The sequence below is a fragment of the Callospermophilus lateralis genome, chromosome 4 (assembly GCF_048772815.1).
Source record: "Callospermophilus lateralis isolate mCalLat2 chromosome 4, mCalLat2.hap1, whole genome shotgun sequence".
NCBI lineage: Eukaryota > Metazoa > Chordata > Mammalia > Rodentia > Sciuridae > Callospermophilus > Callospermophilus lateralis.
Genome location: NC_135308.1, coordinates 45769707 through 46058064, shown reverse-complemented (window position 1 = coordinate 46058064; position 288358 = coordinate 45769707). Strand labels below are relative to the sequence as shown.

Here is a 288358-nt window from a genome sequence, read left to right as displayed (position 1 = left end):
CAGTACCTAAGGAAATCAGAAATGGCTCCCATATCCATCCCCTGATTCTATGGGAGCTACTGGGTAAGCTGCACTCCTGACCACAGAAGAGTACATATCAATCATTTTAGAGATAATATGCAGAAGGGGAAACCAAAATAATATCCCCAAATGATCCTTGTCTATGGGGCTACAATGAATCCAGTTCCCTTTCTAATAACCTCAATCTACCAGCCACCTCTTGCCTCCCCCATCACACATACACCTATGAGATATCTGGAAAGGGCTACTTCCTCTCCACTGCCAGATACAACCCATGATAAACATCCTCAACCTCAGAGCTTCAACTCTCCAAACCCTATGAGTCGAGAGTGTTTCTGGCAAAAATAGGGACTGGAACAGTAGTATTCACCAGTTAAGAATTAAGATAAGTCCAAGCATACCAGAGTGATGAGACTTCCTGAAGCTCCCATCCCCTAACCAATCTACATGTGCTGAGAATCCTGCGTGACTGGGAGGTTCGGAAGATGTGTCTCAACAGGAAGCCATCCTGAAATTTTTAAAGAATCAGGATTGAACATGATACTCCTTCTGGCAAGGCCTAAGGGCCTTTTTCTGTCATTGCCCAGGATTGTTTCCTGATGAGAAGTCTAATGTAGGAGCAAATACAGTGACTTGAGGCCATACCAGGCCTAACAATCACGGGTTACACCAACTGTCTCTAATCAAAGGCATTTTTACATAAATCATTTCATTTGACCCCCATATCCTATGGAAGGTCATTAATGCTGTTTGCCAAATATTTTTACACCTATCCCTTTTTCTAGCACACGATTGAATTGCAATTACTGACTCCCTGGTGGACTCATGTGGATAGTTCTGGCTGATGAGTTGTGAGCAAGAGATGTGAGTCACTGCAGTTTGCTTGCAGTTAATCTCAGTGCAAGCAACAACGTGTAAGGTAGTAGCAGCTCCATTAGCCTAGGTCCTTGAATAGCTATGATGAGCAAAAGTGGAGCCCCCCCCCCCAGCCATCTATGATGGGTATTGTGTCAGTCAGCTGTCCAGGACTTTAACAAAATACCTGAGATAATTAACTTATACAGAGAAAATGCTTAATTGAGCTCAGAGTTTCAAAAGTTCCAGTCTACTATTAGACCCAGGGCCCTCAGGCCTAAGGTAAAGAAGCACATCATGGCAGGAATCCATGGTGAAGCAAACTGCTCCACTCACCGGGTGCGGTGGCAAAAAAATAAAAGATAGCCGGATATAAGAATTTAGGTTCTCTGACGATCCTTTGCTATGTTCACATCATTCTTTATTCAGGGATGCCTTTGTGTTCGTGTTTCTTTTTTAATTTAATAATTGGTAACTGTTTATCATCCAGCCCTCCTCTAACTAGGTTTAAGGTCTATCACAAGTAGCCTGGGTTTTCTCTGGAGACAAACTATCTCAGAGAGGTCCCTGTATCTTCATAGACTGAGCTTATTTCTAAGGACAAGCAACTGTGTCCTACAAACTCTTCATCTTAAGGAGGGACTGTGATTTGTTAGACTATTGTCTGCCTTTAAATCAGCTCAAAGATGAGGAAGGTAGGAAAAAGAAAGAGATCCCCTCCCCCCCAAAAAATAAGTTGGACAGAGGGACTTGAGGTAGTAAAAGACATGGACAGGGCCCACATCATCATTTTCAGGAGTGTCAATATGTCTCCATCAGTGGGCAAACATGACTCAGGCCCCGGCCAAGTGCCTAAGGACTAGTGTGGTTTAGATGTTCTCCGCACTTCCTCAGTGTCAAACAGAAAATGAAAAGAGAAGAGGCAGAGGATGTTTTTTTTTTTTTGAGTTAATCATCATCACCATCTCAAAATAGTCCCCTGAACCTATAGGCGATAGTGATGACATTTGGGCCGTCTAGAAAACATGCAAAATAGCTCTAAATCCATTTAGGCTTTACCAAGTCAGCAGTAATGGAAAAACCAAGGTCAGGCTGATGAAAGCCAGTGAGTAGTTGACAAATGAACTTGGGGAGTGAGGAAAGTGTGAGGTCAATACCTTCATTTTGGGGTCCTCTTGAATCCCAGAGTACCTGCCGGGGGTGTTGAGTAGGCTGTCAGAAGTAGGAGCTGATGTTGAGATGAAATGTTTAGGCTGAAGATCAACACTGGGGAGTCATCTTCTCATCTTCGTGTAAATGGTGATTGAATCCTTGAGAAGGAGTGAAGCTATTCTAGATTCTAGATAAGGAAAGCAGAAGTGGTAAGGGATAATGTGAAAACCACTGAAATTACTCAGAATCTTGCATCTTTTTTTTTTTTTTTGCTGCTATAAAAGAAACTCAGAAAGTACCAAGGGGGACTCTGGGTGTGTACTTGTCTTCTGTTTTCGTCATTAAAGCCTCCAATGTGTTATACTACCCAGGCCGTAGAGCAGAAAGTTAGAAGCACTAGGTTTTAGAATCAGGTAGACCAGGATTTGAATTTCAGATCTAAAATTTACTAGATGTATGATCTTGGGCAGGTAATTTAATTTCTAAACTTCAATATCTTAATCTATAAAAATATATTGACAATTTCTACAACAAATGGATGTTTGTGAGAATTAAATGTGTGTTCATACATAGTACAATGCTTCAAACATATGACCCCAAAAGTTTATGATTATAAGAGAAAGACAGCTATACATCCAACAAAAATCCAAGCCTCCCACCACAGTGTAGAGTTGTTCCTGGAAGTGGATACCCGGCCGGAAGCTGTGTTTTCCCAGGCTCTTTGGCAGTTTGGAGGCCATGTGGCTGTACTCTGGTGGGTGAAATAGAGCAGGGGTGAATTGTACCACTTCTGGGTCTGGCCTTGAAAGCCTGGCATGTAGCACTCCCCCATGACCTTTTTCTCCTTCCAGCTAGAGGGAATAGGGTGACCTCCAAGGTCATCTTGGAAGTCAAGGACTGGAGATTACAGAACTAACAAAGCCTACATCTGAAATTCTTCTGTGGAGGGAGGTCACCCTGCTGAGCTGTTCTATCATCCACTTGTTAGGAGAACAAGAAATAAATTTTGAATGTGTTGGAGTCATTATACACTTGGAGGTCTATTTTTTTACATCAGTCAGTTTATTATAATGGATTTTATTTCTCAGTGGCCTGACTCTTGAGAGTCAAGTGTCTGTCTAAGAGGCACTGGCTGATAATAGTTCATTGTAATGTCTCTGTGCCCACCTTCTATACTCCCTAGGGTAGCAAATACTCAGAGATTTATAGCCTTCATAGGAATTTGCATAAAAGGAGAGAGTCTATAGTGTTAGGGCTGGCTGGCACAGGCTCTCTACACCATGGGACACATGTAGGACGCATGACTTATACACCCTAGGAAAGCAATGTAGGCTCTGAAGTGGGTATAGGAGATTGGAATTTTCATGAATGTGGTTGATAAGGAGTTTCTGATGAGAACATGTCAGAAGGACTTCAGAAAACACAGATGTGACCAATATTCATTTTTAAATTACTTACATTGCCCCTGTATAAGCTGTCCTTAAAATCTCAACAAGTTTGATACACACACACACACACACACACACACATTAAAAAGAGAACAGTATTGGAACAACAGTTTTATTCTACTCCAGTCTACTGATCACTGAGCAGCCTTAGAAAATAAAGGCAGGGGGAATGAAATTTTTCTAGGAAAAATAGATTTTATTCAAAATTTCCAAATTACTGAAAAATAAGGTAATTCAATACACTTTAACAACATAAATTAATCTGAAAGCATATAATCCCTTGGCCTTTCGAATAAAAGTTATCTTTTGAGAGTATTAGTTAAACACACATAAACTCACACAGAGAACATCCCTAAAGTTACACTAGTAATTTTCTCTAAAGAAATGGCTGAGAAATTTGGAAAGACTAAAATCTTAGCATTGCTGAGAGGTGCTTATTAAAATATGAGTCTAACTAAAATGCAAAATTCAATAAAAATTCAATGAACTACATTGTACCCAGGAGGAAGAAAAATGGTAATCCTGAAATCTGGGGCAGAGGTGATACACAGAGGGAAAAGGGGTATCTAAATTTGTCAGTGCTTCTTAGTGTCCAGGAAGAAAGCCACTGGACCTTGGGGACAAGATCATGCCATACACAAGTGAGTTCACCATCATAAGAGGTATTTTACTAAAGCACTCCATGGTAAAAATATACCTTAAATCATTTCATTCACTTTAGCAGTCTTTGTAATAGCAAAAATCGTAAGCAAGAGATTTGCCTGTCAAACTGAGTGTATTCAAGCAATCAAAACATAAGACATCTTGGAAAGAAGTCAAAGACATAATGTTAAGTGAAGAAAGCAAAACACACAGCAGTGTGTATGTGTGTGTGCGGGGGGAGGTATTACTGTATGTACCTATGAAATGAGAGTGGAAGAAATACACACACTTATGTTTCTATGCACATAGAATAATGCTGGAAGAAAGCACAAGAAATTGGCAACTGTGGATGAGAGTCAGAGAGCTGGGAATGAAGGTGGGAGAAGGATGCTCTTTTCACTCTTTAACATTTTTCCTGAGTATTTTAGCTTGTGTATGTTATTCTTATTCAAAATAGTAATAAATAGTAAATAAAGAAACAGATACTCTGTAAAGCTCCTTTTTGTTTGTATTTTAGTAAGTCTATTACTCACTAGAGAACAATGAAAAGGTAAATAAAAACTGGATGTTTGGAAATCTACCTCCTTTTCCCTGAGCCTGGATTTACAAAGGCTCAGCCTAAAGTTATAATTGGCTTTGCACATACATAAGTCTACAGGGAGAAAATGAACTGCGCCATGAGCTGGCATCGAGTGTGCTGGTGGTTGGTTATGTTTCTTACTGTAAGTTGACAATCTCCTCTAAGGAGTTTGATCATTATGATTATTTGTACCTTTTTGCCTAAATAGAATATTCAGACTCTGAAACTTAATTAGAAGACCAGATTCCGGTAGAGGAATTTTCCCTTGAGGCGCTGCTTGTGAGGTCAGCTGGCCCCATCCTGGATGGGACGTCTCCAATGAATCCATCTAGAACATTCCATCTACCGTGGGGGCAATCACCAGAGAAAAGGACTAGACAAGGTCACTTGAATGTCACATCTGGCACCAGCCTGCTCCCTACTTGCTAAGTACATTCTTCCATTCTGCCCCCGTGGATCTAGTCTATTTCCAGGAGGAAAGAGAAGAAGGCATTTTTCCCTCCCATCTCCAAAGTTTCTCTACCTCATCCAAGGGCTAAAATGTTAGCAAAGGAACTGTAACAAACCAAAACAAACAAACAAAAGAACAGAAAGCTTGGGCTACTTTGGAGACTGTGCCATTAAAAAAATGATTCCTTCCGTGCTTGGCTACAGAGACGTGATATACATGAATCTGTCGGCCTCCCTTGTGGTGGGAACTCATTTTTAATAAATGATAGCAAGTAGGTTTATTCCAACCTGTGACTATGAGTCACCATATTTGAAGCTGGATGACAAACACCATCAGACACAGCCAGTTGACCTTGTCCATGGGACTTTTTCTTTCAGGAAAAACCAGGCACATTTCCTGACAGTGATATTGAGGCCTGAAAGTCTCAAATCAGATTGGGGAGAGACGCGTGGGCCTGTAAACTGAGAGGACCCTATCAAATCATCACCCGAGTCCCCTTCCTCCTCAAAAGAGGCTGTGATTCAGTGCGCTGGGAAACCGGGTAGGAGGAACAGCATTTAATTCTGACTAAAACTGAGCCAGGGTGGGAGAGGAGGGTAAATTAGTTTTTGAAAAAAAGTTGTAACTGTGATTCTTGCTGTTGCTAAAAATACACAAATTAATAACAGGCTGAGAGTTAAGCGATTGCTTTTTTTGACTTCATATTCCTTTTCACTGTGAGAACCCCTTTTCTAAGAATGAAATGAGAGGACTCTTCAAAGGCACAGGGAAACCTAGGATGTAGTGGGCCATGGGCCAGATAAATGAGAGGAAGTCTGTAAGCCCCAGCAGAGGTAGCAGTGACAGGGACACTGCACCCTGAGAGGCCACAAGGTCACCCCCTTGAGGGTCACTTGCCTTCTACAGTCTGCCTGCTGCACAGGATACAGCTCCGGAGGAGCCTGAGGACCGGGGCCTGGAGACAGGCTCTGCCTGCTGCCCGCTCCTCCTCTCCCTTCTCCCCCATCTGTTCTGCATTTCTGCTCCTTTTACTTGAGAGCACCACACTGTCATCTGGTATGAAATTAGAAAAACAATGAGAAGAAGAAGTAAGTGTCTGTGGGCCAGAAATAAACAGGAGTGTCTGTTTTTCTGTGAGTGGGAAGAGAGAAGAAGGATTAGAATCTTGAGCCAGAAGCCAGAAATCTCAGCAACCCCCCCCAAAAAAAAAAGGTAAAAAGGGGGGTACATAGGCCAGCCACGAAGCAGTGCAAACCAAAACACACTGTATTTCTGGTCTTTGTTTTTATTTTGTTCCTAAATTGCTGCTTGTGTGCGTGAGTGTGTGTGTGTGTGTGTTTGTAGGCGTGCACACATGCACAGGCAGGCTTATATAAACAAGAAAAATCTCTGGAAAAATACACAAGATACCGATAATGTTATTTGCTTTCCAGGGAGGGAGTTTCTTGTACCTTCTGAATGTTGAAGGAAGCAGATATATCACCTGCTGAATTGTTAAACGAAATGAAGAGAAAACAGATTGCTTCTCAACAAATGGGAAGAAGCACACAGTGGTCTCTGTGTTGAAAATAGTGAATATAACGTTATGGGTAACAAGCCACTAAAGAATGGGACATCTGCAGTATAGATGAGAGCTACAGTGGGTAGACTTGAGATAGGTGGGCTCCCAAGGATAGAGACAAAGAGACCCTTACTACATGGAGACCTGGATCTCTGAGCATGACCAGCCATGCTTGTCTCTTTAGTTTTTAGAACAAAACCTCCAGTGTATGCTTGCACCAGATCAGTTAGAACAAAAACATAATCAATTCAAATGTCACCAGACTCAAAGATCTGCTTAACCAGGAAGAAACATTCTGAACCCCAAATATTAAATGATTGATATGGGATATGATTTTCACAAAAGTTTGTCCGGGAACCTGCACATTTATTCCCAGGAGAATCATTTTTAGTAGGGAGCTCAACACTGGGTGTGTCGCTTGTCTTCTCTGAGAGGTGAGGGGCCCTGACTTTGGGGTGTGGGTATCTTTGCTTTGGTGTCCTTTAATAAATCTTCACTTATGCTTTACTTTCATCATGTCCTGAATTTCTTCTTGGCAGCATAAATCAAAAACTTGCTGAAATGAGATCCCACTGCCCCTTGGAGGGACTTCCTTGCACCCCCATCCTGTGATAATCTCACAACCAGGTGTACACACACACACACACACACACACACACTACACTTCCTGCATGATAAAATATTTTAGTTTTGAATCTCAACAATATATAAATCTCTAACACTATTTCTACTTTAATAGTAATAAACTAAACACATATTTAATGCAGAAAATATTTTAAAATATTCCCTCCAAATGTAATCATTTTTAATCCTATAATCAGAATTAACCATTTCAAATATTTACCTTGCCTTGACAAAAAAGAGTGAATATTATAGACCACTTTTTTGTTATTTATGACTAAACTTCAACATAGAATTGACCCAGAAAGAAATCATCTCTCTTTTTTTTTTTTTTTTTAAATCTGCTAACATGAACTCATAGTTTGATGTTCTGAATTAATTTCAATTTACGCTCTTTAACAAATAGGGCAACAATTTTTTTGGCTCCCTTCAGGTAATCAAATCTCTGATTCCTATGGCCTGAGAAACCCTCTAGGATTCTGCAGAAGGTAAACTGATTTCTCCCAATCTATACTGAAGGTGGGCTTTTCCAGAAATGAGGAAGCAGGCTGCCACTAAACACATCAATCATGGGATCCTCCATGGCCCACGGTTGGTGAAGAAGTTCCAATCTTGAGCAAGGTCATTTATACCCCATACCCACAAATGCAGTGTCCACACAAATTTTCCTCCAAAGGCATAAAAGTTCAGCTTATTTCATATATTATTTTCCTGAAGGTAAACTCCGTCTGGAGGGCAAAGTCAAGTTGAAACCTAAAGCAAATCCAGAGATGCCCCCAAGCAAAAGGAAAGCAAGGAAGCTGTTGAGTTCAGCACTGTCAAAAGATACAAAACCCCAGTGCATCACACAGAGTATTTAAAGAGAGAAAATGTAATAGTGTTCCTTTTTAGTTCATGATTGAGACAGACGCTGTAACAAGAGACAGATTAACAAGAGAAAAACAAGCTTATCCATGCATGTAGCGCACATCACGCGGGAGAAACAATCCTAAGGCACCTCTAAGCCAAAGCAATACTGCGGACTGGAATTAAACAAATTGTTATGGGCGTATATGACTATACCACAATGAAACTCACTATTCTGTGCAATTATTATGCTCCAATAAAAAAAATACTAACTCTAAGCCATTACTTATAGTCTAGCTTAAATATTGTCTTCACTGAAGAACAATAAATTTTAGAGAAGTTACAAAATAAAAGAGAAGCTGCCCTAGGATTCTGAAGGTGCAAAAACTGTAGGAAGAAGTAAATCTGCTCCCAGATTCCTCTGGCCCCATCTTTGAGTTGATAAATGCTGTAAAGGAGAATTTCTATGGTGTCTTCAGATGGGAAAAAGAGTGAGGAGGTATGGACAAAATCTTTTGCTTTTTGTAAATATCTTGCTGCTTTTCGGCAAACAGAGAAAAGACAGAGAGTTCCCTGCATCTTAACTAGATTTAGCTCAACAGTTCTTTATTTGGGGGGGAGAAATATCTTGACTTTGTTCAGTAGCATATGCACATTAGGCTCACTCTGCTTTTTAGCACAGCGTGGTGGAGTATGCCAATGAAAAGCTTCAGAGTCCAGTAGACATGGATGCAATTACTGGTGATGACAGTTATTCAACAGAGGTTTGGACAAGATTTTTAATTTAAGTCTCTACTTCCTCATCCATGAAATAAGGATATTAGCCCCTTCTTCATGGAATTTTTATGAGATTTCCATGAGAGGATATTAAAAAAAAATATTCACCTAATACTAAATAAACCTTATCTATAATCACTGTCCACCCACTGTGGAAACACAAAACCCAGACTCATATTCTATGTCTTTGGGTTCCAGAACCCTTGACTGTTCAGGAGCCTAAAGAGTGACCACAGATACCTTGGGGAACATCCAGTTTCATCTCCTGACCCCCACAGTCCATAATAGGCCACATAAGCAAATAATAAATAATACACATCACCATAAAGGCATGTTTTGTTTATTGTTGTTGTTTTTTTTTTGGGGGGGGGAGGGAGAACCAGGGATTGAACCCAAGGGTGTTTAACCACTGAGCAACATCCCCAGCCCTATTTTATTTATTTATTTATTCAGGAAAGTTAGACAAAATATTTATATTACTTACACATGTATTTAGGCATGTTTCTAAACACAGTCATGCATTGATTAACCATGGGGATACATTCTAAGGAATCCATTGTTAGGTATTTTGTTATTGTGTAAACATCATGGAAAGTACTTACATAAACCTAGATAGTATAGCTCACTGCACACCTAGGCCACTAGGATATAGTCCATTGTTCCTAGGTTACACACATATATACCAGGTTACGGTGCTAAATACTGTAAAAAATTGTAACTTTATTTTTGAGACAGGGTCTCGTTAAGTTGCTTATAGACTAAGTTGCTGAGATTGGCTTAGAATATGTTATCCTCCTGCCTCAGACTCCCAAATCTCTAAGATTATAGGTGTACACCACCATGCCCACCTAAAGGCAAATATTTTATCACGGATTGATTAGATCACTGGTAAGCTGTTCTTAACTCAAAACAATAGTAAATGGTTGGCTTCAAAAATCTTTCTAAAACTCCTCGGGAGGCTGAGACAGGAGGATCACAAGTTCAAAGCCAGCCTCAGCAACATTGAGGTGCTGAGCAATTCAGTGAGACCCTGTCTCTAAATAAAATACAAAATAGGGCTGCAGATGTGGCTCAGTGGTTGAGTGATCCTGAATTCAATCCCAAGTACCCAAAAAAAAAAAAAAAAAAAAAAAAAAAACTTTCTAAAACTCCTATCTGAGAAGCTTGGCAAAGAGAAGGCAAGGTTATTTAAAATTCAACTGGTCAAGCCAGGTGTGACATTACATACCTGTAGCCCCAGCTACTGAGGAGGCTGAGGCAGGAGGATCACTTGAGTCAATGAGTTAGAGACTAGTCTGAGCAACATGGCAAAACTCCAGCTTAAAAAAAAAAAAAAATCCCATTGGTCCTGTTTTAACAATCTATAAGAGCCACTAACATTAGCTACCAGCTTTCCCAGAAACAAAGAAAGCATCTCAGCCACCGAAGGACTGAGCCAGTGAGGACTCAGAGTTCCCAACCCCTCTTTTCTAAATCTTTGTGCTGAAGGTCCAAGGTCACAGAATTCAGAATTTCTTTTTTTTAAAAAAATGGCAAACAAAGCACATTTCCTATATCCCACAGCAATGAAAAATGTCAGCATATAAGGCATTTGTGTTTAAAACGAACACTTTCCCACCAATATGAGGGTAGAGCCACGCAGATTGGCTAAATGCCAACTTGTTTGAGATGTTCTGTAAATTCTTCCACTGTGTTCCTAAAAGGAGTCTATGAGAATATGTACTATACTCCCACGGTTTTTCCCCTTCTTCCCCCCACCCTCATTCCCACCCCACCCTTACCAAATAACAATAACTAAAAAAAAAAAAAAAAAAAATTCAGATGCCTTGTGTTTGAGTGATAGGTTTCCCTCAAAGTAGGCTGCATCCTGTTTATTTTATGATAGAGAAATTAGAATGAAGGAACTGAGGTCATTAATACAAGACATGATTGTATTGAATAAAACAAGGGCTACAGTTCCAAAAGTAAGTCCTACCCTCAGCATATCAAGTGGAAAAGAATGGCTTAAGGGAACACACACACACACACACACACACACCAAAAAACTCCAAGATATTTTAAGCCCAGTAAAGACCAGTAAGTAATGTCTTTTAAAATCTAAATTGATGCAAATCTATAACCTATGACTCATTCACCTGCTGTTGGGAAGATACAGCAGGTAAACAGGAAAGGGGGAGGAATCCTGGGTGAGTGAGGCCACTGGTGGAGCCGGTGATAATCCCAAGTAATACCCACTGGTGGTGTGACCATATGTCCGGTTTGCCTGGCACAATCGCAGATTATACCTACAGTCCCAGTTTAAGCAACAACACCCCTTCTCACTCTAGACATTGTCCTTGTTTGGCTAAGTTATATAATTACCTTCAATTGTGTATGATTTTGTTATGGTTTGAGTGTGTCCCCCAAGGCTTCATACATGGAAATGTAATCCTCATGGAGGAATGAAGAGGGTAGGATCTTAGCCTGAGTGTGGTGTTTAGAGGTGGGACTTTAGGGCAGTGATCAAAACTGATAAGGTCATCAGGACAGAATGCCCAGGGTTGGATTCTGATAGCTTTCTAAGCTGGAGAGACCCCTTGGAAGGCACACACTCACACATGCATACACACTCACACATGCTCCCTGTGTCTTGCCACGTGATGCCCTGCACCACCTGGGACTCTGCCAGCAGGAAGGTCAATACTAGATGTGGCCCCTTTCTCCTTGCTCTTCCACAAACCAAAACCAACTCTTTTCTTTATAACTTGCCCAGTCTGTGTTATTGTGTTATCGGCAGCAGAAAATGAACCAACATAGACATTATAAAGGTCTCAAATGTTCTGTGGGGATAACAGAAGGATGATTCATTTCTCAGAGAAGACAAAATATAGGTTAGTTTATATTCCACAGAGGATGACATAAGAAATAAACATCAATAGAGAGGATGTGCTAAGAGCCATAGCCAAGTAGTATGATGCATGGCATTTTTGGTTGAAAGGTGACGCCAGCAAGCCATTGAGATGATATGATTATGTTTAGATCTGCATTGTTATGGATATTAGACTCCTGCTGTCCACCTTGGCCTGCTGCGGGACTCCTGGAGAGTTCCCATTGGTTGGGGAAGTGCCGTAGGAGGGAATTCCGGGGGAGGGATTTCCTGTTGGGGTCCGGCATATTTCCCGGGAGCTTACAGGGCATTGGCGGGAGTTTCAAAAATAAAATTTGTTCCTGTTTGAGTGGCTCGTGATTTTTGTGTCCAGCCAGACTTTGGCAACGATGAGTCTAGGAAGAGACTAGGATGATTATTATCACATGGGGACATCATAGCATGACACAACCTTTTGTCCTTTGAACTCCCTGTGCATTTTTGTACTTGAATCCCTCTTGCCATTTACAACATTCTATCTTGGGCTATGGCTATGTGTCTGTATAAACATGGAATATTTTTTCTATAAAGATGTAAATTCCTTTGTGGAGAGATGAGCTATTGTCTCTCTTTGTGTCTTTCACTCCACAGTCACAGAAGAGGTTTGTACATAGAGAAGTATATGATAAATTCTTGTATCGATCCTTGAAATGTTGCAATTGAGCTTGCCTACCAAAATCCATTTCATCTTTATTTCTGGGCATGAAAATAGACTACATTTCACAGACTCCCTTGCAGTGAAGAGAGTCATGTGACTAAGTTCTGACCCAATAGAATGTGAATGGAAAGGAAACTTGTCACTTCTAACCTTGAGCCTTAAAAGAACTGACTATGCCTCCTCTGTACCCTTTTGTCTCTTCCTATTAGCAAACCTATGCATCCCTTAAGTTTCAACTACATAATGGTGACAAGATTAAGGTTGATGATGGTTCAAACCATTGGAAAGAACCTGGGTCCTTAGTAGCTGTGCAGAGTAGAGCTGCCAAACTAGAAGGTCTTCTTGGACTGTTCTGAGACAAATATGAGCTGCTGCTTTCTTTAACCACTGAACCATCACTGAGTCTCAATTACTATAGCTAACCCTAAACCAATTCCAAGAAATATAAACTACAATAGGCAAAGGATCTTACCTGCCTTGTTTGTATTTGGCAGAAATAAACACCAGCAACTATTCATTAAAGTAATAAAGGAAATTGTACGTCTGAAATGTGGGATGACAGAAAATTTACTGATGAGGCCACAAGACCCTTTATATGAAACTGCTCATTTAATATGGAAACAGGGCTATATACCTTATTGGCCTGGAACTATAACTTTTGTATGTGTGTGTATGGTGCTGGGGATTGAACGCAGGGTCTTATGCATGCAAGGTAAGCACTCTACCAACTGAGCTACATCCCCAGCCCTTGGCACTATATCTTTTAATTGTGACATTAAAATATATGGTATTGTTGAGTCTTAAAAATGAAAATTAGAATGCATCAATCATTCAGTTGCCCAACATCATTTGTGGAAGATAGTCTCAACCAAGTTTGGTTGGCATGTATAGTTCTACAGAGAGAAGAGAAAGATGATAAACCTAGCCCAGATTAATGAAAACACCCTGAGTTAATGCAACTCCTTTTTCCCTGTTTCTGGCTTCACCAAGTGACTTTCTCATAGGCTTTGATTTCCTAAGCAAAGAAGGAAAAGAAAAAAGAAACACTTATTCATCAGTGCATTTCAGTCCAACTGATTCATATCCATGCCTTGGTCAGGATAAACTAGTTTATGCTGCAGTAACAAATATCTCCAAATCTAAGTGCTATATAAGAATAAAGTTTTTATTCATTCTTTTATTTATGCTACATGCTCATCATAGGTTCACAAATAGGTTATGTTCATTCTAAAGATCCAAAGATTTACAATAATGGAGCACCCATTATCTCAAATGTCAGTCTCTGTGCCTTTCTAGAAAGAGTCACGGAGAGGCTTGAATCAGCAATTAAATGCTCCAGCTAACATGACATCTGTCCTAGTTTTCTAGGGACTGTCCTGTTTTAGCACCACAAATCTCACATGCTGTGAAACTCCTCAGTTTCAAACAAACTGGGAGGTTTCTCACCTGAACTTTAACCCAGAAATGACATATATCATCGCTATTCATAACTCAATGTCCAGAACCAGCTGCGGGGTTCCACCCAACCACAAGCAGGGGAAGGAAATATAATCTGAAAATGTGCCCAGATGTGGAAAGCTACAGAAATATTTGGCAAACAGCATGAGCACAATCATATACTGGTACCTAATTGATAAATCACTCACGAATTTGCTTATTATTTCACCTGGGCTTTGATTTTAGGAGAACCTGGTCGTACATGTGCCTTAGTCATTTTGTGCTGCTATAACTGAAGGACTAAGGCTGGGAAATTTATGAATAACAGAAACTTATTTTGTAGAAATTTCTGGAGGTTGGGAAATCCAAGACCATGGCAAAAGCACTTGATGAGGGCCTTCTTACACATCATCCCATGGAGGAACTAAGTCAAGAGAGGACAGGCATGAGAGGGTGACAGAGGGGGCTGAACTCACTATTTTTTTTTTTTTTTTGGTACTGGGGATTGAACTCAGGGTCACTCAACCACTGAGCCACATCCCCAGCCCTATTTTGTATTTTTATTAGAGACAGGACCTCATTGAGTTGCTTAGCGCCTTGCTAAATTGCTGAGGATGGCTTTGAACTCGCTACCCTCCTGCCTCTGTCTCCCGAGCTGCTGGGATTACAGGCGTGCACCACCACATCAGGCTTTAACTCACTCTTATAACAAATCTGCTCCCACAACAATGAGCATCGATGCATAAGGGTGGACCCCTCTTGACTGGAGACCTCCCAGCACTGCTGCACAGGAGATTCAGTTTCCATCACAAGAACTTCGGGACACACCCAAACCACAGCAATAAGTCAATTCTGAATTTAGGTCAATGTATTAAATTCTTTCCCCTATGCTGAATTCTGCAGGAGCTATAAAGATAAGTAAGCTATGAACCCTTTCTTCAAAGAGTTTTAAATTAACAGGAAAAATAAGATTCTAACATTATAAGATAAAAATAGAATAATTTAAGAAGGACCAAGACATTCAGAGTAAGGAGAAATTATGCCCAATGGAAAAGGAATTTAGAAGAATAATCCAAGAAGAGTAGTGCTATCCTATAAAAATATTCATCAGCAACCTGAGCTTCATTCATCCTGAAACATTCATCCCTGAAATCCTGCTCCATGAATCAAGCCCTCCATCAAATCCCCCCAAAATTTATGAAATTTTAAACTGATCCCAAAGGCTAGACTCATTACTTAAACATTATTTATTCGCATAGCCTTTATATTTTTAATTCATTTGTAAAGCAGAAAAATACATGGCTTTTTGATCGATAAATATTTAGAGCATGCTATATTGTTTTACCAGTGTTATTTTCCCCAAAACTTATAGGACATCTGTATGGTATTCTAAAAATCTTCAACAGCGTCAACTTTAAATGAAATATAGCATTGATGTGTGGGCATGTTTTTCCCTCTGATAATGATTCTTAATAAACGACTAATCTCTCTTTTTTTTATTTTTATTGGTTGTTCAAAACATTACATAGCTCTTGACATCTCATATTTCATACTTTAGATTCAAGTGGGTTATGAACTCCCATTATTACCCCGTATACAGATTGCAGAATCACATCGGTTACACATCCACATTTTTACATAATGCCATATTAGTAACTGCTGTATTCTGCTACCTTTCCTATCCTCTACTATCCCCCCTCCCCTCCCCTCCCATCTTCTCTCTCTATCCCATCTGCTGTAATTTAATTCTCTCCCTTTAAACGACTAATCTCTACACAGCCCACTTGCAGTTACAGGGGACTCGTGTGTGTTATTGCAATTGACCAACTAGAGTTGAAAACAGATTTAAAAGAAAGAGGTGCCTTTGTGTTTCTCTATGGACAGGACCAGGAAAGAGGGACGAGGCTCCAGGGAAGACAGGCTTTCAGTTGAGCCATCAAGAGCAGGGAGAATAGGAGCTGGGTGTGGTGGCACATGCCTATAATCCCAGCAGCTCAGGAGGCTGAGGTAGGAAGACGGAAAGTTCAAAGCCAGCCTCAGCAAAAGCGAGGTACTAAGCAACTCACTAAGACGCTGTCTCTAAATAAAATACAAAATAGGGCTGGGGATGTGGCTCAGTGGTTGAGTGTCCCTGAGTTCAATCCTGGTACACACCTCTGCCCCGGGGAAAAAAAAAAAAAAGACTAGGGAGAATAGGAACTGAGACAGGCCCTTGTGGCAAAGCAAATAGATTGGAGCGTGCAGAGAGCATGGCATGTTTGAAGAACATAAGTTTGTTGTGCTAGTAACGTGGAGGGAAGAGAAGTGGAAAAGTTTGCTTATTCATTCAGCAAATATTTATTGACCGTTGTTATGAATCTTATGCTTGGCCTTGGAGATATCTTGTGACTTTCCCTCCTAAAGGAGGGAGTCATTAGGTTCCAAGGAGAGTGCAAAAGCAAGTGCCAAGATGCGGGGAGAGGAGGGCTGGGCATTGTTGCTCATGCCTGTAATCTCAGCAGTTTAGAGGCTGAGGCAGGAGGATTGAAAGTTGGAGGCCAGCCTCAGCAACTTAGCAAAACCCTGTCTCAAAATAAAAAATAAAAAGGGCTAAGGATATAGCTCAGGATAGACAGTCCTTGGTTCAATTCTTTTTATAGAGCGCGCGCGCGCGCGTGTGTGTGTGTGTGTGTGTGTATGTGTGTGTGTGAGAGAGAGAGAGAGAGAGAGAAAGAGAATGGTCCTGCCCATTGAGAGGAGTGTTTCAAAATTCAAAATTTCATTCACAAGAGGTTCCCTAAGAGCCAGAGTGATAATTTTGAAGGTGTCTTCATTTGGGGACCTTTTCACATACCCAAATTTACCAAATAATCCCTTACAGAGATAAACTTCAATTATTTTTATACCTAGATACTTTGAAGACTTTTGTTTTAAGAATTTTCTAAAGAAAATGCCCATCCAGCCACCACCCCCCAAAAATAAGATCAGTGTTCATGAGAATATACTATATCCAAAAAGAAACTATTATTTTATCTTTTAAACTAGAGGACTAAAAAGGGAAATAGTTCCATATCCAGAGTAGGAATTGTAAAAGTTATCTACTCTAACCTTTACCTTCACCCTCATCTCACAGATGAGAAAACATAGTTCAGAGTGTTTAAATGACAATTTAAATCAATGGCAGAACTGGAACCAGAGAGAACCCAGGTCTCTTGATTTTTTCAGGCTTAATGCTCTTGTTAGTTTAGTATTGCATTGTTTTGTTTCAAGAAAAATTCAATCACTGAACTAATTAGTCTCCTCAACTGGACTAAGAAAAGATTTTCCTCCACCCATCCATTTCTAATAAAATAGAATACAAAGGGCGGGACAGAGAAAAGTTCATCAATGAACAATCCTGGAGTTTACTAAATACTCTTGCCTCTTTCCCCTGCCCCTTGTAGTCATAGAAACAACACCTGCTTTCGAGGGCCCAGAGAGGGAAATTTGTGTGTCCAATCTTGCACCTGGAAAAATGAAGCACAAGATGAAGATTCTGCAATTGAGCAGGAGATCTTAAAATGGAAGATCTCCACCATTTTCAACCTATAATCGTTGAAAACCTATTTGTCTTGAAATAATTGAAAAGCCATTTCCCATTTTTTCCATATGGAAAATGTAGACCATACTTGGCCTTAAGAAATGTTTGGTATTTTCCTATTCCTTGGTTATGATCCATGCAGCCTGAGAAAAGCCAGTGTCATATATACTATTTTGGTACATTTAATCCCAATGCTGAAAAAGTACCATTACTCCAAATGGGGGAGAGATGCAATCGCAAGTTCTGCTCAAACTAAATTCCCTTTTGTTTTGTGGCTAGGGTGGTCCTGCCTCTGCACAGGTCGATTACTTTATAAATGTTCTCCTTCCAGGGCCCATGAGGTTCTTCTGTGATTAAAGTCACCAAGAAGTTTTATGATTGAAAACGCCCCTCTGCTTAGGATTTATTTAGATACTCCTCTGACACACTCTTGCTAACTCTGGAGCCCCGGTGGGAATTGTGCAGGGAAATTTACTCATAAGTCACAAACCAAGCTAATATGACAAGCGGAGAAGAGCCATCTGGCAAATTGTTTGTAAAACGTTTTCCTTGTATTTGTTAAATCCTGTTTCCTTGTAAGTCACTTAATGGAGACCTAACACTGGCAGTTAAATCAATTGTCAAAGTCCCCCAAAGCTTTCTTGGTGGGTCATCAGGGGCAGACAAATATGTAAAGCCTTCAGGTAAAACAGAAGACTCAAGAAGGAAGACAGGGTCCTCAGTGTTAGGAGACTGGATGTTGGCGTTACAGACTCAAAGCCAAGCAAAGTGGCTCGGGAGGCTGAGGAAGGAGGATCGTGAGTTCAAAGCCCGCCTCAGCAATTTAGCAAGACTCTAAGCAACTCAGCAAGACCCTGTCTCTAAATAAAATACAAAAATGGGCTGGGGATGTGTCTCAGTGGTGCCCTTGGATTCAATACCCAGTACCCACCTCCCAAGGGGGGGGGGAACATACTCAAAGGCTTCCAATAACTGATGAAACAAAACTAGATGTTGGTAGGCCACAGCCAAGCTCTGCTTCTCTTGACTTCATCGAAAGTTCCAAGGAAGGAAGAAAAGGCCAGTGTGCACCATCCCCAGGCCTCGAAGGCAGAGCCAGCCTTCGAGGGTGGCCACATGGCAGCACATCATTCCACTTGGGAAATTATGGAAATAAAAAGGACCCTGGCTCCCATTCAAGCCCTGAAAATAAATAAGCTACCAAACTTACTCCATTTCAGAACAAAAAATCCTTTACTGAACACCTTCTCTAGTTATTCCACTTGGGCCCTGGGACTATGGATCTTGAATTGGCATCTGACAATGAACAAGGGCAATGCCTATTTCTCTCTTTTAATTTAATGGCTTAATCAGTAAAGGATGTGTTAACTCTTGGGTTTGGAATACCAAGGTTAAGCTTCACCCCACGGCCCCAGCCTGCCACCCCAATGTCCCTGCCTCTCTTCTGCCTCATTGCAGCTTGATGGCAGAAACACAGGTGTGGCTTCACCCCCAATCTCAGCTGCTCCAACCACTCCTCAGCTGACTATATGAGCTAGTGGTTTGACAACTTTTTGTTATTCACAGTTCTGGAGGAGAAATGTAGAGGTAAAGCTGATAAAATTTGTTTTAGCAAACCAAAGCCATATTAGATGAAGGGTTTACAAAACAGGTGAATGGTCTCAGTGAACCAAGGGTTTCAGCAGCCTTCAGTTTTCCCATGTCCCTGGGGTGTGGCAAGTCCCCCCAGCACCTTCTGCTCATGTCAATGTTGCTAGAATTCTCTCCACTCAAGGGAGAGCAGTGTCCTCATGAATTTTTTTTTTTTCATTTTGAGAATAAGAAAGGGCACTGGTTGAATCCTCAGGTGCTGCTGACCCAGAATCTCAGGAGACAAAGTTCTGGTATAAAGTCTCATGTCAGGGATCCAAATTTTCCACTTCAATTTCTCCATCTCTTAAGTGGGGATGGTGAGAACTAATCTCACAATCCTCTTTATGCAACTTTAAATTGGCCCCATTTTGGAGAGGAAGGATTTAAAAAAAAAAAGCTATATGTAAATATGAGAATTTGGGAAATTTTAAAATTGAATATTCTGTTGTAGATAAAGTGACTAATCTCTAGACATTCTTATACTAGCTTCCTAAGACAGTGTGATATCTAATATACAACTCTTTTTTTTTTTTTTTTCCAGGAGCTACTTGTACTTACATGGTCAAATTTCCAATTATCTGTGTTGGAAAGAGCTGGGCATAGTCCCATGACCTGAAATCCTGTCTTATTAAGTTTGAGTAATTCTCTAGCTTATTTTCAAAGCAAATAAACGTGATCCCATTTGATCTTCCCATCAGTAATCCCAGGCAGTAAAGAGAAGAAGCTGAAACCCAGGTTGCCAGGAGTGGTGTGGACTCCGGTTTTCTGTTTGGTCAACATTTGCAGTTTCACTTCCATCCCACAGAGATTCTCCAAGCCCCAGCCCCACGCACAAGACCAAACTCCACTGCCATTCATTCCCTGGAGCTGCTTGGTGACTTGGAGGTCAAAAGTTCCCTTTCCCTGTGCTCCCTCTTTATCTTCTGGTCAGATCAAAAGGATGGATAGATTTTAAGAAATAGGAGCAAGAAGAAAACTGAGTTTCTCTGGTGGCTCTCTGCTGAGGCCTGAATATGCTTATTTCCTCCAGCCCACTTCATCCCCATCTACCATGTCCAGTCCCAGAGGATTTGTTCTTATCACCTGAGGTTTAAAAAATTGAACAGAACATTGACTACAGAACAATGGAGAGGAAAAGACCAGGTAGTTTAACCAAGTATAGCAATCTTCCTTATCCACAAGGGATATGTTCCAACATGTTTGGAACCAAGGACGGTACCAAATCCTATAATTTAATGACTTTTCCACCTTAAACTTTTGCAGTTCAAGGTGGAACAGAAAAAAAAAAAAAAAAAAACTAACACAAATTCTTTTTCCTTTTTCACAATTTCCTGAATAGAAGATTTGTTCTTACTGCACATATTAACAACCTTCACTTACCATTTTTGTTATTGTCAAGTGGAGAACTTTCACCTTTAACTTAAAGGAAGCATTTTATAGCTTCTCTTTGGCATATCCAAATTGCCAGCATCACTACTCTTTTATCTTGGGGACATTCTTCAGTAAAATAAGGGTTACTTGAATACATGCCCTGTGATTCTGCAATCCAGTGTGATGGTCATCAATCTGATGACCAAGGTAGCTATTGAGTAACGAACAGGCAGGTAATGTGGGTATACTAGACAAAGGAACAGAGCAGGATAGAACAAGATTTCATCATGCTCCTCGGGATGCCATACAACTGAAAACCGATGAGTTGTTTATTTCTGGAATTTTCCGTGTAACATTTTCAGATCAGGAAATAATCAAAACCACAGAAAATGAAACTGAGTTAAGGGGGCTTACTGCAATCGGTGTGAAAACAGAAGAGTCCATCAACACATTGCTGAAATCTGAATTCAGATCGCAAAGTACTGTGGATGCAAACTGCACTACAGGTCTTAGAAAGCGATGTGCGTGTGTTGACAGAGAGAAGGTTTAGAACAAGAAGAGGGAGCACTGTGTCCACAGGTTACCTGATCTGTTTGCAGTCAACCCTCCCATAGATGCCTGTTTGGGGCCTCTTTGTCTGACAGCCTTTCAAGCATCTTTTCGCAGGCAGTGCTTTAATACAGACAGTGGGAGGGAAAAACGTGCAGTTCCACATACTGGCTTCTCTTTATTTTTTGTTCTACTTAAAACATAATGGACCACTGAAATAGTTGGGAAACACACACAAACAAGAAGCACCCTAAAACAAATAAGATTTGTGAAAATAGGTGATGATAAGAGCAGAGTTCAAGGTAAGACACTGAGAATACATGGTATATCCAGCAATTTTATCTCTGGGAATTTTTATTCTTAGAACTAAATGGACAAATTCAGAAATATATATGTGTAAATATACACATTTTAGCATTATTTATAATAGGAAAAAATCTAGGAGAAAACTGTCACTAATACAAAATTAAATAAACCATGGTATTATTTCTTTAAAGTAGAATACTAAACAGCCATTTTAAAACAATATTATAAAAACAACAATACTGTGCTGAATGTGGTGGCTCTTACCTATAATCCCAGCTGCTCAGGAGACTGAAGGAAGAGGATCACAAGTACAAGGCCAGATTCGGCCACGTAGCAAGGCCCCAAGCAACTTAGTTAGACCCTGCCTCAAAGTGAAAAGTAAAAAGTGCTGGGGATGGGATGATTCTATACTTTGTTTAAAAAATAGGAATATATGTATGATTTAATTGTGTGTGTGTGATGTATGCGTGCATGTGTGTATTTATATATTTAAGAGACTGGGAGAATATACACTGAAATATTAATAATAATTATGGTGACTGGTAGGATTCTTTATGCACAGAATGCCTTCACTGTCCAATCTTTTGATTATGAACATATATTATTCATATCGTCATCCATACCCCATAAGTCAATCTCTTTGTGTAAGAAAGTGAGGCCAAGCTTCCTTCTAGAGCAAACGAATTGTACAACTAGTCCATGGGTGATGCATACCTGTTCCTCCCTGTTACCTCCTGATATCTGGAAGGTAGGGAGCTCCAAGGACTTTGTTTCTGTCCCCAGCTGTTTTATGGAACAGACTCAAAGACTTGTCATTTTGGTGACTCTTCAGAGGAAAATAAATGAGTGTTAGAGAAACCACATGTAAGGAAAAATATAATAAGTCCCAACCTCAAATATACCCATCTGAATGGCTATGCTATATCATTTTCCCCCAGGGATCAAGTTAAAAAAGAGAGAGGAGAGAGAGAGAGAGAATCTGAAGATAACTTTTGGTTTCAGGTGTGCAAAACCCAGATAAAGCCAAGGATTCATATGAGGAAAGACAAAGAGCAAAGGGAATGTGATGTTTTGTGACGTTCCATGAGGCTCTATCTTCCTTTTCTTCTCAACCCTTGATGCAAAGCTCTTTAAAGTAAAGCGTCCCCTGTGTAGCTTCATATTCGGGCTTTTGTTATTTCCCCAGGCAGAGACCTGACAGGCAAATAAAATCTTTCTAAGGAGGTGAAAGTTTGGGGATGAGGGAGGCACAGATAAAAAGGGAAAACAGAAACACAAAGCCAGAGGCAGACTCCAGTGTCCTAAGTTGCGTTGGGCTTTTTGGTTTGCTTAATTTTTCAGCTGAAAAGTGAAGACGCAGCTGTATGGCCTGTGTCAGTCGGTTCCCTGTTACTGTAACAAATGCCTGAGATAAGTCAAGCCATAGGGAGAAAAGGTTTGTTTTGATTCACAGTTTTGGAGGATTCAGTCCAAGGTTGGTTGACCCTGTTGCTTTTGAGCCTATGGGGAGGTGGCATATCCTGACAGAGTCTTGTGGTGCAGCAAGGTACTCACCCCATGGTGACAGGGAAGTGAAAAAGAGAGAGACTGGCATCTCACAATCTCCTCATAGGACATACCCCAATGACCTAGAGACCCTCTAGGTCCCACCTCTTACAAGTCTCATCACCTTCCAATGGTGCCAAGGTGGAGACCAAGCCTTTAACACATGGTCTTTGAGAGGCACCCTCTATTCAAACTATAGCAGAGCCCAGATTCTGAAATCTTGGCCCATCGAAAACCCACAAATTAATAGAACAGAGAGAGGGGCAGAGCACTGGTGTCCATGTGTGAGGGTGAAACTCTGAACTCCATCATTGCACAGTGTGAAAAAGAGAGGTAAAGATACCATCCAGGGTCCCACTGGGAAGGAGAAAAAGAAGAAAACTGAATTTCCCTTCAAACCTAAAGCAGACAAGATTCTCTTTCCCGAAGCCAAGCCAGGACGGCCCAGGCCCAGGTCTGGGTGTCAGATCTGGCTTGCTGGGGACAGATGCTCTAGCATGAAATCCCCAGCGGTGCTCAGGGGCTTCCTAACATCTGTGGCTCAGAGATTTGCCAACATCTCTTACTGCAGATGGGGGAAGGGAGTTGGGGTAAGGCCTTTGTGGGTAAGATATGGCTCAGGGAAAAAAAAATTTCCAGCTGTATTTCACTCCCCGCTTCCTTTCCACCTATTCCAACCTGCTTTTCCCAAGCACCATCATGAGAAGCTGAGCTCCCTCCCTGATCTGAAGGCTGTTCAGCTGGCTGATACAGTCTCCACCGCTTCTGATCAAACTTCAAAAATCACAAAATCAAAACTGAAAACCTTCTTCTCAGCAAAAGAAACAATCCATGAAGTGAATGGAGAACTACAGAATGGGAATAAATTTTTACCACACGCACATCAGATAGAGCACTAATCTCTAGGATATTTAAAGAACTCAAAATTTTTTTATTTTTTATGTAAATTTTTTATTTATATATGACAGCAGAATGCATTACAATTCTTATTATATAGAGAGAGCACAATTTTTCATATCTCTGGTTGTATACATAGTGTATTCACACCAATTTGTGTCTTCATACATGCACTTTGGATAGTAATGGTCATCACATTCCACCATCATTAATTACCCCATGCCCCCTCCCTTCTTCTCCTACCCCTCTGCCCTATCTAGAGTTCCTCTATTCCTCCCATGCTCCCCCTCCCTACTCCACTATGAATCAGCCTCCTTATGTCAGAGAAAACTTTTGGCATTTGTTTTTTGGAGGATTGGCTAACTTCACTTACCATTATCTTCTCTAACTCCATCCATTTACCTGCAAATGCCATGATTTTATTCTCTTTTATTGCTGAGTAATATTCCATTGTGTATATATGCCACATTTTTTTTTTATCCATTCATCTACTGAAGGGCATCTAGGTTGATTCCACAGTTAAGCTATTGTGAGTTGTGCTGCTATAAATATTGATGTGGCTATTTCCCTGCCGTATGCTGTTTTTAAGTCCTCTGAGTATAGACTGAGGAGACGGATAGCTGGGTCAAATGGAGGTTCAATTCCCAGGTTTCCAAGGAATCTCCATACTGATTTCCATATTGGCTGAACCAATTTGCAGTCCCACTGACAATGTATGAGTGTGCCTTTTCCCCCACATCCTCACCACCACTTTTTGGTGTTTGTCTTCATAATAGCTGCCATTCTGACTGGAGTGAGATGAAACCTTAGAGTGGTTTTAATTTGCATTCCTCTAATTGCTGGTGATGATGAACATTTTTTCATGTATTTGTTGATTGATTGTACATAATCTTCTGAGAAGTGTCTCTTCAGATCCTTGGCCCATTTATTGATTAGGTTATTTGTTTTTTTGGTGTTTAACTTTTAAGAACTCAAAAAATTTAACACCAAAAAAAAAAAAAAAAAAAAAACCCAATAAGTAGATGGACCAAGGAACTGAACAGACACTTGTCAGAAGATGATATACAATCAGTCAACAAATATATGAGAAAATGTTCAACATCTCTAGAAATTAGAGGAGTGAAAATCAAAACTACTCCAAGATTTCATCTTACTCTGGTCAGAATGGCAGCTATTAAGAATACAAACAACAATAAGTGTTGGCAAGGATGTGGGGAGAAAGGCACACTCATACTTTGCTGGTGGGATGGCAAATTGGTGCAGCCAATCTGGAAAGCAAAATGGAGATTCCTTGGAAAACTGGGATGGAACCACCATTTAACCCAGCTATGCCACTCTTCTGTTTATACCCAAAGGACTTAAAAACAGTATACTACAGTGATGTAGCCACATCAATGTTTATAGCAGCACAATTCACAATAGCTAAACTGTGGAACCAACCTAGATGTCCTTCAGTAGATGAATGGATAAAGAAACTGTGGTATATGTACACAATGGAATATTACTCAGCATGAAAAAAAAAGAATAAATCATGGCATTTTCAGGTAAATGGATGGAGTTGGAGAATATCATGCTAAGTGAAGTAAGCCAATCCCAAAAAACCAAAGGCCAAATGTTTTCTCTGATATGTGGATGCTGATCCATATTGGAAATGTGGGGGAGCATGGGAGGAATGGAGGAACTTTAGATAAGGTAAAGGGGAGGGAGAGGGAGAGAGGGGATATGAGACGGACATCATTACCCTAAGTACATGAATGAAGACATGAATGGTGTGATTCTTTCTACTTTGTGAACAACCAGAAACATGAAAAATAATGCTCTGTATGTGTACTATGAATCGAAATGCATTCTGCTGTCATGTATAACAGTTAGAACAAATAAATAGAATTTTTTAAAAATCACAACTTTTTTTTTAATGTTCTTTAACAAACGTCAGCTCATGGTTTATGAGAGGCAAAACTCCCCCATATCATGTGCTACAGCCCTGCAAAGTAACAAATTAGGTCTTATTTCCCCCCATCTTTAGAAGTGTCAGAGGCTCATTTAGTAAGTGATCCGTCTGAACCATGAATCCAAGTCCTGGGTATAGGGTTCCTCCAACATGTGCTCTGACCTCTCTAATGAAACCCCCAGAACAAAAAGACTGGGTCAGACTCATGATCCTCCCAATTGCAGAAGCTTGATGTTAGATTTATAAGTACTCTGAATAAGGATGTTTCGCAATGATACCTGGGGCCAGGTGTTGAGCAGGCCCAAAGACAAGAAGAATCTGCCCTTAATAACCTGAAAAGGATCCAGTACTCTGAGGCTTTCAGGGAACGGATATCTAGAATATTGTTTATGACATACTCTAAGAAGGACTGGGAGGAGAGTTCAGTGGCAGAGCACATGCCTAACATTCCTGAGGCTTTGTTTTTGATCTTCATCACAAGAAAATAAAAATGCTCCGAGGAAAACATTTTTGAAAAACATCTGGGTCTCTCCTCTCACTGATTTTCATTTCTATGTTAAATTCTACATGGGGTATTTCTAGAAGAAGGCTGGGAGTGTGACTTCGACTCCTTTCATTTCCTTTAAGACTTAAAGAACTGTCCAGGTTTCCCGTGCCTCCCTCCACTGGGCATTCCAGTTTCCTGTTCTGTCTCCTCAGTGTCTTCTTTTTCACTCTTTGAATACCTTAGGAGGAAAGTGCACAGGAGCAGATGTTTCGAAGCTCTGAGCAACAGCTACTGCACATGCATGCACACAGGCACACAGGCACACAATTCTGTTTGTTTTATTTGCATTTTTCTCCTAGAATCCTCACAACAAACCCTTGGAGGGTGAAATCACAGCCACTTTCCAGATGAGGAATTAGAACCTTCAAGGAGGTTAAGTAATTTGCCCTTGGTCATTTCTGCCTTATCTGTGCAATAGTTTACATTAAAAATACTGGAAAAACAGTGATACTTGGACAACTAATCTGTATGCCAGGAGCTGTTGAGGGAAGATAAGTCAAGAACAAATCAGGAACCACCCCTCCAGCGGTGGTTAATAGATAAAGCGCCCTAATCAAGAATCAATGTCCTCAGAGGAATTTTGTCGCTTAGCATTTAAATTACAGTATGCAAATCTAAACTTTAATCAGCCAAGGAATGCTAGAAATATTTTTATTGGTGACAAGAATGGGTGATTTATTCTAAAATAGATCATTGGTTAGCAATACTACACAGATTCCCATATCCTGGGATAACATGAGGTTTCAGAATTGAGCAAGTCCAGTGGGTTCATGCCAGAGGGCATCCCCAGTGGTCTTATGCCTATCCTGTTCTCTGTGCCCCTTACCACAAGGCATACCCCATCTTTCTAAGCAAACCTTTCATGCAAGTTACCTCTCAGAATACTATAAAAAAAACCCAACTGGGTGAAGGTTGTAGCTGTTTTATATCAGCTTGATAATGATAAACATTTGTATGATTGATTGACAGATTTCAGTCAGAGACTTGCTTCCATTATCACCCCTCCCCTGGAACACTGCTGTGGGGAAAGGGACACCAGCCTATAGCTTTTTATCTTTGCCAGGTGATCCTTGCCACTTGCCAAGTGATCACCTGGCTTAGGTGCTTCAGCAACACTCCCACAGCTAGTGAGGGGCAAAGCCAGAATCTGGGACCAGCTGCCATTCACTCCCAAGCCCACAAACCTGCTCCCTCTTAAGAGAAAGGTTGAAGGGAACGAACAGAAGTATTTGAAGCCAACTGTTTTACCAGTCAACAAAAAAGGGAAAAAAAATCCTTTTTGTTGACTGAACTATCTTTAATCTTTAGGATCTTCCATAAAGTGAATCCTCAGAAATCCTCCTTGTATCATAAGTTCTTTAAAGGTCATTTTTGAATATATAAACCCTTTAAGTCCTAACAGGAAATAAATGATGTTTGGCTTGAAGTGCATACTTAGATATCTCATATGAAATTCAGGACAGGGCTCACAAAATGAGGAAGAGGGAGAAAAAAATCACAGATAGGAGTTTCTCAGTGTCCCTTTGCGAAAGGTCAACTTTATTTTAATTGTGGCATCCTGGGCCTACTAGGGAAAGGGTAAGCCCTTCTTCTTCACGCGCAAAGACTCCAAGCTGAAGCTTTTTCAAGCAATCAGATTGTCCAGATCATCAACAAGTATTTTTAGACCTGAGAGGATGAGAATTTCCTATCCTTCCACCATCCTCTGAAGGCAATGGGGCCTTGTTTGTATCATCAACAGGTTGACTGAAAAGAGTTTCCAAATTGGACCCTAAAGGAGAAAACATCACAAGCAACAAAATCTCAGTGGGAACGAGCATAGAATCGTAGTGTTCAAAACATTCATTTCAGTCTTTAAAATACAGGAACTTGCTGCAAGAAGACTGCTGTGAAATCTTCCCCCGAGAGTGGGGAGATCAACAATATCTAGGCCCAGAGCAAGCAATAAAGAAAGGAAGGCTTCAGATCTGGAACAGTCTTGGAGACCTGCTAATCCCACATTCTTATCACCCAGATGAAAACCATTTACCTGAGGTCCCATTGTAGCCAGAGGCAGAAGAGAAGAATGCAGGGGTTTGGGATTTCAGTTCCTTGCCCTGATGCCTCTTACTAAAACTAGATTGCCTGAAGTTGCAGACCAAGGTGGGGCACAGGAAGATAAACACCCCTAGATCCTTGTATATGAATCTTTCTATGAAGAAGAGTCACTCTGAGGTCCCTGTGCCTGATAAGCTTCCTCTTCTGCACGCTTCTCTCAAAATCTTGCATTCTTGCCCGGAAGGACTTGAAGTTTTGAGGTTTCATCATTTAAGGAAATATATTTATCCTGGTATTGGAACGAACATGCTTTCTCTCCTGCCTAGCCCCCACCCACCCTCCTCTCTCTCTCCGTTGCTGAGGATAGAACTCGTGGTCTTGTGCATGCTAAGCATGGGCTCTACCACTGAGCCACCCACCTCCCCAACCCCCCAGCTGAAGCCACATTTTCTATACTTCATGGAATAAATTTCCCATCTGAAGCCAGGTATGTGTGGATCCATGAAGAGCTGGGGGCTTGGAGGCCCTGCCTGGTGTGAATGAATATCTATCCACCGTCTGCTTTGTTCGATGCCTTTATAGGGATCTGAAGAGTCAGCCTGAAGCAGGCTGGAGGGTGAGAGAGGCAGCCTTCCCTGGACATGAGGATGGGCTCCCTGGGGACCCTCCAGGGGGAATTTCTTCCTCCTAAATCAGAGGAATGCTGTGCTTGGGTCTATCGGTATATAGAAGTGGTGGGGAATGGGGCAAGAGAAAGAATTCTTCATCATGGAAACTTAACCTCCTTGCCCTTATTTCCACGCTAGACCTTTCTCCCTACTTGACTTTGTGCTTTTGTCCCTGACCTGGAAGGTTTGTCTTTCCAGGAAGCAAGGCTGATGTGAGAACAAGGGGACCTGGTGATTCCAATCCTGGACAGCCTGTTTACATCTTTCCTTTCATTTGCTCTCTCAGTATACACAATCTGCACACTCATTGTGTGTGTTAGGCCCTGTGCTTGGCACTGAGGCTGTGGGCTGAACAAAACACCTACACTCTGCCTGATAGCACTCTGCTTTCCCCTAGCCAGCTGACTAGGATTCTCACTCCCCGTCCCTTGAAGTATGCTGGGGGACTCTGGGTCCTCCTCTTCCTGACCTTTCATCCATTCAACAAAGACTTGTTGATCACCTACAATGCCAGAAACACTGGGAGTGGACGCAGGTGAATCACGTAAGCATCCTGGAGGGAGGATGCTCCTTCAAAACAGAACACCCATCTGTCCTGTTTCTGGTTTAGTGCAAAGAACCTCACCCCCCTCACTGGCACCAAGGCCAAATTTGGGGGCCAACAGAGGTGAGGCAAAGAACCTCACTCTCCCACTGGTGCATAGGCCTATCCACAAGTATGGCTGTATGTTGGACCAGTAGTCAGTGACGGGTATGATCCAATTGCAGTGGTACCAACCTAAGACAGGAGGCTGATGCCTAGAGGTCACCTCATCCGACGGGTAAGGACCATAGGTTGAATTGGACAACCTAACAGGCATGGTCCCTAAGCCACATTGCTTGTTGTTTATTTAAACAGAAGGGGGGAGATGCTGAAAGCCATAGCCAAGTAGGAATGACATATGGCATTTTGGGTTGAAAGGTGACCCTGCTCAAAGATTAGGGTGGCTCCAGGTTTAGGGCAGATCCTGCTGGAATTAGGGTGTATTCTGCTGCCTCAGGCGCCCGCTCCTTTAGGGTTCTGAGAGAATTGGCGCGCGGAGCCTGGTAGAGGCAGTGCATTCCCAGGTAGTGAGGGTAGAGTGTCAGGAATAAAGTGAGAGTTCAGGAATAAAGAGTTGCTGTTGGAATCTACAAGTTTTTGTGGTGGCTCGGTTATTTTGTGCCCAGCCAGACTGCGGCAGTTTAGAACTTTATGGGAAAAGCTATGATGAATGTCCTTGTCTTTTTGTGGACATTTGATTTCATCCATGTTTGGGTAAATATGTTATCAAAGGTCCATTCTTGGGTGAACAGAGAAATTGTGGTATATTCATTCAATGGAATATTATTCAGAAATAAAGAGGAATGAATTAGCAAGACTTTCAGCCACCTGGAACAATTCCAAAAACTGATGAGTAGAAGAAGCTAGGCACATATAAATAGGAGTCTATTTATATGAAATTTCAGAGCAGGCAAAACTAATCCATGGTGAGAGAAATTAGTATAGTAGCTGCCTCTGGCAGGGGGGATTGCCTGGAAAAGATGCATGAAGAAGTCTTGTATCTTGTCTGGGGTGCTAGTGCAGGGATGTACACATTTTCAAAACTTAACAACACTGTACACCTAAAATCTGTTTATTTTATAGTACCTCAATAAATGCTTAATTTATAGGTGTCTATTTTTTAGATGTCCATCTATAATATGTCCTAATATGGTCTTTCTATACGCAGTTGTGTCCAAATCTCCACTTTTTGTAAGGGCAACAATAATATCCGATTAGGACATATCCAGATAACCTCATTTGACTTTATTTATTTCTTTGGAGGCCCTGTCTCTGAGGTATTGGGGATTAGGACTTTATCCTAGCAATTTGGGGAGGACACAGCTCAATTCAAACACTATCCATTCTCCCTCTACTCTCTTTAAGAGAACACTCTTCTCAAGACTCAAATTCCATCATATTTATGTTATTTTTTGTTTCATTTAGAGAAAAGCTATACTCCTGTAAAGGTACCTGTCTTTGTAAAGAACAAATCTGCCCAGGTTTCATCTATATCTGGAACTAACAAGGGAAAAAGTTAAGAACTGACAATTAGGTGGTGGATACATATGTGTTTGTTATTTGTGTGATTTTTGTGCTTTGGGGTATGATTAAAATGATTCATAATAAAAATATTTTTTTAAAGTCAAAGAGCAAGAAATAGAGAATAACGAAATCCCAAGTTGGAAGGCATCTTACAGCTCTGTGGCCTATCTTTTCACTTGAACTTGGATCTTCTTAAAATATCCACGTTAGGTTGGCCTTCCTCACTGGATTTGAATATGGTGAAGAGCAATGTTTACTACCTCCTGGGGGAGCAAATCCACAATTAAAATAGTGAATCCATCAGTCAGAGAGGTGCAGGGATAAGGTGCTCTAGAATTTGGAGAGGGGGCTCCTGGCTATCTGCCCTCCTTGGGAGCAGGTCATTCTAGGATTCCCAGGGGCCACCACTGGAGATGCAAGAGTAAAAGCTGGTCCCGTCCTTGCAAGTAGCAGAGTTGCACCCATTTGGTTTGTCTGACTTGAAGATCTGGTTCTTTCCTTTCGGCCTGACATTTTCCTGATCTTCTAGCACCCACACCTCGTTCCAGACTCTTTGATGGGCTGGTTTAGAAAATAATAATACAAGGGCAAGAAGGGAGACAGGCAACCTAGAAACAGGCCAGTTAGTACTCGGAGTTGGAAGGCCAGGTTGGACTCCAGGAACATGCTAAGAAGGCCTCCCTCTCCTCCATCCAGGACACAAGCAAGGTGAAGAGAACATTCAGGAAAGTGTGGCCCAAAATGTGAAGTTTTCTCCATGGCAACAGTGTTCACCCAGCAGAAGGATAGGGGGCAGGCATCTGTTCTACCACATTCCAGAGAGTGTGAGTTGCTCTGTTAGCAGGGTCTTTCTCTCCCCAGGACTTCACCGTCACTGGGAAAAGAAGGGCTCTGAGGACCCTGGGAGCTCAGCTAGTCATATGTCATCCTCTCCCTGTGCAAGATCAGGCCCAGGGACAAGCCTCAGATTAGCTTGCCTATTACTTAGGATTCTAAGGTGACCAGCAGCAGAAACCAATTCTAGTTAAGAAAACAACAGGGTAGTCCCACAAATACTTGGGAGAATGAACCACCAGGCTTGGAAGGACATGAAAGAGGGTCATCTTGGGTCTTAGTAGCAGAATCATATCTATGGTCCCTTGGGGACAAATCTGTACCAGTTGATTGACAACCCCACCAAGACTGGGGGAATTCACTTGATAGAAAATCATGGTGCTATGGCCAAAAGAAGAAGTGCTGGGCAGGAAAAATATTTGACCTAGTTTCACTGCCCACCATGTCTGTTTTGCGTCCTCCTTTGCCATAGGAAGATCCACAGACCTGGATCTGCTTTTGGTCTTCTCTGTAATCCATGCCTATTCCCACAGTGACCAGGACCAGGAAGCAGGATAAGGTAACAGAGGCAGCCAAGGGCTGGGAGCCTGGTGCCTACAGGACACCAGATGGTGTGTGTCCCACCAGCTTCAGATCATAGAAAACTCTAATGAATCTAGCTAGCATCTCCCACTCATCCACTGCACCATGAACAGCATAGGGCTTCTGGCTTGTTTGGTTCACTGCTGCCTCTGTCCTGCTCAGAGCAGTGCCTGTCCCATTTGGGAATTACAAGGCATTTGTAGCATTAATGGGTAATAACATGGCTTTGCCTTCTTTGCAAAAGTACTTGGGATCTTCCCCACCAGTGGCCCAGCCTGCCTGGGCACAGGGGTTGTAAAGACACCACTTCTGTTCTGCTGAGGCCGTCAAAGGCTGCTGAATGATCCTGCCAGGCAGCTGGTTGATGCTCTCTGTAACATTCAGGGCTGTAGACAAGGCAGAAGCCCTCTGCTTTCAGAAAGGGACTGATGAGGCTGGGACATGGCCAGTGGCCCCACTGGGAAGCTGTTCACAGCATGCACACGCGCATATGCGCGAGCACACACACACACATACACACACATACACACACCCTGGCCTCCCCTGAGGAGCTCGGAGGAGGATGGTTACGTAATGGTAGAGGGAAATCAAGACCTGATGCAGCGGTGTCTTCTCCCACAATGCATTGTTCTTGGGCCTCTTTTCTTCTTGACTCTAGAAGATGCAAAGAAAAGGAGAGGGGGGAAAATCCTGCTACAGAAATAAGCTCCATTTACTTAGTTTGGGTGACAAACTCTCAGCTCAGGCCCTTCAGAAACTGAAAGGCCCTCACTTCCCCCTCCCTGCTGACCCGGGCCTGGAGTCCTGGATCCCCCTGGCAGGCACTCTCTGTGGGGCCTCTGCTTGCGAAGCCCCTTGTCAGATGTCTCCCTCTTCCCTGCTCCCCACCACAGGGACAGAGCACCTGGACGCTGGCACCTCACTGCAGCCTGTGAACTTCTTCCCTTCCACTCCTCCCCACGGCTTCTGTGTTCTGGAAGGACTCTCCCTCCCGGTGTGAATGGGGAGCCATCTCACTAGGCTGTCCCCCTCAACAGCTTAGCAAAGCCCTCCTCCTTCTCTGCCTGGCATGACATGGCTCCTCTTGGTCAGTCACAGAGGTTTGTTGCACACCAAATTCCTTCCTCTCCCTCCTGAGTCCCCTGAAGTACAATCCTTGTCCCCCTCACAGCTGTGCGTGACAGTGAGCACAATAGAGGAGGGCCAAAAGGAGTCTTCAGAGCCAGCCCACCTGAGTCACCATCCTGGCCCTGACACTGAACAGTTCTCACCAGGGAATCTTGAGAGGTGGCCTGAGCTCTGGGTACGTCACTGTCTTGGTCTGTAAATTGGGAGCAGACACAGGATCTACCTCACAGGCCCATTGTAAGGTCTCACTGGGTTAGTGTCACCCTTAGAACAACTCCTGGCACATAGCAAATGCTTGATAAACATTTTTCATTATTACACTTGTCCTAATTCTACCTTCTGAAAGTCTCATCTTGGTTTTTCTCTTCTCCAAAGTCCCAGAGCACTTCTTGTCTGAAGCACATGTCAGTGGGTTTGGCCCTAAGCATTGCTCCAATTATTCCACATGATTAACTTGGCTTCTCAGGGACGCTGTGATTCTCTACCTCTAAGACACCAGAAATATCTCATCAAAGTACAAGTCAGATCCGTTACTCCAAGAGTTAAAGAATGTGAATGCTCCATCATGTTAGTTGTGGACTGGAATCTGAAAAAGTCCAACTCCTAGAAGCAAAGAGTAGAATGGTAGTCACCAGAGGTTAGAGAGTGGAGGGAGGAAATGATAAGGGAGTGTTAGTCCAAGGATACAAAATTTGAGTTAGGATGATGTTAGTTAATAATGTATTCTTGAAAATTCTTGACAGTAGATTTTAAGGGTTCTCACCACACACACACACACACACACACACACACAAACACACACACACACAAACGTCTGAGGTAGTACCTATATGGATTAGCTCAAGTTAGTAATTCTACAATGTATATGCATTTCAGAACATTGCATTGTGCACAATAAATGTACATCATTTTTGTCAATTTTAGTAATAAATTAATTAATTTTTGAAAGGACTCCCGTTGTTTCCTGTTGTACACAATAGGATCTTCCACACGAGGCCTTCATCAATGTGGCCAACCGCAGACCCCATTCCAAGCCCCCTCTACTGCACACATTCCAGGTGTCCTGCATCTCATGTCCTGACACACTCTTTCTTCTGCCAGCAACAGCTTCCGTGACTGTGGCAGCCACTGCCATTTCTTCACAACCAGCTCAAAGGTCACCTCCTTAGACTTGCCCAAAGTTTGTCTCTGCCTCTTTTTCTTCCCGTATAACTAGTCTTATCAATTTAGAATATTTGTCACTTGCGAGTTGTCCTCATTTGCAGGAGACTTTCCCTGGCTGGGTGGTGACTCCCAGGGGAGGCATGGCTCCAACCTTATTCATGGATTGCCCATCCTGCCACGTGTTAGCATCTCAGTCTCAGGAACTTCCCTCCCCTCTGTCTCGAGCTTTTTGCAGCAGAGTGGTTTATACTCCCTGCCTCCCAGTCTGTTCTTGAGTCTCTTGTGACCACTCCGACCTATTTTTTACCTGAGCTACATCTCATCAAGGAAACCAGTGACATCCATGTTGTTGGATGCTGTGGTCAGATCTCTGTCTCAACTGTGCATAGTTGATCACTCTTCCTGGTCTCTTGTAAATCCCTTTGTTCTACCATTGTTCTACTCCCACGTATATGGACAATCTGACCATTTCCCACTGTCTGACCAGACTCACCTGGACTATTCCTGACCAGTCTCACCTGGACTATTTCAACAGGTTTCTAATTGGTCTGCTCTGTCCTCTGACAGTTGATTCTCCACATGGCAGCCTGACTGATCCTAGGGAAACCTAACCCAAGTCACGCCATCCTCTGTGGAAAACTCTCCAGTGGCTCCCATCTCACTTACCATGGCCCACGAGGCCCCATGATCCAGGCCTAACTGGCCTTCCTGGCACCATCTGCTGTTACTGGCTCCCTCCCTCCTTGGTTCTGCTTCAGCCACACTGGCCTCCTTGCTTTCTGCAGACAGGTCAGGCATGTTCCTGCTGCCCTGCTTGTTGCCTGCATTGCTCCTTTGACTTAGCATGCTTCCCAGAGGACCACCTTCAAGTCTTTTCAAGTGTGGTCTTCCCCACCACCTGTTACGATATTTGTAATTCCTTTAAATTACTTTAGTATAATCAGTGGAGTATCACAGATGTGCCAGTTCATATAAGCTCTAATTCATAGATCTTCAGTCACTGTGCAATCAGGAATGCACAGTTCAGCTGGCCTTCTACCAGCAGGGCCACACTCCAGAGGCTGTGACTCTGAATTTCTGTTATTTGCATCTTGAGCAGCAACCAACACTTTGGTAATTTGCTAATTAACACATAAAATTTAAAAAAATATGCTTGTTTTGGTAAACCCAGTAACATGTTAAATGACATGGTAAAAGTTAAATTTGACGGTCTTAAGTGAAATTAAAATTTGTTTTTTGTAGGTTGCCTTAAATGGTTGGCTACAATCATTTAGGAACACCCTTTATTCTTCTTTTTTTTTTTTTCTTTTTTCCCAGTGTTGTTTAACCACGAAGCCACATTCCCAGCACTTTTTTGAGACAGGGTTTCACTAAGTTGCTTAGGATCTTGTTCAATTGCTGACTCTGGCCTCAAACTTGTAATTCTCCTGTCTCACCTCCTGCTTCTCAAGTTGCCGGGTTTATAGACATGTACCACCAAACCCCGGCTGACTTACATAAACAGGGTATACGAATTAACTAGGTTTGTAACCTGTAGCCTTCAGGACAGACTTGGTCCCTGATCTGTCCAGTGTCCAGCTGTTGGTTTGGAAGGCTCTGTGGCTACATAATCCCTACCAGAAGGCACAGAACCTCAGAAATGTAGAAAGATGGACAGAAACTCAGACCAGATTATACAAACAATTTTAGGCCTGTTTTATTAGTCATTATTTGATTGATAAAAATCAACAGCAGAATCTCATCTAAGAAGTGCTTTGATTGTTCCCCAACAGTGACAACATGGGGGAGTGGCTGGGATTACCTCACCAAGCTCAAACTTTTTAGATGTCTCAAAGAGAACCTGAGAATAATGCATATCCAAAATAATAATAATAATAATAATAATAATAATAATATCCTAATTGGATTTTAAATTTTAACTATTTATCTTTGGTTCCTGTCCCTCTTTTATTGTTCTCCATAATCTACCAATATCTAACATGCCACATTACAAATTTTGGGGGATGTTTACTGTTGTTTATTGTCTGTAGATAATGCAAGCTGTATGAGGTCAGTTTTGTCTACTACCATAGCCAGTGCAACTAATAGTGCCTGAAATATTTAAAAATAAAAAAGGCCTGGATATTTCTTAAATTGATGAATAAAAGAAGATGAGGAGTGCTTTAAGAGAACAGACAATGTTGCCATGTTCTATGGCACATGCCTGTTATCCCAGAAGCTCAGAAGGCTGAGGCGGGAGGATCACAGGTTCGAAGCCAGTCTCAGCAACTGAAAGAGGTCCTAAACAACTCAGTGAGACCTTGTATCAAAATTAAAAAATAAAAAAGAGCTGGTCATGTGGCTCAGTGGTTAAGTGCTCCTGGGTTCTATCCCTGGCACCAAAGGGGTCGGGGGGGAGAGAAAACAGACAATGATGAAAGAGTTCAAAAAGAAAGCAGGATGACTTTTGGCTGGACTATCAAGAAAACATAAAATCTAGTTATGTCATGGAACAAAGATAAGCAGTGTAGTCTAAATTTATAGACATGAATTTATTGTTGTCTTGGCAAGGAGGGATACTTCCTTTAAGAAAAGGTCAGTGATGGGCTGGGGCTGGGGCTCAGTGGGAGAGCACTTGCCTCGCACGTGTGATGCACTGGGTTCGATTCTCAGCACCACATAATAAATAAATAAATATTATTAAAAAAGAAAGGAAGAAAAGGTCAGTGAGTCTCCCTAAATTGAAAATGAAAGAATCAGATACAATGTAGAAAAGAAGTTTTGTCCAAATTTCCAATTGATTCAGAAGCAGAGTCTGAAGTCTCCCTTGAGATGGGTTTTGATTCTGGTTTTGCATCACCGAGGCATGGGGCAATTCTCAGGCAGGTCCAGCATTTGCATAAGGCTGTGCGTAGTAGGAGAGGACTAGGAGGAACACAGGGGCAAATTCGTGTGAGATGATTAAAGGTTGGCAAGCTTTTCTTGAAGTATCTCAAGAGCTCCAAGAGACAGGCACTTGGGGCAGAGAGAAGAGTGTGAGCCAAAAGATTAAGGAAAGAAGACAGAACACATCCAAGAAGACACACGCTCAAGGGAGCTGAGCAGAGGGTCTGCTAAGAGGGAGACAGAGGTCAAACTGTCAACCCCACGAATGTAGTAGGTAAATGAGGGCCATGAAACATTTGTGATAAGGAAACAGGATCAGTGCTGTGAGACCAGAGGCAAAGGGACTGGCAAGGAGCCTGGTGCAATCTTCCAGGTGAGAGGTAACAAAATCGTAGGCTTGGACAGATAAGCAAGCTGCCAGGGAGGCCCAGAGGCAGGTGGGAGTGGAGGACAGTTCTGGGAGAGCCCCAGTTAGAGGTTCATTGGCACTTGTGCTTCCCCATGCTGACCCCTTCCCAGGTCATGAAACTGTGGGCTCAGCCAGGAAGCATGTCAGACTTCATAGTGTAGGTTGTTGGCCTGCAGGGATTAACTAGGTTTGGTTTAGCTAGCCACTGGGTGGGACTGGAGGGAAGAAGGGGAGGAAATGCAGATTCTAGTGGTCAGTGGACAGTGTGGCCAGCTTCCACATGCCCTCAGCTGACACTATGGGTCACTCTGGAGGTTCCAGGTCTGACCGTCTAACCAGATATGAGCAGACTCCCACAGAGAAGGTGAGTGTCCAATGTGTATCTGTCCCCAACCAGGAAAATCATGACCATCAGACCCAGCCAAGGAAGCAAGATTTAGGATGCAAGGACCCAGGCCCAAAAAGAACTAGGAGAAGAAATTAGGAAATCGTGGTAAAAATCAGGCTTGGTGCCCTGGCAGGCCCAGAGTAAGTGTACCAAACCAACCTCAGGGCCTACCAGCCTATAGGGGAGGGCTCCAGGCACATGCCCAGCTTGGCTGAGGGTCAGTGTGGCCTAGCATCTTCCTGGATAAGCTGAGGGAAGCTGGGAAGCCTACCTCCAGACCAACACTCCCTTCCCCACTCCCTAACAAAGCTACAAGCAGACGCTTGGGTTATGGACTGGTCAATGCTCGTTGAACCTTCATCTGTTTTCTGTTGTACTGGGAAGAAAGGGTGCTTTTGAGCACATTTACCCGAATAACTCTAATGCAGCTGTCCCTGCTATGCAAAAGGCACCTGGTTCTCTGTCATCTCTTCCCTTTTCAGCACTTTCTGGGGAAGATGGGAACCTGCAGTGAATAGGCAGGACAAAGAGACAGAAGAGATCCTGGCCATGAAGGGCCAGTTTGTCCCCACACAACACAAGGGCCAGTTGGACTGTCAGCTGCCCTTCGCGTGGCTGACCTGGGCTCCAGTCTCCCACCATTCCTCTGCCAGACATTGCTGCCTGCAGGAGCCCTTGAACACAAAAGAGGCCCATTTCAGTGGGGCAGGTGAGCCATGGAGATGGATGGTGGGGGTGGCCTTGGCAGACACAGATTCCAACAGCCCTGTGGCACTCCTTTAGATTGGGAAACTCTTCCCCCACCTTTGGGGATGTTGTCGGCACACTACCTGCTAGAGTGAGGAGAGTGGAGATTTCTCAGGGAATGGCACTCTCCCCTTTTCCCTGGCTCTCCTCCACCGCCCTTGGCAATTGCTTCAGACTCTCCTGACAAGGGAACAGGTCACTTTGCCCAGCCTGGGAAACTGCTGATGGCTGGGATCTGATAACTAGTACAAGTGGTGTTTGCCTTGGCCCCCATCCAAGGCTTGAGCCAGAGTATTCCTATTTAAGTCCACAGCCACTCTGACATCTTCACCAGACCTTTGCTCCTCCCCGTTTGTCTTAGGGAAAGTGCCCTCAGAGGAGGGAGCTTCCTCTGCCTGCTCCATCCCCTAAGTCCAGCTGGGGGAAGAGCTGCTGAGAAGCCACCCAAACTATTCTTGTGGGAACCTGGAAGAGATGGGGTCCCAAGGAGATGGGGCTCTTCCCTGGAGATTTAGACATGTCACAAAGTGGGCAGAAGCAATTGACCCCAGGGGCGATTGCTCACCTTATCAGAAGTAAATGCATCAGTCTGATCTCTGGGTGGTATGTCTTTGGGACCTCAGAGAAGTGAATGTACATTCCTGAGTCTAGAGTCAAGGTAGGATGTCTGGGTACTGAGCCAGGTACCACACAAGGCTCTTTCATGGCATTTCACCGAATCCCAAGGTTTGCCCTCAGGTAGTATATTTTGTTTGCCCATTTCACAGGAGGGAAAACCAGCACTCAGATACATTGAATAATTGGCCAATGTTCACACTGTTAGGAAGGGCAGAGCTGCAGTCTAAATCTAGCTTTGGCTGTCTCTAGCACCTAGGCCATCTCTATGACACAGAACCACCTCCTGGTGAGACTATGAGGATGAACAGTATTGAGGCATTGAGGCCTATTCTAGAAAAATAGTGACAGAAAGAGAAGTTACATCATGTCCTCTTAAAATTCTTTTGTTGAAGTCCTAACCTCCAGTAACTCAGAATGTGATATATTTGGTGATTGGGTCTTTAGGGAGGTAGTTAAGTTAAAATGAAGTCATATAGGAGATTAGGAAACTGACAAGTAGAGGGAGTTCTCCATGAAGACCCAGGGAGAAGAAGGCCAAAGAGGGAGGCTTCAGAAGATACCAATCCTGCCGCCATCTTGATTTTGGTGGACTTCTGGCTTCCAGAAGTATGTGAAAATGAATCTCTATTGTTTAAGTCACCAATCAGTGGTGCTTTATAATGGCAGCCTGAGAAGACTAATACCAGATCCTCTTTAGTGAGTGTTCTTTGTTTTCTGGACCCTGTGCAGAATATTATGTGGAGTTACTCTCAGAATGGAACTCAAGAGGTAGGAATAAAGGTTGGGAATTGAGGTATCCATAAAACCCTGTAACTCATAGCATCTATTTTATAAAACCCAGAATGTGGTATGTCAACTCTCTATTTAAATTCTCTTTGCAACAACCACTCTCTGCCTCCTCTCAAAATAGGACTTGGAGGAAGACAGAAGTCACTTATCCTCCATGACTAGAGGCACAAGCTGACTTTGAGGGCTCTGGCTGGGAGGTACCAAGCACCTCATCCCATGGCCTAATTTTGAGCAACTGTGTTTCTCCTCTGTATTAATCACAGTGAAATGCAACCTGTCCACTCCGGGTGGATCCCCTATCTCCCTTTCCTTACCATCAATCATCACCCAGTGATTGCTGATGACTTGCCACAGTAATGACTGACTGAACTGCATTGACAAGTGCAGAACCCAGACGAGAGGAGAAAGGAAATCGGTCCTTGAATTTTGCAAGTGCTTCATTTGAGTACATTCTGTTATGAGTGAACGTGAATTAACACCCACAAGAGGGTGAAGAAGAAAGCACATTTCTGAATTGTAAAGGGTGGGAAAAGAATTAGGAGATTTTACAAAAATGAAACCAAGGATAGAAGGGGAAGTTGTAATTGAGTGTTTTCAGAAGAAAAATAAAAATACCTGGGAGTGTAGCTCAGTTGCACATTGAGTGCTTCGCATAAACAGGCCCTGGGGTCAATCTTCACTTAAATAAAAAAGGAAAAGGAGAAGAAATAAATTTTATGTACATGCATGTGCACATGGGTGCTCATGCGTGCACGTGTGCGCGCGCACACACACACACACACAGGCACACACACACACATCTCCTGCAATACAAATTCTTCAGGAATTTTGTCAAGGAGATCCTAAGCCAGAGCTGCGCTCATAGGGAGGTTTGAGCCCATTCCTAAGATTCTTTAGTCAATTGTAAAGAAGTTACCAGATCAGTAATTCTCATAAGAAATAAAATCTTTACTTTTAGCATTCTGCAATTTGGTATTCTTGAGGCTTAATAAATTCCAAGTGGAATCAACCCATTTAAAAATATACTTGTATGTATTTTTACACCAATCTAAAGACTGTACCTTAAAAAGCACAATTTAATCCTTTTTGACCTTGGACCAATGACAGAAAAGTGATGCTCTGTTTTCAAACACCCAGAAAAGCTTCTGCTCTAGAATAGCCTTTGGCGACATATGTGTGAAGTATTTAATGGATGTTTTGTTTATCCATCTTTACTCACATGTAGAAAACAGAAGAGAAAAAACGACTCTGCCTGACCTCATATTCTGGTAGAGAATATGTTCTAACCACACTTCATTCCACATTCGAAAAATATCCCTTCTAAAAGGGAAAATATATATATCGTGACAATTCTGCCTCAGGCCAGGAAGTGGGCCCTTTCGCTTGCATTCTGCTCTGAAAGGCCATTGACATGTAAGCGCATTTCAGAGTGACTGCCTCTGCACACCTCAGCTGGGTGGAAGTAGCTAGTTTGGTTAGAAGGTCCCACAAAGCACATAAGAAAATTAAGCCTGCCAGTTTACAGCCAGATGGGAAAGTGAAGCTATTGGACTATTGATGGAGTGAAGGGATCCCAAGGGCAGTTGACCAGCAAATCTCAGGTGGAGGCTGGCATCTAGAAGGGATTCTCCAGAGGCTGAGCTGTGTTGCTGGGTACTCAGGGGGCAAACATCAGAGCCATAGAGAGGGAGCGGCAGAAGCCCGCAACAGTGATGGCATGGTGCAGTAGGTGAAGCCCATACAGTGTTTGAAAGAACGGAAAGAATACAAATGGGACAGAGGGGCTGGAAGCCTGGGTAGAGCAGAGGGTAACACTCTTGGCATTTTCCTAGAGCACAAAGTCATATCAGTGAACAGATCCCTGTTACAAGTATTCTGTGCATAGTTGTGGCTTGAGGATTGGAAAAATTCTGTCAACATCCAGGGAAAAAACCTTACAGTGTTACTGGGCAGATAATATAGTCAAGGGTTGTAATGTGAATTGGCTACAATATTTAATAGTACCTAATTTGCTATAGAACATAGGAAAAACTAATGTTAGCCCTGGAAACTAAGTAGGACATATGAGTATTGAACAGAAATCTAAAAAGGATGAAACAGGTGGTCTCTCAAAAAGCTAAACCTAAAATTAACCATGTGATCCAGCAATTCCGTTCCCAGGTATATACCCCAAAGAATGGAAAGAGGAACTTAAAAACAGATATTTGTATGCCAATGCTCATAGAAGCATTGTTCACAATACCCCAAAGGAGGCATCAACACAGACTGTTTGTCAACAAATGAAAGAAAAATAAAAGATACTTCAACATAGAAATATTATTCAACCTTAAAAAGGAGTGAAATTCTCATATATCCTACCCTGTGGATGAACCTTGGAAACACTACGGTGAGTGAAATAAGCCAGAAACAAAAAGACAAATCCTGTATCATTTCTACTTATATGAGGTGCCGAGTAGGCAAATCAATAGAGATGAAAGGCACAGAGGTTGCCAGGGGCTGGGGGTGTGGTGGGAGGAATGAAGAGTTACCGTGAATGCAGATATTCTCTTGGTATGATAAAAAAGACCCAGTGATGGATAATGATCATGGTTGCCCCACATTGTGTATACATTAATGTTAATGAATTATATTAAAAGTGGCTAAAATGGCAAGTTTTATATCATTTTTGAAATTAATTTTAAAAAGGATGAAACAAATGAGAACATTGCTTAGAGACAGAAAAAGATGGAAGGACCAAGTTATAAAATATGTATTATACCATCTCTACTATGACAGCTGTTATCCCTAAACCAGCCACCATTGGTGACACTGTTGTAGTCCACTCTGGTGCTACATATGCTATGCCTAGAAACATAAGAAAGCCCACAGTTGTTTACCAAGCTATTTATTGGCAGGCATGCTCGCCCTTCGTGTTTCTGATGAAACCGGATCCTTTTGACTTCAGGCACTTTTCTCTACTGAGCCTCCTGGTTCACACAACACTCCCTGCATGACTACTTCAGATGCAGCTGAGAACACAGGTCAGATGAACACTGAGTAACTACTGACCAGGGAGTGTAGTGCTTCCATTCACTTGCACCCTCTCCTATGTGGGTAAACATACTTCATACCTTTCCCTTTGAAATCACTGGGCCCTTTAAATTGTTTCAATAAACCAAGGGACTCAAGCATCTTAAGTTCATCTTGAGAGCCTTCCTATTCTATGATCTCTGATAGCCTCAGTGGAGACCACCACTGCATCAAGGAAATTTCTCACACAGTGCAGGAAAGGACCGTCGTTGTGCAAGAAACAGTAAGAAATCAGTGTGAAAGGGAGTAAGGGTTGGTGAAAATCAGAAGCTGGAAGGAGTACCGTTCCCACTGTAGAGGCCACAGTTTTGACTGAGACAATGAGAATTGTGCTGGGATAATGGGGGTGGAGAGGTGACAAATCAGGAGACTGGGAGGATGCGGGAATGGAGCAGTCCAGGATGATGAGAAGCAGAAAAATGAATCTGGGAGCTTTTCGTGTTATGTTGATCAATGGGCAAACATCTGGACTAACAGCTGGGCCAAGTGAGCAGCCTGCCCTAAAGACAGGCAAACCCACCTGTGCTTTCAGATGCATCTGGAATTTCACCAACTGCATCTCTAACGAGAACGATGTATAAATCCAAAATAGTTCCTCAATGACATCTCCTAGTTTAAATACACACACACACACACACACATACACACATATGTGCACATGCTTGTACACACACACACACACACACACACACCCCAAAGGGAATAAAGTCCATTGAGTAATGTTCCAATAATTAATCTAAGTTGTTAGTAACATTCCTAGTGAAAAGATGTGGAAGTTGAAGGTCAACCAACCCAGAGTTCCCCTGCTGCTAAATGGCTAAACTGGTATCAAAACCTGCCTCTATCTGGCTGTATATTCTATGTTTCTTTTTCAAGGCACCAAACTAAAACCAGTTCAGAAGAAGATAAAGCTCAGACTCAAGGTGCAGGTCATCTAGATGGTCCTTTAAAAGGGATCTTGATCTCCTAGAAGAGAAGACAGACCTTATACCCGATCACTTGGTGGGGAAGCCCTAGACTATGAGACAGAGAAGACACACAGCATTGTGAATCTAGGAGGAACGGTAGAGAAATAAATTAGATTAAAAATAGAACCAGGCACAGTGCTACACCTCTGCAATTCCAGCAACTCATGAGACCGAGGTAGGAAAATTGCAAATTCAAGGCCATCCTTAGCAACTCAGCAATTAAAAGGACAACAGCGGCAGCAGCAACAACAACAACAACAATAATAATGGGCCTTGCACAGTGGTGCATGCCTGTAATCCCAGCAGCTCAGGAGGTTGAGGCAGGAGAATCATGAGTTCAAAGCCAGCCTCAGCAACATTGAGGCACTAAGCAACTCAATGAGACCCTGTCTCTAAATAAAATACAAAATAAGGCTGGGGATGTGACTCAGTGGTTGAGTGACCCTGAGTTCAATCCCTGTACCCAAAATAAATAAACAAATAATAATAATAATAATAATAATAATAATAATAATAATAATAACAATGGTGGTTAGAGTTGTAGCTTGGTGGTGAAGCACCCCCGGGTTCAATTCCTAAAACAGAAAAAAAAGTGGGGGGAGAGAAGTTGGCTGGGTGCTAATTATCTAACCTCTAATGAATGAGATAAAGAGCAGGATGGGGATGCAATTACTTGAGTAAAGGGACCCTAGGTGTTTCCCTCAGTGGAAAAATCCCTGTGAATTGTAATGCTAATTCTAACAGAAAAATCAAGAACCTATTTTTTTTTTTCAAAAGAATATAGCATACTTTGCTGTATTACTTTTGTATACTTATTCTGGGGATCCCAAATAATTTTTTTTTAAACAAATACCTGGGTTATATAGAAGACTAGATCCTATGAAGAGAAACAAACTCGAGTAGGTAGGTACAAGGTGCAGATGGTCAAAGCAGCCCTGTGAGTCCAGTGTCTTGGCTGCTTGAGTAGTTGGGGCTGCTATTCTACAGGAGTCATCTAAGAGTGGCAGCCCACCAAGAAGCTGGAGGTGGGGCCCTTTTGCACCTCCCTACTTCTGCCTCTCCTTTTTTTTTTTTTTTCTTTCCAGAGCTATTCATCTGGGCATCCCATTCAGCTCGGAGAGGCTTTTCATGTCCTTACTTCAGAAATCCATTATTTCAGCAAAAATGAGTTGATTGATCACATTGTGCATCAAAGTGTTTTTTTTTATAAGATATTTCACTAAAGATGGATATTTTGCATTTAGAAATTGTTGGTTCTTGGCCCATCTGTCCACCTGAGCACTCTAGAAGTAAGGATGTTAGGCTTTCTAAAGAACTATGGAGTTTCTGAATCCACTTGATTAGCCGGGTGGAACCTGCTCATCATCCATTCAGATCTCAAATTGAGGCTCTGGATCCTCTCCTGCACTTCCCAGTTCCTGGTCAAGCTGTGATGTGGTAACAGTGAAAATTAACTGACCATTTTATACCAAGTCCTCCAGGAGGCCAAGATGTGTGAAGTGAAGAATAACCAAAACACTTCAAAATAAGTGTATCATCAGTGGATCCTTGGAAAGCTGACTTAGATATTTTGTTGTCTTGAAAAAAGTAAATAATTACATCCCCCCCTCCAGTTTTACAGATGGTAAAATCAACATGTAGAACAACTGACTAGCTTAACATAACAGTGAAAGTTAGAGTTAACCTGTACCTGGGTTATCCTGCATCTAGGTCAGCTCACTGTCCATGGCATAGATTTTCGACAGAGCCTTTGCATCATCTTGGCTCCCTTGTAGTTTCAGACAATTGCTCCTCTATTTTTAGCAGGCAAACTCACTGGGGAAGAGAGACGCTAACAAATGAAAGGAAAAGAATATGAGATGCAAGGGCAGAATGAATGTGAGAGGTGAAGAAGAAAAAAAGGACTCCTAAGCGAAGTCAAGGACATTTCAAGAATAATATATAAGTGGATGAAATGCACTTTATTCATGACAGCCTTTTTCCTCAATGTTCCCAATCCCACAACACAATTCCATCCTCTTCTGGAATTTTATTTTATTTTTTTCTCTAGTGAAATTTATTAGATGCCGCTCTGCAACAACATACATTGGCAACCACACCTTGGATAGAACAACTCTTAGAAGGCACAGTCAGTGTTTTGGACATATTTGTTTCCCCCATGAGCTTAATATATTTTTTTGAATGAATGAATAAATAAATATAAAAATATACACAGCTAGCTGGACACAGTGCATGCCTGTAATGCCAGCTACTCAGAAGGCTGAGCAAGGAGGGTTGCAAGTTTGAGGCCAGCCTCAGCAATTTAGCAAGGTCCTAAGCTAATTACTGTCTCAAAATTAAAAAAAAAAAATAAAATAAGAGTCTGGAAATGTAGCTCAGTAGTAAAGCGCCTCTGGGCTCAATTTCCTTTACAGGTTAACCCCCACCCCCTGGCAATATATCTCTGTGTGTATTATATACACACACAACTGGAACAACCAAAAATTGTTGAGCCCATTTTTGGGGAAAGCATTTGATTCTAAAACTCATTTTTAGAAACCTGAGAAGTTTTATCATTGTTTGGGACATGATAAGTGCTTGACTTTTGCTCTCCATTAGTTTATATTCTAAAGGAGGGACAGAGAGGAATGGGAATTGCTCTTTCTGTACGGCATTTTAATGCATCAATTTTGGATGGGATGAGAGGAGGCTAGTGAAGTTTGGGTTTGGGGTTGATTTGAGTTTGCCTGCTCAATGTCATGCAGGGTTGGAAATGTACTAGACGTATAACTCTGTGGTCCAAACTCTTCATTTTGCAGGAGAAATTTTTGGCCAACGGAGAGTGTTTTACCCCAGGCCACTAAGCTAAAAGGTGGCATGTCTTAGATTGAATAGTTTTCAAATAAAGTAGTAAGTGAGGGAGGGGAGGGGAGGGGAGGGGAGATAGTAGAGGATAGGAAAGGCAGCAGAATACAACAGACATTAGTATGGCAGTATGTAAAAAAGTGGATGTGTAACCGGTGTGAATCTGCAATATGTATACAGGGTAAAAATGGGAGTTCATAATCCGCTTGAATCAAATGTATGAAATATGTTATGTCAAGAGCTTTGTAATGTTTTGAAAAACTAATAATTAAAAAAAAATAAAAAAAAAAGTAGTAAGTGAAGCAGTGCATTCAAACTTTTCTGCCAGCCAGTTGTAGTAGTGCACTCCTATAATCCCAGCTACTCTGGAGGCTAAGGCAAGAGGATCGCAAGTTCTAGACTAATCGCAAGTTGAGTAACTTTGCCAGAACTTATCTCTAAAAATAAAAAGGGTTTGGGATGTAGCTCAGTGTTAAAACCTTTCTGCAGAGTCCCTGGGTTAGAAATTTAGCTGTTTAAATAATTTGTCCATAGGGTTAGCACTAAAAACAAAAGAAAAACCAAACCAAACAACCCCTCCCCCCAAAAACAAAACAAAAAACCAGCACCACCAACAAAAAGCCTTCAGTCTATGCTTTTGAGATATCCATACCAACACCACCCCCATTTGATGGGCAGAAGTGAGCAGGGGAGGAAAGACATTTTCCAGTCCTATGGTAAGTGTTGTCTAAAGATACCCTTTGGTTACACAGAGGTCTCTCCTTTGAGCATGAGATGGCCTCCCAATTCTTTTGAGCCTACCTACTACAAGAGGGTGAATACAGCCAAGTAAAATGGATCTTTCCTGTACTAGCTCACAGTAATTACTCAGGTCTTTGTTCAGGAAGTGGGAATCACAGGAGTTTTCTTTCCATTGCTACTTTATTAATTCATTAATGATTTTTTTCAGGCAAGTCTTATTCAGGTACATTGGGACAGGACAGTGAGTCAGAAGTTGGCATCAAAACCAGAATAGAAGCCATAGTCCTCTCTGGGGATTCAGTTTGAGATTTCAAATCCCCAGATCACACAGTTTCCTAATTGGAAAGAAATTTTCTTAAACAAGAGCAGGGGTTTTGCCAGAGCCTGACAGTGACTAATAAGGTCGGTCTAAGGACTATCTGATGAAAGAGAAGTTGGATTTACATGTCACAGTAAATTTTTTAAAAGTATTTTCACCCCAAGGTTTACTCCTGAATATAAATAAAATACCTCTCTTTGGGCAATCCCATCCCAATTCCAGCAGATATGCTTTAGTTAATTAAATTAACTTTGAAATGACATTCAACAATATTTTCCTCCCAAATGCCTTTGTTTTCTGCAAGATCGGCTTATTGACAAGCTGATCACAAGGTTCACGTGTAAATTGATTGTTTCCTACTCTCATCCTGCAGACCAGTTGGAGACCAGCTATATGTCATTTCCATACCGGGTGTTGGGTAGCTTCGACATTGTATCCATTTGACTGGGGACCAAATGGCCCACACTCTTCAATTTAAAAAAAAAAATTATTTAGGGTTTTTACACAGGATCCGGATAAATATAATACCGTAATTTAAATCTCATTTGTTGAAATTTAGTGGCTGAGGCTAATTCCTCAGTTGGGAGGAGGGGAGGGATTTTTGTTTCCTTCATCTCTTTTAAAAATCAGCACATCGCGTTTGAAACAAAAGCAGCTCTCAGCTTAAAGGCTCTAAGTCCGAAGTTGCTGTCACCCTCCAGGGAACAAGCGCGCAGGCGCGGGTACGCACACGTGGACACACACACACACACGCGCCCGCCCACACCCCCTTCCGTGTGACTCGCCTGCGGGATTTACGGCCTCGCCACCATGGATTACTGTCAGGTGCAGAAAGCAACTCTTTGTTCCATGGGCATTTTCCTCCCCCCGGATTTGACTGTTATTTACCGGCCACGTGAACGCTGTGCCCGGGTCGAACTGGCGGGGAAGTGCCCCAGCTCAGTGGAGACAAAGGCTAGCAGAGCGCGGCCAGCCAGCGCCGCCCGGGGACGTCTCTCCAGCTCCCGCGACACGTGTGAAATTGGCCCAGAACTGCCTCAGATTTAGAGGCTCTTTCAAGAAATGTATTGTCAAAGCCTTTGTAGGGGAGTTGGGGTTTCCTTGAACTGGGAGAAAACTGGGGGCTGGGCCTAGAAGGGCCGCATTTCTGAGCTGCGGAAGAGCAGCCAGGGATAGCGAATCCGCCCCAGACAGTTGGGGCAAGGAGAACTCCTGGGAGAGGTTGCACTCCTGGCGTTTAGTGAAAGAAAACTCATTAGGATCAAGAGTCTCACAGCTACTCCAGCAGAATGAGAAATGGGACCCAGGCCCGTTTTGCACTCCCCACTGGAAAGTCAGTGCTGTGTGCTGTTGCTGCCTTCCCACCTGGAGAGCCCAGGTCCTGACAACCCTCAGTTGTGGTCCTTTCCCCGGCCGAGATGAGGATAAACTAGTGACTTGTGCGCAAAATTAAAGCGGAGGCGGGGGTTGGGGGGGGGGGGGAATCTGTAGTCAAAAGAAAGATCGTAACGCAACACCTTTAAAAAAATTAATGTCTAAACCCCATGATAAACAAAACATTACATTTTTAAATAAAGACAGGATCGTTGGAGTGCTGCATTGAGCCATTTTGTAATGAGGCAAAAGGAAAGATCCCCAGGGAAAAGCGACGCACCTCACAGCCCACCGGACCTGGGCCGGGGTGGGGGATTCCGGGTGCAGTGGGAAGGGGGCGCAGGTCCAAGGCCTCAGAGGTGGAGGCCGCAAAAGCCCCAACAGAGTGGATGGGCGGCCTTGGGGTGAGACACCCCCCCCCCCCGCAGAGAGGCTCCGCCGGGAACAAAGACAAAGGGAAGGACAGCCCGGAGGGCTGAGCCGGGTGGAAGAGACCCGGCGGCTTTGGCGGTTCTCCCTGCTTTGGCCGGGCTTCTGCGCGCAACCTGAAGTGGAATAATCGAACCCGCCCCCACCAGTGCCGTAAGCTAGTCCTGTAATTCTCTCGCTCGTTGATTAATTTTCACTAACAAGACTTGGCAAGATGTCGGACGAATAATTTTTGGCTTCTGTAAGGTTCCCTCCGCGAGCGCGCACAAACCCCCTGCCAAAAGCGGCCTCTGGGAAATTAAATGCATAAGTAAAACAGGGTGGGGGTGGGGTAATGCTACGTGACCTGGAAAGAGGGTTGCAAATCAACCTGAATCGGTCTCAGAGTTTACTAAAGCCTTTCTAGTCATTCTTTTTTAAGGGTCTAGTTACAAATCAAACGTAGACCCTAATTGTCATTTCCTAAGAAGAAATGAATGTGTGCAAGATGGGGATGAGGACTTCTCCAAAAGCCGAACCTGTCGTGATCTCCCCCCATTCCCCCACCCCCGCGCAACCACTAGAGTTAAATAAACATCTTTTAGGAAGCGTGGATAGGAGTGCCGCCCAATTCTCTTCCATAGGAACAACATTCCGTCAATTAATACCTCCCACTGGGTCGTAAAGCAACAAACCCCACACCTCACTCCTATTACTGGGCTTGGGGCGGGAGGACTTTCTCTTTCATCTTCTAAGTTGGGGTTTGCCCACGTTCCTCGGGAAGCTATAAAGCTGATTTAATGGCTTCGGAGGAATATCGATCACGCTAATGTCTAAGCCAACGTCTGAAGAATGGCATTTAAAAACGACCCGCCGGTCCGAATGCACACGGTACGTATTGGTGAAGGTCCCAGGCCCCGAGGAGCGGGCAGCGGTGCAACGTTCCCCTGTCCATTTCTGTACTGGGGACAGACCTGAGAGACTATTCCGGGTAGGCGCGGAGGCCAAAAAGGAATGGAAATCTCAAACCCGAGCCCTGGCTTTGGTTAAGGCCGGCTTCTCGCCTAGCTATTTTCTTTGCGCCAAACGCCGCGCAGCGGGGTGGAATGGCTGCGCGGCGGCTCGTGTCGGGCAGGAAGCGTGCGGCGGAGGCCTGGGGACCGCTGGCGGACAGCAAGAAGCGCCGCCGCGCTCCATTCACAAAGTCCTGGAGTCGCCGCTCGCCGGCGGGTCGGAGGCCGCCTCCCTCTTCCTCTAGGTCTCAGTTTTATGAATGGGCCTGGCAGCGAGCACCAAGCTCCCTGTTTACTCCTCTCTTTGTGACGTAGAGTTCCCGTGACTGGGCGCAAGCAGTCGGTGCTCCATTCACGCTCTGCGGAGGGGGCGGGAGGAGGGGCCGGGGCTTGGGCGGGGAGCTGGTGTGGGGGGTGGGCGCCCAGCCGAAAATGGAAATAGGCGGGGCCTCGCGAGGTAGTAATGAATCTCCCCCTCCCCCGGGAGAGCGGAGGTGCATTAATAAATCTTTAAGCCTGGGAGGAAACTCTGGTTGGGGCAGTGCGCGGAGCTCTGGCGGCGAGTGGGGAACGGCAGCTACGCGCGGGCGGTAGCAGAAGCGGCACAACCAGCAAAACACATCCGAGGCAACAGCCGGAGGGAGCCGGTGGTCCTCTCCCGTAAACACACACCCCTCCACCGCCACCCCCTCCTCCGCGCCGCGCGCCCGCCTGCTTTGGTGCCTGAGGCCGCTAGGACTGCTATGTAACCTGGAGGCTGCGGGAATCGAGTAGAGATTGGCCCGCGGGAGCCTCTGGGGGCCAAGTTTGCGGTCACTTCTGAAGGCGCCCTCTCTTAGTCCTTATTCGCCCATTCCTGTAGCCTAGCTGGCCCGAGTTACTTTCTCTCGCCTCCTCGCGCTCCCAAGCAGCCGCTGTTCCCGGCGACTATGGTGATGATGGAGGAACTGCGGGAGATGGACTGCAGTGTGCTCAAAAGGCTGATGAACCGGGACGAGAACGGCAGCGGCGCGAGCGGCAGCGGCAGCCACAGCGCCCTGGGGCTGCTGAGCGGCGGCAAGTGCCTGCTGCTGGACTGCAGACCGTTCCTGGCGCACAGTGCGGGCTACATCCGAGGTTCGGTTAACGTGCGCTGCAACACCATCGTGCGGCGGCGGGCTAAGGGCTCCGTGAGCCTGGAGCAGATCTTGCCCGCCGAGGAGGAGGTGCGCGCCCGCTTGCGCTCCGGCCTCTATTCGGCGGTCATCGTATACGACGAGCGGAGCCCGCGCGCCGAGAGCCTCCGCGAGGACAGCACCGTGTCCCTGGTAGTGCAGGCACTGCGTCGCAACGCCGAGCGCACAGACATCTGCTTGCTCAAAGGTAAACGCGGGCGCTGGGGCGCAAGCTGGAGAGTAGGTGTAGGGGGGCTTGGCGGCCTGTGCCTTATTGGACGTGGGAAGGAGTATCCAGAGTGATTCTTGACTGCGGGGATCCCCGTGCGCTCCTTTGTGCGTGTTATTGTGCATGGGTTTGCTAGGTTTTTGTGCGTACTGGTGCGAATACGAGTTCCCAGTCCTCAGGGACAGCGCTGGCGCGTTTCCCTGGTCACCTGCGATTTCGCACGCGTTCTAAAGATACCGCGTTTATTTACACTCACGGTTCTGGCCTAGAGACCCAAGCGACTCCTCTTGAGCGGCGCATCTCGGAGTCCTCCCATCTCCAAATGCTCCCAAGTACCACTGTGCGGGAGGAGACAAGATAGGCCTTTTAGGTTGGCGGGCCGTGACCCTGCACTGAGCCTGACTCTGAGGACCCGAACGCTGAGTAAAGAGGTGAAGGAGGGTAAGCCCCGAGGTGGGATTGGCTCCGCAGTTTCGACTGAAAACCAGCTCTGGGTAAAGGTACAAATGAGAATTGGGTTGCAGACATTGTGGGGAGAGATCTCTGACTCGTCTCCCGCTGCCCAACTCCGAGCTCTGCTGGAAGGTGGCCAACTCACGCCGCCTGGGGCTGGATCCAGGCTCCGGGAGCTGGAGGCTAGAGAACTGGGTAACAGGGGGACGCCCAGCGGAACCGTCCCTCTACTCCCTTGCTTATTCGCACGGCGGCGAATTACGACCTTTTGTTTAGACACCATTCTCGAGTAACGGATGGCGGCGCGTGCGGGATTTCGGTGAACCCCGGAGAAACTCTTGGTGGCGGGACGGAGGGCGGGTGCCTTGTCAAATATGGAAGTTAGGAACCCCTAAAGAAGTCACCGGAGAGACTGTTCGCGGTAGCACCTGCCGAGACGGGTCGGTCTGCTGCTCTCAGGCTTGGAAGCGGGCTGGGCGCGTGGGGTCGGGGCGCCCCCTGTCGCGCTGCGCCCCTTCCTCCTGCTGCCGCATTCCGCGCATTCTTTCGCCCTGGTCGGGTCTTGGCTTCCGAACCAGAGAGGCGTTTCAGACCCTCGCCATCAAAGAGCCGCTCCTTTCTCTGCGAGCACACTTCGCCCCCTCCTCTTCCTTTCCTCTCCGGCCCTGTCCACCCCAGAGGAAGGGAGATGGGGGCGGAAGCTTCCCTCCCTCCCGCTCCAAAAAGCACAACAAAATCTCAGTGCGGACAAGCCGGGTTTGCTCTTGCTGAACAGCGGGGGGCTTTGTTCTCGGCAGTTGTTTCCTGACCATTTGACCTGTCAGCTGCTGGGGAAATGCTGCTGTTGACCTGTGGTTGAACTGCTAAGGCGATTTTGCTGATTTTTCTTTTCTTTTCTTTTTCTTTTTCTTTTTTTTTTTTTTTGAGTGAGAGCCTCCTTTCGCACCTCTCTTGAGCCCAGCACCCCCCACCCCCCAGCTCTCAGGAGCAAGTGACAGGAAGGGGCTTGGACCGTAAGGATCTGCCTTGGGCGACGCGCCTGTACCCAAAGCCCCTCGGAAGCGCTCATCCAACGTCCTGGGCAGCCAGGTCCAGCCTGGACCACCACGGTGGGCGCCTGCGCTATTGTTAGGCCTTGTGAGCTCTCCCCTGCCTGGTGCTGGCGCCGGTGGAAGAGGAAAGAAATTCCCCTGGGACGCACGTCCCTTCGGAAGGTGCAGCTGGCCTGGGTGTTGTGCGTGTCGCCAGCCCTGGAGTCCCTCCGGATTTAGAGCCAGAGTGCTCCAGTAGGTTTTCCGGCCTCTGAACCCTTAGGGCTGGGGCTGCCTTCAGTCCCACGTGGAGTCAGGGGTTTGTTTTGTTTTTCTTCCTGAAAGAAATCCGGAGGGGACCGCCTTGAAGCGGTAGCTCTGGGACTTGGCCCTTGGGCTTCCAGGGTCACAGACACTAAGGCCCCCGCTCTGAAGGAGGGAGGCATATTTTTAAGGTTTACCTTGCTGGCTTCCAGCACCTTCCAGACCCCTCTCAATTCCACCCAGAGCCAGACGTATTCAGAAAGAGGCTCAGGGCTGGTTACTGAGGGAGAGACTAATACTGACATAAACACTGGGTAGAACAGGTGACCTCTGAGCCAAATGACAGCCTTCTGGTGGGTGGCCAGGGTTCCTGGCCAACGGAAGAGAAGCATTTCCTCCCGAGGCCTACACTGCCTCTCGCTGTTTGCCCCGACCAACCAGGCAGGGAGGACCACCCACCGTCTCACAGGCCATATCCTCCCAGGTGGAAGGTGTCTACCACTGGGTCACTTCTGTATCTTCCGAAGCCCCCTTCCCTTCCCACCCCTGCCACCATCAGTAGCTGCAAGTTCTGCCCTGGGAAACAAGCACCTAAAATTAAAAGGTGGGAGAATCTTCCCAGCTCGTTGTATAGTGGTGGTAGGATATCTGCGAAGTCAACTGGGCCACATTCTGTTTAGCATAGCTTATGTCGATATGTGTGCTGAACACAGGCCGAATTAACTCAGTTCATCTTCCTCATCTTTGTCTGCTAAAAGCATTCCTAGAGAGGGCAGAAAGGGAACTGTCAATGCCTGCTACCACACCCCTGCGGGAAGGTGTGGTCTGGGGAGGAAAGCCAGGGCTCCCAGTCTCCAGAGACACAAGACTTCCATGCAGAGAAATGCGGCTTTATGGGAGGACTTAAGGGGGGTATTGGGAAGCAAGGGAAGAAACACTGCCTTAGATTATCTTCAGTAAATACCTGAATTGATTAAGGGTTGGGTAATTAGCTTCCCACTGGAGTTGTTCATTTTATTTTCCAGCTGGGAAATGAGGGCTCTTTGCGTGTGTGTGTGTGTGTGTGTGTGTATGTATGTGTGTGTGTGCTGGTGGGTTTGGAGTGAAAGGGGCAGGACATGGGGCAAGTGGTGCCTGTCATTCTTGGGAAGGGGCAATAAAAACAGCAGGATGTTTTTAGAAGTGATGTCATTCTTCCCAGCCCAAACTATCTAATTCTATTAATTGACTGCATTTCATTAAAAGTCCAGTTTTTCCTATTTCTGCCACTTCAAAGGGAGATTTGTTACTCACTGCAGATAATTAATAACCAATTGCACAAGCAAGCATTCATAAGGACAGGAATAAACTTTACCGAATGTCAATAAAGCAATACTTCTTCTGTACATTTTCTAGTATTAACCGTGTTTGCCAAAACAAACAAACAAACAAACAAAAAACAAACACAATAACCAAAATTCTGTAATATTTTCTTTTCACTAGTCAAAGATTCCCACTGGGATCAGTTTTTAAAAAGCTTCTGTAACTTAAAATCCAGTAAGGCACCTTTAGGAGTAATTTAGAACTTTTAAGTTTTCCTGATTTTATCACAGTACTCATCTTTGAAATTCCTTTCTTTTTTAAAAAAAAAAAATCCTTGGATTAGAGTTTTGGAACCCCCTGATAGTTTTAAACCAGAATTTCCTTACCCTATTAGAAGTCATTCCTTACCTCCACTATCCTCAAATAACAAATTAATCAAGTACACAAAAAATTGCAGGTATAAAAATGTTAGTTGACTTTCCTCCTGTCTGCAGTTCACCTCTTGACCTTTATCAGTTTTTGTCCTGATTGCAAAGCTGTCCTGGAGCTGTTTTGAGCAATTGGGAGGATAATCTAGATATTTCAGTTTCTTCTTTCCTTACTTATCCTTTGGACCCTTGTCACCCTGGGCTTGACCATACCTGGAATGGGAGTGGGGGTTGTGGCACCACTGGAGTCTTGGCTACTCTGGTGACTGTTTTCTTTCTTTTCTTTATCCCTGTCAGCCCTAGGCATGCCCAGGTTTCATACCTTTTGTGCCCAAAGGGAAAATAGCTTGCTTTTCTGTTTGTAAACATAACACAACGCCCCTTACAGCCAAGGATTGGGTGTTCACAGTTATAAAATGGTAGGCCTTAAAGATAACTTGCAAACCCTATTGACATTCTTACATAATTACAAAGAATGCAGCAAACTCACAACTTTTGTCTTCTCACTGCAGGCTAACAAAAGTAACTAAAGACATGTAGCTGTAAATTGGGAGTGGAAACTGGATTCTTAAGATGGTCAAAGCTTCTTTGAGCTCCTCCTTGATTTTGTAGGAGGGGTGGACTGCACCCACCAACACAGAAAATGAGGGAGAAAGAAGGGGTGACCATTTAAGAAGCCAAGAAATTCCTTTAAAAGAAGTCAGAACATCTGAAACCAGATAGCTGTTTTCCTTACTGGGAGGTAGTTCCAGGCTAACAAAGAGGAAGCATGACAGGAAGACAAGTTCACTCTCCAACGGAAGCCAGTCTGCTGAATATAGCCGATAGCACGGGAGGACTTGGAAAGACTGCAGGCAAGATCTAGACCCCAGCCCGGGGTTAGGGGTCAGCCAGTTGGAAGACTAGCTGGTCTCCCTGAGTGTGGAGTCCTAGATGAGAAGCCCACCCAGGTGTATTCTGAGGATTACTTGGCCTTTACACGGGTGCTTACACTCATGTGTGGTGAAGTTCTCAAAAAATGACCTTCAAACAACCCAGACTCTTTTGCTGGGCCAAAGTAAGGCCTTGGACCCTATCTGGGAACCAGTGGTATATTCTGAGCATTGAGAAGGGTGGTGGGGAAAAAGTGGCAGACCCATTAAGATCCACAGCCACAGGCACCACCACAAGTCAATCCTCCCCATCCCAGGTTCCATTAAGAATCCTATTAAGGTGATATTATCAGCGCTAATCAGCCTGCCCTTTGGAAGGCACTTATCTCCTACTCCTGCAGGGGCTGGAGAATTTGTGGCAAGGGGGTCATTGTGATTGCTAAATTTTCAAAATTGCCTTGCTGTGTGAGTAGTAGGAGAATAGGAAGCTGAACTGTAGGTATTGTTAACTCTTCAAGTTAAGTTGGGAAATCAATCTCTGTTCTCCTTTCTTGACTTTCAAGGTCAAAGATTTTAAGAATAGCAAGTATATTCTTAAATAAGGACATGGGGAAAATAGGTCAAAATTAGTAAGAAGTCTGTTATGAAATTACGCTCACTGGGACACAGAAAAAACAGGTCAAAACTCATTGGCATTTCTGTTAGGAAATTTTATTCAGGTGCCTGATGCTTTGCAGCTGGTAAAACTGACCAGGAAATAAGCAGGTCTTGGACACTTAGAAGCACACCACACTGGAACTTAGACATCATTGTAGTCTGAAATCCTTATATTCTGAGGGTGGGAAAATTTAGTCTTTAGGAGAGAAAGTCCTTATTCTCACAGCTGGAAGCTAAAATTGGCCCCAAATATGCCTCCACTTGTTCTTGGGCACCTGCTGGAGATGCAGGTCCAAACTCCTTGGTATAAGGGGAATAAATTTTGGATAAAAATTGGTGATCTGAACCTATCTATTAACCGAGCTGTGGCTATGGTACTAGTACAAATATGGGGATGAGTAGGAAGGACTGAGGGAAAGAAATCTTGGAGCACAGTAAGAAATCTTCCATGCACGTAAGAAATATGTTGAATTTACATCATGATCAAACAGGGATACATGCACCCCTGAGACAAAAGTTACAAATGATAACACTCTTTTTTTAAAATGCAATGCTAAGTCCTATTCTCTTAGAGTCTCCCCCCACCTCTCTCTCTTTAATGCTGGTTGTTTTTTCTTAATGACCCCACTAAAGACCCCTGTGTAGAGCAGTGAAATGTCAGCAGTCCTGTGTGGGTCAGTTGTTTTCCTATGAAGTCTGTCTCTCGTGATGAAGCCAGAGGCAGTACCCACGAGACGGGCCACGGGTGAATGGCAGAGATAGCTGGGCAGCAGGGTAGGCTCCTGATGGGGAGAAGTCCTAGAAATCTGGCTTCAAGCTGAATTCTGGCGCTACCCTAAGATAGAGGATACCCAGAGGCGATGTCCAGGGTGGACTTGAGTGGTTTCTTCCATCTTGTGGGTGAGCTCTCACTTGTACTCTGTTCTTTAGGCTCCTCACAGCAACCAGCCACAGGACACCCACTGTCCCCTCCCTCCCCACTACTAGCAGTGACTAAGGAGACAAAAACCCTTACACAGCTACTGCTGTCAGGAGAACCTTCCAGTGCTCCTGTCTCTTGGGCTAATATGCTTCTTCTCTTAGTTTCTTTTTGCTTGTTCTTTCAAATCCCCCAGAGAAAACCGACTTTTCCCTTATCATTTTTTCTTCTATTCTAACACTGTCTTTTCCAGGCAGTTGCTGTCTCTCTGTCCTGTTAACAATCTGCCTGGAGGGAATGAGACCTGGTCTGGCCTCTCTCCTTCACCTCTGGGGCCACCAGTCCTGCTCATTCAGCTGATCTGTGCTCCTTGTCTTCCACTCTTGTGACTGGCAGCTGTCTCTGGGTCCCTCCAGGAGAGTTTTGCAGAGCCAGTCTAATTGATTGACCCTGGGAGGTGGTGGCGGATACCGGAGCCAGGAAGGGAAGGTGGAGGTCAAGAAGTCTGGCACCTGCCCTTCCTCTGTCCACCAGGTCTCAAGACTCTGCCCAGGACGCATCAATAAAGCCCAGGAAAGAGGGCTATCAAAAGTCTGGGAAGTTGCCAGCATGACAGTCCCCTTGCTCCTCTTCGGTCTTGGTGGATTCCTGTTGAGAGAGTCCCTCAGCTTAGATGCCAAGAAAGGAAACCTGTCCAGTGCCAAGTGCAGAGCACTGGCTGTTTGAAGAATCATTCTTTCGGGGACTCTGTGCAAGGAAATGGTTAAGAACCTTTTACAGGCGGGGAAGAGGCTCAGAGATGTTGGATCATGGGTGCAGGCTGCACAGCCAAGGATGACAGGGTTGAGGTTCATCCTGACCGCAGAGCCTTTGTTCCTTCCAGAATTTAGTCTGGTTTGGTCCTGTAACCTCTGCAATGGGAAGAGCATTTTCTTGGGGGCTCCAGTGTGCCCTGAGGGCTGCTCCTGCTCCGTGACCTTGCACCCTGCTCTGGCCCCACCATTGGCTTTTAGGTGGGGCAGACTGTTAGCCTTCTAGGTGGGGAGCTTTCTTTGGTACCCCGTAACAGCCTTGCATTTCTTTTCTAAAAATGTGTGGTACCTCAAATTATGTAATGGATACACAGACCATTTTGTTTGAGATTTTTCAGATGTTGTAGAAGTACGGAGAGTGACACATGACAGCCGTTGATACAGGTGTTCCCACTTGCCCTGAGCATTGACGGAAGCTTCTCAGTAGAGGCCCACTTTGCCCGTTCTTTCCCCATTCTCTGTCTCTTACTTTTTGGGCAGCAATGTTGGCAGTCTTATAATGGAAGGGGATAGATGGGGGTTCTAATAGGAGGGAGGTGGTGCTCCCGGGATGAGATGGCCGCTGAGGCCACCAGCACATCCAAAGCTGGTAGCACTACCCTGGCCAGCAGGTTTTCCATGCAGGGAGTTTGGTCACCATGACTCAGCAGGAAGGAGGACCTGTGACCAGAGAGATATCCATTTATATCCTGAGGGAGGGAGCACAGGGGAAGAGGAGTCTCCGGTCAGAGAGGAAAAAGTGGATGCCCTGTTTCTGTGAGCCTTATGATGTGGTAAAGAATCATTTTCCTTCCTCTGAAGCAGCAGAGTTGGGATTAGGGGCAAATGCTTGACTAACCGTCACATGTCTGCTCACTGGAAGATTAATGTGGATGGCGGGAGGGAGCGGCGCCCTATATCACAGACATAAATAATGAAGAGCGTTTGCTCAAATGGGGCCACCAGCCAACTTGCCCATTTGGGTCTGTTAGGTTGGTGAGGGCTGCGGTTCCTCAACATGCAGGCCCTACTGAATCAATATCATTTCTCATTCTATAGAAACTGCAAAATAAAGATGAATTCAGAGTCAGACACTGGCAGCAGATAGGAAGCTCCCCACAAGCAACGTCCCAGAGATAAGAGAAAGTCAGAAGCATTGGTTTGAGGGTCTTCTCAGGGTTTTCCCCACCCACCTCTGTCCCTTGGGTAGAGATTGGGTAGCACCGACTATTCCACTATTCACCACTATTCCAATTAAGTTGGCCTTTTACCTTTTTATCTCAAAGTCCCCCTTCCCTGAAGATGATCCATGGATAGCCCTTCCTGGGAAAGCCTCCCCTGCCCCTAAGCTGTACTGTGACAGGAGGGGTTTCCTCAGATTGGTGCCCTTTCCTCTCCTTTGTGGCTCCTTGTGGATGGAACAAACGTTCATGAGGCCCTGCAATTGGCATCGGCTCCATTTCTGAGACCCAGAAGGGCTGGTGTCACAGGTGAATTTTTCGTCCTTTCCCCCCCATGTTGGACAACTTCTCCAAAGGAAGGGCTGGAGCCAGGGAACACAGGCATCTTGACATGCCCAGCTATTTGTCCCCCGTGCTTTTTCACCCTGAGGAGGTACTGAGCAGGCATATCCCCTGCACTTCTCAAACCGAAGTCTTGTTCTCAGAGGTTTCCAGAAGTCCCCAGCATCCTTGCCGCCAGACCCTGCTTCTCTGGAAAATTCTCTGCAGCTCTTATCTAGGCCAACAGCGCCACCCAGTGGCACCTACAAGAGCTAACTAGCACCCCATCCTAACAGCCCTCCTTAGCCTAGCAGGATTCAATTTTTTTTTCCGCTGGTGTTCTGCTGGTTGGTGCCCCTATTAACCTGAACTTCTTTCTCCTTTTCAGGTGGCTATGAGAGATTTTCCTCTGAATATCCAGAATTCTGTTCCAAAACCAAGGCCCTGGCAGCCATCCCTCCTCCTGTGCCCCCGAGTGCCACGGAGTCCTTGGACCTGGGCTGCAGTTCCTGTGGGACCCCTCTGCATGATCAGGTAGATCTAAGGCATAGAACTGGGGAGTGAGGGACTGAGTAATGCAAGAACACAGCAGGAGACTTCTTTTCAGAGTTTGGGTATGTGTGTGTGTGTTTTTTTGTTTTTTTTTGGGGGGGGGGCTTCAAATGCAGTGCCTCAATTTCAGGAGAATGTGGGGAACCCTGAGTATTAGGGTGGGATGTTAGGTAGAGTCAATTTCTTCCTGGGAATTCTTCCCCTTCCCTCTCTTATTACCCTCATTTGAGAAAAATTATCAAGACATCACCCCCTGGCTTGGCCTGGAGAATTATGAGTGGACAAAGGAGGAGGTCCACTAGAATCTGCCAGAGGGTGAAATGAGAGAACACCCTTCTCAGCAGGAGCAGCCATGAATCCCTGGTCCCCTGCAACCATCAGGCTGTTCTCCCCGCCCATACCAGCCAATTGTGAATGCCAGTGGACATAAAGGGGTAGCCACCCTTCACTAAGACAATCAGCTTGAGCTGCTGCATGTGTTCCAAGCATACCACCCCTTCCAGCCCTTTCAGTTAGATGGAAAATGAGTGAAGTTATAGAGTCCCTGCAACTCTGCCCCACAAGTCTCATTCCGAGTTTAATCCTGCACTGCCTAATTCTGCCATGAACCCCTCCTTTTGTCTGAGAGACCTAGATGGCATCTGTCTCTGATGTGCTAAGTGAAGATATATCCAACCAAATTGGATATAGCCAACCACACAACAGATAGCTTGATGACAGGCAGACGGGGACTCCTAATGTTGCAGGAGGCCCAGCAAAGCCAGTGTGGTGCTTGCTACCTCGCTTAGCATGGGGAGGTGGGCCGCCTAAGCAAGGGGGGAGGGGTCCCATAAGGCTGGGCCTGTCCTGGCTCCTCTGCCCACCAGCAGAGTGAAAGGCTGGCAGAGTTCTGCTGAGCCCTGTGACCCTCTCAGAGCTCCAAGACAGGAAGGGCAAAGCAGAAAGGCTGTGTCCAGCAGGTGTTTTCCCCAGGCCTAGAAAGCCCACCTGGGACTGGTTTGGGCACTGAAGTCCCTTCTCTGGCTGCCTTACACTCACCTTGTTTGGGTACCTTTGTGCCCTTTCTGGTGTAGGGGGGTCCTGTGGAGATCCTTCCGTTCCTCTACCTCGGCAGTGCCTACCATGCTGCCCGGAGAGACATGCTGGATGCCCTGGGGATCACAGCCCTGTTGAATGTCTCTTCCGACTGCCCAAACCACTTTGAAGGACACTACCAGTACAAGTGCATCCCAGTAGAAGATAACCACAAGGCCGACATTGGTTCCTGGTTCATGGAAGCCATCGAGTACATCGGTAGGTGGGCACAGCCCTGGGGTACTGGGTTCCAGAACCCAGTTGGGAAACCTGAGAGGAAACCACTGCGAACTTGGTGTTGTGGGTGGGACTTAGTAGGCTGTGTGTCAGAGTATGCTCGTTTCCCCTGCTCCCAACAGGAAGGCCTGTCCAATGGGTGTTGTGTGGGGCAGGGATGAAAAAAATCAATTCCTTTACCCTTGTTTGGAACCTTTTTGCATGGCTCCAGGTGTATAGGTAGTTAAGACTTTTTCCATGCGAAGGAAGACCAGGAGAATTGGATCACTGTTTTGTTTCTGCAAATGAAAATCCCTTGAATGAATAGAGGGATCTAACTGGCTTTATCATGCAAATTTTCCAGGTGTAGTGCATTTTTGATTCAGTCTCCAAATTATCCTAGAACAGGTGGAATTCTGGAGTCTTCCTACCCCCTCCCCAGTCTAGCACTGCTACCCCCACAGCCTGACTTGTGCCACATGCACCAGCCACTTGGAAGTATGAGGCCCTCTGACTGCCCTAATCCGGTCCTGGTCTCTGCCCCCCAGATGCAGTGAAGGACTGCCGTGGTCGGGTGCTGGTGCACTGCCAGGCGGGCATCTCACGCTCAGCCACCATCTGCCTGGCTTATCTGATGATGAAGAAGAGGGTCAGACTGGAGGAGGCCTTTGAGTTCGTCAAGCAGCGCCGGAGCATCATCTCGCCCAACTTCAGCTTCATGGGGCAGCTGCTGCAGTTCGAGTCCCAGGTGCTGGCCACCACCTGCGCCGCGGAGGCCGCCAGTCCCTCTGGCCCGCTGCGGGAGCGGGGAAAGGCCACCCCCACCCCCACCTCCCAATTTGTCTTCAGCTTCCCCGTCTCCGTGGGTGTGCACTCGGCCCCCAGCAGCCTGCCATATCTGCACAGCCCCATCACTACCTCCCCCAGCTGTTAGAGCCCGTCTCCCAACCCCTGGAACCAGGCTTGGCTCCCAGCAAGCTTTGGGAGAGCCACCACCTGTGTGGGCAGCAAGTAGGGACTGACCAGCTGGGGGCAGGTGACCAAACTCCGTCCCCATCCATTTCTCCTTGGCCAACCATGGGGCCAGCTAGAATGGCAATAAGGACTTTGAATACACATTAAAAGCAAACAAACAAAACACTCCAACTTAGAGCAATAACGGCTGCCTCTGCAGCCAGGGAAGACCTTGGTTTGGTTTATGTGTCAGTTTTCCTTTTCAGGTAGAAATTTCTTACCTCATTTTTTTAATCAATAAGGCTTGAAGTTATGAAACCCACAGATCCTGGCAAATGTGCCCATCCAGTTTTATTAAGTGGGGGAGGGAGGGGGGAGGGAAAAGAAGAAAACAAGTTTGCCAGAAGTGCCTGGTTCTGTGTGCTTGTCCTTCGTTGTTGTCGTCACAGGAATTTTGCTTTTTAAAAGACATCTAGGATGTGGTTTTCCTTTCTAATTATTCATCGACAGGTGAATAATTGTGCTTAATAATAAATAAAGGTATTTATTAAGAATTTCCTCAGAGTATATATGTACAAGGAGTCCAGTGACAGTGGATTTAGAATATCTTCGTGTTGATCTCAAACAGCAGAACACGGTAGCATGCAAATGTCCAAGCGGCCAGGAGGTAGACGGTGTCTTGTAGGCGTGTGCAAGTCAGCTAATGATCTTGAATTTGTTGCCACTGAGAAGCAGGCAGGATGGGGTGGGAGGGGAAAGGAAGGGAAAGGACTGCTTTTTATTTTCTTTTGCTGCTGGTTCCTGGGCACAGAGACCACAACCATATAACCTTTTCTCTGATGATCAGTTTGGTGTTTGGAGCATTTTTCTCATAGGCCTACCTAGGACATGCCTATTGTCTGTGATATAGGCCCAAAGGTGCTCTTGGGAAATTGGGTACAGTTCAGATTTTTCTTCAGTGAATCATTTGGCAAGACCATGGGGGGAAAGAAAAAGATTACTAAAGATACACCTGAAATGAATCCTTTCATTAGTTGAAGCACCATCCTCTCTATTTTGCGTAAATTATAGTTTTTAATCTTAAGGAGTTTACTTGAAATATACCAATACATTCTTCTATAATTAAATTCCTGTTAGAAGAATATTTTCAAAGGCCCTCTTTTGAATCTAAAAGGGGATGCCGCGTTTCAGGTCTCCTTGAAGTCTAGAAGGGCAGGAGTACACAGGCGAGGTGGGGTGTGGGGCAGACTGCTTGCCTGCTGTGGGCTCCTGTGAAGTACATCATGGGAGTCGTGTTGAATCTTGACTTGGACTAATGCCATTTTAAGGGGTCTTTCCAAATGGAGGAATGGCTCTGGAGGGAGAAGGAATATTTCTGTGGGGAGGGATGGGAGGGGGGAGGGAGGAGGGAGCAAGTTACATGTTATTTCATTTGTAGTGTTGTGGAACAGTGTTATGGAGTGCCAGACTAGAGGTCATTGCAAACTTGTCTAGAAATGAGAGCATTTTTTAAAGCCCTTTGAGCGTCTAGATCTCAATGAACATTGTTGCTCACCCATAAATAACTTCAAGCCTCAATGTCACAATCATGATGGAATGCTCTTTCTCACCCAGCATCGCAGACAGGCCCAGGTTCACTACATTTCCTTTCGTGAACTGTGAACCTGGTTTGGCATTATTCATCCTGTCTGTCTGTCTCAAAGCCTCACCTTTGGGTGAGACTTCCTGTTTTCAGAAAAGCCAGAGGAGCCCTGCTTCCCTGGGAGCTGCTTGGCTGAACAGTTAATTGATAGAAAGGCATGAAGGGGCTGGGGTTTCTGGGAAGTAGACCCATGTAGAGACGGCATGGTTGGACATTCCCACTTTCTCCTTGATTCCTGGAAGTCACTTCATGGTTGGTGGAGAATGCAGTCTCAACTAAAAAGGCCATGGGGGATTAGGGAGGGCGGGTTGCCCAAAGAACAGATTGACTTTTCATACAGTGAGTGTACATTTGCCAAATCTGTCCTGCGTCCCCAGACTGGATCCCAGTCACACAGACAGTGGGAACTGAGGACTAGCTCCTGATGTCTTTCTCCTACTTCCCAATTCAAGTCTTCTATCACAATGATAAACCACTATTTATAAAGTCATTTTCTTTGTTCTTGATAATGGCATGAGTCCCAAACTCTTAGAAATAAAATAGAACATTGGCGTGATTGAAAAGGGGGACATTTTTTTATTGTTGTTCTCCCACCAGAAGTCTCTTTGATGACTTGGAAGAGCTCTAATGAAGATGTTACTGCAGGGTCAATCCCAATGGCCAGTGAGAATTTTCATAGGCAGCTGTCTCCCATGAAGTGACTTTTGGTGACGGGAAGCATGGTCACGTGCGTAGACTCCCAGCTTTGCTGTTGACCGTACAAGGCAGGCTCTTGTAAGGAAAGCTGCTGATTCCTTCATGGGATCTTGTCTGACCCCTTGGGTGTTTGGAGAAGCCCTGAAGGAAATAGACTGGTCTTTCTGGAGAGCAGTATTAGGCAGAAGCACTGTGAGCAGCTGGGTTTAGCAGCTCCCAGGTTTAGGAATTCCTTCCTGAGGCCATTGTGATCAGGTGCTGTTTTCAACAAAATTGGGAAGCCATGAGAAAAAAAAATCTAAAAGTCCTTGGGAAGATGGGGGGCTGGCAGGGAGGATAGTTGACTCTAAATAGAAGGGGAAGAGGCTGGAGGCTGGGAGGTGGCCATGAAGCTGTAGTAATGAAGCAGTGGTTCATCTTGGCTGCCCATTAGAAATACCCGGGGAGCCCTCAAAATCCTGATGCCTGAGTTACTCGAGACCAGGTCAATTAGAATTTCTGAGGTGGGACCAGGCATCAGGAGGCATCAAAGTTCCCCAGGTGCTTCTCATCTACTGCCATGTTAGAGAGACCGCCTTGCTTCCTAGAGGGCAGAGCGCCACTGCAGGTGGGTCTTGCCAACCTAGAGCTGGCTTGTCTCACAGAACCACAGCCAGGGGGTTATTTCTGGGCAGTGGACCACTGGCTTGGTAGGGTCTCATTGCCAATTCCAGTCCTGCTGAAGGATGAGATGGTTTCTCCTGGATGTTCCTGAATGAGACACCCTTTCATTGTTCCTCCAAAGCCATCTGAGGAGTGCAGTTATTGGACATGATACAGTGTCTGGGTGTTGTTTCTCCGTGGAACTTTCTTGTCAAGAAAAATGGAGGGTGTCTTTTTGAAGCAGTACCTTTTCCTCCAGTACCCTGCCCTTCCTTAGAGTTTGAGTCACACAATAAGAGACTTCTTAAAGGACAGCAATGCAATACTTGTAACATGTGTAAATAGCCCCATCTCTCAGAGTGATGTCATTTCTACATTTGATATGCCTGTATTTCTGTAGGATGTATATAGTTTAGGGGATTTTTTTGTTTGGTTTTGTTTTTTAGAAAAGTAAACATGTCTGTTTTTATTTATTGCTTGGAAAAGATCATTTGAAGAAAAATAAATACATTTTCAACCACCTCTGCTTTGGTTTAGTGTTTCCTTGGAAACCGTGTTGCTATCAGAAGGGGAGGAATCCTGGGACCTTGAAGGATTTGAAATGCTCTTTCTCACCCAGCATCACAGAGAGGCCCAGGTTCTAAATACTTAGTAGCATTTGCACTGGAGACTGGCTGGTGAGAGCAGTGAGCACATTTTCCCCTCCTGAACACCATTCAAGGCAGGTGAGAGGAGAAAGCTGATAATAATGTCTAACAATCTGGTTTCTCTGGTGGTGGGGGGAGAGAGGGAAAATTGAATGGTAAGAGACAGGAGTGTGCTTCATCCAAGAATCCACTGTGTGCCAATCATAGGACACCATGGTAAGGATGACTCCTCAGGTCAGTTTCAGCCAGCCTGAGCAGAGTGACTGGGGTTGGTTGCACTGAAGATTTCATTTCAGAAGTCACAGCATGTTACTTAGGTTCTACTATATTGGTCAAAGAGTTGCGAGCCTGCTCTGATTCAAATCCCTTGGAAGGAGAGCCAAAACACGTTTGTAGCCATTTGTACAACACCAGGGAACAGTGATCTAGAAAAACCTAAACATGTGAGTGTTACCCTTCATACAGATATAACAGTCATCTGAGATAGCATCCAAGAACCAAAACTTCTGATGGGGTTTTAGCATCCTGGGGTGTGGAAGATTAGATCTTTCAAAGTTCCCAGATGGATTGGGGTGCACCCTATATGTTGACACCAAGGATCTTGCTTCAATTTTTCCTGTAATCCAACAGAAGTACATCAAATTGAGAGCAGCAGCAGGATTGAGGCCCAACTCCCTATTAGAGTGGGTCATGTATGGTGGCCACGCTGCTGCTTCATCTTCCTGCTCCCATGACAGACACTACTAATCAGCTACTCTTATTTCCTATGGAGGTGCAGGTAGTCACTGAATCTCAACATGATCACTTCCTTGGTCAGACCACAGATACTCCTAATCCACATCCCTAATAAGATGTGGGTCCTAGTACAATTTGTTTTATAGATGGGGGCAGAGAGGCACGGAAATCGGTCAAGATCACAGATGCTTGGTGGAGCCACGTTTGAATCAAGAGCTCCCATCAATCATGCATGCTGCTGCTTATTGTGTACCTGCTTCATCTCTCCAGAAACATTAAAAAAGACAAACATATCCCTAGTTAAGACATGCAGCAAGTAGAGAGCTGTAAAAGCAGTGTAAGGAGGAAATGGAGGCAAGGAACGTTTGAAGTTCATTCTAGTTCCAGACCCTGTTCCTGCATAGCTCACCTCACAGCTTCTCTTATGCATCCTTCTCTTTGCATCCACTTGAGGTATCTTGCTTTTGTACAGTGAGTGACACAGAGACCATACAAGTGCAGGACATGGAGAGCAAACAGAAATGTGTACTGGAATCCTCCACCACTGTAATATGGGGGAGCTTTGCAGACATCTCTGTGAGCCCCTGCTAAACTCATGCCTTTGGTTCTCTGAGGTCACATCTCTACCAGGGTGGGGAGTTTCAGACTGAAATATTCATTCCAAAAAGGTTAAAAAAATAAATACCATATATCAAATGGGCATTTATTATCTTCCAATGATGGGCTTTTTTGTAAGAACTGCGTTGGATTACTCAGCCTAGACCTCTCAACTTCTTATCCCCCAAGATGCAGATTCCACACTTCCTAGATGAGACGGAAGGGACAGGGGAAGGTACAGACTATGGCAGGGAAAAGAAGAGGAGATACGAGGTTATTTTGAAGTACAGGAACCCCACTTGATGAAAAAAATGTAGTTCAATGAGCCAATGGATGTCCTCAGTTCTAACCAGCTGGGTCAGTGGCTCCCTTTCATGGGAGGGTTAGTAGTGAGGGTCTAGGAGGACAGGCAAAGGCAGAGAGAAAGATTAGAAACAGGCAAGGTGGTCCATTTCCCCACATACCTCCTGGAGGAGAAAACTTTGGAGAGAGCTATCACCTTTGATATTGAGGGTTTCATAACTGTTCATTCTCTAAAGGATTTCTTCCAATCCACCCCAGGATTTACATGTTAAGTGGCATATACTTTCTCTTCTGGAAGTGGCAAAGTTCCCCCTTGTGTTCTGGAATCTCCTGGTGCCAGCAGAGAAAGGAGCCAGGATGACCTGAAAACGGAGCTCAGGTCACTTGTGACAGCAGGACATCTGTCTGATCAAAGCAGTAACTAGGAAACTGGCTCCCTACTCACTGTAATATGGGAGTTCTGGGGGAAGCTACTGAACTTGTTAAGGGGTCACTCATCAAAATGTTCCCTTGCTGTTTCTGCTGCTCAGCACAGATCAATTCTCATCCTTCAATAATAGCACCCCATTTGATTCATGGGTATATCCATTCTTCCACATGCTTCAGGGGAAGCCCCTGAGTCAGGCCTAAATTAAACAACATAATCCCACCCACTCAGCCACAGGGCAAGGTTCAGAGATGAGCACCTGAGCTACACTGCATCAGAATGCAGCCTGGGCTTTTAGTAGGTGGTCAGGGAAGGTTCTCCACAGCTGCACAAAGCATGGCCTTTTCTGTCCTTCACGTCTCTCTTTAAAAAACACGCTTTTTAAAAGGGCACTCTTAGAAATATTGCAAAATTGAGCAGGAAGTATACAGAATTCCCATATGCCTCTCTTTCCCACCAGTCAACATTCCCCACTATAGCAGCACATTTGTTACAGTTGATGACATCCACATTGCCCACTGTCCATAGTTTATATCAGGGATCACTTTTGATGTACATTCTATGGGTTTTGACATTTGTATAACAATATGTATCCACTGTAACAGAGCAGTTTCGCTGCCCTAAAAATCTTCTGTGCTATGCTTATTCACACCTCTGAACTTCTGTCTCCATATACTTAATTTGCATTTTTCTGATGATACATGATGATGAACAAATTTTCATGATTATTGGCCATTTATATATCTTTAGAGTGGTGTCTAGTATGATCTTTTGTCTATTTTTTGATCTTTTTTTTTCACTTTCCTGTTGAGTTTTTATGAGTTTTCTATTTTGGGTTAGCTGTTTAACAGATGTAACTTTTGCAAATACTTTATTTCAACCTGTAGCTTGTCTTCTCTTTCACATGACAATGTTGTTCACACAGCAAAAGTTTTAAATTTTAATAAAGCTTATCAATCCTTTCTTTCACACATACCTTTGGTGTTTAGCTAAAAAAAAGTGATGGCCATAAGCCACAGTCTTCTTATTTTCTTGGTTATCTTCCAGGAGTTTGTTTTATGTCTTACATTTAGATTTGCTACCATTTTAGTTTTGGTAAAGGACATAAAGTCTATTGCTAGATTCATTTTTTTTTTTTTTTTTTTTTTTGGCCTGTGGTTGGCTAGTCGTGTATTGCCTTTGCTGTTTGGTCAAAGATCAGTTGATTATGTGGGTTTATTGCTGGGCCTTCAACTCTGTTCCACTCATCTGACTATTCCTTCACCAGTACTATACCATCTTGATTACCATGGCTTTATAATAAATATTAGAGTTAGGTAGTATCTGTATTCCAACTTTGTACTTTAACATTGTGTAGGGTATTCTGGGTCTTTTTCCTTTCTATATAAACTTTGTAATCAGGTTGTTGATATGCACAAAATAACTTGCCAAAATATGCTACCAAAATACGTCAACAGAAGGTACTTTCCCATGAATAGCCCACATAAGTCAAAGTTATCAAGTCTCACTCACACAAGAACAGATTCCAATCAACTTTTTATATCCCTCTTTTTAAAAAACTGAGGTATAACCTCAATTATATGTGCAAATTTTAAATGTAGAGCTCAATGAATTTTATGTATGTATACACTTATGTAGCCACTATCCAGAACAAGATATGGAATATTTCCAGGACCGAGCAGGGTTCCTCTTGCCCTTTCCCAGCCCATAGCATCTTCACACATACTCCTCTCATTACTCTCGTTCACATTCTTGTATGTTCATCAATAAAATAATGCAGCTAGACCAGATGATCTCTGAAGACTCATTCTAATTTTCATTCTATGCAATGTTATTCTCCATTTACATCTTCATCCTATAATATGACCAGGTTAGGGTGATTTACCAGGACTCATCTATACACCCTTTATTAAAGATTAATCTGCCAATATGCTAGTTTACTCAAGTGCATTCTGGAAATATAGAACCAATGTTCAGGGCACTGCGTAAGGCTATACTGGGGATCCAATGGCCCGGGGCCATTTAAAAAAAAAAAGAACCATCTGATTAGAGAGAGAAGTCAGACACACAAAGATAGCTAAACAATAATAGTTGACAATAAAAATAATATTCATCACGATTAACTAGTTTAGAAGAGTTCAATTAAAACAATTGTTGAATAAATCTTTTGCCTTTCTCTCACTCCTGGCTATCACCATGAGATAACACTATTAGATGTTAATGACGGAATCAGATTCAATTCAACAACTCCTTCTCCCAAAACTCCTTCCCCTACATTTGCCTTGGGTCTGTGGTAGTCTCTCAAAGTCTAATCCAGATCTTGTTTTAGGTTTTCCTTTCCAAGTATTTGAGTAAATGGGTTGTACCCTGATCACTGATAATAGATGATATTCCAAATGTAAATTCCTATAACACTCTCCATTCTCATTATCGCATCCATAGGGAGCAACCAAAACCTTAGATCTGATTTTGGACTACTCTGCAGCACCCTGGGCTTCAATCCAGCAGAAAACTCTTCAAGGGGTCTAAGCCAATTATGCAGATTTTATTTCTTCTAATCCCCCTTCTGGCCAACCATGTGCTTTCTCTTTGGGAGTGGGAAGGACAATGAAGTCAGTTTTTGGATTACAAAAACAAAACCAAAAACCACTTGCTATAAAATTAGTCAATTGCTCAGAGACTATGAAACATAGTAATAAGTGTACTCATTTTTAAAGAGGAGGAAACAGGCACTGGGAGGAAACTGCCCACTGGTTCTATGGCTAGTAAGTGGAGACTGGGGTCTTATTTAATCCAAATAGTGTTTCAACAAATTAGCTGCACTAACAGACTTATCTAGTCATCTACATTAATTGTGCTTTCATTTTCTCCTAGCACCTCAAAAGCATTTGATTTGTCTAACTTTGATAGACACACCAAACAGATAGTATTCCTGTTTAGTGAATACAAAAGTAGAGGCATAGAGCACTCTTGGAGTTATGAAGGAACCTAGGGGTATGCGGCAGACACCAGACACTGGTTTCCTGACAACTTTGGCCTCTCCATGCCCTCAATGATTCCATTCACTGTTACCTTACTTTTATTACTTTTGACTTGTAAGCAAAATTATGAACGTAAACAGATTTACTTTATAAATAAGTCCTTTGCCAGGAAAAGTATGTAAAGAATCCAATTAACAAAATCAACATGTGACCTACTACCATATTTGAAGCAGTTTTATGGTGGAAATTGGCCAAAATGAAGACATACACCCTTTCTACTTCCTTTTCCTATGTCCAGACCTTCAGAGCAGATGCGAACCAGAAACCCTGAAAGTGAGGTTCTAACTGGATGGGAGCAGATTATCTCTTTTATTATTTCCAATGTAGAATCAGGTGCTCCTTTAGCATGGAGGTCTTTTGAGCTGTTTTAGGATTATAAAATGAGGAAGAGTGAGCCAAACCAAAAGATAAAGGTTTACTGTGCTATAAAAAGGGTATACTGCCTCTACTCTGAGATGTGTCCCAGGAACTCAAGCACTATAGGCAATGGAATTAAAAAACAGTTCTTTAAAATTTGCTGCCTAAGAAACACCCATCCCCTTTATATTGATAGGATTTATTTTTCTTGCAAATATTTAAAAAATAAATCCAGTCTAACAAGTGATTTGTAGCCTTCTGCCTCTGCCCTTTAGCTAAGTCACCACCCACTGTGGTTTTGAGTTATAAAATCAGATATTTCTGTATCATCAAGCAAAACCAAGCTGTTGAAATTCTGTTATTTTAAAGTCCACTTGCTTTCTGTACACAATTCAGATATTCTAGTTTTCTAACAGGATAATCAAAGCAGAGCACCTGAGTCTAAAAGTGTTTAGAATTTGATCTCATGAGACACTGGTGACATAAAATCACATAATGGCATCAACTCTTTTTGTTTACATTTCTACTCATACTGAGACTCTACACATGGTCAGAGGTTGGTACATAGTAACAATGCTGAGTCTGGTAGGGGAAAGTATTTTGAGATAAGTCCTTCTCAAAATAAAAACCAAAGAAGGCTGGGGATGTGGCGCAGGGGGAAAAAAAAAGAAGGAACTTGGCTTATCTTATGGTCTTAACGACAGCTACTGTTATTTGCAGGGTTAACAAAAGGCTTCCAAGTACTTAATTTCCAAGTCTACTTGTGACTCTGATAATCCCTCTGGTAAAGAATTCTAACTTCAAGTTGCTAAATGGATCATTAAGTATGGAGAAAAGATGGGGGAAGAAATGGTAAAATTCCCCCATTCTCTATGCCAGGCACTGTGTTAGGTCTTTAATATTTACCATGACTTAAGTTGGTTTTCTTCCCCTTCCCTTCTCCAATGTGAGAGGTGGACAGAGGGAGCCTCTGAGAAGTCCAACCAAGAGGTCCTATGAGCTGCCCTTCGAATTGGTGTGAGCTCTGACTCTGGTCCACTGCCTTTTAAGAGATGTTTCTTGAAGGAACCCATGTTTCTCTTGCCATTGCTATACTTTCGTAAACTCCCACTCTGGCTAAAGTGAGGATAAGGCACCTCAAACCCAGATCTTACTAGGAAAACAGAAGGAGTGTGGCTATGTGAATTCTGTGGTTTCAGGTCATTTGTGTGGGGTTGGTCAGAATGAAATGAAAGGAAAATACTTAAGAGCTGTTATCTACACACAGTATACTTTACAAATGCTTTTATTGAATATTAATCAATTACAAGTACTGTAAGTTAGACGTTAAGCCAAAGCACAATTACAGGTTAAATATGATCACAAATATGTTTTAAATAGAAACCTACCATGGAGGCAGGTAAAGTTCCTTGATGCCCTCTTTTGGAAATAAATAGAGGGTGAGAGAAAAAAGGTCTTCTATTCCAGGCAAACGATAATGAAGACTAGAAGAATTTACATGCTGTAAGTGGTTTTCCATGACTAAATCAGTAGAATTGCCAGATTTAGAAAAAAACAAAATCCAGGTGTTCAATTAAATTTGAATTTCACATAAACATTAAATAGTTCTTTTTTTTAATGATAAGGGTATGCCAAATTTTGCATGAAATGTACTTAAGCTAAAAAATTGTCTGAAATTCAAATTTAACTGGGCATCTTGAGTTTTATCTGGCAATCCTACAAATAGACAAATGTAAAAAGAAAGAAGCAGGGGTTGGAACCACCTGCCACTGATGGGTCACAGACTAAAAATAAAAACAACACCAATAACAAACCAAAGGGTCACTACATTGGTTACTTACACAGACAAACATCACAATGAGAAATACAATTACTACTCCAAATGCTGCTGCCAGGAAACATTCTAATTTCCTTCAAGCTGGTTTTGTAAATGTTTTTGAGAAACCTTTTTGATCAAAGTACCTTTTCAGTTTTGTAGGTGACAAAGACAAATATTACTACCACAAAGATAAGCTTAAACCAATGGGAGCAGAAGCAGGTATCATATGCACATTAAGTGTTCTATGTAATGAACACAATGGTTATATGGTCAAGGTCATTTTCTGGATCTAGGCTACTACTTAATTTCACTGAGGTGTTTTCTAGTTTTTCATCCAGAACTTTGGGAGAGGTGAGAGGGTGTGTGAGTTACATCCCACTACAATGTTTAACTGCAGTTCTCTGCAAAGCTCTGAATCAACCAAGGGCATTTGTTGCTGTATATGGAAATGAGTATACAGATAAAGAAAACTCTTTGAAAGGATGGTGGTAAGTAGATGTGGCAATATGAAAAGAGAAAGAATGAAGAGTCAAAATGCATCTTCTCCAGTGTGTCATTTCATAGGAGGCCAAACCCTAGGCAGAAGACTAAAGCTGGTCACAGCATAGCAATATTGGGTCTTACAGAATATATAAAATCTTCAGCTTCTGAAAGGTTTTCAGTGTAATACAACATAGTTTATATTTTAAAATGATTAAAAAACAACTTCATATCATTCAAATTCTTCAAGATATCAAGTTATTATATATCAACTTAACAGGCTTTAAATGAAGTCTTTCTAGCATTTCTCCAAACCGGAAGGTCTGGTAGCTGAAGAATTTCAGATTCGAACAGATTGGAATGGACTATTACGTCAGCCCCACTGTAGGTGAGGGAGTATTACTTATGAAATAGACCCTCGTGAAATAAGCTTAACAGATATGAAATACATGGAGACATGCCTGACTCATGGACACTTTTCAACATTTAATAGAATATAAAAGGTTAAAAAGTTTCTGCCACAGTTAAGGCTTTCTTATTTAGAAATATTTACTTGTCTATTAAATGCAGAATGCATGAGTTGTTTGAAGAAACCTCGCTTTTTAGGATGGTATTTTTTTGAATGCATTACCTTGTCATATGCTAGATGTGTCAAATGATAGCTCAAACATTACTTTCATTTTTTTGTCATTGATTTGACATCAAACAAAATTAATTTCAGCCTTTAAATAAATTTCTGACATGTAAAACCCTATTTTAATGTGGGTTTTGAATATAAGCTGAATGACTAAAGTCTATAACTCTACACAGGATAATTAGGCTGACAGAAAACACAGTAAGAAGGCTGTTATCATAGCTATCGCACTAACGGGATGTGAACACACTGGGGAAAAGTGATTAAAAATACACCATTTCTGTTTGCAAGGCCATTTACAGGAATCCAGATAGTGCACATGTTTGAAAAGGGTGGGGGGAACAATATCCAATAATCCTTCGTGCAATAGGGAAATACACTGCAATAGAGAAAAACCTAGACAACTTCTTGCATTCTTCTGTTGTTTTCTAGTGTTAACCAAAATTTTATTTTTTTGTATAATATCTGTGATAGAATGTTAATCTATATTACTTTTTTTGCTTGTCACATTCAGGCATTTCGCTGTATATTCTAGTGTACTTTGCTATTTTGAGAGCAAGGGGAGATGGCTAACATCAAGCTCAATGATGCACAAGGATGCCATTTCATGAAGACATTGGTATTGTTTATTCTACTTATGCTGCTTGAAAAGCTAGGAATTCTAAGTTCCAAGAATGAAAAGGAAAATAAGAATCTTGGTTGTACTGTTGTAATTTTGCATAGAATTAAACTCTGGGTTCCATGCTGTCATTCTGTTAGAATCTTCTGAGGAGAGTGCATGAGGCCTCCAAGTTCTGGTTTGATATGAAAATGGAGAAGTACCTAGATTTCTTTTCTAAGATGAAGAAAGAAGGACACTGAGTGAGATCAAAGGTAATGTTTGGAGCTATTTTAAATTCTTGACTAGCAATCTGGGGAAAACTGAAGGTCAAGTACAAGGAGAAAAGTGTCTAGGACACTTAATTTATAGCTATGTATCCAGTTGGCCAAAACCTGGTAAACTGGAACCATCAGGTCTAGATAGAACTCCTTTGATTTACAGCTGTGGTAAAACTGGTGGAGATGTTCAGATTCTCTCTTCCATTTGGTTTGAAAAACACATCATTTTAGGGAAGTCCCGATCTTGCTAGTATTTCTAGCTACTGCAGACACAAGAAATTAAATACATTTCAGCTTAATTTAATGCCAGAGGTTCTTCTTACTACTCTGAAAAAGTAATTTCCAAATGTAATAAATTTTTGCCAACTTTTGAGCATACTCATGATGACGCTTGGTTTTCAAGTTCTGAAAAAATGTCTTGGTTCTTGTGATATCTCCCTTAACCCACATTTTTCAGCAGATAATATAAGAATATTCTTTCAAAAACTACTGCATACTTGAATGATTACAAGACCAGAGCACTGCAAACACCCCCCACTACACAGCATCTTTTCTCAGTACACAAAACATCAGACATGTAACACCCGCAGTTTAAATAATGAACCACAGTTCACTTTCCCAAGTGTAAGGCTCAAGTTTAAAACTGGAACATCCGTTAATCTGGTCAGTGTGATGGAAACAACACAACATATAACCACAGTTGGGTAGTGGTTTATCTTTTTAATGAAGCTATTAAGTTTTCCATATCTATATCATATTAACTCTTTTACGTAACTAAAAATCACAGCTGTGTTTACCATTTAAAACTATGCCAGGGGATGGGGCAAGTAATGCACACTTCACGACTACTGAAAACCACACAGATGGCAATTTCTTCAACCCTTTGTTACACACAGCAAAAGAGAAGGGAAGGAAGAAAAAAAAAAAACCCTCTTAGTATCAATTTTGGAAGCTTTATATGCACTTCTAGTGCTACTAAACATGTAGCCAAGACACAAACACCCAGCCTGGATCTGAAACTTCAGTAGAAGCAACAACTGAGGTTAATATTCTTGATTTAATTTTGAAGACCCATGCAAGATTCAGCTACAAAATTTAAACTACTCTGTGGATGCTTACTTCTAGCATTGTACTCAAGCAGAAAAAAAAAAAAAAAAAAAGAAGAAGAAGAAAAAAGGAAAGAGAGAGCAAAATGTGTATATCAAGACCTATTTCTAGAATTTTTGCATGTAACCATTTTATTTCACTTCTGGAGATTAAAGGAGGTCACAGCTTCATCAGCCTGCATTAAAATAACAACAACAAACCCAGATTAGTTTTTAGGACGTTAAATTGAAATGGCAAGTTTGTGTCATACCGTTTTTCCTATTTTCCCACCATGTTTATGCTTCTTTTGCTTCAGAGCTGAGTAGATGTACAGCATGTCAAGTAAATAAAACAATGCACGCAATTTCTTTTTGAAAATTAAGGTGAACAGGGCAAGTGTAAGAACTGTAGGAGATAATTTTTTGTAAGTGTCAATGTGCACTTGGCAACTGTTGATTAAAACAAGCAGTACTTTCACAAAAAAACAGTATGGTACTTCTTTACCATCTTCACTTAAAAAAATAACTGAAAGGCTTTGGTTTCAATTTTTGTTTTCCTTGTCTAAATATATTAAGAAGTTTGAAGCAATGATTCAAAAATTTAGTGCAGGGATCTTTATAAACTATTTGAGGCATGCCACTCAAAATAAGTCTGGAGTAAAAAAAAGTTCTTGCATTTGTGTTCATCTATTTACTACATAGGATCTTTCTAAACTAAAGAGATAATAAAGAAATAATTTTTGGGACTCTAATGAAGTATAATCCATTGACTTTGGAAATAAGGCAGCTAATTTTGGGGGCGACAATTCTGTTGGTACATTTTAAGTGAAGGGAATATTTATTTATTCTCTGAGGAGTCCTGTCGCTCCTTCTGGGCTACAATGATAGAGAATCACTTGGTCCTCTCTGTTCTTAATGCTGCTCCTCCTCCCCAGCCTCCCCAGGCATTTCACCTGGGAACTGAAGTCATAATCCCCTCACTCTAACATTTCCCTGGCTGTGCTCTCCTGGGATTTCCAGCACTATCCTGAACAACCCTGCAGCGGGGCTTGTTTTGGAAAGAGCAAGTAGTCGTCCCCAGCTTTGACGTTGTCTCAAATTGGGAGCTCTCTTGTCAGATGGGCCAATTCATTAAAGGAAACTAAAACTTGATGCTTTTCCTTTTCATCTCGATTTTTGTTATCAAGAAGTACAGATACAAAATCAAACACAAAATGTGGAAATAGAATTTTGCTCAGCCAGAAGCTTGGGCTGCACTGTTAATGATTTTAGTCAGTATAACTTTGTGCAAAATATCCTCAGGAAGGCTCTGGCTCATTTTCAAAATAACCAAAAAACAAACAAAATAAACAAAACCCCCAGCATCAATGATGTGTTTGGACAAAATTAAAAATGAGCCTGTGCATATTTGCTATATCCACATGCCATATCTAACAAAGCAAATGTAGTGTGTAAGTTGTGAACATTTGAAACAATATTGGTATGTCTTCTCTTTTTTCCATTTCCAAGTGTAGATCAAAGTGACTTTGCTTTAGAAATGGATAACTGCAATGGAAATGAGCCTGAGATATGTTAAAAGGCCGCCCCTGTAAACATTTCCTCAAAGGGAACAGTAGCAGTTGAGTATGTATCAGTTACTCATACTATATTCATCACTATAGCAATGCTTTATAAAAGACAAACAGCTTATTTCTAGGCTGTCAGGGATTTACAGAATATTGATTTCTTTTGTTGGAAACAATCCACTGTAATCCAGTCCCAGGTTTGAATCGACTTGGTCTTTACCAGTGGGCATTCACTAGGTCTTCTGCTCTGCGGCTGTTGAGGTCTGTGAAGGAGCTTCTGGCTTCATGATCTGGTAGGTGATAAGATACTCTGGGTATGCCTGTTACAGACAAAAAGAAAAGCAACTCATTCTTCTGACACGTACAATTGTAAAGCCTTATTTAATGTGAAAGCTTCAGAGGTTACTGATCGTAAACAGTATTCTACATAGACCTAGAACCCTACAAAATCCAATCTAATTACAGGTGTCTGAACGACGAGGAGGTCCACCTGCTTGTTTGTATATAAACGTATAAATCTCACAATATAGAAAACTGGATGTTGTTTCTGCTTTTGTGTGTATGTGGTGCTGGGGATGAAACCCATGGTCTTGCACATGCTAGGCAAGCGCTCACCATTGAGCCATACCTCCAATCCCCTAATTCTACTTTAAAAACTATAGTTACATTCTGTTCATCCCTTCTTACAGAGTCACATGCCATAAACAGGAAAACAACTGCACAAGGCAGCACTAATATCTGTTATACAGCACAGTACTGTCACATAGTATGTGGTCAATAAAAGTCTGTTAAACGAAAGAAGAATTCTGTCCGAGTTCAGATTAATCATAGAAAATGATACAACCCTCTGAGCTAGAAGGAGAAAGGGTGAATGTGTTGAGTCTCCCATAACCTAGAGGAAACAGTTTGGGGGACCATTTTAAGAAACAAATTACAGGCATCATATTTGGGAAAGATAATGGCTCAGATTTAGACATGCTCCCTGCCCCCACCACTTCTTTTTTCTTTTTTTAAATTCTTGCAATTAATAAAACAAAGTTCAATAAATGGAATGGGATGAGCACTTCTCCTTAGGAGCAGAAAAATGAAGGCTGACCAGAGAAAATATTACAAATCTTAACCAGAAATCACTACGAAGACAGCTATTGGAAAGAAAGGAGGAACAAAAAACCCCCTTAGTTTGTTTACTATGCAAAATTCTTCAACTCTAAATATAAACATGAGGATAAAACTAGGCTTAGTATTTCAGAGTGTCCTGTGGTTGAAAAATAATACTTCTTGGTACTCAAAATGTTTTTGGGTCCCAAAATAATTTGTTGAATCCTGACCTATAAATTACTTGCATACAGACATGGGATTAAAAAAAAAAAACTGAATCATTTTAACATTTAAAAAGCAAAATACAAAAAACAAACAAAACCTTGTGATTAAAGTTACTGAATTTTTGCTTTGTCTCTCTTTCTTTTTATAAAAGCTGGGGAGGATATTTAAATTGCTCCAGTTGGCCCTGAACTCAAGATCTTTCTTCCTGAGGAGCTGGGATTATAAGTATGTGCCACTGTACCTGGCTTGAATCCTTTAAAACTAGTATACTTTGATCCTAGGTGACAGAAATCACTACACATCTATGTCTTAGCTTTCCTCATCTATTAATGTGAACAGTAATAATACCTGGATTTTTATGAGGACTAAATACTAAGTTCTTACAATAGATCTGTCACAGTAAGAATTCAATGAGTTGGTTATTACTATTTATGTTAGTACCATCAATATCATTCAACATAGAGAGTAGTGCCTCCTAAGATGTCTCAGCTAGTATTTTAAAAAGAAAATAAACATAAATGTATTTTAAAAAGTTGATATGCACGTATAGAGCCATTATCATTCATCGGGTTCTTTTCCAAAATTTCAGTCTGCTCTGGTTCGAGTTAAAAATCGCAATGATCCATCAATTAGTATGTTTGTTGGAATAATCAAGATCAACAATCTCTTGACTTTCTAAGTTGAAGCTTCGATAACTGAAGAGTCTGTAATGTTACTTTATTATAATTTGCATACTGCTTAATTCTTGAAATGCTTTTAACGCATTTTAGCTTTTAGGTACTAAAACAAGCCGGGTCAGACGCTTACTGTTAATTCTAGAGTTTAGTGTAAAGAATGTAACAAATCTCATATACTTATAGAAAATGGAAACACAGAATAGTTAATCAGATGGTTTAATGGTCAAGAAAAGAATCTTAAGGTTGGTGAGGAGCACATACTATATGTTAAAAGTGAGCATAAAGCTTGTTCCTACTTTCTTATGTCCCAATGAAGTTTACTCCCTCTGACACTTGGTGTGATGCCTTCTTTTATGCTTGTAGATAAGCTGCTTAAGCAGAGAAGTCAGGAACGCTGATATACACATTTTGGTAGCTCACTGTTTAAGATGATCTCTGACATATGTAAACTTTTGTCAGATTCTAAGATTTTAATGGCATTGATTACTTCAAGGCCCTTATTAATGAGTGCTACTGTTCCTACTAATTAGTTATTGAATTGTTTCTGTGTACAGTTAAGACACCAATTAGTCATATCAAAGTTCAAAGGGATTTAAAGGAAAGAAATCATTAAACTACAAGACTAAAAGGGACTAGGATGGACTCAAAAACATTACTTCCTGTTAAGTCACTTTAAGTCCACGCTGGTTATAAAAAACAGATTTTTTTCTTGTTTTATGTTTCTAAAAGTCAACAACCACTCTGGTTAATTCACATTCAGGACATTTTCCTTAATCCAATTCCTAATGCTAAAATTTAAACTCAAATGCTCTGTTTATTTCTCATAGTGATGAAGAAGGGACTGTCATACATTCTTGAGTAATTCTGTATAATGGAAAACCATTCTAAAAACCATTCTATAGTCTGTTCTTCTCCAGTTTAAATGTTCTGCATTTTTCAGACCATTTCAGTAAAACAGGCAAGCTCTCTGTAGCAACCAAGATGAGAGACTCTCTCTCCTTTATGTCTAATGTGAAGTATAAAACACATAAATATACTCCTGATATTTTAAGTTCAGTGTATGTTATAATGAGAGCCATTCTTTTCAAGTGTAGCTTACCTATCAATTTTTTAAAATCCTAAGGAAATAATCCCACTAATAATAAATAATATTCCTTACATCAATCTTCTGAAAATAACATCTATGTGTTCTTGAAAGTGTCAAACACTAAGAATAAAGATGACTTTGTAACTAAGGAGAATGATATAAAAGTTGGGAAAGTAAAATTTCATAAAGTCAGAAAAAATTATTCACCAGAAACTGTTGAATTAGTAGACACTACATTTATTAACACTATCCATGTAGGCAAGTCTACTTGGATGTGGAAGAATGAGTATCCTTCCCTGAAATAAAATGAACGCTAAGGATTGCTTTGTTTTTTTTTTTTTTTGGTTGAGGGGAGGTTGGTTATTGGGGATTGAACCCAGAAGTGTATCCCACTGAGCTAAATTGTCAGACTTTTAAGCAAGTTACCAAGTCAACTTTTACTTGGGAAATAGTTGAATGATTCGTTTCAGAAATGTAAACTTACTTTTATTTTCTAAGCATTTCTTATTATTTCTTTCAATCCAAATGAAGAGAAAAATGTTTACTATAGATAACTTATAATATATTTAGAAATGAAAGATAAAGAAAACAAATCACTTATAATCTCAATACAAGGCATTAAGAGGCATATTATTACACTAAAATTTAACCTATGTTGTTGAATTAAAAAAATTTTTTTTGGTTGTAGATGGACACAATACCTTTATTTTTACTTATTTATTTTTTTAATGTAGTGCTGAGGATCAAACCCAGTGCCTCACACATGCTAGGTGAGTGTTCTACAACTGAGCCACACCCCAGTGCCTATTCTGCTGAATATTTAGGTTAATTTTTTCATTATGACAAACAACAATCTTATGTGTGACAATCACTGATTATATCTAATATAAATTTCCACAAGTATAAATACTGATTCAAAGTAAAAACATTTTCTCTGCAAGTCTGGAATTTGCAATTTAAACAGAAAAATGGAAAATTTTTTGTTTGTTTTTCTAAACTTATATGGAAACAACTACAAATTTAAATTGCAAGTTAATATGGTACCCACACACCTATATAACTTTTGCCCAGATCCATCTCATTTGCTTTATCATTTTCACCTCCCCTATCTCCATCTAGATATATATACATGTACATCCTTCTACAAAATCACACATACACCTATTTTTTTTCTGAAACATTTAAGTTATATACATCATTAGGGCCTTTTACTCATAAATATGATGCCAGTTTGTATTTCCTAAAAATAGATAATTTGTATTGTATCAACATTATAATTTTACATTGATAAAATACTTTTTTCTATCTACTGTTCCACTTTTATCAGTTGATCTAATAGTGTCCTTTCACTTCCAGTATCAACAAATTTTAGGGACCACATTTATCTGGAAAATTTCTCGTCTTACTTTTTTGTAATACTGACAGTTTTGAAAAATTAATCTTTCCACATTAAAAAAAAACATTCATTTTGATTAGACTTATATATTTTGGGTCCAAATATGGCATAGATGATGTTGGTGCCCTTCTTAGGTCCGAATATGGCATAGGTGATGTTGGTGCCCTTCTTAGGATAGCTCTCTGGAGACATGCTATATGCCCATCTGTCCCTCATGTTAATTTTAATTATCTGGTCAAGGCACTGTCCTCTTTCTTCAATGTGCAATTAGCGTTCCCCCCCTCTTTTGTAACTCTGTAATAAAAAGATGATACAAATATTCTCCTTTTGAAATTAGCACCTAAATTTAGCAGTCATACAATGGTTCAAAATGGTAATTTTTCCAACTCCAATATTCTCTCCAGAACTATCCATTTGTCCTTGACATCCTACTGTGATCAAGAGCCTCCCCCTTCCTCCCTCATTTATTTATCCTTTATTATCAGAACAGAATAATAAATTCCTTTTTTCCCCCCAAAGTTTAAAATTCATTATTGTACTTATTTTAGTGTTTAACTGTCAAGTGGGAGCTCCTTCAAGCTGGCTTCTGTATCTTTGTGATGTGCCCCCATGGTTTTGCTTTATTTATTTTTGAGCCGTAACATAACAAGATATCTAAGGTCCACCTTGTACCTAATTCAGCCCTTAAATTACCTGTTTCTTCAAGAAGGCTTTGTTCCTTCTAGCTGGGAATGTTATAAGAGATTAAGACCTGGGCTCAGTTTCATTTACATTTAAGCACATATGTTTGTGTGGACATATATGTGTATAAATTTCTTATCTCTGCCTGCTGAAAGCAATAGCAGTAAGTAATACTAAAGGTTATTTTTTTCATCATGGGATTCATTTGAAATTCAACAAAGACTATAAAATTTTTGTTTTCAGACACATTGGAAGCAGTACTGTGAGAGTTAAAGATAGGTTTGAATTAAGTATATATTTCCATAACTATTTTTTCCAGTTTTACTTCAGAGCCCCAATCAGTTGACAAAATAAAATATACTGCAGCTTTATGACTGAGAAAGCTACAGTACCATGATCAGAATTATAGGTTCAAATCATATAACCAGCCATGGTAAGTACACCCATGAAGAAGATCCATCAAATGGCAGCTGCTCTTAGCTCTTCACTGCTTTCTTGGGTCATCAAACACTATAGAACATTAATTCAGAACAGCTACCATCAAGAGCAGCATGAGACCTAAGACTTTACTTCTCAGCTGTCCTTTTTTTCAGTCTTTCATATGAAAAAGGCATTACCTGGCTGACATGTAACTGATGCAAAGTTAATGTCAAAGAATCACATCTTTATTTTATGCCTGAAGTGAGAAGTGATAAATGGTACCAATGAGGTGTATATTTTATTAAAAGGTTTTCTTAAGTCTTATAAATAAGTCTCATATTCTGTAATGACATGTTTAGTAACTTTGATTATGCATATTTGATGAGTAACATACCTGTTCTCCTCTGTATATGACATACTCAGCATATGCCAGCCCATTGACACTTGGTCTCCCAATAACTGAGTGATGACCTGGAGGGGCATGGGCCATCTTCATGGTGCTGAATTGCAGAAAGGATTTTCCAAGGGTCACTCTACAGAAAAGCATTTGTCTAAATAAAAAAAGAAAGCAATGCTTTGAAGGAAGCTGTAAATGTTGGTTTTGAATTTTTTAAAATATTTATATTTTAGTTATAGTTGGACATAATACCTTTATTTTATTTATTTTTGTGAGGATTGAACCCAGGGCCTCCCATGTGCTAGGCAAGCGTTCTACTGCTGAGCCACAACCCCAGCCCTGGGTTTGAATTTTTTACAAAAATCTTAACACAAGCAAAGCTAACTTGCATGTCGCTTTCAAATTTTAGGTCTAGGAATGGTATGGGATATGACATATAATTTATTATAAATAATTATCAGGCTTAATAGTTCTAGTTTAAAGTAGTTTTGGTGTGTCTTAGAAATCACCCATAGAAAATAACTGGTATTAGGTTGTGTCTAATGGGAAAAGGGAAATACTAGAGGAAACTGAGTGCTGTTTGAATAAACAGGTTGAATATACAGAGACCAAGAAAATGGAAACAGCATCTGAAATTAAGATTAGATTCATTTACTATGGGAAAACAGTAAAAACTGAGATAATTTGCTTTTAGTAATAAAGTATGATCTTTGTGTTATGACCAATCAGAGATATTTTGAGCCAATTAAAAATTTGCATTGAATCTATTAGCATGACTGAGTCCTGCCTGAACTTGCTTTTTTAGTTGGGTGCACCTTTTAGGTCCCAGAGAAATGGGTAGTTTTGGTAGTTTTTTTTTTTGAGTTCTATCTCTATAGTAGTGGCAGTAATGTATTGTCATTAGGTTCTGAGAATCCTTGTCTACTGATCGGGGAAACACACTTTTTGACCAAACAGGTCCTGGCTTCTAGCTTTCTGCTTCCTGCCCCAAAGCTTTACTGTTGGCTGGTGAGGATAGAAGATACATGACCTGCCTAGCCAGCCCATGAGACTACAGGTTAAAGATGAGCAGATGGAGAGTACCGGCTCATGTCTGCTCACCTGGCATGACTCGCAGACTGTGATACATTATGCAGTAGATAAAATGTAGGGGTACTAATTCACTGGGGCAAATGTTGGTCAATGCAAGACAGGAGCCAGTAAATAAATTCATTCCTACTGAAATATTACTATTCTGAAATACAAAATATAGTTTCTACAGCTTCTCTGAAGATGTCTTGTGGGCTGAGCAAACAATAGCACTTGTTAGGAAATGATGGCGACCTAGCTTCTAGATATACATCATTATTTTCTCTGCCTCTTTTTCTACCTGTCTTTTGTGCCCTCGTTCCCAGTTACTTGTGACTGTACTTGCCAAAGAAGTACTAGTCATGTGCTTTGGTTTCAAGCTGTTTTTGAAGAAATGCTGGCGAAGACATAAACTTACATGTCTCACTTAAATGAGTGATTGCTAGTTCCCATCTAGGTTCACTTTTTTTTTTTTTTTGGGGGGGTATTGGAGACTGAACCTAGGGGAGCTTTACTACAGAGTTATATCCCCAGTCCTTCTGAATTTTTGAGAAAGTTGTTGAGGTTGACCTCAAACCTGTGATCCTCCTGCCTCAGTCTCCCTCATCCTCTTGAGTCACTGGGAATATAGGGGTGTGCTCCTTGGCTAGGTTCACTTTGATTGATTATTTAGGTTTTTTCTTCTGTCTCCACAGGAGTTATGTTTGAAGCAATGTAGCTTTTGTATGCTATATATCCTTAGCAATTTGTGTGTTCTTAACCAGAGAGGTCTTATAGGAAAGAAGTTTCCTTCTGACCATACGGCATATCAGTAGTCTTAGAACTTCTGATGACTAGAAATTTTTTTCACAATATACTGAGAGAGATAAGTTTTAAGATCAATTGCTATAAGGAATTTCAAGGATATATGAATTTTTTTAAGGTCTTGGCTGAATAAAAAGATTTCTCATGAAGCTGACTGCAAAAATAAATTTGATTAGTTTAAAAAATGTAATAAATTCTGATCTTTGTAAAGTATTATTCTTTTGTATTTTGATTATCAGGGGAAATATTTTTTTCCCCCACTGACTTCAGAGAAGTCAGGGATGAATGAAGTTGGACCTGGAAATCAAACATGGTTTGTGCTACTTCCTTGAAACTTCACACACTGAATTTGTTCTCAGTGAGGGCACCGTGCTTTATTCCTAGTTGAAGTAGCCATTATTCTCTCCACCTTCTGAATTTTAAAATCCTATTTAAAATTCTGATGTTCATTTGACTGTCACTAATTGCAAAGTTGATATTTTAAAGTTGAACTTTTCAAGGTTAATTATATGTCCTGTCCTAATGTGAACAATTCACTAGCAAATTCAGAAGCAAATTAAAGAGCCTCCTTGTTTACAGAAGTTGTCTTAGTTCAAATGTGATGAGAACTGGAGTGTCTTTGTTCTGTAGAAGTCATTTTCAGTCTTGTCTTGATTAAGAAGAAAGGCACATGAACATCAGGGAGAAAAGCCCAGATGCAGGGAGGTTCATTACAATTCATGGTTGGTATATATGTATCTGGTTTTAACGTGGTATTAGCTTTGCCATAATTGCTCCTATTAGAGGAGAAGGTGGTCAGCTGTTTTTACCTCACCGCTAAGCCTTACTTATTAGAAGTGAGACTCAAGGATAACCCGTGACTTCTGCAGAGCCCCCAAAACTAATCAGGTTTGTTGATGGTAGCCACCGTTACACTATAGGTAGGATGCTCACCTATGACATATATAACATGACCTGTCTTTGTGTGTGGGGCAGCCTGTTCCTCCTCCAATCCCATAAACATACTGGTTGCTTTTTGAGGAGTTTTCAGCAAAATAAATCCCAGCTCCAAACATTCCTCCTATATATGCATGACGCTCATCAAAGCCTTTATGAATAATGGCATTAATGAATGGAGAACCTAAAAACAGAAAAACAAAGATTAGTTTTTGAGCACTTTTCTGGAATTCCAATTAACTGCATTCTATCTGAACTGAGAGGTTAATATTAAGAAATAATGCATATGTGAAAAAGTTTATTTTGGCCTATCATTCGTAAGTTATTTTAATGTATTAGAATTGTATAAGTAACATGGATTTTGCAGACGGCATGGGATTTTTAGACAGCAAAGTGCAATGTGGCTATGAAAACAGACTATTTTACATGCTATTTGTGTTGAGGATTGTGCCAGCTGATGATTTGCATGTAAAAATTACAACAAAAAATAACTAACTAGATGGCTCAACTTGCTCAAATGAAGTTCTAAAATAATCTGAGAAATTATTTTCATTGCATATGCCTGGGAAATCCTGTACTAACATGTAATGCATTAGAAAGCCAGTACAAACAATCATTTGGCTGAAAAAAGAAAACCAAAACAAGCAATTTTAACACAATTGTAATATAGTCAATCATGTAACTTTCTCACTTTATTAATTTTGCAAAAGCCCAGAGGGATGCCTATAATAATTGCATCTACTCACCATGAAATAACATGCGCTCATTGTGATGGTTGTGATTCTCTTCAGATACTTCTTTTTGTCTGTGACAGAATCGTTCCCTCAATTTCTTGTTGACAACCTTCTGAATCTTTATGGATGAAGAACAAAGCAATTAATTATTAGCAAAATAAAAATCTATGATTTAAAATGAAAACTATGCTTTCCTTTAGCCAGGGATGGGGGTGTCAATTTTTTTTAGATCTATTTGTTTAAGACATTATTTAAAAAGATAAGGTTGCCAGGCATGGTGGTGCACACCTGTAAAGCCCAGCGACTTGGGAGGCCAAGGCAGGAGGACAGAGTTTGAGGCTAGCCTCTGCAACTTAGTTAGACCCTGACACAAATTAAAAAATAAAAATGGCTGGGACTGTAATGTAGCTCAGTGATAGAGCACCCCTGGGTTCCATCTGTGGTACTGTAAACAAACAAAGGAAAAAGTTGTCATGTCAGTGGAATTCTGTTAATGTGCTAGCTTTTAGTGACAAATTTTTAGTTAAAAGTTTTTACTTATTCCATACCAGACCAGGTTCTTGCTTCAAAAGGTTATTTCTAGGTTCCTCCCTAGACTTAATAAGTTTTATAAGATGGGGGCCTAGAAATCCATGTTTCTAAAAAAGTTTGCTGGGTAATTATGACATGTACCAGTATAATTTCCACAGATCCATTAACTTAAGGAGTTAAATCTGTTCTCAACAGATTTTATTCATCTTCATAATAACCCTCTGAAAAAAGTAAATAATAGTTACTTAATTCCATATTTTAAATTATGATACTAAGATTAAGAGATATATGTATTCTGGTATCATTGACTCAAGGAGATTGACAATCTAAGCCTTAAATGCTACTTTCAAATGATTAAAAAAAATTACCATCAGCTATGGTCTGAATTTACATATAAGTTGGGAGACGCACATTCATACAAGAGTCATCAGTTCAGGCTGATACAGCTTTCTGCTTGCAGCTTTGATGCTTTCAGAGTGTCTCAAAGAGATTAGAGATTATATTATATTGAGGACAATGACACTTTATCTCTGGGTATAAGTAATTATCTTTGACAGTTTGAAAATATGAGTTTTTAAAACAAATTTTTAATCGTCAAGAATTTTCAGGCAAGCCTTAAAATCCAATTTACACCATAAAAGTTTTTGAACTTACTCGAATGACATTATATCTGTTGAAAATGCCACCAGCATTGCCACCATCTCTGTGTTCTCGAATGGTACTCTGCATCTATAGAAAAAAATAATTAACAGTAAAAATATGCTAGTGTATAATTCTAAAGATATTCCTTCTGTTGTCTTCAACATGTCAATTTTCTATATGGTTTCTACTTGTAAGTCTAATACCTGGTACTAATAAATAGGAGTTCACTATAAATTGGTCAACAAACTTAATGGATAAGTATTTCTGGTGAGAGAAGTCATAAACATTAAATTTGTGCATTTTTTGTTTCTCTGTTCTTCCACTCTACAAATAAAAGGTAATTATCAAAAAGAAAATGTTTTAAAAACCCAAATGTCTTAGGCTAGGGATGTAGCTCAAAGGTAAAACAGTTATTTTGTATGGATACTTGCCAGGCTCAATCCCCATCATTGCATTAAAAACAACAAAAACAACAGCAACAAAAATACAAAAAAAAAAAAAAAAGTTTCTGACAGAACTGATTCATAGAGTGAATTCTCTATTTACTGCTCCTTTTGGGAAGATAGTCAACAAATTTTACATCATCTGAATTGACTACTGGAAGGATAATTAGGCAATAAAACACTAGAAGATGTGATGTTTTCTTGATATGGTGACTAAGTATGAGCTGAAAGACTTCTCTTGAGTAATGTTCTTGAGTTCTCTATATGTAATTTCCTAGCGTGGGAATGGAAATTGTATGAGCGTTGATTAAAAAAACACAAAAAACAACAAACACAAATAAATGTAAACATATGCTTTATGCTTATGTATTTGCATAATAATGGAATTGGGCAGCTGATTTACAATAATGGAATTAGGCACTTATTTATTATCAGTAATAAGAGAGGCATAAACTTTTTGTAGAGAGGGAATCATCTATGCCTTCTATCTACCAGGAGGTTCACAGAAATAGCCTTACTATGGTGCTTAAAATAATTGTGACTGGAAGAATGAAATGTACTTCAAAATTATGTGGCACACTTCTGAAGCACATATGAAAATTCTGTATATTATAACTGCATGAAAATACAGTTTAGAAGATAATCGCATCTATGAGGCAAGACTGTCACTCCACATCAATCATAGGTAGTATTCTAATATAAGAAAATAGTTCTAATAAAGCCTTACTTGCATGAGTTTCAAGGAAAACTCTGGAATATAAAATAACAGACCCGCCCCCCCAACACTGAACAACCTAGGTTTATGATATGAAAGCAATGTGACATGGTCCTAACCTGAAGTCATATTTCAATTTTGCAATATTCTATTACATTGGCTAAGGGATACTAAATAATAATCAAGAGACCATAAAGCAATACAAGATGATCTTATGTCTCCTAGAAAAACATGTTTAATCACAGGTTTCAGGAAAAAAGAATTATAAGCTTTTAATGTTCATTACCTCTTCTTCTACTGACTGATATTCTTTATCTTCTGGAGCTAGATCTAGCAAAATAGTTCCCTGATTTACACAGTGAAAAGTCAAATAAGGATTGGTTCCTGTAGGAGAGAAAAATTAACATATAAAACTTAAGTCCATACTATTTAGGCTCTGAATATAGCAATGAATATTCAGGTTCTGAATATAGCAATGTAGCAGATTTAAAATATAAAATTGTCCTCTAAAAATTTTTTTGGGAGAGCTTGAAATGGTCACTTATAATAGCTTTATAATACATTATCCTTGTTAATTTCATGGATAATCTAAAATATAGATAAATAAGACTCAAATTTAAAATTTCCTTAGTTTCATGCCACTGTTAAAATTTTATAATTTCTATAAATTAACTAATTCAAGCTGTTTCATTTCTCTTCCTCTGCTTTCCTACTGTGAAAGTATATTTAACAAATAAATATAAAAAGAGAAAGAGAAAGATAAGAGGCCTGTAACAGCAAAGACAATGGGAAAAGACTTATCTGACAGTCATGAGGGAGGGAGAAAAGTTCATGAAGAAATAAGAAAGAGAGGTCACATTATGAACAGCTAGGTTATAAGTGTCAGATTTATCCTAAAAGCAACAAACCCTATTGAAGGGTTTTAAAGGAATGGAATGATGTGATCATACCTTCATTTTGAAGAGTCCTCTGGTTACAGTGTAGAGAAGGTACTGGAGGGAGGCAAAGGTGAAGGTTGGTAACAAGCTGGAAAGTGGTTGGGACAGTTCAGAAGAGTGATGGGAGCTTGGTTAAGTGAAAGTAGTGGGAAAAGACAGAAGTATAGAGATTGCAGAGAAATTTAGGTTATAAAGTATACAGAGAGAAAGGAGAATGACTTTCAGATTTTTGAAGACAGTGAGAATACAATGCAAATGACTGAGATGGGAAGGCAGGAGGTACTGTACCAATATTACATTGCATGGGCTTTGTGGACAGATTGCCTGGGCTGGTGCCAGCCCTGACGTTTAACTTATATCACTAATCTGAAATTATTTTCTGAATAGCTTACCTTGCTGTCCACCTAAAAGTCTTTCTACTCCTTTGATTAATTTGTGGCGGTGTCCATATGCATTGATGCCTATTTCTTTCAATTCTTCATGACCCATATCAGCCAAAACATCTAATGTAATCTGAAAAATGAAAAAAAAACATAGTAGCTAAATCTTAACAGCTCTTTAGAGGACAAAAGCTCTTCCATTTGTCTACATTGCTATAACTACCATACAAATTAAACTTTTGTTTCCTATATAAACATGACCTGATAATTTTCTTAAATGTCGCCTTGATAATTTTAACAGCTCTTTTTCTTTTTTTTTTTGTATTTTTTAATTGGTTGTTCATAATACTACAAAGCTCTTGACATATCATATTTCATACATTAGATTCAAGTGGATTATGAACTCCCATTTTTACCCCAAATACAGATTGCAGAATCACATCGGTTACACATACACATTTTTACATAATGACAGCTCTTTTTCTTACTTGAAATATTCCTTAATTGGCTTTTAGTTAATGGAGAATAAAAGCATCTCAGAAATACAAAATGAACACTGCTTTTATTTCTTTTTGATTGTTAAATTCTATCTTCTGCTCGCCTCCAGATATAGGTAGGATCAGTAGATTGAAAGTGGGGACATTCTAGATCCTAATATCCAGCAGTTAAAGGAAATGAATAGTGAGGAAAGTGAGAAGTGCATGGTAAAATTAAACAGAATGCAGAAAAAGGAATTAGCAGTCTTAGATAAGCAGATGTTAGGCAAAAGAACTTCCCAGTGCTAAGAAATAGTAAATTCAGGAATAGGTTGCCTTAGAAAGAAGAGAGATTTGCTATGAAGTATTAAATTAGATTATAGAACATAGAGAAGCTGTATTAAAAACTCCAATTAGGCTTACAAAAAGGAGAGTAGGTGGTTTGTAAACTCTCATAAATTTTCAGACTTAATAATCCCTGGGCCTCACAGTCTATTTTTGCATAGAAGAGTAGTCTTTAAAAATCTTTTGGTATTTATCCCTGTAGATGGAGATGATTAGTTGGCTTAAAATTACCTAAAACTTTTGTGGACTAAAGTAACTGTGACTCTACTACCACCCAGTGGCAGTGTTCTGAATGCACAGGATGAAATCTCAGCCACATTTCCTGAAAGCTGAACCTGTTATTTTTCCATCCAGAGGTAGGCCCCGTGATAATTCATGTACTAGTTTACAAGATTAGCCTTTGATGTCTCTTTCCTTGGAAAATAGAAATCCTTTTATAGATACTCTTTCTCTAACGCAAATGAGATTTAAAAAAAATTTACCCATAGCTTTTTTCTTCCTTTAGACTTGCATATAGCATTCAAAAACCTGACAAATTAGGCCTAGAGCTCTGCTGATTTTTATCATCAGAGTGAAAGATTATATAATGAGTCTGATCATCTCTGTGCAGTGATCATACATTATATCACTCATTCTTTGAAGTAATTTACTATATTGCTTCTAAGTGGCCATTTAAGAAATAATTACCCCATTGCACAAAATGGGCAATTCACTTCCAATCACCCAAAGGAAGTTTTCAGCAGAGCTTTTAAAACAGTGGCAATTCTGAAAAACTCATTTTTGAAAAAAAGAACAGTTTTTTTAGCTAGATATGATTTGCATTTAGCTAGATATGATTTAATATAATTTGCAAACCATGTTATTGATATGCTAATTTTTCTTCTAAATGTTCTAAACATCAGTTTATGTAAGGTTGACATAAAAGCAGGATCTCATAGTTATGTGGTAATTTCAACTCAAAGACTCCTCCTTTTTTCTCAATTGATACATGTAATGTATATATGAAGGAAGCAGAAACCATGTTGGGGGGGAAAAACCCACCCTATTTTCAACGATATTCTAAATTAGTAATGCACAATGTTCAATATTTGTCCTTCTTAGAGTTCTAGCCATACAATGAATAAAAAACCCCAGACAAACCACCCTAACCAACAAAATGCCCTGACAGATTGATACTTGCAAGGCATTTAGTTTAGAAAAAAGGGTTTAGAGGAAGTCTCTACCGTAGAAATCAAAACAAACTCTTAACATGCCTCCTAGTATTTGTGTCCTGACTGAAATTCCTTCCTCATGAGTGTGGGCTAAACTTACTAATTTCTAACAAATATAATATGGCAGAAGTGATAGATATTGCTTTTTACACTGGTTTACAAAAAGACTGTGTGGTTTCTCTCCTAGGTGTTCATTTCATGGACTGCTCATCTGGGGAAAACTAGCTGCCATGTGGGGCAGATGGATGCCATGATTACCAAATTTTTTTTTTTTTTTGGTGCTGGGGATTGAACCCAGGGCCTTGTGCATGTGAGGCAAGCACTCTACCAAGTGAGCTATATCCCCAGCACCCCTAACTTCTTATGTTCGCACTTTTGTGTGTTCCTTCTCCTAGAGTGTGGGTTTACCTTTTGACTTACTTTTACCAAGAAAATAAAGCAAAGATGATGGGATGGTAACTACCAGACCCTCTCTCTCCTTTGCTGATTAAAAAAAAAAAAAAAATGTCATATTAGAGAGGCCACATAGTAAGGCCTTCAGTTCAACAGGTTGAATTCTACCAATAACATGTGAACCTGGAAGGAGATCCCTTCCCAATTGAGTCTTTTTTTTTTTTTTTCCTTCGGTACTGGGGATTGAACTCAGAAACTCTTAATTACTGAACCACATCCCCAGCCCTTTTTTAATATTTTTATTTAGAGACAGAGTCTCACTGAGTTGCTTAAAGCCTTGCTAAATTGCTGAGGTTGGCTGTTAACTTGAAACCCTCCTGCCTCAGCCTCCTGAACTGCTGGGATTACACGCCTGACCCAATTGAGTCTTCAGTTATCATTGCTGGTTAAAACATTGATGGCAGCCTCTGAGAGAGACTGAAGCAAGAAGACACAACTAAACCAGGGCACATTCTTATTCCACAAATGTGTGTTATTTTAAGCTGCTAAATTTGTGGTATTGTCAAGTAGCAATAGGTAATATGCATGTCATAAAGTCACCCTGTGCAAGGCCCATAGGTGAGGAATCAAAGCCAGTTAAAAATGTTAGTGAACTTAGAAGTAGATCCTGATGCTTGCCAGTTGAGTTTCCAGATTAGAATGCAGTCATAGCTGACAGCTTAATTAAAAAAAAAATTTTTTTAGATGAACATAGACACAATACCTTTGTTTTATTTATTTATTTATTTTATGCGGGGCTGACGATAGAGTGCCTCACATGTGCAAGGCAAGTACTCTGCCACTGAGCCACAGCCCCTGACAGCTTAATTTTTGAGAGACCCTGAGGCACCCAACTAAGCTATGATTGGATTCTTAACCCACAAATATTGTGAGACAATAAATGTTTCTTATTTTAAGCCACAGTATTTTGGAATAATTTCTGTTACACAGCAGTGGACTACTAATATACCTATGCTATACTGGCATTAGTCCAATTTGATGTAATCCAAAAAAATATATATTAAGTTGCATAGAAAGACAGGAAAAATCAAGAAATAGTGGGCTGGGGATGAGGCTCAAGTGGTAGCATGCTCGCCTGGCATGCGTGCAGCCCGGGTTCGATCCTCAGCACCACATACAAACAAAGATGTTGTGTCCGCCGAAAACTAAAAAAATAAATATTAAAAATTAAAAAAAAAAGAAATAGTTATCATTTGGAATCTGAAAAAAAGGGCCAACTTCATATACCTGTAATTGAATATATATTATTCTTGCAGTTACAGAGTTCATCCACCCAATATTTGTGCTTGCAATCTATTAAGTGTAGTTCAAAGTACTTCATTTAACTTTTACTTCATTTAACCTCACAAGGAACCATGAAAGTACTATTAATGACCTCATGAGGAAATGCAAGCTCAAAAATCCTGTAAAGATAGTACACAAAAGAGCTGAGAGGGTGGGGATTTAGAAAGTGGTAAAGCATATGCCTAAAGCATATGTGAGGCCCTGGGTTCAATTCCCAGCACTTCAAAAAAGAAAAAAAAAAGTACAAGATGTTTGACATATCATATCTGCTTGACAAATATTAGAAGATCTGAGATATATAGCCATTTCTTTCTTTTTTCTGTTCTTATTTCTGAAAAGAGATGGCTAGAAAGCTAAACTTAACTACACAAATACACATACTAAATTTAGCTGTTTTGAGTTACATGGTGCCCAATTTATACCCATATTTACCAGGCAGTTGGCCAGTAGAAACCTTAAATAACAAACAAGGGAATTTAGATTTGTTTATTCATTTATCCATAAAATGTTTAATGAATACCTTTTATATGCTAAATATTTCTTTTAAAAAGGGAAATAAGCATTTCAATTAATTCTAAAACAACTCTTAGAATACTGAGTTAAGGAGTTTAGATGGTAACAAAAAGGCCCTGGGAAGTGTTTTTAGCAGACTAACAAAATTAAGTTGTATTTCAGGATGACACTGGTGGCATTATGAAGGGCAGGATTGGAAGGAAGGGTGACTTGGAACAAGATATGAAAGAAATGAACCTGAGAGCAATTTCAAAGGCAGAACTAATGGCCTCAATAAAAAGAAATAGTTTTAAAAAATAAAAAAGTAATTAAAGATCTTTCAAAATTCTTAAGTTGGGTAACTATGACAATACTGTATCAATGAAATAAACTGTAAGGAAAGCAGGTTAGTTGATTTTAGACACACTGTTCAAAGATGTAGGGTTTTTACAATCTTATAAACTGCTAAGAATACCTTTCTGAACATCTTTATTCTTTTTTTAAGCCTTCACTTAGTTATATCCAGGAAATAAGTTTGCTGAGCTAGTTATTTATATGTAGCACTCATTAAAGTAAAATTATAATCTTTTTTATGTTTATTTTTTAGTTTTAGGTGGATACAATATCTACAATTAATTTTTATGTGGTGCTGAGGATTGAACCCAGTGCCTCATGCATGCTAGGCGAGCACTCTACCACTTGAGCCACAACCACAGCCCCCAAATTATAATCTTCAGAATAAGGAATATTTCTTTATGAGTTAAAATCAAACTGCATATAAAGCAAATGTCACTTCTAGTAGGATTGCCTCCTGCTTCTAAGATCTATTCATTTTACCTAGGGTAAGGAAAGAAGATGGGAGTTTTAAATGAAAAGACCTTTCTTTTATTTGGGCTTAAAAAAGACAGTAGGCTAGAGCAGCAGTAATAAGAACTAATCTTGAATTCTGTTCACAATAAATTTAGTGAGTCTAAGCCTTTGTCTTCAAGAATCTTAAGTAAAAATCTATATGGTCATTTTCTAAGAAAATATACAGGATGACCACAAATACACCCACAATCTTCTAAGTCACAGCATTTAAGTTCCAGGAATTACAGTGCACATTAAATTTGTTTTTCCCATAGAAAGTACTCTAAGTAGGAAGCTACTCAGAACCAAAGTCATCCTGGTACTATGTTCAAACAACTATAAGGGATATAGGTACATATTATTTAATATAGAACCTGGTAAAATATCTGTGAAACAAGACAATATTTAGAGACTTCTGAAAGAAAACTGTGAGAGAGGTGAAACTGATACTCTGAAGAGTCTCAGGAAACAGACACAATGAATGTAGCCTCACTGTCCTCATTTTGCAAACATCTTAATCACTGTCAAATATTACTGACCAGTTAAGAATATTTCATAAAAAACCTAAGGGTAGGTTATGGAAAAAGCTTCTGAATTTACCACTTTATAACTGAAGTTTAGATAATATCTGCAACTGAAATAAAACTGACTGCTTGACAACGGGGTCAGAAAACAGTCAAACAGTTTTATATAAACAAAGCAAGGCTGGTCTGGAGAAATGAAATACAACAGTCAACATATTAAGAAAAAGATAAAGAAAATCAAGCAAATATTTACTCAAAACAAAACTGCAGTGAAAAAAAAGAATCAAACTGATGAAAATGGGATAAGCTATTAGAAGAACTGAATGAAAGACTGAACTTAATATTAAAATCCATAAGATGAGCATGCCACAGCAAGTCAGGTATTGACAAAGAAAATACAAAATAAAGTAAAATAAAGTAAAAAAAAAAGGAATAAAATTATAATGCAAGCTGACTGAAAAACTTTTAATAGCCAACTGGAATTGTGTTTAAATTAGGATCTCTTGTTCATTAAGAGAAGATGTATTTGAAATTTCATCATTATTATGGGTATGATTTGGGTTAAAGGGATATAATGGGGGCTATATCAGAGGATAATGGTTTTTTGTTATTGTTTTTTGTTTTCTTTGGTACTGGGGATTGAAGCCAGGGAGCTTTAATACTGAGCTAAATCCCCAGCCCTTTTTATTTTTTATTTTGAGCTTTGAACTTGAGATCCTCCTGCCTCTCCCAAGCTGCTGGGATTACAGGTGTGCATCACTGTGCCCAGCAAGGATAATGTTTTTATAACAGTCTAAAAATCTTTGAAGAAGGCACATGGGAAAAGAATTCTTAGTGTTTACACAATATTCCCATAAGAAATCTCTGAACCAGAGGATGAATAAATGGTAAGAAAAAGAAACTCTTATACCAATCTATCAAGTCCTCACCACCACAAAAAAGACCCATTATAATGCTTCACTAAAGCATGTTTTAAAAATTGGCATAAAAGCACAATATAACTGGGAGTTTTAACTATCTGGACATCTGCAAGTATTAGATTTTACAGGTAGGGGAAGCGCCAGGTTAAATGTCTTTTAACTCAGCTAGTAAAAGGGAGAAAATAATTAGAATCAAGTTTTCCTTTAGTCCAACACTATTTCTACTTAACTATTCTGATTATTGAAATCACTAAAGATGAATAATAATAAATAAATTTATGTGGGGGGACTGGGGTTGTGACTCAGCAGTAGAGTGCCTGCCTTGAATGTGTGAGGCACTGGGTTCAATCCTTAGCACCACATTAAAAATAAATAAATAAATAAATAAATAAAGGTATGTGGTATTGTGTTACGTACAACTTAAAAAAAAAAAGTATGTGTAAAGAAGTAAGAAAAAGCAGAAGAAAATCTTAACAGTATATTAATTTTAATCAATTAAAATTGATTATTTGCCTATAAAGAAAACAGAATGAAGCATGAGGTATGAAAAATCTGGAAACTGTCACATGAAGAATTATTGAAAGAGTAGGTTATATTTATCCTAAAATAAGGGAAGATTTCTAGAGGGCAAGTTAGAAAGATAAAGTCCATGATAACTTGACTAGGGCTTAAGAAGAAGGGCTACATTATGTTCTAGTAGTTTGGTGACCCTAAAAAGAGATGTCTGTGCTCTCAACTCCAGAAGCAGAGTACTTTATCACAGCAATAGTATTTATATTAATGTTAATTTATATTAATGTGAATGTTACTTTATTTGAAAAAAAGTATTTCCAGATGTAATTAAGGTCTTGAGATGTGGAGATCAACCAGTATTATAGGAGTAGGCCCTAATCTCAATGCCAAATGTCCTCATAAGCACATAGAAGACAGACACAGAGAAGGTGGCAATATGAAGACACAAGAGGAGACTTTGAGAAGAGTAATTTGAGAAAAGTCAAGGCAGCTGAGAAGAGGCATGGAATAATTTCTCCCCTAAAGTTTGTGTAGGGTGTGCAGTCCTGAGCCACATTGATTTTAGACTTCTGAGGGAATATATTTCTGTTAGAACGGGTAAACATAAACCTAAATCAAATGGATTAAACATAGGGGCTGATCTTGACATAATTTAAATTACAACTATTCTATTACACTTGCCCCAAGTTCTAACAATCATCTTTCCAGCCTGGAGGACTGACATGGATGTTAAAAAGGTGATTCTTGAACCTAGGAGAATGACTTAATGACCTCTAAACACCCATTCTACAATTCCATGTACAACAATAATTGTTAAGGTCAGGTTCTTGTCATCAGTCCTTAATGCTAACCATGGTATAAAAGCATGCAGTATTAAGAACTCATGATTCTGTAGAAAAACAACAGCAAAAAATTTCTCAAAATAGAACAGAATAAACAGAATCCCAATTCAACAGCAAAAAATTTCTCAAAATAAAACAGAATAAACAGAATCCTAATTAATACATGGAACTGCAATGAAATGAATGCAATTTTTTTAAACAAACAATAGCAACAACAACAACAACAACAACAACAAAGACAACTTTGAGAATAATCTTTTGAAGTGGTTTCATGGTGTAAGATTTTTTTGTGTGTGTGGTACTAGATAAGTGCTCTACTATTGAACTATATCCCCACCTCTCATGATCTAAGTTTTCATGACTGATAAAAATGTATTGAGCAGGTCTGTTTATAAAGATAAAATAAAATAACAAAGACACTTACAGACAATTTTGGAGAGAAGTATAAAATTTTGGGCTCCCCTGGCTTTTAGGGAAATGTTACGAGTATTAAAATAGTTGTTAAGAAACAAAAAAGAAACAATGGCTGACAATTAATAACTTAATATTTAAAACATTCAAATATAAATAAAAGAATTACCTGTTCTGTTTCAAAGATATCCCGAAGGTGTTCAAGGCCAAGGCTTTTTAGGAACTGGCTGATATTCATGTCAAGACCTGCAACTAAAATAGAAATAAAATTTATTGGAAAGAATTTTATGAATCTAAAAGATGTTTCTGTTTAAAGTCATGGCTCTTGGACATGCTTGGCTATGCAAATGATTTTTACACAGCATGAAAAAATTCAGAATACATAAATTTAATTCAGATTAAGCTATCTCGAATTTAGTTGAGAAGTAAAAGCAGAGTACTTTATCACAGCAGAAGTATTTATATTAATTCTAATAATACAGTTAGTATAAATAGAACTAGAATACAGAATTATATAGGATAATTTAATGCTTCTAAAAAATTAAAAATCCAGATGTACAAGCTACTGTTTCACTTTTCATTCTTTAAATGACCTCTCAGTTGTTTTTCTGATGTAATTTCAGGAATAAGATTCACATAATAGTTTAATAAGATAGTACAGTTGGAAATAGACATACTGTACACACATATGCATACTACAAGCACAATGGACATACAGTTTACATAAATAAAAGCAAAATAGATGCTGAGGAACCTAGCAGCCTTCTATGAAGAAGCATTCCTTCTAAGGTGTTGTGTGTATACAAATTTAAAGACAAGATATTTTTAAATGAAGTTTTCAATCATTACCAATGGGAAAAAAATGAATCTGTTCCATTAAAGTATAAACAAGTAAGTGTTCACAGGTTATACTAACCTTCTCCCTCCTTCCTTTCTGCACCAGCTGCACCATCCCCTGCATTGGAGGCTCCTCCTACTGCCAACTCTGCTAAAGGGCCAGTGAGGTTATCTATGCTACTAGCAGCAGAGAGGCAGGAAGGGGTGGATGCTGGTGAGATCAGAGAGGCACTCACTACAGTTGCTTGAGGCTTAAAACAGGTAGGTAAGGCCTCAGGGGGCATGGCATCTATCAGCAAAGCTCTGATATCATCAGCCTAAAAATGAAGAAAACACAAAAATATTGTATTATAAATGTTAAGTTTTTCACCAAGTACCACCAAATGTTTTGTGAATTTTTTCTTTAATGACTGCCAGGCATGGAAACGGGTGTTGCAGTAACAAAAAACTAAGACATGGCTTTGGCTGGAGGCATGAAAGTTGGCATGGTCACTACTAGTGAAAGTTGAAAAATAAGCAATTGCTATTGAAGACTTAAGAAAGGGGGACCAATGTGTAGTAGAGTGTCTGACCACAGTGGCATACAATGTGTTCGAAAATGTAGAAAGCACAGGAAGATAAAAATGAACTAAAAAGTAATTTTTCAGTTCTAAGGAAATACATTCACCCAGATTGCTAGGTTTGAAAACAAAATTAGTCTTTCCTCCACAGCCTTTCTACTAGCAAAAAATTTCTCAAAATAAAAAATAACCTCAGACCAAAGATCATATCCAGAGGGCTGACAATAACACATGGTCTCAGAGTGAAAAACAAACAAAAAAATACAATTCTGAGACATGGATTTACAGGTAAAAGTCTTACCCAGGCCTTTAAGGTGGGAGATTGTGAATTCTCGGCTAGTACTGAAAGTGCTTCTAAGAATCATAAGGACATTGACTCATAGGACCTTGACTTTGAATCCAAATTAGAGAGGACTTGCTGAGAAGAAATTCGTGGGTGGGGCTTTTGTCTGATGAAGTGGCGTATAACTTGATAGGAAATTCAAACATTTATAACTGAATTATACCAGGAGGGACTAATGGGAATAGACAAATCAAAATAAAGAATGACTCAAGGTCCCCAAATTTCTAGGAGCATTCAGAAGGTTGAGAAAGCCTTTTAAGTATAAATATGGGCCATATCTATGGAAAGAGGACATAATCAAGAGTTCCAGAAAACCACTTCCTGGGTACAGAAGTGTGGCCTAATCAATGGTCACTCCCTGACTGCAGAGTACATGGCTCTGATAATATTTGCCTGTCTGGATTATGGCTCTGATAATATTTGCCTGACTGGATTCTGGAATTGCTATGTACCAGTGACAGCTAGCTACCTGTCCCCTCATTGGGATGAGTGTGAATAAAGTTAGAATGTGAGAGAAAATGTAAACGATTTGTGGCCATAGGGAGGGCAGTGGTAGATCAAATGGGGCCACACAATCTTCTTTTCTCCTTCCAGAGAAAATGGCATCTATTTCCCCAAATCTTTGAATGTGGGCTGTCCTCACAACTTGCTCTGCACAACAGAATGTGGTAGGAATGACAGGAGTCTGCTCTGAACAACAGAATGTGGTAGGAATGACAGGAGTCTTTAGGCTTAGCCTTTAAGAGAAATGGCAGCTTTTGCCCTTTCCTTTTTGATGATTGCATATTCATCCTATAAAAAAAATTCTATCAAGAATATTTAGTGATGAGACATAGAGAATTCTAGTCATTTATGCCAAGGCTCCAGGCATATAAGTGAAGCCATCTTTTATGTTCCTACTTTAGTCACCCGGCATGTGCAGCTGCACAAGTGACCCCAGGTGAGTTCATCATAAGAACCTCCTAGTTATTGTTCAGAATCATGAGAGGTAATAAATCATTATTTTAGAGCCATTAAATGCTGTGAAATAGTCTACTGTTCAGCAATACATAAATGAAACAGAATATGGAAAAATATCTCTGGCTTAAAGATTATAAATTATTGTGACTATTAATTAACTTCCCTGATTTTCAAAAAGTTTAGGGAAGGCAATACAATGTTTAACTTAGCAATTAAATAATATTAATCACAAAAATTTAACTCATGGTTTTGAAAATACTTGTATGAAATTTACTTTTCCCTTTTCATAAGAATAATATACTATCTAGACTGAATTTTTCTTTGATGATTTCATAGATATGTTACCTCAAATATCAGCTGTGCTATATCATAGTAATTCCTTGAGGACACATGTTACAAACATGGTTTCCTATGATTCACAGTCCCTTTCCCTATAAGCTAAGAGGGTAAGGTAATTAAGCTTACTGCTTAGTTTGTCTTAACAGTTTTAAATTATAATATAAAAATTTCAGAAGGAAATCTGTTCTTGTCCTAAACAGAACAAGCATTACTAAAGATAAAATAGCTGAGCCCTAGAAAGTAACATTAACTCTCAAACTGTAATCGCAATACTGAATATCTGAAATAAGAACTTACTGTTGCCAGATCTAAAGGTGTTTGACCTTCTTGGTTCTTCATAGTTGGATCGGCGCCATGTGCTAGGAGTAGGGCACATAACTGTGTCCTTCCTTTCTGGGCTGCTTCATGGAGAGGAGTAAATGCCCATTTATCTGTTGCATTTACACACGTGTTATATTTTATCAGTAATGCTGCTATGTCAACATGCTGAGGACAAACAAAAAGGATGCAAAGAGTTAAGAATGAGATCACCTGGTAAAGCTCCATCATGTCTACTTGTTTCTATTTAGCAATTCATTCTATTTATGCCTGTATTCTCATCCTTAAAAGAAGTTTCTTCTACCAAAAAAAAAAAAAAAAAGATATTGTCTTTTCTTGCTTTCTCAAAAAAAATCTCAATTCCACAATTATTCTTTAACCTATAATTTTGCATGGGCTTTATTATAAAGATTCATTCTTCTAACACATTCTGGTCTATCTTAAAAACAAATTTAAAAAATAAACTTATACCTGGATCCTAGGTTCTCAGGTCTTTGGTTAACAGTTTACTGTACCTGCTAAACTTTTCAAACAAACATTTTATACCCAGTGCTTCTCTTCTGATATTCCCATTTTTCTTCTAACCTACTTTATGATCTGATTATTAAAGGATTCTCAACCTTTTTCTCTACAGACTTTGGGAAAATAGCATAGGAAAACAACATTTTATAAAAATTGGTTATGTCCAAAATGATTTAGGGATGAAGAAAAAGTGGGTAGCAGTCACACTAACAACATGGGCATGAGTATGTGTATAGAAGAATGAAAACGAAGGGAAAATGTGAGAACTTTTGGAGGAAAAACAATTCTGTTTGGAAAAGTTCACTACAAAAGAATTTGGACTACAAAGAAGAGTGATCAAACACTCAAAAGACGATTATATTTTAGCAGGAAGTTAGCAGATTGAAAAATAAAGACAGAACTACTAACAGATACTGGCTAGAAAAAGTTTAAGTAGGAATGGAACTATAAGATAAGTTCACTTGGGGAAGGTGGCTCTTGAGGAAAAACACTAAATTAATAATGTTTTTAAAATAGTTTAATAGAAAAGGTTGGAGCAAGATAAGAGGCCATCATTTATTTACTTACTGTCTCCTAACCAATTCAACCAGCAACCAAATATTTACTGAACACTTATTAGAAGACTGGCACTGGAGGTAGGAACTCTGGAGGTATTACAAAATTGATACTGAATTTATAGCCATAGCTACTTGATAAATGAGCTCACTAATAAAAATACAGAAAAAAAACAATTAGGAGGATAAAGCCTTGAAAACAATAATATTTTGGAAAAGGAGAGTCAAAAAACAGTACTCAGAGGGGACAAAAGGGGAAATAACTATGGAAGAATTGTAATGAAGGAGAAAGTTCTGAACAGAGCAGATTCTCTCAAATAGTAAGAGCTCTATATAGCAAAGTTTTCAGCTTCTTCTTAAGCTTTAAAAGTAATCAATTAAGGGTCTGGGGCTCAGCAGTAGTGCACTTGCCTGGCATGTGTGAGGCACTGGATTTGATTCTCAGCATTGCATATAAATAAATAAAATGAAAGTCTACCAACAACTTAAAACATATTTTAAAAAAATCAATTAAGCCCATGAATTATCAATTCAATATCAGACTTTAAAAAATACTAAAAATAGGGGCTAGAGTTGTTATATTTAAAAAAAACATTAAAAATAACTTGTATATTTTTATAAACACATTTAGGAATGTTAAGCTGGTTACCACTCAAGTGTTTCTGAAATCCATTTCAACTCCAATACTCTATAATATATTTTGTGTGACTGGCACATTTATATTCCTTATTGATAAGGGGAACTTTTTTGGGGAGTACCACTTTTGACAAGAAATTCAGATGCACAGTAACTGTTGATAATACATATTTAACTCATGCTTTTGTTCAACTACAATATATTGGACTTTTTGAGGCTGAGATCTCTGAAAATGCAGATGGGGAAGACAGACATCCAAAGATAGGATTTAAGGAATATTATTTCATATCTTCTTTAAATAGTTTTTTCTGCTACCTTGAAAACACATACTTTGAAAAAGAACAGGCATTTTTTCTGAACTAATATTTTAAAAAAATATAGGGCTGGAGATGTGGCTCAAGCAGTAGCGTGAACATGTGTGCGGCCAGGGTTCGATCCTCAGCACCACATACAAACAAAGATGTTGTGTCCGCCGATAACTAAAAAAAATAAAAATATTAAAAAAAATTCTCTCTCTCTCTTTAAAAAAATATAATACAGATATTTACTGATCTTAGGAATCATAATTTCAGGAAAAAAAATAAAGAAAATTTATCTTAAAGGGACAGATCTACCAACTCCTTAAGAAAAGCTTCCTATTGCTGAAAATATAAAGAAGAAAAAAATAAAAATGCAGCATAAGCAGATTAGGAATTCAATTGAACAGGCTATGTTTTGCGGTCCTTCTCAGACTATGAGATAATTTTAAAATTAATTTTATAGTTTAATTATTTTTAGACTTTGTAACAGAAGATGAAAATAGAGGTACCATCTTTGGCACTGTCAAAATCGTTTAATACAAAAACCTAAAAAATCATTTAATACAAAAACCTCCCTTACTAAGAGGATATATGTTGCAAAAAGCAACTTTTGTTCAGTTAATCCAAAACCATGGAATACATTTCAATGTTCTCCTGAGTCAGGTTATAGCTAAACTGTTTCTGTTTCTGATGATTAATTTTATTTTATTCCCATGTTTGCTGGCAGAATAATAAAATTTGGTAGACTACATAGATTTCTAAAATTGGAGAGTGCAAAGAAAATTACATGTTTGTGTGAGCATGTGTATAAAATGAATTGTACAGCTGGTATCGGTGTGTATTATTAAACTTTCCTTACTGAATTTATGGTTTATGCTTAGAGAAACCAATTACATGTTTGCTAAATTTGTTGACAAATGTCTGAAAGAACAATGAACAGGAAGAAGTACATTACTACCCAAGTAGACTGAAAAACACAATTCTTAACCTCTTTAATTCTTTTAAGTAGCTACACTACTGGGGCAAAAATAGTAACTGAAAATTAAGGGTGACAAATGCAATAAGCTGCAGCTCAGTTCTATTCACCATGCAAGAGCAAAGTACTGAACTGGAAGGTCTAGAAAAGAAATGGAACCCTTTTGGAATGTTTCCAGGAGAGCAAATTTAACAGGGTTTCAGAATTCAGCTACAATACACAATGCTTTAAAAGACAAACAACATAAAGAGACTGGAAAGGCTTTAATTTATATTTAGAAATGTGGGAAGTAGGGTGAAGAGAAACATGCTTGGGCTCCTGCTAAAGCTCTATCACAATGATCTTATAAAATTCCTCAAATATTACACATTTTAGGAAAAATACAAGAAAACAAAGGAGTTGAGGGAGAAAATGAACCAGACAACAAACTGCATGCTTTGTGGTAATAAGTGTCAATGAAACATTTACATTTATTGACTAGCAGAAAAATTAATGTCCTGTGTTACGTACATTAAAAAATAACACAACATATTATAATATAAAGAACACTAAACAGAATAAGGTACATTGTCATTAATATAGACTCTTAAACTTCTTAAAGTATGTATATATTTTATACATTTGGAAAAACTAAGGTGGTAAGTCCTTTTTATATAACAAAGACACACAGAGAGCAGACTAAGCTTTCTAGAGGAAAAAAATGTGTGTCAAGGAATAATCACCAATAAATAACTGCACAAGTAAATAAACTTCATGTATTTTCAGATATTTTATATTATTACTTTACCTGCAGGCTAGTAAATTAATCTGTGTCTATTTAATATTGATGTTGAGTTAGAAAAATACATGGATTATTCCTAGGCTGTTTGTAGAAGTGACATGAAGCCCTTGTTCTGACCAGCTGCTCTACCAATAGTATTACTTACACTTCTATAGTGGCTTGAGAGGGGGGCAGGAGGGAGGCTCCTTATGCACTTATTTAATCATTGTAATAACCCTGTAAAGGTTAAAAGGTTAAGAAAGAAGTGAAGATTTGGAAAAAATAAAACACTTGCTAAAGGCTGCTGAGTTATTGAACAATAAGAGGAAAGATTAGATCCTGGATGTTCAGATCCCAATTTCAGGTTTTTCCATGACTACAGATGCCTGCAGGATCTTGCTAGACTGAAATACAAGAGCCATTTTCCTGACAAGCTGAGAATGGGAAAGTATGGTATTAGGGCAAAACCATCTAAGTCAAGATTGTTGGGTAACACTACACTAAACTACCCTACAAATTGTTTTGCTTTTAGTATAGAACCCTTTATTCAAGATGAAGTACCACAAAAGTCTATTCTACAAGTGATGATTTCAGGGCAAGTGTATCCATAAATACCATGAGGACAGGTCAGTTCCAAACATCACTGAGACATATATAATAGAAACAGAGTTTTCCCATCCTAATAGAGTAATGCATAGTGTGGTCCAATTTTCATTAAAATATTTAGCCAAGGCCTAGGTATATGGCATGAATAAAAAGGAACTTTGGAAACATATAGATTTATATACCTACAGATAATAAAAATCTCCCTTTATATTCCCATTTGTTAAAGATGACAAAGTACCTGATAGTCACTGTAAGGTAAAATGTCATTGTTAAAAATGCATTTAATATACCTGATCTACTGAAATCACAGCTAAGCAACATAGTATCCTGTAGAGTACTGGTTATTTCCCTTAGGATCAAGAGGCTGCCTGGGAGATGGGACTTGCTGCCATATCATATACCATATGTCTCTAGTCTAGAAAAAAATTGAAGTTTGAAGTACGGTTTCTACTGATGTGTAGCACTTTGGCTCCACTATAAAGTTGAAAGATCTTAAACTGAACTAGTGGAGTCAAGGACTATGTACGGTGTTAACATCAGTCCCCAGTTTAATTGAGAGTGACAGTAATATTGATTTCATATAGTTACTGATAATAGATTACAGGTTTGCAAATAATATTAATTACTTTGTAGAGCAGAGATTCTCAATGGAGAAGATGACCTTATTTACTGCCAAGTGACAATCACTATGTGTCATGAGAGCGATGGGTTGCACGTGTTAAAAAACAAAAATGGCAAAGGGAAAAAAACCCCAAAAGGTCAAGAATCCATCAAAGAATAGGTGTTAAATTCATAGTATAAGGTGTTAAATTCATAGTATGTAGTCATTAACTCAGAGATATTTGAATTTACTAGTTACATTCATGAAGGATTTTTAGAGTGACTCAAATAATCCACCCTACACAATGAGGAAAAACACTTGCTATAAACATATCACGTAGCTCACTTGCATTCTTCAGTACAAAGATGAGATGAATCAGGTAGATCAAAACCTCTATACAGCTTGGAGAATTTTTTGTTCATTTTCACTTTAGTAAGATGACTTCATTTACAAAGAACCAAGCAGAAGGGATTTGATAACAAAAAGTAAAACTTAAAAAGAGATAGTAAAAAAAATGTTCATTATTTTTTCTCACCTGGTATTAGAAAAGAAGAACAAAAATTGTGGATCATGAGGAAATGAGTTTATGAATATAGAACCTTGGGCTGGTTGTTACACTGAATACATTACTACACCCCTCTTCAGCTAATGACAAGATGTTTTCAAGATAGCATGAAAGAATGCATACTGCATTGCTCTTTAGCCACAAAGGAGAACCACTATAAATTCTATTCCCTCAGAATGGTTATCAAATGACATGCATGTAGAGATGGGCTCGGGGGCACAAGCTTGTATTCCTAGGGATTCAGGAGGCTGAGGCAGGAGAACTTTAAGTTCAAGGCCAGCCTCTGCAACTTTATGAGGCCCTAAGGCAACTTTGCAAGACCCTGTCTCAAAATAAAAATGAAAAGGGCTGGAGACATAGTTCAGAGGTAAAATGCCACAGAGTACTAAACAAAACAAAACAAAACAAAACAAAACAAAAAACATAACAAAACACACACACACATGCAGTATAATAAGTCAACATTTTTCCATGAAAATGAGGACCAAATTAAATTCTTTATCCTCTGGGACAGCCATGAAGATTGTGAAAGAAGATGAATGATGGATAGAACTTCCTTATATCTATAATATATGAGGATTAATGTCATCTATACAACTAAAACCACAACAGAAGCTTTATTATGTCAGATCATTACTGTAATTCTACTGCCACTACCTATCTTTACTCACTAGCAGGTTTTCACAGAAGAGAAGATTCCCATTCAAGTTCTACTGATCTCATCAGCTTTATCAACTCTTAAGTGAAGCTTAGCAAAGTAAAATTCAATAAAATTCAATATAAAATTCAGTAAAATTCAATATAGAGAAGGAGGATCATGTTAAGAAGTACTACAAATTAGTTTTTAAATGATACACATGTGTAGTTGTAATTTAACAGTAAAGTAATTATACATAAATGTATGTGCAGTATGTTAGCAACAAATATTTAGCATACCTGATTTTCAGTGCAATGAAACTGTAAATTTTATTGTCAAGTAAGGTCAGAAGAAAATTCTGAAATTTTTAATAAAAGATGTAATCATCTTTAAAAGACAATTTTAAATGCAATTTAAAAGATTTTAGGACTAACAATGTATTTAATTAATGCATTAAATTAAATGTATTTCAATTAATTTACATTATATTTGGAAGTAGTTTTCTTTCTTGTTTGTTCAAAACTGGATTGTTTGCTTTCTTTAAAAGCATTTCCACTCAGATTTATCATCTCCCTGAAATATTGATCTTTACAGAAAGGATTAAGAACACAGAAGGTATTATCGCAAGGGAGAAGAGAATAGGAAGGGAGAATATGGAAATCATGGTAATTAGTTTGGTTATTTACAATTCATCAGATTTTTGCAAATTTATACACCATCCTCAACAATAGTGAATCCAACTGTGAGAACTCCAGGTATGTACAATCTGGCATTAGTGGATTTCTAAAGTCCAATTAGTGATCACTTGGAAGAATAGACAAGAACATGAGCAATTGTTATTCTACTGCTGTGAGGGATCAGACCTGAGTGGGCCTTGGTTACTAACTTACAGTTAATTCAGAAAAGCAGCACCAAGGCATTACGATACACTCCTCTTCCAATTAATAGTAGTTATAGTGGTTGGAAGGATGGCACTGGAATTGCACTTTGGGGTTTTAGTTATTCATCCTCTGGAATTATGTATATAAATTGCTCAACCACTCACTCAAACATTTTTAAGATGTTGATAATAGCATAAACCACCATAACTTCCATGCCTATATAGGAGCCTCCTGATTTTATAGCTTCTAAAATCTGCTGGTAGAGTTAATAAATATTATCTATATCCATAAATATTAACTTAGTACTCATTACATACCTGTTCTTGTGCTAGATAAGATGGAGAGATCAGAGAGTGTTAAAAAGTGTGGTTGTTGATCAAAAAAGATTAAAACTGTGCTAAATTATGCTACTGATTGGATATCTACTTATTTAATGTGTAGTATATATTTAAAAAAGCAGTAAATGCCAGGGAAGTTTTGTAGACATTAACTTTAGAATGCTCACCCCATAAGATGCTGCATTGTGAAGAGGAATTAAACCACCTTTGTCTTGGGCATTAACATCTGCTCCATGCTCTAAAAGATATTCAGCTACTTCCAAGTTATTGTAGCCTGCTATTAAGAGTAAAAAAGGCAAACATGTCAGCTAAAGAAAAAAAAATACATATGTGTACATCTATTCATATGTTATTAATTATCTTGTGAAAGACCAGGTAATTAAGATTTTAATTCTTTTTGCTTTAGAAGCTAATACTATTATTACATAATTGAAAATTTTCAAAGTAAGAAATTATACAAAATTATGTCAATCATTTCATCTTTTGATAAACTGTATTAGGTATCCAAGTAAGGAAAAGAGATTTGGATGCACTTGTGATGCTTACCTGCCAGGTGCAGAGGAGTTGAATTTCTGCCCTGAGTGTCTCTACAGTTGATATTCTCTGGCGTACACAGCTTCTGCACTCTTGCCAGGCAGCCCTTCTTGGCAGCATCCAACAAGGCAGCATCCCCTCTCAGTAAGTCCTGAATATCTGTGTCTCCTTCTTTTACTAAATCGAGAGGTGTGTTTCCATCTCTGTTCTTTTTAGTTGGATCTGCTCCATGCTACAAAGAAGAAAAACCAAATGGGTTTGTGTTTTCTGTAGTAGCTTTCTGTCAGTTGGAAGTTGGGTGGGTAGCATGTACATATTTATTTAACATATTCCACTTTCATTCACCATGGGAGAAAAGATATCTGTTCTGTATGTGTTTTTTTAAAAAAGAAGCCACATCCTGCTTTTGTTCATTCCCTACTTAGCAATGTATTGGATCAGCTTCTAAGCACTACTTAACCCAAGGCTGAGAATCAATGGTGATGATGGAATAGGGGAGGGTGTCGAGTATCTTTTACTCATCACAAAATATACTTTTTTCTCAGATTCCTAGTTATCTTTTTGGAAAAGCTCTTGTCCATTTAAGAACGTCCTGGATGTTAACTCTCACAAGATTTCAATTACATAAAGATATTCAGTGGGTATCATGAAAAAAAAAAATAGAGAAAAAGAAGATTACATCAGTGGAAAAAGTACTTAATTCTAAATGCCATCAGTAAAGAAAAAGTTTGATAACTTTTTAAATTTTACCACCTATTTTGAAGCTAAGCAAAAATGTGTTAAAAATAACCTAGATATAAAAAGTTTAACCACCCATACCTATAAAATAAATAAAAGTCAAGAATTTTAATTTTAGAAACAACACAGACTGCTCTTGACCCACTATGGAAATTTGGAATAAATCAACTTAGAAACTAGATTAACAATGACATGGAAGTTATTTCTTACCAGTCAGTTGTAATAAAAATGATTATTAAATACAACGTTTTTCTGAAGAGTCATAAGAACAACTCTGATATCAGAAAAATGGTGGGAAAAATTTAATAATTTCTAACCAGAACAATTTTTCCCTGTACCATTTTTTGATATTAATATTGGAAATATTAGATAAACAACACAAACTAAATCAACTCTTCAAAACCCACTTTGATGAAACGACTTTAATCAAATTCACTTAGACACTTCAAGGACTACTCAGAACTATAGACATATCATGATACTAAAACATTTCTCTGTGAAAGAGAAAATGGAAGTGGTTTCTATAGCACTTATTCTTTTTAAATTTTTTTTTTTTTAGTTGTCAATGGACCTTTATTTTATTTATTTATATGCAGTGCTGAGAATCAAACCCAGTGCCTCACACATGCTCGGCAAGCCCTTACTGCTGAGCCACAACCTCAGCCCCTACAGCACTTATTCTTAATAGAACAAAGTTCTGATTCAAGTTTAATCACCAAAAACCAAATGTTTGTGTTTTTAGAACTTTTAAAACCACATACTTTTAAAAGGAGCTTGCAGATTTCATATTTTCCTTTAGCTGCTGCTTCATGTAGAGGGGTAAATTTCCATAAGTCCGCCACATTGACAGAAGCTCCATGCCTCACTAAAAGCTCAGCTACCTCATAGTGTCCATAGGAACAGGCATTATGAAGGGGCACCAAGCCGCTAAAACAAAGACACATACACATTACTTTAAAGTTCTAAAACAAATTCTTGAGTTAAAATGATTTTTATAATACAAATACTGCTCTTATGGCACTGACTATACTGAATAATGGATCAAAAAGAAATCCTTTTTTTGGTTTTTAAGATGAAGCATTTATTTATTTCTAAACAAGAATGAATCATTTTAAAAATGTTTCTTTTCACAGAAGGACTTTTCTCTTTCTTTGGCATGGATATACACATCACAGCAATCATTACCACTAAAATACATATAGAAATAGAGAATAAAACTCCATCAAAACTTTTAATTTAGATTTTCTCACTGGCAACATAAAATTATATATTACAAAGTGATTTCCAGAATAATTAATAATCAGTTTTATCATTTCGATTTTCTTCTTTTTGGGTTTATGAAAATTGCATGCTTACCTGTAAAATATACAATGTAACCATTATTTACTTAAAAGATACACGGTTCAATTCTACTTAGAAATTCTAAGTTCTATCTTTTGTTTTTGTTTCGTATTTTAAAATTTGCACTGATTCTATAATGATTTTGACAGATAGATTTAAATATTAAGGTGCCAAAGAATGAAAACTCACATTCCAAGTGATTCAGAAAGGAATTCACTAAGGAAAATAATGATGCTAATTATAAATTTTAGTCAGAAGAGAGACTCTAGTAGCCTCAACTTATAAGCAAACTATTCTGGGATGACCAAGTTCTGATTAGAAAGCAATTGGCATTCTAAAAGCACAAAAAGATGCCCCATAAAAAAGAGTGCATCAAAAGGGTAAGTTTATATTGCACTTCAGACAGAACAAAAACAAGATATCAAGTGTCTTTTTATTTAGAGATCAGTGCCTTTTAAAAAAGTGTTTTGTGATGAAATATGCTGGGTGCTAAAATAAGCAATAGTAACAAAAATTTGTTTCTCTCCAATGCAGCATAATATTTTGAAAGAGTCAGTGACATTGCTGTTGAATATTTATGTCTGATGTGTCCCTTTAAAAAAATAAACACATAATGATTAACTGAAGCCTAAATCATATAGTTTAATTCTACAGCACTCTGCTGTGTAACTGCACAGGAGGTGCTGGCTTATTTTGAGATTATGAAATTAATACACAATATGAAAATTCATTTCAGTCATATTCTCCTCTCACGTTTCTAATTTACTTCTATGGCTGCTTTAAGCTTTTTCCAGGAAAAGTTAAATAATTTATCAAACTAATAATAAAAATAAAGAATATTTTAAAATTAATAAAAATAAAATTGTTTCTTTAACTACTAATGACTCTGGGATGGATGGTTAAAGAAAGAGATTATACATTTTTAATACCAAAAAAACAGATAAATAGCATATCACAAACTATATGAAAACATTCATAAAATGTAATAAAATACTAAATATAGGCATTAAAAAGAAGAAAGAAACTATTAAATACTGATAAGGAAAGATATTCAAGATACACCACTGGGTGAAAAAAATTACACTTCAAAGTAGACTATAGAATGACATCATCATCATCAACTGTGTTTTTCACATAGCTGAAAAATTACATATTAAAAATATTAATGCTCGTATTTCTAGGGGATAAGCTAATGGAATTTTTACTTTCTATACTGTACATTTCTGTTTTAACTTACAATTTAAGCAGCAAAAAATGTATATTATTTTGAGACAGGGCCAAGTTAAAATGCAGAGGCTAGCCTCCTGCATGTAATTCTCTTGCCACAATCTCCTAAGTAGCTGGGATTACAACTGCGCACTACCAGAACCAGCCTTTTTTTTTTTTTTTTTTCCCTTTTGGTAGTACTGGGTTCAAACCCAGGGGTCCTTTACCACTTAGAGATCATATGAAAAATGATTAGCCCTTTAATTAATTAATTAATTTATTTTTAAAATTTTGAGACAGCATCTCACTAAATTGCAGAGATTGGCTTTGAACTTGGGATCCTCCTGCTTCAGCCTCCTGAGTAGCTGGGATTACAGGTGTGCACCACCACATCTGGCTTCATATGAGTGTTTTTCAATGGAGATAAAGCTAAGACTTCATTTTTTTTTTTTTTTTATGAAGTATGAAGAGAATAAATCCCAAATAGCTAAATTTTAACACATACCCTTTGTCTTTGGCATGGACATCGGCACCATGGTGTAGAAGGTACTCCACAACAGACACACGATTATAGCCTGCTGCAAAGTGTAAGGGTGTAGAATGGCGGCCTTCTAGATCTCTGCAATTCACATTTTGAGGGCTGCAAAGTTGCTTTAATAGTGCGTACATAAACACAAAAAGGTCATTAACATTTATTCATAGATTTTGCTGTAATAGATTGTAACATCTTGGATATGCTGTGATTTTATAATGAATATTTATTTCCAAAGATTAGATATTACAAATGATATTAAAACTGGCATTATGTTTTGCTTTATAGTGACTATTAATACTTCTAACTATGTACAGAGTAAATCAATCACTGTTAACATTCCTAGTCCAAATCCTAATCAATAAAACTCAAAATAAAGTAGGCATCTCTAAGTATAAGAAGTCTTCCCTCTTCATTTTTGTATGTCTTTCTTCCCCCACAACTGCTTGTCTTAACATATCTGCTTCTAGTAGAATGCTCTTAGCCATTCTCTGTTCAACTAAGAACTCTGGGTGACTGCAGAACCAAAGTTCCTGTCCCCTCTAACATTGATCAAGTAAGCAAAAGCTTACTGGAAATAATATTTTTCTGGGGGCTAGGGTTGTGGCTCAGTGGTAGAGCGCTCGCCTAGCATGTGCGAGGCCCTGGGTTCGATCCTCAGCACCACATAAAAATAAAATAAAGGTATTGTGTCCAACTACAATTCAAAAATAAAATTAAAAAAAAATATATTTTTCTGTTTGGGTCACTCACTTGGCCCTGATCCACTATAGCAAAGACATGCAGTCAACAATGGTTTCTTGAGTTGGAGGAGAATGTTTAACTCTACAAGTCAAACTGTACTTTGGCCTTTCCAAGATGAACCTCCAAATCTCCTATCTCCTTTGAATGTCATTTCAGCACAATATAAATTACAGGCTCCATTGTATTGGTTTCAAAGAGTAAGATGCAAAGAAAGAACAAAAGGCTATATCACCAGTGGTGATAAAAATCTATTTAAAAAATTATTTGTTCTTTTTAGTTATACATGACAGTAGAATGTATTTTGACATATTATACAGTCATAATTTGGATCCCGTTCTTGTGGTTGTACATGATGTGGAGTTTCACTGGTTGTATATTCATATATGAATGTAAGAAAGTTATGTCTGATTCATTCTACCGTCTTTCCTATACTCCTGTAATAATATTTCAATAATTTACAGCTTAAAAGAACAACAGATTCTTTCAGTGAGAGAACTGTCTGTAAAGCTTGCTTCCACTCCTGCCACTGCAACAAGCTATTAGTACATACAAACTAAGAACCTGAAAGATCTCTTTTTAGTGATATTGAATAGGGATGCTATGGTTTGAATGTGTCCCTCCAAAATTTGTGTTGAAACTTAATCTTCAATACAACAGTATCGAGAGGCGAGGGATTAGGCCATGGGTACTCCTCTCTCATGACTGGGATTAAGACTTTTTTATAAAAGAGGTTACACACAGTGCTCTCTCCTTTTTCCCCTTCTGCCATGTGAGGATACAACATTTTGTTCCCTCCAAAGAATATGGCAACAAGGTGACACCTTAAAAGCAAAACACTGGCCCCATCCAGACACTAAACCTGATCATGCCTGGATCTTAGACTTCCCTGCCTCTAGATCTAAGAGAAATAAATTACCATTGCTTATAAATTACCTAGTCTATGATATTTCATTATAGAAGCACAAATGGACTAAACAAACATTCACAAAGGTAGGATAAAAACAAGGGCTTTCAGGTGGTACAATTTTTAGGAAGAAGTCTAGCTAGTGAAAGAGAGCTCATAAGCTCATCAACTCTAAATGGGAATTAAAATCTAAAGCCCCGTTTAAAAAAAAAAAAATTGATCTGGTCAGGTCAAATATCTTGTCTTTAGCCACGTTAATAGATGAATAACAGAACCAATAAACAAAACCAAGTGAAAATGAATAAATTAATATATAAACTAAAAAGAAAAGCTGTAAAGATGGGTAGTAAGCACGTTCTATGGAGTCTTTTTAAAAAAAATCTTTATTTTTTAGTTGTAGTTGGACACAATAGCTATATTCTGTTTATTTATTTTTTTTATGTGGTGCTGAGTATCGAATCCAGGGCCTTGCATGTGCTAGGCGAGTGCTCTTCTGCTGAGCTGCAACCCCAGCTCATAATGGAGTCTTATATAATTGAAACTGCTTTCTGATATTGCTGCTCCCCAACCCCCACCACCATTTTAACATTCTAAATGCTTATTATTACTTTTACAGAAAATACTGAAAATTAGGAATGAGGCAGGTAATGAAACACACATACACATAAATGCCAATCCTGCTCATTAAATACTTGCTTTTTGAATATTTAAGTTCCTTTTCTCCATTCCATTTCATTTATTTTTGAATGCCAAAGCAATTTTATATTCTTCTTACTTTTCATCACAATTTCAACTGCTTTACTCAGCAAACAGCCTTTTCTCCTAATACTTCTCATACTTCCTAAAGCCTCTTGGGAAAGCAATTTACCAGACCTAATACTCATTTAATTTGTGCTTTGTTTCCTTTTGACATTTGCACTCCACTGACAAAATTAACTTTGGCCTTCACTGTGAATGTGTTGTTGAGGCAACTTGAAAGTTATAGTATATATTTGCTTGTTACATACAAAACACATGAAATTAACATGGAAACAAAAACAAAGCCATAATTCTTGTTTTGCTAACTTTATCCCTAAATGAATAATCACAGATGGCAATTAGGTCTTCTTTATTAAAGAAAGACATATTCAATATTAGAATTTCATATTTGAAAAAGTTTAGTCTATAATCTTTTTTCTATAATACAAATAAAGAGTGATAAAATTTTGAAAACTCTTCTTGTGCATATAAACAATGCCTAATGATTAAGGGACCATAAGAATGCCTTCTTAAAACAAATATGAGTCTGGAAAAATATTGAGAAACATAATTTTAAACATTATCCTACTAATGCCTTCATTTAAACTGGTTTACCTATTTGTGAATATGATCTAAAATAACAGCACTTTAATTAATACAAGTGAAAATGAACAGCTTTCATGCAACCTGAAGAAAAATGATTAAAAAGTATGCTTATCTTTTCTTCTGCTTCTACATGGTACTTGCTGGGAAATCCTTGGTAGGTTTGTTTTGTTTCCCATCAAACAAAAAGTTAAAAACTTCTCCTATCTATGAATATATTCTAACTATCAATGTTTTTAATTGCTCAGATTTGAGTAATTTTACTAAGAAGCTTAAAAATGAACTGGATAGCAACGTTCAACAGTGCTGCCCCAGACATTAAAGGCACTTACTTACCTTCACAGTGTCCAAGTCACCAGCTTTTGATGCCTCTAAGAGCCGATAATCAACATCAGAAGTGCGTATAGGTGTACTCTCTAAATAAAAGAAGGTACTATTGATCTTGGGAAATTAAAGACCAGTTAAAGAGGGGAAACAATTTGATAAACAGAAAGAGATTAGGGGGTTGGAAATTTCCAAGATGTAATAAAAGGTTTTTTCCCCAATTTTTCAGATATGAAATAAATGCTTTCTTACTTCAATCTAGGTATCTCATGCTAAGCCAAATTTAAATAACTTCTAACGCACACAAATAATTTTCTATCCCTACTATCCTATCCTATCCCTCCAATTTTCTGGCCAAAGATTTAACAAAAGGGAGTGAAGTGAGAAAGCCTAGGACAAGAGATCAAAAATACATCTTTATGATACATTGGTTTTACAAAGTGTTGCAGCAAAACTTTGTCCTGGATTTGTTATGTAAACCTAGGGAAGTCATTTGACTTTTACTACTTAGTTCAGCTGGGCAAAATAACTGGGAGGTGACAAGCAACTTGAAGGTTGAAGCGAAACAACAGCGGTATATATACCTAACACACAGATTGACTCAATTAGAATCATCCAGTTACAGCAATCAGCCAGTAAGGAATCCCTACCATCTCAATGGCTTGGTGGCGTTGCCTCACAAACCACTCCTCCTGGCAAACTGCCATCTTAACTTGATTTGCGGTCCCCAACAATCTTTTTTTTTTTTCCCCAACAATCTTATAAAAGTATCATCAGTGAATAAAAAGTCCTACTATATACATTTGTTTAATTCACATTTATTGAATGGTTTCAAGGATATGCAATTAAAAATGTCTGTATACTTGGAAGGTGTGATACCAATGCTAAATAGAATATCATTAAGCTTGACTGCTAAGTCTAAAGACTAACAAATGATGTATTTTGATTAATTCAATATAAACAAACTAAAAATCCATTTCACATTGACCCAAACAAAATAGGCTTTTAAAGCAAACAATTTATAATTTATCATCCAAAATATGTTTATGGGCATTAAATGTGGCTTTCATAATGCACACGTACACATTAACACAAAAGCACTAAGCTCCAGGAGACTAGGATTTTAGACAGGGCTCTAGTGTATAACTTTGAACAAATCACAGAGTAGTTTAATTTTTGCACTTAAAAAGTGAGAGTTGGTTTCCCTCAGAGTCGCTTTCAGATTTAAGATTGTATCATCTTATGATCAGAGACACCTTTTTGAGTCCACTTTCCAAGTGGGAAGATCAAGTGATGCCATGAAAAGATTTCTGATTTCAGAAGAAATACTTTAGTTCTTCTAAAGTGCTTTGGATCAGGAGACAGACTTTTATAGAATAAGTTATGAAAATTCTTCAATGGAAGATAAACTATTTGATCATATTTATAATGCTTAGTAGATAAAATATTAAGATTAAAGAGTGGAAAGAAAAGTGTGCTTCATATTATGAAATACATTTTGAATTGTTCTTCTTTTTAACTAACATTTGTCAGTGTGTGGAACTGACAAACAATCTTCTTTTCACATAGAGAACAATTTAGAAAGCATTTGCTGAGTTGTTTTCCTTGCTATTTTAATGCTGCAGTCAATGTGTATGTCAAACTTCAACTCTCCTTTGGCTGGTCTTATTCTGTTCTTGTCTGTCTCATCTTCTTCCATTCTCTGTGTGGGTATTACTACATTTATAGGTAAGAATGTCGCTGTATGTATAGAATGTCTTTATGACAGTGATTTACAGATGATAAAACTCACTAAAACATTCTTTAGATATCTGTAGGTAATAGTTTTAGCTTATTATTTGAACAAACAAAAGAGGGATGATTTGTTTATGTATACAGAATTAGAACTTGGGATATTTTTAGGTTTTATAATTTGAGAGATACTATTAATATGGCTGAATTCTAAGAACAATTTGATATTCACACATGTACCATGATGGAGACTGACTAGTAAAGGTTGTAATTTTCCCATCAAACAAAATGTTTTATACACATATATAAAGGCTTCTGAGAACTGTGAGAAAGGTAACTTAGTCTTGGTCAAAGAATAGAAAGTAAAGAAGATAAAGATACTGATTAATTACTATACTAACTGTAGATCTCTGCATCTGTTAAAAATCTTCTATTGGCTTAGAACAGCCTCATTTTCAGAAACAGTGTGAACAAAGTATTAACTGGAAGGAACATTGTATAAAGTTATGTACAATTAAAAGAAGTGATATAAAAAATAAAAATGGAAATCAGGCAAAAGAGGAGTAGCTTACATAGTAAGTACTGTATTAGTTAAGTCCTTTATAAGTACACTGGCTTCTGTATTAAATATATTACCTATAGTCAGAGACTGGAGATGGGCTTCTACTTTTCTCCTAGTCATTCTCATCAGAATTTTTAAATCTTCCAGAGGCTAGAAGCCATTTTGCTATTTTAATATAATCTCTTATTGCCTGGTTCTTTATTTAGTATTAGATCACTGAACTAGCAACAAGTTTTAGTGGCTTATTTCTATATACCACTGAAAATGTGAACTTGAAGGTTTATATTTAGTTATCATAAGTCCCTAAATCCTTACCTGTGGAAATAATTAGAGGACAGTAATGGTTATTCCACACTGGGATAAAAAAAGTCAGAATAACTCAGAATAAAATCTAGCTTAAATGCACTGTCCAGAAGAACTGTCTTTGTAAGTAATGTTTTTTTTTTTTTTTTAATGTTTTTAGTTGCAGATGGACACTAATACATTTTATTTATTTATTTTTATTTGGTGCTGAGGATTAAACTCATTGCCTCACAAGCACTCTACTACTGATCACTGAGCTACAAACTCAGCCCCAATATAATATTTTTTATCTGCCCTATCTAATATGGTTGCCACTAGACATGTGTAACTTTTACCTGAAATGTGGCCAGTGGTGACTCATGAATTTTCAATTTTACCTAAATCTTTTTTTTTTTTTTTAATTAATTTTGGTGGTACTAAGGACTGAACCCAAGGTCTTCTGCATGCAAGGGTAGTGCTCTCCCACTGAGCTAAAGCCCAGCCCTAATTTTGATTTTAATTAATTTAAATGAAGTACGGGCAAACTATAGGGACAGAGCTGGTCTGGAGAAAACAGCCAAATCTTCTGAAATGAACTTTTAAAATGCTAATTCATAGAAAACTTCCTATTTTGTTTTCTTTACTCTGACATTAATTTGAACACTGTCCAAATTTACAGTGAAAGCTTTATTCATGTAAACTGGCAACTACAAAGTTAAAATCTAAAGGTATAGGTTTTTAAAATAGATCTCAACTCTGGTATTAGCAAGCATATTAAAATGAACCTTTAAAATATTATCCACAACATAACCTCAACAACTTAATATATATCTTATATGACTAATACATTCTTTCAGGAGTCATTGTAAATATAACCTGGAATTGTATTAATAAATGTAAGCAAAATTAAAAATTTCAGTTGGTCCATGGTTCAGTCTATTAACACATAAATAACTGGTATAAATATTAGTTTCAAATATTATATCTTCTTCCAAGCATAAAATAATACCCATTAAAAAAAAAAAACCCTCTTAAACGGCACTATTTTACTGCATACTCTAATACTGGCATTACCTTTTTAGAGCAATAAAGATTACAAAAATTCAATGAAAAAGTTCTGCCATGTCCAAAATTAACCATCTAATGACTTATATGTCTAATCTTACAAATCAATTTTAAAGCACAATTATCAAAATTGTAAAACATCTCATCTATGATTTAGTGTTTAATATTATGATTCACAAGAAGGCATTTATTCTAACTGCATTTATTGAGGAGACATTTAATATTTTTGCTTTGCTTTTGTGATACAGGGGACGGAACCTAGGGCCTTGCACATGCTAGGCAAATACTCTACTACAGAGCTACATTTAAAAACATTATATAATCAAATCTGCTTGATTTATTCAATTCTTTCTTCCCCATTTTGTTGACTGTCTCTACAAACTATTTACAGTATTAGGAATAGTTGTCAGCTTGCCTGACATAAGGTTAAAACTTATAGGAATTAACTGAAAATTCAGTACTAAATAATTATCATAAAAAGTATAGGGGAAAAATTTAGAATATTTTAATAAAAATCACAATTTTTATACAATTACTGGAACTTGTACAGAAGGCAGAAATATGTCCTAGTTAAGAGTGACATCTTTCTTAAGCAAATAATTCAGTGATCTGTGGAAACAGGAAATAAGTCTTGGTCAAATAGTTCAAGCTTGAAATCCAATAATGGAGACTTTTATTCCTTCAGTGAGATCATTTTGATGGTGAAGATGTCTTAGATTGGTATTTTTTCATTATCTAAAGATAATCATCTAAGACTGAGATAGAATGGTTGTCATGAGGAAAGAAAATCTGAATCAATATTTTTCAAAGCGTTAAACAATTATTTCATGAGGCTATTTAGCTCTGAGTTAGAACACATCCACCATGATCTCCACCTCTCTGCCTTGGAAGGTTGTGTATCTCAGGAAGTAGCAGTGATTCTCTACTGGGTTGTACTTCTTGGGGGCCCATTAAAAATTTGTGGGGGCATTTTTTGTTTTCTACTATAGTCGTGACCAAATTATTACACAATAATTTTAAATTATTTAATTGTAATTGTAATTTTCCTCCTTATAGTAACGGTTTTTTATATAGGTTTCAGGGAAGATATTTGTAGAGATATGTGTGTATATTATCTTTGAATTTCATTTCTGAAAAGTAAAGAGGGTGTCATAAAATATTCACTAAAAAGGGGACATTGTGCCTCACAGAGTTTAAGAGCTATTGGACTACAGGTAAAAAAAGAGTAACCAGGACTTCTGCCTGCTAGTCTGTAGTGTTTTCCATTTTACTCTTCTAGCTTATGTGCTTCTATAAGTTATATAATCCACAAAGTTAAGGATGCGAAGGAGGGGGTCAATTATACTAACTTTCTTTTGTATTTAGTTCACAAATTTTCAGTAGGCTGAAATTTTTTCTGTGCTATTTCCTTTAATGTGGGGACTTAAGAAGCTAGTGCCTGCTTCTGTATCCATTTTATGTTTGATCTCCCTTAAAAAAATAAATAATTAAACTATCTCACTGTAGTAAGCATTTACTGTGAATTTTAGCAAGATTTTATAATTATATTTAAATTGAGGGAAAGGATAATTTCATAATAGTGTAATTGAAGCTAAAAGTGATAGAAAGTAGATCAGAATATTACATATGAGAATAATTAAAGGTCATTATCACAAGAATGAATTTTAATTTTCTCTGTTTGATAGATTTTAGAACTACCATAATTCCATACTGTTTATATAAATTTTAAGTCATCTTCGATCATATCACCCATGAGTCAAGGTTTCAATTTTAAACTGAAAAAAATTTAAAAATATGTTTGCATCCTTCTCATGATATCTACCTCATCCTACGAAGATTGAGAGACAGGAAATGTCACAGGGTAAACTACAAGTTGGGAAAGGCATGGGGGAAAAAATTCAGGCCAAGAAAATATTCTAAGGAGATACTTTTTAAAACATTTGGTATAAAATCTGAGCAGGACACTGTTTATTTTTAAACTCACCACTCAGAATCTGCTGCACTGCTTCATTTCCCATTTGTGCCGCTGTAAAGCCTTGTAAGGAGATGATGGAGGGATCAGAACCATAACTTAGCAGGAGGCGGCAGGTTTGCAGGTGACCAGCTAGGGCAGCTCTATGTAAAGCAGTCTGACCCAGGGTATCCAGTGCATTCATCTGAAAAATCATTGGGTGAGCACATAAAATTGAACATCTTTTTATACCTTAGCAAATAAATTCTATCAACTATGAAAAAAAGGTTTTTTTGAAAAAAGTCATGGATATTAACATCTGCTCACTGGTTCTAAAGAAATATCATCTTCTGACAACACAGACTTCCCTTCTTTCCCTGAATGACCATTTTCCTGTCTACTTTCAACTTTCTCTTTCTACCAATCTCCTTGACATTCAGAGTGTAAGAGAGGGCCTCTTGTCTGTGTTCACTCTTGTCACATGAAAGACTCAAATACTTTTGAATTAATGGGTTTTACTACACTTATTCCCAGAATATAAAGACAATAAAACATGTAAGCAAAGATTATAAAAATATTTGATTATATATTTCTTTTCTAATTTTAGAAAGTGCCTATTTTACAGGTTGAGTATCTCTAATTTGAAATCTTGAGACCAGAAGTATTTTGGATTTAAATTCTTTCATGTTCTGAAATCGCTGCATATACGTAATGAGTTACACTGGAGATGAGAGTCAAGTCTAAACACAAAATTAATTTATATTTTATATGTACCTTACATATAAAATCTGAAGGTCATTATCAGGTTAGAAATGTTGTGTAATTAAATTACAAATATATTTAAATGATACGACGATTCAAATTTCCCTTTGAAACCCTTAAAGAATCTATACAGGGAAACTCAGCTAGTTTTAAGACTAAGAAAATGTTAATTTTCTGGGTCATTTTCATAATTTGGTCAAACCTATCTTGATTCTAACCTGTATTCCATGATGTCCCAATAAACATCCTCTACCCAAATAAGACCAAAGTCCACATTCATTGTATATGCACTGCTGTTCTTAGAGGATTTCTTCTTTTTGCCTTTCTGAATGAGATTCATTGCCAGTCTCCCCTGCTCTAAGAAGTCTTCTTGATTACTTGAAGCCTCAATGATTACTCCTATTATGAGTACTTAGGACAATTTAGCACTTAACTTTTAAATTATAATATCGGGGTACATTTTATTTATCAAATTAGGGTTATTGAGAAGATGGACTGTATTATGTAAGATTTCTAAATCCGTTAGAAAGTTCTTGATAAGAGAAAATAGTGAATTCTCAAAAATATGTTGGTTGTTCAAAGACATTTGTACCCCCATATAGAAGGTTAGAAAAATAAAATATTAAGACAATTGGTTTTCCTATTTCCAGTCTTTCATTATTACCAGTAAAACTCACACTTATTCAGAAAAGGGTTCATTTAAATTCTTAATGGTCTTTCATAAAACTCACCATAAAATACGAACATGTCTAATTAAAACAAAAAAAATTTAAAAAATATGAACATGCCTAATTCTATTACATTTGTTGACATAAAAATGACTATGTATACAAAAACAACATAAAAACACAACTGCCCCTGACACTGTTAGGGTGGTTGTCACTAAAAAGATAAGTGATAAGTGTTGGCAAGGATGTGGAGAAAAGAGTATCCTTATATATACACTGCTGTGGGATTGTAAATCAGTACAGTCATTGTGGAAAACAGTATTGAAGTTCCTTAAAAAATTAGAAACATAACTACTGTCTGATCCATCAATCCCACTCCTAGATATACATCGAAAGAAAATGAAATCAGGATCTCAAAGAAATATCTGTATCTCCATGTTCATTTCAGCATTATTCACAATAGCCAAGCTGTGGAACAACTTAATTGTTTGTTGAGAGATGAATACATAAAGAAAATTTGAAGTACGTATATAAAAAACACAACTGCCAAACTAAAATTTTTCTATGAATATTTCTTTTGTTACTTCTTCATCATAGGAGAAAAACCATAAAATTGCAAACGTTCTAGTCTAATACTTTCCTCAAAATTAGGTAAGAAACACACTAAATTATTCAATTCCAGTAACGAAAACTTGAAATCCAGCTTGTTCAGTCATAGGAATATGGCTTGAGAGTTATTCCTCTAAAATAAAGCTTTTAAGAAAGCAGAGATCTCAAATGACTCTTTCAGATAAAGTTGAATCCTTCAGTACACCATTTGAAAACATTCCCGATTTATTCCTATGCCACTTCTTTTCTATCACTGTTTCGTCAAAATCTGATAGACCTGATATATTCCAACTTTATTAGACTACATTGGATCCCCATTTTATGATGGTGTTCATTTCCTGTAATCATTGCTAAAATTTGCCTTTGATCAGAATGATCCTCAAAAATACCTTAGTAATGCCGATTCTCTATAAATCCAATACCAGCCAGTTTTACCTCCAGAGTCTGAGATGATTAACTGCAGAGGAGATGAACTACATATAGTATCTTTAAACACTAAAAACACACTTTATATAAGGAGAATCTCTCTTTATATATATGTATTACAGAGATAAGTAAGTGCAATATGGAAATCAGCATTCATGTCCCATCTTTCACACAGTATGGAGAGTTCCATGTCTTCTCAATGAATTATAACCTACCATAACAGTGTACAAATGGTTATTACAATTAATTTACAGGAGAAACCCTTTAGATTTAGCTAGAAAATTCCATTTGAGAACAAGAGAAAGAAGATATTAGATTAGAGGAAGGGTTCACTCTCCAGCTGTTCCACAGCTTGAGATTCAAGCAGCAAGAGTACTGTTTCTCAGCAAGGTAGGTGACTGAGGGAATTCACTTAAATTCAGCACTAGACAATAAAATAATCAGAGACACAGAAACTCAGAACCCTGGCATATAGAACAAGAAAGAATACATTAGAGACACGCCAGCATGAGCACCACCAGCACACTGCAGAGGGGAGAGGTAACACAGGCAGAAAGAGAAAAGAACTGTGACTAAATTTGGCATGGGAGAACTTGTGGGACAGAGAGGGAGACTGATCTTAACAGACTAGTGGAGCAAGCTGAGAAGCAAAAATGATCAGAATCTTTTGCTGATGAGTGGAGTGGTTGTGAGAAACATTTGCAAGAGGTTATGCAGCAGTTTGCCATTTGCCACCCATTCTGCCATGAGGTCCAAAGTGAGCCTGGACCAGCACAACTGAAAACAGGCACAGAGGATTATGCCCAGGGCAATCCAGGCCAGGGATACTGAGGATGGAGAGGCTCCAATTTCCTTTGTTGCTGGCAGCATGGGCAAGCAGCGAGGAAGAGGCAAGAAACCAGTCAGACAGGTGCTCTGATCCTGGGAAATCTATACACACAGCAGTGGAATAAGTGAGAACTGGGGAAAGTTAGATCCACTATAAAAGTGGAATTTTCCAAAGGGCCCTGAGACCCATAGGTCCAACAGAGATCAGCATCTGTCCAGCAAGAGGGGGTGTGTAATTAACCTCAAATATCTCCCTGAAAGGTCAAAAGGACAGTCAGGAGTGAATCCAAGCCCTTGGTTTAGAATTCTGCATCAGCTCCATTTGGAGAGTACATTCTATAAAACAGAAAGATGAGAACTACTACAACCAGCTTTGGGTCCAGGCCACATCACCTGGCAGCTTGGGGAAAAACATAAAGAGGTCGAATTTAACAACCCCCAGTCCTTGATCTGAGGGGTTCAGAGCTCAAAAATATAAAATACAAAGAATGGCTTAAGAGCATCCAACCTTTCCAACAGTTTTGACCACTCCAGAAGAAACAAGCCCTTCCATTTATCATTAAAAATATTTTCCTCCAATTTTTACTTTTATTTCTTCTATCTGTATTTATGTATATAAATGTTTTCACTATGCTGAGAATTTAAGATATATACATGTAATTTTTCTTTAATTTTAATTATTTTTTAAAAATTCACCTGTTTGCTATTTAGCCTTGTTTTGATTCTGGAGGGGTAAAATTTTATGTGGATTTATTTTGGTTTGATTTGTTTGTTCTTATCTTTGGCTTTTGTTCTTATTATTCCTTCTTCACTTTCCTTCCCATTAATAGGCAAAACCTCTTATTCCCTCTTCCTCTCTTATTCCTCCTTCTTTATAACCATCACCTACTACACTTCTCCCGTTTTCCCTTTGTTCACTTTTTAAATACATCAAGCTTTTTTCTCTTGCCTTTCTACCATATTATTTTTTCACTTAAAGAACTATGATTTTATTATCTGTTAGAACTATTTAGTTTCTATAATTTCTACCCCTCACCATTAATGTTGTTGTGGTTATTAATATGGTGTATGACACAGTTGACACTTGTTGTTTAATGTTAGATCTAGTACAATTGTCTATTGTTGGTGCTGATGTTAAATGCTTACCCCATCATCTCTCTTTATGTGACAATTAGATTTGTAGACATTAGAGTAGACACCAGACATTTAAAGCTGCATTACTGGTTGCTTATATTGCTATTACATGTTCCCCCTTCCTTTATGAGGTGCTGGGAGTGATTGGAATACTACAAGATCACTGGGTTCAGATCCTGCTGCTAAGCTACACCCACAACTCAGCCAAGTGACAGTGAACCTAACTCCATGCATGAACTAGTCACACTTGAGCTCAACAATATTTCAATACATAGGAGAGATATCTCACCATCATGCATATCCATAAGACAATAATTAAAAAAACTATAATAGGAGAAAGATCAGTAGAGTAGAGGGAAGGAAATGGGAGAATGAGGAGGGGAGAAAGAAGTACTGAAGACTGAATTAGAAAAAATTATATTCCATGCTTTTATGTCAAATGAATACTAATAAATAAATATAATGTTATTTATAACTAAAAAGAACAACAATAAAAACACAAAAACATGGATCTAAATAAAACCTGGCTGAGAGGAGAGAAGAGGGAAGGCAAAAGAATGGTACATGAAAGGAGACTGAGCAACTTATGTTCTGTGCATGTATGAATCCCATTATTATGTATAATTATGATTGACCAATAAAAAAATTAAAAAAGAGACAAAGCCCCAAACAAATGACCAGCCCCCAAGAAGATCAGCTACTGGGGGACCCCAGATCTCGCTCCTGTATATCTACTCACACAGCAAAAACAGAAGTCTCAAGAGGACTTGGGGAACTCATAGTATGATAGCAACTCTCCAAGACTGAATTAAATCAGCAGTTCTATAGCAGTAGACTAAGTGGCACTGGAGGTTGAAATTAACACTGAGCCTATGTGGTAAAGCTAAAAGATCTAACAATACAGGATTACTACAAACCATACCAAAGGATACATGTAGATACACACCAAAAAGATATGTGCATAAAAGAGGAATGATATTAATAGCCACACAAGTGTAAGACCTCTGAAAACATGAGGAAACAGGCAAACAAGTCTTCCCCTTGAATTTACAATCCACCACCAAAGGAATCCAGATATGTAAGTGAATAAAATTCCAGAGAAAAACTATTTTTAAAAAACCTGATTGTTAAAATAGTCAATAAGCTAAAACAAGGTCTAAGGAACAAAAAGAGCAAATATAGGAAGTGAACGACTATTAATAAAGAAATACATACTGAAAAGAAACTAATTAGAACTCCTGGAAATGAAATAACACAATAAATCAAATAAAAAATTCACTTGAAAATATCACTACATAGAAAATAGAACTTTAGGCCTCGAAGACAGAACTTCAGGCCCTGAAGAGAGGGTATATGAATGTGCATACTAAGCATTCAATAAAAAAAAAAACAATAAAATAGTAATAATAGACAATAATTAGAATATACAAGAACTCTGGGACAATATCAAGAGACCAAATTTAAGAGCCAACAGGATAGAAGAGAGGAAGGAGATATAAGCTAATGGCATTATGAACCTTTTCAGTAAATAGTAGAAAAAGTTCCAAACCTTAGAAATGAGATGGACATCTACATACAGAATCCTAAATAGACAAGAGCAAAAAGAAATTTCTTCAAGACACACTGTAATCAAAGTGTGTCTAACAGAAAATAAGGAAAGACTTATTGATAATGACTAACAGAAAATAAGGAAAGAATATCAAAAGCTGCAAGAGAAAAATGTCATGTCACATTTACAAATAAACCAGTAAGGCTCACTCCTGACTTCTCAACTCACATGCTAAAATCAAAGAGGGCTTGGAATGAGTTCTAAAAAAAAACAATTGCCAATCAAGACTGCTATATCCAGCAAAGTTATTTTTCAGAATTCAGGAAGAAATAAGATCTTAAGGAGAAATTAAAAGAATTCATGACCATTAAGCCAGCACTACAAAAATACTTCAGATATACACAGAATACTCAAAAAAAAAAAAAAAAAACTGCTTTGGCTCCCAAATGGATGAAGATCTCCAGAAGAAGAATCACCTAAATGAAAATTAAGAAGAAACTGAAAATAGCAAACAAACCAAAATGGCAGGAAATAATAACCGTTGTCCATAACAACAATGGATGTAAATGACCTAACCTCTCCAAATAAAAGAAACTGGCAGAATGGATTTAAAAACAAGAACCTACTATATGTGGTTTGCAAGAGACTCATCTCCTAGGTAAAGACACATATACAGTCTAAAAGTAAAAGGACAGAAAAAACATTCCATGCAAATGAAGTCTGAAAACAAACAGTAGTAGCTATTCTCATATCTGACATAAAATATCAAAAAAATTAATCAGGATAAAGAAAGTCACTACATATTGGTAAAGGAAATAATGTGACAAGAAAATATAATGATAATACTTATGTCCCAAAGGTAGATGCAATTAATTGCATTTCAAAAATACTTCTAGTGAGTGCAGTGGTATACACACCTATAATCCCAAGCAACATGGAAGGCTCAGTATCACAAGTTTGAGTCCAGCCTCAGAAACATAGCAAGGCCCTATGCTACTTAGGGAGATCCTGTCTCAAAATAAAAAATAAAACGTGTTGGTATGTAGCTCACTGGTAAAGTGATCCTGGGTTCCCCTGGGTGCGGGGGGGCGGGAGACAAAACAGAAAATTTCTAGACATTTAATCCCCAATAGGCCCAAATACAATAGATAATACTGAGCAATTTTAACATATTTCTTTCACCAAAAGACAGGTCATCTAAACACCTGACATAAATAAATAAAATCAAAGATACTTCTGACATAAATAATACTATAAATTAAAGGGACCTAGCATACATCTACAGAATATTTCACCCCCAAACACCTTAAATCACTTTCTTTTCAGCAGTTCATGGTATCTTTTCCCAAACAGGTCATATTGTAGGTCACAATGTAAATCTTAGCAAAAACAAAGAAATTAATAAAATCTTATCAGAACATAACAGGATGAAATTAGAAATCAACAGAAGAAAAATTACAGAAACTACATAAACACATGGAATTGAACAATATATTTAAATGAGGAATGGATCATAGAAGAAATGAAAGCAGAAATCAAGAATTTGATTCTTAAAAACAAATGAGAACAGAGGTATAACATATCAAATTCTCTGGAATAATATGAATGCTGTTCTAATTCCAAAATAAGAAAAAGACAGGAAACAAGATCAGAGCTAAAAATTAGTAAAATTTGGAATAAAAAAAAAATACAATGGATCAGTGCAACCAAGTTAGTTCTTCAGGAAAAAGCAACAACAAAAAAACCCCACTAAGATTTTAAACTCTTTGCCAAATTAACCAAAAGAAAGAGACCAAAATCAACTCAATTATAAATGAAAAAGATATATCACTACAGACATTTCTGAAATCCAGATGATTACTAGAACTACTTTGAAAATGCATATATCAATAAACTGAAAAATCAAGAAGACACTGACAAATTTCTAGACACATATGATATGACCCAATTGAACCACAAAGATACAGAAAACCTAAACAAACCAATATCAAGAATGAGATTGAAGCAGAAATTAAGTCTTCCTACAAAGAAAAGACCAGGACAGGATGGATTCTCAGTTCTTCTTTAAAGTTATTCTTCTTCCTCAAATTATTCTATGAAACAGAAGGGGAGGAAACACTCCCAAATTCAATCTATGAAGCTAGTATAACCCTGATAACAAAATCATATGAAGACAAATGAAGAAAAGGAAACTAAAGAGCAATATTCCTGATGAATACCAACACAAAAATTCTCTAAAAAATATATTAGCAAACTGTATTTAAAAACACATCAAGAAAACAGTACACCATAATTGAGTGGGTTTCATCTCAAGGATTCAAGGTTGGTTGAACATACAGAAATCAATAAATATAATTCACCACATAAATAAAATTAAAGACAAGAATCAAATGACCATCTCAATAGATGCAGAAAAGGCTTTTGATGAAATTCAGCACCCATTCATGTTAAATATGCTAGAGAAACTAGGAACAGAAGAAGCTTACTTTAACATTACAAAGGCTATATATGACAAATCCAAAACCAACAACATACTGAATGGAGAAAAACTAAAATCATTTCCTTTAAAATCAGGAACGAAACAATGATATCTGCTCTCACTACTCCTAATCAATATAGTTCTTAAAACTTCAGCCAGAGTAATCAGGTAAGAGAAAGAAATTAAAGGGTTACAAATAGGAAAATAAGTCATCAAAGTACCTCTGTTCACTGATGACATCATTCTATATCCAGAAGACCCTGAAAACTTCACCAGAAGACTTCTAGAGCTAATAAATTTAGCAAAGTAGCAGGATATAAAATTAACAATAAAAAATTGCTTTTCTATATTAATAATCAATCTTCTGAGACAGAAATCAGGAAAACTACCCCATTCACAATAATCTCAACAAAACAAATACTTGGAAATAAATCTAACCATGGAGGTGAATAATCTCTATAATGAAAACTATAGAACACTGAAGAAACTGAAGACCTTGGAAGATGAAAGAACTCTGATATTTTTGGATAGGCAGAATTAATATTACTCAAATGCAATTCTCTTTAAAATACCAAAAATATTCTTCACAGAATAGAAGAAAACAGTCCTGAAATACATTTGGAAGAATAAAAGACCCAGCCAGAATAGCAAAATGAGCAAGAAGATAGACACTGGAGATATTAAAAAACCTGATTTCAAATTATACTAAAAAGTTATCGTAGCAAAACTAACACTGTATTAGCATCAAAATAGTCATGAAGACCAATAGAACGGAATAGAAGACACAGAGACAAATTCACATAACTACAACCATCTGACATTTGACAAAGTTGCCAAAAATAGGTTGGAGAAAAGACAGCCTTTTATAACAAATGGTGCTAGGAAAACTGGGCAGCTATATGTAGAAGAATAAAATCAGATCCCTATCTTACAGCCTGCACAAAGGTCAAATCAAAATGGATCAAAGACTTAGGAATTAGGCCAGAAACTGTGAAAATGCTAGAAGAAAACAGAGTTGACACTATATCATATAGGTGTAGACACCAACTTCTTCAATAAGATCCTCAATGCTCAAGAAATAAAATAAAGAATCAATAAGTGAAACAGCATTAAATTAAAATTTCTGCACAGCAAAGGAAATAATTAAGAGTGTGAAGAAAGGCCATACAGAACAAGAAAAAATCTTTGCCTGCCACTTCTTCAACAGGGCATTAACATTCACAATACATAAAGAACTCAAAGAACACTAAAACAATGTCAAAACAAAACAAAACCTAATAATCAACCCAATCAATAAATGAACAAAGAACCAAACAGATATTTCTCATTTCTCAAAAGAAAGTGGACAATAAATATGTACAAAATGTTCAACATCCCAGGCAATCAGGGAAATGCAAATCAAAATTACAATGAAATTCTCTATCACTCCAGTTAAAATGGCAACCATCAAGAAATAATAACATATGCTGACAGGGATGTGGGGGAGAGGTAACAGATCAGTATAAAATAAAATTCTCTGTTTCAATAAATGTGTATTTTTTTAATTAAGAAAAGATATTCTCTCAAACTCTAGGAAGTATCAGCAATAAAAGCATATGGGAGTGTTTTATCAGACAGTAAAGCTGAAGCAATACAAGAAGTCATAGAAAACTATCAATGAGTAATGTAATCAAAGTACTCATTCTATAGAGACAAACAGAATACCAATACTAGAAAAAATTGTCTATAATGTGTATAAGAATGAATAATACTGGATAACAGACAAGGAAAACAGATCTACAAAGGTTTTTTTGTTTTGTTTTTGTCAAGGAAGAATTATTCTTCACTAGAAACAAGTGTTTTACATTTTTTAGGTCCTACAATCTTTGGATTCCAAGCTTCTTCCTCTATGGGCAAAAGATGACTGGGGTGGTGGCTCTACATATATCTATACATCACCTTGGATGCAGGGATATTCAATGTCAAAAAGAAAGTTTCACATACCTATTTTAAAAGAAAAGAAAACTACTCCTCCACAAAACTTTATGTCCAGGACAGAAATATTTCCTACATGTAGGCCTACAAAGTCATTAGCAAGGCAAATGAGACTCCCATGCCCAGCCTCCTCTGTAGCAAATGGTCATCCATACTTGAACATACAATTCCACAGGAGTTGGGAAGTTATGACTCCTGGGTCAATTCCAAACAGCTGTGTATTTTTTACTGCCTGCAAGTTAAGAATGATTTGATATTTTCAAACAGCTATATGAGTATACAAATAAAATCCTTAAATTTGTCTTTTAGCTCACAAAACTTGAGATATTTGTTATATGGAATTCATAGAAAATGCTTGCTAACTCTCGTTCTATAAAAAAGAAGAGGGAAATTGACTACTGGACCTTTAATTAATTCAAAATTAAAAAAAACAATAACTTGTGTCCTGAATTCTGTCTTATATTTGGCTTTATTATCACCCTAATGCTCCTTCTTTGCTTATTATTATTATTTTTTAAGACAGTCATGAGATACAGAAAAGCTATAAAGAATGGCCATACTATTCTTTTCCATATATTCTGAAATGTTTCAAGGCATAGAAATATAAAAATGTGCTTGCCTTCCAGAAAAAGTAATACATTGTTTTTTAGATGGCAGTAGAAACTATCTGCAATGATGGTTTCTTCCCACCTCCAACTCTAACACTTCAGCCAGTAAGAATTATGCTGCTGCTGTGAGTTTCACATTTGGGGCCAATATATTTATTTTGTTGCAATTCTAGAGCATTATAAGGAATTCTAATAGTTTCAAGGAGGTTAAGTCTGAATTTTTACTATCCACTAGATTACACAACTGGTAAATAATATTGATTCATTCTGTTGATGGGGAAAATATAAGAGGAGATTAAATGACCTGTGTGTGTCATCCAAAGTAAATACCAGCAGCACTGAAAAGAAAGGTCCAAATGAAATATAGAATATGGACAATGAGCTGAATTATGCCACTGAAATAATATTTTTTGTTTTCTTGGCATTGACAATTCTGATCTCTTACACTGATACCTTTTATTCAGGCAAAAATATTAGACATGACAATATGTTTTAAAATATTGTCTATGTTTAAGAATGAAATTTTTATTAAAAAAACAAAACAAACGAGAATATGGTCTAGAAGAACACATATAATTAGGTGCCTACATGGTAATTCAAGCTGAAGTAACCAAATAAATGAGATGGCCATTTGTAAGGATTCTTTGAAGAACTTTCAAACTGAACATGCACATTATATTGCTCTCTTGTCCATTGTTTGTGTTTTCAACTTAAAATATATTTCACATATATTTGATAAATATGAGCATTGATTTATTCTTCTTAAAGAGACATAATTTTAATTCTTTATACCTATTAGTTGGAACCACAACATATTTACCCAGGAAATTTAGAACCATTTTTTGTTCAAGTCTATTTTTAGACCCAATTCTAATTTTCCCTATCATGATCTTTACCACAAGATATGAAAAAGGATGTCACCAAAAATACTTAACACTCAACACTAAAGAGATTATTTTCTTGAAGATACAAAACTGCCTCAAATAAGGAAAACTCTAAATTAAAGTTACAGCTCAACTGTGGTAATTAAACATTTAGGAGTGTCTTGTACTATATATTCAGAAGGTGTTAGAAGAATAACAAATGTCTGGCTGACAAAACACATTCTCCCCTTTTCTTATATCTGGAGATTTTATCTATTTCCATCTAGACAGCAAAAATGATTTTCATGAAGATGGATAATTGAGTGAAGTGATCCAAAATCACAACATCTGGCATGAAAAATATAGGTCACAAAAATCATAATTAAAAAAATGTCAAAACAGTTCTGCATTTTACAAGGAAATGACCAAGGGGAATTCCTCCCTCTTCTAACCAGTGTGAATAGCCGAGTCTCAAACACCTAACTTTGAGGCTATATTCATTTCTGTCTCCTAAACTTATAGCTATCAGTCATTTGATAATTAACCATGAACTATTCATTTAACTTCTTCTGTATTTAGGCATTTATTGTTAACATTATAGCTTTACTTTAAATGCCTCAATCTAAAAAGATTTCAAATAATTGGAGGATTGAAAACTATCTCTTATTCCTTTAACTAGAGTAACATTGTATTTTTCTTCCCTCAAACCAGAACAATTTAAAGTGAATGTGAGCACTGGGACTGTAGCTCAGTGGTAGAGCACCTGCCTAGCACATGTTAAGGCACTGGATTCAATTCTTAGCACTACATAAAAATAAAAGAGCACAATAAAGGTACTGTGATCATCTACAACTAAAAAAAAATTAAAAAATGTTTAAAAGTAATAGGGATTAATACATCTACAGAGGAACAACACAAGATAGGAATCTAAAACAGGACAAATTCTGGTAGACAGAGATTAGAACCTAGGGAACAGACAGTAGGCATATTAAAATCTTCTTTTCTTGAAGATAAAACTATTTTCTTATTTTCTTTCCTTATGAAAACAAATAGCTGATTTTGTTGAATATCACTCAGTTTGGATGTTAAATGTCCTCCAAAGGACCATGTATTAAAGGATTGGTCCTCAGGGTAGTGCTATAGGAAGGGAGTCGAATCTTCAAAAGGTAGGGTCTAGTGTAAGGTCTTCAGGTCACAGGGGATGTGCCTTTCAAGTGGATTATGAGATCTTTTTCTTCCTCCCTTTTCTTTCTGGGCCAAAAAGTAAGTGGTAGGTCATAATTATCCTTGGTGGTATGTATGTATGTATATGTATGTGTGTATATATATAGTTAAATCATCTTTTATAAGGAATGAAAGACACAAATGACCACAAATTTAATTCTGAGCTAGAACTCTGATAGTTATTAATATTTTAGATGGATTTTAATCCTTTAATATATTGTGAACTCACTATTAAGATACTATTTTCTGTTAGCTAACTGAACTTGAATTATTATTTGTAAACCTTCAAAATTTATGAGGAATTTCAAAAGAAACAGTTTTAAGTTCCCTAAAAGGCAGTATATATGAATAATATAATGGTATATACTGTGCTTTAGTAAAAGGGCACTAACCTAGTTTATACCCTGAGAAATAACAAACTGAACACACTAATCCAAAGGCTGAGCTGAACAAGTTCAAAACTCACTCATATTTTCCTTTTCTCATGTCTGAAACTTGGGAGAGAGTGCATCAGCTAGAGGTCAAGGAGATATTATAAAGTAGAGTCTACCAAAACTACATAGGCTACAGAGAAATAAAACAGAAAACTCCAGTCTGTGGGAAGAAGAATGAACCAGGTGAACAAAGGCTGGCAGAGAAAAGAAATAATGCAGCCTGAGAAAGAGGAGAAAGAGACATACAGAATGGCTAAGGTATTTAACCATTCTAAGGTGCCATTTCCAAATTCCTTTTTTTTTTTTTGTCTTTTTATGTGAATTTCAGAAATAATTTCAGATTACTTCTGGGGGATAAACATGGTTATCTCACAAAAGTAAAAACCGATTTCTATTTGTGGTTAATCCAGATTTAACTGGTAACTAAAACATCTTTGTGATATTAGCCCAATGGACATTATTTTGATGTGGACAAATCTTAGATATTATTATCTAAGATTATTATATTATCTAAACTAAACTTTTAGTTCCAAAATATCTTTAAAAGCATTTTAACACTTTTTAGCTAATAAGCTTATCTATCTTCCTCTAGAATAGCATTAATGGAAACCTTAAAATAAGCACACTTCCCCCAAATGAGCAAAGACTTGTGATCACTCCTCAATCGGAAAAAGAAGCACATTAAATGCCAATTACTGTTGTCACCATATCTGCCTACAGATGATATAATGTGCCAATTAAGAAATGAACAAATTGAAAGAAATCCATTCATGTTTCATGCATTTAACAGATGGACGCAAATGACAATGTAGTAGTGCTTATGTATAAAAAAAACACTTCTAAATTAAATTTTTTGTTCTTAAATATTAATAATGTCATATGCAATTGGAGAACAAGTTCTCAATAATGACAGCAGACAATTCATTAGTGAAAAACTGCAGAATGCCAAGTAATTCACTAGTACAAAGTGCAGAATGCTATGGTAAACTAACAATAATGATGAAAAACTATTGCATGAAGAATAAAATCTTCCATGTCTTACTTGTTTGGGCTTTATGTAACCTCACAATCTCACAAATTAGAGAATGGTAAATACGGTTATTAACTTTTTAAGGTACAGAAGTTAACTTGTAGCACAAATTTTTTTTTCAAATGAGTTGGCTAATATACCTCATTTTCTTTCTTTCTTTTTTTGCAGTATTGTGGAATGAACTTAGGGGTTCACACTTTAGACAAAGACTCCACCACTGAGGAGCTCCATTTTTGTTTGTTTGTTTGACAGTTTTATGGGTTGAACCTAGGGCCCTGGATATGTGAAGTAGGTGCTCCACCACTAAGTTGCATCCCAGGCCAAATGAGGCGATTTTCTTAATTTTTCTAATCTTCCTTTTCTTACTAGCAATCTGTTTTCTAACATTTAACTGAATATCGCTTAATTGTTTCTTCACATTCATTTTCTATCCTATTCTGCATCCTGTGAAAATTATTCATAGGACCAAATCAACAGTCTCTTGTAGCCTTTTAAATCTGGCTAACAGGAGACACTGGGAAGAGAGCAGGGGCCATCTCCAAATAACTATCCTCTCCAGGTCAAAGATGATGATACTATCTTCTTTCTGCTAGTTCTACTTCACTCCTGTGCTGATCCTTGAAAACTTGCCCACATTTTTGATACAATTTTTTTTTTTTTTGAATCAAGGATTGAACTCAGAGGCACTCAAACACTGAGCCACATCCACAACCATAATTTGTGTTTTTATTTAGAGACAGGGTCTCACTGAGTTGCCTAGAGCCTCGATGTTGCTGGGGCTGGCTTTGAACTCCTAACACCCTTGTCTCAGCCTCCTGAGCTGCTGAGATTACAGGTATGTGCCACCATAGCCAGCCATAATTTCTTTATTAAAATGTTCAGCAAAAGACATTTTGAGGGCATTTATCATCAATACTTGGATACAAACTTTTATTTCTCTAAAACATCTCCTTCAAAAGCTGCTAAATCTGGCATATAAAAATTGCCAAATTAAATGTCTTTTTATCTGCCTTAATTTCTCTCTGTGGCACTCATCACCTGATGCATCTCATACTCCTGTTGTATACACGGTGATAGATCTTTCACTTAACATTTTCCATTATTGTTCAATAAACCTCAGAAATCTTCAAAGATTCTTTCCCTAACCCTCAACTTGTCTTTTCATGCTCTCTACCAGAGACCCTTAATCCCTCCCACAACATAATCACTACACTGATGGCTCTCCAACAGATCTTTTCAATCCAAAATTCTCTTTCATACTCTAGTGCTACATTTCTAACTGCTGATTTTACCTAAATGTCTCTCTATCCTATCAATTAAACTCATTGTTAAGGCACAGGAAACCAGTATTTCTCTCTAGTTTTCTTCTAATTGTATCACCATTTTCTGAGTGCTTCTAATGCCCAATTCATTTCCAATTAATATAATAATTCCTTCTAAGTGGCTTTCATTTTTCTCTTCCTTCCTTATTACCAATGTTTCTAAATTAATTCAGGACTACACTCAAGTTCAGTAATTGCATTTACTTTCAATCTGGTATTTTCCCACTGTATCCAGCACAGCTTTGATCATTTTGTAAATATTTGTTAAGGTGGATCAAAACTAATTATAAATGGATTTGATAAATGTCTTCTCAGGCTTATTTCACAACATTGAGGAGTCAATTGAGGCTCAGAGACATTTAATATAAGATCACAAAACTAGAAAGTGGAGGAATTCTAAATTCAAAAGCATGCCTAAATTACATATGCAATATTTTTAATTAACATGCACGATGAACCTGAAATTTGTTTTTATCACCAACACTTGGGGAAAATAATGTTTTGACTTACAAAAAAATATTATTAGTATCTGCTAAGTAAGACAAATTAATTAATGGTAATTTTTTCCTCCCAAAATTCTTCTTCCTCATCCTGGGATACTTGACTCTTTAGGAAGAAGGGGCAGAAGCAGGATGGTATACGCAGTGTTAATCCAAATTATAGTATAGTGCGGCTCATTTAGAATGAGCTTCTAGAGTCAAATGAAAACCATGCATTGCTTAAAAATCAAATAGAATTTCTAGATTTCCTAGAAAGAAAATGTCAAGCCAGCAACAACTGGGCCCAAGAGTAGCCAAGTGGGTTTTATCACAGGAATTTTTGTTTTGTTTTGTTTTTTAAACTAACACATGAACACATATTTTAAAAACTAACACATTAATCACTGTATGCACCAACCCTGAAGGATAGCATAATGCCTTAGAATCAAGGAAGGCGCAAATGGAAGTTGATATGGCTTTTGTGATCTATTGATAGCAACTTTATTGTTTATAACTTTGTCTTAGTATGATTTTAAAACACATAATTGCAAGACTTCTCCAATTACTTGCTGTAATGGAAAGACTAGGGAGGATATTCTATTCTGCAAGTCATTCTACATCACTGACAGGATGTTTAAAATTATACATGCTCCACTGATGAACTCATTGTGCACACAAAGAGCAGATAAAGATTGAGAACTACAGATCTAGAGTAGTGATGATTAGGACAGACTTTGAGATAATGTTATTTTTTCACTGAATCTTTCTAAAATGATTCACAAGAGAAAATAGATATTACTTTCTCCAAATTAAGGGCATTATTCATAATTTTTCAAGAGCATTACAAATGCCATAAATGTTTACAAAAACAGGCCAATGATAAATATGATGCTTATAAGTAAAAAAGAAAGCCCACTTAGCTTATTTATTTATTTGGTGGTGCTGGGGATTGAACCCAGAGCCATGTGCATACAAGGCAAGCACTCTAACAACTGAGCTATACCCCAGTCCCCTACTTACCTTATTTTCAGCTTGACAGAATAAGATGCTATTTATATAATAAAGCTGTAGCTGTACCTACAAATTAGGTAATAAATTTCTGGAATTCTTTCTTTTATTCTAGCTCCTGTTGATTTTTAAATTAAAAGCCTCAAATGGCCTTTTAAAGACTTTTATATGACTTAAAGAAGTCATATATAATAAATTTTTGAATCCTATACCCTATGAATAAAAATAACCCTCTGAATACATGTATACATTGTAAAATTGTTTTATTTTTTAAAATTGTATTAAGGCATTATAGTTATACATACTAGTGGGGTTAATTTTGATACATACCTGTGTATATAACATGGTCTGCTCCAGTTCAGTCTCCAGTACATGCCTTCCCTTTCTCTCCCATCCCTCTCTCTTCCTACACCTTTTGGTCTTCCTTATTCATTTGAAATATTATAACCAAGCAGTGCTATCCTACTACATTACAAGTAAATATAAAAGTACTACTGGAAGAGAAATTACAAAGAAATGGAAACAGATAAAACAATTCAAATTGAAGAAAAATTTTAATTACAATGGTACAAAATATCCTTTGGCTCTACTTCAAAATATTTTTTAAAAAACTGTGATGTATGGGGCTGGAGTTGTGGATCAGAGATGATAGAGTGCTTGTGTATCATGTGTGAGGCACTGGGTTTGATCCTCAGCACCACATAAAAATAAAGATATTGTGTCCACCTATAACTAAAAAACAAATATTAAAAAAAAAAAAAGCTATGATGTAGGGATTTGAGGATTTGGTTGTAAGTTCAGTTTTTATAGGTGGCTCCAATATCTGTATCCTATTTTGAAGACCAGTGCTTTAAAATATATATTCTTGAAGATTTAAATATTTGCAAGTTCAAGTCCCCCCTGAAAAACAACCAGTTTGCTTTCTTCTTCTCTCAAGTGACATATTCAGAATTTCAGAATATGTCATCCAAATAATGTTAATAAAAATAGTTACTAAAATTTCATATTTCTTTGTTGTAGAAATTGAGAAAGTTAATCTTAGCAATTTGGGGGAATACAAATGTTTGTTAAAGTAAGTAGAGCTACTGTAAACTATTTTCTGATAGTTTACAATTATCACCAAAATATTCACTATCAAAATATGCCATATAATTAACAACGTCGATAAAGTTGAAATCTATTTTAAATGATATTAGCTACACTTTGTTATTTTTTAGAAGATTGAGGGTAAAGGAGAAAGAAACAGGGAATTACTCTGATTAAAAACAAAATTAAAATAAGATTTATAGGAGAATTTACGAATTTAAATACAAATCAACAGTTCTTTCTGGAAAAAAATAATTTCTTCTGAAAAATTAGAGGAAAGTAGCACTCTTAGGAACAGCTAGCTGCTCAGTGCTGAGTCTGGCACTCTGCGTCTGGTGTGTGCCTTACCTTTGCTCCATGCTTATGTAGAACTTCCATGACATCATTATGGGCTCTTTCAGCTGCAACATGCAGGGGAGTCATGAAACTATGGAAAGGAGAAAAGGAAAAGGTAATTTTCTTTTTCTTACTGCATTTCCTCTTTTAAGAACTGAATAACTCTTCTGCAATTATACTTACTCTTTATTTTTTTCATTGACATTTGCTCCTTTTCTAAGTAATAATTCTGTCACTTGTTTTCGTTTGGGATGCAAGGAGGCCACAGCACAGTGCTATGAAGAGAAATAATTTAATAAGTTAAACTTCTATTTAAAAATGGATTTCTGAATTAAATAGCATCTGCTGACTATTTAGGACACTATTATCTCAAAGAGTACCAAGAACATAATTATATATTTTACATTATAGAGATGATGAATATTTCTCCTAAATACACTAAGTACAAAACATAAATAAAGTCTTTAAACCTACACAAAATTATGCTTTTAGTTAAGTGTTAGGAAAGACCTCATTTCTTTTCTTTTAGTCAATAATGATCCAGCATATATTCCACTGAAAGTCATTAGAACACTGCCTCTTTGAAGCTACAGAAATCTGTAACTAAACTATTCAAGTCTTCATTAGGCTATCAGCCATACAAGCCAGTATTTTTCAAATTCCTTCATTGATATACTTGAAGCACTTTGGAAGAGTACATTTATATACCTAGAAATTGGCAAGAAGGTGATGAACTTGAAGCAGTTTAGAAAATAAACACTCTTTAAATTTTATGTCTTATCCTAATATGCATATGACTTTTATATTCTGCTTCATTAGTTATATATTTACTTTTTAAAATTAACACTTAAAACTGATATATACTTAAAACTGATACTAAAATGAAAACACCCCCATTGGGTGGGTAAGGTCTATTCTGTGGCTTTGAGTATAAGCTGGTATAATGTTATGTAGTTTGAGTGTACCTGAATCCCAGTTTTGATGGACATATACTTCAGTGCATATACAGTTGGCACACTTCAGTTTGATGAATCTTGTTATTTTCACCAGATATTGACTAAAGTTTGACCTTTTTGTGCCACATACGTATAAGAATATTAACTGAAGCATATGTAAAAGTCTGTGATACAAGCATCATATATGCATAAATTCTGTATTTGGGAGCAATCATTAGTCAAGCCCTATATCTGTTCCTTTTTGTCAGTGTCAAAGAAAATAAAAAAAATCTTTCCAAAAATGTATTGGAAGAAAAAGAAATAGTTATAAGGGTAATTTGTGCAGTCTGGAACAGAAAAATTTATAATCTTACCATTTTTCTGCATGAATATAATCAGTTATTTGAATATAATTGCATAAAAGGATGATGTAAGTATCTTTGAAAACACACCAATTCCCTACAGAAAACAAATATGGTATTTATCTAGCAAACACATAACAAAAAAGAAAATTTAATCATGAAAATCACATCTTGTATTTTATGAAAGAACAACCACAAAGGTAGATCTGTTATAATAAGGTTGGGTAAACACAAAGGTAAAATAATCTCCAAATCAAGATTGAGCAAATGTCTATTCTCTTGCCCATTAAAATAATCTTCCCCTAAACCAAATTTAAAAATCAATTAAACTAACATTAAAATATAAATTACTGACATTGCAAATAGTAAAGTTACTTTCAGGTATTATGTCAGGCTTGCTCCAGTATTACAGACAAAAAAGAATGTTATTAATAATAAAATCTTACCAGCGCTGTTTCATGAGACTGCGGCTGTTTGAAATTAATGATTTCCAAAGCGAGTGTTTTTTTTACTTTGGCTAGGTCTGCTTCTCTGGCTGCTTGTAGTAAAGAATGACCTTTAAATTCATCTACAATGAAATAATGGTTGATAAATAATAGTTTAAATTATATAGAAATCTAGTATGATTATATGTAAATAGGAAAATCATAAACTTCACATATTTCTCTATTTCTGCAAAAGTGGTAATGTGACAATATTGATAATACAAAGGCTGAAGATATAATGAAAAATTCTGAAATATGTATGCTCTGAAATAAGACTATTTCATACTCTCAGAGTTCATAAAGATTCACAAAGACATCAATGGCATCAAAGTCTTTAAAACAGGCAACTAGGAGTCCACCAAAGGAAACCAGACAAATAATTTGTAAGCACATACACTGAAACTCTTTAACAAAAGAGACAGATCTATAAATACTAACACGAAAGAACAAATTGTTATTCAAGTACCCAAAGAGAAAGAATAGGCTGATCCTTTTTATGTATTGTTACAACTCTCTCCATCACAACTAAATACAAATAATTTTGTAAAAAATGATGCCGAGAAATACTCAGCAAAATATTAATAGCAACTATGTCTTGAAAAAGAGTAGGGAAGAACAAATATGTGGAAGAACTTCTAGAGTTTGAAACATTTTCAAAGAAGAATGAATATTGTATTGTTTTCATAAACAAATATTTTTAAAAATTCATATCTAAATTAATTGTGCAAATTAAGAACACGATATTCTTATTAAAAACAGTCCTACTTTTTATTTTACAAATTTTGCTTGATTTTGATACATCCACTCAATAACTATGTGTTGTGTGTGAATGCTGAACATATTTATGACAAATTTAGGGAAAAAATCTTTATTATATAACCTCTTCTTTAGTGATTCTTTATTATTGCTAAATTCCTCAAAATATAGAACTTGAAAGGTTGGGGGGGGGGAATAGAGTAACAAGCCTTATCAAAATGTGTTTGTTTCTTGTATAATTTTCTTTAAGTTAATTCTGTAACTGTGAATGCCTAGTATAAAGCAGTACACATGATAAAAAAACTGCAGTTAGAGAAAGCCTAATTTCATAAAATTCTTTCATTCAGATAATTTCTTGCTAGAATCCTATGTAACAAAACAAAGGTTTTATGTATTTAATAAAGTTGCCTACTAAGAAGACTAAAAAATAGTCCAACCAGGAAAATGCTCCCTTTGAAAAACTACACAAATTTAAGATAAATTTTAATCTTTACACTATAATAAGACAGACTAGTAAAACACAATATAAAAACTTCTTATAGACGAAAAAAAACCAAATAACCCAATCAATAAATGGGCCAAGGACCCAAAGATTGTATATCATCTTCTCAGAAGATGATATACAATCAATCAACAAATATATGAAAAAATGTTCATCATCTCTAGCAATCAGAGAAATGCAAATCAAAACCACTCTAAGATTTCATCTTGCTCCAGTCAGAATGGCAGCTATTATGCATTCAAACAACAAGTGTTGGCGAGGATGTGGGGGAAAAGGTACACTCAAACATTGCTGGTCGAACTGTAAATTGGTATAGCCAATATGGAAAGCAGTATGGAGATTTCATGGAAAATTGGGAATGGAACCACCATTTGACCCAAGTATCCCTCTCCTCGGTCTATATTCAAATGACTTAAAAATAGCATACTACAGGGACATAGCCACATCAATTTTTATAGCAGCACAATTCACAATAGCTAAACTATGGAATCAACCTAGATGCTCTTCAATAGATGAATGGATAAAAAAAAGTGACATATATACACAATGGAATATTATTCAGCAATAAAAGAGAACAAAATCATGGCATCTGCAAGTAAATGGGGAGTTAGAGAAGATAATGTAACTGAATTCCAATTCCAAAAAATCAAATGCTGATATAAGGAGGCTGATTCATAGTGGGATAGGGAGAGGGAGCATGGGAGGAATAGACGAACTCTAGATAGGGCAGAGGTGTGGGAGGGGAAGGGAGGGGGCATGGGAGAATAAATGATGGTGGAATGTGACGATCATTATTATCCAAAATACAGGTATGAAGACATGAATTGGTGTGAATATATTTTGTATACAATCAGAGATATGAAAAATTGTGCTCTATATGTGTAATAAGAGTTGTAATGCATTCTGCTGTCATATATAAATAGTTTTAAAAAACTTCTAATAGTATTCATAATTTTTAAAATGATTAAAAGGAGGAAAAATTTAAATAACAGAGACAAAGCTGAGTCAATATATAAATTAAAATAAGGAAATATGAAAATGGTAAAATAAGTTTTGAATAGTGTCAAATTTTCTTATCTTTGTTTTTTTCTTTTTGGTACCCTCCACCCCCACCCCTGCCAGTCCCTTTTTTAAATTTTGAGACTGAATCTCACTAAATTGCTTAGGACCTCATAACTTGCTGAGGCTGGTTTTGAACTTGCTATCCTTCTGTCTCACCCTCCTGAGATGCTGGGATTAAAGGCATATGCCACCCCACCTGGTTCTTTGTTTTTTTAGGACAAGGTCTTGTTAATGTAGTCCTGACTGGCCTTGAACTTAAGATTCTCTTCCCTAGGTTTCCTGAGGAGCTGGGATTATGGGTGTGCACAGTGGCACTCACCCAAATTCATTATGAGAATTTTACTGAGCATATAGTATCTACAATACACTGTCCTCGGCTTAAGATAGGTGGACATACAGGTGCAAACACAAATATCATCCCACATTTTTCTTAGTTAACAAAGAACTTGTACAGGTGTTAAGAAAACCAAAATCAAAGATCTTTCTCTTAAAGAATGTAAATTTTCCTATTTAGACCAAATACTTAGAAAAATGAATTATATAAAACAAGAAAACGTATAGCAGGAGTCACCTGGGTGGGATCAACTTCTATAAGGTTCATTTAAAAAGACAATTGCACAATTACAATCTGGTTTATACTGTCCTATAGTCTAATAGATGTCATTTATTTGAATACCAAAATAAATTTCCACTTAAACAGGATGAAAATTACAGGGAAGTTTTTCTATTTTAATTTTGATAAGTTTAAAAATCTATTTAAATACAAATAATATTATCATGATTTTGATTATACCTTGTCCTTGAATTATAATTTAACAAAAACTTTACTAGGCTGTTTTGGATTCTTAGAATCCTGGATGTAGGAAAGTTAAAAATCAGGTGACACCTAGCTTAATTTAAACCTGAAATGTCCATATGTAGAATTAAATCAGTATTAGATAAGACCCTAGAATAGAAAAAGAATTTTAGGTAAAATCCAAAGAAATCTAAATCAATGTTGGCTTTTAATTGGAATACATGTATCTTACTAATAATGTAAAATGCTGGTAATACAGGAAACTTGATATGGGGTATGTGAGAACTCTATACCATCTTCATAAATTTTCTGTATTTCAAAAAGTATTCTAAAACACAAAGTTTATTTAAAAATTCTCTCTCTCCCTCCCTCTTTCTCTGCTTTCCGGCTGCCAAGAGCTGGGCAGATTCCTCCACTATGTCCTTCCACCATGATGTTCTGCTTTACCGTAGGCCCAGAACAATAGAATTAGTCCAACAAAGATTGAGACTTTGAAATCATGAGCCCAAATTAAACTCTCCTCCTTTAAGTTGTTGTCATAGTGATAAAAATGTGACTAAAAAAGTACTTAATGTTAAATACCATTGATTATTACCAATAGCATAAGAATATAAGCACTCTGAATGTGGAGATTTTTATTCTGGTTTGTACAGTGCTCTATTTCTAGTGTTTGTCACTAAGTATTCACTAAATGGCTGCCAATGGCTGCCTTGCTTCATCCTCATTAGCCTTAACACATATGAGTTAGTATTAGTCTTGAATAATTGTAAAATATATATAGTGTACGTATATAAGATTCTTGTGTAATTCATGAAGGAAAGTACAGAGTTAGAAAAGAGGATTTTAAACTAGTATGCTTGTAAGAATGGAAGGGTATTGTGTAAATTAGATAAAATACTAGCTCTGATAACTAAAAAGAAATCAGATATTCTGATTAATAGCCAGCAATACTGATTTTAGGGTATAAATACATACAAGTCAGTCTCTCCCGAAGTTCAGGAGTTGGAGCCATATCCACAGCACTCTTCCCATGACAGTTGACTAACGTAGGATCAGCACCATGGCTCAGTAACAAAGAACAAACTTCTACACGATTCTTGGAAGCAGCCTCATGTAGTGGAGTAAACTGCCAGAGATCCATTGCATTAACACAAGCTCCATGCTGAATGGAGAAAAAATGTCTTAGGTTAGTAATAACTTCACGGAATCAAATTAAACTCAGAAATTTTTTTTGCACTGTAAATTTCAGTTGTAACTTTTTGAAATGTGATTGCAATAATTTCAGTTTTAAAAAACAGCTGAATTATTAGTTGAATGTTCAAAAAATTGTAAGCAACAGTAATATTTTTTAAAATTATCATATTCTCTTAAAAATCTTATTAGCCAAACAACAATAACAAAACAAAGTAACAATAACTTTTAAGCAGCATACGTTTTGAATTTTGAGCTTCTTACCTTTAGTAGTAGTTCTGTGACTTCATAGTGTCCATATGAACATGCATTATGAAGAGGCACAAGTCCACTAACGAAGAAGCAAATTAAAATTCTTAAATTTCAAACATAGTTATTCATCTACGAAGTACTAAGAAACAAGAATCTAGCAAATATTAACATTAAAAATACAGCACTGCACGCTTTATGTATTAATTATTTATAAAAAATGTTACCTAGTAGTGAATTGAAATGTTTCTACCATTTTAACTCACTTTCATGGTAATTTGCAGCATAAAATTTAAATATCCAACTTGCATATCAAATAGTTTAAACAGGTCAAAAACTCCTTTTGTGGTGTACTTTTCTTGATTACTCACTTACTGTACACCCATCTGTTTTCAGACATGCACAAGGAAATAGAGATATTCCAAAGATCAGGCATTTATGTCCCTATACTATTAGGATGCCATATGTATATGGCACAAAACTTGGCACAGGCAAGAGAGAAACAACATGGAAAATTGTATATTTGAAATGGACAGATTCCCGTTCTCATAAATATCTCAAATACTGAGTTTATGTCTCTGTTTCCTTGAATGAAAGAGGCAGAATGCAAAAAACTCTCCTCTAGGGCATCTCTTCTTTCTAATGTCAATTACAAGAGTATGATATAATTTATCTTACCTGGGATAGGGTGAATTATCTTTTAGATCTCAAAGTAATAATACAAACCTCTGTTCATAATCCCTGGATAGTAAATAGGCTGGTACAAAGTTTTTTAAAAAATCTTCCATTCATAAAATAAATGACATAAATGCTTTCTTGGTTCCCATTCATTCCTTTCCCATATTAACCTTCATTAAGGATCTTCTAGGTTTTCTCAGTTTAGATGTGCAAGATTTCACTAACCAAATTAGAATATTATATATTTATGATTTTGGTTTATTAATAAGAAATGGTCTTTTAATACCTGATGAATATGATAGCTATGCTACCAGATTATTATAATTTCCAATTTCTTTTATATTTCTTTAGTGCAATTCAATAGTTAAAAAAAGATGATTGGAATACAAAAGCAGATTTAAAACTTCAAATAACAGAATTGCAATAAAATTAGGAATGATTTAGGAAATTATTATGAGAAGTCTGAATAATAAGTGGATACTTGAAAGTAAAGTCTGAAATCAAAATTATGAACATTCTTAATGAATGGGATATATGACTTTCTTTGTCCAGAGCTTAAAACCTTGAAGAATCAGATGATAAAAATAAAGCATAATATTCCATAAACAAAAATACTGAAAGGAAATAAACTAATACACCTACCCTTTGTCTTTTGCGTGAACATCAGCACCATGCTGAAGAAGAAGTTGAACTATACGAACTCTGTTGTAGCCTGCTGCTAGATGTAAAGGAGTGGACTAGAAGAGAAAAACAAATCCCCCTTTTCAGGTTAAAAAGTTCTTGCTTTGCTTTTTAATCTGTATTCATTCACAATTGAACACAATGAAAGTTAATATAAAAAATACTGGGTTGAAATTCAAAAATTCTTATTTCAGACCTGAATGAAAGATAATTCATTCTCCTTAGAAGAAAATTCTAACTTAGACGCCATTTGCTATGGTTTGAATGTTGAACTGACTCTATCATAATTCATTTTGAGGGTTGGTCCCTACTTTAACAGTGTCCAGAAATTTGGGGCCTTTAAGAGGGAGTAATGCTTTTTCTCAAAAGTAATTTACTGTTCTGGAGGGACTGGATTGGTTAACACAAGAGTGGTCTGTTATAAAGCACATTTGTCCTTCTCAGCTCAATCTCTTGCTTCTTTTCTTTCCAGGTGACCCCTCTTTTATACCTCCTCCCAAATCCTGGCACTTGATGCTGTCCACCCTGTGGACAAGCAGTCAAGGGGTCCTTGCCAGATGCTGATGTGATGTTTTCAAGGACTATGTGGCCGCAAGAATTGTAAGCCAAACATACCCCTTTTCTTATATATAACCCAGCATCAGCTATTTTGTTAAAGCAACACAAAATGGACTAGGACAACATCTATTTCACTCATTTGTTTTTCAAAGGCCTTCAAATAATCAAGACCTACCCTACCTACACTAATTACTTCTTTATCTTTCAAACATGCACCATTCTTACTGTTCTGAGAAGTCATATCATGTATTATATTTCCTTTAAATGGAAACATTCTTCCTTATCCTATTTAAGTCCTGTCCTTTCAAGTTTAACTTTTAAATCCCAATTCTACCATAAAACTTTATCTAAAGATTTTGCTTGCAAAATGTTTGTCAATAGAAAAGATTGAAAAGTATATCTTAAGAATTATTTGAAAAAATTTTAATGGAAACCAAAAAGACATTATTCATTCCATATGGCTCCAGTAATAAGTCAAAACTAATATACTACACTGTAATGCAAAGAATATACCAAGATAGTATTTAATCTTCTATTTTATATACCACATTTACAGTATAAACAAGAGGAAAATACATTTTTTCTCAACTAATTTCTGACAAATTTTTAATTTGAACCAGGTTATTAAAAGATTCTCTGCTACAATTAAATATAGTAATTAAAATAATCAAACTTCTCACCTTTAAGCAATCAGAAAGAACTTCACTTTAATTAAAAACTTCCCTGCAACCATGGCAGTTTTCCACCTTTGCTCATTTGATATTTAAATACTATAATAGTTTCTTACACAGGCTCTAATATGCTTTAATTCTCTTTCATTTTTATAATTTCTATTTGGGGGCTTGGGATTTACTAAGATTTTCAATTTATTTTCTTCACCTATTCCAAATGTCAAAACACAACGGAATTATTATATATTATATATTACTGCTTTCGAAATACTCCATACGTTCTATAAATTCTGACAGTCTCTTACAAAATATTTTAAGCAATACACAGCTACTAATGAAGAATTGAGGTAGATTAGAAGAGAGTCCTAAATAAAAAGGACACCTGACTATTCTTTTTTCTTCCTGTTTTACAGATGTTGCTCCACTGTCTTTTTTGGGTAGCATTATTTTAAGAAATCTGCCACCAGCATTATCTCTGTTTCCTTGTACACATGCTTTTCCCCTTTAGATACATAAACATTTTCTCTTTATCGTTGGATTTAAGCAATTAGATTGTGAAGTACCTTGGGATAGTTTTCTTCATGGTTTTTAATTTTATTTATTATGTTTTTGGGTTTTGTTCGTGCTTAGGTCTTGTTGAGTTTCTTGGCTCTAGTTTTCACTAAATTGGGATAACTTTTAGCTATTAGTTCATTAAATATTTTTTCTGCTTCCTCTTTCACAATCCTCTCTGCTGGGACTTCAATCAGTCATGCATTAGACTACTTTCAAAGCTTTATTTTTAAGCTTTGTTAGGCAGTACCAGAACAGCCCTTAGCATGACACTACTTTTGCCCTGAGGTATTGCCCTCCTGAGTACTTCATGATATCCAAAGAATTAAGAGGGTCTTCCATTCTGGCTGGTGGTAACAGAAAGTATTACAGATTCTGTCTGACCTCCTATGATCTCTAAACCTTTTGGGTGGTTCCTTTATTAGTCTCAGATACTTTCTTCATTCCATGTTAATCAGTCCCAGCTAAAGACTGTAAGGGGACCTGATATAGGACCTATGTCTTAGTAACTTTTCACAAGTATTGTCCCTGCAAGTCCACCTCAACTCAGGGAGACCACCAGGTTGCCCTTTCCTACATTAAAGCATGAAAATTCTTCCTAGACAGAGTTGGAACAATTGTACATTTCACCTTACTAGTTTCCTCTTCTGAGTGACTACTGCCACATTCTGCCTAATAAGCAAGTCGAAAACCATTGATTTATATGTTTTGCCCATTCTTCTTATTGTTTCAGGAAGCAAGGTAAATCTGGTCCCTTTTACTCCGTCTTGGCCCATTTTTGGAAAAAACTGTAATTTAAATATGGTTGGGAAGCTTCCTCCATAGATAAGGACTGCTTTGGATATATGGTCAGTAAGTCAGTAAGCTCTTATAGGGAATAGCTAAAATTTAATATTTTATGGACAAGGTGGCATCTTTATTGCTTATGAATAGAAAAAAACTTCCTCTATTATATATTAAATGTCTTTTACACAATTTGCACACAATTAATTCAATATTTTATTTCTGGAAATGAACAAAATCCTTAATGAATGAAAATGTACACACTAAATAAACACAGTAGTTTATTTAGAAGAGCAAAATGTAATAATCATTGTTTCCAGATGTTTCATTTACAATGTTTTAAAATGGTAATATATTTCTTTTTAAACTACTGAAATTTATATAACTTAGATAAATTAGAAGGCTTTGTCATTGGAAAGGTAGAAAAGTGATAGAAATCATAGAAATCATAAAATAAAGCTATGCAAAAATATGGAACTAAGGTAATGAGTTTCAAAAACTAACTGATGTGAATGGTACAGGATATTCCCAGTTTGGAAATGTCAATGACAGAAGAAGGAGGAAGAGAAGAGGAGTGGGGAGACCCTGAGGGAAAGAATCTGGGATTTAGGTTTATTGGATTTAAAGTACCTTCCTGATACCTCAGTGGTAATGTCAGAGAGAGTGCATTATAAATACAAAACCACAATTCAGAAGGATAAGGCTAAAAACAAACGTGGTCATCACCTGCATTCACATAAAATATCTTAGTATCCATCATGTATCTGAGAGTATATAGTGTTAGGGATGGTGTGGTAACCTAGAAAAGTCCAATAAAACACAGAGTACCTAACAAAAAGTCAAATCAACTAATTCTTTATTCAGAAGGTCTAAGAGAGGAATCAAAACTCTAGTTTCTAAGGGGTCAAGTAAAGAGAGAAAGCAGGGGATGCAGTATAGTGCGAAAAATACTGCTTAAGGGAAGTTCAGGGTGCCATCAAAGGCCAGAGGCGCAAAAGGAATCCTCCCTAGAGGCAAACAGAAGAGAGCGAGTAGGATGCGGAAGATTCTCCAGCTCTCTTGAGTTGAGACTTGTGGTAAACAAAATTCACTGTCTTTTTCCATTGTTTCCCTTGGTGTGACACAGCTCAGAGGGACCACCAGAGTTAAATTGATGACAGTGACACAACCCTGAACCTCCAAAACTATAAGCCTCTTTTCTAAGAAGTAATTCGTATTTTAGTACAGTAACAAAAAACTTACTTGACTTCCAATATCTAATAAGTAGATATTATAATCCTTATCATGTAGGGATGTCTTATGGATTAAAGATAACTATACACAACCTAATAAAGCATTTATCACATAGAAAAAGGTCAATAAATGGTAGTTACTTACTACTTATTAAGTAGCTTACACATTTAGATGTTTTTAATGGTCATTTATACAGTCCTTACCTTACTTGACCTATCAGCATTATTTGATTTTATGGATCACTTCTTATGTGAAATGTCTAGAACACTACACTCTTCATTTTCCTCCTAACTCACCAGTCATTCTTTATTAGTCTTTACTATTTGGTCCTCATTTTCTTGACGCTGGGGTACTGTAGAGCTCTGATTTAGACATCTTTTCTTCATTGTCTATACTCACTCCTTCAGTGATCTCTTGCAGTGTTGTCACTTTAAATAACATCCATAAACTGACAGTTCAATTATATCTCCAACCTAGTCCTCCCTGATGACATCTACACTCTCATAAACCAACTGCCTGCTTGACATCACCACATGAATAGGAGATACTCATGTTTACAGTCCACAACCAAGCTCCTAGTATTTTCCCTAAAACATATGCTGAAAAAAAAAATGCTTTTACCTCTGCTAATGGTTACTTCATCATTTCATTTACTGAGGCCAGAAATTTTGAATATCTTTACATACTATATTCACCCTATCAGACTATGTCTATTGGTTATACCCACTAAATATATCCAGAATCCAGTAAGTCCTCATCATATCTATTTATCACCAACCTGGTTTTTCAGTTGGTTGATTGCAACAGCCTTCTATTTTATCTCCCTGCTTTCAAAATAATCCCCTTAGAGTCTACACAACATAGCAACAAAGAAATCCTGTAACTTAAGTTAGATAGACTGGTAATCTACACAAAATCTTCCAGACATTCTTCATCACACTCCAAGTTAAAGTTAACATTGTTAGAATGACCTAGAAGGCTGAAAACAATCTCCCCTACTATCCACTTTCAACTTTCTGATATCATATTTTACTCTGTTATCCTTCATTCACTTCACTCTGGTCTACATAACTCAAATACCATAATTATTACTTAGCTGAGATCACTTAGAATTAGATTGTACTAAGTGAAGTAAATGTCTCTGGAAAAAAATTAAAAGCTAGTAACAAAATACTTTCTAACTTAAAGTTCACACATTACTTCTTAATAAATCCAAACAACAAGGGAAGAAAAAATATTTCTGAGGATTTATATTAAAATAACAAAATTTTTAAAAAGGCGGAATTTAGCTATCAGCTTTGGAAGAACTATATGGTGGTATGTGTCAAGAATATAAAATATTTCCACACCCTCATCCTTTCTTCCCAATGAGCAAAAAAATAATGACAACTATGAATATGGCTAGATGTATTATTACATATTCAACCCTAGTAGAACTTCAGCATTTACATTTTAACACAAAACACATATTGCTATCTCATAAATGACTGCTAGGTGCAGAGGAAAGGGTTTCTTGGTCTAATAGTGCTGGGGATGCTTTTCAAGTTAACAACAACCATAAAAGACAAACAGCCAGACCTCAATGATATTTTTCATCTAAAAATCACAAAATATAAAAATACTTATATTCTTAAGACATTTGTTATTAATCTGTTTTTATGAAGTAAAAAGCCGGCTGCATTCCCTGAACAAACATAAAACAAGACTGCAAAACATCAATACTCAAAATAATTATCTCCTCCCCTCTTTTTTCTTTTGATAATACTTATGCAAAAATAAAGAAAAAAAACTGTCAAAACTGGACTTCAAATTATTTGCCACAATCTTTTACTGTAAATGTTTGTTACAAAAACAGTACGGTTATTTATTTGTATCCTCTAGTTCACCATGAGTTCACTGATAGTAGAAAATATACCTTATGTTTTCAAGACCTAATCTAGGAAGGTACTTAAAAAAAAAAAAGTCATTATTGGCTTTTGATTTATATTACTAAAAAGAAAGAGGCAATATGGATAATCCAACATGGTAAATTTGACTTTAAATTTGTGCAAAAAATTTACACTGACATTTCAACACAGGCATGTGTGATGTTTGAAACATTCCTTAGGAAAATATAAAACTACAACTGTGAAGCTATGATATAAGTCATCAGAGAGCTGTCTAGCCCATTATTAGTGTATTTTGTTTTCTTTAAGATGAGGATTCGGTTTGATCTAGATGCACTCCTTTGGGATTTTCCAAAATGTGGTGATCAGCTTGTCCTGGTTTGCCCAGGATTTACTGATTTTAGGAAACCCACTGATTCCAGGAAAGCTGGGATGGTTGGTCATCTGACTCTAGATAGACTTAAAGCCAAATGAGTTTCTGGTTTCCGGAGCTGCTGTGAGCCAGAAAGTTGTATGTGCAAACAATTATGTGCATTCTGACAAACACCCATTAATTTACCTAATTAGAAGACTCTTATTTAAAACAAGTTGGCTCAAGAGATAATAAAAGATTAATTTTTTCCATCCAGCAATGCATTTCTTCAACAGACAAGCACAGCCTTTCTCAGTTCCATACAAGCTCTATAATATAGTGTACTATTCAAATTTTCCTCCAGACTTGCTCTATAGTTATGATTATAAAATGATTCGATAAAAACTTCATGATCTTTCAGCACTTGAACATGAAACCTTTGCTGTATTAAGAGCAAGTTTTAAGGGCTGGGGCTGGGGCTCAGCAGTAGAGTGCTCAACTAACATGTGCGAGGCTCTGGGTTCAATCCTAAGCACCTCATAAAAATAAATAAATAAAAGTATATTGTGTCCAACTACAATTATAAACAATTTTTAAAAAAGAACAAGTTTTAAGAAACACAACAATCTATGTACTGATCTGCTAGATTTAATAATCATTAATTAACAGAACTTTGCTACACTAGCTTCTGCTATCTCTTTTGTCCTACTTTTTCCCTGGAAGTATTCAAAAACTAATTTAAGATACTTTGACAATTCATCTTTGCATATTCCATAGATGCCTCCAAAATTTATGGGAATTTTCTTCTACAGCTCCAATGTTACTATCACATATAGTAGTGGTAAAATGTCATTATCACCTAATATCCAGGTCATTATTCAAATTCCCTATCTCAAAAATTATCTGTTTAAAATTGGTTTGCTAGAATTAAGACCAATACGTTTATTTGGTTATTGAGTCTTTAAGTTGCTCAAACCTGCAATAGTCTTCATCCATCCTTATTTTTGTTTTTTTCAGAATACGGTCTTTTATTTTTATTATTTATTTATTTTTGGTACCGGGGATAGAACCCAGGGGCGATTTACCACTGAGCTACATCCCTGGTCCTTTCAAATTATTTTTGAGAAGTTGCTTAGGATTTTGTTAAGTTGCTGAGGCTGGCTTTGAACTTGCTTCTCCTTCCTCAGCCACTGGGACGACAAAAAAATGGATATCATTCTTCTATTGATAAGATCCCTCAATCTTCCATGAGTTTTGCGAATACTATCTCTATGAACTCATGAGTCTTAAACATCATTTTTGTAGGTTTTTCTTTTTTAATTTCCCTCATCTCTTAAAAACTATATATAAGTATAAAGAAACACAAAACCATACTCATTTAAAAATCTGACATTTTGGATGTATAAAAACATGCTTCTTCCAGTTTCACTTAAAAAACGAGGTACTGTATATATTTTTTTCTCAGTTTTAACTGGTCTCAATTATCAATTACTTTATATTTATTAAACATTCTCTCAATAGAATTCCTTTTTAAATAATAAAAATAATATATTCCCTCTAAAAATTCAAATAGTACAGAAAATATGATGTAAAAGGTTCTATTTCTCCCTCCAGTCCAACAAGCCTCTCTTTCAAAGGTAATCACTGTTTACAGTTGCTCAAATATCATTTGAGATTTTTCCATGTCTATGAATGTGCATTTTTTTTCTCCTCTTGAGGTTTTTGTTATTGTATGTTGATTTTGTTGTTGTTTTTTATATTCTGGTACTGGGCAACAAACCCAGGGTCTCATGCTAGGCAAGCAGTCTACCACTGAGTTATATCCCCACCCCTTTTTCTTCTGTTTTGAGACAGGGTCTTTTGCTAAGGTGTCCAGGCTAGCCTCAATTTTGTAATCTTCTTGCCTCAGCCTGCTGAGCAGCTGGGATTTTAAGCATGCACCACTATGCCCAGCATCCTCTTGAGTTTTTGTTGATGTTGTTGCTGTTTTTGTCACACAAATAGGATTGCATTATATTATTTAGCAATTTACTTTTTTCCTCTTAATGTTACTACATAGAAGTCTGTCTTATTGTTTTATAATGACTGTACAGTATTTCCATTGTGTGCTTGTACCATAATTATCTACCCATTGCCTACAAATGGATATTTAAGTAGTTCAATTTTTGCTCTATCTTTTCAAAATATATCTCATTTTAATCTATTATTTAATTAAGATAGATCAGTGTTTCCCTTTCACATCAGCCATTATGATAAAATTCCTAGGAAAATACAATAAACACATAATCAGAGCTTTATTAAATTTCTATCAGGCACAGAGGCACGATTAATCTGCCAAAAAGCAAAGAGCTAAGAAGCTCTTTGAGACAGTGATACTTAGATCAGAATCTAAACAAATTAAAAGCTAGAGAATCAATATGGACAAGTATCCATGGAAATATATCTCATTGTTAATGCTTGTCTTTTCAAGGGATTTAAATTTTAAAAAATCACAATGAAGATCAGATAGTTTCCCTGAAGTTTCTTAATTCTTGAACTACAAAAAAGAGCATGACAAAGTGCACTATATGTATTGTTTGCTTTACACTGCAACTACCTGAGATAGAAACTACAACTACCTCACTAGAACAAATGAGGAAACTGAGGAACAGGGTAACAATAGAGGAGACAGGGATCAAATCTAGGTAGTATGAACTTAGAACTTTCATGCTTTTGGTTGGAAGCTCAGGTTCCAGACAGGATGTTAAGAAACAAATCAGCATGGGTAAGTGGCAAAAAGAATTACTAATGTGGGCAGGGATCTTCTTGTTTCTGACTACTTTAGTACTCTGATCCACAGGTCACCACACAAACTATCAATATTGACAGTATGACCATACCATTAGAATGGGCACCCCAGAATTGTGAAACTCCTTAATAATAATAGCTATCTAGAAAAACAGTAAATATAAAGTAAAAAATAAAAAAGGGCTGGGAATGTAGCTCAGTGGCAAAGTACCCCTGGGTTTAATCCCCAAACCCCAGTACTGCTTTAAATGTGTGTGTGTGTGTGTGTGTGTGTGTGTGTGTGTGTGTGTATCTCATATCAAGGAAGAACAAAATTGAAATTGAAAAGTATAATTTTGTTTAGCTTCCTTCCCAGTGGTATGTTCCTGAATTATGCCCCTCCAGCTGCTTCAACTACTTCTTATACAGTAATTTTCCTGACTAGCTTTCTGGTCACCCTCTGGATGGTCAATATCCCTTTTTAAAGTATGACACCCTATATTGGGCACTAAATCCAGATCAAATTCATCTACATCAGTAAGCCATCTCTTTAAAAAAAAAAAAAATGTAGTTAAGCAGAACCTATCAGAATTATTCACAGTGAAAGTTTCAACAATGCATTGCTGGACTAGTTGCCATTTAAGGCCTCTTCCAAATAATATTCTATGAATTGCAGATAAATTACATGAATAGAGTTAGAATAATGATGGATGTTATAGCCTCAGAGACAAAATATATACTCAGCAAAGCATATTAGGCATCTGAAAAGTTATGAAACTTTTATGAACTATTTTACAAAATAAGTGTTTTTTATTTTAATTGCTTTAAATAGTAAAAAATTAAAGTGAGAATACCAAGGGCTGCCTTTAAGGGCACGTATTAAGAAGAAAAAGAGAGAGAAAGGAAGTGAACAAAAAAAGAATGAATAGGATCACATAAAGTGATCTTTGTGATAATAAAGTTCTGAACATCAGCTTCAGTCAATTTCAGCTTAACATTATCATTGTGTAAACTCCAAGGGAATTCTTCAACAGTCAGCAATTTGTCTCTTTTCTCCAGCCTCAGCCTCCCAAAATAAGTTTAAAGCATGCTTTCATACAGTTTGTATGGGACGAAAACAAAATGCTTAGTACTCTCAAAGTACAACGTTAGTTTTTCATTGTTTAATGAGAAATAGCTAGTAGACTTTATGGAAGTCAGATTTCCTGATGGGATAATAGCCTCATTTTTATACTTTATGAGAAATATTTGTACTGTTCAAATTTCATGCATTCCTGATATTTGGATTCTTAGAATCATTGATGCTGAGATATGAAAACCTAAGTAATGTTTATAATAGATAACTGTTGCACTAAATGGAATCTAAAGATTACACAGGAGAGAATCCTTCAACCTTACTTCATTAGGTAGTCATTTTAACTGTAAATCAGAGACTGGCAAATTCCTGTAGCTGACTTTAATGTGGTTAAGATCTCCAGGACTTTGGCCATACATTGCCACCTCAAAGTGATAACATCCTTGAGTTTCTGGATTTACGTACATGAATCCAAAAGACAAGTGATGGCAAAAGCAGAGATCTCTAGTTTTGTTTCCTGTCCACAGCCTTCTCCCCCAATTGTAACAGGTATTGAAACCTCTCTAAAGGTAGAAGATTATTTTCGTGAATATTTTTATGGTATTTAAGATTATTATGATCTTATTATTAAAAAATAAACCAACTTTACAATAGAAAACCAAATTATGAAACAATTCCCCTTTAGAATTAATCTGTTTCCAGATATATTAGTTAACCTACCCAAATACGGACTTCAAATAATTATGCATGTTATCTACATTTTTAAAGTTTTACTTCTGATGCCATTCTTATAAGAGAATGATGCTTCTTACTAGTTACTGAAAGCATTCTTTTTATCTTATGAAGGTATAGCATGAAGATTCTTGATATTTTTAGAAATTCTCTTTATAATTCAGATTTAATTCAACAAGTGAACAAATGGGAGAGGGACAGGGAAAAAGAGAAGTAGGCTTCTCAAATGATTTTCCTTTTAGTAAAATTAAAAAGATTATACTACAAGGGCTGGAGTTATAGCTCAGTGATAAAGTGCTTGCCTTGCACATGTGAGGAACTGGGTTTGATCCTCAGTACCACATAAAAATAATTTTTTTAAAAAAAGGTATTGTGTCCATCTACAAATATAAATATTCTTTAAAGGCTATAATATAAAAATAACCAAGTTATTAATGATTAAATGCTTGTATCCCCCCTCCCAGATTCATATATTTTTAAATCCTAATCTCTAATGTGATAGTATCTCGAAGACAGATTCTTTGGGAAGTAATTAAGTTCAGATGAGGGTGGGGCCCTCATGATGGGATTAGTGCCCTCTTATCTTACAGAGAGAGCTTGCTTTTACTCTATTATATAAGCAAAGAGCAAGAATACAGCCAGAGAGTCCTCACCAGCCACCAAACATGCTAGCACCTTGATCTTGGATTTCCCAGCCTTCAGAACTATGAGAAATAAAATTCTGTTGTTCAAGGCACCCTGTCAATGGCATGGTAGTTCACACTGATTAAGGATACCAGGTAACTGGTCTAAAATGAATTAAGAAATTGTTTATGTTTGCAACCAACTATATTAATAATGCTAATTCAAAGTTAGAGGTAATTTCAGAATTCTTAAATCTATAATTAACTCTTTATTTTCTTTTTGCTGATTCTCATCAGGCTAGAAAGATTTCCTGGAATCAGATCCTCTTTTCACCTAAGCAAGGCTTTTACACAGAACAGTTCTCTCTTTATTTAAAGGTTTTAAGAACTTTTTGTACAATATCTACTGTCAAATGATATTAACTGAACAGTGTGTTCAAGCAACAAAGAGTACATAAGCCATAATGATTATAGGGGTGTTTTTAACTATCTTCATCATGTAACATTTGATACATAAAAATCAAAAGCTGAATGTTTTCTCTGATATGCAGATGCTAATTCACAATGGGGGGCTAGGGAAGAACAGAGTTACTTTAGATTAGGTAAAAGGGAGTGAAGAGAGGGGAGGAGGCAGGGAGGTAGGAAAGATAGTAGAATGAATCAGACATTATTACCCTATGTACATATGTAACTATACAACTGGTGGGATTCTACATCATGTACAACCAAAAGAATGAGAAATTGTACTCCATTATATATGATGTATCAAAGTGTAATCTACTGTCATGTATAACTAAAGCAAAAAACTTATTAAAATAAAAACAAAGAAAATTTAAGTTACAAAGCACAATTAAAAAATACCATCACCCACTATTCCATTCAGCTGAACTATGACACCAGCAATACCACTGAAGCTACCCTGCACATTTCTTCCTTATCCTTCTCTCTTGCCAGTCTTCTGGGTAGATGTTTTTCCAGCTACTACATACTGAGACAACTTGGTTTACCTGTAGAGGCAGGGGGAAAAACTGGGGTGGCGGATGAAGGATGGGGGAAGGGCTTCACATGTAAATTTTAATAATTAAAAAAAAATAGATGCTGAAGTGTCACTTTTGCAACTTGGCTTCTAAATAATATTTTCGTATGAATTTTACTCATAGCCAAATGATTCAATACTTATTCCCATCTTATCCCTCAATTAAGGTAAAGGAGATAACCACAGGAAAATTGTACTTTAGGATATAAATGCAGGAGAATCCAAAGCTAGGAGGAGAGAGGGTGGCTAAATCCAGGTAAAACAGACAACTGAGTCTCACCTCCTGATGTTAAACACTGTGGCCTGTTCCATTAAAGAATCATTTCTTGAAGAGTAAAACAGCATAGTTGGCATGGATATTAATTACCCTCAGTAGGAGTGTTGTGCTTGACAAAATGGAGATTGTTTTAGTGTAAGTGATTCCCCAATGAAAAATTCTAAGACAAGACATTTTCAAGGCCCTATTGTTGCAAGATGAATACACAAGCATAAGGATTTTATACAATATTTCCCAACTTAAGTAGGCAAGAAAAAATGCTCTAAGGAATTTCTGTATTACAGAAGACACGCATTGCTCAGCAAGAAGTACTCTAAAGAAGTGATTTGATTAGATATATAATTAAACCTAAAGTACTTGAAGAGTTCCCTGATGCAGACTTAATGAATTTTGACCTTCTTGTAATCCCAAGAAATGCCTGAACTATGATCCATAAAAGTTGAAAAGTTAAAAAATGGTATGACCTTTTATCGACCGAGATTTGACAAGAATAAGGAAAATGATAAAGGGCACTAAGAACCAGGGGAGGCCAGATATGTGCCCCCTGGTAATGTTAGTGCTTTCTTATAGGGGAAGAGAGTTCTATATAAACTTTAATCCAGATACCAGAGTATTGTCTCCAAGGTGACACTACAGACTCTTAAGCAATCCAATTGTGTTACTGCTAGTTACTACTAACTGCTAAAAAATGAATAAAACATATTACAGTCTTAGAATGTTAGAATCAAAAGGTAGTTTAGAAGTCACAAGGCTCAAATCCTTCACATTTTAAGATTAAAAAAAAATTGAGGACTCAGACATAAAACTTGCCCAACCATATAGCTAATAGTAGTTACTTATAACTTAATATTTCATCTTCTAGCTTTCAGTTTATGCCTTTGCTCATAATATCATGACCCCAAAATATAAACATGAAATTATTTTGCTATGGGGGAAAAACCTCTCAAATTGTAAGATGCAAATTTAAAATAACTGGATATAAAGTGAATATATTTGGAAGATCATTAAAAAATCCTCATTTATTCTGCTATGTAGCTATGAAAATCATTTTCAAAGTAATCCACTTGGGAAAAAAAAGATACACTCTTTCTTGCCTATTAGATAATAAGCATTGCATTTTCTGTTCTTATAGTCAGGTATTTTAGTTCTCTATTACTACATAAAAAGCCACCTCAACGATGGTGAGTTACCTGGGCAGTTCTTCTGCCTATGTGGCAAGAGCTGGGGTGTTAGGATGACTGATGCCACCTGAAGGTTCAACAAGAAACTCACATGGGGCTTGAATGACTATGATACTTGGACAATTAGAATCATTTATTTACAAGCACAGGTGGATCTGCTCATTAGGGGCCTCAATTCTTCTTCACACATACCTCTCCACATGCCACCAGAGGTGCCTAATGGAATAGCAGCCAAGTTTGGAGAAGAAGCATTCTGAACATCAGAGGCTGCCAGACCAATTCAGGGGCTTGCCTTCGAATGAACAATCATCACTTTTGTCTTATGTTATTTACCAAAGCAGTCCCAGCTAATATCAGGGTCAGTATGGGAGGGAACTAAGTAGAAGCAAAAGTAATAAGAGGCCTGGTTCCTTGAGGAGTCTTCTAAGTAATAATATACCACATAGGGATTGCTAAAATCCTGCAAACATGATATTTAGAGAAGAGTTATATTGAGGGAGGGGGTCTACTCTCCAAAAATAATGAGAAATTCTGTTTATATTACAATATGATGAATGTATGCAATTCCAAAACTTAAATATAAATGAAAAATTCTTACACTAATCCTGTATCTTCCTCATGTTCCACTAGATATTCTTTATGGAATTCAAATAAATATTGTGGTATTATTTTCAGTTAAATATTACTTTTTAATTAATAAGTATTTAAAAATGGGTGCATATCTCAAAAACACATTTTTGAATTTATTAACTTGCTAATTTAAACAAATTTATTTATGGGTAGGGAGAAAGGGAAGGCCAAACTCCAATAAAAATTAATTCAGTTGTAGATTACCTGGTAACCCACAACTGATTTTTATTCAATTGCTACCCATGACTGAGCTTAGATAATACAGACAATTTAAGTGGGGATATAGGGAATGTTAGACTCATATGTGTCCATTCTGAATATGTTCAGAAGCTTCTAAAACTTTATCAAGTGAGTACAATCTAATTTATTGAAGTTCTACTATGTGCTACAAATTATCCCAGCACCGTAATCCCATTTCACTAGTCCTCTCAAATGCCTTGTGGAATGGGTATGAATATAACCATTTATAAATGAGTAAACTGAAATTTCTAGAGCCATAGCCACATATTTACAAAACAAAAGAGCCAAGAACAGAACTCAATCATTCTGACCTTAAGGTATATTTGGTCTTTGAAGCATATCACATCATTTTTTTTCATGATGTCTTCAAGGTATGATAATAAATTTTACCTTATTTCTGGTTGATCTCCATTTGAAAATAGTTTTTAAACACTAATCTGTTTCCAGACTCTTATTCAATATTAGCAATCTTATGGAGCAAATATTTACACCATAGAAATCTGACATTTAAAGCAAGCTTTCAGTTAATTTTTCTGAATCAAAGCATGTTCCTCCAATTGCCTGTTCATCTAAATTTGTGGTTTCTTACACAAAGACATACATGTCTATACACTAATGCTTTAAAAATAAAAATGCCAGAAAAGATCTTACCTTAGGTCTATATTCTATATGACTGTACCAAAGCAGAAAAAAAAAAAAAATTACCTCTTTTTAGCACACCTGTTTCAATGTGTTGGATAATGTCGTAATCATTCAGTTTTTTAGCTCCTTGTAAACAGTACCAATAACCACATATTTATCTCCCAGGACACTTACAATGACCTATGCAAGGTAGGCATTGAGTTTTGGTTGAATGAATAAATTAAAAAAACAAAAAGAAACCAGAAATTATATTGAAGAGTTTATTTTTAAAAGCACCAATTATTTAGTTATTTTTAATATTTGGTGACACATAAAGCAATAGCAGGCATAACAGATTATGTACAGATATATAATATTCCCATTTAAGAATATGTAGACTAATCCCTAATTCGATATTTCCTTGTTATGATAAGGAAAGAATAAATTTAGGACTTTTGTTTTTGGACAGTTTTTGATAAAGAAAGCCAAGAAAGGGGACTAATGCAAAGAAGGAACAAAAAGAACTCTCAAGAGGGGTGATTATTAGAATAAATCTGAGATGAATTTAAATATGTATTTTTATTTGTTATAGAAAGAAAAGTATACTTGTGAAAATCAATGCTGAAAAACAAAGAGAATATTGCCACCTTAAGCTCAGATATCACACAAGGCCAGAACACTTGGATAATTGCTAATAAAACATCTGGTATTGATGCAAAATCCCACAAAGGGAGACTAAAGATCTAGAAACATAAGTTTAGAAATACAGGAATAAGGTATTCTAGAAAGGAAACAATCTGTTTTAAGGCTCTCGTTGTGCTTCACTGCAATCAAGAATTATGGAATGCAATGGATACTCATAATGGGCAGAAGTCAGAAGAGAGTAAATTATATCTATGCCACTACATTTCTAATGCAGCCAACATTAAAAGTGAGTAGTTGCATGAAAGTAGAATCTTAGAATAAAATATTACAATTTTTCTGCCTCTGGATTTTAGGGTGAAAAAAATCAATAAAATTTCTAGAACAGTCAACCTCCAATTTTGATTCACATGTAAAATGTTAAATAAAATTTATGAACTGTGGATACAGCTCAATTGGTACAGTGCTTGCCTTGCATGCACAAGGCCCTGGGTTCTAATCCCCAGCACCAGGAAAAAAAAAAAAAAAAATGAGGCATTGGTTTAGAGTCAGCTCCCTGCACTAGGCCCAATAGACCAAACCAAAATGGAGTTACTCATGCTGGAGTTCAATACTGACAAGCTAAAAACAAGTTGTTTATTTGACCTCCTAAGACTCTGGGGTTAGAGGGAGTTAGAAAAATAGCCAGATCCCCAAACAGGTCAGTTCTGGCTAACATGAAAAGGAAGTCCCTTCTAATTCAACCTTTACAGAAAAATAACTTGAAATACCCATCCACTTTTTGTTCTGTTTCTGCTTTCCTTGGCTCTTTTGTCTTATAAAGCCAACCTCTTTGCTCAGCTCACCAGTATATTCTTTCATAAAATGAGGTGTTGCCCAATATTACAATCATAAATAAATCAATTAAGATATTTAAAGCTAAATTTGTTGCAATTGTCTTTGGAGAAAAATACAAAAACAATGTAACAATATAAAGTATGTAAAATATTATGGCTACTTCACTATTTTCAGAATTCTGTAGGTAGAAAAATAAATATCTATGGGAAATAAAAATATTAACCACTCATATTATCTAATTAGATAATCACAAATTACCTAACTACCAAATCACAGTGCAAAATTAAGACAATATTTAAAATTTACACTTGTATAAATGTTATATAATCCCACCTATCAGGTTAAAAAAAATATACTAGTATCAAACCCTTATATATCTTGAGGCAAATTCTCATCTACAAGGACTGTATAAGAAACATTTCTCATCCCAAAACATTACATAATTCACATTTTCTGTATATTTATTTTTATTATTACTTTTTGCTCAACTGAGAACTGAACCCACTGTTACTCTACCACTAAGCTACATCCCCAGCCCTTTTTATTTTGAGACAGGGTCTTGCTAAGTTGCCTAGGCTAGCCTCAGCCTCCCCAGTAGCAAGGATTACAGCTGGGTGACACATGTTCGGCTTTCCTGGACTTTTAAAATCTACAAACCAAGAACTATAGTAAAATCTGGGAGGAATATGACTAAGTCTTACATTAACATAGTCCTGTGAAAAAACCTCTAGAAAATGATGTGACTCTGCAACATGTAATTGATTCTTCAAGAAATAATTCCTAAAATGAAAGTCAAGAAATAAAACTTTATTTGACTAACTTATTATGTACAAAAGAGTAGCTTTATCCTCTTATTAATATGTAATCTGACTTTCTAACGATAAACACATGCAAATGACCTGAAAAATATAAATATCTGAGGAAAAAAAAACACTGTCATAGCTAAGGGATCTTGTCCCAGTCTCCACCAGCACTGAAAATATTTACTGCTTTGTGGCTTTACTGCAACTGTGGCTACATTTAATAAGAATTACTTTGTGCCATAAATGAGGATAAAATCTAAATATGAATAATATTCCATTTAAATTATGAATTTTCACTTGCAGTTTGCATACCATGACAATTGTGAATGATTCTCTCTATATGCATATCACTGAACGATAACAAATGCTTAAGTCTAATTTTCTTGTTCTAATTCTGTTTGAAAAAACTGATCAATCTAAAATTTCCCATTCACATACTTCTGATTTCATTTTCTAAATGACAGAGTGCAGATGATTTTCTCACTCAGATGACAAAATTATGTTCATCAGGGAATATCAGAGTCATAGCCTAAGCTGCTGCTACCTGCAAAGTGCCAGGCTCGGTCCTGCGCAAAATACAGAGACAACTGACTGATTGGTAGAAAAAGAAGACATGTATAAACAACAATAATTTAAGGAAGTCTGTGTGAAAGAAGTCATAGAATGTGGATGAGAAATACACTGATTCTAGCTAAAAGGAAGCCAATGTATCCTCCTTTGGGTAGAAGAGAAGAAAAAGTAATGGAATTCTATACACTTGTGAGGGAGTGAAGAGAAAATCTGTGATCATGCTCCTTAATAATTATGATTTCTTGTATTAGATATGGACTGTCATGGTACATAAGGTAAGAATGACGCAGGGATAGGAATAGACTCCTGCTAGAGTAATGTCACATAAACTCTGTAGTATTAAAATGGCTATGGAAAACTGAGGTAGGCTGGGCTCTAAATATCTGTGCATAAGTGCCATAGTGGCACTTACCACAGATAAGAATCCTCTTTTCTGCACAGTGACAGAAGTCACTTTATCAACTGAGAGGATCCAAATAAAATTTGGAGTTCAAAGCACACACAGGAGTGTTAAAATTACCAAAGCAACTTCAAAAACTGAAGGAAAAATGAAGAGTTACCATTTTAAAACTCCTCCTCAAAGTTAATAAATCTTTGCTAGTTTATAGCACTACACAGTGCTTTATTTTTCAGCCTATTAGGTAAATTAAATCATTGCAAAACTTTGTAGTCAGTTATCATAGGCTATAAAGGTTTGCATTTCAGACTATATTCTGCAAGAATACGAAATAGATGAAACTGCTGCCACCTGTACATTTTATATATTACCTTACACTTTTGACAACTGCATATTAATGCAGAACACCGCCCTCTCTTTTAATCTATTTTCTTTCAGTATGCCATAATTAAGACTTGGTCAATCAAAAATAATAATTAAAAAGGAGAGCTATTACACAAATCTAAAAAAAAATTAACATTTTCTCAGCTTTAATGAAAAAAGTGTTGATATCTAGCAACAAATCTCCCAAGTAAGAAATAAAAAAATGCAAATGTCCTAATAAAGATGGGTAAATAGGGCATAAATATTTCCTATTTTCATCATCATATACAGAAAACAATATATAGTTCATTTTAATCACTGACAAAGCTACAGTTCCAGGTGACAGACAACTTTCAGTGTCTTATATTAAGAGAAAAGGTTTACTAAGATCCATGCTTTACCAGCTTTATAAATATGTCACAAGTACCAATAACAGAAGAGTATTTCATTTTACAGTGAAAAAATGTCAGAAAAATACAGCCATATATATTTATGTATATTTATGTAGGTAGAGATACATATATACACATCCCTACTTCAAAATAATTTGTCAAGCAAGAAGAAATTACTAAAGGGGATTATATTTGAAATAACTTACCTTACGCCCATCACTTGCATGGCAATTCACATTTAGAGGAGTCAGTAAAGCCATTAGTTTTTCTTCATTACCACTCCTATAAAAAGGTAGCAAGTCAATTTCTATAAAATTGTAGGAGTTTCTTATGAATATTTACGGATATTTTTTCATAAGAGAGTGAAAAATAATGGTTTGCTTTAATTCCTTTTGTACGGATTCCAATGAATCTCTTTTCAATATTCAAATTAGTATTTTCCCAATTAATTGCTGTTAATCATTTAGTGATACATTTTGGAAAATGCAGCTGTCAACATTTTTGTGTTATATATCTATACAAAGTCATCATCTTAATTACAAGCAAACTTTATTCTAATAAATAATCTAAAACACTAGAGTTTAAAAAAAATACATAGAAAATGTTGTAAAGAGCAAATCAACTAAACTACAACCAACCAAGATAAAACAATAAAAATTTTGACATTTATGTCCCTCATTTGAGGTTTGATAGAAAAAAATCTTCAAATGAAAATGAAGATATAGGCATTTATACACTCCAAGAATATCATTTGAAAGGCCAAGCAACTAAGGTCTGCAGGTAGCTTAAGAAACATTTCAAATAAAATTAACCTGATAATCATCACCAAAGTGAAAATTTTCATCATTATATACATTAATCATGTAAAATAAAGTATTCAAAGATTTATTATAAGATCTAAATTGCATTATTGCATAAAATCCAAGCAAGACAATAACATGCTACAATTTTTATAGACCTCCACCTGCCCTCCCCCTTTTTCTCTCTTAGATGCATTATACTCACTTAAAATGAATGGAATCACTTACCTAGCAGCTTCTAGGAGTTCGTCTTTCTTGTATTCACCTAGATGATTGCAAAATATCATGCTGTTAGCATTTGGCAGAAGACAGATTAAGAAATGCAGTAGGCAGCAAATAGAGAATTAAATAGAGAAGAACAGAAAAAGAGAGTCCACACCCCGCTGGGTGATGGAGCCGTGACGCTAGCCAGCTTGTGAAGGCAGCATCACCAGTGCCTTGGAGACGGGCAGCAAATTGACGCAGCTCCTTGTCCAATCCTCAGATGAAATAGCTTTCTTCAGACAACCAATGAATGCTAAATCTCGTGTCCAGAAACACATTCCCTCTGATAACAGCATGCCAGCTGAAGACAATGTCCCCTCTCCCCTTTTCTATTCAGGCTGTCACAGGATACTTGTGAAGCATAATACATTCTGAGACAAAAGCAAAATAGTGTGGCTTTTTAAAGGTACAAATTACCAATCTTCAAAAAAAACTCAGTTTTATTTGTAATGACATGGAAAGTTTCTTTTTAATTAATTACCATTACTGAGCTTTATAGCTGTAGAATGCAAATATCAGAACCACGAAGGCTCTGCCTCGATAGGGAAGGTCTGTAGACTAGAAATACGTGAACTACGTACCAAATGCTATGAACCTCTTGGAGGCAGCGCTCCAAAACCAAAACAGGGAATACATTCTTAAATGGCAATAACATTCTAACACGCTTTAAGGTTTATACAACTTCAATACCAAATTTTAACAAATAATTGAATGTATTTTTTAAAAGGAGGTTGGCATCTCTGCGGATAAGCAGATATCCAGTTATTTGATGTGAACAATTTCCCCTCCTTCTATATTTTCACAATAGATTTAAAAATTTATCAAAAACTGAAAGTAGAAATATTATTAAAAACCTTCCATAATAAATTTCTTAGGGTATTCAAGACCTAACAAGACCCTTTTTTTTGCAAGCTCATTTGAAGGACAAGGAGTTTTAATAACACAGTGTTTGTTCAGTCAATAAATAAAAAGAACAGCCAGGACTATGATTCAGCTATAATACACTGACTCAGTTTGCTGTATCATTAAAAAAATAATTATACAAAGTGTCTTAACAAATCATTATGTGAAGATATTAAGTACTCATAAGAAAAAAATTTTAGATTAAATGAAAAGTTATAATTCTAATATAAAATAAGCTTAAATTCTTTTAAAAAATCTTAACATGTAAATATGAACTTTTTCACATTTTGTTTATGTTTTGCTATATGCATTATATTGATGCAAATGCTATAAAGATACCTCAGGACCACAAAGTACATGTTTAAATTCTATGGCCCTTATGGAAATGCAGCTCAGAGGTAGAATGCTTGCCTAAGATACACAAGGCCCTGGGTTCCATTTCCGGTAAAACACACACACAGGGGCGGGGGACATTATAACCCACTAATAGCAAAAATGCTTTAGCTTTTACTTCTTTTGCCTCATAATTAGGTTAAAATCTGTAAACTATAATCAGGAGTTTCAAATAAGGAGAAGTTATAAAATACCTCTTTTTTCCTTATAGAGATTTTTTATATCAATAAAATCATAGATTCAACAGTATACATCCATAAACTAGAATGCACAATTTCATAATCATAGATTTGGTTCTTTCAATTTTCAATTATAGTGTAAAAGTTATATTATTATATCTTCTAGCCAGTAAGACTCAAAGCTAAAAACCTATTTTTATTAAATATTTAAGGTAGCAATGTGGAAGTTGAACATTTTAGGTAAGAATATAGATGTTAGAAGTAAATTTTAAAAGCCTCTTGGAGGAAAATGGCATAACCCATACCCTCAAATGGCTGAAGAATAAATATATAAGTAAACCAAATATGGTATGTATCTGTAAAAGTCATTCATTCATTTGAAAGGCCTATATGCCAGGTTCAAGAAAACAAAAGACAATAGTATCTCTGACCCCAAGGAATACTCTAATTATTAAAGAAGATGGACAAGTAAACAAATGATTACAAAAGAATATGAAAAGATCTTATAAAATGCTAAGCATTTACTGGCTAGTTTAAATGAAATTAATAAGAGACGGTGACTGTAGTGACTTTCTGGAATACAGGATTGTTGAGCAGTGTGAAGGAAGAACAGGTGATTCTCAAGTGAACAAGGGTGGAGGAGACGGAAGCAACCACAGTAAATGAAATGAGAAAGGAAATGGTAGCTCTATAAACCTGAACAAAGGACATTTGCTGGGGAATGGCTGAGAATGAGGCAGAGAATAAATGAAAAGATCACGTATGGCTCCATAAATTAAGAAGTCTTAACTTTATTTTGAAAGCAATGAATAAATACTGAGATATTTTAACAAGGAAAGTACAAAACCTATTTAAAGAGCTGCAAGTTTCATGATTACATAAATATTTTTAAACATCAGTAAACTTTTGTAGGGGAGGAAACTAGCCAGAAAAAGAGAACTAAATTCTGATACAATTTTTATTTTGGAGGAAACATAAACATTTTCAAATAGAGTAAAACACATTAACATTGTGAACTGGCAGTAGTTACTAGTGAAAATTAAGTCATAGTGAAACATGACTCCAATAAGCCAGGTAATAAAACTGCAGAGTACTTGGGGTCCTCAAGGTTCAAATCAGTCTACCTATGTAAGTGTCTCATCATGCATAGCTTATTGATGTTTTCACTAAAAGGTACATTTCTACAAAAATGTTATTCCTTCCTGGAGAAGCTGATAAGACCAGCTTTGGAAAAGAAATATATCAAGGCATCTAACAGAATATTACAAATGACTTTCTATTCTTACTGTTGGAGAGCCTAGTACTTTAATCAGCTTTTCTGCAGTACATCCCAGCATCCACTATCTGGTGCCCAAGGACCACAATCCACAAACAACTGAAGCTATTTTTCAAATGCTACCTCTTAGGAACAACTGATTTAATGAATTCAGAGCCCCTCATACACTCTGACAACAAATTTGAGCTACTTACTTAACAGTCAAACCTCCAAATCTATTTCATTTTAGCTGAGAAACTGAAAATATTCTGGCTGAGACTATGATGCTCTATGGAGCATTTACATTCTTTAATAACATCCAGATAAAGACTAGCAATAGATCAGCTAGAAAGGAAACTAGGCAATTATACTTAAGATAATAGCAGCCAGAATGGAGATAATAGATGGCTTAACATTTTTTATTAGAATAAAGTGGGATTAAGAAAAATAAGCAAAAAAGTTTACTTTCTGAAGTCTGAATTGTCATTAATAGTCAAATAACTAATAATACATGTAAAGATAAACACCCCTATAGACAGATAGAAAAATTAATATTTTTTTAAACTGTTATCAGAATGAAGTTTAAAAATAAAAACCCTTTCACATTTCTCTGAGATAGTCGGAAACAATCTTTCACTTAGTGTAAAGGCAAAATTGCTTTCTGAATAAAAATGATTTTTTATTTAGTTTTTTAATATCATAAGGAATTTTTATCTGTTTCTTTAGCAACAGACAGGATCAAAGTAAGCTTAGTTTTGTAAAAATGAGTCATCTGATTTTGTTGGGATGGAAAAGCATGGAAAGATTATAAACATGGACTCAAAACTATTAAAGCAATAAGGGACTAAAAAAAAATTGATTTTTTTTTTGCTTTTCTCTACTTTCAAATCCCACACAATACATCTTGCTTTGTATAAAACACAGGGAATGCAACTTGAAAGTCACCTTTATCCATATCACCTCACCCTCAATTCAGGAAAGCTCTAAGGGATCATCTACAACATTCATTTACATTTAATGCAACAGTGCTATGGCAGTTAAATGGACTAAGATTAGATTATCTACTAATCTGGGGGTTAATAAGAGAATAAGTGAATAAAATTAATAAGTGAATGTTATCCAATAATCTGTCAGACCATGAACTTGGCTTATATATTAGCACAGACTCACTAAATCTGGGCTTTGGAAGATGTGATATACAAAATAATAATGTCTAGAAGATAATTTTATGAAACAAAGACAATCACCAACTTTAAAAGCTTAAATATATTAAAATAACAAGTCAAAAATTTCCATCAAAACTAAAAGTTTTGAACTTTCAGATGAGCTTGCAAACATGGGCCACTGGGTCAAGGGAAAAGAATGAAGAAAATTCATTCTGGCTCTAGTCAAATGGTCAATGTATTTTGCATTTCCCATAGCATGTTTTAATTCCTGGACTTATTAGGTTATCTCGAGGAAAGAGCTATGTAAAGACTTCAGTCAAGAATCTCAATTACCAAGTTAATGTTGGGACTCTTGTGTTGCTAAGTGCTAAGCAGTATTATAAATTGATAATTCTGATACAGATATCTCTTTTCAAGGTACAAACAAATAAAGTAATTGATTCATGGAGCTAAACCAATAGCCCATTTGGGGAATAAAATGTTAATTTAGGTGACATACTGCATTGCATTTTCACTAACAGATTTGAAAATTCAGAACCACCTATGTGGTTGTGGAAAGAATTTAGCCAAAGAACCAGGAAATAATCTAATATTAACATGTTAAAGTTAAGTCTTCCACCAAAAGCAATTTCCAGACAGATATTCTACCATGAATGAATATATGAATTATTATTTTCACTATGGAATCTTTCATAAATATTTTCCGAACCACAGGGTAAAAAACTACAAAGCTACTAGAGCTCTCAATGTCTTTCTCCTACTTTTGAATTCTATCAAATTTTCCCACTTATTCTGATATTGGCTTCAAAGCAATAAGGCACTAAAAAAGAATTCTGACCTTTTTTTCCCTGAACTTATTAGGTATCTCAAATTAGCGTCAAAGCCAATCCCCAGTTAAGTCTAAAATCAATATCAAACTAAACATTTCACACCCCTTATAAAATTCGGGGCCTTGAAACATTGGTTGGAGGGCCTTTTCTTCTATTGTCTCCTATAGTTTTGACAAATTTTAACATTAGTTAGCATTAAACATCAACTGTGCTTAATACCAACATAATCTCTAAGTTATGTTGACCAATATAGTATGCATACCTCCACATGCTACTTAATTTAATTAAAATTATAAAAGTTAAAATTTTGTTCTTCAGTCACACTGGTAACATTTCAGATATTCAATAGGCACAGTTAGCCAGTGCCCATAATACTGAACAGTACAGAGAGGGCATTAGACAAAACAGTTGAAAACTTTTATTGGACCACTCAACTTTTGATTTTTTTCCCTTCTTCTTCTTCTTCTTCTTTTTTTTTTTTTTTTTTGGTGATGCTGAGGATCAAACCCAGGACTTCACTTCTATTAGGCATGCACTGAGCTACATGTCCAGCCCAACTTTAGAATATTTTAATGACTATTTTAAGATACCATCTTTACCCCAATACATTCCATATCTTCTGTTTTTAAAACTGTCACTTAGATTCTTAAAATTGTCACTGCTTAAACTGAAAGTTTATTTGTTGTTGTTTTCCTACTGACTACCGAACAACTACATTCATTATCACCAATGAAGCCAATCCTTCAACTCCTGAAGAACAACTATATTAAAAATGATGACACAAATATAAACATAAATACACACAGGCCAAAAAAAATTTTAAAGATTTTACTGTGAGACATATACATTTGTTAAACTGGATATTAAAAGCCAAGGGAATTATTCCTTTAGGAAGCTGGTAGCCAGTCAGACATTCTGCAAAGTATGCCTGTACTTTTTTTAAAAACTGGCCTGTTAGTCCACACTGCAGAGAAAAGTATCTTTCAATACATTTTTAAAAAGATGAGAAAAATGGAAGAAAAAAGGGAAAGAATTCCATTTCTAAACATGGCAGGTTACAATGCCACATAGAGAGTCTGGGAGCTCAGAATGCTGGCTAATACCTATGTCAATAGGACATGGTGGCTTGGGGAAGTGAGATATTAATTTTTTTTTTTTTAACCATCATGATGCTTGTGACCCCTGCCCCAAAAGGATTTAGAAAGGTAAATTGCATATTTGATCCAAAATAATCTGGCAATCGTTTTGTATTTCCTTTACACCAGTGGTCTTTTTTCTATATCTGCCAATTCATGCTTCCTTATTGGCAAATCTGAAGTCCAAAAAGCTCTAAAAATTAATTTGGCAACAAAAATTCACGCATTTATTGTACACCACTATCATACTTTTCACTACAAAAATATTAATGTTTTAGGGTACAACATCAGACCCCATTAGGATTGTTTTATAATAGATGGTAGATGTATCCTTTCTTTTTCACTTTTTAAATTTATTGAGGTATAATTTACATAGCAATATTTACCCTTTTTAGATAGGATTTTGTGAATTCTGACAAACTTATACAGTTGTATGGCCATTATTCTCGAGATACAGGACATCTTTATTACTCCAAAAAGTTTCTGCAGGCTCTTCAGAAATCCCATTTTGTGGTAACCACTGATCTAATTTCTGTTTCTATTGTTTTAAATCATAGAATGACATCTAAATAGAATTACTGAATATATAAACATTTGCATCGGGCTAGTATAAATGCTTTTGTTAGACATAATGTGGATGCACCTCAACCTGCATATCCATTCAGTTGACAGGCATTTGGGTTGTTTCCAGCTTCTGATAATTATAAATAAAGACACCACCAGAAACATCCACAGACAGAATTTTGAACATATGACTTCATTTCTCCTGGGTATCTAGCAATGATGACTGCTTGGCTGTATCATAAGTATATGATTAACTTTAATAAAAGACTGCCAAATCATCTTTTTTAAAATCTGAAAAAGTCTCAATTCTGAAAAATGGACCTGGTTACCTATGGAAAAAAAACAAGAACAAAAGAGAAGTTGACTGCAAAGAAATACAATAGTACTACCACAGTTTCATAGCTGGAAATCCCAACCATGACTAACTTTCATGAGGGCCATTCACCTAACCTGAACTACTGTGCACATTTTTCAGTTTTTCATTTCTCACTTGTTCTGTGGTGTGTGTGTGTGTGTGTGTGTGTGTGTGTGTGTGTGTGTAGAACAGAGAAAATGGTATTTCCTCTCTCTGGTTCAAAGAATATTCCAGATATGTTTAGAAATAGTAACAAATATTTCTTACAGGTAAATTCTATAATAAAAAATAAAACCTATTTCTGGAAAAACCAATTGATATCATCAGTGTCTCAGTATGATAGCGAGGCTGTACTATGAACTGAGGTATTTCACAGGGTAATCTAAGCACTTTCCTAAAAAATTAAGAGGAACAAGGAAGTTCTAAATTATCATGTCCAAAAATACCAAGCCTTGAAAATTACATAAATCTAATTTCTACCCTCGAAGTAGTAGTAATTATGCAGACAAACATATCAGCAAATACAAAAGACAAGGGATAAATGAAATTTCATTATTGTTAATATAAGATTGTCTTATATGTGTTTTGGATAGAAATGCTGGTACCTAACTTGCTAGATATTGAAAATAAAAAGGAAATAAGATAAATTGATGCTATAGAGTGGAGTTAAATATATTTTAAAATTTTTTTAAATTTTGATAAATGACTTTGTGCCCTCTATGCTTAGGCAAATATAATACAATAAGATAACTTTAAATTATCTGAAATTGAACATCTCTTCCTTCTATTTCTTCTTTTTGCTACTTCACATAAAAAATTCTCCAGATCTTTGCACTTAGAATTGAAACAATTTCCCAACACAAAATATCATAAAAGAATTTTTCAAAAAAACACAAATATGCCTTTTTCACTTCAACTTATAAATAAATCTTTTCTACATATTTTCCTGAAATCAGAATAAACATCTTCAACTATCTCCTTTTCAAATGAATAAATACGCAAAGTAGATCAAAGTAAAAAGAAGTGAATTAAAATAAAAAGTAATCAAGACAGTACAATGGGCCATAGTGTTAACTCTGTAAGAGAATGGTTAAATAAATTTATTATTAAGTAAATGTTCAGCTGCATTTCATCTTTTTTATTTTATAATTTTTTGGATACATTTTTTCAAAACTACCTTCTCTCAAAGAACATTTTCTTTATTATGTCTCAAACTCTTCCTAAACTGAATCCTCAATGTCAGTCTTAAAAATGGCTGTGTAAGATTTAATAATTAATAGTTAAATAAAACTACTTAGCAAAACTAAACTATTTAAATGAGTTATTCTAAGTTTATTGAGCATTTCTCAATATGTTAAGTTCGAATCTATGGTAACATATCACACAAAATACAAGCTGACTCAATAGTGATGGCGCCTATGATTATGTTCAGAAAGACTACTGGACAAAGTAGTAATCTAAATATTAATGTAAATATTTTCAATTATATTGTCAATTTTCATTAATTTGTAGCTCTGTAACATGAGTCACACATTATACTGACATATCAAAATATACTCTGGATCCATATAATGCCTTCTACTTGAAATTACTTCCATTCTTATTGCCACCATTTATTTATGTACTCTTCTCTGGCTCTATTCACCTACAATAGTCTTTTAACTAATACCTAATGTCTCCAGTTCTTAATTCAGAGCAACCTCATTCCTTCCTGCTTTATTTAGTTTACTTATTTGCTCAAAAAACAGAGTACGTGTATCTTTTCCCATATTTTTGATGCATTACATTTATATACAATAGTGGAATTCATTGTTACATATTCATACATGCACACAATATAACAATATAATTTGTCTAAAATCACTTCCCAGTATTTCTCCTTTTCTTTTCCTCCTCCCTTGAATGAATATATGATTGTTTCTATGCCTTACAAAATAATGTTCAACTCTACTGCCTGACATCCAAAATCCTTTAGAAATAAAGACCAACTTAATTTTTAAAATTTATTATGCAGTTCCCCATTCTCCTTCACTTTCTCATAAACTCTGCATCACTCACTGTTCCCCAAACACTACTTGTATTTTCATGAATTGCTTTGCTCATGTTGATAGTTATCCAATCTACAATTCACTTACACTTGCCAAAATGTATGGCCACACTTATCTATGACTTCATGAAGTCACTCCATAGCATTCCAATCTAAAATACTGTCAAGGGCACAGATTCCAGTCCTAGTTTTGCCACTACATAGTAAAAATTTTAGGCAAATGATTTGGCTACTCTGGGACTTAATCCTGTAGAAAATAAAGATATCAACTAGTTTATCTTGCTGAGCCTGTTCTAAGACCATATATATAACAAAGTGTTAAGTCAAAGGCCTTTAAACTTTGGCAACTTCATGGAATTAAACAAGTCTGTAAAAACTGTATAACTATAGGCAAGTTTATGTTTAAAAGTGCAAAGTATTTCCTCCCTAGGGAGTGGGTCTAAAGATGCTTTTGTTAGCTACTTAAAAGTGGTCCATGATCCAAACAAGGATAAGAACTATCACTTCTCTGATCTAATTCCTTAGTTTACACAGACATATCATACAGACATATGCAGCCAATGGTAACTCTCTAAACGCTTTAAGAATTAGTACCGTTACCTCCTAAAATGGCTCTGAACCATTTTTCCTCAATAAACCTGATAATGTTCACATAGGTGATAAACTTTGATGAGCAACAACTGTGCCCTGCAGTCTACGTGAATAATTCTGTGGGTCTGGAGCCATTCCTGGTGTGCTAGATCTAATTCCACCGCTTTTTCTCCTATTGATTCAAGATTCATAGTAGTGCTGTTATACTGTGCTTGCATACTGTAGGCAGTGAATACATATCGTTAAATGAATAAATGATATAATTTCAAGGAGAACTGATAATAGTACAAAAACGAGGGCTAAATAAAAGATCATGATAATGTCTTTAATCAAACTTCACTAAAGACAATTACCTGTAATCCTGAATAAAATATTTACTGTACTTTTGGGAAAAAAATAGGTGGGGGGGGGAGGAAACACAGTGAGCTGGAGCACTACATCATAACTGATCACCACTAATTGCACTGTTGCTGCTTTTTTCTTTTATTAGCTGGCCTCAAACTTGTTATGCTCCTGCCTCAGCCTCCTGAGTAGCTGGAGAATACAGGCATGTGCCACCATGTCCAGCCATAATTGATTCATCTTGAGAAAACGCTAATTTAACTATATAACTATACCTAATATAACTATACCTTTCAGACATTCTCTATAAATCAAGAAAAAAATATCCAAATAAAATGAAATTGCACACAATCACAATAAAGATAAGACAGTTCTTGCATCATTCAAAAAGGAGTTTCATGTACTTCCTCCACATAAGCCTGCAATTCCTTAGGAATTGTCATAAAGAGAGGTCGAGGAGCCCCAAATAGGAAACTTCACACCCTCAGTAGTTTGATGCATTGAAAGGGCAAAACATCCTGATAAGAGCAAGGACTGTAGGAAAGTAATTTTCTTTTCAAAGATAACAGAATGGTTCTTTTTTTTTTTTTTTTTTTTTTGTGTGTGTGTGTGTGTGTGTGTGTGGTGCTGGGGATTGAATCCAGGGCCTTGTGCATGAGTCAAGCACTCTACCAACTGAGAGCTATATTCCCCAGGCCCCAACAGTATGGTTCCTATAAATCATAATATGCTCTATCCATATATCCTCACAGCTCTGAGATTACAAGTACTATCTACAAGTTTCAAAAATGAAGTGACAACATTTGCAAATTGGTTTAAAAATGGATTTTCTAAAATAATCATTTTAATATTATACTTCATAGAAAAATTATATAAAATTAAGAAAGTATTTTAATATTTTGGTATTTCTATTCTACGATAAACTTGTTTTTCTCCCATGAATTTTCCAACAACCCTACTATAAAAATAATCAGTTTGCCTTAATAAAATGTTTATACCAAAAAAATTAACTCTCTTGGAATACTTAAGAATTAAATCACTCCAGAAAGCCAAGTTTTCAACACAACTGCTAATTTTAGCATTTTAATCTTTGTTCTTGATAGAATTTCATTCTTAAATATATTTCATATTATCATGCATCCAATACTGAATTTATTATAAACATAATGCAACTTTTCTTTTCTTTCCCCCTGGTACCAGGCAGGGATTGAACTCAGGGGCAACTGACCACTGAGCACATCCCTAACCTTATTTTTTTTTAAGTGTATTTGTTCTAATTTGTTATACATCACAGCAGAATGCATTTCAGTTCATAGTACACAAATGGAACACAATTTTTTATTTCTTTGGTTGTACAAAAGTAGAGTCACACCATTCATGCCATCATATATGTCCATCTCATTCCACCATCTTTCCAATCCCCATCCCCTGTCCCTTTTCCTCCCTCCCTTTGCCCTATCCAAAGTTTCTCCATTCCTCCCATGCCCCATCTCCCCACTATGGATCAGCATTCACTTATCAGAGAAAACATTTGGCCTCCCAACCCTATTTGTATTTTATTTAGAGACAGGGTCTCACTGAGTTGCTCAGCACCTTGCTTTTGCTAAGGCTGGCTTGGAACTTGTGATCCTTCTGCCTCAGCCTCGTGAGCTTTTGGAATTACAGGCATGTACCACCATGCCTGGCATAATGCAACTTTTCTTGATACTTCAAGCCAATTATTACAAACTTCCACCATCCTGTACAGTAATAACAAAGGTTTCTGGGCTTGAAATTTATAGGGATATCTGTACCTATCTAAAATTGCTCCAGAATGCTATGCATTTTATTTTTAATACATAATTTCTCTTTTTCTTTGTATTAATGAATTTTTACATATCTCCTTTTATAATTTTAACATCTAAAAATGCTATGCAGTAGGAAAACACAAGCCACATGTAATTTTAAAACTTGATTAGCTAATAATAAAGAAACAGAAGAAATTAATTTCAGTAATACATTTTATTTAATCCACTATATATGAAATATTATCATTTCAGCATGTGGCACTAGGCCTATTTCTCGGGTTCAATAGATAGCTATGACTAGTGGTTACAAAGTTTTAATTGTACACATTTGAACTATCAGAAGCTGAAAAATCACAACAGTAAAACTAATCAGTAAACAGTATAAACTATTATTACACCAGGGGCCAGTATTATCTAGCTATGTAAGTTTGAATAAATCATTTAACCTTGATCTGAGTTTCATGTTTCTCATTTTTTAAAAGAGAAAGATAATACTTATTGAGGGTCAGGGATAATATAAATAAAGCACTCAATAGTGCCTGACTTTAGAAAAACCTCAAAAACATAATGATGACAATAAAAATGTAATTCAAATTTTAAAGCAATTAGACTGACCAACAATTATTTTTTATTTATCCCGGTGAATCACCAGGGAGATAGGATCTCCCTTTACATTAATACCAGTGAAGACTTTATTAAGAGAACTAGTTTTAAAGAATCAAAGAAAACAGATTTTCTCATTCCCCACTAACTCTTTTCTATAATAAAAGGGCTTTAATTTAAATAAAAAGGGAGGTGGCATTTTATCTTACATTCCTAAAAAGTTTTTTGAATTCCCAGAAATTTGTAATAACAGTAGGAGAAGAAAGTTACAGAAACAGATATCCCACATTAGTAAAGAACAAAAACAAAAGAGGGTTTTCAATAATTTCCAAGGAAAAGTGAAAGTTATTCTAAAGGAAGATAATTACAAAAACCATGCAGATGAACTTTCTCTTCTCCTATAAACCAAAAAGATAAATCCTTATGGACAACAATAGAACTTTATCAGGAGTAAATATCTACTTCCTCATTACAAAGAAAAAACTCTTTTCAAAGGAAATAAGTGCTATATTGGTAGTTAAGTTCCTGTTCTACAGATCCTTGATAGTTCTCACTATCCTAGCTGATGACCTACTGACTTCTAACAGCTGCTAGTATAACCATGTGTCAGTAATGATGAGCTACAATGAAAACAGATTTGCTTCTATGTTTCAGATGTACTTTTTGTTAATTTTAAATTTTATGTTTACATATACTGGTTTCATGAAATGCACTTCAATTGTGGCATATGTTTTGCCTACTAAACAAATGTACCAACCCTGCAACAAAACAATCTTTATGAAACCTGACTAAAGGCTCATATGCACATTACTCAGTATTTTAAAGCATGAAGTTTGGGACAAAAAATAAAATTCATCTAGGGCTAGTACTATGCTAAATACTGCAGAAGTACAAATCTGCACCTTGATAAAATGACATGGATAAGGAAACACAATGTTTCTATAAAAGTAATCAACAATTGTTTCTTCAAGTGACTTGCTTTCTAAATAATGACTTCACCAGCCTGGCTTCATTCCTTCTGCCTCCTGAACAAATATTTCTTAACTACTTACTGCCCTATTTCTGTAAAAAACATCTAGTACACATGCCTAGATCTGATCTATAAAAAGCCTCACCTAACTCCCTTAAATTACTCTCAAAACTCTACTGGGTTGTGTTCCCTTGAGAAAACAAGTATAATTAATTTAACTCTGATAGTGCTATGGTTGTCTCTCAAGGGTTTCTGTGTTGGAAGTTTCGTCCCTAGAGCAGCAATGTTCAGAGGTGGTGGGTTCTTTAAGAAGTGGGATTTAATAAAAGTAAGGGAACGTGACTCTTGAAAAAGATTAATGCTGGTCTCCAAGAATAAGTGCCCTTGAGAATGAGTTATTTTAAAAGAGCAGGCCTGACCTCTGAATCTCTCTGGCCTTCTGTCACCATGTGATCATTCTCACATGCACTATCTCTGTGATATCAAACACTGTAAGACCCTCAACAGAGCTGGCCAGGGGCTGGTGCCATGCTCTTAACCCTTCAGAACTTTGAGCTAAAAAAAACTATACGAAGTACCCACACTCTACAGAAAACAGACGAATATAGTTGATATACAGGTGTTTTCCTGGTGGTCTCTGACCAAACTTTCTTCTGGAAAGTACATGTTATAATTTTTTCACTAAATTAAAAGCATAGAACTTTCAGCAATCTCCAACTGCCACATCAAATTTTATATTTACTTATTCTGATTTATCTATGACATTACTTTCTAAATCTAAACCTGTTATAGTTAGTCCCCCCACACACACACTGGAACCAAAATATTCAACAAGAACAACTTAGAAAGGGAAAAATTTATTGGAGTCTTCCAGTTTCAGAGGACCACTGACTCCATTGTTCTGGGACCAAAGTAGGGCAGTACGTCATGGAGAAAGGGCCCAGAGGACAAAAGCTGCTCCCTCATGGCAGGGTCAGAAAGCAAGGGGAACAGAGTAAAGGGGCCACAGGAAAGGAGCAACCTTCCAGGGCATACCTCCAATAACTGACCTCCCCTAGTCATGCCCCACCTGTCTTCACTTATCACCCAGTCATTCCAAGTAGGATGGAATGATTAGGTTACAGCTCTCACAATCCAATCACTTTACCTCTGAACATTCCTGAATTAACATGGAACTGTTGGAGGGACACCTCACATTCAAATCATAAGAACACCTTAATCCTATCTTTATTCCCCACCCCCGGATTTCTATGTGATTTGTATAATTCCTTCAATTCTCAGGTCTAGCCTAAATAAAAGAAACCCCTCTGGTTTTGCAATAGAACTTCCCCTTAGATAAGACACTCTTGTGAAGAAAGATGTGTGACTCCAGGAATGGGAAAATAATAGAGGGACATTCCTTACCCCCCCCCAATAAAATGCAATATATGCTATGATCCCTTACTGAGCTCAAAACAGGCAAGAGGACAGAGCCACAAATGATTTCTTACACAATGGCTAGAAGTGTTATGGAGCACAAGAGGAGGGGCAACTGATTTTCTGCACAAGTTCCTAAAACTAAGCATTATTTCAGTATTTTCTCAAGTTTTTGTATGTTTTTCCATTTAGAATATTTTATCATTATATATGTTTGTTGAACAGTCTCAAAAAATACGGCCTGAACTAAAGCCAAATGATCAAATTCAATTTCACCCTACAGTTATTTTGGGGTCATTTAAGAGCTTGATGTGAAATAAATACAATAAACAAACTAAACAAAAGAAAAAACACACAACTGTTCTTTAGCTTTTTCTCAGTAATATTACTAAATAGCACTCTCTTCTATGTCCATCAATGGCATCAAGTGATCAGAACCATGCAAAATTGTATAGACAAAGTAAATTACTATCTAGAAGGAGGATAGAAATGTGAGTGTCTTTGTGTGTCTCCATGTATGCTGATTTGCTAGCAGTTGACTTTTACAATTATTCCTTATAGTCAGTCCTCTGTGTCTATGGGTTCTACATCTGTGGATTAAATCAACCAAGGATCAAAATTACTAAGGGGTGGGGGGGGACTCCATTTGTACTGAACAATACAGGTTATTTTTTGTCATTATTTCCTAAACAATACAGAATAATAACTTCTTACATAGTATTTATACTGTATTGTGTATTGAAAGTGATCTAGAGATGATTTAAAGTACGCTGGAGGATGCGCATATCAAATGCAAATACTATGCTATTTTATATAAGGGACTTGAGCATCCACAGATTTTGGATCCCTGGTGGGTTCCTGTAACTAATTCTCCACTGATACCAAGAGATAACCATGTAATGCTGGAACTGTCTCTAGAAGACAGTATCTGGTGGTAATTCATTTAAGTCGAGTTCCAAAAGAGTCCCTTTCTTTAATTTTCCAGAGAATATCTTACAACTTGATAGTTTAGGAAATCAATTTTCCTAATCTGATGTATGCTCCAGTTTATTTTGGCTCTGCTACCTCTCTGCCATCCTATTAAAGGATACAAAATATCACATATCACCAATCCTCTCACCTAAATTAAAAACACTGAGAGGTAAAAAGAAGCCCATGCCTAAATTACATTACACAAACATCTCCACAAAACCCAAATCTGTTGATCTTTATTAAGACAAAAAAAACATAATTTTGTGCTGTACAGTATAAACACTAAAAATACACTTTTCCTTTTTTTGTTGTAGAGAGAGCTGGAAGGAGGTTTTAAAATTGCATGGTAACACTCTTAAAATATTTGAAGAACTTCCAAAAGGAGCTTTTTTTTCATAGGACCAGAGGATAAAACTAGGACTAATTAAGAAAGTTACAAGATACTGTTTTTCAGGTCAAAGTAAAAGAAGACATCAGAGACAGGAAGATAGTAAGTTCTAGGCCAGCCTCAGCAACATAGAGAGACCTTGTCTTAAAAATATTTTTAAAAGGACTGGGTATGTAGCTCAGTAGTAAAATGCCTCTGGGGGAGGGAGGGAGGGAGGGAAGGAAGGAAGGAAGGAAGGAAGGAAGGAAGGAAGGAGAGAGACAAAGTACCAAAACCTAGAATGATAGAATAAACTGACTTGGAAAATAAAAAACTTATTTATGCATAATGAGCTAGAGAATTATAATAGTCTAATGTTTAACTTTCTGTGGTTTCTGTTATTCCTATGGTCAAGTGTGGTATAAAATATTTACATGGAAAATTCCAGAAATAATCTATTCATAAGTTTTAAATTGCAGTCCATTCTTAGTAGCAGAAAGAAATATCCAGCCATCCTGCTCCATCACCTAGAATATATATCATCTCTTTTTCTATTGTACCCACACTGTGTATACTACCTGCTTATTGGTCACGTAGTACTTACATATTTTTGGTCGGGCCACTATTATAATATTACCCTTCCAAGAGGAGGTGAAATAATTCATTTCCTATATTTGAGTTTGCCTGTCTTTTTATGATACTGAAGTATTCATATTTATTAAAATTTTATTTACAGTTTAAACCAAGGTCTGTATGCCATAAGGAGGATGGTGCAATTTTACAGAAGGTACTCTATAATTCATTTTTATTTGTTTGTTTATTTATTTATTTTGTGGTGGTGGGTCTCAATCATGTGAGGCAAGTACTCTACATCCTCAGCCCTGATAATTCATTACAAATATAGAATTAAAATATGTCCAGAAAGGATATGATAAGACATTAGGGCTTCATATATTTAAAGGAAAAAAAAGGAACAATATTCTAAAAGTATATTAGATTAAACCCAATTTAAGAACATTTAAAAACGTATTTTAAACCTTAAAAAAAGTGATAAATTGCACATCCAGATAGTTCATAGCTAGTTGTGTTTAGAAATAATAATATAATACTAGCTCATCTTGTAATTTATTTGTCTCCAGCCCAAATAGCATTTTAGTACAAATCAACCTTGTTATGTCAGCAGAAACCAGTGACAAAAACTTACATTTTAATTCATCATATGAAAGAATGGTCACACATTCAGAGAATGTTATAACAAAGAGGAACTAGCATTATTCAAAGACTAAAACTATTCTCTTCATATAATCTCTCATTCTGTGGTAGCAAAAGATAGTATACTATACATTCATTTGAGTAAATACAGTTTAATTGATAGAATCAGTCATTTGTATAATGGCTTTTATATATAATAATCTAGAAATGGTTTTAAAAAAAGGTGACCTATTAGGTTTTCAAGTGGTATAAAATTTCAGGAGGCTATTTTAGGATTCTTGACAGCCTAATATTTTCTCATCTTTACCTTATAAGATTTAAGTCAAATATTTCTTCATCAAGCTTGTAAATCAAGCTTGTAAAGAATCATCTATAGCTCTTTGCAAGGGCAGAAGTCCAATGATTTGCCTTGGTACACCTGGTGAGACTATTTGCTGAAAACAAAACTAAGAAACACTTAAGATTCATTCTCTGCTTTGTGTGAAATCTATATTTTTAACAAAGACTGAACTGAGAAACTTTCCCATCTTACAGAAAACAATTTTGGAAACAGATATATCCTAAGGTTAATGATGAAACAGTAATCCCAGAAGTTCCTTCAGGAATGGCACATGATATATCATCACAACTGGCCATCAAGTGGCTCTCTGTAAATCACTATGAAGTTGCAAAGTAAATGTTTCTTTATGTGTTTCTGTCAAGAACTCATGGGGACGGGAGCACTTTCAAAAAGAGTTTGCTTTAAAAAAAAAAATGTTAGAAATGCTCTATGGCACTAGAGGTTGTATGAATAAATTCCAATATTTTAGGTTTTGTCAAGGTATTAGATCTAGGTGACTAGAATTCTATACTCTATACAGAATAGTAAGCCAGGTGCAGTGGCATGAGCCTATAATCCCAGAGGTTCAGGAAGCTAAAGCCCTAAACAACTTAGTGAAACTGTCTCAAATTTTAAAAAAAAAGGGGTGGGGATGTGATTCAGTGGTTACGTGCCCCTGGGTTCAATCCCTGGTACCAAGAGCAAAACAAATAAAATAAAATGAAATAAAAAAAATAATTCAAGCCTCTTGTTATAATATGGTAAAAAATTACTGTGGCTTATAAAGGTCTATAAATAAATCAGTCTTACTTTTATTATTAAATGAAACTATCAATTATCCACTTTGGAATTTCCTAGAGGGCAGGGACAGTATCTTTTTAACCTTATATACTTAACAATATCAAAATGCCTGATATCGTTCAAGTGCAAACAAATATGCTCAATTGGGAGGAAAATTTCTCTCCCTTGCCCCCCTCTCTGGCTTTGGTTGGGATGCTTGAGGAAGGAGTCTAAGGAAGCATAAAAAAATGTTTCACCTTTTAGCCCAAAGAGAAATCATTGGTCAAAATCAAAAGAAAGCTGCTATCATATGTCAGTAATAAAAATTGTTTATAAGTTATTCTCCTCACATTTAAACAACGTGCAGTTTATAAACGTGAGTACCTTGAAAGTTTGATTTTTATACAAATGAAAAACAGATCTAAACTGGAAATAGTAGCCCATACCTATAATACCAGAGACTTGGGAGGATCACAAGTTCAAGACCTGAGCAACTTAGGAAAACCCTGTCTCAAAATAAAAAATAAAAAGGGGAATGTGATATTGGTCAAATTATATTGTTTGTATTGTGTGCATGTATAAATATGAAATAACAAATCCCATTATTATGTACAACTATTATTCATCAATAAAAAATAGATAAAATAAAAGGGATACAGCTCAGTGGTAGAGTTCCCCTACATTCAATCCTCAGTACTGCAAACAAAACACAACAAAACAAAATAACTAAAAACTGGTCTATTTTTAAAAATAAATTAGTTTTCCTGAGTTTTTAACTTTAAGGAATCTGTAGCATAGTACTCAAACTGGCTCTAAACAACAACATAGAGAACATTCATACTTAAATATACCACCCTGCCAAATGACAACCTTATTGGCAAAATGTGGTAATAAAAATCTAGCAGTGGTTTTCAATTAAGGTTCATAGAAAGAATATCAGTAAGAAGTAGGTAGGACAACATGTTTTTAAGGGACAACTCATTGGAATGCAGCATTTTGTAAAGAAGCCTCCCTGTAGTCTACGTAGGAACTTATTCACCTTGTTTTCTGTGAGTAAAATTTTCATAACCTTCCCACCCTCATTTCCATCTGTTTTTAACTAGGTTTATAGAAAGTTCTTTTTCTAAAGTGTTCTTTTGCCCTATACTCTGGGCACTGATGCATATAAGGCATGAACATTTCTCTTATAGTGTTTTTGCATATTTTTATCCTATTTTTTCCTCTAGAAATAGTATATCCTTTGGTTCTTATGATTTTAAGTGTGTGTGTGTGTGTGTGTGTGTGTGTGTGTGTGAGAGAGAGAGAGAGAGTTTATTTATTTTTTTCGTGGTGGTGGTACTGGGGATTGAACCCATGGCCTTGTATACATGCTGGGAAAGCACTCTACCAACTGAGCTATATCCCCAGCCCTGATTTTAAACATATTTTAAAAGAATTTTCTGCTTTATATTTTCTTTCTTTCTTTTTTTTTTTTTTTAAAGAGGGAGTGGAAGAGAGAGAGTGGGAGAGAGAGAGAGAATTTTTTTTAATATTTATTTTTTAGTTCTCGGCGGACACAACATCTTTGTTTGTATGTGGTGCTGAGGATCGAACCCGGGCCGCACGCACGCCAGGCCAGTGCGCTACCGCTTAAGCCACATCCCCAGCCCCTCTGCTTTATATTTTCAAGTATATCTTTTAGAAACCACTTTTCATTCTTTGGTTAAAACATCTTTAAAAATATCTCAACTTTTGTCTTAAACTTTTCTTCTGAAAAAGTACCACATGAGAATCTAAAGAAAAAATGCTTAGACTAACCTTTTTGATTCTTCTTTCTTTCATAAACAAAATATATAAACTATCATTCAGTAACATCTCCTATTCCTAAAAAATAAAAATCACATAAAGTTTATGTATGTATATATAGATATGGCTGCATAGTCATGACTGTTTTTTTCTCCAGGAGGCTAGAAGATCTTTAGGTCCAAAACCTGCTAATTCAAAGCACTATCCATAACACTTCATATAACATTTCACCTAAGTATACTTAAAAAAATTGAGAGAATAATACTGACATAGGAGCCATGATCAAAATAAACATAAAAAAATATAAAAGGATCCAAAAACTTTCCATAAAATCTTATTCCTTTAAGCTGTTAAATGTTCTCTAAGAATTCAAATACTGAGAGAGGTGATAATATAAAAATATACCCTTAAAAGAACAAATAAATTCACAAACTTTTGTTATGATGGTACTAAGTATAAAGTGGTTTAAATACTGCTTCCATTACTGAGTTTCTTTCCTTTCTCTATTCCTTTCTAGCCTTCTCTTCTATAAATTATCATTAATATTTCTACTTGGTATATTTGTTATTCTTTTACAGAGTACAGGCAAGAGGTTATTTTCTTTTCCCTTATTAGTGTTATCAAATGAAAAAAAAACTTGCTTTGCAAACTAGTTCACAAAATTTGTTGCTCTTCTGGAGAAGGGATAACTCACCCATGTCTGTCTGTAACTGCCCCTGGCATTCTCATAACTTCTTAAAAACAAGAGTCATTTTTATGTCCTGTCATAACCAATACATCATTCATTCTCAGTGCAGTGGAGGGTAATAGAATAATAGAAAACAACATATGGAAAGATTAGAACATCAGTAGAAAAAAAGGTTCTTTTTTACTCACCTGGGGCCCATTTCCAAATATTGAAGCCAAATACATATAACCAGAATAATAAAGAACAATAAATTTTCCTCCACAAAGATAAAACCAGAGGGAAAGAACATAAACAAAAAATTGGTATGCAGAACATTACTATTCTTCAGAAAGAAGAGCAATATCATCAAATGGAAGAAGACAAAGTTCTGATAATCTACGTATCAACAGTTTATATTGCAAAGCTTTCTTATCTAGAACTGATTTTCTAATTATTCTCCAAAATTATTCTTCTGCTGAAAGTAATCCTCATATATAAAATAGGTCATGTTAGATAATTATGAATTTAACACTGAAAAATAATTAAGCATATGATTCACTGTATTCCTCCACGTCCAGTCAGGCTGTCCATTCAGACTACTTCCATTGCCCACATCAAAAACAACATCAAAAAAAATCTAGCAATTCCAGAACTATCAGAGACTAACAATAAAATGTACAAGATTAAGACACTCTAAATTATTGATATTTTAAGTAGGATCCTTTTCACCTAAAAAACATTGTTCACCCACATACCACAGTCATATGCACAATGCTAAGACAGCTAATTGGTTAAAAAGCTTTCTGGAAACTACTGAGCACCTATTTTGTGTCTAACTAAGATAAGGTGTCCTCAAAGAATGAGGTGAGTGTATTCTCATCCAACAAGGAACACCGAATCCATTGTGATCTTGTGGAAAAGACCAGACTAAAATGCACAGGTAGCATTTGCTTCAAAACAAAATGGAGTAGGGCTGAAAATCTAGCTCAGTTGGTAGAGTGCTTGCCCTGTATGTACAAGGCTATGGGTTCAATCCCCAGTACCCCCCCACACACACACACAAAGACAAATTTAACATGTAATAGGTTTCTTCAGAATAGTAGATAAAAGGCAAGCAGAGTTAACAATTTTCATAAGGACCATAAATTGTTGAGCTCTAAAATAAGATAAGGGAACTTTATCATTCATATAAAATAAACAATATTTTAATTTCAAAACAATAATAGAAAAGACCATCAATGAATTTAGAAGTAAAATGTAAAAGAAAAAGAAAACAAGATTGAGCTTTTCCTAAATATAAGTAGTTCAAAAAGAATCAATGTTAAAAGTAGAAAACTAGTACAGCACATAATTTATTAACCAAACTGGGTCCCTTGCCTTTCTTTTTTTTTCCCTAATGATAACTTGTACAAACATTTTATTGGAAATAATTTCAAACAAAGAAAATTTACAAAATTAGTACAGAGGATTCCTGCATATCCTTTGCCCAGATTCACCCATTTTCATTATTTTGTTCATGTGCTTTATAACCTATCATTTTCTCCACCCCATATATATATATATACACATACATTATATTAATAAGGTTGGAATACTTTCTCTTGCCTGTGTCCTAAAAACACATTTTCTTATAGTATCTTCTTAGGTATTATATCTGTCACCATCCAGGATATTTTGACTGTCATTGGTGATATTAATTTTTAATATTCAATAAAATACTGTCAGATTGCTCCACTGTAGAATTTACTGGTTTTCCTATGCGATAATAAATTTACAGACAAACCATGCTGAGCACCATGCAAATATACTGCTGCGAATCAAATGTGGCCTCTGAGATTTAGTACCCACCAATATTTCTTATTGTAACCAGTCTTTACTATAATGGCTACAAATGGTTATTTTCCAACTCTAATAGTTTCTCCATATTGACTGGTGGGTGTTCTACATTAAGAAAGAGCCTCTCCCCATTCATTTTTCTTTCATTCATACATTTATTTATTATCATTATATTAAAACATCTATTTTACCCCAAGGGATTTAAATCCCATTCTTTGATAGTCAAACTGTCCCAGCCGTTTCAAGATGGCTCCTGTGTTCTTATGGCATGGCTCCATTGTTTTGTGAGTATTTGCCTACTTTTTAGAACATGATGTTCCAGGTTCATCTGATACCTTTCCTGTCCTGCTCCTGAAATTAGTCTCCCCTCTTCCCCCAGAGTTCTGGTACCTTTTAATAGCATACAGAAACTAAGATCCAAGAAGTAGTTGTGCTTCATTTCTATGGGATTTCATTGCTCCTAGGGTCTTTTCTGTAGTAGAACTATTTCCCACCCTGCAACCCCTGGCAACTGAGGATGGTTTTTGGCAGTCCTGTTTCTCGTTGGCCAAAAGTTTCTACATTGGCCAGAAGCTTCAACACCTCTCCACATGGGCTTCTTTACGGGGCAGCTCACAACATGGCAGTTTGCTTCCTCGGGATCAAGTGTTCACATAAGACATGGCACATTATGAACTCTGCTACCTGGTCATACAAAATAACCCAAGTACAGTATGGAGGAGAATACATAAAGGTTTGTGAATACTAGAATACAGGGTGATTGGGGACTTCCTTAGAGGCTAATTAACAACATAGTTTCTTGCATGATAGGTTATAAAGCACATGAACATATATATACACATATATATAAATAATTCTTCATATGTTGTTTCACAAAAAAAAAAAAGTTAGAAAACAGTCCATCAGCAGTTCAAACAGAAATTCATTCATTCACTCACTTATTTATCATGGTTCTGGGGATCCCGAACCTCGATCATACTAGGCAAGCGTTCTATCACTGAGTTATAGCTCTAACCCAACCAATTATTTTATATATGGCTCTAATATTTTGTAATTACAAATAATGGGTAAACTACTACTTATAAATACTATAGTTGAAAATCAAACACTGTTAGTAGCACATTTTTGGAAAGGAAATTAAAAAGCTTTAAATAACTTTTAAAACAACTTCATAATACATTTCTTAAGCACCTAATATAAGTAATAATGAAGCATTCCATAATTATTACCTGCAGCCAACTATCTCTGTAAGGAACAAGAGAGACCACAGTAATATCATTAAACCAAAATAAAAGACTTTTTTTGTGGGGAAGGAGTGTTCCAGTAGTTAGTAAGAGCAAATGTAGAAAAGAGATGACAGCTAGATAGAAATGAAACGATATGACCATTTTTAAGTGTACATGAAAGGATTTAAGGAGCTTGAAATCTGTTCAAAAAAATGAGGTACCTCATATTGATGGAAAAAGTCAAAGGTCAAGAAATATTTTTATAAGACAGTGGAAAGATCAATTATATATTAGGTAGTATTGTATTAATGATTAATTTCCCAAGTGTGATAATTTTATTTCAGTTATATAGGCTAATACCCCTGTTCTTAGGAGATACTACATGCTAAAGTACATGAAGCACCACAATGTCTGCAAATAACAAACTGTTCAGAAAAGGAAAGAAGAGAAAATACATATAAAACAATCCAGAAAATGTTAACAACTGGTGAATCTTTACAAGTGTTCACAGTTACTCATTTCATTCTTTTTTTTTTTTTTTTTTAACTTTCTGTAAGTCAGAATTTTCAAAATAAAGTCAATAAAAATTTTTAGGATAAACTGCCAGTTGTTGTGGTACATGCCTGTAATCCCAGTGATTCAGGAGGCTGAGGGAGGATCGCAAGTTGAAGCCAGTCTTAGCAAGTTAGTGAGGACCTAATAACTACTGAAACCATATCTCAAAAAAGGGGGGGGGGGACTAACAGTGAGTTCTGTGATATAGTACCCTTGGGTTGAATCACCAATATTAGGAGTGGAAATGGGGGAAAACAGCAGTAAGGAATAGCCTGCTGATATTAGCAATGACATTTCACTCATACAATTCTAATAGATCAACTGCAATTCAAATAGATCAACTGTATTATTCAGAGAGTTAAAATACAAATTTAAAGCAAAAACAGCAGTCAAATTTTATTTACAGAGTATAATCTATAAAATTTTGACTACAATTGAATACAATAAGTCTGGCATCTTTCTACTTATCAAATGACAAGTTTCAGCTTTTAATATCATTAAGTTTTCTGGGGATAGTAAAAATAACCACAAATGAGCTACCCAAAGATTTGTTGAAGACTTTAGTAATTTTGATTCCTTCTGAAGATACAAGATAATATTTTCTTCTTTCTTTATAAGGTTTGTAAACAAGAAAACCATTGATGCATGCATCACTGCCCATTTCAGATGCCATTTCATGATAACTATAAATGATTCTACAACTAGATTCATGTTGAAAGTTCTTCAAAATGTCACTTTTTTCAAATCAACCAACCATGTCAGATTTTGTTTCACATCATTGTAAGATCAAATTAATAATGGTCTTATATAAATAAAGAATAATTTTAGAAAAGCTCATGAGGATGTCTATACTGTTTCTTTTCTAGTACTGGGATTGAACCAGAGGTGCTTAATCACTGGGCCACATGCCCAGGGCCTTTTTGCCCTTTTTTGGGGGGCGGGGGGCTGGGGAGACAGGGTCCGGCTAAATTGATGGTTTTAAACTTGTAATCCTTCTGCCTCTGTCTCCAGAGTTGTCTATACTGTTTCATCAAGGAGAAAAGTAATATAGTAAAAAGGAGATTTTACACATTAGATACTTACTGTAAAGTTTTTCTGGATAAAATAGTTTTTCTGAGAGTGTATCTAAAGCAATCAAAAAACAACTGACATATTTTAAAATCTTCATTGTTATTTCATCATGGAGAATTATAATTCTTTCTAGACTGTAGAAGCCCAATGACAACAATTCTGAATATAGACTGTACAGAACAGATTTATTAACTGCAATTTTTCTTCAGTAATAAAGGCCACTGTTTACATCCTAGTACAGGCCAAACATCACATACTATGACAGGAAACTTTACAGAGGTGAATTTATACACAAAGGGTGCCCCCCACTTAATGCGAAGGTATTTTTTATATATATAATAACCTAATTAATGGCTAGTTTATAAAAACAGCAGCTGAAAGTGAAACTTTCAGATTTGGGGACAACAGAACCATCCAGATTTTAAGAAAAAAACAAACAAACAAATGAACCAACCAAACAACAGAGCAGATGACTTATCAAAGGTCCCTTTCCAAATCTTACTGTCAACTCCAGTTTGCCTGCCTGATATATCATTTCTTCTTCCCATATTGCTATTGTATTTTAAATTTGTCATGCTAATGTTATTATAATAAACCAGTTTCAGTGTATCTATCCATTTTACAAATATTTATTGAGTGCTTAGAACCTAACAATGAAAAAGAAAGAAAATCCCACTTCTCAAAAAGCTGCTATTGGAAGACAGGAGCATGAATCAGGCTACGAATGAGAGAGAAAAAAAAAAAAAGTAAATGAAATCACTGCAGGCATTGATAGGTAAGCTATGTAAAGGCAACAGTATTTGATACTAGGATATAAGAGAAATCAGTAAAAGGTTGAGGTAGATTTCTGACAAGAGAAAGTAGTTTGAAAATCTGAGGGAAAAGCATTTCAAACAAAGGAAACAGCACTTTAAGGGAAGAACAAAGGAGGTAGGCAAAGAACCCAAGACAAACCAATTTGAATAACAGAAAGGAGGTTAAAGCAACAGAAAAGTGTTAAACAATACAGTCAGACAAGTAGACAGGGGCCAGATAAAAAATTTGAACTGTGGTATAAGGAAAGCAATTTTTAAGAAGGTAAATTTTAAAAACCAGTTTATGATTTTAAAGATTTTCTGGCTACTATGAATCCATGACATAAGGGGGGGAAAAGGAGGAAAAAACTGTCCTTTGAATATAGAAACTTGTAATGAAATTATTAAAATATGGTTCTGGTAACAGTATTAATAGGTCAATGGAATAGAACAGAATATAACATAACCTATTCTAGAACAAGTATAGATGTTTCTTAAGTAATAAGTAATCAAGGTGACATTTTAAATAAAGGTTGACAAAATATTCAATAAATGGATAACCACTGGAAAAAAATTTAAAATAAAGTATAGGGATGCAATTTTCTGCCAAAATACATTTCTGATGGACAAGATAATCAAATGTAAAACTTGAAACCATAAAAACACTTGATAAGGTAATTTTATGTAAACTGTGATAAGCCCTTTCCAAACTAACATCCAAAACCCAGAAATCTTCATAAAAAAGATTATTTCTTTCAGTCTGGTAACACACGTAGCACAATGCCTAGAATAAAGTCAATGCTCAAGAAATGCTAGCCTAAGTCTAAATTAGTTTTCATATGGAACCTAACAGTTACTAGTATAGTGAGAGACACACAAAGATTTCCCTTTTAACTCACTTTTTGCCTTTTCTCCTAACAATTTAACTACTACCCTTTTTAGCTATAAACTTGCTACTAGTGATGTCTTCTCTGCATAGCAGAATAAAGGTTAAGAGTGTCTTAGGGTCCCCAATAACCCTCTTTCCTATTTCAAAGCATCTCTAAATGGCTCCCTAAGCAAAAGGAGATAATTTGGTTAGCCTTTTACAACCAGCTAGCGCATTTCTCATTGGCATCTGCTTAAACAGCACACTGGAAGATATTAAATGCAAGTGTAAGGACACTTCTGCCTAGAAATATCAAGCATAAACGTAGTTGTGTGTTTGAAGGAGCTTCTTGATTTTTAGGTCAACGTATCTTTTGCATCATATCCTGTTCCAGTTTCTCAGCCACATGAATTAAGAACATAATACAGGGCTGGGGATGTGGCTCAAGCTATCGCGCTTGCCTGGCATGCATGCGACCCGGGTTGGATCCTCAGCATCACATACAAACATGTTGTGTCTGCCGAAAACTGAAAAATAAATATTAAAAATTCTCTTAAAAAAAAAAAAGAACATAATACAGGGCCACCAATATCGTGTACACCAAAGCTGAAGTACAGCAGGAAAAGATGGTATTCTGTAAAAATTCCATTAGTAAATTTGCCAACAGTAATCTAGTTACTTTAATTATGGTGCCTCCTTAATCCTAAATTATTATCCTCTTAATTCCACCACACAGTAACATCTCATTTTTTAAAAAATGATAATAACCTTATACCATATGTTGACTTTTTAAAAGTTTTTGAAAAATAGTTCTGCTAAATTAGATAAACTAGGAAAATACTCGCTGCTGGGCTAGTTCAGTCTTAGAATTAAGCCAAAGAGAAAATGGAATTAATAAATGGCAGAGAAAGAAGATAATAAAAAGGAAGACTATGGGCTTCTCCCTCAGTTACCAATGATAAAGCAGCCGGCTGTTGACAACTTCCATTTTTAGTCACTCTTAATCATTTAACTGTAAAATGCTAAAATCATAAATTTGGTCTTTATTCGCTTTTAAAAGCAAAAGCACTGGGTTCAATCCTCAGCACCACATAAAAATAAATAAAATAAAGATATTGTGTCCTCTACAACTAAAAATATATATTTATTTTTTAAAAAAGCATTCAAGAGTTGTGTTCTTTGTACTAATATATAACCACTACCCAGATTCCAATATTATCCCTTCGTGTTACAGAGTTCCTTAAATCTAATATTCTAATTGTCAGGTAGATATGGAAAATAGCTACACCAAAAAATACCTATTGTTCATGCAGTTTTCCAGAATACTTAAAACCTCTCACAGTGTCCTAAAGACTTATTATGACTGATTAAAAATAATTTCAAAAATTCTGGGAAAACACAGTAGACACACTTTTCCTATTCCTTCAACTAGATACATCTAAAAAATCTGGACATTATATACAAGATAAAAATAAAAGGACTCTCAAAGGCAGAGATAAGAAGCCAGAACAACTAGGGATCTCAGTACTCAGGAAACCATATGGTGCTCAGTTCCCAAGTTCTTTCTGCCCCATATATCCCAAACCTAAGAGAGAAAGAAGCTGGCAATTCAGAAATGTCAACCACCATAGAGAAAAAAGAACTCAAAAAATCCAACTCTCTAATTAGAAAAATAAAGTCTGCCAAACCACAAAGTCATTACATAATAACCCATCTACTCCAGCTAAGTAATATACATAACAACCCTCCCCAAATATGTAGCCCATCCTCACCCATGACTAAAAGACCTAATGATGAGCCTAGAGAGAGAGAGAGAGAGAAAGAGAGAGAGAGAGAATTTTTTAATATTTATTTTTTAGTTATCGGCGGACACAACATCTTTGTTTGTATGTGGTGCTGAGGATCGAACCCGGGCCACATGCATGCTAGGCGAGCGCGCTACCACTTGAGCCACATCCCCAGCCCCCTCACCAGGTTTTAATGAGAAATCAGGGGACAGATAATAATTAGTCCCCCTCCCCACAGTGTCAATGGAGACCACATGGGGACCATGGACTTGCACCCCAACCTGGCAACAGCAACATGCCCCTACATCCTCTCACTAGGGTGATGTCAGAGGGGGCTTAGTTGAGAAGCAAGACTTTCACTAGTTTAATAGAAATGAGGCCCTCACCTCAATCCAGGTGTTATGATTTGGATCTGTAAGTACCCCGAAAGCTACTGTATTGAAGGCTTGATCCCTAATCATGAATTAATCCACTGATGTGTTCATAACTGATGGCATTATTGGGAAGTGGTAGAAACTACAGAAGGTGGGGCCTAGCTGAAAGAAGCAGGTCACAGGGCCATGCCTTCTTTTTCTTCCCCACTACTTTTTTTTTCTCTCTCTCCTCCTTTATGTTATTTTTCCCAGATGTTTTGTCAGAGCAACAACAACAACAACAACAAAAACTAACAGCATGGTATCAGTAGAGGGCAAATGGATAAAAGGAAGGAAGCAGAGGAGGCCTAGTAGGAGACAGAAATCCCACCTGTACCAAGAGTAATGAGAATCTCCCTCTTGGATGTCAAAAGTGACCAAGTAGGGAACCTAGACTTCTACTCAAAACTGACTGTAAGGAGGCAGTATTCCCAAACCATATAGCTCTCTTGCCACAGTAGTATCAGATTATTTTTTTAATATTTATTTTTTAGTTGTAGTTGGACGCAATACTATTTATTTATTCATTCATTCATTCATTCATTTATTTTTAAGTGGTGCTGAGGATTAAACCCAGGGCCTTGCATGTGTGAGGTGAGGTTCTACGGGTGACCTACAATCCCAGGCCCAGTAGTGTAAAATTAAACCAGCTAAAATTAAGCCAGACAGATTTAAATAAAACCTAGTCTCATAAGCAAAATGTCCAGTGTCAATAGAAAAGTCAATCGTCATACCAAGAAGCAGAAAGACCTCAAACTGAATGAAAAAGACAACCAACAGGAAACCACTACTGTAACAAACTATCAAAACATAGTAATTTAAAACAAAACAAACACAAATTAATTATTTTTCAGTGCTGGAGGTCAGAAAAATGCCACAGATCTCACAGGGTCTAAAAACCAAAATTGGCAGCACAGATGAAAAAACATTCCATTCTGTATAAAAGAAACTCGGTTCCAATATAATGATATTTACAGCCTGAAAGTAAAAGGGTAGAAATATATAAAAATATATGCCATGCAAACATCAATTTAAAAAGCAGGAGAGGCTATGCCATTATCAAATAAAGTTCAATTTAGAGCAAAGAAAATTAGCAAGAGATAGTCTTTATATAAGGGATAATTCAAGAAGAAAGTATAGTAATTCTAAATGTGTATGTACCAAGCAACAAAGCTACAAAATATCTGAAACAAAAACTGATGGAACTTAAAGAGGCAATTTTATAATCAGACCTAGAAATTTCACTGCCCCTAATGATACTGACCAAATTATACTGTTATACAGTGTGCATGTATAAATCTGTAACAACAAATCCCACTATTATATATAATTATAATACATCAATAAAAAGTATGGAGAAAATTTTTTACTACGCTTTTTCTTAACTGATTGAATAACTAGACAGAAAATCAGCAAGGATAATAAGAACTTAACATCATTAACAAATAGGACCTAATGCTCATTTCTAGAACAATCCATCCTCTGACATCAAAAAAACACATTTTTTTCATATACCCACAGAACACATACAAAAAAAGATACATCTTGAGACATAAAACAAAAAATAACAACAAAAAGCAAAAGAACTGAAATCAGTGTTCTCCAAGCACAACAGAATCAAACTAGAAAACAACCAAAGAAAGGTAACAGAAAAATCCCTAAACACTTAGAACGTAAACAATATATTTCTAAATAGTCCATGGATTAAAGAGTAAGTCTAAAAAGAAAAATATATTGAACTGAATGAACATGAAACTAGAACATAACAAATTTGTGGGACACCGTACAAAGCATGCTTACAGGAAAATTTATAACATTAAATGCATATTAGAAAAGCAGGAAGGAAATTGGTTAATCTTTTAAGCTCACACCACATAACCCACCCACCCCTGCTGCCATAATACAAGCAATATAAGCAGAATAAATAATTTTAAAAATGCAATCAATAACACTGAAAACAGAAAATATTTTTTTAAATAAAGTTTCTTCAAAAAAGATGGGTGAAACTAAAATAACACAAACTACCAATATCAGTAGTTACAGTCTGAAAGTAAAAGGGTAGAAGAAACAAGAACTGAAAGTAAAAGGGTAGAAGAAACAAGAAAGAAACAAGAACTGTCACTATAGACCCTACAAACATCAAAATGCCTAATTAAGGAAAACTACAAACAACTCTACACAAAAATATGAGCACTTAGATTAAAGTTACCAATTCTTTGAAAAACAAACTACTGAAACTTATACAAGGAGAAATCATGACCTGATTAGTCCCATAACTCTTAAAAAATTAAAATAACAATGATGATGATGAAAGTTATCAGGCTCAAATAACAACAACAATAATAGTAATAATAATACCACCATTACCAGGCCCAAATGGTTTGACTAGTGAATTCTACCAAACATTAAGAATGAAATAATACATTTCACAATCTCTTTAAGGAAAATTTTAAAAGCTAAGAAGACAGTTCCTAATTCTTATGGGGCCAATATTACCCTAATAACAAAACTTGATAAAGATATTATAAGAAAGGAAAACTCAAGAGCAATAATATCTCCTATGACAGAAATGTTCTATATCTTGACTATGGCAATATCGATATCCTGGATGGGATATTATACTACAGTTTTTCAAGATATTACTACTAGTAAAAACAAGGTAATAGGTACCTGGAGCCTCTATATTATGTCTTCCAAAAATGCATGTGAATCTATAATTATGTCAAAGTAAAAGTTTCCTAAAAATTTTAAGGAGAGCTAGAGCCACTAAATCCCAAAGTGTTAATGAATTCTAATATTATATGTGCTATTTTAAGAAAGCAAATATTTACAGTAAAAATTACTATGTTAGTCAGCTTTTCAATCCGGTGACCAACACACTTGACAAGAACAACTTGAAAGAAGAAAAGTTTATTCTGGACTCCTGGTTTTAGAGGTCAAAGTTCATGGTCAAACTACTCCATTGTCTAAGGCCCAGGTGAGGGACTGCATCAAGGTAGTAAGGTGTGGCAGAGAAAAGTTGCTCAGCTCAGGACAATCAGAAAGCAGACAAACAGAGCAAGGAAGTAGGGGCAAAAATCATAATTCCCAAAGGCATGCCCCCAGTGATACATTTCTCTAGCCACACCCTACCTGCTTAAGGTTGTCACCCAATATAGTAGTCCTTTCAAATCACTAATTCATCATATGGATCAATCTACCAATTCATTCATTTTATAATCTAGTCACCTTGCACACTGCTACACTGTTTCATAAGCTTCTAGGAGACACCTCATATTTAAAATCATAACTATTATAATAAATGTTTTAAAATAAGAGCAGTTTGGTTATATTTAAAATTTTAATCAAAATTGCAATGAAAATGCTATACAGTTGCTACAGTTTACTAGGGAAAAATGACAGCTGCTCTCAGGGTATACACTAACAAGTTACTATGCTTCATAAATATGCCATTTTTGATGAGTTGAAAGATCATGCTTAATGATTAAGTTTAATGGCTTTAATTACACAAAAAGATTTATAAAAGCCTAAAGTATTAGAGGGCTAGGGTTATTGAAACAGAAAAATCAGACATTCAGAAAATTATATATATATAGATATAGCTATATAGACACACATATATACACATACACATTACTAACTCACATAAGGCGTATTTACATTACTCGAGCTGCCTCTTAACTATGACTAGCTCAAATATTTTACATACTATACTTTTCCTTGTAGATCTTAAAAAGATTTTTTTTCACATGTCAAAATGAAGCCAAGTGACATGAGAACAAAGACAAAAGAGCACTTATAAAGCTTTACAATGTTAACAAATTTATTAATTTTATTAAAATTATGCAATGATGTACTATTAGATATTTTCTTTTATTGAAAGAATCTTTACCAAAAAAAACATATTAACAGATTTTAACATTATATATTAAAGAATTCCAGTTGTGAGTTTATAAACCAGTTTGATTTCATTTTCATTTTATGCCAGACCACATCCTTCCAAATGAATAAATAGGTTAGAAAGAAAGAAAAAAAAACTAATTCTGTGTGTGTGTATGTATATATATATATATATATATATATATTTTTTTTCCCCCTAATTCTGTGTACCTAAGATCACTGACTATGGAGCCAAAATGCTTAAGTTTATAATTTAATAATTTCCCCTATGAATCTGTAAACTAGTATAACTTGGTATCTTTAACACCTACCTCATGGCTTCAGAATCAATGTCCTTAGAACAACAGTGTCTGGTTCACAGAGGCGTTCAAGAAGGTTTATTACTATTACTGTATTTGACGTATAGCTCTCTTAAGTTATTAAAATTTAGATTGCTGTAAGCAATATAAAAAATAATTTGACACAAATTACTCAACAAATGGGTACTAGAAAGAAAAAAACTGAGCAGGGCATGGTGGCACACTCCTGTAATCCCTACAATTCAGGAGGCTGAGGCAGGAGGATCTCAAGTTCAAAGCTAGCCTCAGCAACTTCGCAAGGCCCTGTCTCCAAAGAAAAAAATTTAAAAGGGACGGAGAAGTGACTCAGTAGCTAAATGCCCCTGGGTTCAATCCCTGCAAAGGAAGGGAGGGAAGGAGGGAGGGATTATCTTTAGATACCCTTGACCTGTTTGTCCCTTGTGCAAATAAATACTTTTAAAATTTAAATCAATATGCCCTACATCAATTTTGGTCTATAAAAAAAGAAAAAAGAAAAAGAAAAGGTGACTAGTTCATATTCCACTCCTAAATTGTTTTTATATTTTAAGGTTTCAACAAAAGTGTTTCAACCACATTTATGATATATATTTATATTTTATTTATTGATTAATATATATTTATTTATATTTTATTTATGATAAATGAATGTATTTATTTATCAAATTTATTTATTTATGATAATTAAATTTATTTGTTATATTTATTTACTTATTGATATATATTTATTGTCCTATTCATATCCAAAATTACAAGCAGAATAAATAATAAAATTTTCTTAAAAACTTAAGGATTAACATTTTCAGCATACCTTTAAAGCAGTATTCAGTTTTTTTCAACAATAACTAGTTTTAACTGTCACTATTACAGTACTAAAGATGATTCATTTTTTAAAAAGTCAGGAATTCACTTTAATATAACAATAACTTTCTCTTAAAAACTCAGAGGGATAAATACAGCTTATCTTAAAAGGTATTCTCTTTTATTCTGTATTATTATTATTTATTATTCTTTATTTTCTAGAAGACATCTTATGAGACTTCATAATAACTCAGGAATAATCCATAAAGTTCAGATTAACAATATGAGAAATCTGTTTTTAATCATGTATCCTGACAGGAAAAATATGCATGTGACATGCAATATGCCACAATGTAGCACAGCTAGCTTACGAAACCGCATATTAAGAACATATTAACAATAACCAAAAGAGAGGTGTAAAAGTTAGGCCCTGGTTGGACATCTGGAAATTTGATTTGACAGATGTAGGCAGTTTGATCTTTCCAGAATTGGAATGTTCTCAACCACAGAGCCATCTACAAAATCTGTTGACAGAAAACTAAGTACACACCTCATCCACTATACTGATTAAAACTTCTAAAAGATGCACCATAGTTTAAGAGACGATATATGATTACAAGTAATCCAAAACAAATTTTCGACAACCGAAAATTATGAATAAAGAATAAGGTATGAGATGTCAAAAAATTAACAATTAATCAGTATTTAAAACAACCCAAATTTTTATAAAGTAGAAAATAAACAATGTAATAAATAATGTAATATGACATAAGATGTCAAATAATTAATAATCAGTATTTGTAAAACTTGGAAGATATGCTACTCTCAGTTACCAGTCAGACCTGAGACACATTTGTTTACTTCATTTTATATATTTTTCTAAACCCTGGGGGCAAAGAAGGGAGAAAGACACACAAAAGTCCAAACCCTTGTAAATATGATTCTATTGGGACAAATAACAAAAAAAAAAATGCAATTTCTGTTATCAATATATCTATCAAGAAAACAAAAGCTAATAGGAGTGTGAACAAAAACTAATCTCTTGAGTCACAAAGTATCAGAGCAGAGATTTAATTGATGAACCATGTGAAGTTCTGGAGCAGTGTTCACTTCAGTAAACATCATGTTAGCCCAGCCACAGAAATGTGCTTCCTCTGAGGGACAGCAAGCATTCATCTGTAGCTGAAGTAGAGATCAAAAGAGAATATAAGATCAGAGATATGCAAGACAGGAGCCAGATCATCTAGGTCATAGTTACTAAGAATTCGGATTTTACTGAACATAGAGCTGATTTAAGCTTTAGAAAGACCATTCCAGTTATGGTGGAGAAAACTGAACAAGGTTCAGAGACCCATGAAGCTACTGCTGTCATGAAAGAAAAATAATGAAGCTAACACAGTGAGTATGGGAGAAATGGTTCCATCAGGAATCTGAAAGAACAGAAGACCTAATTACCAATCCACTGGATGCAGTCTGAGAAAAAGAAAAGACTGCTAATTGTGACTTGAGCAAACCCTAATAGTCAAACCTAGAAAAGCAAGATACAAATCACTAACGTCCCCACTTCTAAAGATTTTGGCTTTATCTGAAAAGCAGTAGAGTAGGGAGAAGAAAAAAGAGACTCCAGACATTTTGTTGATTTACCAAGCCAGCTTCTGCAGGCACACAGCAGACTCCTCAACTCTGTTTGAAAACTTGAGTCACCACTGATTACTTCTGCAGAGACTGGGAGTCTGCCTAGCAATCATAGATTAGGATTTCCTATGAAGTGCAAAGAATCCACGTTAAAGTTATTTATTGTTGAGACATCTGAGTGTAAATATATCTTTCTTCCCAACTCCTTTTCCTCTCAATCTCCTAAGAAACTACTAGGACCAATTACCTTGCCAACTTTTTGACCATCTAAACTAACCCACTTTATCCTAATCATCCTTAGTCCTGCCAATGATAAACATTCCTTTGGGCAGCTATCCTCCTCTAAACTCAGTCTTAATCTGCACTCACCTCCTTGGCTGACTCAACTTCCCACTATTACACTCTATCCTATTTACTGTGCCCCAGAAGATTATTTTTCATGGTTAACAAACCTCCTTCCCAGTCCTGTTCAAGGAACACTCTCTTTTGTCAATTACCTTGAACTTAAATGTGGCTCTCATTATAGCATATGCAGTACCACTCTTTAAAAGGGAAGTGCCTCATTCTCCAACCTTCATGTACTTCACATTCAAGAATACAGATATCCATCAGACTGAACATGGTATAGCAGCACAATTTCGGAGAAATTCATAAAATAAACTCTAAATTCACAAAGAATAAAAACATATCAAAATGTTTTAAGGGGACTCACTCAAAAACTAAAATATATCCACAGAAATAATGAAGTAATTATAAACTGATGTTGCAGAATACTTACTGTCTCCTGGGACTATCCATGTATGTACACTTAATTTAGTACTATGTAACATACAAGGCTGATTTGATTAAAGAAAAAAAAAGCGTGAAGCATATATACACAAAAATTTAAAAATAAAGTATACCAAAATGTTATCTCTAAGTAATATAAATCATAAATAACTTTTTCTTTTTACACTTTTTCTATTTCCCTCAATTTCTCAATGTATTTTTATAACCAGAAAAAGGCCAAATATGCTTTTAAAAATCTATAATAATCATTTTAATAACATTTTAATAATGATAACACAGCAAACATCATCTTCAACAAAATTTACGTAGGCCATTTTAGACTTTTCATATCCTTGCCTTAATTGAAAAGCTTATTTCCAAGTCCTTTAAATAATTGCCTAGAACATCAAAGTCATCAGAAACAAAAACATAACTCAAAAAAATCCCAATATTTTTTCTAAACATATCATCCACTTAAACAGTAATTCAGCAAAGAATGTCATCAGTCTCAGTTATTATGGTTTAGATGTGAGATGTTCCCCAAAAGCTCCCGTATTATTGCAAGAATATTCAGAGGTAAAATAAGTGAATTATGAGAGCTGCAAGCAACCTAATCAGTCCATCTGAGTTTGAATAAAGTTGCTGTAGGTAGGTGGGGCATGACTGAAAGAGGTGGGTCACTGAGGGCATGCTTTGGACGGGTTCATCTTCTCTGTAGTCCCTTCACCTCTCTTTCTTCTGCTTCCTGCCCCATGAGCATAGTAAACTCCCCTACCATGCCCTTCCATCATGATGCTCTGCCTCAGAATAAAGGTACAACGAACCCTGCCCACCATGGACTAAATCTCTGAAACTAAGTCAAAATATACTTTTCCTCCTGTAAGTTGTTCTTGTCAGGTGTTTTGAACACATCAACACAAACTGAGTGATACACAATTATTCTTTGTAAAATGAAGCACATATTGATGCTTTATAAAGTTTAATACAACTCCATGCATTTTTTATTTTATAAGACAGCATTAATTAATCATGTATTTTTAAATGTTTTATAAGGAGATTTTCACCTTGCTAATTTCCTTTAGGAAAAATATATATATATCCTTGTACACAGTTTTGGCTAATGTACCCAAGTAGTAAATGATGGGATGTAGGAAAGAAATTTTCAATAAGTAAATTCCCAATGAGAAAAACACTTAAAAACTTTCCTCTCAAAAGTTCAGTGATAAACCACAATTGCAATTGGAATAAAAAATTACTTCAAATAATATCTAATAACTCAAAGACATTACTTTGAAAAGAAAGCTCTTTCATACTTTCTTTTTGTGTGCAAGTACTGGGGATGGGACCCAGCATCTTGTTGCACATGACAGGCAAGTACTCTACCACTGAGCTGCATCCTCAGCCCACCTTCCTTTTTAAAACTTATGCTTAATCTTTTAAATTCAGTTTGAAAATAGTACTTCCACCATAATGCCCCTGGAAAGAATTATTTAGTACAGAATCTGTGTGGACAGAAAACATTTTAGAATATGGTTCACCTAACTATTACTTCACTGCATTATATAACATGAACATATAAGTAGAACTAGGTAACATTTCCAACAATACTCTTATTAGACTTTGTTTCTCTTAAATCATATCTGAAAAGCTGTATATCTCTTTTTTAAAAAAAAAAGTAGAAATTCTTGAAAATAATTCATAAAATATTATGATCAAGAATTTAATATTTTCCTATTTAAGCAAAAGATGGCTTTCAAATCAATTTTAACAAACATGGTATCTGTCCTCCAGAAACACTCAGTTTCCATGAATGATTATGTCAAAGCTCTTTCCCGATATAATCTTAAAATCCATTACAAATCAGTAGTTAGCTTCTTATTATTACTAACATATTTAAACTTTGTCTTTTAAAAAAATACAAATGGATCTACAAGCAATGATGTATTATCTGAATCTAACAAATGGACAGCCAGGCCTTGAGAGTTGGAGAGGAGGAAAAGGTCAGAAAGAGGACACTGAGATATAGAGACAGTTTTGCTCAGCATTTATAATATACTGTACCTGTGTTTCTATGAACTGTATTTCTGCTTTGGTTGGAGACCACTCTATAGCTACTATAGTTGCTCGTGGCTTTGTTAGGAGAAAATGAAAGGCTACAGAGAGAATCTATGTAGGCCTCAGATTATGTATTTTAATTTCATTATTTAAGACTATATATTTAATTATTTTTCTAATCTACACTGACTTAAACAGTTTTATTCCTCTAGTATGAGTTATCTTGATTTGGCAACCAAGGCATATAACCTTTTACTGAGAAAAATCATATTATTCTGATTTAGCAGTGAGTGTATTAATTTTGGTATAGTGGAAGTTATCCTTCTGTGCACAGTAATTAAGCAAAACTCAATATATTTTCATAGCGTACTCAATATAATGTTTTCATTCACCTCAGAATCTTGTTTTAAATGCACAGCATGTACTCTAAAACTTAAACGAGAACAAAAGATTTATTTTCTTCAAACAGGGCAAATTTAAAGGGTAGTTAAAAGTCATTTACTTTCACTCAACCTAAAACAATAACATTGGCACTGCAGTGACAAAGAGGCTCCAAATTACAAAGGTCAGTTAAGTAAAAGAGGGCAAAGGCAGCAGGACTCAGATACTAAAAATAAAAACAAAAATAGATTCAATGCAGCATTTTGAGAATGAAGATCAATGAAACAATACTTGCTCAAAATTATATCAGTTATAATGTTATTTCTTACGTTGATATCAAAGATCCTTTCTATTTTAACATTCCTCTTTGCTGGTTCTTGGCATTTGTTTTAATAAATTTCTATATTTTACTTCCATTATCCAAAGTAAAATATATTACCCCAGTTAAAAAATAACTTGGCTATCATGGTAAAAGTGAAAATATATGATAAAAATATAAAGGGATGACAAGCGAGAAGTAGCAGCATATTTTATTTACTATTGATCCAAGTAATAAGGCAGCAGGTTGTCTTTCCAATCAAAACTACTTTTATAGTTATACAAATGTCCTTGCCTGCTCAATAGCAAAGGTCTTAAAAAGAAACAACTGAGAGGATGAGGTATAGGAAAATTATGATATAAACCATGAATGACTAAAATAAAAGTGAATAATATTGTGATTTAATGCTATGATTCTAAATAGAACAAGTTTATTGCTTATATACATGACAACAATTATTAATAAGACAGATATCTAATCAATAATAAAGTAATGGATAATGATGTAAATATTTGTTTAGCTTCATCAATAAAAAAAATTCAATGCATGAAGATTTTATGAAATCAAGCTAGTAGTAGTTCTACAGATAAAATAACCTGGTAGCTGTTTTCTTACCTGTAAGGACAGCTTTTGCTGAAGGATCTGCCAGATCCAAAGCTGATTTCCCATCAGTGTTCCGAATGTTTGGATCAGCTCCGTGCTGCAGCAGCACTGTGCAGGGAAAGCAGAAACAATATCTTACCTCGGGGATACAGAGATTATTTACTGGTAAGTGTCGCCTCGGCATGGTGTAGGCATAAACATACATTGCACAAATTTTTTTCTTTTGAGGAAAAAGAAAAGAAAGAAAAAGAGAAAAAAGCACTGCAGCAAAAGATCTTCTCTAGAGTAAAGCGAAGTTGGCAACTTATGGTACAGTATTATCACATGACTTGACATCATAAACATGAAACTAGAAAAATCTTGCCATATACAGTTTTAGTTTGCTTCCTTCGGGCAGCAGTAAGGGAAGCTGTGTGCTCACTGACTCACACTATGAAATATGCTAACTGTGAACCTGCCCTATCTTTACTACCACTGTGGCTGCTTGTTGCTGCTGCTGCTTTACTGCTGGATTACCAAATGCTTTCTCTTCTCAGAATAGTTATAATACTGTGCAAGGCTTTTAGTGGCTCACCGCTTACATATGAAACTCACCATAACATACTGGCTTGCTTCCAAGAAGTTTAACAGACACAGTAATGCATGCAACTCAGGTACTCTGCAGTCAAGCTACACAAAGAATGGTCTTTTAAAATAATCTTTCCATCAAAAAAATTAAAAAAAAAACTCAATCTCTATAATAAAACATATACTAAGAAATGTATGTAACACATGCTATACTGGGTTGAAATAAGAGAGAATAACTGTAAAATCAACATGTAAATCTGTTAATCCAATATTTCTAAGCCCCATTTGGTATATGAGTATGTATATGGCAGTAGGGATTACTGCTATTAATACCACTCAAGCAATGATTAAACTAATAAATAGGTTCAGCATCCCTAGTCTAAAATCCAAAATCCAAAATGGTCTAAAATACAAAAAAAAAGAAAAGAAAAAAGAAAAAGTGAGCATCCCTATGATGCTCCAAGTGGAAAATTCCACATCCGACTTTATGTGACAGGTCACAGTCAAAACACAAGTGCACTAAAAATGTTACATAAAATGACTTTCATGTCTGGACCTGGATACCAACCCTAAGATATTTGTGTGTGTGTGCATGCACAATACATACACACACCCACACACAAATATTGCATATATATACAAATTTTAAAATCAAAAAACTCTGAAATCTGAAACATTTCTGATTCCCAGGATAAGCTTTTGAGTTACCTCCATTGACGAGACCCAAATTTTCATCTAGATCTTGGGTTGTTTTAAATATTAAAATTAGCCATGGCTTGAGAAGATACAGAGAAATCTTATGAAGATATTCTACAGTAGTCCCAACTTATCTGCAGCTTTGATTTCTGTGGTTTGAGTTACTGGCAGTCAACTACAGTCAGAAATATTAAATAGACAATTTCAAAAATAAACAATTCACGGGTGTTAAACTATGTGCCAGGAACAGTATGATAAAATTTTACACTGTCCTTTTTCATCTATGTGGGATGAATCATGCCTCTGTCCTGCATATCCATGCTGTATACACTACTTACCCATTAGTCACTTGGCAGTCATCTTGGTTATCAGATCAATTTTCATGGTACTACAAATGCTTATGTTCAAGTAACCCTCATTTTACTTAATAATGGTCCCAAGAGTAGAGATGCTGGTAAATGGGACATGCTAAAGAGAAGCTACAAAATGCTTCAAGTAAAAAGGGGGAAATTTTCAATATAGAAAAAATTTTGAATGCTGAGGCTACTAAAATCTGTAAGAACAAATCTTTTAAACTGTGAAAATGAAAAAAGAAGTTAGTCTGTCCCATCACTAAACACAAGTTAGAAAACCACATTCATGATAATTTTTGTTACAATATATTATAATAACTGTTCTATTTCTATTATTAGTTATTAGTGTTTATCACTTACTATGGCTAGTTTATAAAGTAAACACTGTATGTATAGGAAAGACCACAGTATATATATATGATCCAGCACTATCTGTGATTTCAGGCATCTACTGTGGTCTTGGAATGTATTCCCCACAGATAAGGGGGATTCCTGTATATTATCTGCTTTTTCTGGGGGGGTGGGGTGCTGAGGATTGAACCCAGAGCTTCGATAAACACAATTCCACCACTGAGCTACAACCCCAGCTCCTATTATTTCATTCTTGAACATAAGCAACAAACATAATTAGTTTTCAGATGTTTAACATTAAGTATTTTCTAGAGATAAGACTTAGGTGGAATAAAATAGCAAGTACCAAACTATCAAACTGTAGTTACTTTTTCATCATAATGATAATGATTAGAACTTTTGCAGGAATAATACTTCTTTTATTCTAGGAATAAACTAATGTGAAGATTTGGTTTGTAACAGGTTTTATCATAAAGAATCAAAAGGGATCTGATATCAACCTCATAACCTTACATAGCTACTGAGTGAGCAAATGTAATAGAAAATAAAAGAATGATAGCTATCATGAAAAGTACAGTTTTCTGTTGCATCTTCAGAAACTTTCAAAACCTGCTTTTAAACAAACAACATAAGAACATTTTTATTTAAGTGTTTAACAATTATAAGATGGGAACTTTCATAATGCAGCTTTTAATGGGTAGCAGAAGCAAAATATTGAAAGCCTAAAAGACTACTCCTCCAAAAGTCAACTAAAATTCAATCTTTCCAGCTATAATCAGTATTTTACCTATTCCTATTTTGCAAGAGATATGTCATTACAATTTAATTGCAGTTTTATTTTACATGACTTTAAAAGGAGTAATCTTTTTGAAACAATGTGTTTTCTGAACATTTTGAGGTCACATCTCCATCACTGAACCTGAACACATAGGTACATTTACTGCAGAATAATGTAGACACAGGAAAGCAGCAGCTGAAATTTCTGAACCACATGCTAATAAAAAAATCCATGTTAAAAATATTTATCCTTCAGTAGGTGAATGGGCAAAAAAAAAAAAATGTGGCATATATACACAATGGAATATTACTCAGCAATAAAAGAAGCATGGCATCTGCAGATAAATAGATGGAGCTGGAGAAGATAATACTAAGTAAAGTTAGCCAATCTCAAAAAAAAAAAAAATGCCAAATGTTTTTCTGATATAAAGTGACTGACTCATAGTAGGGTAGGGGGAACATGGGAGAAATAGATGAACTCTAGATAGGGTAGAGGGGTGGGAAGGGAAGAGAAGGGGCAGGGGATCAGCAATGATAGTGGACATGATTATCCAAAATGCATGTATAAAGACACGAATTGGTGTGAATATACTTTATATACAACCAGAGGTATGAAAAAGCACACTCTATATGTGTAATATGAATTATAATGCATTCCGTTGTCATTTATTTTTTTAAAAATCAATGAAAAATGAAAAAAATTGCTATTTTTAATTCACAAAGTATAGGTTAAAAAAACAAAACTTAGGCCTGGTGCAGTGGTCCATTCCTGTAATCCTAGCAATTTGGGAGGCTGAGGCAGGGGGATCCCAAGTTTAAGGACAACCTCAGCAACTTAGTGAAGCCCTGTCCCAAAATAAATATTGAAAAGGGCTGAGGATTTAGCTCAGTGGTAAAGTCCCCGAGATTCAATCCCTAGTTTTAAAAAAAAATGTATATATAATTTATTTAAGTTATATATATACATAAATATATGTGTGTGTGTGTGTGTGTGTGTGTGTGTATAAAACCTAATAAAAACAAAACTTAAAAAAGAGTTTTAAGAGAAATACAGGTATCTGCAATTACACCAGCAGGATCTAAACTTATCTTAAACTTTCATAAAAAGCCACAAGATAGCTGGGAGGATTAAATCAGAACCATAAAGTAGTATTCAAAGGGCTTGAGCTTAAAGTCTAGCAATACCTATTAGCTACTAATATTTTACATTTGAAGCACATTTAAAGATGCAGACACTATTTGTACTCTCAACTCTAGAAATATCTACTAATTGCATGCTTTGTTCTAAAGGTAGCAGTCAGCAATTTTTTCTGTTACAGAGACAGACAGTAAATATATAGTTTATCACAACTACTTATCCTTACTTCAACTCTACTTACCATTATAGTGCAAAAGCAGCCACAGATAATACTTAGAATTAGCTGTACAATCTTACTTAATGATAATGAAATTTAAATTTTATATAATTTTCATGTGTCCCCAAATATTATTTTTGATTTTTAAAAAACATTTTCAAATATAAAAACAATTCTTAGCCACAGTAAATCACAGGGTGGGATGGGTCTGGCCTATGAGCCAGAATGTATTGACCCCTGACCTTGGGCAGTGCTACTTGGTGTCGTCTATGGACTGTGTGTATTCCCAGAACTGTTTGTAACCCATCTGCATCAACATAATAAACACAGAATTGAGGGTCAACATTTAGAAATTTAGAATAAGCACTTTTAAACTAGTTTTTACATTTTTACCCATATCCTATTTACATTTTACAAAATGGGTCTATCACATAATGGGGGGGGGGGCCCTCATCTTCTATCACAAACGATTTGAGAACTCTGTCAGGGGACACATAAAATTCTCTGGAACTTTACTTCCCAGACCTCTCAAGTAAAGGAGTGAGACTAGATAGGTGAATTCTAGATGTATAGATGCCTGATAATGTTTTTAGAATTACAACCAAAGACCTGAAAAAATTCAAGATCTAAAATCTTTAAAAAACAAAAAAAAATTTTTTTTTCCTTTTTCCTAACATTTTTACCAAAAGACAACAAAACTAATGTTGAGTTTATAACCACTGAAAATTGTCAGGTACTGACTAACGTGTCCCAAACTACTCCCTAAGCAAGTCTTCCAATCGAAAATCATCCTAAAGTACCTACAAATCACTGGTGTTTCACACTGTTCTGGGGATTTCTGGGGGGCTATTTTTAATACCAAAAGAATGCCATGTACACAGGTAAAGGTAACAATGACAGCTTTCAAGAATGCCAGACTGTACTTGAAATGATGTCATCTAAATGATGTCATCTGTTCTGAGGTTTCAAAATTTGCTTGCAAAGTTCTGAACAATGAAATGTGACTATTAATACATTATAAGAAACTCATCTTCTATAATCAATATGATTTGACAACATACATAAAACAGATTATGCTTAAATAGCACAATATCACAAGCAAAGTTTCCAAAATATACATACAATATACAAAGTAAAGTTTGAAGGAAAAACGAAAAAACTAAAATCTGAATAACATCCAATCCATAAATTCAAGGATACAATGGACAATAAAAATTCTCTTATGCTATTTTTAACCAACTGGTACATTACCAAACTTCAAATCCCTAAGACTTTGCTTCCAGTTGTTTTACTAATGTATATCAACTTTTATTTTCTTGTGAAATAAGAGGAATAGAAAAAAGATAGCAACAGAAATCACAGATGTTTAAAACTAAGGTAGGACCATAATATTTTTTTAAAAAAAGGTCATTTTCAAATAAGCTACAAACGTGATTTTTTCCCATTTATGGTATAGGTGTTCTATTTACAGTGAGCCAGATTCAGAAAAAAGGACTTCAGTCACAATGTTCTATTTACTTCCTCAAAACTTAAATTTAGGCATGTGCATCACTTCACATGAGAACATTTCTGCATTTATACAAAGCCTCAATCTGTCAAACTGCTACTATGATAAACCGCATTTAACTACAGGCATTATTAACTCATTTAAGAAGACAGAACAGGAGAAACAAATGTGAATTTTCCAGGCTAAAATGTAGAAAGGCTTTTAGAGTACACATCAAAAACTACTTTAGTAAGATTTTACTTTAAATGGCAAAAATTACACTGTTAAAAAATATTAAAGTTTCTGTTTATGTGAACTTAGAGCTATGTTAAGAGTTTAAAGTTGTTCATGATGACACTCAAATATTAAAAAGCTTTTCAAGTATTTATAAGTATCTTACTCTTTAAGAATAAACAGATATTCACTTATTAGACTGAATGTAGAAAACTGAATCTCACAAAGGACAAAATTCCTTAGATTTTTTTTTTTTTTTAGAATGGAAACTATAAGCTTTATTAAAGGACAGTAGAGAAGACTTCTCCCTGGAGGAAGAAGGGGACCCAAGAGGTGGAATCCCCTTAGATTTTTTTAAGCAAAGAAAATTTTTAATTTTTTAGCAAAACATCAAAGGACCAATTTTAACTAACAACTCTCAGTGTATAGGATTCTCACCAATAAATATGGACTGTAAAAGACAAACTAATTTTTAACTAAAATCTATGATATATCCTGGAGTTAATACATATTCAGACGTCTCTTCTATAAAAACATGTACAATATTATAATGGTATAATACTATTACCATATATTTTTACACATATAGTGCTGAACTTATTTGTATATTGTACATACTTTAAAAAATTCACTTATCTTTCCATTCAATATGTATTTATTATAGCATGAAAATAGTCCAGTTAGTATATATTTCTTTAAATCATCAAGAATTGATTTATTGCCAGGTGTGGTGGCACATGCCTGTAATCCCAGCAGCTTGGGAAGCTGAGGATGGAGGATGCCAAGTTCAAAAGCCAGCCTCAACAACTTAGCAAGGCCCTGTCTCAAAATAAAAAAACAAAATGGGATAAGGATGTGGCTCAGTGGTTAAATGCTCCTGGGTTCAATCCCTGGTACCCCCCTCCCCCCCAAAAAAGAGTTGATTTATCACTAATAGTAAACATGAAAATTCAAAAGCAATCTCTGCTATCTTACCAGTAGTACAGCTAACCAAAGTTTAGAATTTGTATGACTCTAATTTTCTATTTTCAATAATGACAGGCTAGATTATTTGGATCTCCCTTAGGCTGTAAACAATAAGCAGAACAAGATTTAAAACAAAAACAAACATACAACTTCCTAAAATCATTTATGATCTAATGAAACAGAGTATTACTAGCAGAAAAACTAAAGATCAAAATGAATCCAGCTGGGTACAGTGACACATGCCTCTAATCCCAGCAACTCATGAGGCTGAGGCAGGAGGATCACAAGGTCCAGGCCAGCCTCAGCAACTTAGCATGACCCTCTCTCAAAATGAAAAATAGAAAGGACTGGGAATGTAACTCAGTAGTAAAGCACTCCTAGGTTCAATCCCCAGTATCAAAAAAAAAAACAAAAAACAAAACAAAGAAGAAAAAACGTGGGAGCTGTAACTGTTCCTAAGTCAATTATTGATTTAGAATAATACAAACTGTCTTTCCAATGTCTCATGGGGCAAGATAACACCAATAAAATCCAGGGCCCTAAAAGAGCAGAGACTAACAAAGACTCCCCACATAATAAAGTCTGTTCCTCAGGACAAAGATGATGTAGATGTGAGCTGGCCCTAGTCCAGACCACCTAAGGCTTACTATTAAGTAGGTGCTATGGGTTGAGAACATCATATAGTAGAAGGTGCTGAGGAAGAGTAGTATAAACAGAATCAGAAATTTCTGGTTTTGAGAAAGTAAACAGAATCTACAGAACTTATTAACACACCTGGTACAATTAGAAAAACAAAGGCCACCTTAGTTATGAATGTGTGTCATGCCCTAATGCAGAGGTGCAGGTCTACAATGTCAAATATATTTTCACAGTAACATTAAAATAGTCTGCTGCTTTACAGTATTAACATTTGCACTGATGGTGCAAAAGCAACAGAGGATAGAAATACTGCTATCTTGGCATGTATCAAGGTAAGTACCACCAGAATTTACTAGTGATCACTTTATTCATTACCTTACGTTTGCAGTAAAAAGGGAGGACAGGAGTTTCACATTGGAATGTCCCTAGTGAAGTAGGAAAAATTATTAATTTTGTTAAATCTGAACCCTTAGAAACATGTTTTTTTTTTTTTTTTTTTTAATATTCTTTGTGAAGAATTGGAAAGTACCCATAGGAACTTCGGTTGCATATCAAAGTACAATGGTGGTTCCGAAGAAAAAGTACTTAAAGGATTATGAGTTGCAAGCTGAACAAGCCACTTTTTGTCATGAAGCATTATTTTTAATTAAAAACACAACTGACATGAAAACTGTTATTCAGACTTGGCTATTTGGCAGACATATTGTTCAAATGCCTATTATAAAATTTGAGTTTTCAAACAAAAATTAGAATTTTATTAATATTTTCACTTGTCTACCTGTGTGAATTTTCAAATTTATGTTCATTCAGCTGACAATGGTTATAAAAATAACAAATGTAGGTTTTTTGATATAGTAAAATAAAAACTAAGTAAACCAGTGTTTTTGGATCGATGAATAGGGGCAGAGTGCTTGCCTGCTATGCCTGAGGTCCTCAACTTGATCCCCATCAACACACACACACACACACACACACACACACAGTTAAAATGGAATGAATAGAAAATTACGAAATAATACAGAAGTACAAAATCCTTTCAAAGTACAACATAACCAATGAATTATAATGTTACAGTGCAAAAAAGTTTTCAGATATAGTTTCAAATTCCATGTAGCAATTAACCACTAAGAAATTATCAGTGTTGGGCTGGGATATAGCTCAGTTGGCAGAATGCTTGCCTCGCATGCATAAGGCACTAAGTTCGATCCCCAGCACCACCAAAAAAAAAAAGAAAAGAAAGAAACTATCACTGTTAAGGGCTAGGTTTATAGCTCAGTGGTAGAATGTTTGCCTTCACGTGTGAGTCACTGGGTTTGGTCCTTAGAACCACATAAAAATAAATAAATAAAATAAAGGTATTGTATTCACCTACAATTAAAAATATTTTTTAAAAAGACTTCATCTCTTTAAAAAGAAATTATCACTGTTATGTTTAAATAAAGTATCAAAGAATATTCAATTATTTCAAAAAGTCCATTAATATATTCCTGGCTTTTCTAACTATAAATTGGCATGTTCTTCATATATGTATTTCAATCCAAAAACTATATCACCACAGACTGTACACAGAAGCAGATGAGAAAATCCAGCTATCTTTTGATCAAAGAGATTAGCATGAATGTAAAACAATTGTACTCTTGTCATTTTTCATTTTGGAAAATACAGTATTTTTCATAAAATACTAACAGGTAATGAGTTTATTTGCTAATTATATTAATAACGTCTTAAAGTTCTTAGTTTTGATTTCTAATGTGGTATGTAAGACCCACATACACAAAATTTCTTTCGCATGCTCAATGATTTTCATAATGCGAAGACTAAACATTTGAGAAATTCTGCTTAAGTCTAGACATGTACTAATAAAGTCTATAACCCCAAACAAACATATCCGTGGAAGAGACAGGAGACTGAGCCTTACTATACTATAAAAAGCATGGGAAACACCTTAGGCTTTCCACAGATCTGTATTAACAAAACTTAAAAATCAAACCTTCACAAGTTCAGGGTAATTTTGAATCTGCAACTGAACTATATGCTAAAACAAGAATAAAAATTCTTCAGAAGACCAAAAATGAAAATAAGTACTGCAGAATTATAACAATCTCAACTACTGAATTAAACTTTTTAGATATATAAAGAAAAAGAACAATGTGATTTAGTAAAGAAAAAGTCACTAGAAACCATACCCAAAGAGGATTAAAGACTGACCCTTTGGTTAACAAAGATTTTGAAGCAGTAAATACATGAGTAAGACCAAAGAATTAAAGGAAATATACTTTAAAAATAAAAAAATAAATTTTTTTAAAAAGGCCTTAAGAAGTAAACTGACATACTCTGACAAGCAAGTGGAGAAACTATAGAACTTCAGTTCAACACAACCTAATTTCAAGATTTATTGAAAGCTACAGTAGTCAACCTGCTATATAGTACTAGAATCAAAACAATACGCAAATTTGTGAAATAGAAGATAGCTCTGAAATATAACATATCTAAAGTCAACTGATTTTTTAGCAAAAGAGTCAATAGTAATTTAATGGTGGGAAAATGGTCTATTCAATAAATCATATTGGCATTGCTATCTATCTAGAAAACAATGAAAAAAAAGTAAAAAACTCTTACACCATATAAACAACTCTGAAAAGACCAAAGTCTTAAATGTAGCTAAAAATTGAAAATAAAATCTAGAAGAAAATATGAAAGAAAAATCTTTGGAACCTTGAGAAATGCAAAGATTTTTTTAGACAGGAGAAAAAGAGCCTACGCCTTAAAATCAACTACTGGTAATTTGAACATTATCAGAATTAAGAACTGCTCTTTGAAAGTCATCATCAAGAACATGAAAAGGGAAGAGAAACTAGAAGAAAATATCTACAACATACAAATATGGTAAATAACTATCAGATAATATAAAGAATTCCCTACAAGTCAATCATGAAAAAACAATGCAGTTTGAAAAAAACTAGGGTACTCACAAAAGAAGATATATTACTAATGAGCATAAGAAAAGAAGTTCAACATTATGCATCAACAGAGAAATACAAACTAAAGACAGCATTACCAATTGTTAATTGAGGAGGTACTAAACTGGAACTCTCATACATTGCTGAAGAGTATAAGAAATGTTTGACTACTTTGGAGCTCAATTTGACATTTCGTTATAAATTTAAATACACTATACTATATGTCCCAGCATACTATATACCCAGCCTTAGGCATTCAACCAAAAGAAAACTTAAAAAACAAAAAACAAACAAACAAAAAAAAACCCTCATCTGTCCATACAAAAAATTTACACATAAACATTCATGTTTATTTGTATTAGTCGAAATTAGAAACACTCTTAATTTCTATCAAGAGATGAAAAGATAAACAAATTGTAGCATATTCATACAATACAATACTACTCATAAATTAAAAAAAAAAACCAAACTACTGAGACATACAACAGAGGTAAATGTTGAGAGCCACAGCCAAAGGGGCCCCAGCAAACTTTCAGACTGCCAGCTGATGAGCTGAAGGGGCCCCAGCAAACTTTCAGACTGCCAGCTGATGATTGGCTCACAGCGGCCCCAGCAACATCTAGCTGATTGGCTCCTCTGCGGTGATGCTCATTGGGCTGTTTCCCTGCCCTTTCAGACCACGGAGCTGCTCATTGGGGGACTTTTTTGGCTCCGCCCATGCGACCCAGCCAATCGGCCTCAAGAGCAGGAGGATTGTGGGAGGAAGAGGTTGTTGGGGTGTGTGGCTTGTGGGAAGCTGGGTGTGGCAGTTGGGCTCTGAGGGTTTTTTCCTGAGGAGCTGTTTTGTTTATCTTGTGTGGTTCTAAAAATAAAGTTAGTTTCTTTTGACAAGTGGCTCCTGAATTGTGCCCAGCCAGACTGCGGCAGGTAAAACCTCCAGAACATGCTGAGCAAAATAAGTCAGACACCAAAGAACAAATTTCTATATTAGAAAATCGACCTTATGTTTTCAAAAAGCTCAATATTGACTAGAGATGGCAGAAAGGAAGTAAATGAGCCAAATGGGTACCAGAAAAATTTTTAGAGTGATAAAAATATTATATTATCTTGATTTTGGTAGTGGTTACATGGGTGTACATATTTGTCAAAGTTCATTAAGCTATATATTTAGAATGGATCCATTTATTTCATTACCTCCAAACTCAATAAAGTTGTTTATATGATAAAGCTCAATCAAATAAATATTTTTTAGAAATCAAGAGGGTTTCAGTGCAGATTAGAAATAGCTAACAGGACAATTGCTGAGCTGAAAAATACATATTGATATAGGTATTTCCAAGAATGCAGCATAAAAAAGAAACATAGCAGATGGAATTTGATGATCTAACATGCTCTGAACACTCTAAGAAGTTAAAAAATATTAAAGACATAATGCCTGATATTTTCCTAGAACTACCTGATATTTTCCTAGAACTAAAGGAAGACACCAATCTATAAATTCAAGAAGCCTAGGGGCTAGGGTTGTGGCTCAGTGGTAGGGTGCTCGCCTAGCATGTCCAAGGCCCTGGGTTCAATCCTCAGCACCACATAAAAATAAAGGTACTGTGTTCGTCTACAACCAAATAAAATAAATACTTGAAAAAAAATTTTTTAAAAAGAAGCCTAAGCAGAAAAAAAATGTTCACATAAATATCAGCAACAATAACCATAATACAACTCAATATACAGCATGAAGTTAATAAGTGGTATATGAACTACATGGAAAATAATTTTTGTAAGCCTGTTTTAATATATATATTATGTTATATATAGTGATATGCTAAGCAGAGATTTAATTACAATTGCTTCCATGTCCACTTACAAAATAATCCAATTTATTTTATAACTACAAAGTCACCATATTTCTATTTTTCAGGACAGGTTTAATTTAGGTGATTATCAATTATGTAATACTTTTTAAAGTATTTTATATTACTGCTAATAATAAAGGAGATATATTCAAAACTTTTCTATAGTACTATGCTGCAACCAAGACATACAAAATCTAGGTCTGATTAGCCAAATCAAAACAAAACAACTACTGAATATAAGTTTAATATTTTCCCCTTGTAAAATTTTACATTTAAAAAATAGTTTACTTTCTGTCTTTTTTTTTTTTTAAGAATCCTTTACAATTACTGATGTTCTTTACAGCACTATTTCAACACCTGAATAAACTATTCATTTAAATTCTTTGAATTCTAACATTCACAGGAAATAAACACTGACTGTATACACCAGGTTAAATGTGAGACACAAAATAGAGTGATCAGTTCTGTTTTCTCTCAACCTACTCATGATAATAAGCAAATTTCTCTTGAGAATATGAGATAAACATTTCTTTGATGTTCACTGGTGTCTTTTGCAGTGAATGATTAGTGACATTCACTGAGTGAAGTAAGCTTCTTTCATCTTAATTAATATTCTTTGGAGGAACCTGAGAACCTCATTACATAATGCATAGACTAATGTGACCCATTTATAAAGCTCTTCTAAAATGGAGATTAAAGAACAAAAATTCCACAGAGCTGGGGTTGGGCTGAGAGGTAGAGTGCTCACCTACCATGTGTGAGGCACTGGGTTCGATCCTCAGCACCACATAAACATAAAATAAAGATATTGTGTCCATCTATAACTAAAAAAAATACATATTTTTTTAAAAAAGAGAACAAGAATTCCAGTATAATTAACACAGAATAAAGCTAGGTCAGGAGAAGTTTTCAACTAACTGCTGTGTGGTCTTAGCTTAGTCTCTGTAACCATAAAATAAGATGATTAATAATTTCCCAATGTTCTAGACCAATGCTATCCAATGCAACAGCCCACATATGACCACTGACTATGACCTTGAAATGTGTACAGAGACTGTGGTGATCTGAATTTTTGGTTACATTTAATTACAGCTAAATTAAATTTAAAAATTGATACTTCATGCAGCTACTGGGAAATGTTTGGAATACCTTAGGTATATGAATCTGCTATTTCAAAATAGCAAAACTTACGAAATCCAAATACAAATCAAGTATTACTCAGAAACATTTTATGTTTAACTGAGATGTACTTTTAAGTATAAAATGAACACCAGATTTCAGAAACTTAGCTAAAAAAATGTTTTATGAACATTACACATTGAAATAAGATTTTGGATATACTGTATCAAATACATTATTAAACTGATATATTCTCTGCTTTGAAACTGATGACATTTTGAGCCACATAATTTTTTGTTGCAGGTATACTATGATGACTCCTCCATGGTGCTTTGGAAATTCGGCAAGTATCCTCTCAGTGTCTGTACATAAATACATGAACTGCAGTGAATCTGAGTGTTGAGTGAATACCTGGTGACCCTCTGTAAGGGTGGAAAGTTGCCATGAGACAATATCTCCTCACTTCCCTCATTGAGAACTCCTGCTCTTTAGGTTCTTGAGGACCCAGCCCCAGCCCCGCACATGAAGTTGAAAAAGTTTTTTCCATTTCTATACACTTAATCAGGTTACTGCAAGTTATATTTCATGTAAAGAAAGATTTCTGCAGTTTAAAAACATTAAAAAAGTCCAAGCTCAGTGGCACAAGCCTGTAATCCCAGCAGCTCAGGAGGCTGAGGCAGGAGGATTTCTAGTTCAAAGCCAACCTCAGCAAAAGCGAGTTGCTGTCTCTAAATAAAATACAAAATCATGGTCAAGTTCTCCTGAGTTCAATCCCAGGTACCCCCCACCCAAAAAAAACCATAAAAAAATAAATAGTAAATCAGTAAAATAAAATAGTGAATAAGCTAAAAAAAGATAATAATATTAAAGAATTAAAAATGAGCTCTAAAAATCCTTCTAAATTTAAGATGCTAAGATCTATGAATGTATCTTTGAGTATAGACTTTGACAAATAGAGATAAAAACTATATTAGCTATCAACCCTGAATATTGCTTAAAGAATGGAGGTATTCCATCAAAAACAAAGGCAGAAACATGTCCAAATATTTATCTTGCTGCTATCTGTCCTTGTCTCCTAGCCATTCTTCTCATATACAAACACATTCACCTATATTATATGAATCTTTACTTCAAATTCTCACTAAGAGAATTTGGTCCAGCTTGGCTCAATATTCAGTTATAGAGTTTAAAAGTTTGGCAAGGGAAACAGGAAGAGCCAATACAGATAATGGTACCGGGGAAGGAGGCATCAGTTCTGAGAGGATAATACAGCAGATAACCTCAATGGACATCTCCTATGATAACATCTTAAATCCAAACTTGTTTTTAAAATATGAAGATAGATTTAGTCATGGGTTAAGCAAAAATAGTGATATCTCAGAGAGTAAAATAATCAGGATTTCTGTGGTCTATTTTACACATTTATACATTATTTTAATGTTTAGTACAAATATATATTATTTTAATGAAGTAATTGCTCCCTGGACAAAAATGATCTTTATGCATGCTTTTAAGTATGTTTGCCAAAACAATGTTTTTCAAGGGATGTTGTTTTAATTATTAAATTTGTAACCAAGAGAGAGATAATAGTTGAATGGTTCTGTCAACTAAATAATATCATATATGGTGCCAGTATATGAAGTTAATAAAGTTAATTTAAAGTAAATCTATTAATTCAGATTCTGTGATAATGCTGAGAATTTAGAAACAAGTCGTCTTAAAATAGTGAAGAAATGACTATTTTGCAAAATTATAAGGTTTTTGTCATACTTTTCTGGGTCATTGTTTTTCATATAAAAGTGATCAAAATTCAGAATTCTGTCATCTGAGACTTGTAATAAACTTAATTTCACCTAAGTAATCCATTTGTCCTTATGTGCCTCGTTACAGAGAGATCCATTTAACATTTTTCCGTGTATCTCACTGGGGGAAAAAAAAAGGAAGAAACAAATGCAGTCCTATTAAGTTTCAAAAAATCCAGTTCTCTTGGACTCAGTTGGCTTAACCTACTAATAGCAACGTATCATAGCTAAAGTTAAGAAGATGGCCCAAACTCAGAAGCTAAACCGCTCTGCTTAGAATCCCAATTCTGCTGCCATCAAGTTCTGGGACACTAGCAAGCCACTTTACCTCTCTGTGACTCTATTTCCTCATCTATAAATCAAGAGACAATTATAATAATACATACATCGCAGAGTTGTTAGGAAGATAAAACAAGCATTTTTTAATATTCTAAGCATAAACATGTAACAATTTTGTTTTTCTTTTTGATGTGGGGGGACGGGGGGCGTGGGGATTGAACTCAGGAGCACTCTATGACTGAGTCACATACCCAGTCCTACTTTGTGTTTTATTTAGAGACAGGGTCTCACCAAGTTGCTTAGCACCTTGCTAAATTGCTGAGGCTGGCTTTGAATTCGTGATCCTCCCACTTCCTTCCTCAGCCTTTTTAGCCAAGCCAACCAAGGTGCTGGGATGGGATTACAGGCATGCACCCCCTCGGCTGGCAACAATTTTCCTAAAAGGACATTACAAATATTTAATTACTGACTCAAAGGTACATTACATTACAGTAACTTAGCTACAGATTACTCTGTGTGTATATATTGAGGATTTTTATATCCAAGGTCAATTATTTTTGAAATGAACAAAGTTAAGCTATAATGTATTCATGAAATCTGCATTATCTGCTTTCGAAAATCAGTTTATTATAAGATTAAGGCAGGTACTGAAATAAATAAAGCAATCACAGTAACATAACATCCCTCTTTTTATCTAAAAATTTTAAGAGAATAAATCTGGAAAGAAAGTATTATCCCAGGAACTAGATAAACCCGAGTTTGGGATACTGCTCTGTACTTGGTAACTGACCTTGGGCAAGTTAATCTTTTCTTTCATATAATGTTACCTAATTCAGAGAACTGCTATTATAATTAAATGAACTCAATAAACACCCTATGTTATCCAAATCCGGATCTTTTCACCTGCCTCAAAAACAGAATCACAAACAGCTTAAAAAAAAATTGTTGAATTAAAATAAAGACAAATCGGTAACAGCCAGAGGAACAATAAATTAATGTGAACCAAGCTTGAGGGAGATTGTTTTCTCTACAACATGACTAGATTCGGCTAAAAGAAATGAACCTAAGAATTAAAGTGAGTATCTTTACAACCTGACCATGTGAGTTTAAAATAGGATCACAGAATTTTTCCAGCTCTAAGGGGAGGACTGACTGCACATAAAGATGCTTCCTAACTTGACTTTCTGAATTCTTGACTAAAATGCTCATAACCACCCTTTCTCTCAAGTCCTCAAGGTATTCCTACTGTTCTAAACTTTCTATGTATTACTCTGAGATCAAAGTAAACACTTTTAATATTACTAGTTTACAAAGTTTAATGTTACATATTTTAAAATATTCCCCAAAGAAACAAGATTAAACCTGTACCCTAATATTCTGATTCTGCTTTGAACTTTTGTTTTTGTTTTATGGTACTAGGAATTGAACTCAAGGCCTTGCACATCCTAGGCAAGCACTGAGCTGTATCACCAGACCTTTTATTTGATTTTCAGACAGGGTCTTGCTAAGTTGCCTAGTCTTACTTCAAATTTGTGATCCTCCTGCTTCAGTCTCCCCAAGTAGCTGGGATTACAGGTGTGTGCCGCCACACCCGGTTTGAACTTTGATTTCTTAAGAAATTACACAATTACTATTATTTTCCCATGCCTCTGAGAAGAACTCATTTAACAGACTGAAACCTCAAAATAACACTGTAATTTGAATCTGAGGGAGACATAAAATATAATTTTAGGAGTTTCCATTCTCTGAGAAATTGTCGAAATAAAATTAAGTAATTTTTAAAACTCAGTTTTGTTTTTCTATTGTATTTCGTAAATTACCTATTGGATTGTTCTTAATAGTAGTATTTACTTATGTATTTCAGATCTTACCTCAGATCCATCCCCCAACTTCAAGAAGGAAAAGAATGCTCTTTTTTTTTTTTTCCTTTTTTAAAAATTTATTTTAAAAAAGGAAAAGTTTATTTGGGGGTTCACAATTTGAGAAGTCTCAATTTACAGATGGTCAACTTCATTCCTTGGGGCCTGAAGTTAGGCAGAACATCATGATGGAAATGTGGGCAAAGAGGACCAAGCTAGGGACATAGTACCAGGAAGCAAAAAAAGTGCCTTTTTTCTTTTAATGAAGTTTCTCCTTTGTCCTTTCCCTTCCTCTCATTCCTAATGGGTTACAATTTTCAGAAGCAGCTACTATAATGCCCTCTGTCAGCTTGAAAGAGAACTACTTACCCGGAAATCATTTGCTTTAAAAAATAATAACCATTGTTCACACTTCTTTAATATTAGTAAGCTTTCAATTTATACTTGGTCGCAGCAAACCAGAACTTTATTCTCCTAATATTGAAATACTCATGAGGAAATTGTTGTATCAATTATTTTCCATAATCTTACATGTAATATGTCTATTAAGTCAAAATCTAAAAAATAAAAGGGACCTTATCCCATGTCTTACCAAATCACAATTCAAGTTTATAAAATTACAAAGGTTATAAAAGAAAGGGCATAATACTAATTCATATTGATAGTAACAAAGAACAGTATATGGGTAAATGTCAATGAGTCATTAAGCTTTTTCTGGGTGTTCACTTTGTGTCAGAATACCAAAGTCATCTATGTAAATATCTGTTTCATCCAAGGAGAAAGAGAGCAAGAGCAAGCAAGCAAACATTTACTGAGGCTCTGATTGTTTAGATGTGTTATTTCCTTTAACATTACATAATCTTACATGGTAGACATGATGCCCATTTTAGTTGAGACAAAAAAGCAATTAAATTACTTGTATAAATTCACAATTGTTAAGTGATAAACTAGATTTCTTATCTAATTCTAAAACCAACCATTTAAATTATTTGATCATTCTATACAAGTGCAAACTAAAATTACCCCAGAACTATAACTTCACCTTTTCTCCCCTTTTATGAATTCTAAGAGGCATATCTACACATTTATAAATATCCACTATTCCTATATTCAATGTCCTCGTCCTAACAACCCTATCAAACAATACCCCTGTGGGAACACTTGAAACCATAATTCTGACTAACATCCATGACAGCCTGTATTCTCTTAAGGAGACCCACTGGAACTATCCTGCTCTTGTTCCCTCAATTCTCATACTTGAGCATATTCTTTCAAACGATCACACTCAAAGCTGTGCCCTAAACAGGCAAAACAAAATCTGCACAACAGCAAATTCAGAAACTTTCAGGTCCCCAAATAAACAAATATTTGGATACACAGTGTTTGGAAGGTTTTGTTGTTGTTTTGTAAATCTTATTTATACTGTCATATATGGGGACAAAATATCAAACAACAGTGCACATTTTTAATCCTGGATTCTGTTTACACATGAAAAGTCTAGCACCCACCCAATTTGAAAAAGATTATCAGATTTTAAAAAGCCAAGATTTGTTTTAAAGTATATACTTTTTAAACTTATAAATACAATTATACTATACTTCATAGCTTTCTAATTTAGTGAGGACTCCCTAAAATCTTTTGTCTCCAAACTGACCTGCCTCTGAAATCTCAATAACTGTGGGACTGTAAAAAGTGAGAAAACAGCTCAGATAAAATGGTTACCACGTAAAGTAAGAATTGACTGGTTACATGAGCCATTTTTCTCAAATACCATTAAATAAAAGCCCAAACGTTAAGTCATGCATCACTGAAACCCACAGATTGTTTTGAACTACCCTGGTCAATCTAAAGTAAAAAAAATGTATGTATGAGGGGTTTCTATTCTTATTATTTGGAGGGGGTAGTTACTCTTTCCTACTAATTTAAGTAGCTTTGCCATATTTCTTAAGGCTTTAAGAGAGTGAAGACATTCATACTAATGCATTTCCAAGAATTCTAAAATATGATAAACAAATATAAAACTATACACATATGTGTATTTGAGTTTGTGTATTATATGTATATTTACCACCATTATTCAATATGCCTAGAATAATAGTATCAAATTTATTAGGTAAATGTATAACTACTCTAACCTTCTTGAAAAGCAGACAAATCATCAAGATAAGGATGCTCAGTGCCAGTGGGGATTATCTCAGAAGAGAAAAATCACTGACACCCTGGCTTCTCTTTTTAAGAATGCAAGTATGGAACTTTGCCAACTTTTAGTTTTTATGAAAATGCTACACTGAGATTTGTTTATAAGATTTCAATTCAGTTTTTATATACGAAACTAATGTTAAAAAAGCAAAATGCAGGTATTCTGGCAGGAAAGGAGAAAGAAGACAATAATGAAATAAAACCAAGGAAATCATATTCAAGGCTTTGCTAAAATTTTAAACTAATCTTTGCAAGGTATATGGAAATTGGGGGAAAAGAACTATCATTCTTAACGTAGCTCATTTATGGATGATATATGCACAGATAATGTGAATGACTAAATCAAGAGCCCTAATGGAGTCCTCCAGTAGCTAAAACCTCTTCATTCCTTATTAAGAAGCTGTGGATTTCCAGGTAACTAGAAATAACTAAGTAACTATACAGTCATTCAAAGAAAATTATATTTTCTAGAGTACTGTTTATAAAATAACGAAAACCAGAACTAGCCTAACTGCTCTAGAACAGAAAACTGATTTTAAAAAAATAAACATTATTTTTATAAAACTCTTAAAGCCTTTAAAATTAGATTATATTAAAACATTCAGTGATAACAAAATATGTTTAAAACAAAGTGAAAAGGGGAGAACAAAGCAATGCATGGAATGGTCCCATTTTATGTAAAATGGATTGTGAACACTGTCTAACAGCACTAATCAAACTTTCTATATTAATGGAAATTTCTACATCTGCACCCTCCAATATGATAAACAATAGCCTTCCTTTCTGCCCATCCCAATCCCCAATCACTCCCAGTTCCAGGGCATGAATTCACTGATGGATAATGTATTTTACCTCAGAGTTCTCACTACTACACTAATGTATATTCACAAGTGTTGTATGAGTCTTAATCTTGAACCAAAGCCAGGTAAGTAACAAATGAGTTTCAAGTAATACCAGCAGAAATTTAAAAAAAAAAAAAAAAAAAAAATGATCACATCCCATTTTGGCAAAAAGTTTGGCACAAAATTTGCAACAATTATAAAGTGATATATGGGTAGGTAGCCACAGAAGTGTCAGATAATTTAAACTAGAGTGCATAGTGGAAAAATAAAAATTACTTTTCTAGAAAACATATATAAAGCAAAGTTATAAGAAAATTATGAGAAGGATATTACCTTAGGATTTTTGTACAAAGTAGGTTTAAATTTTAGTAGACAATGAATTTTTTTATTTTTTACAAAGCCTATATAAAGATTGTTTTCTAACTTTAAAATGTGCTAAATATTAGGTGGTTTAAAAGCTAAACTAAAAAGAATGAAAAAAGAATTAATCTGGCAGACTTGCAAAATGAAATTAACTTCTTATGCTTAAAATGTATTCAATAAATCCTCTCTAAATTTAGCAGACAGAAACTTCAGTTCTCAATCCAGACATTTCTTTTATAACAACGTTTTATCAGCTCAACAGACTGTAGGCAGAAGAGCAACTTTCTTCTTTACTCACTAGCAAAATTAATCTGAATCATCAATCTCACGCAAAGGACATAAATATTAATGAAATTAACTAGGCTAAGTGCTTTGAGATAGCTCAAGGGAAAATCCTTTACTAATATCATCTATCCACAACAACTTTGGTTAAATTTACCACCATTACCTTTTCCTTTCTACCTTCCTATCTCCGCTCATCTCCCATGAGAGGCAACCCAAAAGATTTGATCTGTAAGTAATAACAAAAAAGTTTTTTTCACAGAAAGTTTCTTTCCAGAAAAATCCATTATAGCCAAAAGTCAAGGCACAATTAGAATCAACATTTCTTTTTTTAAATATTTATTTATTTATCGTTAGTTTTAGGTGGATACATTAGTTTGTTTTTTTTATGTGGCACCGAGGATTGAACCCAGTGCTTCCTGCATGCTAGGCGAGCACTGAGCCACCACCCCAGCCCCTGGAATCAACATTTCAAGGAAACCTGATGAAAGATAAGTAGTTACTTGACAAATGCCTGATATCTAAATAATTCACATCCAACTGTAAAATGTGTTTTATACCTGTATATGAACACGGAATATCTGATATATGGCAATTCACACCACTTCAAGTTAAATTCAAAATATTACCTAATAGAAAATTACTTAGTTTCTTTATCTATAATGCACGATAATGAAAAATAATCATCTTCTTGTGAACTGCTGTCACTCCATACTAATTTCTCAAGTACATGATTAGATAATAATATTAAGCAATGAGACTACAAGAAAGAGGTTTCATTCTACCACAAAGAACTAACAATCAATCTGTGACTCTAACAACAATCTAACAATTTACTATCTATCAAGCAACCTATCAAGCAAGATTTAAAAACAGTATTATGGGAACATATAACAAGGAACTTAAACCAATTTGAAATCTACTTAAATTCACAATTTTTCTGATTCAGCTTAAAAGACTGGTCCTATAGCTGCATTAAAGAGCAAATATATTCAGTGAACAGAGGGTTGACATCCACTTTTAGATGCCAATGAGAACTAGAGGGTTAGACTATAACCATATGAATAGGAGTCTTTGATACAACATTTTTCATCTTTTAATATTGTAGGCATATGAAATGTTCTAAGAATTCCACCAAAGCCAATAACATGAAGAAATGCTCAAAGGATATCTATGTGTCTTCTGACTCTGGAAAAGCAGATAATGTTCACAATGCTATCAGAAGACATTAAAGGAAAGTATGAACCAAAAAAAAAAAATTAAGTATTAGTGATCCTTCATTTATGAAATGGTTTCAGGCAATGAAATATTACTTTCAAACCAAAAACTGCTTTCCTGCATTTTTGCAATATAATTATAACTATAATCTTATATCACTATAAACTGCTTTTAATGTAAGTATAATGGCCAAATATAAATATGACCTTATTCCATGCTAGTAAACTTTTTGCATTTTAATTGATAAATTCAGATTTCACCAAAATTAAAAATATTTGCTTATCTAAAGATACCATTAAGAAAATGGAAGACAAAATTCAGATTAGGAGAAATTATTTCATGATATACCCATCCAATAAACACCATAGACAAACTACAAGAAGAATTCTCATAATTCATTAAGAAAAATCAAAACAAACTACAAAACAGTCAAAAGATCTAAACAGACACTTTACAAAAGAATGTATACAAATCCCAGTAGGTACATGCTGAACAAGTTCAGCCATCATGAAAATGCATTTTCTTTTATAATCCAAACTACACTTATCATTCCTCCCAGCCATCCCACTCCTAGGGATCAATCCAAAAAAAAAAAAAAAAAAACCAATTGGTTTACACCAAGACACACATACCAGTGGTTCCCAGCCCAGCAGGACTCTTTGTAAGAGCCACCAACTGGAAACAATCCAAAGAGCCGCCAACTGTGCCACATCCATACAATGGAACACTATACAAGAAAATAGGAACCACTAATGCACATACATATATAATACACATACATACTGTTACCTAAATGAGCCCCTACAAAAAGGAAATGACTTAAAAAAACTACATTTTAGCTAAACAGGTCAACGAATCACATAAAAGGGGGTACATTACTATCACACTTGTAGAAATAAAAAAAAAAGGCAGTTTCAATATTAGAATATCATTATCATCATTATTAAAAAAATTATCAAGGAATGATTAAAAAAAAGTAAATATTCAATTTTCCATTCATTCCTTGATAATTATCTTGGGATGAATGGAAAACTGAATAGCCACAAGGAAACAAATGAAGCTAACCTATCCTCTCATGTGATATATCAATAGATCAAACTCCAAGAGCTCAAACTCATAATTATAAGAAAAAACATAGAGTTAAATATTCATGCACACTGGCCTGCACAGGACCCAGGCTCACAGTAGGCCCGGGTCTATCCCTCCACCAGCAGACACACCCGCTGCAGCCCAGCCTCCAGCACAGGACCACCCCTTTCAAACAGACTATGGGGGAGCCCAGGCCCGGCCCAGATCTGCCCACACCAACTTCCTCAGGACCCAAGACCAGGGTAGGTCCAAGTTCACCCCCTGACACACCTGGGAGACTAAAGCCTAACTCACTTTCATCTTGGGACACTGCAGTTATCACCATAGCCTTCCCCAGGCAGTAGCTCCTAACTTTTTGACAATAGACAGGGCCTAGAAGCAGTTGAATCTCAGAGCAGGCATCCCAAAGAAAGTGTGAGGCCCACCTTTCAGTCCTATCTCTGTGAGACATCCATAACATCAACTATTTTCTCGAGTTACCTTGTCTAATGCCACCACACCTTTAGTTGCAGTAGCATACATTGAGGGACACCCAACAGGGTCTGGAAGCCCAACATCAAGGTGAGCTGCGGACATTCTGCATGGGTACTACAAGAATATAGGGTAGAAACTGTAATATCTCAGATCAACACTACAAAAAAGAAAGATACATAGACAACATGAAAAACCAAGGGAGAAAAGTACCCCAAACAAACCAGGATACTATAATAACAGAACCCATGGACAGCGAAGTTGATGAAATGTCAGAGAAGTAATTCAGAAGGTTCATAATTAATTTGCTCATTTAGGTCATTCTTTAATTAACAGATCATTTTATCTGTGAATTAAAGAATGACCTAAATGAGCAAATACAGGCAAAAATTGATCACTCAACAAAGAGATAAGAGAGCAAATACAGGTAACAAAAGATTACTTAAAGAGACTCTGAAAAAAAAAATCAAAAACCCTTGAAATGAAGGATACAATAAACCAGATAAAAAACTCAATAGAGAGCATGACCAACAGACTAGATCACTTGGAAGAAAAACATGAAATAATGAAGACAAAGTATACAATCTGAAAAATAAAGTTGATCACCCAATGAAGATAGTAAGAAACCATAAACAAACCATCCGAGAATTATAGGACAGCATCAAAAGACCAAATCTAACAGTTACTGGGATAGAGGAAGGCACAGAGTTTCAAACCAAAGGAATGCACAATCTCTTCAATGAGATAATATCAGAAAATTTCCCAAGCATGAAGAACAAATTGGAAAACCAAATACAAGAGGCTTGCAGGACACCAAATGTACAAAATTACAACAAATCTACACCAAGGCACATTATAATGAAAACGCCTAGCATGCAGAATAAGGATAGAATATTAAAAGCTGCAAAAGAGAAGATTCAGATCATATATAGGGGGAGACCAATTTGGATCTCAGCAGATTTTTCAAACCAGACCCTCAAAGCCAGGAAATCATGGAACAACATATACCAAGCTCTGAAAGAAAATGGATGCCAACCAAGAATCTTATATCCAGCAAAATTAAGCTTTAGATTTGATAATGAAATAAAAACCTTCCATGATAAACAAAGTTATAAGAATTTACAACTAGAAATCCTGCACTATAGAACATTCTCAGCGAAATATTCCACAAAGAGAAAATGAAAAACAATGATGAAAATCAACAGAGGGAGGGATTACACTAAAGGAAAATCTAATCAGAGGAGAAAACAAGTCACGTTACATACCATTCTCTCATCCTTCAATGAGAGAATATACTTTCTTCTCAATAATAACCCTAAATGATAATGGCCTAAACTCACCAATCAAAAGACATAGACTAGCAGACTGGATTAAAAAAAAAAAAGACCTAACTATATGGTGCCTCCAAGAGACTCAGCTCATACAAAAAGACATCCACAGACTAAAGGTGAAGGGTTGGGAAAAATCATACCACTCACATGGACTGCGGAAGCAAGCAGGGGTTTCCATCCTCATATCAAATAAAGTACACTTCGAGCTAAAGTCAATCAACAAGGATAAAGAAGGACACCACATACTGCTCAAAGGAATCATACACCAACAAGACATAAAAATTATAAATATATATGCCCCAAACAATGGAGCATCTACGTTTATCAAACAAACTCTTCTCAAGTTCAAGAGTCAAATAGACTACAACACAATAATTTTGGGTGACTTTAACACACCTCTTTCATCACTAGATAGATCTTTCAAACAAAAGCTGAACAAAGAAATTATAGAACAATAATACAATCAAAAACTTAGACTTAACTGACATATATAGAATATGTCATCCTTCAATGAGAGAATACACATTCTTCTCAGCAGCACATGGATCCTTCTCTAAAATGGACCATATATTATGCCACAAAGCAATTCTGCAAATATAAAAAAGTAGAGATACTACCCTACAATCTATCAGATCACAATGGAATGAAATTCTAAATCAATGATAAAATAAAAATAAAAGCTACTCCAACACATGAAGACTAAATAATATGCTACTGAATGAACAATGGGTTATAGAAGACATCAAGGAGGAGATTAAAAAAAATTTAGAAATGAATGAGAACACAGATACAACATATCAAAATCTCTGGGACACTATGAAAACAGTACTAAGAGGAAAACTCATTGCATGGAGTTCACTCCTTAAAAGAAGAAAAAGTCAACAAATAAATGACTTAACATTACATCTCAAAGCCCTAGAAAAAGAACAAATCTACACAAAAAGCAGTAGAAGACAGGAAATAATTAAAATCAGAGCTAAAAATCAATGACACTGAAACACAAGAAGCAACTGAAAAATTTACAGAACAAAAAATTGGTTCTTTGAATAAAATAAATAAAACTGACAGACCCTTAGCCATGCTAACAAAGAGAAGGAGAGAGAAAACTCAAATTACTAACATAGTGATGAAAAAGGAAATACCACGACAGACACTACAGAAATACAGAAGATAATTAGAAATTATTTTGAAAACTTTTACTCCAATAAAATAGAAAATATCGAAGGCATCGACAAATTTCTAGAATCATATAATTTGCCCAAATTGAGTCAGGATGATATACACAATTTAAACAGATCAATTTAAGCAACAAAATAGTAGGCGCTATCAAAAGTCTACTAACCAAGAAAAGCCCAGGACCGGATGAATACACAGCCAAGTTCTACAAGATCTTTAAAGAAGAGCTAATACCAATACTCTTCAATTTATTTGAGGAAACAGAAAAAGAGGGAGCACTTCCAAACTCATTCTATGAGGCCAATATCACCCTGATTCCAAAACCAGGCAAGCACAAAATGGATCAAAGACCTAGGAATAAAACCAGAGACCAATATCTCTAATGAACATAAATGCAAAAATTCTCAATAAAATTCTGGCAAATCGAATCAAAAACGTATCAAAAAAATCATGCACCACAATCAAGTGGGATTCACCCCAGGGATGCAAGATTGGTTCAACAATAGAAATCAATAAATGTAATTCATCACATCAATAAACTTAAAGATAAGAATCATCTGATCCTCTCAATAGCCGCAGAAAAAGCATTTGAAAAAATACACCACCCCTTCATGTTCAAAACACTAGAAAAATTAGGGATAACAGGAATGTACCTCATCATAAAGGCTATCTATGCTAGGCCCCAGACCAACATCATTCTAAATGGAGATAAATTGAAGGCATTCCCTCGAAAAACTGGAACAAAACAGGGATGCCCTCTTTCACCACTTCTATTTAACACAGTTCTTGAAACACTGGCCAAAGCAATTGGACAGAAAAAAAAAGAAATTAACAGGATACACATAGAAAAAGAACTCAAATTGGCACTATTTGCTGATGATATGATTCTATACCTAGAAGACTCTAAAAGTTCCACCAGAAAACTTCTAGAATAAATGAATTCAACAAAGTAGCAGGATATAAAATCAACACCCATAAATCAAACGCATTTCTGTATATCAGTGACAAATCCTCAGAAAGGGAAACGAGGAAAACTATCCCATTTACAATAGCCTCAAAAAAAAAAAAAAAATACTTGGGAATCAACTTAACAAAAGCAGAGAAAGATCTATAATGAAAATTACAGAATCCTAAAGAAAGAAACCAAAGAAGACTTTAGAAGTGGAAAGATCTACCTTGCTCTTGGATAGGCAGAATTAATATTATCAAAATGACCAGACTACCAAAAGCACTATACAGATTTAATACAATTCCAATCAAAATCCCAATGAGATTCCTCATAGAATTAGGAAAAACCAGTCATGAAATTCATCTGGAAAAATAAAGAGACCCAGAATAACTATACAATCCTCAGCAGGAAGAGGGAAGCAGGTGGCATCGATATACCAGATCTTAAACTATACTACAGAGCAATAATAACAAAAACAGCATGGTATTGGCACCAAAACAGACTGGTAGACCAATGGTACAGAACAGAGGACACAGAGACTAATCCACAAAATTACAATTATCTTATGTTAGACAAAAACACGCAGTGGAAAAAAGATAGCCTCTTCAACAAATGGTACTAGGAAAATTGGAAATCCATATGCAACAAAATGAAATTAAACCCCTATCTCGCACCACACACAAAACTCAATTCAAAATGGATCAAAGACCTAGGAATAAAACCAGAGACCCTGCATCTGATAGGAGAAAAAGTAGGCCCTAATTTCCATCATGCGGGATTAGGCCCCAACTTCCTTAATAAGACTCCTGTGGCACAAGAATTAAAATCTTTATCCCTCATACATCAAATAGAACACTAATCTCTAGGATATATAAAGAACTCAAAAAACTAAACTCCAAAAAAACAAATAACCCAATCAATAAATGGACCAAGGACCTGAAGAGACACTTCTTAGAAGATGTTGTACAATCAATCAACAAATACATGAAAAAATGTTCATCATCACTAGCAATCCGAGAAATGCAAATCAAAACCACTCTAAGATTTCATCTTTCTCCAGTCAGAATGGCAGCTATTATGAAGACAAACAACAATAAGTGTTGGCGAGGATGTAGGGAAAAAGGTACACTCAATACATTGATGGTATATCAAACTGGTACAGCCAATATGGAAAGCAGTATGGAGATTTCTTGGAAAATTTGGAATGGAACCACCATTTGACCCAGCTATCCCTCTCCTTGGTCTATAACCAAAGGACTTAAAAACAGCTACAGGGACATAGCCACATCAATGTTTATAGCAGCACAATTCACAATAGCTAAACTGTAGAGCCAACCTAGATGCCCTTCAGTAGATGAATGGACAAAGAAAATGTGGCATATATACACAATGGAATATTACTCAGCAATAAAACAGAATAAAATTATGGCATCTGCAGGTAAATGGATGGAGTTAGAGAAGATAATGCTAAGTAAAGTTAGCCAAACCCAAAAAACCAAATGCCAAATGTTTTCTCTAATATAAGGAGGTTGATTCATAGTGGGGTAGGGAGGGGGAGCATGGGAGGAACAGACTAACTCTAGATAGGGCAGAGGGGTGAGATGGGAAGGGAGGTGGTATGGGTTAGAAATGATGGTGGAATGTATTAAACATTATTATCCAAAGTATGTGTATGAAGACACGAATTGGTGTGAATATACTTTGTATACAACCAGAGATATGAAAAATTGTACTCTGTATGTGTAATAAGAATTGTAATGCATTCTGCTGTCATATATAAATTAAAAAAATTTTTTTAAAGTCTTCATGATCTAGAGTTTGCAATGTAGTCACAAATGTGACACCAAAGCACAAGCAACAAAAGAAAAAAAAGCAGACTCTTTAATGATTACCAACATAATTCCATCTAAAACCTAACTCCTATTTGCAAGTAAAGTAACATATTCCCAGGTTCCCAGGATAAGATGTGGACATTTCTGGGCCATTATTCTGTCTGCCACATATAGTAATCCTCTTTATTCACACGGTATTGGCCTCAGGACAACTCCTACACCAAAAAATATCAAAATCCCTGAATAATAGAGTCACTCATATAAAAATGGCATAGTATTTGCATATAAACTACCACCCTTATTATTTAAATCATGTCTTGAATTCTTATAATAATACAATGTAAATGTTATGTAAATAGGTGTTACACAATATGATTTAGGAAATTATGACCAAAAAAAATCTACATGTTCAATAGAGGCAATCCTCCTCCTAGCCCTAAACATGCTCAGTCTACAATTGTTTGGATCTACAGATGAAGAATCTTTGATGTGGAAAAGTCAACTGAATATATCCCTTCTTATAATGAGAAAAGGTTTTAAAAGCACAACCACATTAAATTTATATAGCATTCCAACATCTCAAAATGTCTTTATAAAATTCCAGCAAGATATTTTTTTAAATATTTTTTTAGATGTGTAGACCTTCATTTACTTCATTTACTTTAATCGAACCCAGTGCCTCACACATGCTAGGCAAGCAATCTACCACTGAGCCACAGTCTCAGTCCCCAGCAAGATATTTTTATTTGATAATCAAAGCAATTAAGGTACAGAGAATAATCTGCCCCATAATATGTCCCCAACCAAAGTGCTTGCTAATGGGAGATACAAAGGTAGTCTCCAGGTGCTCTGGCTTCTACTTGATTGCTTTTCATAACAGATGGCAATGGTTCTCAACTACTCTAAAAGCAAAGTTCATCAAGGCTGATAATTCCATATTATATCAGCCCACAAATCAAATCAATTAGATTATTTGCCACTTAATTTCATAGATGTATACACACATGAAAATACATAAATTTATTTATTTATATATATATATATTATGTGTGCAATATATTATCACAGTGTTTTAACTTTTATTTTTAATCAAGATTTCACCTCAGTGGACATATTACATTTAATTGAATGAACGCAAATTTTAGCTGTGTAAATGACTGAACGCTGAAGGTATGCCCTTTATTTTCTAAGGCAAAAAAAAAAAAAAATGGGGAGAAGGAGAGAGAATCAATTTAAAAGGGGAAGAATAGGGAAAACTGTTTAATAAGAAGGAATTCCTAAATTGTAAGTGAGAGAGAAAAACTGGCAGAAATCCTATTACATGTTAAATAATTAACTGAAGTTCTGAACTGAGATGGGAAAATGAGAATTACAGCTAATTGCTTTCACTAGTCATTTAGATAACCAACTTAATTTTAATTATGTTATTAAATGATACTATCTTTACATAGTTTGCCTAATCTCTTCAAATAAGCCAATATACTTACAGACCTTTAAGAAAAATACCATCAAATCTCATTTTCTCTTGCATTTTCAGTAAATATAAAAGCAACTGAATATCATGTAATAACAGAAAAATTATTTCTAATCATGTTATTTCAACAATAAGCCATTGGGCATATACCATACTGATATTACACTATATATCATATAGGGATATTACATGAAGATGCTTTACTTGTATTACCTTAATCACCCTAACTAGAAGACATACAATTTTTACCCCTATTTTAATAACAAAAGATGTTAACTCACTCAAGGGCCCTGGTCTCTGACTTTAACCACTAAGATATAATCCCACTGATCCTAGAAAACATATCTATTTTTTTTAAGTCCTATTAGATTTTACAAAGCAGTATGAATTTTGGAATTCCAAGTAAGATAAAGAGTTAAGATCCCACAAGTCCATATACAAGATAAAGGAAAACAAAAAGTGTTTAAAAGTGTACAGAAAGAAAGCAAGCTAACAGCAGCTTTGTTTCCTAATATAACAACATACTTACTACATTCAGCCCCTTTCTTACTCTCAAAAAGGTGAAGAACTACTCTCTATTAAGGGAGCTGCAGTTCAGTCCTTTTCTTCCAACAGTCTTTGGAAGGTATTCCATTGCGTTCAAGCCTTCAATGTTGTAAATGATTTTCTTTCCCCTCTCTGTAGGCAGCGATTCTCCCCAGATTACTTCAGTATGGCCCCTCTTCAATGTAGCCTATCAATGCAGTATGAAATTCCTTAAGCCTTTTCAACATCTAAATGGGGTTTTCTTCCTTATCATTTAATTATTATTGAGCTCTTCCATTAGTTCTTTTTTCTTTTCCTTCTGAAACTCCTATAACATGTAGAGTTTTAAAACAGTGTTACCTTTTCCAGATTTATCATTTTCCTCATGATTTTCATGTGTTAACATTTTTGCCTATATTGGGGGATATTTCCCAAATCTGATCTTTAAGGCTACTAATATTGTCTTTATTCATCAATTGAACTTTTGCTTTCAAAAAAATTATTTTGGGGGACTCCAGAAAGTCTCTTCCATATTAATTTTTAATTAATTTTCCTGAGGGATATTTTTAAGTTAGGTACTCATCTGATCCCTTCAATCATCCTAGATATATATGCTAACTATTCTCTCAATCTTCCTCTCCAATTGACATGAGTGGTTATTTTTCATTTAGCTTACCAGGTTTCGGGTCCAGATGTTGGGGTATTCCAAAGTGAGAATCCCAGATGTGTTAGAAAACCATGCCCCATATTATCTTTAGAATTACTTTCCATGGTAGCCAGCAAGCTGTCCTTCCTGGAGGCATAAGAGGAGGCCTCCAAAGGCAATATATTCTGTTCCCTTCAACCTTGAAAATTCCAGAAAATAAGAAGTGGGCAGGTGATATACATGGGAACAGCAGGAAGGCAATAGAAATAGGCAAAAATATTAACACATGGAAACTGAACAGACAGGAAGGTATAAAACCAACCTTGGAAAACAAGTCTATACGGTAAGTAGAAGAAAGCATAACTGTCTTTTAGTAAGAACTTTACAGCCTGACCACTGCCAACTCTGCAACAAAAAAAATCTGATGCTTAGAATGATTCTTTAATATCTCTATAACTTTGTACTCAAAATTCTACATTATAGAATGGAGTGTCTGATTGACCAGAGGTCATTACTGACTGCCCAAAGGGTAGAAAGAAGGAATATCTGACTCCAGCAGTTTCTGTATTTCTCCCTATTGTGAACATCCATAGTTTCAAATCTCCAAAACCAGGAAAGAAATTGGATACTAGTCAGTGAAAAAGGAAAAAAAAAAAAGAAAGAAAAGAAAGAAACAAATGACAGATATCCATCATTATTACTTCCAGAATTTTTATCAACTGACTGCATGAAAAGTTTATACCTACAAATTGCTTTTAAAACAGTTTCCAAGCATCAGCATTTAGAAAGTCTCAAAAAAAAAAAAAATCACATGTTATATATGCAGAAAAGAAAATAGCATTTATTTTAATTTTCTTGAGACTATATTATGAACATAGGGAGAAAGTATTAAGTTTTAAAGGCAGAAAGTGTGATTTCTGACATAAATTGGGTTTGTCATAAACAATACAAAAGTATCATAAACATCACTTTAATCAATTTCATAACCTCAGTCTTAAGTAGCTGCTTTAATTATACAAGCACTTAAGTTGGTTTTTAAATAACCTCAGTCTATACTTTCTTATTTTTCATGATAGCTAAATAGTAGCTTTAAGGGTTAAAGACTTCTAAATTGGTATTTTTAAGTGTCAATAAAGGATGAACAGAGAGAACCAAGAAATCTATAAAAATGAGTAGTCAAAACTCAAGTTGAGATCTTAGCAATAATGATAACAGCAGCAATTAATACCACTTAATATTTTCTGAGTATATACAAGATATTCTTCTAAGTACATGTATTTGCTAATCCTCTCAAGAATCCCAGAGAAAGATGTGTATATAGTACTCCTATTTTACATATAATAAAACGTGAGAGGTTAAGTAAGTAGCCCCTTATCTCACCCACAACAGAAAACTGGTGAGGTGATGATGTAAGACCAAGCATGTCTTTATGGCAATCTGCCTTAAAGCTCCCCTTAAGCCAATAATAATATTTGCTATTATATTTCACATATAGAGGTATGATTAATCTTAAGATAATAAGGTTTTTAATCATTTAGGCAAAAACCTTTAAAAATCAATTTTGTAGACCAGTCTTTGAAAATTATCAGACTCAAACAAAAAGGAAAACAGGCTTTCAATACTTTTGTTCAGTAGCTAAAAACAGAAATTTTCTTCATAGAAACACTTTTTCTTTTACTATGCTCAAATTCAGTAAGTATTACATAGATGCTATCAGAGATTCCAAAGGATTGAGAAAGTTCCTGAAAGGTAAGTATCAGAAAGGTATACAACCAATCTTGAGTTCCCTATTACATACTTCAATAGCAAGTGTATCTCAAATATATTTTGATCACAGTTTCACAGTTTCCCTCAATTCTTATAAGGCCACAAAACTTATAACAAAAGAAGGACAATATGTGCCACTGCCTACTAAGGACTGTGGGAATTGGGGGCTGCAGAGATCCATTCTTTAAATATTCAAGCACTATACTTAATCCTATCAACAGAACCTAGATAAAAATGGTATTTTCATTGTGTACTTTGGGAGGAGGATGAAGAGGAGAAGAATATTAGTTTCAATAATAAATTCAAAGCACTGATAAAAAAATTCATAAATATAGGTATAAAAACTTAATTCTGAAGTTTAAAAAGGTGAAAATAGTGTAAAATTATGACTAATGACAGATAAAAATCCAATGGATATGACAATAAGATGACACAGAAATAGTGATGACAGGGATGCTAAAAATCTAGTTTAAGAAAGAATAACTATCAAGTTCAACAACAGTGATTACATACAAAAGCAAGTAATTTAAGAAGTTTTGTGGTCAGAAAAAGGATAAGTTCAAGCTTTTCAAGGTAGTCTTATGTAAGAACTTGGCACAGGATATGGCAGAGTTAGTGAGAAGCTCGGGAGGAAATGAGAGGATCAACCCAAAGTAGAAGATGCCAGAGAGCTAGACGGACAGGATGTCCAAAGGTTTATGTCAACAGATGCTGAAGTAACCAAGGATAATGACAGGGAATGTGATAAAGAAGTTGTGCCAGATAAAGCAATAATTTGAGGAAAACTGAAAAATATATGGAGGCTGGAACAGATGTCTATAAGGGGGAAACCACTATTAAGAAGAAGTCTTAATAGTGGTACCACCAGTACATTTTTTAAAATGTTAACATAAAGACAATAATGAGGACTGGGGTTGTGGCTCAGAGGTAGAGCACTCGCCTAGCATGTGTGAGGCACTGGGTTTGATCAATCCTCAGCACCACATAAAAATAAAATGAAGGTATTGTGTCCATCTACAACTGAAAAATAAACATTTCTTTTAAGAGATAATAATAAATTTCTCATGTGTGAAAAAGAAATACTGAATGACTATAAATTTAGATAATCTAGATATTTAAAAGAAACAATTCAATAAGGTTTGAAATCACTTTTTGTAGCTTAAAAATTCTAAGCTATTAACTACTGGATATAAAACACATAATCAGGAATGGGAAGATTCTGCAGCCAGGTAAGTAATTTGTAAAAAAAAAAAAAAAAAAAAAAAAAGGGAGAGGGGCTGGGGGGGCTGGGGTTGTGGCTCAGTGGTAATGTGCTCTCCTAGCATGCATGAGGCACTGGGTTCGATCCTCAGCACCACATAAAAATAAATAAAATAAAGACCATCAACAACTAAAACACATAATCAGAGCTTTCCAGTTCTAGTGAAACTGGCTGGTGTTCAATTTTAGTAACTTACAGAGGTCTTTGGTTTAGTACTAGATGACTTTCTCTGAACCAAGCTATCATATCCAAATACGCCATCTAATTTAGTAAGAATTTATACTTTATAACAGTTCTCATTGATGTAAGGATGGGAAATTTGCAGTCTTTTAATAGCCTATAAATTAATTAAACTTGACAATGGTAATCCATCAAAATTTAGTTCTACACTAGTTGATGTCTGATTTGCATTCAGAGAGCTAATGTTGTGAATTTTGTTCCTAATCAATAACTTTAGGTTCCCATCTACTTCCCTTTTGATGGAAAGGAATTCCTCTCAAAGAAGCAATAAATCTTCACCTTTTGGGGGGGAATATTATTTATACCACAGTTTAACAAACACACACACACACACATCCCACAATCAAACACACACACAAAGTAAGCCTTAATTTAAAATTATACTTTAAATTGGACTTACAATTTAGGTATCATCAAATAATACTTACCAATACAGACATCAATTTTCCCTTTAATAGCAGCTTCATGCAGAGGTGTATAGTTCCAGTTATCCCTGGCATTTGGATCAGCTCCTTGGCATAGCAACAGACTCACAACCTCAGCATGGCCAAAAGAACAGGCATTATGAAGTGGAATGAGACCTCCATCATCACGAGCATGTACATTAGCACCCATCTGTAGTAAGTGTTCCACAACATCCTTCCTTCCAAAACCTAAAAAGAATGTGGAAATGTTTTTATACATTAAATCAATTTTGTAAAAAGAGCCAACAAATATGCACTTAAATAGTCTATACTAAAAAGAGCCAAACAAAATGCAAAAAAATATTAGCTCCGTTCAAAAGGATCTTCATTTCACAGAACCAGAACTATGGAAGCTCTTTTAATCACCCACTTATGCAGTTGATTCAAAAAATATTCCTTAATCACTTGGTATGTGGCTGGGCAATTGTGCCAGAAACACCAAAGAATGAGACAAGACTCCTATCCAAAGCACTCACTTTCCTCTCAAGTTTCACAAGGCAAAATTACATGTAGAAAACACATTTCTATATTTTAAAAGGTAAAGATTACATAAATACTGCCGACAACCAAGGCTAAGATACATCATAATATTCACCATTACATTTTTAGAGAAACTAGAGAGGAATGTAAGTAGAACAGAAATAGTCTGGTAACGGGATTCTAAAAAGAAAGATTAAAGATGATGTCAGAATATCTATTATTGAGATAGGAGGGTCAAAATATGTGAAGTAGATGGTTAAGTGAAACTATTTAAGCTTGGATTTACTGACTAAAAATATCATCAGGCAGATAAGTGGGAATATAGGCATTTGAGAATATAGAATCAGAACATCAATAATGAAACAGACTGAATTTGAAGAAACCCCCACCTCTAAAATTTAGAGCAACTTCCTCATGCTGAGAAACTACACTCCCAAGGCCTGACAGGTACCAAGCAAGCTGAGAGAGGAGGCCTGTAACACAAGCTAACTAAATCTATGTATGTATATTTCCCTTTTGTCTCACTTCCCTACTTGATTTCCTTTAAAAGCTTCATGGGCCTTCAGAGATTTCAAAGATGAAAGTTTTTGAAATAATAATTGTCTTCTATTTTCCTTCAAAACTGGCTTTGAATAAAACCTATTTTCCTACCAAGCTGAGTGAAATACCCTAGCCGCTCCTCAAAACCACTGCCAGTACTACTGTCGCCTGGTAACAGAAAGAAGCATCAATTTTCAGACAGAAAAGGGGGAAGGGCCAGGCAGAGTCTGAAGCAAATGCTCAGAAAGGTAGAAAACACCAAGCAGGACAAGAATGAAATCAAGGAGCAAAATTGTTAAGTAAAGTTCAGCATAAGGATTTAGTGAGATCAACAAAGAAGTGAAAAAATGGCCATTTATAATTTTAGAGTAATTTTAGTACAATGATAAAATCACAAGCTACACTGCAATGAGATATAAAAGGAAATTGCACTTATTATCATTTTATAAATGATTTTTTCCACCTTATATTTTATTAGGTCTTATTGGCTACATATCACTATCTCCATGCTACTACGTACTAGGTAATGTTGTGAGAAAATGGCACCTTACATAATGAAAGTCATATTCTCCTCCACTTTAATGCATACATTAAATAAATGAGAACCATATGGACAATAGTAAGGAAAAAGATTTATTTCAAGATATACGCTCCATGCTATCTATAGAAATTCATTCATTCTAGGAAAGCAAGAAGAAAAAGTCCCTAAGTTAAAGATATGTTTCCACAGACATGAATCACAAAGTCAGAATTAGGTTTTCATGGAAAATATCATTCAAATTAAGCTGCAAATTTTGTAAATTTGATGTCAATTTTTGATTTTTGATGTCAATTTTTTATTAGTAAATGGAAGAGCATAAATATAGGATGTAAACTAACGTTATTGTCACAATCCTACCAGGGTTTGCTGGCAGAGCTTTACAGACGTTAGTTCCCTTTGAGTCCCTAACTTCCTCCCTCTTCCATCACAACCCTGCTCTTCCACTGCACCAAAGACTTTACTTACCCAGGAAGACAATAACTTCTCCTTCCCCATACAGATTTAAATAAACCTTGAGTGAAAACTTACTTTTCCCTAACTAGTGCACTAATGTTTGAGAACTAAATTCCTTTCTTCAATGATAATCAAATAAATTTTAAACATAGCTTATCAGTTGGCACTTTTAAAAATACTCATTATAATATCCATAAAGCAAAATAGGAAGGTATGTGTTTATTTTTTCTAAAACTTTTAGATCTACAACATAAAATGAAAGTGGTTAGTATTCGGAAGAAGGGAGTGAAGTAGAACTGTGCTCCAACACTGATGTGATTGTAAACCAGTACGACACATTTGAAAAAGTAGCAGTTATCATCAGGCTGAAGCAAATACACCCTCTGATTTATCACTTTTCAATCTTTATCATAAAAAAATTCACATATAAACAAAGATTCTGCATCAAGAATATCATAAATAATATCATAATAATATCATAATTACCTAAAGGAAATCATGAAAACAATTTAAATGTCCAACAGATGCTTTGTTAAGTAAATGACTGTTAGATTGGACTTACAATTTAGTATCATCAAATAATAATGTGTCATCCTATATTAAGTGGGACATTACAGAACACTATGAATGTACTCAATGCCACTTAAAAACAATTTTACACTTAAAAACAATTAAGATGATAAATTTTGTTATACACATTTCTCCACAATTTTTTTTTAAAAATCACCAAAAAGTACAAACTATATATAAGAAAAAAGGATGTTATAGAAAATTTTAAAACATACAAAAGTATTTTTTAGGTTAAAGTCTTCGAAAGTAAAAATATATGAAACAAAATACTGGAGAAAAAAAAATTATACATGTATTTATAAAAACTATAAATGAATAGAAAAAAGACAAAATCACTAGAGTGACTGTGAAATTTTTCTTTACTTTTTTTTTCTTGTTTTTTTTTTTTTGTTTTTTGTTCTTTTTGGCATATTCTGAAAGCTAATCCTATTTGTTATTGCCCTATAAATACTTTCTGTTTATGGCTCATTTTTAAACTGTTTACAGTTTGATCTCATACAAGTTTTAATATATCAATCTTTTCTAACATGATTTGCATTTTCTATACAACCTTTAAGAAATCCTTTCCTATTTCTATCCCATTCCTACATTTTCTACTAGATTACATATGCTCCTATACCTACAATGGAGTTACAACCCAATAAATCCATTTTTAGCTGAAAATATTAAGGCAAAAATCCAATTAATATATCTAACCTACAAAATATTCTAGCTTAGCAACACGTTAGAAACTACTGAGTAATGTTTTTTTGTCCTTGTGACTATGTGGCTGACTTGGAGCCGCAGCCACTGGCCAGCCACCAGGAGAGAGTATTGTACTTCAAGCCCAGTAAAAAATAAAAACTCAGAGTTCAAAGATCAGTTTCTACTGATTACTTATAACTTTAGCACCATGCTAAATCGAAAAACTGCTAAAACAAATCACTAAAAGCTGGGAATCATCTAGACCTTTATAATTCTGCTTTCACATTTAGATCTTTCATCTACCTATACTAGATGTGAATTAGAAATCTAATTTTATTTTCCTTTCTTTTCTCTTTGGTGGGTCAGTTTGTTCATTAAAATAACTTTAACGTAAGTCTAGATATTAGCAGGGCAAATTTCAATCTACTTTGTTCCTCTTAAATAATTATCTTGATTAATATTGCTATTTTATGTTCCATATGAATATTTTCAAGTTCCACAAAGAAACTTATGTTTATTTGTTGTTTTGCTTTGTTTTTTTAAAGTTCAAAGATTAGAATTCTAGAAAGTTGACAAAATTATAACACTGGACTTCCACAAACTCAGGTCTCTGTATCCTTCTATTTTGTTTTTTCTCTGTTAATATCTTATACATTTGTCAAAAATCCTTGGGTATTTTAAGGTATTTGCTCCTATTGGGATGAAGAGGGCAATAATACGTTAGGAGAGGGGTCAGAGGAGCTAGATCACTCCAAGCCTTAGAGTATACAGCAAGGAGTTTCAATTTAAGTAGAGGTGCTAGCTAATGTGGTACCTTTAAAAGAGGAAATGGCAAATGAGGTCAGAAAGATAACTAAGGGCTTGACTATGTATGGCCTCTGTATTAGGCAGGAACATTTAGTTCCAATGACAATGCCCAACTAGGGATTCACTTATCTCACACAACTTGTCTAGACATTGACACACCAGGCTCACAACAAGCAGTTTACTAATAAATGATATTAGGAGTCATTTAAGAATCTTTCCACTCTGGCATCCTTATCATATGTAAGCTTTCTTCTACTTGCTTATCACCACATGCTGTTATCTCCAATCTTGATATCCAGGTTCCCAGGCAAGAAGTGAGAAAGGGTAAAGGAAGAAAAGACTTTCTCTTAAGTCTTTTTATTATTAAGGAAGCAAAAACCTCTCCAAATACTTCTACCTATATCACATTAGCCAAAAATGTTTGTCATCTGTCCACCTTCAAAAACAGGCTAGAAAGCCAAGTCTTTTAAAGTTCCTTGGGAAACAGGGCTGCCTTGAACAAAATCTAGTATGTTAGTGAAGATGAATTTGGGTGAATAATCAACAGTATCTGCGGCAACTTGGTTAAGCCATGGGTAGAAGTTTAGTTTTCATTATACTGGGCCATTTATAAGGGAAATTACCTGATTCTGTTTAAGTCTTAATCAGCTATGTAAAAAACATACTGGAAAAGATCAGGAGCAAAATCAGAGGCACTAGTTAAGAAAAATTCTGCTTACTTGCCTTAGTCTAGCAAGAGTTAATGATGGCATGGAATAGTAGTGGCAGCATAGATAAGTCAAAGATCACAGAGCTGCAGTAGGTTTTTTTAAAAAACAAGAACGACAGAATCCCAGGATTATAACTTTGGCAAATCAATTTATGGAGGTATGTTTGGGGAAAGTCAAGATAAGAAGGCCAATAAAAAGCTCACCCTAAAAAACTACTCTTCACCAAATATTAAATTAAGTAACATGATTTGTAAATTTCAGCACATTCTTGCCCCTAAAGAATATACAAGAAGCAGAGACAGTGGCTCACTCCTGTAATACCAGTGGCTCCAGTGGCTGAGGCAAGAGGACTGCGAGTTCAAAGCCAGCCTCAGCAACAGTGAGGCACTAAGCAACTCAGTGAGACCCCGGTCTCTAATAAAATACAAAATGGGGCTGGGGATGTGGCTCAGAAGTGGAGTGCCCCTGAGTTCAATCCTTGGTACCCACCCACCCCCCAAAAAAGCATAAGAAACAATGACAGTATTCCACAAATTCAAAACCACTTTAAATATATTATGGTGAAAGAATCATGCTGACACTCAAAAAAATCTAAGTTTATAAGATGGCTTAACTGAAAATACTTAACAATTTTCCTTATTCTAATATTAAATAAAAGGTGACAAGGCCATTTAAAAATATTTCAACGTTAACTGTTATCTATTCTCCAGTTCTGAATTTAAAAATACAAAGTTGTTTCACTTATCTTTAGCTTTTAAACTTGCCCAAAATTAAAGCTTCAAAGAAACAACCTTAGCCAATATTAAATCTTGTAACTCACAACTACAACTACTAAAATTTAATAAAAAGAGAAAAACCTAAGATACTTGGAGTATTTTAAACTGCTGTTTTTTGTTGTTGTTGTTGTTGTTTTAATGGCTGCAAAGTTACAGCTTAAAGACATTTCCCCCTAATTGGACTGTCAGCAAAGCTGCAAACACTATATATCATTTGAACTGTTAATCCACTGACCTACCCAATGAGAAAATTTATATCATCTCTCTTATATTTTTCAAAATAATTTTCCTTACATATAAAAAGATCTCATTACTACCCAAAAAAAACTCAAAATAATAATAAAATGTTTGGAATTGTTTAGGAAAATAACACACACACACACACACACACACACACACACACACGTCATTTTCCTAACATAGATGGGAAAGATAAAAAGACACTTGGTGACAGATGTAATTTGTTCATTATTGCCTTTAAAAACACTAGGAAAAAACTAGAATACAAAGAATTAGAATAGCCCATTCGCTACATATAGTTACCTCTGTATTAAACATTACCAATCCACTTCCATACCAAAAAAAAAAAAAAAAAAACCTCTAAACAGGTCAAAATTATTATTTTTTTTTGGGGGGGGGGTGAAACTTTTCACAAGGCAAATTTTATTTTTCAAGTTATAAAAATATGAGCATGTCAAAAATAGTCTAGTCCATATAAGAGCAGTTCCAGCCATTTAAAAGTTATACAGATTTTGGAGAAAGCAATTCACAACCATTCAATTCAGTTATTGCTAGTTATATGCAGCTTTTATTTGTGACTGTTATTCACAAGAGAAAGGGCAGTATTGGGGCATTTTGTTGCTGCTAGAGCTGCGGTTTAAAAAAAATCATTTCAAAATAAGAATAAGCTCCCTTTGAGTAGGAAATAATGTGCAATTTTTGATCAGTACTAAAAGAAGGTGTGGTTTAAATGTCAGTTCCACCCACTTCTCTCGTTTAATTCTACTTTGATAGTATATCAGAAATACAGTGTATAGCTTTGGGGGAGTAAATGAATTGCTGATTTTAAGATTAAGTAATAAGAAACATTAATCTTGGTTGCAATGTAGAAACAAAGCTGGCATATCTAGCTTTAAAACATTATAAATTGCAAATATTTTAAAACAATAAGCAACAACCAGAGCTAGGTTATTTCCTTTTCCTTTTCAGTAGTCAAGACATAAAATTAATCTATTTGTTCTTTTGAAGTTTATCATGAAGATCTGTTGTTCTCTATTTTTCTCTCAAAAAAGGCAATGAGATAGTCATGTTAACAGGAACATGTTTTAAAGTAAATGTGCCCAATGTCATATGGAAGAATGAATCACAAACCAAATAATTTTAACTTTAAATAATAGATAATACAGTTAACAGCACAAAACATGGGGGTGAGTAATACATGTGCCCAATGTCATATGGAAGAATGAATCACAAACCAAATAATTTTAACTTTAAATAATAGATAATACAGTTAACAGCACAAAACATGGGGGTGAGTAATACATGGGAATCTTTGGGCCTAAAATTCACTGGAAGACTTAGTTAAGGGTGTCATAAAGAGATAGCAATGGCTTTGTTTCCAACTTTCCTTCTAGACCCTGTTACAAGATTAGGCTTATTGCGGACATTCTACTCCCATAAGTTTTTGAATAAACAGATACATGATGGTGACTAGTATAAGGTGAAGTATAAAGACCTTAAAAAATCATTCTTAGAACAAATGTGACACTCATGACATTTGTCAACGATACATAATAACTTAGTGATTTAAATCCTAAAAATAGGTTACATTTTTAGGAGGTAGTAAACCAGTACAAAACTTTTACCATTTAGTCACACCCCCCCTCACTTTTGGCTTCAACCTTGGATATTTCTACATTTCTCACTCCCCATTCTCCCATTAAAGCTATTAGTTCTTCTAGCACTCATTACCAAAATTTCTAGACCTGGAGCTGCCAAGATATATGTTTTTAAGAAGTCTTAATCCACCAAATGCACCCAACAATCAAGTGTCAATTTAAAACATTTTTACCTATTTAGTTATTAATTCACTTATAAAATAAAAACTCAAAATAAGAAAACTTAACATAAAAAAGTCTATTAAATATTCCACATGCAATTCTAATATGTCATAGTAGTTATGAACCAATAAACTTACTATATATTGCAATGCATTACCAGTGTTAACTGAAAATAGGCATGTGGTTTAGTAAAAATTCAACCTATTAACCGAAAAAAAAATCCCACTTACTCCCAGAGAGTTATATTGTGCTGATACTCCACATATAGTATTACAAAAGGATTCCATTTTTGCGATAGGATGGGTTCACAGTGAGTATGTTAGTACCAAGATCATGTGTTTAACATTACTTTAAGAATGTGGAATGTGGAATGTATATAAGGCATGTAAAAAACTAGCATTAAAGCTCTGAAGGGCAACAAACCAAACTGGCAGCTGCTAGAAAAGGTGCTGCTAGGAATAAAAAAATACTGAAGAAACTTAAGTTTCAGCACAAACCAGTTTACAGTGTTTTTCTAATTAAATGAATCATTTCACACAGACTTCTGCTTCATGAAATAGCAGAATAAAGAATAGACTTTTACCCCTTTAACTACTAGCCCAATCTTGAAAACGGAAGCAATCACTAGCAATCTTCCACACGGTGCTATTAGGAGTGGACTGAGCAGGCAGCAGAAAGTTCTGGTTGAAGTAATGTTGTTTGTTTCCATCAAAACTTCACAGTTCCACTGGTCACAACAAGAACTGTAGTCTGGGACTGGGTAGCTTGCTCACGGACTGGTTGGCAATCTAACATATTGACCTGGAACTCAATAGAAGGCAACATCTCGAAAAAATTACTTAGGGCATCTAGCCCTGTAACAACATTTCCATTCCATATTAAAGTGGCCTTGTCCAAATACAGCCTGGTAAGTGCCCTTCTTCTTTTGTCCATTGTCTCATAGTAAATATTAACAAATTCCTCAGCAGCTCTACATGCCTGATCTACATACATTTTAAAATCCACCTACATGGTCCTTGGGGAGCTTGGATAAGTATGTTTCGGATGTGGCTGCGTCATTATGTCCTCACATGTTTGCCTCTCTCGGCTGCAGAATGAGGAAATATTTAGGAAAGCAGCGAAACCCGCCAAACGCACACAATTTTCTACCTGCCCATTCTCTCCCGGAAATAGCTAGGTCCGTTCTGTCAAAATTATTTTCAACGAAACAAAATTCAACTGAGACATTTACACTAGAGTTAAGTTTTTAAATAACATTTCTTTCTAGCCAAACGATCCATCATTCACTAACACTAGAAGTGCCAAATATTTGTGAGCATCTCTAGAGGTCTGCTAAACATAGTAATTTATAATTTTGCCAAATTAAAAATGTGAATAACATCTGTACTTGGCTGATGTACAAAAGGCATCTGAAGAATTTCACAGTGGTATACAGAGCAACAGCCCTATCCTGATTAAGTACCTTCTTTTCTTTACCTTCTAACGTTCTTTAGGGTTTTCAGTTTTATTTCATTTTATGAAATAAAGATATTCTCTAATCTGGGAGTTAGGGAAAGATTTAGGACATATACACTAACAATATTAAGGCTTTTCTATATCCTGGATTCAATTTATACAGTCCAACATACACAAAATCATAGATAACCAGTAACAGGCTTCTACTTATTTTATAATAAATGTTCTATGACACACAGAACATTCCACTTAATATTCAAAATCACAATTGCTTCATTTTCTAATTCGTTACAACAGATATATTAGCTTCTCTGATCATTTGATCAGAAGTCACTGTTAAACAAAGGGGAATATATATCACTGTTGTTTTTACATTAACTGTTTAGAAAATAAACTACAAAATGAGTTTTATTGAGGGTGAATAGATTTTATCATTTGTTAAAGGTAGAATCTGACCAATTAAGTTTTTCCATCTTATAAAACACGATTTAGAAAGAAAATTTATGCTTACATGAAAGAGTTAATCAAGTGCATTAAAAAAAGACATGCCTTTCCCAAACTCAGTGGAGAAATCACCCAATGGAGAAGCAAAAAAGGTAGGATATGACCCCAGATTCTAGTTTAAAATACCTGGACAGGTGGGAGGGTGGACCGGTGATAAACCAGAAGAAAGCTTTCATTCCTCAACATTGTGACATTTTCCCAAACACTATTGAGGAATATGAAAACAAGTACCTCCAGCCCTGTTCCAGACAGTAGAGGTAACATCAGGTAAAACACTGGAAGCTTCCCAGTGAGCAAAGCCCAGGTGAGCTCCCAATTGGGTAATAACAATGAGTGTGACATCAATTAGAAAAGAAGGGCCAGGTAAATCCTGAGCAACCAGGCTAGAGTTGAGAATTATCATATAGGAACTCCCTACCTGGAAGCATGTCCCTATTTACAACAAACCACCTGAAGGAATAAACCTAGAGCACAGGCTCTCGTTGCTCTAAATCCAAACCTGTGTTGAACTTTTCCAAAAGGTGTCTGAAAGGGAGAAATAGGAGAGAATGAGAGAAGAGATAGGCAAGAGGGAGGATGGGAGGAGAGGAAATACTGTAGAAATAGTGACAGGACTTCTCATAATTAAAGAAAGATGTAAAATTTCACAAGGCCATGCATGGGTTTGATCCCCAGCACTACAGAACAAAACAAGCCTTCGGGTTAATAAGAGTTCATGCAGTACCAAATATAACTGAAAGACACATTACACAATATCAAGAAATATCTAAATCCTTCAGAAAGGAAATAGATCAACTTTTAAAAAAAATAAAAGGAATCATTGACTGAAGTCAAACTTCTCAATGTTGAGAAAAAGCTTTTCAATGCTTAACTTCATATCTAGTTAACTATTTACATGTAAGAGTGAAATGAAAACATCAGATATAAAATCTTGAAGCCGAACATAAAAAGATCTTAGTTGAAAACACTCAAAAATACTTAAGTATGACCAAAAAATTCAATAGTGCATATATGTACGTATTTATCTATGTGTTGTGAATTAACTCAATAAGAATCTATTGCTGTTTCAAGCAACACTAACCAATAAAAACTAATAAATCATTACAACACTTGGGTTACAAAGAGTACATAGCAATTCAAACTTAACCAGGTCTGGATCAGGAAAGCTTCCCTAATGAAGTGATACTGTGAGCTAAGATCTAATGCAGTTAATCAGATAAAAGGATAAAGACAAATATTCCAAAGAGGCCAAGATATATAGTAGATATAAGAGTAAAGGTTAGAAACATTCTATATTCAAGTACCTTGCGGCCCGGGTTCGATCCTCAGCACCACATACAAAACAAAGATGTTGTGTCAGCTGATAACTAAAAAAAATAAACATTAAAATTCTCTCTCTCTCTCCCTCCTTCTCTCTCTCTTTAAAAAAAATTATATATATATGTGTGTATATATATATACATACACATACATATATATATATGTATATATATATATATATATATATATATATATATATATATATTTAGTTGTAGGTGGACACAATAATTTTATTTTATTTTTATGTGATGCTGAGGATTGAACTCAGTGCCTCATGAGCTCTACCACTGAACCCTAGTCCCAGCCCTAAAGTACCTTTTAAAAGAAGTTCAGAATAGTTTAGAGACAGGAATAGAGACTGAAAGAGGCAACAACAAAGAAATCAAACTTTCTGCCACAAGAATCATGAACAAAAACAGTAACACCTTTCAAAACTGAAATTTCAGAACTAAAATTCTTTATTTTTTTTTGTCACTGAGAAGACTGTGACTATTCCCCACCAAAGTATCAAATATAAATTTCTGCTATGTGAACTTAGACATAAGAAAACTGCAAAAGTAAATATCTATTTGTATCATCTTAGAAACCAAGGAAAACGACCTGAAATTCTGCTGACAGTTTTCAGTATACTTTCCCTTATTTTCAACATAGACCTGATTGTAGAAGTACTTAATCATTGAAATGTAGGGAGAGAAAAGTTAAAACACAGCACAAAGAAAGAATCGTAAATAGAAGTCAAAAGAAAAAAGGTGTCTCCTAATAAAAAAAGAAACCCCACCTTTACTTTCATTTTAATGGTTATATTCTTCAATAGATGGTTCAAGGAAACTGGCTTCCTGCTTAGAAAAAAAAATTATTTTTTTACAGTAGGTAGCAAAAAAAGTTCAAAATATATTAAGATGTAAATGTTAACATGAAACAAAAAAATAGGTAGACATTTGCATGATCTCAAGAATAGAAGCAACAGAGAAAAACTAAAGGTAAAAGGATAAAAACAAATATTCCAAAGAGGCTAAGATATATAGTACATGCAAAGGTCAAGGTTAGAAACACTATATATTCAAGTACCTTTAAAAAAAAATTAAAGGCAATACATTTGGAAGCTTATAGATAAAATTAAAACAAGCAAGAAAAATATTTGCAATGATTGTAATAAAACACAAATAATAAAACACCAAAAGGCAAAAGAAAAAAAAATTAGTTAATTCACAAAAAAAAAGGAAATACCACTTATTTTTAAAAAGCAAAAATCAATAAGCTGAGAAATAAAGAAATGCAAATTAAAACACGAATACTATTTTTTAAACTAAGAAGTTAAGAAATGAAACTGGAGTTGTAGCTTAATGGTAGAGCGCTGGCCTAGCACATGAAAGGCATGGATTCGATCCTGAGCACCACATAAAAATAAATGAAATAAAGGCATTGTGTCCATCTACAATTAAAAAATATGTTTTTAGAAAAAAGCTAAGAAATGTGCTTTAAATGTTGATGTTCAGAGACCTACAAAAGTATTTGTAGGACCACTATTCATAATAGCCAACATACAGAAATTATGCAAAGTTCAAGAAAAATGGGTAAGTAGAATTCTATACAAGGAAAATAAACTACATGATAGCTGAATTTCACACAAAACAGAATCAATTATATAATACCACTTATATATCACGTTCAAAAACAGACTAACATTCACTGAAAGTTGGTAAAGGGCTAGTGACCCAGAAGACTCAAAAGTAGCAGGTTGTGGGTGGCTAATAATGTTCTGATTCTTGACCAAGGTACTAGTTACCTAGTCATATTCACTTTTAAAAATTCACCTTACTGTACATTTTGAATTGTGCACACTTCTGTGTATATGCTGTATTTCAAAAAGAAACCATGAAACTGTGGCTGATATGGCCAAGGGTATGTCAGGAATATAACCTAGTAGAACCTTTTAGGAAGCAAGTTTAGGAATACCTATCTACATGCAAAAATCTCTCTGGGTTTATATGTAGAGCATAGTCTTAAAACTTTAGCAGTTACATTTCAGTTCATTTCATAATCTCAGAACACCTATAACAATTTCAGGAACACCAAGCAAGTTTTTCTTGATATAAAAACCACTTCACAGGCTTATAAGTAGTAACAACTGTCAAAATACTTTCTAATTCATAAACATCTGTATAATTAAGAAATCTTTTTTTTTTTTTTTGAGAGAGAGAGAGAGAGAGAGAGAGAGAGAGAGAGAGAGAATTTTAATTTTTTTTTTTTTTAGTTTTTCGGCAGACACAACATTTGTTTGTATGTGGTGCTGAGGATCGAACCCAGGCCGCATGCATGCCAGGTGAGCGCGCTACCGCTTGAGCCACATCCCCAGCCCCAACTTAGAAATCTTAACTGAGTTCATGTGTCCTCAAGCAATAACTCTCAACCTTTCCTGCACATGAAAATTTGCAGGAGATTTTAAAAGAACAAAGCCCTACCCTTCTACTCTAGTGATTTAATTGGTTCTGGGTTAAGAATAATTGCTCTTAGAGTATCAGCATCACCTGGGACCTGTTAAAAATACAAATTCTCAGGCTCACTCCAGACCCACTGGAAGAGAAAGTCTGAGGGAGGGTGCTGCCCAGCAACCTGTTTTAACAAGCCCTCCAGGTGATTCTAATACAGTTTGAGAACCATGGTTGTAGGGAATATGTAAAAATTCACACACTTAAAACTGAAAAAGATCAGAAATCAGAAGTGCTAACTACCAAAGGTTTCTTCACTTTTTTCTAAATCTACTACAGAGGGAAAAAGTTGCAGGTCCAAGGAATGAAACAGCTGCCACATACCCTTGGCCATAACAGCCATAGTTTCATAGTTCATTTGTTCAAATATTTATAGAGCACCTACTATGAGCAATTCACAGATATTGAAATTCTCATATATCCCAAATTTATCTACTTTCATAAAATTCCAATACAATAACTGTTACAACTTTCTATTGTTAATTTTTTGTGAGCACCACTATTGGGGGGTAAGCAAAATTTCTAATATCTTGCCCTAAAAATTAGTTCAAAAGAAATTCTTTCCCAAACAAAAATATTTCCCTGAAAAGAAGAAAAGCATAACCTGGCATCCCAAAACATTTAAAAAAAAAATAGTTAACATGTTTTCATGAACTGCAATACCACGTCATTTCATTAAAAAAAAAAGAAAGAAAGAAAGATGATAACAACCCAAGCATTTGGAAAAGGAGGGTACAACTTATTAACAGGATGGATGAGAATGTCAAAACAGTTCCCATGGTTGCAGAATATATCAAAATGAGGGCCTCTGGGCTTTTAAGTATTTTCTTATACATATCATAGCTTTTCAAAAGCATTATATATAACTAGGCATCAGGAGGTTTCATTAATTTTTAAACTGAAACTAACACAGAAACTATAGTGTTAAAGTATTTAACACTATACTTTAGTCAATCAGTAAATTCAAACCAGCTTTTTACCAGTTAGGACTTGTAGTTAACAGAAATCATCTGCTAACTACCAAAGGTTTCTTCACTTTTTTCCAAATCTACCATAGAGGGAAAAAGTTGCAGGTCCAAGGAATGAAATAGCTGCCACCAAAGAGCAGTTTAAGTTTGTTACATGGAAAAAGGCACTTTATTTCTGCTTTTCCAATAATTTAAAAGAAAGAAGTTCATTTGTTAAAACTGAATAAGGAGTGGACACACTCTAAAAAACAGCCTCCAAAAAGTAAATTGATAAAAAAACAGTTTAAGCTCATCCTGATTTAATTCTATAAAACACATACCTGAACAAACAGGCAAAACAAGTTCCACAAAAGAACCCAACAACTAAATGTTTAAGGTCTGTAAACAAGTCAGGATGGCACTTGGCATTTTGCCAGAGGGAGTGGTTTATGAAGTAATGCCAGTGAGCCATTAAGTGTGAAGATTCCTCATTGGTTGACTGCTGTATCTAGTTTATGTTAATTAGATAAGCTGTGTGGAATGTATATATAGGGCTCCTGTCCTACAATAAATGGCTCCCACTCCTGCTGTATCAATCTGCTCCTCACCCCCCGGTTATTTTGCTGCAGCCGGACAGCGACAACTAACCATGGGGAAGAGCAATCTTGGAAATCTGATGAAACCTGAGGAACACTCAAATACAAAACTCTCAGAAGTGTCCTCAATTACTTGAAATCAAAACAAAAAAAATTAGGCCCATATTTAGTTATTCTGAGCACCCAGGCTTTAGCAGAAAGCCCTAAGAAACTCACCCTACCCAATTCTTTTTAAAGAATGCAGTGTTTTATATTAAAAACACTGGACTAAAAGTCCATTTCTAGATGTTTCTTTCTTGTACACATTTTATTTTTTAGTAAGCAAAGTTCCATAAGGGAAGATTTCAGCTAGTTCTTACACACACCCTATACATCTAAACTAACCCTACTCAATTTCTTATTATGAATCCACATAAATGATGGGTATCTTAGCCCATTTTCTGCTGCTATAATAGAATACAATTATAAACAATGAAAAATTATAAACAACAGAAATTTGTTTGGCTCACAGTTCTGGGAGCTGAAAAGTCTGAGATCAAGTCAAGGGGTCTACATCTAGTCAAGGACAGGGTAGGGCAAGCAAATAGGCATGCACACAAGGCAGAGCAGAAACTTGAGGAACTCATCATTTTTATTAGGAACCCACTCCCACGACAGAAGCGTGAAAGTACTCCTAATACTGTTATAATGGCAATTAAACTTAAGTTTTGGAGAGGACATTCAAACTAGTTCCTGGCTCCCAGGCTCAAACTTGGGCTCCCTCCCCTCTCCTCCCTTCTCTGGCTATATCCTAACTTCCTGAGCTGATCTGTCAGAAGAATACAAGTACCCTGACATAAGGAGAAAATAAAGCAGCACCCATCTCTGAAATTACTGCGTATTTTATAATCAACTATCCAAAAGACTGCTTTGTCTACAAAACAAAAGGAGACTATTAAATACATAAATGTGTATTCACCACAAAATTTTGGCAGATTTTAAGCCAAAATTGTGGCAAAAATAAGTGGGATAAGTGGGATGTGACCATTGTGTGAAGGTTCAAAAAAAAACTTGTGCTAGTATTACTTAAAAATCATTTATTACAAAACTCTTCGGTATATGATCAGGATGCACCAAGTACTCATGATTCATTTTCTCCCTCACTTTATCACAAAACTAATAATTTTATTGCAAAAGCAAATCCTAAAATAAAATATATTTTCTCAGAATAATTTACATTCCTTGATTGCTTTTCTGGGTTCTCAGTTGAAGATTCTATTTTTTAACACATTGATTCTTGCAACATGACCCTTCATGATATGCTTTCTATCCTTCAAATGTATTTCTTTGGCCTCTTAACTTATAAAAATTACTTTCCCATCTGGAAAGAACATAACTTCTGTGACCTATTCAATTTGTTGGGAGAAGGGGATGCCCTAGGAGAGAAAAGCAGGCACATGTTTGGACTAGATTTACCAAAAGGACTTCTATGTAATAGGAAGGTGATGTTTCTTATTTTAAGTGCTATTACTCTAAGAGGTGATCTTACTATAAACCTTACTGTGAGACCTCATCTATTTTAGACCAGAGTGCATATCCAACATGAGAAAAAAGATAAGGGGAGTCACTCCCAACATCTCAAACCCTTATTTTTATTCTTGTAATTATTATGAAATTAATATCTGTAAAGACAATCAGTGGAAAAAATTAAAGTCAAATCTATGCAAAGCTCTTAGAAGAATGTGAGCAAAATAATATCCCTACACACCATTAATATCTACCAAAAGAAAATGCCCACAGGACAGACAAAAATTATTATCAGTTATTTCAATACAAGTAAATAATATAAAAATGCTACAGCATATAAAAAAATAGCATGTGTGAATCAGAAAGACGACCAATTCAGAAAATAATTCAAAAGCAAAACAAATAAATAAATAAAGCTATTTCAAGAAAAAAAAAACTAAACTAAAAAACTAAAGAAGTTACTTTGCCCTGCTTTATTCTCATACTTTGCTAAAACAAAAGGGAAAAAAAATATCACAGACAATGCCTTATAACTGGGGTCAGTAAACTATAACACATACATCAAATCTGGCCCATCATTTGTTTCTATAAATAAAGTTTTACTGGAATACAATCACATTTATTCATTTATATATTATCTATGGATATTTTTATGGTACAAAGGCAAAGCAGTGACAAAGGCCAAATTGCCCACAAAGCCTAATATTTACCGCCTGACTATTTGCATGAAGTTTCTTAACTCCTGTCTTAACAAGAAATAAAAGGGAGAAAAAAACATGTTTTTAACTTTAAAAAAAGTATTTAAAAAAAAGATTCAAAGCAAATGATCACAATCAGGGGCTGGAGATGGGGCAGAATGAGCTATTTTCTTTAATAGGCACAGAGTTCATATTTAGAATGACAAAAAAAATTCTGGAAATGGATGGAGTGGTGACTGTATAACATGGTGAATGTACTTAATGTTCTCAATTTAAACACTTACAATGGTTATACACTTAGAAATGGTTAAAATAAATTTTATGTTTTGTATATTTTCACACACACAAAAAAAAGTGACAAATTTAGAAAACAAAGCTTCAATATGCCTAAAAGGGGGAAAAAACAAAAATTAAAAAGTATTTGAGAAACTTTTTTGAAAGAAAAGGTCTGAAACTATGGAAAGAAAAGATACACCATGAACCTGAGCAAACAGCAATCTCAACTAAAGGGGCTAACACCAAGACATACTCAAATAGAATCACTGGACTTCAATAAAAAATGTCTTTGGACATCCAGGGAAAAAACAACCAAGAGAAAGAAAATCAACTTATTATCATACCATCAACATTAATAGCTTTGACCAAAAGAAAATGGAATAACATTTAAAATAAGCAGGAAAGAAAACAAAAAACCAAAGATTAAGGTAACAGCTAACTATTAGTAACTTAAAATTATTTTCAGAGAATCTAATCCAGGACACTTTCCTGAGTAAACTATGATAAAGATAAGTGACAAACCACCAAAATGATTAGCGACATCAAATAACTAGTTACATCAAATAACTAGCAGTGATTTAAAACAGAAATAAAGTAGTAGCTATAAAATAATGATTTCAGGTATTTAGACTATATAATAAATCACTGCAAAATTTAGTGGCTTTACATAACAATAACCACATATGTCTGATGACATCCTGAGTGTTAACCAAGCTCAGTCACTGAAGGCTAGGTGAGGCTGGAGTATCCAAGGTGGCTCACTCCCTCAGCTAGCAGTGAATACTGGCTGAGAGCTTCAATGGGGACTATGGACCAGTCTTCCTTCTCCACCCCATCTTTCTTAAAACATGGAGACTGGGCTTCAAAATTGAGTCTTCCCAATACACAAAAGTAAAAATTTCAAATCTCTGAAAGTTCAAATGTTACACAGCATAACTTCAGCCACATTACGCTCATCCCAGCAAGTCACAAGACCAACTCAAATACAGAGGAAATAGCTCTTCCTCCTAATGAATGGTGCAGCATACACACAAAACTGAGAATCCTAATTGGAAAATTCAAATTCCAAAACATGATACTACAAAAATTTTACACCATGACTCTTTGTTTCATGCACAAAATTATTAAAAATACTATATAAAATTACCCTCAGGCTATGTATACAAAGTATATATAAAACACAAATGAATTTTCATGTTGGGGTTTGGGTTCTATAACTAAGAGATTTCATTACATATATGCAAATATTTCAAAATCTTAGAAAACCCAAAATCTGAAACCCTCTGCTCCCAAATATTTCAGATAAGGAACAGTCAATATCAAGGGGAAGAATATATGACAGCCACATTTGAGGACTATTACACATATATATTTGCAGAGCTAAAAATATGACTAAATTTGTTAGAGAAAGTAAATAATGGTTACATCCTCTTAAAATTTAGCAAAAGTAAAGAAGCATATGCAACTTTTTAACTATTTGCAGTAAGCATTTTGATGACTATTATTATTTTGAGACTGTGCATAATATAGAATTAAGCAAATAAGTAATTATGTAGTATTCTATAATAAGTAGGCTCTTGGAAATCAGAAGAAATGATGCACCTATGGAAAAGAGAAGTCGTTAAGTAAAACCCAGTAGTTCTGAATTTGAATTGAAAATGTCAACATTAGCTAATAGGGTAGATTAAGAAAGACAAACTGTCAGAATGTTTAAAAACACAACACCCAAATATATACTATCTTCAACAGATACACTTTATGAAGACCAAGACAGATTGAAAGTAAATGACGGGAAAAAAATGTACCATGCTTAGCTTATTATAGTAAGCTAAGAAAGCTGAAGTATATTCACATATGATAAAGTAGTCTTAAGAAAAAAGAATATTACTGGAGGTAAAATGTAACACTTCATGATAATTCAAAATATGAAGGTCAAATCTTCAGGAAGTTATATATTAAATGGACTCAATGTGTGTGTGTTCTCTCAAAATCCATATATTGAAATTTTAACCACCAGTGTGAAAGTATTAGGAGGTGGATCTTTGGGAGGTAATTAGATCATTAGAGTGGAGCCTTCATAAATGGAACTAGTGCCTTTTTAAGAAGACACATGAGAATGTTCTCTTTCTTTGCCTCAACCATATGAGGGTACAATAAGAAGCCCAAAATCTGCAACACAGAAGACAGCCCTCACTAGATTCCACCCCTGCTGGCACACTTATCGCAGACTTCCTGCTTCCAGAATTATGATAAATAATTTTTTGTTGTTTATAAGCCATTCAGACTATTATACTTTTATAGCAGCCTGATTTGACTAAAACAACATATAGTCATAAATGTTTACGTATCTACTATCAGAGCTTAAAAATACAAAGTTGGGCCTGGGGTGTAGTTTAATGATAGAGTGAAGGTCTAGCCTGTGCAAGGCCATGGATTTAATCCCCAGCACTGGGGGGAAGGGGGAAAAATATATAGATATAGAGATATATATAGAGATATATATAGATACAATCAAAGACAAAAATAGACAATATTAGTATTATAATTGGAGAGCTTAGCAAATGATACCAATGGACAAAAACATCAGTAAAGATACGAGATCAAAACAACACTATCAACTACCTCATTTTAATTGATATTTACATAACACTAGAACCAACAACTGCATAATGCATAATCTTTTCAAAAGCATTCACCAAGACAGAAACGCTGACCCAAAGAACAAAAGCCTCAATAAATCTGAATGGTCTAAAATCATATAGGATATGCCCTTCTTATTTCAGTAAAATTAAATTAGAAATCAATAATAAGACATCTAGGAAATACCAACAATTAAACAACACATTGCTAGCCAGGACCTAGGCACATACCTAGAATCCTAGAGAGGCTTGAGGCAGGAGGATTGCAAGTTCCAAGCCTGCCTCAGTAATTTAGAAGACCCTCAATAACTTAGACCCTGTCAAGACAAAAAATAAAAAGGGATGCGGATGTATCTCGGCCATAAAAGTTCCCCTGGGTTCAATCCCTAGTACCCAAAACAAACAAAAAACTGACCCTTATTGCTAAATAACTCATGGATCAGGGAGAAAACACAAATGGAATAAGAAAACATTTCAAGCTGAATGATAATGAAAATACTACATATTAAAATCTGTGTAATTTGCCGTACAGTGGCACACACCTGTAATTCCAATGGCTCAGGAGGATGAGACAGGAGGATGAGACAGGAGGATCGAGAGTTCAAAGCCAGCCTTAGCAATGGTGAGACACTAAGCAACTCAGTGAGACCCTGTCTCTAAATAAAATACAAAATAGGGATGGGGATGTGGCTCAGTGGTCTAGTGCCTCTGGGCTCAATCCCTGGTACCCCAAAATATATAAATAAATAATCTGTGGAATTCATCTAAAACAGTGATTAAAAAGAAATTTATACTTTATTTTCTTAGAAAAGTCAAGTTTAAAAACTAATAATCTTCAGTTAGTTGTTTTAGAGTAAGCTAGGAAATGAGAAACAGGTCAATGTGGAAGGCAGCTTCTAAGATGACTCCCAGTGATCTCCAACTCTTGGTATAAAGTCAAAAGCTGAATATGATGTTTTGCTCAACAATGATCACAACCATAACTGTGGTCCTATAAAATTACAATGGAGTCAACAAATTCCTATCATCTAGTGACCTCATAGCCATTGTAATGTTTAGTGTAACACGTTTCTCCAATGTTTGTGGTGATGGTACAAACCTACGGCAAAATCATATAAAACTGGAGCACATACAATTATGTACAGTACATAATACTTGATAATGATAATTAAAGACTATTATTGATTTATGTATTTACAATATTATGCTTTTTATTATTATTTTAGAGTGTACTCCTACTTATTAAAAAGAAATCAACCGTAAAACTGCCTCAGGCAGGTCCTTCGGGAGGCATTCCAGAAGAAAACGTTGTTATCATAGAGGATGACAGTTCCATGTGTGTTACACTCCTGAGGATCTTCCAGTGAGTCAAGATATAGAGGTGGGTGACAGTGATGATTCTGACCCAGTGTAGGCTAGGCTAATTAATGTGTATGTTTGTGTCTTGATTTTTTAACAAAAAAAGTTTCAAAAGTAAAAAAATTAAATTAAATTAAAAAAATAACAGAAACATAAGTTTTAAAATAGAAAAAAGCTTATAGAGTGAGAATGTAAAGAATGAAAATATTTTTGAACACTTGTACAAAATGTTTATGTTTTAAGCTAAGCTAAGTATTATTACAAAAGAATCAGAAATTTTAAAAATTTAAAATTTATGAAATAAAAAAGTTACAGTAAACTAAGGTCAACTCACCATTAGAAAATATTTTTGTTAAATTTAATGTAGCCCTAAGTGTACATGTTTATACAATCTACAGTAGCATATAATAATTTCTAGGCCTTCACATTCACTCACTGTTCACTCACAACTCACTCAGAGTAACTTCCAGTCCTACAACCTTCATTCACATATACATGTCCTACACAGGTATACCAATTGTTTAAAATATTTTATATGGTATTTTTACTACTCTTTTTCTGTTTAAATATACGAATACCTACCATTGAATCATAACTGTTTACAATATTCAGTACATGCTCTACAGGTTTGTAGCAGAGGAGCAATACCCTATACCATATGGCCTAGGTGTATATGGGCTATATAATCTAGTTATATAATTATATGCTTCTAAAAAGTGATATTAAGACAAAAGAAACATTTGCTCTGTCTTTCTAACTAGAAGTTCTATGGGAACTTTTTTTTAAAAGGTGGGGGTTTTGTGGGGGTTTTTGTTTGTTTGTCTTATTTTTTTTGTTTGTACCAGGGATTGAACCCAGGGGCCCTAAACCACAGAGTCACATCCCCAGGTCATTTTTTAATTTTTAATTTTGAGACAGGATCTCTTAAATTGCTCAGGGCCTCAGGAAGTTACCAAGGGAGCCTGGATTTGAGCTTGTGATCCTCCTGCCTTAGTCTCCTATAAAAAGAGGTATCTTAAGGAAATATTAAGGTTTTAAGATAACACTAAGTAAAAGATAATCTAGTTTGTAAACAACAATTTGAAGTCTAAGAAGATATTTCTTAGTTTATGAAACTAATTCCTTTTAGTACCAAAGTAGACCCTTCTTAAACCATGAGGCAAGACATTTACTTGGAAGTACAACCAAAGACAACTGGTACAATTAAAAGTACAAAAAGATTCCCACTCCAGGACTGAAGCAGAAACCTTACTTCAAAATGCCTTCAGAATCCAATGCTTTGTTAAAACCTTAAAGAAGAAAACAAAACAAAACCTCAACTTTTCTACAAAAATAGATCATGTCAGAATTACACTGGTCCCTTCAGAAAAATGTTACTATTGTGAACTGAATTAAGATGGTATTGCTATAAATTGGTCCTATTTATGAAGATCTTTGAGTGCTGTACTGCTGACAACAGAATGTCAAATTCGAAGACCTTATCTATAGAAAAGTTAACTTTAGTCAACAGTTAAAAAAAAAAAAAAAAAAGATCATTAGGAAGATTAGAAATAGTATTCTGAAAGTCATTTGAAACAGTATTTTGAGAACTGAAATCAACAAGGAAAAATGAAGATTACGTTCTAATTGTGGCCAGGACAATTCTATTATTAATTCTATTGCTGGAAAGAATATAAGAATATGATTAGTATTCTTATAGCAATATAAGTGAAATCATAAGTACTATTTATATATGGCTTAATACTGTGCCTGAGGTGGTTAAATGGTTTCATTTCATGCTACAGAACTGTAAACTCATTTTTAAATAGAAATAAAGGCATTATTTATTATTCCTTCCATCATTTGCGTGGCTAGCTTGGGCTTAACCTTTGAATTCCTTTAAAAAAGAAAAAAAAACTCCTTATCTAGAAAGACTTCTTAACTGTTCCAAACCCAGAATAACAGCCCTATCACACACTCCAAAAGAGAGCATTCTGTTCTTTTCCTATCACTCTAGGTAACACACTTTGTGGAGTTTTACTAATTGTTTTTCTTTAGACTTTCCCAGTACACTGGAAGCTCCGTAAGAGTAAGGACTATCTGCTACTCCAAAATTGTGCCAGTATTTAATACCTGAGTATTAATACCTATAAGTAATAAAATATTTATGAAACAAATGAACTACAACTTTTCCACCCAAGGGACTTTACCAACTTCCTATCTTTAAAATATTTATTTCATTGACTACCATATTCAACGACTACCATAATAACCAACTAATAGTTTACAAAAAATTACTTTTAACTACTTGACCTATACCTGAGGGAAACTACATTGAAAAAAGCTTTAATGTTATCCTAGAAACAGGAAAGTAAAGGAAATTGACTCAAGGATGTTATATTTTCATATTATGAATATATCATGAATTTTACTGTTATTATTTTCTGTTATCCAGAACTGAACTATAACCTTTTTTTTTCTAAAAAGTCAATTCTAGGTTAAACTATTACTTAATTACAAAGCTGTTTTACTGTTTGTATTCTAGATTACCTAGGAATATATAAACCTCAAAAGCAGAATTAAAAATAACTTGTGGCAAATAGATGAGGTGTGATTTGGAAGACACTTGATGAGTAAATTAATACATAAATAAATATAACTAATTATAATTTGTTAGTGATTACTTATAAAGAGTTATTGTAAAAAATGACAAGACTTGTGAAACACTATTTTAATTGTTTTTCTTTAGACTTAGATTTAGAATAAGTTGCAAAAGTAAACAATCTTGGCTGATTATAAAATCAGGCTTAGATCTTTCAATCAGCTTAAAGAAAAGAAATGCTATTTCATCTAAAATATGTAAGACCCTTGAGTGAACATCTAGTTAGATGAAAGCCTATTTATGACTCAATTCCCTATATTCCTAACAGTAATGTCTGTATTTTAAGAATGGATACACTGACCTAAAAATGATTTTCTGTGTTTCTCATACCACTCACTGGTCAAGATCCTAAATGGATCTTTGGCTTAAAATGAGATGAGTTATGATAAAAATGTCCAAGTACCCCACTTGTGTATGGAAAAGTATAGTGTCCTGAAGATTTTTATTCCATTTTGTTGGTGTGTGAATATGTAAAATGTATTTCTAAGTATGGCTACAAGAAAATATATATATATATATGAAAGCAATCCTTGTCTATAAACCCCCAATTACTTTTCCCTCAAAACACTGCAAAAATCAGAAACTCTGCACTGCAATTACTCACCAAAATGAAATGTTACCTTAACCCAGGAATAGGTTATGATAGTGTAAGCTTGATGTCATAAGCTCTAAAATCAAACTGCTTGAATGAAAATTTCACTACTTCTTGAATGAATCAAGACTTTACTTAAACAGTCTGTGCCTTACTTGTATCATCTGCAAAATCAGGATAATATCTACTGAGCTGCAATTAAAATAAATACAAATTCCAAACATAGTTTTACTATTAACATCCAAATGAAGGAGTGATGTGACATACATTACAAATGTAGAAAGAAACTTATTAGAGGGTACCTTAGGTGTTACTTTGAAGTGTGTGGGTGGGTAGGAGTGCCTACCTTGTATCTTTCTGTCCTACTTGAATTTTATAACATATATAAAGTACTTCTAATGTAATGTTTCTAATACATATAACTTTATTACCTTTATTTTTGAAAATATCAATAGAAAGTATCTGAGCAGTGAGACTGTTATCTGTTATCCTGTTTTGTCTTACTTTTCTCTGTTTAACAAAAATAATAAAGTGTTTCGAAAAGAAAATAGTCAACTACTTGCTAAAAATAAATAAACAAGCAATGGTTTAAAAAAAAAAAGTGTGAGGTCCAGAGTTAGGAGTTTGCAGATTTTTCATATTTTACTTATCCAATCTTACTATATCATTTCTGCCCATGAGTAAACTGAGGCAACTGAGTCTTTTACACGACTAACAGCAGTATCCACAAGTTCAAAGACTGTATTTCTTCTAAATTCACATAATGCAGTCAAACATTATTCTCCCAGTTGTTTCATACTGACATATTTTGGTCTTCCTAACTGAACTGTAAATTTCTTAAAAGGTTTAAGAGTTTAAAGGTTCCAGAAACTCCAATGAAGGTTACTAGGACTACGATACATCCTTAAACACTTGTTGAGTTACATCAAACTTCTGGTATCGACTCTCCTCGAGGAACATAACCCTGTTGTAAAAACACAATAAACAAGCACACGCTCTAAAGCCAAATCTAACTTTATTCCTACATTCTCAGAACTAAAAAAGTTTAAGAATATGCATATTCAGAGATTACGCTACAGGGAGTTTTGGAATAAGTACAAGTATCATCACCATGCAAACACTAAAGAATGGATTCACACATCCCATTTCCACGCCCCCGTCCCCCAGACTCAACCTAAAGAAAGGAAACTCTAGTCTTCCAGTAAGGTATTAAAGAACCATAACCACGCCCACATCGTGTTTCAACTTAATAATATGTTTTCTTTCTCTAATCGGACCACCGACCCCTCAAGTCCAAACCTGTAATAAACAATTCAAAAGTGTCTGACCTGCAGCGAAGTGCAGGGGAGAAGACTTCCGGCCGGCCATGTCCTTGGCATTTACGTTTGCCGCGTCCACCAGCCTCTTTACCCGGGACACGTCCCCATTGCGACAGGCCTCCAGTAGTTCCCGTAGGGCCCCGCTCACTGCTGGGACCCCTGTCCCAGCTGCCGCTGCCCCAGGCCCCAAAGCTGCAGTGGAACTAACTCCGGACGCGTCGGGGCTCTCAGCCAAGCTTGATCCAGGGGAGGATGGAGAGGAAGATGAGGAAGACGTCGGGGAAGAAGAGGACGACGGAGAATTGTTACTGCCACCGCCGGCTGGGTTGGGAGCGACCCCGACGGCAGATGATGCAGAAGTCGCCGGGACCACGGTAGTTGCGGCGACGGTACAAATTGTGCTGGTGGTATTGCAACAGCTGGTACTGTCAACCGGGTCCGGGGATCTGGGCCTGTCGGGCGGATCCCGACTGCCATCCCCCTCCGGCAGTGCTAGGCCGTGCCGCGGGGAGGCGAAGGGGGCCAGACCACCGGCTGTGGGGGAGGCTGGGGTGGTCCCCGGAGCCAGGCCGGGACTGAGAGGTGGGGGAGGTGGCGGCGGCGGCGCCGAAGCCCCTGGGGCGGGCTGGAGCTGTTGTTGATGATGGTGGTGATGATGCTGAGAGCGACGCGACGCCGCCATCTTCGGACTCCCCCAGCACTGTCACTGCGGCAACGGCCCCACCACCCGCCCTCATTTCCGACTTCTGGGCCAATCAGCATCCGGCACACAGGAAATGATACTAGACGCTGTGGGCGGAGTCAAAGAGAAGGAGGGAAGTATTGGAAGCTCAGGAAACAACCAACGAAGGGGGCGTGGCTCTGTGGCTGAGGGGCGGGCTTTGTGACGCCCTGGCGGGCCGGCTGAAGAGATTTGAATGCTGGAACCAACGTCTGCCAAAGTGCGAAAGAAACTTCCTACGTTTCTCACTTTCAGCCTACCTTCGTTTCTTGCTCCGATTAGTTCCCAAATACTCAATTATAATTAACTCATGGGAAATTTTTTAAAATTTAACCAATTTTTTTCCAGCTGTCTCCTTTGATCTCTTGTTCCTTTCATACAAATTTTCTCATTCTATGTATATATTTTGTTAAACCCCCAGTTCAAAAGTGTCTCGATTACCAGGATTGTAAATCATTCCTCTCATTCCACTTCCCTCTCCCCTACCAAATTCAGATAAAAATCTGACTGCTATCACGCACCTTTCAGATACTATTTTCAACTAATTTTTTTTTCCTCTCCCTTTAGAAATACTTGTTTTGTCAGCAAAAGCAATGTGTCATACAGGCGCAGTGGCACACGCCTGTAGTCACAGCTACTAGACTGGCTGCAGTAGAAAGATCGCAGGTTCAAGGTCAGCCTGTGTAATTTGTGAGATTCTGTATCAAAGTAAAAAAACTTTAAAAAGGTTGGAATGTAGCACTGATAGCACCTCACATTTAATCCTCAGTACAAACACACACACACACACAAATACGAGCATGTGGGGTTGGGTGTGGTGTGACAACAAGCCTGGAGTCTCAGTTTACTCAGTAGGCTGAGGAAGGAGAAGCAAGTTCCAGGCTATCCTGGGCAATCTAGCATGATTCCATCTCAAAAAAAGGAAGGAAGGAAAAAGATATATTCATGAATGGGATAATCTCAGTGAGATCTCATTTCACACCTTCTGTCCAATAGTGAAGTAGGCATTTATTCACTGTAATTAGTGTGATGTTAATATTTTCGTTTCAGTAAAAAGTTGAGTTTATTAAGTGCTATCAACTAAATGCAATAGGATCAGAAACATTAAGTGGCATTTAATTTTCATCAAATCTGGAGTTATAGTATAATTCTAACATTATCCTTTTTTCTTATAAATTCGTGCCATTTGTTCACATTAGATACTTGACAAAAAGTATGTATGGCTGGATAAGAAAAATCTACAGTGCAACTGAAATCAGGCCACAACACAATTCTCCTAGTTTTGAATCTTCTTTATGTTTTTTCCTTCATAAATGATATTTTAATACATAAGACAACCAAATGTATAAGTCTTTATACCTTTCCAGGAAAACATTTAGGCATCATAAACAAATCAATGTGTAAAAATCAAATTTATAACAATAAACACAACTTATTTTTGGATATATGGTTATTACTGCACTAATTTTAATTCCTCAGAATGCAGACAAACACCAGACATATAGAAGCATGACCACACAATGGTATCCATAATCTAGGTTGTGCTTAGATTCATAGATTCATTCATAGCTGTTTCCCTTAGATTCATAGATTCATTCTTGAAAGAAGGAGGCAAAAATCGGTCATTTCACCCCCCTTCAGACCTACAACAGGGCTCCCATTGTTGGTTTATTATTATAAACCCTGAGATATAATAGGATCCACAGTTTCCCAAGGTTCTGGATTTCTTTTTTCAATGAATATTACAATGGTTTTTCAAAAGGTGTATACAGCAAAAGATGAGGCTTTACTAACTGCAACAATCATGATCAGAACCAAAGGAATAATTCCTTCTTTTTCATCAGAATCTGGAAACTGCTTATGATAACTTCAGAGTAAAATGCCAAATCGGCATCATTCTCTTGAATCTTCACTTCTTAATGGAGATTGCATTGAGGAGTGGGAGGTGAATCAACATGATATGTGAGATATCCATAGCACATCTTTTGCCCCCTCATGTATGACCTTCCTGAATGGAAAAGATAGGGATATCTCATCTGGTCCCCTGATGGCTAGTTGCTCATGTATCAGAAAGAGAAGTAATGTACAAGCTAATTCAGAACACATCTATTGTGTCTGTTCATTAGTACAAAATAAATAAGAAAATCTCTGCTGAGTAGAATAAAAATACAGAATTGCCTGAAACTATTCTACCAGTAAACCATGTCTGAAAATGCATTCGATCAATTGGAAATTGCTTTTTTCATCCTCAGTTGAGAGTAGTAAAAGTACTTAACATTAAGTATTTATAAGGTTTATAGGTTTATATGGACTAATGGTGAGCTCTACACACAAAAGGGTAAGTATCATTACCTTGTCTGTGGTTAAACACAATTCCAAGAGGGATGCATTGTATCACAGTGAAAAGAACAAAGCCTGGAGTCAAACAAATGGAGCATGAATCACATCTCTGACATTTACTAGTTGGCTAATCTTGGTAGATAAACTTCAGCTCAGTCAGTCTAAACTCCTGATTTCATTGGAGCACTGAAGTCATGAGGATTAAAAGACCGAGGTATTTTGTAAGCACTCCTCGAATGTTATTTCTGTTCTCTTAAGTGCTGTACATAAACTGTTAATATACATTATCAATGACTATTTTTGAATTACAATACTTTCCTCTCTGGTGATAAGTTGTTTTTTCTTTTACCAAAATTTTCTCTGATACAATGTAGTTAGTGTGATATTCATTTATTTATATGCAGTGCTGAGAATTGAACTCAGTGCCTCATACATGAGGCAAGCCGTCTACCACTGATAGGGATTTCTGAAGATAGGGATTGGGAATAAATATCCACCATTTCTCTTGTAACATGAATCTTGAGCAAACAAAGATTAAATTTGTTTCCTCATTTTGATAATTCATGATTCTTTATAATCTGTGACATCTCCAAGAATTGTTGAGGAACCCAATAAAGTAGTATCTTATCAGATATTTTAAAATGTGAGCATATAGCACTCTTCTAGGTCATATTTTTGATGTAGGAAAAAAAACACCAACTCAAAGGACACTTACCTTCTGGACTATGTTCTGACATTTGCTGTTTTTCTCCAAGGAGTCATGAGGACATGCCTTGAAAGTTACACAATCATAAACTTGCACATTTCCCATATTGCAGTTAGACTTGGTGTGGTTATTCCATTTGTATGTATCCCATAGATCTGCCTCAGATCCAAGTTCACGGGTAGTATTTCTCATGTAAAGTCCAGTTCTTCTTTGATGCTTTATGCAATGCCTTCTCTGCAAATCCACAAGCACAAGCCAGAACTACATTTTCATCAAGACCATGTAATGTCTTCATCTTGGTCTCAGAGGAAGATAATAAATTATTCTTATGTCACAAATGCCCATGGTGCCAAGGGCCCAGATTTCTCTGTGAAAGTGTTAACTGCTTTTTGCTGAAGTTCCATCCAAAAACCCACATGAATCTTTCCTTGTAAAGTCACAGGTGGGCAACAAGGTCAACAACTAATCATACTATACATTGTATCAGAGGAAATTTTGGTAAAAGAAAAAACAACTTATCACCAGAGAGGAAAGTATTGTAATTCAAAGATCCCCTATGTAAGTTTCTTAGCAATCCTCATTGAAGATTTTAGTCACTTTATGAGATATCTCTACATACCAGGGACCTCTACACAAACCTCCCAAGATATCTGTAAACTTCCCTCTTATAACTTCATTTTTTTTTTGCTAGGTATGGTCTTTTCACTTGGGAGTAGTCAGTTCAATATGAAGTATTAGTTCCCAGCAGAAAGGCATATAAAATACTGGTGAAGAAGGTGGATTCTACAGCTGGGGATAACGCTCAGTTGGTAGAGTGCTTGCCTTGCATGCACGAGGCCGTGGGTTCATTCTCCAACACCACAAAAATGAAAAAAGAAGAATGTGGATTCTAGGGCTTGGGTTATAGCTCAGTGGTAGACTGCTTGCCTCATGTGTGAGGCACTGAGTGCAATTCTCAGCACTGCACATAAATAAATGAATACAATAAAGGTCCATCAACAAATTAAAAATATTAATAAAAGAATGTGGATTCTGCATGCCAATTGCTTGGATATAATTTTTAGCTTTGTTGTTCTGTGTATGATTTAAGGACTCCACATGAAGCATTTTAACGGGATGAATAAAATGTTATTTGCTTTGCTTTAAAAATGGTAAACAAGTTTTCACATTAAATTTTTTCCTTTTGATCATTTTTTCCCAAACTTAATTAAAACCATACATGTGTTCCCCTTTAAGGACTAATATCTGCTCACCTCACTCCAAAAAAAAAAATACATTCTATCCCCCAAACTCATAAACATGTTTAGAAAAGTTCCAAAAAGTTCTTGAATGCATTTGTAAGAAATGGTATAATTAGTCAACAATGCATATTTAATGATGTAATGACTTAGGTATAGCCAACAAGGGGTTGCAACTATCATACACTGATCATGAGGTGACTCCTACCTCTGGTAAAGATTAGGGCAAAAACCTGCCAACAGAGACCATCCAAACTTCTGGCTAAACATGAGTGACAGCTGAGGCCATGAGAGGCATTTGTCAATCCTCAAACAGGTGATCATGCACACCTTCCACCCACTATCTCCTTTTGCTTCCTGTTCTTACTTGGCTTCTTGAAGGAAATAGTGAGTGAAAGCTCTTGGAATCAAAGGGTGTTTGTGTGCAAATTCTCTCATGATTGCCTACTCTGTCACATCCTGAACCTAGGTCTTTGTTTTGATATTGGGTTGCTCAGAAGAAACCACTGTACAGTCCGGAGCAAGTCATGTAACTTCTTCGTAATTGCATCTACAAGGTGGGGATATTAATAGCTGTTATAAAGTAATATGTGCCAAGTGCCTAAAACAGCTTCTAGGTATAGTAAATACTTTATAAATGTCAGCTGTCATTATTAAGAACTGGGGAGACCTCTGGTATGGGACATAGAAAGGTTAATGGAGAGGCATGGCTCATTTTGCTGACCCTACAACATGCAGGTTCCTTTCAACCTGATGTTTTCCCCCTGCTTCTCCTTTTGTTTTAGAATGTCTTCAAGGAAAGTCTAGAAAACTTGGAAGTCTAATAAGCTTGTGTTTGAGGAAGTAAATAGCTCCTTCTAGCTATAGTCAGGGTGTGGGGAGGTGGAGACTGCAAGAGTCTCACTCGGCCTGAAGATATGCAAGTTTCTTTCAAAAAAAATTCTACCCCATAGTCCTGAGAAGCCACTTCTGCTGTGGTGTGAGAAAGAATCAAAGCTACCAGGAGCACCTCGAGAGAAACTACACGTAGTTCCTGAATTCCTTAGTCCAGGATGTTTGCAAAAAAGAAAGAAAGAAAAAAAAAACCTCCCATAGAAAGTGCGTTTAGAACCGTGAATCGCAAAATATGTAAGAAGGAGCAACCACATGACACGAACAGGAAAACAGCAAACCCAACACATCAAAGACTACAGATAATAGAGCATCCCCAAACTACTTTTATGAACATAATTAGGCTAATGGTAAACAGAACCATGTTACCTCAAAGATGTCCATGCTTTAATACCTGGTATCTGAGAATTTGCTACTTTATGCAACAAAGTAGATTTAAGTTTGCATTTAGAATTGCTAATCAACTAACTTTAAAATAAAAAGATTTTCCTGGAATGTGGGAATGGGCTTAATATAAACACAAGAATCCTTACAGATGTAAAAAGAAAAGACCAAGGACATTGAAATGACCCAATGTGAGGAATTGTTTTTCCCCACCAAAACTCATGTTGAGACTTAATTTCTCAATGAGGCAGTGTTGGGAGGTGGGACCTACTGGGAGGTGTTGGAGTCACAGGAGCAAAGCCTCATGAATGCTTTCTTGACAAATGGATTAGCTATTTTAGGAACTGGCTCCCTTTTCTTTCTTCCACAGGCACCTACTTTCCCACCTATTGTTCCAATATGTTTAGAAGCAGCGACAAAGCCCTTAACAGATAAAAACTGCCCAATCTTGAACTCTCAGCCTCCAAATTATGGGAAAAAATAAAGCCTTCTTCTTTATACACTATCAGTTGTGGGTGTTCTGTTATAGTAATAGAAAATTAACTAAGCTATTGCTGATTGTGAAGATGAAGGTAGGGGACTGGAAGCTTCTAGAGGTTGGAAAGTGGAAATAGATAGATTATTCCCTGAAACCTACAGAAAACAATGTAGCTCTACTAACACCTTGATTTTTAGCCCAGTAGACCCATGCCAAATTTATGACTATAGAACTGTAAAATAAATTTGTATGATTTTAAACTACTAATTTATGATAATTTGTTACAACAGCAATATAAAACTAATATAGAGCTTTTTGGGGAAATCAGATAATAGGATGCAACCAGTCTAATTTTCCACATGACAATAAGCTAAGATTGCATAGTTGCTACCACTGGGTATTGCCAGAGGGCAATTATTCTCCACCATTCCTTTTGTGCATTTACATTTTGCTAGCTTTCCTCAGCTAAGGTTGTGGCCAAAGTCACTGGTGTGTTTTCTATGTGCCAGGTAGCTTACAAGACTTGGAGATTAGCACAATGAGTCAGATGTGTTCCTAGATTGTTGAGTGCTTATGATCTAGAGAGGGAGACAGAATGAAAAACAGATGATGTTACCGGTGTAGTGAGGCTATATGAGATCAGGACACAGAGGGTACTTTCTTGGAATACAAAGCACTATGTAGCAGCCTCTGGGATTCAAAAGTGATGCATTTGAAAAGGTGATATCTCCATGTCTCTAACATAAGACCCCAGTTTCAAATAGCAAGTATAATTCATACAGTACTTATGTTATATCACAAACCATCCCAGGCACCTTATCTGTGTTAATTTACTTTTACTTCAGAAAGACTCTGTGAGGCAGGTATTATTATCACATTGCACAGATGATAAAACTTGGGGAGTGAAAATTTAAGTAACTTGCCGGGCTGGGCATGGCAGTCCACACCTGTAATCCCAGTGACTCAGGAGGCTGAGACAGCAGGATCTCAAGTTCAGAGCCAGCCTCAGTAAAAGTGAGATGCTAAGCAATTCAGTGAGACCCTATCTCTAAATAAAATATAAAATACAGCTGGGGATGTAACTCAGTGGTCAAGTGCCCCTGAGTTCAATCCTGATTTTTAAAAAACAAAAAAAGAAAGAAAAACTTAAATAACTTGCCCAAGATCACATGTTTAGGAAGAGTAGAGTTTAAGTTAAGGTATGTTGGCACTGGTGTCTGAGTTTTTGACATCTACTATAGTCAGCTTTTGTCACTGTAACCAACATATCTGACACAGCATAGAGAAGGAAAAATTTATTTTGGTTCATACTTGCTGAGGTTTCAGTCCAGTCATCTGGCTCCATTGCTTTGGGCCCTAGGTAAGGCAGAAAGGAAGGGTATGGTGGAGGAAAGCTGCTCAACTCATGGCTGTCAGGAAGCAAAGGGAGTGAATGCAGGGACAATATGTAACACCCCAGAGCACACCTCAATGACCCACTTCTTCCAACCATGCCCTACCTGCTTACAGTTTCTACCTCCTCCCATTAATCCATTTAAATTATTAATTCATTAAATGGATAAATCCATTTGAGGTCAGAGCTTTCATGATCCAATCACTTCCCCCAAATCCCACCTCTGGATATCGTTTGCACTGGGGACCAAGTCTTTAACACATGAGCTTTTGGGGTACATTCCAGAGCCAAACCATAACAATACCCCTTCTATACTACATTCTGTAATAACTCAAATATCTGTGCTAGAGTATCAAAAGTAGAATTGATGTCGAATCAGTGTCTATGCTTACAGTGAGGCCCAGTTCTCTTCTGGAGCTTCACTCTTCCCCTGAGTTAAAGAGAAACTAATTCTCAATGGGTGAAATAGTTACCCATAGCCTCACTGTTTGTATTGGAGATGGCTTCTAGAAATGGTAATGCACATATTACCTCGTTGATTCGATCCACACCCATACCTCTAGCAACATTCATTGGGTAGCCACTTTTTACAGAGATACTTAAGGTACGTTTGGTCAGTTTCTAAATCACTACTCTCAGCCACAACCAATGAAACAATTATACTTCACTATGCAGGGTAACCGAAAACTTCAATGTCATCTATCCATTCATCCATTCAGTAACTCATCAAATATTCATTGAGGGCAAACTAAGTGCTAGGCACAATTGGGGCAATGCAATAAACAAAACAGAAAGAAAGTCCTGCTCTTATGAAACTCACATATATACACTTAAGAAAATAGACAATAAGCAAATAGGTAAAAACTGTGTTCTGTCAGATGATGATAAATGCTAAGGTAAGAACTTGGGGGAAATAGGGCAATGAAGATAGGGATATAATTTTAAAAGTGGTACTTAGCAAAGGTCTCAGTGAAAATGGAATATCTGAGCAAAGATCTGGATGAGGTAAAAGAATAAGCACAAATACATCTGGGGAGAGTTCCAAGCCAAGGGAACAAGTAATACTCTGGGGAGAGAGATAGTTAGAATATTCGAACAACACAAAAGAAGCTCATGCATTTGAAACAGAGTGAATAAGGGGGTCAGATAGAATCAAAGAATTACACATCAGATTACAAGGACCTCAAGGCCAGAGCAGGACTTTGCCATGAGTAAGCGGGGAGTTCTTGAATGTTCTGAGCAGAAGAATGGCACAGCTGGACATATTTCTGAAAAGCTTACTCTAGCTGCTGTGTTAAATAATGCTCTAGGGAGAAAGAGGCTATTAAAATGTAATAAATAACAGTGGCAAGAAAATAAGAAGAATCAGGAATGACTCCAAGGTTTACCTGAGCAATTAGATAGAAAGGGTTGCCACTTATTAGATGGGGAATAGTTCTCTATTTATTAGATGGGGAATATATTAAATGGGGTTTGTGTTTGAACTTGCCAAGTTTAAAATTACTGTTAGATATTCAAGTGCAGTTGCATGTTTGAGTATGGAGTTTGGGAGAGATGTGAAGGTAAAGATATAAACTGGGGAGTCGTCAACATATAGGAGTTTTTTAAAGCCATAAAAACAGATGAGATATTACTGAATGAAAGATTGTAGCTAGAGAAGAGTTCCCAAGACTGGGACTCAGAGCATTCCAGACCCACTGCTGAGAAAGGAGGAAGTAGTGGAATAAGATTGAAACTAGTAGAGAGTAGTGTTCTAGAAACCACTGAAGAAGTGATTCAAGAAATATGGCAGAATAAAAATTATTGACCCCCAGTTCTTCACCACTTTCTGTGTCTGTGCTCCTAACTGTATGACTTTACAATTACTCCACCTACACATAAAGTGCAGTAACCAGCTCCTTGATTTTAGACTCAATGGCATGATTTTCTTTGGCCGATAAAAATGTTGGTGGACTTCCCACTTGCCAGTGCCAATTTTGAGTCTAGACCCTAATGGGCCAATTCTTCAGTAAATGGAGCAAAGGGAAGGAAAGGAATAAAGTAACAATTAAAGAGAAAAAGGAGTGATGTCAAGATAGAACTTTTGGGGATGTACTTTTAGTTTCTAATCTTCTTTTCTAGCTTATACTTTTATTAATGAGTAGATGCTATTTGTATCATTTTTTTATAGAATAAGGTTGCAAATGTTTTAAGATCCTCCATTAACAGAGTTCAAAATCATTGTGACTTATTTCAAACATTTAGAATATTATATTTGCCAACATCCTCTTATTTTATAATAAATCTGTTCATCTATAATTCACATAAGTATAATTTACCATTTAAAATGTACACTTTGATGGTTTTTAGGGTACTCAAAGTTGTGCAACCATTGATACAATCAATATTGGAACATTGCAGCATCCTCAAAAGAAAACTCATGCCCATTAGGAGTCATTCAAGAGAGGGATTTTAAGATAGAAAGAATGAAAGTTTATTTTTATGCTACTGAAGATATAATACAGAAGAGGAAATTCATGGTGCAGGACAAAGGGATAATTTCTGGGGCAATACATCCTTGGATAGGCAGGAAAGATAAGATCTAGAAGACCTTCACTGGAAGTTCATCTTTACTGTCTAGGGAGAAGGTAGAATGTACAGGCACAGCAGAAAGTAAATGGCTAATATATGGTGATGGGAGGTAAAAAAAAATTCTTGCTTGCTTCTACTTCTCAGTGAAATAGAAACTAGAATAAGAGAAATTGTCTTTCTTTGTTTTTCTCTGGATCTCATTGGCCCAAATTGGGTCACATTTTTATTTCTAAAGTAATCCCTGTTGCTGGGTGAATTCCATGCACTGATGAACTTGGGTTACATTCCTTAATCAACAAGCAGTGAAAGAGTTGGGCTCAAATTAATCATAACCCACCTCTGGGATCAATTCTCCAAATAATATAGCTCATTTTTAATGGGAGAAGGTAAAAATGGATTCTTCCCACACTTTTCCATAATCACACTTCAAATAGTGCAGGCTGACTTCAAAACCTTAATCAAGGAGTGTACTAGTTTCCTACTGCTGCTGTAACAAATTATCTCACACTCAGTGGCTTAAAACACCACAACACAAATTTATTCTCTTACGCCCTGGAGTCAGAAGTTTGTGATAAGTTTTACTTGGCAAAACCGCGATGAAACAGTTCTAGTGTCCTTTGAGTAGGAGAATCTGTTTTCTTGACCCTTTTCTGCCCTCACTGGCTGTATTCTTCAACTTTTGATGCCTTCCTCCATCTTCAAAACACATCACTCCAACTTCTGCTTTTATCACATCATGTTCTGTCTAACTCTCCTGCTTTACCCTTAAAAGGGACCATTGTGGTTTCATTGGACTCAAAAAGATAATTCAAGGAAACCTCACCACCTCAAAATTCTTAATTATGCCTACACAGTCCTTATTACTATAGAAAGAAGCATTTATGGGTTCTGGGGATTAGGATGCAAGCACATTTCAGTGACCTTTATTAAGGGCAATGAGAATACCCAAGCATGTCTTATATGAAGAGGAAAGAGGTCCATCCTAGGGAGCAAAACTGGGTTAGATGAGCACATGGAGGAAGAAGCAGATTATCTTGTACTACATTTACTCAGGGAATGATAATAGATGAACACTGTCCTACCATAGAGGTTTATAAACACCCTGGCTTTTGGGGGGATAACTTAGTTCACAGGTACCTAGATTGCCTTTCTCTTCCATAAGACATCACACTGGTCCTTTAAATTGATGGCATTGTGAACAGGAAGTAGCAACTACTTTAAACTTATTGGTAAGACATTTTCACACCAGAGAGTGGGAAATAAATCCAATAAAAATTCAGGGGGATGTCTACCTCAGTGAATCTTCTAGGAGGCCAGTGGTGTGTGGGGCATGTCATGATGTCTCTTCCAATGTGAAGGATAAGTTGCTGCTTATGGTCCATCCTACAAACCCCTAAGATGCATAATGCCAAGTGAGTGAGTCTCTTTGGATTTTGAAGGCAAAAAAGTCCCCGTTAGACTTGTGACTTCGGCCTATTGACTGAGTGACCCATAAAAAACTACAGGTTTTGAGTTAAGTCCAGAACAAGAGAAGGTGCTACAACTGGTTCAGGCTGCCATGCAAGGTGCTTGGCTATCTGGACCACATGACCCAGCAGATGCAATGACAATTAAAGTGTCAGCAACAGATAAGGATGCTGTTTAGGGACTTTAGTCGGCTCCTATAGGTGAATCATAGTGTAGACCCTTAATTTTAGAACAAAGTTCTGCCATCCTCTGTGGATAACTACTCTCCTTTTGAGAAACTTGCTTGCTACTGGACTTAGTAAAAGCTGAGCATTTACTCATGGTTTACCAAGTTACCACATGACATGTGCTACCCATCATGAAGTAGGTGTTATCTGATCCATCAAGCTATAAGTTTGGGCAAACAGAGAAACGCTCCATCGTCAAATGGAAATAGCGTATTCAAGATCAGATTCAAGCAGGTCCTAAGGAATTTACATGAAGAAGTAGCCTGATTGCCCAGAGCTTCCACTCCTCCTACACTACCTTTTTCTCCCAGTTTGAATTCATGGCCTCATGGGGGAGTTACCTAAGACCAGTTGACTTAGGAATAGAAAATTTGGGCCTGATTCAAAGATGGTTCTTCAGGCACCACCTGAAAATGGACAGCTGTACTATAGCCCTTTTCTCAGACACTCCTGAAGGACAGAAGGCAAATTCTCCCAGTGGGCCTAGTTTTTCATTTTATTTGGAAGGAGAATCAGCCAGATGTGCAATTATATATAAGTTAATAGACTGTGGCCAATGGTTTAGCTGAATAATTAGAGACCCAGAAAGAACATGATTGGAAAATTAGTGACAAGGAAGTCTAGGGAAAGGACATATAGATTGGCCTCTCTGAATGAGCAAAAGACACGAAGTTGTGTTTCATGTGACTGGTTCACCAAAAGTTGACCTCCATAAAGTATGATGTTAATGATCAAGTGATGTGTTCTATGGATAACTGTCAACTTTGCCCCAGCCATATCTATTATTACCCAATGGGCTCATGAATGGATATGGCTGAGATGGAGGTTATGCATGGTTTCAACAATATAGACTTGCTTTTACCAATGCTGACCTGGATACAATCACTGTTGAAAAGTCCCATCTGTTAGCAACTAAGACCAAAACTGAGTCCCCACTATGGTACTATTCTATGAGATGATCAGCCAGCTACCTGGAGGCACTTTAGTTACATTGAACCTGCTTTCATCATGGACTGGTCGATGTTATATTCTCACTAGACTACTTATTCTGGATGTGTATTTGCCTTGCTTATATGCAATTCTTTTCCTCAAATTACCTTCCACAATTTTACTTGAAAATTTATTGTCCATTATCATAGTATAAGGATTACAATAAGCATTGCTTCTGATTAATTAATTCATTTCACAGTAAATTAAGTGCAGCAATGGGCCCATTGTCACAAAATGTAGTGATCTCATCTCGTCATACTGAAACAGTTGTCTTGATAGAACAGTACAGTGGCCTTTTGAAGAGACTTAGTTATGGAACCAGTCAGGTAGCAATATTTTACAAGGTTAAAACTATTTTCCAAGGAATGTATGTGCTCTTATTCAGCATCCAATGTACAGTGTTCTTTCTCCTCTAGTCAGCATTCACAGGTCGAAGAATCAAGGGGCGAAGTAAAAGTAGCAATGCTTACTGTTATCCCTAGAGATCAGCTAGCAAAAACTTTCTCTCCTTTCTGTGATCTCATCCTCTGGTAGTCTAAGTCTTAATCTAAAGCAAGGAATGCTTCCACCAGGGAACCCAGTAATGATTCCATTCATTGAACTGTAAGTCAAGACTGCTGCCTGGCTATTTTGGGCTCCTCTTGCCTCTGAATTAACAGGCAAAGAGAGGAGTTAGTGTATTGGCAGGAGGATTGATCCTGATTACCAAGGGGAAATTGGATTGGAGATAAGGAAGTGTATGTTTGGAATACAGAAGATGCCTTAGGGAACACTATGCCCTGTGATTAAAAGCAATAAAAGAAATTATAATAGCTCAATTCAGACAGGGCTAGTAATGTCCTAGACCTTGGAAAAATAAAAGTTTGGGTCACTCCAAACAGGCAAAGGTCAGTAAGGTTGCTGACAGGCAAAGGTCAGTAAGGTTGCTGCTGCAGGTAATGGAAATATAGAATGGGTAATGGAAGAAGGTGGCTTTAAATACCAACTAAAACTACTTGGTCAGTTGCAAAAATTAGGTCTACAAATGTCTTGAGTATTCCTTTTTTTGTTAGAAATATGCTTACATATATTTGTTTTCTTCTTTTTTCTTATTACCTTATCATCTAACACAAGGTGTGCTAGTAATAGTTGACATTACATAATAACAACTAAGATATAAGAAGCCAAATGAGGACTTTTAAGTGCTTATTGACTTTCTTTTGTAAAATGTAGAGGTTATTTGCATTAATTTAGTGATTATTGAAAGAAGAGCAATATGAAATTGTGTTAATAAATAATACATACACTAAATTGTTGAAATGTTTATACATCTAATTGTTCCTTAGAATGCTTTAATCCAAGTCTCTTTGATGTTATATTGAATGGAACCATCCATTCACCCCATAAGGTCAGTCCTGAACCCTAAGAATCATCCTTAATTTCTCTCTTTTATGCCCTGTGGCAACCTCTATCGCAACATACTCACAGCTAGAGTATCAGCAATTCCTAGAAACTCAATCCTGAAAATATAGTATATGATTTCTCCCACCACCACTCTGGTTCAAGCCAGCAGTATAACTTTACTTGGACTAATATAATAATCTTTAGCTATATACCTGTGCTTCCACTCTGCTACTTCCCTCTCCAGCCAAGCCCACTTTTGTGGTAATAATTTAAAAATTAAAATATTTAAATTATGAAATATACACAGAGAATTTGCATAAAATATAAAGTAAATACCCATATATCATTCAAATCACAGGATAAAACATTACTAACACCCCCAAATTCCCTCTATGACCTTTTTCCCTTCTTTTTCTATGGTATCAACTATTCCAACTTTTAAACCATAACTATTTCCTTGTTTTTCTGTATATTTTTGTGACTTAAGTATAGTTTATTTTATCTACTCCTTGATGAACCTCAAAACATTGTTTTTTATGTTAATAAAAAAGTTAAACTTAATTTTTTTCTAGAAGGAGAGAGTACCGTATGTTTATATCTCCCCAAAA

The 288358-nt window shown here is 36.3% G+C and overlaps 2 protein-coding genes and 1 pseudogene across 5 annotated transcripts; 1 reads left to right on the top strand and 2 right to left on the bottom strand.

The window, feature by feature from the left end:
- Window positions 1-51892: 51892 nt before the first annotated feature.
- Dusp4 (dual specificity phosphatase 4) lies at window positions 51893-65147 on the top strand. 3 transcript variants are annotated; one of them, XM_076852454.1, is made up of 4 exons: window positions 51893-52745; window positions 61374-61519; window positions 62611-62830; window positions 63376-65147. In XM_076852454.1, exons 1-4 carry the CDS (start codon window positions 52313-52315, stop codon window positions 63759-63761), a joined length of 1185 nt encoding a protein of 394 aa, XP_076708569.1. In that variant the 5' UTR covers window positions 51893-52312; the 3' UTR covers window positions 63762-65147. The 3 variants fall into 3 exon arrangements, with proteins under 3 accessions (XP_076708569.1, XP_076708570.1, XP_076708571.1); XM_076852455.1 differs by lacking the exon at window positions 51893-52745 and adding an exon at window positions 52956-53197; XM_076852456.1 differs by lacking the exon at window positions 51893-52745 and adding an exon at window positions 53519-53659.
- Window positions 65148-74137: 8990 nt separating this feature from the next.
- Window positions 74138-273675, bottom strand: Tnks (tankyrase). Of its 2 annotated transcripts, XM_076853776.1 has the most exons (28): window positions 272971-273675; window positions 246964-247188; window positions 211590-211685; window positions 171574-171610; window positions 170752-170827; window positions 151287-151381; window positions 149982-150048; window positions 149502-149688; window positions 145372-145493; window positions 143812-143903; window positions 143641-143719; window positions 124843-125014; window positions 119231-119310; window positions 115879-116024; window positions 113588-113753; window positions 112101-112320; window positions 111722-111831; window positions 104159-104347; window positions 101739-101976; window positions 100992-101074; window positions 92515-92635; window positions 92135-92176; window positions 91471-91568; window positions 90039-90113; window positions 88866-88971; window positions 88117-88303; window positions 85309-85465; window positions 74138-79650 (listed from the first exon to the last, which is right to left on the bottom strand). In XM_076853776.1, the coding sequence occupies exons 1-28, from the start codon at window positions 273641-273643 to the stop codon at window positions 79564-79566; spliced, it is 4026 nt and encodes a 1341-aa protein (XP_076709891.1). In that variant the 5' UTR covers window positions 273644-273675; the 3' UTR covers window positions 74138-79563. The 2 variants fall into 2 exon arrangements, with proteins under 2 accessions (XP_076709891.1, XP_076709892.1); XM_076853777.1 differs by lacking the exon at window positions 92135-92176.
- On the bottom strand, window positions 255206-255620 carry LOC143641620 (NTF2-related export protein 2 pseudogene; annotated as a pseudogene).
- Window positions 273676-288358: the final 14683 nt, after the last annotated feature.

Coding starts and splice junctions, on each gene's coding strand:
- Dusp4 (XM_076852454.1), top strand. CDS start 52,313: ATGGTGATGATGGAGGAACTGCGGGAGATGGACTGCAGTGTGCTCAAA. Junction 61,520..62,610: donor GGACCCCTCTGCATGATCAG/GTAGATCTAAGG, acceptor TTTCTGGTGTAG/GGGGGTCCTGTGGAGATCCT. Junction 62,831..63,375: donor GGAAGCCATCGAGTACATCG/GTAGGTGGGCAC, acceptor TCTGCCCCCCAG/ATGCAGTGAAGGACTGCCGT.
- Tnks (XM_076853776.1), bottom strand. CDS start 273,643: ATGGCGGCGTCGCGTCGCTCTCAGCATCATCACCACCATCATCAACAA. Junction 90,114..91,470: donor ATCAGTCAGTAGAAGAAGAG/GTAATGAACATT, acceptor TTTTTTCTATAG/ATGCAGAGTACCATTCGAGA. Junction 88,972..90,038: donor ACAGATATAATGTCATTCGA/GTAAGTTCAAAA, acceptor TCATCCATAAAG/ATTCAGAAGGTTGTCAACAA.